A 288358-nucleotide genomic window follows, 5' to 3' on the forward strand; every position below is an offset into this window, starting at 1 on the left:
TAATAATAATAATAATAATTGGTTTTTTTGGGGGGGAAGGAAATGGCGCAGTATCTGCCTCATATCGTTGGACACCTGAACCGCGCCGTAAGAGAAGGGATAAAGGAGGGAGTGAAAGAAGAAAGGAAGAATGAGGTGCCGTAGTGGAGGGCTCCGGAATAACTTCGACCACCTGGGGATCTTTAACGTGCACTGACATCGCACAGCACATGGCGCCTTGGCGTTTTTCCTCCATAAAAATGCAGCCGCCGCGGTCGCGCGGTTCAGGCGCCCAACGATATATGAGATAGAAGCTGCGCCATTTCCTTTCCCCCAAAACAAATTATTATTATTATTATTATTATTAGCTCACCACTACGGCACCTCTTTCTCTTTTTCTTTCACGCCCACCTTCCTTCCTTCCTTTACGGCTCGGTTGCGCTGTCCTCCTACATACAGGTATCAGACAATTACTGCGCCATTTCCTTTCCTGAAAAATCAATTTGCAATTTCCGCGTGCTGTGTGGTGTCAGTGCATAATAAAGATCTCCAAGAGGCTGAACTTATTCCGGAGCCCTCTACAACGAATTACGGCACCATTAACTCTTAAAAGGTTCCGCAATACGTCAGGGACCTTCTCACTATTCACCCCCTACGTAAAAGCATGCATCCAGTCCACCACCAGGCTGGACGGGCAGCCCGTGCCCAAGCCTTTCATAAAGCACGTGAAAATGAACCAGACATAGTCTACGCAGACGCCGCAGAGTACTCCAAACCCTCAGCTTAAGTCGTTTGCGTACTCTCCAACAACCTGAAACACACGACATCGGGCTAGATCAGGGCAAACACCTCGACAGAAACCGAAGAAGCAACCATCGCGCTAGCGATATCGTCTTCCACTACCACCCTTATCCTGAGCGATTCCAAAACCGGTATTCAAAATTTTGGCCGCGGGTAGGAACATGCTGCCGCCTATAAAATTCTCCTGTACAACCCCCAACCACCCATTCGGGCAATCCTGGTAGCGAAGCGGCCCATTCCACTGCTTGAGCGTACATCAACCGAGCGGCGTATACCGACGGCCCTGGTGGCGCGAGAGACCGGCTGATCACATATCACGACATCACGCTACTAGAGTGAACTATCTTCTAGTTCACTCTAACTCTACACTACCGCGAAGAACGTCTGCTTTACCCCGCACCACGCACATCACTGACAGAACAACAGACGTGCTGGCTACAACAACAGTATCGCACCTCTCCCTCCCCAGCGCTACTCACGCTTTTCTTCCCTTCTACTCACACCCCCGAATGTTCCCTCTGCGGGGCCCCGTGAGCCACATTCGACCCCGTTATGTTCAGCGCTATTGCCCTATCCATCACGCGCACGGAGGCCCGGTATATACTATCTGACTCTAAAACTGCCATACTAAATTTCGCCCGCGGGAGAGTTCACGTTCCTGCATTTCGCATATTGAACTCCCTCGTCGCACACCCGCCCCGCCACATGGAGCTCATATGGGTGCCTGCCCACTCCGGGAATACCAGGCTGCCAACGCTTTAGCCCGAGGTTCTCTCTACCGGGCACCGGCGGCCTCCGATCTGGGGTTCTCACGGGAGCGCATGCATTCCTTCAGTGAACTGACGCAGGCCTGCAAAGCCGATCGTCGGCTGTACCCCCCCCCCCATCTCTCCCTCGACAATTATCATCAGACACTTTGGAGGTGGTTCCAAACACGCACCTTATCCTCCCCTTATATACGCTCGCGCTATCACCAAGTCCACACAAACCCCTCCTGTACCCTCTGCCACCACCCCAAAGCCACTCTCGATCATATCCTTTTCCTCTGCCCGGCGGATCCTCCACCGCGGGGCCTGGAGCACCTTACCACTTGGGAGGCTTGCGAGACCCTAGTGCGCTCCGAGGACCCGGCCAAGCAAGCCATCGCCACAGGCCGGGCTGCCAGCGTCATGAGCCTCCGGGACATGAACGTTTGAGTGCAGTGGGGCCGCGTTGGGGCCCAAGGACCTGTGCGTCCTAAACTCGCCCGTATGTAATAAAGTTTCCACCACCACCTGCCGACAACTGCAACCACCGGCCCCATGGGCCCTCTCGGACTCAGAGTGGGACGTCATGGTATTTAGCTCCGACCCGGCCTCGCAACTGAAGCTGGTGCAGTGGGCGGAGAACGTAGCCGTCAGACACGGGCTGCCGGCCACCGCCCACGATCAGGAGCCAGCCCACCTCTGAAATTGTGAACTATATGGGCTCCATCAATAATATAGTTTTTCGCCACCAGCACGGTACCTTTCTCTTTTTTTCTTCCACTAAATAGTTTGTACATAATTACTTCTCCCCCTATCCTCTCTTTCTGTCCCCTCACCTCTTTCATTTCATTTCTCCATTCTGCCTGCTGTCCTTTATATCCGCTGCCCCAGCTCAGGTGCTTCAGTATCGATGGCAGATGCCGGGGCTAGCAAAAATATTTTCCTTCCTTTTTACTATTATTTTTAATAAAACCACTACCACCACCACCAGCCTTGCTCCCTACTCCGAAGGTACGGTCTAGGTGTCCACCTCGAAGTGAGGGAGTTCCTTTCCTCAAAAACAATTTTCAATTTTTTTTCTTTTGATGAAAAAAAAAGGTTTTTGAGGAAAGGAAACGGCGTAGTAGCTGTCTCACTTATCTCGATGCGGTGACAATTTTAACAAAGTGACGCGTTCAGTTGGCAGGGCGCATACATCTACATATCGCGTGAAAATTGTAGGTTCTTTGGATCTACCATACTGCCTATTCTAGGCACTACAGTTCAGAGCTTGAGTAAAAACTATGACTATTAAAGGCACATACTGAAGACCTTGCAAGTTTCATGGCAGTGTTTGCATGTGTGTGAAGCGCATGTTGACATCTCAGTGGTGCTACCTTGGACGATTAACAACTGGACGCCACACTGTAGTTTCAGTCAACATAGTGATATGCGCGTGTGGTTTTATTTGTCCATCATGAACTAATCACGCGCTCAACGTGAACACATTTCTTATTGTGTAAATAATTTGTGTATATTACCTATTCCCCTATCCTCTCTTCCTGTTCCCTCACGTCTTTCATTTCATTTCTCCATTCTGCCTGCTATCCTTTATTTCCGCTGCCCGAGCTCAGGTGCTTAAGTATCGATGGCAGATGCCGGCGCTAGCAAACATCTATTTCCTCCTTTTTATTATTATTTTAATAGAACCATTTACTAATCTCGGTGGACATCGGAACCGCGCCGTAAGGGAAGTGATAAAAGAGGGAGGGAAAGAAGAAAGGAAGAAATAGTTGCCGTAGTGGAGGTCGGGACGTTAGACTCCGCAAACCGCCAGCCCTACTTTCTTCGGTCTGTTCACATTGGAGTGCAAAACATTTATTTTATCAGAAGGCAAAATGCAGATGATCCGTGCTAGGTGGCTATCAGACCACGACTGACAGCGATCTGAGTAGACCATTCTATTGCCCGATTTTGAAAGCCCAGGTCTGAGCTCATCGCATATCACATCACGCTGCACTACCGCGAAGAACGTCTACCTTGCCCCCCGCCACACACATCGCTGATAAAACAACAACATACGCCCTGGCGACAACTCCAGTCTCATTAGACGAGCGCCTTAACCATTGAGCCACCGCGGCGACCGGAAAGATCCTGCCGACATCAAGATCCAAATGTACATGTTGCAATCATCCAGGTAGAACGACATCACGCTGCACTACCGCGAAGAACGTCTACCTTGCCCCCCGTCACACACATCGCTGATAAAACAACAACATACGCCCTGGCGACAACTCCAGTTTCATTAGACGAGCGCCTTAACCATTGAGCCACCGCGGCGGCCGGAAAGATCCTGCCGACATCAAGATCCAAATGTACATGTTGCAATCATCCAGGTAGAACGACAGAATGAAGTAAGATAGGTCGCGCGGCATTGTCACCTCCGCTCTTATAACCCCATGAACGGCCAGTACTGCCTGCTAGTCAGACGTTTTCTGCAAAAAGCATTCCCCAGAGCCTACAGCAGGCACATGCCTGGGCTAGAGCTTCTTCCTACTGAGCTGATGCGCCGACTGGTTCGCTAGGCCCGCCTCCGGCAGCTTTCACCCCCGTGATCCCCGTGTACCAGGATATCCTCGACTACTACAGCGCGACCCAGAGCTTTTCCCCTGCCTCACCGTCGCCTTTTGCGCGTCGAATAATAATTGGTTTTTGGTGGAAAGGAAATGGCGCAGTATCTGTCTCCGGTCTCTCTTCGAATGCGCCAGACTCCCAATTTTCCTTGCCTCTCTTCGATACCGTATTTACCAGGCCGCACCGTTGTCGTCGTAATTTGTTCCGAGCGTAAAATCTTGTAGATGATGACCGATCAAATTTTTTTTCGATGAAGCCTACGCTTAAATTAGCGAACAGCGATAATGGTGTGGGTGCATTTCAGATAGTTTACTGTGCTTACGTTCACAACAAGGATTCACGTATCCAATCAAAGAACCGGCGTATCGCGTTATGAACCTAGTGAAATACGGAAATGGACGAATCCTGGTATTACCTTGGTGCGCTAGCGCTTTCAGTGGCCACTCCTCGCATTTGGGCGTTGAGTGTCTGTCTGTCTGAAGCTGGCTTTGTGGCAGGCTGTTGACCTGCCCACCACTCGGTGAGCAGCCTGCCCACCGTGTGAGGCGGCAGCTCAACTAATAGTTAGACGTTGCCCGGGAAGAGCAACCTGGGTCGCAACCCAACCCAAGCAACCCAAGTCCCACCGGTGGCAGCACTGCCATAGGAGGGCAGGGGCTTATTGCTTAACCGCTGCACCACTGCGCCAGGAATGGTAGGACGACTCCCAGTGATCTATGAATGCAGACTATGACCAATTCCGCATATATGGACATTAATAAATTATCGCTAACCGAACAACCGCCAGCCGTGAACACTGGATCTGAAAACCGGAATCTGAGTGAAAACCGTACTTCAAGCTCATCTAATTCGCATTCGGCGTACCTACGCTATTCGGCCATCATTTTTTTTAGCTTTTTTTTCGAGCTTTACTGAGGAACAGTGCGTAGTTTGAAAACGATGTACAAGAACAGCGCCATGCCAGATCGCCACCTGTTTGAGATCACTGCGTTTACGCAGTGCAGCTAAATGAAAAAAAAGCAATTACGTCAGCTTACACAGACAGGTTGGGATAAAAAAGAAGAGCTTAACGCTCGCACCTGGTGGGACTCGAACCCACAATCTTTGGTTCCGGAGACCAACGCCTTATCCATTGGGCCACAGGCGCTTCACGTCTGCGCTAATTATAAAGGTAATTTTAAAATTTCCTCATCTGAATAAGCCAGTGGGGTAGGAGAAGGAGTGCGTAATAACTCGGGCTCTAGTGTTGCTCCGACGCAGGCCGACGACGAGAAGCCGAAGTTGTATGGCAGTCGTCCAGAAGAATACAAACAAATCGCGAACTTTACGCCGTCATCTTCCGTCGAGGCGAACACCTTGTTTACGATCCCCTTTCCACCCGTCTATTTACATTGGTCCAGAAGGTCACGTGGTCACAGATGGCATCACCTTCGGGAAGGCCGCCATGGCACCCGTTGGCTAATTGAAACAGCTTTTATTCTCGACAGAAAAATTAGCTGTGGTTCAACTACTGCTGAACCTTGTTAGAGAGCGAAAGCGGTGGTGAAAGAATGAATGAACGAATGAATGAAAACTTCATTATCCATCGAGAAGGAGCCCCCAAATCCCTGGTATCGGCACGCAGGCCTGAGGCGCGTATAGGGGACGCTCCGCAGACTAAGGACTATATTGAAGTGGTGTACCGGGCAAGTAGACGCGGCTTGGTCTGTAATGTTGAGTGCGTTCCGCACACAGGATAGGCGACGCGCCCACCCTGCCAGGTGGCGGTTAAATTAATGGTCTCGGTGGAAACCCGCACCGCGCCGTAAAGGAGGGATAAAGGAGAGAGGAAAAGAAGAAAGAGAAAACTGAAAATTAATAATAATAATAATTGGTTTTGGGGGAAAGGAAATGGCGCAGTATCTGTCTCAAAATTTCGTTGGACACCTGAACCGCGCCGTAAGAGAAGGGATAAAGGAGGGAGTGAAAGAAGGAAGAAAGTGGTGCCATAGTGGAGGGTTCCGGAATAATTTCGACCGCCTGGGGATCTTTAACGTGCACTGACATCGCACAACACACGGACGCCTTAGCGTTTTGCCTCCATAAAACGCACCCGCCGCGGACTGAAAATTAGAAGTTGCATTTTGAGGAAAGGCGCGGCGCTGCGTAGCGGCGGAACACTTGTGGCTGAATGGTACTAGTAGAACATGCGCACTTTTGACTAGGGAGCGAGAGAGAGAGAGAGAAAGAAATGCGCCGTGTGGCGTCACTGCTCCTCGCGCATGCGCAGCACGGCTCTCCAGGAATCACGCGAAACTGGTAAACCTGCGGCCAGTAAGGCTTCCGCTGTAAAAAGAGCCCCCCCCCCCCCCCCCCCTCAGCACGCAGGCCTGGGAAGACGGGGAGTCGTGCGCCCGCGGGTTACAGGCTGGCAGGCAGTCCACGGTTTGTTGCGGCCTCTTCCGCTAGATGGATCGTGCGTTGCTGGATGGTAGGGTCCACGCTTCGCAACACGGTCTTCCAGGCTTCTCTACTTACTATATTTTCATGACACTCGTCATGTAACTTGTGACTCACGCGCTGCTAGACAGCAACGTGATGGCTAACGGTGAGGTTTCTGCTTACTGCTCCAAACCTGACACCCACAAGAGCTTTGTTTGCGAAACATCATTAGAATATAGAGTGATAATTGTGAAAGCATTCATTGCAAAACATGTGCAACGCTGCGCCAAGGACTCCTTTCGGGCCATGGAAATGTCGATATCGAGGGTTGTTACGGTAACTGGGCACTGCATGAGTCAGGACAACTAGCCAGGACAACTAGCGCCCCTCAGAATCTCGAAGAGAACGTCTATGCCGCTTGCTTCGCCGGCGGTTCGTGAGGAAAATGAGGAAATGCAAATGTTTTATTCGAATTATTCCCTGCCCCGGAGGGAGATTGTGAGTCCGATATTATGACGCCGCTTTCTCTCCAATTTTTTCACTCCCTCCTCGATTCCTTCCCGAGTCGAAATTATCACAGGTTTATTTATTAAAAGTTTATTTTATTATTAAGTTTATTTATTACAAGTTCCTTTACTCGAGCGGTGGGAGGCTGTGCTGGCCAGATCAGTCCTATGGATGCCAGTCCGGGTAATGGAGTGGGCCCACCAGGTCGCCAACGGCCATGGGCTGCCAGCCACATGACATGATGCTCCGGTTACCAACGCTCTTCAACGAAATGTTTTCTAATCTAATCCGATCCTATCCGGAGTCTTCCACCGCGGCACCCATTTCTCTCTGCTTTCACTCTCACTTTCTTTACTTTCCTCAAGGCACAGTCGAGGTACAATTCCAGCCACTGTAGTCGAGGTGTCCACCGAGAAGTGAGACATTTACTGCGCCATTTCCTTTCCTCGACAACTACTAAAAAAACAACTTCGAACGCGGCGTTTAAAGTGTGCACCGATAGTTAAGAAGGTTCTTCTTCCTCTTAAAAGAGAAGGTTACTGCGCCCTTTTCTTTCACTTCCATATTATATCATGTAACACGGGGCTGCTCCGGTGCCAAGCCACCAGAACTAGACAAACATCACTCCGAGGAACAGTGGGAGTCTGCCCTGCTCAGCTCTTACTTGGCGACGCAGCGAAAGCTGATATCCCAAGCAAGAGCAACTGCGGTGGACATTGGGGTCCTGAAATAAGGACTCCACCCAAAATCTGTATTTTCGCCTCTCTATCCTACCTTTTAGGAATAAATCTTTTCTACTACTACTGCTACATATTCTGCGGCCTACATGTCGTGCTGATGGCTTGTGCGCACCTGGCCAACACACCACAGCAGGCGAACGCAAGGTTTTCTGTACGACTATACTACGCCGTACACGCAGTCTACACTCCTCTCTACGAGCGAACGACACTGCCCACTCACACGGCCAAGGCAGTACTGTCCAGATGGGGCTGAGCCATATGCCCATCAAGGAGTAAGTTCAGCGAGGAACCGGTTGACCACTTATTATAGGACACCACCTTAAATTACCTCTTTGACCGACGCCTTTAAAAACTGGCCGACAGGTCCCTATTTCGCACACACGAAATCTTCTGGCGTCAGCTTCAAACTCACACCTTCCGAAATCCCTCAGTTCTGTCTCATATCTACACAACCCTCTATTCATAAAGTGAAAATTTATAAATAACTCTTGAGCAATTTTTATTGATTGAAAAACTTTTATTCCCATCAGAAAAGACGTTTGTCCTTGCCCCCCGGCACGTCGGCCTGGAAGACGGCGAGTTACACGTCCACGGTTAGAGGCTGGCTGGCAGTCCGTGACTGGTAGCGGCCTCTTCCACCAGATGGATTGTGGTACGCTGGAGCTCAGGGTCCGGGCTTCTTAGCAGGGTCTCCCAGGTTTCTCTACTGTGAATATTTTTGCCCGCCCCGGGAGAATTTGGGCACTCCCAAATTATGTGGTCGATAGTCCCCCTCGTCCCTCTGTGTATGCATCGATCATGCGACTTCAGCTCTGGGTACACGCGGTAAGCCCATACCGGGTTCATAAATGTATTGGTTTGTAGGCATCTCCACGCGACAGCTTCTCTGTTATTTATTCTGGGTCTTGTGAGGGTACCAGCCTGCCTCCCACTTTGTAATGGTCAACAATTTCCCCGTAATTTTGCGGACGCTCCTCTTTCCCCCAGTGTTCGGGGGCTCTACAGCTACCCGGAAATAGAGAAAACTAGTGGCTTTTTAATACATTTCCATCTCTGGGTCAGCCGACGAAGCGATGCACACACGGAAGAGTGGTTACAGGCCGCAACAGACATCATTGTCGAGAATGCAGCCGAAAGGGGTCTCGTGTGTTCTCCACAAAAGTCAGAACTCGATGTGTAACCCGAAACACCTCCGATGTGAAGAACGTGAGAATATTAAAGTTACGATGGCGGACATGCAGGTGCCAAAGGTGGATAAAATAAGGCTCTTGCGTTTAAGAATCCAATCGCATGGATACAACGCAGAGGCCCTTACCAAGTTGGAGCAATACATGATGCAAATTCTAGGCCTTATAAGAAGAATCGCGGTTAAAGTTAGGGGATCGAAAGAGAGGAACTTGCTGAGGCTAATACAGGCTTTCGTAATTAGTAGAATTAGTTACGCGACGCCCTATTTAGAAACTTTTAAGCAAATAAAATGACGTAGTAACTGTCTCGCGTATCACAGTGGACACCCGAACAGCGCACTAACATATAATTGGTTTTGGGGGAAAGGAAATGGCGCAGTATCTGTTTCATATATCGTTGGACACCTGAACCGCGCCGTATGGGAAGGGATAAAGGAGGGAGTGAAAGAAGAAAGGAAGGAGAGGTGCTGTAGTGGAGGGCTCCGGAGTAATTTCGACCACCTGGGGATCTTTGACGTGCACTGACATCGCACAGCACACGGGCGCCTTAGCGTTTTTCCTCCGTAAAAACGCCGCCGCCGCGGTCGGGTTCGAACCCGGGAACTCTGGATCAGTAGTCGAGCGCCCTAACCCATGAGCCATGCACCGTAATATTAATAATAATAATTGGTTTTTTGGGGAAAGGAAATGGCGCAGTATCTGTCTCATATATCGTTGGACACCTGAACCGCGCCGTAAGGGAAGGGTAAAGGAGGGAGTGAAAGAAGAAAGGAAGAGAGGTGCCGTAGTGGAGGGCTCCGGAATAATTTCGACCACCTGGGGATCTTTAACGTGCACTGACATCGGACAGCACACGGGCGGCTTAGCGTTTTTCCTCCATAAAAACGCAGCCGCCGCGGTCGGGTTAGAACCCGGGAACTCCGGATCAGTAGTCGAGCGCCCTAACCACTGAGCCACCGCGGCGGGGCCCCACGCGCCGTAAGAGAAGGGGCAAAACAGGGAGTGAAAGAAGAAAGGAGGAAAGAGATGCCGTAGTGGAGGTCTGCGAAAAAATTAAGACTATCTGGGGATTTTTCACGTACATTAACATCGCACAACACACGGGCGCCTTTGCATTTCAAATGCAGAATCTTCAGTCGGCACGCTACCTTATCCCACGTCGTGTGGGCCTGCCCAGTCTCCCCTCTTCTGCTTAGTCACTATGGAGGAGCAGTGGGAGGCCGCGCTGTGCAGCTCGGAGCCAGGCCTGCCGGCTCGGCTCATCCAAGGGGCTGACTGTGTCGCCGAGGCGCGTAAGCTCTTGGCCACCAGGCAGAGTTGACCTGCTGCATTTTGAGGAGCTCCGCCCTTCTCACTCAGCTAATAAAATTCATTGTTTATATGCACCCGAGGGCATCATCCGGAGCATGTGACCGAACTAACGCTTAAAGGTAAGCCTGAAGAGCTTTAGTGTCAAGTCTCGGCAGGAGTTCTAAATGCAATCTCAGGTTGAGGTTGCAGAGAATACGAACAACGTCGCAACTAGTGCGATACTTACTTCTCGTAGTGCAGCGTGCGCTGTGATCCAGCTGGTGACTGTTAGTAAAATGAGGAGGAGGAGGAAAATGCCATTTAAGGCGAGCATTAAGGTTCAGTGAAATCGAGCGCCAGCTCGACAAAGAGCCATTGTTCATCTACCAAGTGTAGTGAAGACAAGAACTCCAGGAAGGAAGAACGTTCTTTTCTCCGTAGACACCTTCCCTACTGCTCCACCCGAAGAGGGAATATATGGCTGGGATTGTACTCAACAATTTCGCTTCTCCTTCACTCTGTATGCTTCAGGTGTACCCCTGCTCCGCCCCCCCCCCCCTTCCCCCCCAAGTAGCTTTCGAACTAACTGAACTGATCCTTCCGACTTCTCGCCCCAAGCATGTCTGACGACAGAGACTTCAAGAACAGCTACCCTCAACGAGGGGCTCGTTTCTCTGCCCATGAAATGATTTCTGCTCACACTGTCTCTGCTCTTCAGCCAGAACAGGAGGAAAACTAGGGTAGATTTACAAGTCCAATAGAAATGCAAGCAAATGTTGTAATGTGATTCGTAAGTAATGTCCGGAATTTTGTTCTGTACTACTGATACCGATCCTAGTTAAGTCTAATCTATGCAGCCATCCATCGCCGAACCTTAGCGAAAAAGTGGAGAACTCTGAAACTTCTTGCCGGATTCGGCAGTGAAGTGACAGCCGAGTGCTCAATTTGCCACAAAGTTTCCCCAATACTACTTTCACTGGAAGACCGCTCATTACATATCAAGCCGGTTATAGCACCGTCGTTGTCCGATTATCAAACCGACGCTGTATTGCGCATGCTTCGAATCCGACGGGGTCTAGAAGCCATCAGTGTTATCATGCAGAATTTTCCTGTCCTTCATTTGTTTAGCCTTCGGGGTTTTTTCGCGCTGCTTCACTTATGTAAGAATGGCCCATAACTTCATTCACAGCACGTAAATTCTGTATTGAATTTTTGGTTTACAGTGAAGAAGCCAAGGAGATGCAGGCAGACGGCGTTACAAAACACCTGACCAAGGCCTGTCCTCATAAATAAACAAATTAGGTCACTGAAAGCTGAAGAAAATTCTCATACCGATAATCGTGGGGCAGAATGAAATGTCCCAACACACCTTGGTAACTTCTGCGGATAACATGAGAGGCGCATATTATGAATGGCAAATTGTGTGGCTTATAGGCCCATAGTGACACGTGGGCTGCGAGGGACGCCGTAGCCGAGGACTCCGGAGCAATTTAGAGTACCTTTAATGTGCGCTAACATTGCACAGCACATGGGAGCCTCTTGCGTCTCGCCTCCATCGAAATGTGGCCGCCGTGGCTGAGATTGAACCGTGGTCCTCCGGCTACAAATAGTTTCACACGCTGGGCTCTGAGGCAACCTGCGATGTTCTCGTTGAAGCGTAGTTACCTGGAGGTTTTCTGAGCAGTGCGAGCAAATTTTCATGTATTTTATATCCGCCTAAGGTGATAGGCTTCTAATGGCTTTTGGCGCCTTAATGTTTAGCGCCCCTGAGAGCTACCGCGCAACAACCACAGTGAAAGGCCCTAAACTTGTTGCAATGGCGGAATGTCTCAGGTGCATCGAATCTTACCGCTCATCACTGCCAAACGAAAAGTGTTCAACATAAGGTAACGACAACGCAGCGAGTTACGGAAAAGAAAAATGCCAGGTGAAACGTTATGAGACGGGAAAAAAAGGAGAGTTGGTGAGGGAACAAACGCGTGTTAATGACATCCTAGTCTAAATCAAGTGGAAGAAATGGGTTTGGGCAGGGCATGTAAGGCGAAGGCCAAGATAACTGCTGGTCTTTAATATTAATGGAATGAATTCCAAGTGAAGGCAAGCGCAGCAGGGGGCGGCAGAAGGTTAGGTGGGCGGAAGAGATTAAAGTTTGCGAGGATAAGGTGGCCGCAGCTGGCACAGGACAGGGATAATTGAAGAGATATAAACTATAAGAGAGGCATTTTGCCTGCAGTGGGCGTAGTCAGGCTGATAATAATCATAAGCCGCGCCATGCGCAGTGGGTTGTGTGGAAACCATACAGGTAGGGACGTGTACTTTATCGCCTGGGCGCTGTATTATTGTAACTCCAGCAAGTGACATGAGACGATGCATCTATTAGTGATTTTCAAATCACATAGTGTAAGATACAGGTGGACGAATAGTTCTGGTATCCGACCCGTACGTGCGACCAGTGGTCCGAGTCAAGCAGTGCTATGAGACACGCGCGGCAGAGCCACAGTGCACTTCGTCGTTTCGGAGCGCGTCACGGGCGAATGACGCCAGTGCTTTCGTCGGCAGACGTATGATCGTGGTTCTCTTCTTTTTTGGTCGTCAGTTGGCTGGCTGCAGGCGTCGCAGTCTTGGGTGCACCAGACCTGGTTTGCGAGATGGCGGGTGGACGGCGAGTTTGACTGCAAGTAGGAAAGAACCATACGAATGCTCAACCAGGAAGTACAAAAAGAAGAGGAGGAATAAAAAGAGAAGGCAGTAATTCTAGCCAGTATCTCTTAGGTTATTATACTTGCACACAGCCTTTCCGTCTTGCTAGCGCTCTAAAAATCGAGGGATATCCCTATACCCCTTCAATTTTTTTTTCACCACATATCACATAAGTGCGCTTTCACTGGGTCCTTGGGCACTGCGGCATTCCTTCTAATGAGAGTGCTGATTTTTTTAGCAAAGTCAGCCTTTGGTGGACCTATAGTCCCGTTCGTCCCTAATACAGTCTACTTGACTGTGGCACGCTTCCAACGATTCCAGTGTCTCCATTACTTGAGCCATGAGCCTTTTCTTGCTGCAGCGGATTTTCAACACTTAGCGTTTCCTTGGAGTGTGCGGACGTGCAGTTCAAGGCAACTTGAGGTGCCCATGACTGTTCTGTGCCGCAGAATACTGCGACTAGAACTCTACTTATGTCGGTCAGGGTTACCTCTGACCAACCTCTGTGAGTCTTGTGGCGAAATAATAATAATAATAATAATAATAATAATAATAATAATAATAATAATAATAATAATAATAATAATAATAATAATAATAATAATAATAATAATAATAATTGGCGAAATTTAGTCCATGAATCACTTTTTCCTCTTTTGCCGGAGGTTCTTTTCTCTCTGTAGAACTTATTTGGAGATCCCTCTCGCTTAACTGGGGCCTACCTCTATCGTTCTGATTCTCGTCTGCTTCGTCGCAAGCTCCAAGGGATAAGCCTTCAAACCAGTGTGCGATTTTATTCACGAATATATATATTTTCTTCAGGTAGATTCCTATGCTTGAACAATAATTCACTGCTTTTTCAGTTCCGCTTTTATGTACATTTTTAATCCAAATTCGAGTCTAGGTCACAAAATTATCCAGTTACTGCACTTCATGCCCATGAGTGCGTTTGTATCGGCAATGCATCCTGTCCAATCCCCCGTCGTGGGTATGTGCCATTAAGCCTGAGGACATCACCATCGTCTTAGGAGTTTACGAGCGACCTCAAGTCCAGGATCTTTGTACAGCAGTTTGTAGTCTTTGCTTAGCTTCAATGTGTGTTTGGCACGTCTGGCAAAAATTTGATGGTCTGCTAAAGTTGCGGCCAGGGTCATCCTCTCTTTTCTCAAGACCGGTAGTTGTGGCGGGGAAACAGGAGAGGAAAGCGCAATAATTTAGGGATACTGGGTAGTCTTAGAGTAGCGTATATGTACTAACTATAGTCGGATACAACTAGACAATGGAGCGGCAAACGCCCCTTAAAGGAGGTCCTCCAGCTAGGTGGCGGCGACCATTTTTTATGACGTCGCCGTTAATAATTGGTTGATCCACTGCACTCTAGGTTAATCTCTTGACAAGTTAGTATGAGAGGGCATTAATTGGCTGGAGGCCTTCTTTTGAGGGTCGTTTGTGGTCTAGTTTCTGAGTTGTATACGACTACAGACATGTACAGGTTTAACGAATGCCAGTTGCATGTGCGTAGTAGCACCCGAGTGGGTCACCTGGCCGCACGCTTGCCCCTGAGCGTGCGCAGCCGGCATCCGGTAAACTGTTATACATCTACATTAGTACGCCTCTGCGATGCTAAAACTGTATTGGAAGCTATCAAGGAAAAGCTCGCAAAGCTACTAAGCTACCTCCAGCTTAAACAACTGGCGATAGAAGAAAAGATGACGTCTGAACGGATCCTTTAATGCGATAAAGTGTACTGCAATGTCTTCATAGGTACACCATTTTCTCTGGCATTGTGTGGCTGTTCCCATCGCAAAGGAGTAAGTTATTTTGTGATGATAGATTTCACTGAAGAATAGTACAGAGATCAATATTCTTGGAAGAACGCTTTTTGTTAGACAAGTACAAGGTGCCGATATATTGTAACATTGTCACCAGTGGCGAAAGCGACATACAAATTCTGTAGTGTTTTTCAAACTAAAGCAGGTGCTCACAGGGAATCGTTGAGATAGAAATTTAAGGAGGCAGTGACGTCGTCATCTTCGGTGGCGCGAAGACCGAGCCAGCCCGAGGGATGCACTACGATGGTGACGACCAGGAGGAGAGTGACGGCGCCCGTCAGAAGGACGACGCCCAACATGACAAGCCCGAATCGTTTCCGCTCGTACTCCGCGTCGCTGGGAGCAGCCTGCGAAGTGAGCGCGGAACGGATGCTTGACAAGTCTTGCGAATTGCTTGCGCCGGCGTTTTAGCAGCAGCCGTCTTGGGATATTAGGGCCATAATGGAATTAGCGAACTAGAATAGGCAGTGTAACGGCCGGGGAGCTCCTCATGATTCCAACAGGCGTCGCCAGCAGCGTCCTCTTGCAAAAGCACAGCGTCGAACGGGCGGATCCCCACGGCGTCCTAGCGTATTTGAGTGGTAGCATTTTTGAAGCGAAAAGCTTCACTGCGCTAGGTAAAGCAGTCGTCGCGTAGCCTGGAGAAGGACCTTAAACGACCTTCAGCCCAATCACGTCAGCGGTGTATGACCATATGTGGCAAAGATATGGTGTCGAACACTTTACTCCTGTACTTAACCATCACCTTTAGTTGACCTTTGACATTGGGTGACCTTCGGGTTGACCTTTGACCTTAAGAACATCCGATGTGGGGATGTGAAGCCACGTGATGACATCCGATGGGGGTGTCGTAAGGCAGTGTGATACACTTCATAGCCACGTGGTCGGCTGGGTATATATAGAACGACTGCCGCGAGCGTGTAGAATAGCCGGCATGGACGAGCCTCAGACGCTTAGCAAGCGTGCTTGCTTTTTGCTGAATGCCACGGTTAGCCAAGTCAGTTATATTTGCAGACGACCTCACGAAGACCACAGCAACTCGTTCAAGATGGCGACATCAGCGCTGCCGCTTCGTTCGCCATTCATAGGAACAAGCGTCCTATGAGATTTGTAAATAACGTGTGCTTTCACTCATACTCAGAGTTGAAGTGAGACTGCATTCTAGTAAAGTGCTTTCATGCATATTGGTCCGTATTCCAAGTTTGTGTCATAATAAAAAGCATCATAATCTGCCGCAGCGGCCACACCTGATTAGTAGAAACGCCGAAAGCAGATGTGCTGGTTCGGATGCAAAGAAAAAGAGTCGAAGAAACCGGACCAGTGACGTCAAACACATAGCCGACCACGCGCTGCTACAACCGCAACGGAGTTACATCCTGCCGCCGCTCACAGTCGCAACCGAACCAACATCCGCTTCCGTGTTTCGAACAATTAGGTGTGGCTGCTGCGGCAGATTATGACACTTTTTATTATGGCACAAACTCGGAATACGGACCATTGTCTCAACCCGAACGTGTCTGCAATAACACGTCTAATTGCGGAAGGAGTTTCTACCTTTGCCGGCAACGCTAAAAATAAAGCCAAATAGTTTTTCATCGAGGTGCTGGCAGGGGAGCTATTCGCGACTCACTTGCTTTCCTTTTTGCTCTCGGTCTGACCGACGAACCAACAGGCATAATTCAATGCCCGCTTTGACTTCAGGCACTGAGGTTACCATCTGTGCACAGCAGCAGGTTATTGCTTGTTGCTTCATGAACAAGCTGTCGCTTGCATAGGAATGACCAGATGTGACATGCTAGCGCACAAGCATTCCAAGCCAATCACAGGATTTTGTAAAGTGCATTTACAAGACAAACACTACAAGGCAGAACAAGTGCACGGGAGAAGGACTTACTTTCATACGGGCTTATCCGCTAAATGAAAAGATATTAGCACTTGTCCCATGCCCTTCATCCTTCAGTGTTTGTGTTGTAAATGCGCCTTTCAACTTTCAGGAACTATAGGACATCTAGCTCTTCTGCTTTGTTTTGTGTGAGTCACTTTTTTGATGCTATTGCTTCTTTTTTAGGTTATTGTCTCAAGAGATGCCAGGAGTCCGTCAACACTTAGCGTGGAGTGATGATTAAGAGTAAGCCTAAAGCACGGCGTCGCGTTCTGCTTCGTTGGATAAGGGTTATATTAAAATGCAATCGTTCTATTAATCTCAACGTTGAATCCCTCTGCTTGGAGCCATGAGCGCGAGGCATCACAGATGCAAGCGCCAGAACCGTGATGGCTGAACAGTGGCCTTTTCGGGGCCACTTGCCGTAGGCAGGTCCTCCGTGCGAAGCGTCTCCATGACCAGGCACCCGTGCTCATCGAGGACGAACCGGGGCAGATCATATCGCATGAGCTTCGGGTCGCGCTTCTTGACAGGAAAAGGAAGCTTGCTGAAAGACATGGCCTTCACCGCTGCATCGAGAGGAGCGCAGGAGCAGATATTTCGAAGTTGAGGAAGTGACTTGATGGTTAGGTTTCTGTATTCACATATACGCCGTGCGTGACGCGATAACACTGCGAGACTTCGCTGTATCGCGCTTTACACGAACAGCTGTATGAAGGACTGTCTGCGCGGTAAATGATGCTGTGGTATGTCGTAACTAAAAAACACCCGCGTACATCTGCTGCCCGGAATCATTCGTTTAGTCGGGTGAGTTTGACAATGGGATTTTTTTTAAATATGATAACAGTAGCAGTGCCACTTGTCGGAAGCGCGGGCGTTACCTGTACGTAGAAATAAGCTTTTCTTTGTGTGTGAAACCTCCTCGAGTGAAGCCTGTGGCCTCCACAAGCGTCATCTTGTGAATGCGTCAAGGTGCGCCAAGCTTTGGCGCATCTTTAAGTAAGAGCACGGACGAAAGCCTTGGCGACGGCCGTCTATAAGTCTGTGGAATCTGCACGTCAAATTCTTTTCTCTCAACTACGCGCCGAAGTCAGCCCAACGAACGCCTGCCACACACAATCGTCATCGCTACGTGACAATCGCGACGAGCATATATGATATCGAAATTTTAGGACAGTTCAGATAATCCATATACCAACTATTCCACGCACAGCCACTAGCCTTGCAACTCGCAATTATTGCTTGCCTCTGGATTGCTAGTACCGTAGAAATTATAAGCTAACTAATGCGCATGCCTCTGAAGGAGGTTATATTGGCCAAAAAAATGAAGCAGAAAAAGAAGACTGATGAGTTGTCTGAGAAGATAACAACCGAGCGCGAAGGAGCACCGGTATCATACGAAAGTACGCCGCGTTCATTCGTACCATATCTTGCAAAACACAAAAAGACTTGCAAGACCCATAGCCATTCGCGGCCATTCAACAGCACAACTAGGCTTGGCAGCTGGTATGCTCAAGGCCAGACACTCGTGTGTATATATATATATATATATATATATATATATATATATATATATATATATATATATATATATATATATATATATATATATATATATATATATACGTATACATGGGGATGCTGGGTCTGGTGGCTGCCGCTTGCAGAGCTGCAGTCGCTGGCTATATCTGGTATGGTTTGTGATCATGTGTTCAGGCGACCGTCTCGAATATGTAGTCTCTCGTAGCACGAACCAGACCTCGACAAAATAACACCGCTAGCCTTGGCAGATGGAGTTGCAAGCTTTATGGACATTCAGTGCGAAGTGTTTGGAGTATTCCTGTGGCATACTGCGCTTCCTGCTACATCAGTACAGGGCTGTCTCAAGCTGACAAGTGTCGCTTGTAATCAAAGACCGTTTGTGGATCCCGTGCAGCTAAATTCAACAGAAGACCCGTAGTCTGTCTTGGTAATGGCATTCACTTGAAGACATAGGAGAACATCGCTCGCAGAAGACATGACCAGTAAACAAGTAGCCAGGAAAGAAATATCCAGCATGTATCCGAAAAGAAGGTATAGTTGTACTTTGGGCTTGTACATTAGCCTGCCAGCTTTCCCCTAGTGATGGTCAAGAGGAAACACCCACCATAGAATACTTTTTTTTTCGCGTATCTTCTCCCTGAGTGCTGTTGCTGAATTGAGCGGTCATTGTATTCGATTAGCGAAACCGCTTTCATTCTTGTGGCTAAAATAAGTCGCTTAGCGTTGCATATGGGCTGCTTCTGCTGATTCTTACCCATTTTAAGCTTTTCTCAGATAAGAACAGCTTCATGCTAAACTTCAGTGCCAAACAGTGCGCTACCCGCACAACGACGCTAGCTGGCTACGTGCTTTGAAGAGTAGTACTACTGGATGCAGTGTGAAAATAAACATTATGATCCTCAATATTTGTACATGATCCTGACAGATATTTTCATGCGCGTGCCTATGACATGACTTTGCCAAAGGTTTACACAGCAAAATTCAATCAACACGTCTTCGCAGCGCTCAAGTACTTACGCCCTGTAGCTCGGCGATTGCTTCCGCGCTTGTTACAGTGTCCGTAGGTTTGTGGTGACCTGCGAGTTCTTGCTCAAAAAGCTGGCGACGACGTAGAAGAGTCTTCTTTTTCTTCGTTATCCTCCCTGTGTGAAAGACCACGTGGGGGTTCCGGGCATGCAATACAGCTACAATGAATTAGATTATTTATTTATTTAAGGACAGTGCAGGGTCATTGCAGGAAAGGAACCGCCAGAAACAGAATGACATGCGCTGACAACACCCCATCAGAAAGCCCGGTAAAAAGCATGGATAAAGAGAAAGCAAGAAATAAAAAAAAACATGCTTTCAAGAAAGAACCGCGATAAGCACGATCAATTCTCAGTTCTCTTGTTACTCGTAAGAGGTCGACAGGAAACGCTGAGGTTCACTTCCACTTCCACTAACACTAGCACTACTATTTTTCTACAAACACTACCGCTGCTACACTACTTGTTCCATTACCACCGCTAATACCACTACCCGACTACTACCACTAGTACTTATACTAGTACTACAAATACTACTGCTACTAGAACTGCTCCTCCTGTCCCATGACTACTACTACAACTCCAATCACTACTACTACTACTAATAGTTCTACTGATACCGCTGCTACTACTACAATGCTGCGACACCACTACTTACACTACCACTACTAATACGACTACTATTATTATTAGATCTACCACAGCTACCACCACTACCACTACTCCTAATACTACTGATACTACTATCACTTCTTCTACTGCTACTACTACTACTACTGCCACTGCAACTGCTACTGCAGCCACAACGCCGACATCACCACCCCCGGGGAACGTGGTGGAATAGCTGTCGCTGTAAAACGATATAAAACACTGTTCTATCGGAGCGCTCAAGGGGTTCCAGCGCTATATTAATAATTTTGTTATGAGTCATTTTCTTGTAGCGAGGTTTGACTGTTTTGCATTCTCAAGTGCAGGTTGTTTGTTGTCGAAGGCGCCAAGTCAAAACGAAAGCGTTTTTAGTACCTAGGGCCATTAGCAACAGTTGCATGAGAAACAGTGCCGTTCATCACTGACAGTGCAGCACCTGTTTTGAACAAGAAGACAGACTGAGTCATCCGCATTGTTTCACAAAGCGATGAGGCAACTTTGTAGGTTAACCAGAACGGCTTTGACCGTCATCTAGCTGAAGCGAGAACAATACCCTTTGTGCAATGAGGCAAACCGTTCTTGCGTTTATAACGAACACTGCTGTACAAGCGCTTGGGTCTGTTGGGATAAGCACTTGAGGAACGTGAGATTGTGTCTTGACTCAGAGATGTCACCACAATCTAAACGCGCGCGCTATCGCCGTCTTGCAGCGAAATCGTCGTCCGCAGAGTATGATGTGACCTCCTCCGCCATGTCAGAGTCGGTTATCCACGAAATCATGTCCAAGTCGTCGGTCGTCGTGTCAGTATTCGTGGTGCGGTTGACAGCCATGGCCCACGCTTTCTCGAGGCTGCAAGTAGATAAAAATTTGTTGAAGTGTAACTCTTCAAAACCTAGTTATACGGAGCGAAAGCTCTGTTCCGTTGCTTCGCAAGTCTAGCGTCTCGTTACTTCTCAGCTTCAGCGGCTCGTTTAGCTCGTGCCCTCTGCAGTACACCCTCTCGGCGAGCTATATCAAACAGATGATCTGACGCGGCTTGACCGCAACGCCGAAGAGTTGACACAGTCTGTACGGGGCGCGCCTTATCCATGCATGGCGAAACAAAGACGAAACTGAAGGAGAAACCGCCGACGTAGCAACTTTTGCACCCTCTCCTAGTCACGTGCTTTCACAACGGTGAATCCGGCTAGCGCGCGCAACTGCGCCTCACCCGGCATGCCATCTCTTAATCATGTGTTACCACAGCGACAGAGACGGCTAGCCCGCGCAGGTGCGCCTCTAATTGACGAGTCACGTGGTTCCCCTGCGCTCCGGGGCCTCAAGGTCAAACGTGCATCAAAGTTGACCTTGGGAGACGTAGTCATAGAGCTTTCGCTCTAAAAACTCACTGGGGCTGAGGAACCCAGTGCAGTGAAGGAGTAGCGAAGGAGGAGTAGCGGACGCACGAAGGAGGGCGACAATCAGTTACGTCAAAGACAGCATTGTGAACTTAGCGTTGTGAACTTAGGTTTACTTCCAATTTCTGCCTTCCAAGATCATCCGCATCATCATCACCAGTGACTTTATTTCCACAGTGCGGGACTAGCACCTCTGTTTTAGACGGCAGCTAGGATCTCGTAGGCGCTGGCCCGCTTCGTTTTCTGCTAGCGAGGCATGTGCGCGGGTCCAGAGAACCTGAATATGTCTGCTTTCTCTCATTGTCTGCAGGCTTCGTCTCGCTTCAGGAGAGATTCTCCCTATGGCGAATCTCATAACTGCCGACATTGAGTCGCTAACTACAGTCCTGGCAGTTGCGCTTGCTATGGCTAACGATACGGCAGTTTCTTCTGCAGTCTCTCTGTTGTCCGTGCGGACAATGCCACTGGAAATTAATGTAGCTTCTGCGTTGACTGCAGCAACAGCTATCCTGCCGTTGCCTCCATCGGCTGCATCAACGAAGACCACTATTTTGAATTTCGGAGGCGCTTCTCTATAGGGCTTCGGCTCTCTTTCCCCTGCGTTCTTTATGAAGCACGGGGTGCTTGTTCTTTGGAAATGGTGGCATCATTAGTTTATTCCACACTTCTCACGGCATGTCGGCTTTTCGCCCGCGCTGTCCTCCGTACGAGATGGCCAACTTGTCTAATTTATTACTGTCGGTGGGGCTGCTTGCCAGTCTATCGTATTGCGTGATCCTAACTCCTATTATTTCCCTTAGGGTGTTGTGTGCCCCTAGATTCAAGATTCTCTCTGTGCTGGCTCGTACGAGGAGTCATAGTGCCTGTTTGGTACATATTTCACTTCTCGTGACACGCGAAGTTCATATAGGGGGAACGTAAGCTCTCCTGTTCGCTTGTATGAACAGACCCAGGACTTTAGTTTTGCCAACTTCTGGGATGGGGAGTCCACCCGTCTCGAGGCTGATGCCCGGGGGGTCTTTGCTGCGCTTGGCGCGACAGAGGAGGAGCTCTGACTTTTTGCGGCGAGCATTTCAGGTCCCGGGGCTCAACGTATTGCTAAACTATTTAGAAGGTCTCCTCGATCTGGGCATCGCTGCTTTTAGCTATTCACAGCGTGATGTCGTATGCATAGAGGCTTTGCTTAAGGTCTCGTCTAGCTGCAAGCTTCTCGACGTGCTTGATCATGGCTATGTTGAAGAGAAAGGGCGAGAGTCCTTTGACCTGTGTTGTCCTCTTGCTACCTAGCTGAATTTCGTCGGATTTGGTTTCTCTGATTTGGATTATGGCCTTTCTTCCCGAGAGGAAGTCTCTGAGATTGGTGTAGGTTCTCTCTCCTGCACCTACGTCTTGTAGGTTTTCCAAGACTGCTGTGTGTGTTACATTGTATACATCCCCAGGATTCTGGCCCATGCGCCTTGAAAAACCGGTCGCGCCATCTCGCGACAGCCGGCGGCGCGTAACTCAATGACGACGAAAAATAAAAATTAATACCTAGTCGCGCATACAAGTTAGAGATTAGCTCTCTCGCCAATATGTTGAATGCTTCTTAAAGTTTCTTTTAATACAGTTTCATCAATGTAGCTTACATATTGCGCTTACCATGCGCAATGAGCTACGATAGCATGGAGCCTATGGCGAGGTCCCGAAATATACCGCATTTGACTTCACTTTATCGCTCCCCAAAGAGCTAATTTAAAATAGACCGACAAGCTCTCGGAGCTTAAGGTAGCGTAATTTCCTACATTGAAAGAAAAATAAAGGATATTTACATTTAAGTGCAGCAAAAGATTTCCTGCGCTGTTTTTCTATTGAATATGAATCCCCCGCACCGGCAAGAAACGCGTGAAGCCCTCTCTCGGTGTGTTGGCAATGCGCACGTCCGTGCTACAGTGTCCCTGCTACAGTGTCCCTGCTATGGTGTCCTTGCCACAGTGTCCTGTTATACTTGTGGCACAGGCAGAGGCGCTTTTATTTTTATTCTTTTTATTGCCTCACTATATATTTATGTCCCTGCTACTGTCTCCCTGTTTTGGTAGGTTCCTCTGGGAGGTTGAACCGTGCCGTACGAATGCGCACTTTTATCAAAAGTTCTCCCATCGAAGTGAGGCTACGACCATGAGCTGCTACATAAAGTCCTACAAGAAAGCGCGTGCCAACTATGAGGTATGTAGAGGAAATTATAAGGAGACTCTTTTGCTTGACAGGTACATTTATTTAAGCGCATACAGTGACCCCACGACACGGGCATAGGTCATAGTGGAATTGCGTGCGCATTAGCACTGTAAAGCAATGAAGCTTCCAGGTACGTTCGTTCAAGCAGTGAAATGCGTAATTCCCGGACGCTCATACATAGAGCTAACACACCGATACTTGTATATGGTCCTTGCACTCAGCATTGAAAATTTTAAAATCGTGTATTAATAACTACATTTTAACACTCCAGTTATTAGCCTCAATAGCAGACAGCTCTTCGAAAGATTTGTCGATGTGGTGAAAGTTCAACACGGACGCGTTTAAGTGACTGAGTGCTGCACTATAAGAGGCAGCAAACCTGATGCTGCGTTATATGACAGTAGGTGATTTGTCCAATGTAAAAATTAGTGTGTGGTAGTTCACAACATTTTTTTCTAGGTTGGTACAGTCCCTCCCACGATTCGATCGTTCGCCGTTGATATGGGCTTTACGATTGCCTTAATTCATGCTAGTTTCGGCAATTATGTCAACGGTGTACGTAAACAATAACCCCCAACGAAGACCTCTTAGAATGGCATGCTGGGAACTATTCTGAAGAATGGGCCGTCAGTACGGCAAGCTAGTAACTACGCCGTTCCCCAGAGCAGCAATCAAGAATCAAACCCTCGTTAAACATTATGATTTAAATTTGCTGAGAAATGAACAGAAGTTATTGTCCGATAACACGACGTTTCAAAGCTTAGTGGTTATCTCCAGCGCGGCGGCTGGGCGCTCCATCCAGCCCGCTTGTGCAATGTGCAGCTCGCACGAGCGATTAGCGACAGGACGCTACGTGCGCGCAGCCCTGAATATGCAGTGAATTTACCGTGTCGCGAATATGTGCAACAGTCCTTATAAGCACTGTCGCAAGAGTGTCGCGAACATATTAGTTTTTTTTTGCATATGGCTTGCGAACCTACCCCCGTTTTTGATTTTTTTTTTGTCACTCTTCTATGTACTTCTCGCTATCCTCTCTATTTGCCTTTATTCCCACCGGTTGCAGTTCCGGTGCTTGAGAGATTAGAAAGCAATCGCCGGGCCGACAACATATTTAGTTTCCTTTTTGTATTTTCGTCAGTTGTTGCCTCTGAAGCGATTAGTAAACTACTACTTCTTCAAGGTGTTGATCCGGGGAGTTGCAGGGGCTTTATAAGCACACAAACCGCTGGAGTAAGAAGAGGGAGCCGTTTCCAGGGAACGATTAACACTATCCGGCGACTTTTAAATGTGTCATAACTTGTTTCCACGGCCTGCGACACCAAGCACTCGAAGAAAGGTATATATTGCATCACGACCATGCCTTAGGCATTATCTTTAGGATGATTATCTTTGAAGGGGCAGAGGAGGCGTCCGATAATGGTGGCCGACTTGTGTGTAGCTTGAATCCCTTCCTTTCAGAGAATACTGGCCAGCGTTTCGCTGCTACCTTCTACGTACGAGCTGCATACGCGATTTTGCCACCGGCGTGTCCTTAGCATATAAGCATATAAAGTTGTTTTCGTTGCATCATTTTCGGTTTTGGATGATACATCGAGTGAAGAATCTTGGGTGTCCATTTCTTAGAAATATTTTCTTTTGCTGATGATGAGTTTTAAAAGTGCAATGGCAACCTCGCACCAAGCGCAATGGGGTGAAGTGTTTTCTTCAACACAAGGTTAGGTGAAAGACCTTTTTCCGAGCACTTCAGCTCAAAGAAACCAAGCGCCAAGCTTCGAGAGAACTTGTGCCCATTGAAGACCAGTGGGTAAACGGCGGCACTGGGGAACGAATCACACACCGTCCTCGAGCCGCATGCTTAAAGCGATATTCCATTGCTGTTATCGCTTGTTTTTAAAATAAATAAGCACTAATTAGGAATCGTCTTAACTAAAACTTCTTTGAATTTCCCTCTACCCTTCGGGCAAAATTTTTGGCAGTTCTCTTCCCACAAAGGCTAAGAGAACATGACGCACGGCTCGCAGCATCAAACGGTGAAGAAGTGGAAGAGGCGGTAACGCGAAGGGTCAAGGATGTGAGCAGGCGCTTAGGTAGGGCGAAATTCTTTTACAAGAGGTACACGGGCACCCGGTTGCAGATGGTAAGGGGGAGGAAGAAAAGGACGATGGAGAGGGGTCTCCTGCTGTGCCTTTGCCTGCGTTTCTTTTTTTCCTCCTTTCATTTTTCCTCGAATTGTGGAGCGCAGTCTGTGGTTGCTTATTGAATGCGCTGTGTTTCTGCCCCCTACGGTGTGAAGCATGATGTAGTCGGCGCCTCTGTGAAAACGGCCCGGAACTGTCATTAATGCACTTTTATCTCCAGGCTGTCATAGAAGAACACAACCGCTAATGTGCCAGTCCTGGCAAAGGGTCTCTCCAGACGCTGGCAAAAATCTGCCAGAAAGGATATCAGAGTTTGTGCTGAAGATCAGTTACATTCTCAAATGCCTTACACCAACCTAAGGAATTCCACCAGCATTGTTAAAAGCACAGCGCATGGCACAGGAAAGAGTGGCACAAAAACAAAGGTCGGATGATTTAACGTGGTTTCGCCAAATGCAATTAGGAGTGCACATCAGTTTTCAGTGCTGTTTCGGTGTTCGGTTTCGTTGCGCACGGATGCAGTTGATGAAGACGATGATATAAAAACACAGCGCAAGAGACTAGTATTTTAGGACGCAGAATTTTCGGCTGTGGCGAAGCTGCAGTTTTCTAATGCAGTAACCAGCAAAACTGATGTGTTCTCGTCGCCCCGGGTTCGAAACTCACTCGCGGCCGTAAAACATTTCCGATTATTTCATTTCAGGTCAAGTAAATTTCAGACATACAAACAGACCACTTCGAAATCCAAAATTGAAGCCTCAGTGCCACAATAAAAAATGCGACACCGTTAGCCCGCTGTTGTTCTACTAGCGTGTGGTGGCAGCGGTTGGTATAAACGCGGCCGCTCGATGGAACCGCATCATCGAGTGGCCGTGGTTCTCATCTGCTCACTCACTGAAAAAGACGGCACGCTGAAAGGCTTTTCCTTAGAGCCTTTACTTCGTTCCTTAACATGCAACGTGAGTGCACTGTGTTGTTACGGTCTGTGTACAGTGCAAAATAAAGCCGACCATTGTGAATGGGCGAGGCCCTTCTGCGGCCACGTAATTGGTGACAGCTTCAAAAAGCACGTGTTTTCGCTTTGCGTGGCAAGAAATGAGTCGAATGGAGAAAACTGTCCATTTCACTAGAGATCACTTGGCGACGAAAGGGGTCGAGCACGGTGCATCGAGCCTCCAATGCCACTATATCAAAGACAAAAGAACACCGCTAAGGAGAACACAAAAATCAGGAGACTCGGTTAAAAAAACTAATCATTTTGACAGATTTGCCTGTCTGGTTGGGTTTGAAGACTTATAATAAACTGCACATCTGAGTCTCATCTGCACAAGCACAGAACTTGACAGAAAAAAAGAACAACGTACGATATTCAAAGAACTCATCATAAAAGGCTACCCACAAAACTTTATTCAAAAAACCATTCGACGTCAAAAACACGACCACATGCGCCAAGAAATCAACGCACAAAGACCAACGCCACCACCAAAATACGTCGCTCTACCTGATGTCGGAGGTGTCAGTGAAACCATCGCCCGATTCCCGAAAAAAGGGGGTCTCCAGGTTGCGCACAAGCCCGCAAACACTGTTGCGCTTTGCCTACCTGTTCATAAAGACCGGCCGCGGGGAGAAGGAGCCCAAGGAACTGTCTACAAAATTCCTTGCGCCGACTGCGACGCAAGCTACATCGGCGCAACCAAAAACCTCAAAAAAAGAATTCGGCAACATAAAAACGACGTCCGCAACTTCGCAAGAGGTTGCAATCCTGTAGCCGAACATTCCGAGGACTGAGACCACAGAATCAACTTCGAAGAAACCAGCATCCTAGTAACCGAAACAAATTACCACAAAAGGCTCCTTCTGGAATCCTGGCACATCCAAACCGCCCCGAACAACATCAACCGCACAAAAGGAAACCTGCTTCTAGTGTATGCCCAAGGAAAAAAAACGGTCATTGACAGCCTCCCCACAGTGCGACAACGTTACTAACAGCCTTAACCCCCTCTCTCTTTCCTCTCCCTCCCCCACGCCTTTCGCATTACAGCTTTGTTCCTTTGACCCCTTTCTCCCCTCCATACTTACAGGCGCTAGCTACTTCCCTCAGACACCCCTGATGAAGAAGCCGAGTCGGCTTTCCAACGTTCGGTTAAAATTAAAGATTTTTGGTTGGAGATGTGCAGTTTATTATGAGACTCGCTTACCACTGCAGAACGGCAGATATCTTATTCTTTATTGTCATTTATTTTCATATTGTTTTGAGTACGCATGGCATCACTATTCTTTTAGTCGTGATGTTACTGTGCTCGTATACCTCTCAGGTGGGAAACGTGAGCGCGTGCACTGAGAATGGGGACAACGCTTTTTCAAAGACACATGATCTCATCTGCCTCGCGTCACTGCACCCTAAGGCAACTAAACACAGAGATCTATCGACAGGGCACTCCCGACGTACAGCACTCATTTTCTCAGAAGTGAATGGACAACTTGCAGAATTGCCGACTTACAGGAAGGTTGCTTCCGACCAGCAACCCACGTTTGCAAACCGCGTTTTCACTTCCTGCTCTGCTGACTGAAAGGGTTAGCATGAGGAGAGATGGTTTTCGGTTGGCAAACTGTAGAGGACGCTCGATGTTCTGCAAGTGTGCTCCAAGGGCCGTCTTTTTTTTTTTTTTGGTGCACGCGCCCAAAGTCAACATACGACAGAACTGGTCTACGCATGCCCACTGCAGGAGACGCCGCCGAACCTCGGCGAGGCGCCGATATCTGTCCGTGCTACACATCGGCGCCAGCTAACGGGTGCTCGCGCACGTGTTGGTAGCGGGGTCCGGTTTACGACAGTAGGAGCACAGCGGCGCTCTCGGTGGCTTTTCTTCATGGCTTGAAGCTCTTCCAGGTTCCCAGAACTTTTCTTCGCGGTTTAAGTTGTCCTTTCAGCGCCTTCCAACCTATTTTATTCACGGCTCAAAATTATTTCTGTCCGCAGAAAGAAGCACCATAGTACAATGAAGTTTTTCCCTCCTCCTCCATCTGCTCGAGAGGGGAGCCAGCCAGCACCATGAACATGGACTGCCAAGCATGCCTCTGACGCCGTTCTGGTATGCTCAGTACTCGATACACGTGGTCTCGGCCGGCCTTCACAGGGTGTTTTCGGTCATTCCAGCTCCTATAGGTGGCGCGGCGGCAGTGCGACATGGCGGACAAGGCGGTGATGGCGCCGATGCCATAGCGTGCGTCTCTATAAAAGCAAAGCGCCTTCTTGACGTTGTGGCACCTTTGCCGTGATTTTTAGAGTGTAGATAAGCAGCAGTAAATGATTCTTGGTCATTAATAAGATCCTTTGGTTGAGTTTGGCTGCATTACAGGCTCTAAATAAATTTTTATCGATATGAACATGAAATCCCTAGTTCGCAAGTGCCGCGCGCGCAAAAACCCCGTTGGCGTTGAAACTTGCGAACTCAGCATGGCGAAGTGCGACGAACAATTTAAACTAATTTTTTGCGCGTTCACTTTCTTCTGTCGGCTCACCCGGAAGCGGAAATAAACTACTCTAATGACCCAGACAGTCTGACGGTATATTTCGCGCCTACACGAGTGCGGCCCTTACCCGCGTAAACACGGTGTGTGTATTTATTGCGTGCTGATCTTATAAGGACACAACTGAAAAACAAATCACCAGTTGGTAACACTGGTCATGGTTCGAAGCGTAATATTACAACGCTTACCAATTACAACAGTTATCAAAATCACTTTCTTAATGTTGGACTGCATCACACAAGCCAGAAACGTCGAAATCCTCGAGCCTACAATTTCGACGCGTGATTGACTGCTTGTTTAGGTAAACAGAAAAGTTTTGCAGTGGTCCACATTTTCTCATGGAGGAATTTTGTTCGGTGGTCCTGAATGTGGGCAGAGCTTTGCAGCAGATTTAATTGTATCCGATTGTAGTCCGTCTGCAGCGTACGTTTCAGGGGGTCAGGGGGTCATTCAAGCTTTATAATACAGTCGAAATTAGAGCTCAAAATGTGTTTTTGACTAGCGGAGGAAAACGCTGTGATCGAGTGAGCAGACAACAGTTGCTAAGAAGCGTTTGCAATTGTTCATCCACTTTACTCATTATATCCGAGGAATGAAGGTACGATTGTGAAGTTCTTGCCATTAATATCGCTCTTTTGCAATCACGTCGTGGCCAGAAAGCCGTGTTTAATCTAGACCAGAATGAACTGAAGCGTGACGAAAAATCTGTTTTCTGCAAACGTCCGCCTTAAAATATAACCAATATACCCCATATCAGCTCAGTGCTTAAGCACTGCACTGCTTTCATGCAGCTGTAATAGGCTACGTTGGTATCATGGACACAACTCCGAATAGGAATGCATTGACGACACGGTGTCTTGGCGTCAACAGAGTACGTCGCTGATTAACAGACGGGTCATTGGGCTGAGACTCGTTTCCAACCTTCAGAATGAACTTAATCACTGCTGTTTGACCTGTTTACGTATTGGCAGAAACAACATGTTTGCTATTTGGAATGTTCGTAGGTTGTAGAAAAACAGAATATGCTCATTTTTGACCCGTATCTGAGGCTCCAAACCACTGCGATTGCACACGCCGCGCAGAGCGATCACCGGCTCCCCGCTTCAGAAAGAGGCCGCGTGGCGCCGCAACCGTCGCTGGAACGACCAAATTGGCGCCTGAGAGGCTAGGAAAGGACTGAATTCGCTTTAATAAAAATGGCTGTTGGGCAAACTAAGAGAGGAGGCTTACAAAAAAAGTGAGAGACTTTTGTTCTTGAGCAAGAACCTTAGGATGCGCGAGTATCAAATTTTTGCTTGCGAACTGAATATTTTCGAACCATTTTGAATATAGGCAAACAAAAAATACATGTTGCTGGTAACGACTTAATTGCGCTAACAAACGGGACAGAAAAGAACACATACACATGCGCTGGTTTCTGTGTTCTCTTCCGTACCATTGGCGCTGTTCAGTCGTTTGCATCAACATCCACCAACCAGCCCGACTAAGCCCTCTTCATTGAACAAAATATCGACAGTTTTAAAAACGTTTTCCAACGACAGAACCACGAAAGGAAATATGTATCAGACCATAACTTTACTTCACTCGTTATTCTGGTGGGGGATACACTCAGTTGGTTTTAAGGGGTTTAACGCCCCAAAGCGACTCAGGCTATGAGGGACGTCGTAGTGGAGAGCTCCGAATATTTAGGAGTATCTGGGATTCTTTCATGTGCACTGACATTGCACAGTACACAGGCCTCTAGAATTTCGTGTCTATCGAAATGCGACCAACACATCCGGGATAGAAGCCTCGTTTTTCGGGCCAGCTGCCGAGCACCACGACTACTCAGCTACCGCGGCGGCTCCGGGATGGTTTGAGTAATGGCAGCAATAAACTTTAATTTGTATGGCAGTGCTATGAAAACAACTCGTTGGATAAAATTACTCGGCTTAGTTTAAAATTTAAACCGTCCCGTTCATATAATGCCTACATCACAAAGCTCACGGAATGCTGAGCTACTATTATGGACTGAATGTTGAGAAAGCATTGTAAGGTGCTGAATTAACTTCTCCCTGGTGGAGCGACGTTAAATGGTGCTACCTGAACAGCACGACAAAACGCAAAAACATCCCTCTGAAAACAAAAAGAACAAAATTGCGGTTGCAACGCGGACAGAACTATTCCCTCGACGCTCCCCCACGACCCCTATATATAATCGACCACCTCCGCGCCTGCGACAAAAGTGAAAAAGCAAACCGCGCAACTACTATGCCCTGTTTCTTTCTGTCTCACCTCCCAACTCCAATATCTATCACTTCCCGCATTCACTTTCTCTGGCCTGTTATCTATCCACTGACAGCGGCTCAATGTGCTGCCAGTTGTCATGGCCTCAAAGGGACGAAACTACATGTTTCCAAAGCATTAGATTTAAAGGTAAAATTTATTTGAAAAGGTACTTGTTGCATAGCTAGAGCTATTTGTGGGAATCCTAGCATTGAGTGAGTGTCGACAAATTCAGTCAGGCGTGACTGCGCGCAGGCATGACACATACCCGTGTGACGGCACGTCGCATGCGACCTTACACATCGGGTGACAGGTGAGGTCCACCGAGACAACACATTTTGTAAAGCGTCAAGTCTAAGTGGGATTTTCGAGACACACCACATTAACGGTGTTGTGCATATCGCCAGCCACTTCACCGACCCAAGCAGATTCATTTAAAGAAACAAAAGCAAACTCCATTTTTCCAGGTTAAGTAACAAGCGGTCACGTATGCCTTGCAATCACGAAGGGCTATGTATAAGCTATGGCATAGGTAAAGTTAAATTACTCTTTCTGTCTGAGGCAGGTGTGAATTATAGTAGCTGGTTAGCTGTGAGAATGTGAATGTGGAACTCAGCCATAGAAGCTGTCGTGCTCGATAGAGAAAAGGATCAAATAAATTTGGCTCAGCATTTAAAATAATGTCGGATTAACGAAATTTATCGGACAAATACAGAGGAGATGAAGAAAGCCGCCAAACTATTTCCATAACATTCACATGAAGATCCTTTCAAAAGTCAGCAAAACATAGCAAACGGTTGGAAACTATTTTATGCTAAGCAATAATTCGAAACGCCTGGCGATGTCCAGGCTACAGCTGACAAGAAAAATCTGCAGAGATTGTTTACATCCCCATCATTGCGAAAGCAAGGATTTGTGCTAAGCAGAAGACGACAATGAGCGGGCAGTGCCGCGGAATGGACGGAGCGGATAGAAGTTGGCGAAGACGACGCTCTGCAATGTACAGAACAAGAGTGCGGTGGAGTTTAATACGAGGCGTGTTCGGCTGTGGCGATAGCCTCAGTGGTTGCATCACAGGTACAACTTAGGACGTTTATGACAGAAGAAACTTTCTACCGGACTGGTTTCAGCTCTTGAGGCCGTGTCAATCTTTTCCGCCCTTTTAGTTGTGTTGCCTTTTATCAAACTAGTGCTGTGCAGCCACTAGCTGCGTGCTTAGTAAATAATCTGCGTATAGCCCCTTTCTATACATGCACAACCTCGTGCAGTATGTGCCATGATGAAAAAAAGCGGTGATCGATATCCCCGTAGTCTTGCGCAGCGACCTGTGTTCGCGTCTCCGCGGGCTCTACTCCCATTATTGGATATTTTTTATTTCGTTTTCTCCCCATTTTTTCTATGCTTGGGACAGATTGGACAAATATAGGCAAGAGACGGTATTTCTAGGCTCTGAACCTCCGGATTACTGCTTTTGCACTTATACATGCCGACGGAATAATTTTAGACAGCCCAAAGGACAGCTCAAACTAAGCATGCATTTGTAACAAGTACCTTAATTCGCTGCTCCTTATGGGCGATAGAGTTATATATGCTGCATTCGTTGTTGATAAAATCTAGTTGTAACGATGCTGAAAACGAGGCACCTGTGGTTGACTGCAAGCGAAGTTAACTAGTTTCTTTTCGTGTTGATCGATTCCCGAATAACTTGTCGTCACGTACGATGTAATCGAAACAAACTGCTGATGTAGCCATACCACTTCTTTTTATTTTAAAGTTCGATACTTTAGCTACTAATGAGCGTAGTTCATTACGACGCGGTTGCGTCTGAGCCCTGCCAACCTGAATGTGTTCGGCGGAAAAGGGAAGACAAATTATTCCAGGTTTAAGCGTATTTCAGTTTCTTGCAGGATTGCTGTGACTCGGAGAGTCAAAGAAAACTGTTACCAAGATCTGACATCCATTTGATCAAGAGCCGACCAAAATTGATAGTTGCAGATGAGATGATTTCATCTGTTAGAGTGAAGACACGGAGCGGGCGGTAGGCCCTCGGTGAAGATCTACATATTCAGTTAGCAGCAGCAAGCAAACCATTAAAAATATTGAAATAATTCATAGCAACAGTTTTGATGGCTGGTGGGTACTGGAAAGGAAACCAGTAAAAAGAAACCGGTTTTCGCTTTTCAGATATAGTAGGAATCTAAGCGCATACTAAACCGTAAGCACTGGCCTGAAATACATGCAACCAATAACGTTTTAATGTTCACACGTTTTCCGCTTCGGTTCTATTTTATATATATTTATGGGCCTGGTATTTGTGTTCTCTTTTGTCCGTGTTACTGCGCGTTTCTCCTAGTTTTCTGGCACGGCTCTGCCTTGAGGCTCCTACTTTATCACCACCCTTTTCTTTTCTTGACGCGTCTGGCATTCTCCCGGGCGTTTGCATGGAGCATGCCTCGGTTGCGTCGTTTATCATTTGTAGCAATTTATTTTTGTCTTCTTAATGTTGTATTTTCACCTCTTAAGTGGACTTGGCTGTGACGGTTAGGGGCCTTCTCATCTGTGCATAATTTTGACCGAGAGTTTGTGCTCATGTTCATTCGTATCTGCTGAGCTGCTGTTTTTTTTTGTTCATCGTTCCTGATTCCTACGTGTTTTATGCAAAAGCCTGTGGTCTATACGGCAGTCTTGGAATAAAGGAAGTTGGCGCAGCTTGTGTGTTGTCTATAGTCTTCACTGAAGCATGTCTCTCTACGGTGACGAAGCTATAGCGCGAAGATAAAAATCTAGCATGTGTTCTAGAACTCTTCGAGGATAAGTGGTAATTCAGGAAAAGTTCTGTTGGGGTTCAAGCCACAGATTTAAATCTTGAACCTAAGTCTTACTTGGTTGTCGGGGCTAGTTTAGTGAACTAACAAAAAAAATTATTCGGTGATCCTAAACATCTTCCTGGAAATCAGCGTCGAAGGCGCAGCTAGGGTGTCTGCATCGGTTGAAGGAAGGCAATTTTCTAATCTTTTTTTCCATTCTAAGAAAATAAGAATCATTGGCTGGGGCGCACGAACATGTGCATAGAACTATACTGAGAGAAGTGTTAAAAACTTATAAAACCACGCTAACATGGCCAAGAGGTGAGACCCCATCGCTTTGTTTCAATGCGCTGACTGCGTCCCCGAGGTGACTTCTCGTGGAGGCAGGAAGCGTTTGTGACATGTGAACAACGTACCCTCAAGATTGCTGGAGTTCTTGCTCTGTGAATTTCGCATAGCAAAAGAAAGGCTGCAGTGCATAACGAGGTACCTTTAAAGGGGAGAACAGAGGTGGTGGAGGAGTGTTTCCTAACCGGCTCCGCGGAGAAAGCACTTTTGCACATTCAGCTGCAATCCCATGACGTCGCGTTGTTTAGACCGGTGGAAGGTCTTCCTGAAAGCACATGTGCACTCGGCACCACGGTGAGCAATGTTCGAACAAGGATAGAGACTTGTTATCTTGTTAGGTTAGAATTTATGCAAGAAAATGCGGCGTTTAAAAAAATTAAAGGAAAGGATTGGACACGTCACGTGTGTGTACACAGGTTGACTCATTCTCACGTACAGGTGTGTAACTGTCAAGATATCGTGGGCGGCTGTGGTGTTGGTTGGCGCCGAAGTTACAATTAATCGGGCCAACCTGCCCACCACTGCACTCCCCGTAAGTTCGGAGGGGGAGGAGCGACAATCTTCTCCACCCGACGTGCGAAAGATTGTGATTCGACTGCTGACCGGCGATAGGGGCCACGCCTGATTAGTCGTTGACCGGAGGCATGAGGCGTAGGCAAGTTCCGTAGCGAATTAATTTCATTAGGCAAACAACAACCAAGTATTACAATATGCCCGACAAGGTAGCGCCGTACCCTGACGTGACGCAAATAACACAAGCACCAATTGAACACGTTAACACAACAATTAACACAAAGAAACATCAGGGCGATTGCTGTACAAAAATGTTACGAGACGGAAACACAGTACAATGAGACGGAAATACAGTACAAAGGATTACAACGAGCAACACAGAAAGCAAAAATACAAAGATAAAAGAGTTGAGGTGAGTGGTGAGAAACGATGGCTTAGCTGCGGAGAGGAAGGTCCGGTCGCAGGGAGCGTCGGACTGCGGTTGCTCGTCGCGGGGCTGATGGGGGCTTGCGGATACGGGCGAACTTGGGCCTCGCGTCTTCGGGACCACCGTCGCCGCGCTCTACGCGTCAGATCTCCGCCTAGGCTCCTCGCCGACCACTTCCCTGGCTGACCTCACTCACGACCGCACGTACCGAAATCTCCAGACCAACTGCCAGCGCGCGGCGTTCCCGGCGCCCCCTTCGCATGGCAAAGAATGGAGAAAAAACAACACAGGGAAAATAAAGACTCTTCAGGAGCCACCCACAGAGGAATGCAGCTCCCAAAAAGAATAAAAAGAACACATCAAGGAATGTAGAAAGAATTCGGCACAATGCCTTAATCCCACGAGGAGTCATTGGGGGCCGCGAACAGTGCCGGGGCACTCAATCCGCTTCCGCTTCTGCAAGCGCTTGCCACCGGTATGGTAACAATGCTAGGAGGGGGGGAGTAGTTTTGAGTGACCCCTCCAGCGCTATGGTGAGAATGCCGTTCCCCCGCGGGGGAGGGGGAAAACGTCGTCGACGCCGCTCCGCGACATTTTTCTGGAAACAAAGGTCAAAGCTCGAAGGTCAAACAAAGGTCGAAGACCTACGAGGGCAACCCCCACGAAAAGAATGATATTCTCAATAAAATTCACAAACAGAACACAAATTTCGTGCATGCACACACGCTCCTGGCGGACAAGCCACCTCAGATGAAAGACGCGCACATCACTGTCACCAGCGCGCACCACCTCGTCGTATCACCATTTTTCCACGAATGCTCGCAGGGTAGCGCACCGACACACGCCTCACGCACTGCCACACCTCACGCAGTCACGTCCCAGTTAGTCAAAACAGTTCGACACTGCGCATTCGGTCGTAACAGTCCAACACTGAAACACGACCACACGCAAATATCTTGCGCTGCATAACATTTCAAAACAGTACCAACAATGCACAAAATATCAATAAAAAGAAATTTCTAGCTAAGGGTGAAACTGGGCCGTCGCAACGCGTTTAGTTCACCCAATGGCTATTCACACCCGGCTGAGGTATACTCTGCGCCGACGTTATCTTTTTCCTTAATGCTCTCGACCCCGAAGTCGTACTCCTGTAGGAGCAGCGCCCAGCGAAGCAGCCGTGAATTCATAAACTGAGCCTCGTTCAGATATTTCAGTGGCTGATGATCTGTCTGGACGGTGAATCGTTTGCCGTAGAGGTAGAAATCGAAGCGCTTGATAGCCCATACAATGGCCAAGCACTCCTCAACTGATGCGTACGCCTTCTCTCTGGGAATTTGCTTGCGACTCGCGTACGCGACGGGCTGCAGAATTCCGTCCTTTTCCGGCAACAGTACGGCCCCAACCCCTTGATTTGAGGCGTCGCTACGGAGTACTAATGGCTTGCTGAAATCCGCAACCACCGGCACGTGAGAGTCGGTTTCAGGGACCCGGCTGAAGTATTTCTTCAGCATATTGACATGGAATGTTTCTGGGTTGCCCTCAACATCTACCACGTAGTCGACTTCTCCCTTTTCCCCTTTAACCACATAGGGGCCCTTCCATTTCACCGTGAGCTTATTGTGCTCGGTGGGGAGCAGTAAGAGCACCTGGTCTCCAACCTGTAATGCCCTTGATTTAGACCCGCGGTCGTAATACCCCTTGTATCGCTCACCTGCCTCTCCTAGAGCCTCATGTGCCAGCTGACAGGTCGTTTCGAGCCTCTCTCGCAGGTCAGTCACAAACTAGTAGGCCGTCTTGGTCTCCTCTTCCAGTTTGTCCCCCGTCCACAATTCCTTCAGTATAGTGAGGGGGCATCGCACGTTCCGCCCGTACAACAGCTCGAACGGGGAGAACCCAGTGTTTGCCTGGGGGACCTCCTTGTAGGCGAACAAAAGCGGCTCGATAAACCGATCCCACTCCTTGGGCTGTTCTGTGCACATGCGGCGGAGCATCTTCTTGAGCGTCCCGTTTAGCCTTTCCACGAGGCCGTTGGCCATTGGGTTGTAGGGGGAGGTGGTCTGCAGGCGAAGAGACAGAAGACGGCCCACTTCTGACATGAGTTCCGAGGTGAAATTCGACCCTCGGTCGCTCAACATCTGCTCCGGAACACCCACTCGGGCGAAGATTTGTAAGAGAGCCTCGGCCACCCGCTCGGTCTCGATGCTGGGCAGGGCGACGACCTCTGGGAACCGGGTCGCATAGTCGACTAGCGTCATGATGTACCGATTCCCCTTCCGAGTTGTGGGCTTGAGGGGCCCAATAATATCGATAGCCACCCGGCGAAACGGCGTGTCAACAAGAGGCATTTTCTCAAGGGGCACCTTTTTGACTGATCCCGTGGGGCTGTCTTCTGGCAGCTGTCGCACGACGCCACAAACCGACTAGCGTCACCATGCACGCCGGGCCAGAAGAAATCAGCCAGAATGCGGTCACAAGTCTTTTTGTGCCCCAAATGACCTGCCATCAGTCCGCAGTGCGCGAGGCGGAGAACCTTGTTTCGGTGCTGAAAGGGGACAATCAGTTGTAAAGTACCCGAGCCTGACTCTGGTAGGAACTGGCGATAGAGCATGTCATCTCTTAGCAGAAAGGTGTACGAACCCCCTTCCTTGCACCGGACCTTTCCCTCTTCCCTCTGCATCTGAAAACAACGCCGGAGGGTCTCGTCCGCTTGTTGGTCTCAGCTAATCTGCGTCGGGGTGACTTCTGCCATCGCGGTTGGTACTCGTAACTTGCGGAACGTCTCCGACGATTGCTGCCTGGACTGTTGACGGGTGGTCACGGGCCGCCGCCGGTGCGGGCTCGTCCGGGGTACTTGGCTATCCCTGTACGGGATCCGATGCACCCGCTTCGGCCCCTTCGATACTCAGGGCTATTCCCCTCCAAGACGCGTCGGGCTCGGACGGATGCCTGGCACCGTCGATATTCCCGAGTATTAGGTCGAACAGTGGCGATTCCATACATCCGGCCAGCACCTCTCCCCTATAGTAAGGTGTGTCAACTTGAGTTCGCGCCTCGGGTAGCGTTTTGACCGAGCGGTCCACCAGGTAAACGGCTCGGTGTCGGACAGTAAGTTGGGACTTTGTTACAAGGTCTCGGTTGACAATATCAATGTTACACCCCGTGTCTCTCAACACCTTTATCCTATGCCCAGCAATGAGGCCTTCAACGACGGGAAGGACCGCGTACTCTTGGACCCTGCCGAGGTTCACCACTGGCAGGAACTGGCCATCTTTCAGCTCTAGATAGCCGTTTTGAATGCAGGCCGACACGTCCTTTGCTCCAGGGCGTGCCCGGTTGCCCTGCTCAGGATTTCTCCGGCTCTCCTTGCAATGCGCCGCGACGTGCCCCGGTCGCGCGCAAATGTAGCAGCGTGGTGTGGATGATACTGCCGCGGGTAGCGGTTTTCCCTGGTGGCCCTTGCGGCCAGCGTCGGAGGACTTGTCTACGGGCCGTTCCTCACGTTTCAGTTCACGCCGGCCAAAGTATGTGGACCCCCTAGCAGTGACATAGTTGTCTGCCCTTTGTAGCAGCTCATTCTGATCGCCCGCCGTTTTCTCTTTCAGGAAGGTAGCCATCGACGGCGTGCAGTTCTCTAGAAACTGCTCCCTCAAAAGGAGGCTCTTGATACCCTCGTAGGTCTGCTCGCACGAAGAGAGCTGTACCAACCGCTCCCAGTAATTCTCTAATCGGGAGAACTGGGACGGGGTTTCGTGCTCGTGGGGGGCTTCTGTCCGGAACTTCTGTCGAAATCCCTCCTTCGTCAAGCGGAAACGAAGCAGAAGAGCTCGCTTGACCTTGTGATAGTCTACCGCATCCGCTCCCGGCATGCAGCCAAAAACGCTCAACGCCTCTCCCGCAAGGCACGTGCTAAGGGCAGTAGCCCACTGGTCTCGCGGCCACTTCTCCGCCTCTGCGACTCGTTCGAACCATGTCAGGTAGGCGTCCAAGTCGTCCGTTTTATCGTTAAACGGCGCCATAAGCTTATGTGGACTGACGACCGTGAAACGCGATGTAGGTTCGCTTTGAACCGAAGCGGAATCTGAACCAGCGCTCCCGCCACCCTCGCCTCTCGCGTGGAGAATTTGTAGTTCAGCGTGCATTTAGAGCATTCGACGAGTGGAGCGCGCCTTTTCCCTTTCTTCCTCCTCGAGCAGCCGCTGCTCTTCTTTCATGCGCTCGCGCTGTTTCGCGCGCTCATCTCAGGAATTACTGAAGGGCGACCACCCCTCGAAGCCCAGCTGCTCCCCGAGAGCAAATATTTTTTCTAACTCTGCCATTGCACCAACGGTTCTTTGTTCTCAGTTCTGACAGTACGTGAGATATTACTTGAACGCTATGCCTCGCGGTCACGGCCAATCGTGGTCAGCAAGTCCTGTCGCGGACGCCAGTTTGCCAAGATATCGTGGGCGGCTGTGGTGTTGGTTGGCGCCGAAGTTACAATTAATCGGGCCAACCTGCCCACCACTGCACTCTCCGTAAGTTCGGACGGGGAGGAGCGACAAAGTTCCCCACCCTGCGTGCGAAAGATTGTGATTCGACTGCTGACCGGCGATAGGGGCCACGCCTGATTAGTCGTTGACCGGAGGCATGAGGCGTAGGCAAGTTCCGTAGCGAATTAATTTAATTAGGCAAACAACAACCAAGTATTACAATATGCCCGACAAGGTAGCGCCGTACCCTGACGTGACGCAAATAACACAAGCACCAATTGAACACGTTGACACAACAATTCACACAAAGAAAGAAACATCAGGGCGATTGCTGTACAAAAATGTTACGAGACGGAAACACAGTACAATGAGACGGAAATACAGTACAAAGGATTACAACGAGCAACACAGAAAGCAAAAATACAAAGATAAAAGAGTTGAGGTGAGTGGTGAGAAACGATGGCTTAGCTGCGGAGTGGCAAGGTCCGGTCGCAGGGAGCGTCGGGCTGCGGTTGCTCGTCGCGGGGCTGATGGGGGCTTGCGGATACGGGCGAACTTGGGCCTCGCGTCTTCGGGACCACCGTCGCCGCGCTCTACGCGTCATATCTCCGCCTAGGCTCCTTGCCGACCACTTTCTTCCCTGGCTGACCTCACTCACGACCGCACGCACCGAAATCTCCAGACCAACTGCCAGCGCGCGGCGTTCCCGGCGCCCCCTTCGCATGGCAAAGAATGGAGAAAAAACAACACAGGGAAAATAAAGACTCTTCAGGAGCCACGCACAGAGGAATGCAGCTCCCAAAAAGAATAAAAAGAACACATGAATGAATGTAGAAAGAATTCGGCACAATGCCTTAATCCCAAGAGGAGTCATTGGGGGCCGCGAACAGTGCCGGGGCATTCAATCCGCTTCTGCTGTTCCCAACACGTGGAAGCGCTTGCCACCTGTACGGCCACAATGCTAGGAGGGGGGGGGGGGAGTAGTTTTGAGTGACCCCTCCAGCGCTATGGTGAGAATGCTGTTCCCCCGCGGGGGAGGGGGAAAAAGTCGTGGACACCGCTCCGCGACATGTTTCTGGGAAACAAAGGCCAAAGCTGGACAGAGCAGGCATGAACTTTGTGACAGTAACAGAGCGGCTTCCTGGCTAACAAAACTAGAAAGTGTGTCGCCGTGCACGGAAGCGTGACTTTCCTGAAGATAAACGATTCATCAAGCATTAAATGTCGTTTTTTATGTAGACATGACCTAATATTGGATCGAAATGGTCGTGTTTCCTCGAGGTGTCGGCGTCGGAGGAAAACCGCGTCCCTGGTGGTGTTTGCGGCTGAGCGGGCAACACAATTTAGGCCGGCTTCGGTCAATCAAACACGCTAATTCTTTTAGATAACTATGCCCGCATCTATACAGTTAGTGCAGCGGCGCCGAAATCAACTTTTGCCACTTTAACAGAAGGGTGAGCGTCGCTGCTTTGGCAGGCCTTCTCGCTTAGTAGTGCTTGCCCCTCGTTGATGACATTTAGCTTTAGCATTGAGCGATACCGCACATCCCTTTTTTGCTTTATGTACCTCCAGCTCCGCGTCGTCGTGTCGCGGCGCTCTCCTTCCCGCGAAATGTGTCGAAAAAAGCGTCCCAGTCTTACAGCGTCCCGATATTTCATTATTTTTTTAACAATGACCGTAATGAGCTTCTGAATACAGTTTTAGCGCAGAAAATCATCCAGCTTCCACATTCAGCTGACTGAAGCGAAACCTTCCGAAATACGTTTGACGGTACAAAAAAAGTGAACTTTGCAACCAAGAGCGCAGAGAGGGATTGGGACCGGCGCTGCCAAAAATAAGCATTCTTTGTTTCCGTACGCTTCATACCACTGAGCCACAGCCGTGGCATCCCGCGCTATGATAAGTGCTTGTTGGTAGGAGTTACCTATATCGTTGTCAACGTCATCTTTCATCGCTTCGTTCTCTGGTTCGCAGGGGTCGTGCAGTGAAAGCGTACGAGTGATTAACGATAAAGTAGGACTCGTCTTTGTCACCCACAGCAGCTTTTATGTAGCCGTAAAAAAATGGCGAGAAGCGAACTATTTCTTGTGTGATGTGCGTACTTGCAGTAAATCTAAGAGCGTTAGCTCTTATTAATCGCGTTTCTCGATTTCTTGGGAAATTTTCTAAGTCCGAGGAATTCAAGATGGCAGCCTCCTTAGTAAATCGATTTTGCAACCCATTTTGGGATTGACTGGCAACATCAAGAGTATATCGAATTGCTGATTGATTGGTTACGTCAATTATAAATGCAAGGTGTCAAATTTGTATTTCCATTGGTGTCCCCTCATTTAATCTCATTCATAACAATTCTAGTAAACCACACAGCTAAAGCGCCAACTCCAAGCGCCCTTCCTTGGGGTACGCGCTCAGCGTCGGCGCTCTTGGCGTACGCCAAAACCGGTCTGCGCATGCGCACTGCAGAAGACGCCAGTGAGCCTCGGCGAGGCGCCGATATCTGTCCGTGCTAGATATAGGCGTCAGCGTACGTGCGCTCGCGTACGCGTGGGAAGAGGGGTCGGGTTTATAACAATGGGAGGATCGCGGGGATCTCGGTGACTTCTCTTCATGGCTTGAAGCTCTTCCAGGTTCCCCGAAGTTTTCTTCGTGGTTTAAGTTGTCCTTTCATCGCCCCTCAACCCCTTCTCTTCATTGCTTGAAATTATCTCCCTCGACTCGAAAGGGGAAGCGAGCCAGCGCCAGGAGCATGGAGATGCATGCCCATTTTCGACGCCCGTTCGCGCGTACACCAAGAGCGCCGACGCTGGACGCGTACGACCAGGAAGGGCCCTTGGAGTTGGCACTTAACGCTCGTTACTTCAACGTCTTACAGACACTGACGGGCCGGCATCTTTTCTGACAAATGACCCCTTAACGTCCGACAAAGACGGCGCGGGTACGCCGCGTTAACCACGACCCGACTTTTTTCCTTTTCTTGCAACCCAGCCAAAGAAATGAGTAGGGGAGCCACACAGTCTGTCTCCCCTGAACGCGCTGGGTGAGAAAAGAAAAAAGAAACAGAAATGCAAATCCGCCCCCCCCCCCCCTCCCCGAGAAGCTGGGCGTGAGGGGAGGACACAGGAAGTGGACAGTGCGCGAAGCTTATCGGCGTCTCTCTCCCAAACCAGGGAGGGAGAATGTAAGAGATGGAGGAGGCGCTCAACTTCATGGGGCGCTTGGTGGCGGCTTTGTGAACTAGCGGAGCATGAACCAAAATCCTGGCCATGAAGGCCTTTGCTAGGTCGAGCCCGAGGATCATTCTGGTATCCTCAGTCATGCTTCAACAACCACTTTGTTGAAGTATGACGTCCTGGGTTGAGAGCTTCGGCCTGAATCCAATCATGAAGCGGGTGTAAGGGTCATTGTCTTCCACAAAGTTATTGAGCCGCTTTTGAATAACGTGGTCCATTAGTTTCCCGGCGCACGACGTTAGATGGGCCTGAGGTTTTCTATTTTGAGCGCCTTGCCTGGCTTAGGAATAAGCACAACCTGGGCGGCCTTCCACAATTGTGAGAGTTTGACCTTTATTCAAGATATCTCTATGAAGTCGATGAGGACAGTAATCGAATTGTTATCCAGGTTTGGGAGCACTTTGTTGCTTACCGCGTCTCGACCCGGGGCCGATTTGGTATTAAGTTTGGCTATTTATTCCGCGATTCGCCTATGGGCTCGTTCAGCATTGGGTTGCCTGCCCATGGACTCGTTGCATCGCTGCAAGCAGCCTGTCCCGAAGGTACCTGTCAAGCGCGTTCTGTCCCTTTTGAAAGAACGCGTCCTTTTTGTTCTACCCACTGATAAGGAGGGGACCTTGCTGTGCTATCTCACGGGTTTTTTAAGTCGAAAGCCTTAGAAGCAGTTTTGAATGCCTTTAATCCATGCAAGAACTTATCTACGTCAATGGTGAAAACTCAAGCAAAACAGCTCTGTACTAAGCTGAAGTTAGAAAAAGTTGGTAAGGGTATAGAAGCAAGTCGCCGTGATTTTCTTGAGGTCTTTTTAGCGTCAAAACACACAACTTTAACATCCCCTTCAGGGCAATTGTCTCGGGGAATGACATTTGGCAAAAGTTCATTGCCATGTTTCTTCAGAAAAAGCTCGACCTGTTACGCATTGAAAACCCTTTCCAAGTCAAGAGCTCTGATGCTGTCCTAAATGTTCTCGAGTATTCACCTTACAGGAACCTCATGGCGTCCTCTGTAGACATTAAGGATCTTTTCTATTCGTTGCTACAGTCAGACTTGCTCTTTTCTGTCCAGGACTGTATTGATATATTCGGAAACGTAGCTTTTATGAATGAAACTGGATTGTGAAGGAGTGGCTTCTTAGATAACTTCTTAGGTTATGTCTTCGGTCAGGTTTTATCCAATGGGAAGGCCAGCCATATCTGCAGAAGGAGGGAATTTGTATTGGCTCCTGTATTGCCCCGGTTCATAGTGATTTATTTTTAGCTCATCTTGACAGAGCCCTTTGTAGCTGCCTACCAAATTTTAGTTACCAGGATTTTTAGTTATGTTGATAATTTTCTAATATTCATTTACTGCAGTTTAGACTCTTTTGAAGTACTGGCTACTAACACACTGACCTTGTTACGTGCAGGCTTGTCGCCTCTAAAATTAACGCATGAGATGCCTTCTGACGACAGTATTCGATTCCTGGATATCAGGCTTTTATTTCCTAACGCACAGATCTACTGGAAGTACGAGCCGCGCACTAACAAGCCGCAGCTTCCATTCGGCTCCGCGCATTGCAAACAGGTAAAGAGGGGCTTTGTAGAGTAATGCGTGAAAAATGCCCTTCGTAAATTCATTCCAGAGCTAATCGCTGCTAGCTTTAGTGAAGAGGTTCTTCGTCTGAGAGCTGCAGGGTATCCTACTCATATATAACCCTTTCTTAAGCGACAGTGCTCAAAAGAGACTCGTACATCCCTACCGCCTACAACAAAATGGATTGCTGTAATCCCATACATTCATGGCCTGTCCCACCGCCCAAAAAAGGTCAGCGAACGGGGAAACGTAAAAGTTGTTTTCTCAACCCCCGATAAGCTCAAAAAATTGTCCACACTGTCCAGACCCAGTGATTCGAAGAATCCGAACTGCAAGAAGAAGCACCGAACAAAGTTCGTAGAATTTACGCATTCCATTGCCTACAGCATCCCTTTGAAATGTGGGAAGAGCTATACAGGACAAAGCGGTAGGTGTTCGAACGACCGCCTCCGAGAACATTGTAATAATGTGTCGGAACAGCGAGGAGGGTTTCTGGACGCACACTGCAGGAAATGTAAGAAAAAATTGGCGGTGGTTTAGCTCTGGTTAAACCTGGAGTGTCGCGATAGCTACAGCTGGCTGAGTGGAACTTAGTCACGTGACCAACCACGTGACCAACCACGTGACGAACCACGTGATCAGCAACGGCGCCGCGCCACCGGCAGCTGCTCCGCACTACTTGACAGCGTGGCGGCGCCGCCATGCTGAAGGCTCGAAATGCTACAGTAATGTAGCTATCGTTGCAAAGCTGTGGAGATGAAAACGATAGCGACTCACATGAAGACTTCGTGTGCCAGCCCGCTTACCATGATTGCTCTGTTACCGCCAAAAACCGTTGCCAACTGACAGAGAGATCATAGAGGCTGAAATGATAGACCGGTAGTGTGGGCCCTGCGTGGCCAAGCCATCTATTGCTCTTACTGGTAAGGAGCTGTTATACTTGCGTCAACATATGAATGTGTCACCTATACTGCGCATGTGTGATAATTGCTCTGTTTTTTTCAGCTATAATACTGGTCCGAGGTTCGAAATACACTGTTGCAAGTCAGCGCACGTGTGTTTCTTGTACCTCCCTTGCGTCCTTGTCTCTATTTGCGTTGTGCATTTTTCATTATCGGTTGCTCTGCGACTGCGATATACGTGCCGGAGTGATAACACGCCTTCGGGTGTGTATCATTGGTGTTTATCACACCGGTGTGTATATAGGTATAGATGTGATACAGGGCATCAAGTTTGAATCCCAGGATCTACATTAGCCATAATCCTCATAATCACGACCAGCGCATTGAAATCCCGAAGTTATGTTAGCCGCTGAGAAAGCTCTGTCAACTCGCCCACACTGTGATGGAAGCCAGATGACTCCTTGTTAGCACTTCCCGAAGTAGGAATGCTGTTCGTCGCTCTTCCTGATGTGTATCTGTAATTTATGGTTTTCTGTGTCACATGGATATACTGAGACTGCTTTCTGTAACCACCATTCGCTGAAAAAAATTGTCAGGTCACCTTGCACTTCTCTGTTGGAAAGAAATTGTAGTGATAGTGGTATCACCATTGGAAGGTTCATGCGCCATATGGATCCTAAGACCACGGCTGGCGAATTCTTGACGGTACCCCCCAACTTTTAATGAGCACCGCCTTTTCAAAATTTATGCGTTCGGTTGCCAATAGAGCAGCGTGAAATCGTAGAGGGCCTACCACACAGCATTCGACTGCTGTAAAAGGCGAATCACAGCAACGTCACCAGCGGTGAGTTGCACGTTATTCTAAGCTCTATACAGTAGCTTATGCTAAGACTAGTTTGAAAAAGCTTTTTTAAATCGGACCCTGAAATAATTTCGATCGGCATATTCTATTGCGACAGATCTGCATAGGTGGTATTTGTGGTTATTTGAGCGAAATTTGAAAGTTATTCATGGACCCTATAATTTAGAAATAATTTTTAAACGTCTCTGCTCGCAATGGCTCGTAACCGATCAGGGCGACGCACCTCCCCGAGCGTCCCCTACCCCGATGACGTCGGTGAGCAGACGGGACGAGCTTGAAGGCTAGCGCTTGTGTCCACTGACGTCATCAGGATAGGGATCACAAACGATCGCCCTGACCGGTTGCGATCCCTACCCTGAAGGTCCCTTTAAGCCCAGGAGTTGCATACTGGCGCTTCCGGGTACGTGACACTACGGCGAGGGCGTTTGTTCCGGCGAATGTCTAATGTAGAGTCCAGGCACGTAGGCAAAATTTTCTTCAGGAGGGGCCCGAGGCAGTTTCTTAGGGTGAAACCCGAGGGCAGGGGGCAGGGCCCATGACTAACAAGAAGACTGAGGGGGGGGGGGGGAGAAAGCGATTTAGGCCCCCCTCCTTTCTCCCTTGGATACGTGCCTGGTAGAGTCACTGCTGGCACGTACTGCATGTAGGACGGACTATAACCAGAATCGGGGGGCATTTCTCACTGACTCTCTGGGTTCCACTTTGTCCGAGTCGTGCACGTTGTCCATATGGCGCTGCGCCTCGTTGAAGGAGTAGGCCATGGCCGTCAGACCGACGATCAGAATGGCCAGCACGCCTGCGCTGGTGGCCAACCGAATGCCGCGGTCCCAGTCACGTGAACGCCCGTCCGCTTGGAGCTGCAGGGCCGCGGGACCACACACCTAAGTAAAAAGCGTCGAACTGAACGCTCGCACGGGTCCATGTTCGGTACACGTAGGGTCAACGAATAAAGCGGATCTGAAACACCTTCCGAGGAGAGCCCATCAACTCGCTCAATATACTTTGTGTGGTCATGGAAACGTGAGCCAAATGTTACACCTCCACGTGCAGCAGGGCAGCCACAATCACGCGTCAAAGTTGGCGAGCTTTTCATGCTCGCACCCTCCTGTGTCGCTCGCACCTGCGTATACAAGTTGAGAGACGCCTATTGGGGAGATTCAGACCTCAGGCAGCTACCATGGCCGCGGCCCAAAGCCGCGTAGCTCTGCCGGGTCAGGAATCTCCTTCCCCAAAGGTAAGTCCGGCAGAGGAGTACCGACCTTCCAGCGTGCAAAAAGTGACGAGAAGATAGGGAAAGGCGCGAAGACGCTGAAATTAAAATTTTGACTACAGATAACTCAGCTTTTACACAACGCATTGAAAAAAATGTTTGCTGGACAATAATCGTGAAGCGGCGTGCTTTAACATCTCAGGCATACCGCGAGAATATTAGAACCCCTTTCAGAGCCCCTTTAAGGTTAGCGGAAGTAAGCTGCGGTCGCGTGCGGACCGTAACGCATTCTGATAAAGGTATCGACACAAGGGGTGAATCAAGCTATCCCGCTGAGAGCAATTGAAGCTAGTCAAATTTTTCCGAACAACATCATTTTTTTTTGCAGTAAGAACGGACTTTGTCACTATTGAAGCGCCCGATCTTAAGCCTCAAGGAACGTATTAGCACAGTAATATTAAATAACCTATTCTATTACTTGCCTCGCCATTTAAGCATATTGAAGGCATAGAGAAGGAGGTTGTATCGTAAGGAACAATACAGAAGAAAAATCTGCAGAAGCTAGCGTTAAAAAGCCTTAGGAATGATAAATTATATAAGCCGGAAGAAAATTCCAGTAGCGTGCTCTCTGGATAAAACAAGAAATACCAAGAACATTAATTTTACAACGACTTTCTTTGTCTTTGATATTTGCTAGATCTTTGGGATGTAGGAGGCGGTTTTTTAGTACTTATAGCCGCCATTCCCAGTTTGGGATTAATATAAATCGCAGAAATATTTCAGTCACTAATTTTGTTTAGGAGTCAGAGTCATGCAGTTATAGATATAACTACCTCCGAATTACAAGTTTTCAGTTGCAGTTACCAAGGAGTGTCCATATAGCACTACTGTGCATTACTGCAAGTTCACTGACAATTCTATAAAGCGAGGTTAAATCAGTAAGGCAGCTCCCATGATCGCGTAAGCTTCGGTTGCGTCAGGTTAAGAATTTATGAGGACGTTTAGGTGATGTTAAGAGTGAAATGCGACGGCATTAGAACCGCTGACGTAAATACACTTCTAGTACGTTGTGGATCCACGCCAAACAACTCTGCCCGTTGCACATACAAAACGAGCAGCTGCACATAGAGGCGGGTCAGCCGCGGCCTCCGAGAACTGGTTTCAACCAGGTTCTCTATCGCCATTTCACGTTCGCAAGCTTTCCTTTAAATTTCAGTCGCATTTTCGCGCGATTGTCACGTCACCTTGTGACGTCGCGCCATATCCACCAATCAGCAACTTTTTTTACTAGCGCAGGATGCGAAATTACAAGTGCAGCCTAATGCTGTCGCGTTATGAGTGCTTGAACGATAGGTTTATTATAACAAATTTACGCTTCAATCCTTGCTGGGGCCAGTTCAGAGGAGTAATCAGTCCTTCCACGAGAGACGCGACGCGGGACGGCAGATTGCTGTTCCCACTAGAAGTATCCTGCTCCCTCTCTCTAGCATGCGCTCGAAGAATGGCGGGAGCAGCTCGGCAACAGTGTCTCCGAACATTGAATACAAAACCAGTCAGTGATCTCCGGTCCAGTGCCGACGCGCAACGTTCGGTTATTCTATTCGTGACCCCCGTTGACCGATTAGCGCAGCGTAGTTTGAATTTGGCGCGCGATGAACGCGGCGCCGATCATTACTGCGCCCCCTACGCAACAGCCGCACAGCCCTTGCTGCCTTGGACCGTATGGGGCAGCATAACGGGTTCATGCAGAGCGCAATTCACCTGATAGTCAACGCTTTGGGCAAGTCGCTGAGCCACTTGTTCAGTCGCTGCCTCGGTCCGCAAGGCCATCGTCCCTGCTTCCATTTAGGCGCGCAAGGGCTCCAAGCCAGCACTGCGCCGCGAGAGAAGGAGGTAAAGTTTTGAAGCCGTGTCTAAAACGTTCCATAGTTCTTTCTCTTGGTCCTTTGTGATTCAAGCAGCTTCCCGGCGTTGTAGGCAGCGGCGGATGGCACCAATGACAGAGGGCCGAAAAGACAGTACAATTATACGAAACTTGACAAAATAGCTCCCCAGGTCTCATTGCGCGCAGGTGACATTCTAACGTTTTCAAGCGTCAGCTGCGAAGGGCTTGTTTCTAGATCGTTTATAGTCACGTGACCATCAGTGACTTCGTCAAGGTGTAAGTGACCCTCTTGCCAATGACCAATGGGTCACCCATGCAACAAGGGAAGTATACTGTCATCATTAATGACTAATCATACTTATTGCCGTGTAATTTGTTATTTGCAATCTACATGCTACCCGTTAAACCCCACAAACCTGCTCATGATCCCATTAGAGTAAAAGATCGCCCCAAATCCTGACGCTAAAAACGTTCACATTAAATATCGCCCATTCGGCATTTCTAAATGAGAAAAGTAGGAATTTTTTATTAAATTAAAATAATTTATGTACACTCACGAAGATGAATTAGTTGCGAATGGTTTGCGACTTATAGCTTATGCTAAATGGTGGAAACTCTGATGGACCAGGCAGGACGCAGCCATTTGATTCACTTGATTGATTCAACTCGGTGCAGAAGGCAGTAAAGGCACCTGGGAAAAAAGAAACAAGGAGGCAACTTCCAGACCTCGCACACGGGAACAGCGCGAAGCACGAAGAAACGAGAGCGACAGCAGTGCACTGCGTCTTTTGTTGAAGCACAGACCTCACTGTCCACCCAAATTGCATCAACACAAGTAGGGCATTCTTGAGTGCGCCCTCCCACCGTTCATAGTGGCCCTCACATCCCGGCTCACCGCGGCCGGCAAGTTCATTCCATTTTGTGTGCATCTCATTTTTCTATTTTGTTGTTCGCTAGGACTCTCTTAACCTGAAGTGAAGACGTGGGCAAGTAGCGTATTTAGATCTTAGTAGGCAGAAATTGTTAGTGGATGCAACCATTGAATGAAAGGAGGGGAGGGTACTGACTAGGAACAGTGGCTCCACATAGGTGAGTGGGACAAGCTGCATGCAGAGGAAGATTTTCATTGGCTGAAGCAACGCTACGCCCCCACCATCATTCGTGTCCAGCCATTTGCCTGGAAAGAACTCGAGCATGGGATCTCTTTAGCCAATTAGGGAAGCAAGGAAGAAAATTGGAATGCAGTTTAGATGCAATCGATATATATCTTAACATACCGGGCGTGGGTAACATTCTCGAGAGCACAATGTAAACACAGGTTCTCGGTCACAACGTTTTACAATAAAAACCCTTTAATTCGGATTTCACGGCACCGGAAAATATTATCGGGGACATTACAAGGACTTACAACAAAGTGCCCTACACCAAAGTATTTTTAGTATTGAAAAAAAAGTGATCATTGATAGCCTAGTGCAACAAATTTGAGGAGCAAAAACTGTTCTTCCCAGTCCCACCAAATGGTTCAGTGTGCACGCGCTGTCTATGAACCCAGACTTTGTCATCAGGGGTACACAGAGAATTAAGGATACAGAGCCACATCATCAGCATCATCATCAGCCTGACTACGCCCACTGCAGGACATAGGCTTCTCCCATATCTTTCCAATTAAGCCTGTCCTGTACCACCTGTTGCCGCCGTATCCCCGAAAGTTTCTTAGTCTCATCCGCCCATCTAACTTTCTGCCGCCCCCTGCTGCGACTCCTTTCCCTTGGAATCCAGTCTTTTACCCTCAGGCACTATCGGATATCTTGCCTTCGCATTACCTTTCTCTGTTTTTACTTTGTGATGAGGTGTCTTTTTTTAATTCTTCTCATTGTTAACTAAACAAGGTGATCACATGATGAAATTATAAGCCAAGAATTGTGATCCGTTCAGAGTACCGTGACAAACTGGAAAGATAATTCCGTATGTTTGTCTGACCAGTTCGCAGAGTAATAGAGAGAGGAATATAGGCTGATGCTGCCTACCGCTGATTAGAACGCCCTTCGGTTTGATTTATGTGGGTGATATGTCCCAAGGCGACTAAGGAGATGCGAGGCGCCGTAGTGAAGGGCCTCGGGAATTTTGACCACGTGAGGTTCTTTAACGTGCACTGACATCGCACAGTACACGGGACTCTAGAATTTCGCCGCCATCGAAACTCGACCGCTGCGGTCGGGATCGAGCCCGCGTCTTTCGGGTCAGCAGCCGAGCGCCGAGCCACCGCGGCGCCCAACTCCCCGGACATGCACACACATCGCAAAGAAAAAACAAAAGCAGCATATTCCGCATGCATGCAAATGATGCAGTGCAAAACTGTTGCATGCCGGCTCTGCGATAACACGGAGAATGCCGCGCGCACACAAGGAAACCAAAGATGAAAATGGTGGAGTACTCGGCAGAGCAATAATACATCATGCGGTGCCTTTTCGACTGATGATCAAAGCGATGATTACGGCGCCTTCACATTTAGGTCGGACACAAATGCCACTCAGGCTTTAGTGACCAGACTTTCCAGTTTCTGGCATCGTCTACATCGCCAACCTGTCTCCGGCAGCCTGCGCACGTGAGAGACCCACCACGTGCCCGACTCAACAAAAGCGCGGCCAAATTTCTCTGAGCTGCGGTGGCTCAGTGGTTAGGGCGCTCGACTACTGATCCGGAGTTCCCGGGTTCGAACCCGACCGCGGTGGCTGCGTTTTTATGGAGGAGAAACGCTAAGGCGCCCATGTGCTGTGCGATGTCAGTGCACGTTAAAGATCCCCAGGTGGTCGAAATTATTCCGGAGCCTTCCACTACGGCACCACTTTCTCCCTTTCTTCTTTCACTCCCTCCTTTATTCCTTCTTTTACGGCGCGGTTCAGGTGCCCAACGATATACGACACAGATACTGCGCCATTTCCTTTCTCCAAAAACCAATTATAATTATTATCATTACCCACAGAATAGTACATAGTTTTGACAGGACCGAATGGCCTGCCCGAAATGACCAGTTTTTCGAATCAACGGAGCTGGGATTACTGACTTTTTGACTTTACGACCGTGATGTCGATACCGTTTAACGCCGCAGTAAGGTTTCATATACAGTAGAATAGAAGTAGAAACGGAAAAACAATTAGCGGCCGGCAGCATCAGACTATGGTCCTCAGGCTATTAGTCAGCTAAGCGATCAGAGGAGTATATGAAACTATGGCTCGAGTGTTCCACTCTATCCTAGCAAGTTAAGTGATCACAATTCTGCGCTTATAATTTCATCATATGATCAACTTCTTGTTTACTTAAGAATGAGGAGAAGTAAAGAAGGACAGTTTGCGCATCACAAATAATAGTGACAATAGTAGATCTAGGTGGAGCTAAATACTGCTAATTCCGCTGCACGAATAAAGAGGTGAATAACATTTGTGGTGCAGTCTGTGTTGCATGCAAGGTACTTGCCCGTTTCTCACGCCGACTTGAGCCAGTTGGCGTAGCCGGAGGACCTGAGTCTTGTCTAATCTTTCGATGCTCTTGGGGCTTCGGCGTTCTTTTCGAGGCGTCGCTGTGCTTAAACTTTCCCCAACTAACGGTTGCTGAGCGACTAGTAATCACTAAACCGTGTCAAGTAGTCCAGGCACCGAGCTTCAAGCAGAATTCTTCATTGTCTTCTTCATCGTTCCAGCAATCTACACGTGGACCTGGATTAACCTGCGTAAACCTGGGTGAGTTTTCTCCTGTTTGAATGTGTACCAACCCCTGGCAAATCCCCCGCCGTGGGTACCTGCCATCGGTTTAGACGCAAGAACAACAACAACAACATAGATGAGATGCAACAACGCACTGCAAAAAGTGCTAAACCTAATCTTCGTAGGTAGATTTGCAGTGAAAGTAAAGAGCCGCGCGGCTTTGCAAGTGCAGATCCATCCATCAAATGGTTGTGCCACATGTGTTAATATATAGGGAAAAATTATTACTTCTCCTTGCATATAGAGGTGCTGTTTGATTTAGAGAGCAGATGGAGCAAATTCGCTTCATTATAAACTTCAGTGCTTTTTTTTCGCCGCTTTAGTTATATTCTTCAGTAATGCGATATAACTCTTAAGACAGATTTATTTGCGTCGTAATGTAAGAGAAGGCAAGCGTAGCAGTGGGCGGCAGAATGTTAGGTGGCCGGATGGGATTAGGAAGTGTTCGGGGATAAGGTGGCTGCAACGGGCCACCTGATCCCGTTAATTGGACAGGGACATGGAGAGACATGGGACATGGAGAGACATTAATTGTAGAGACATGGAAGAGGGCTTTGCCCTGCAGTGATGATGCTAATTGATGTCCTCGGGCTTAATGGCACATTAAGATTATTCACGATTCACCAGTGTCACAGCATTAAAGCAATGTGCCGAGTTCGAACCCCATTTCGCTCACCTAACCTTACTTCACAAATTGTAACATGATCTCCCCCACCACGATGGCTTCTTTTTGCAACCACATTCAGTGTTTCCTCGCCGTGACCATAATACAAAATAAAAGGCAAAACGTGCCGCTCATCGCTTTACGCGACATCATTCATTCCTTGTACCATAATAGATTGGAACAACCTGCCATCCCACAAAGCTAATGAGGTAAGCTTACAATCCTTTCAGCATTTGATAAAGCAAACCATGGACTAATATATTTTGTATTTTATTTTAGTATGTGCATTATAGTACCACCGTGTATTTTATTTTGTGTTGTTTGTTGTTTTATTTGTGTACAATACTAGTTGTTTCACACTTTGTTATTACATGCATTACTTGTTTCAAGTGCCTGCGCCATATTTTTATTTATATGTTTGTATCCCCCCCCCCCCCCCCGCCTCTATGTAACACCTTCGCAAAGCAAAGAGGACCCTTACGGGTATTGTAAATAAATTAAAAAAAATTTCCCAGGGCGGGGGATTGGCCAGGATGCATAGCTGATACAAACGCACTCATGGGCAAGGAATGGAGTAATTGGATAGTTTTGTGACCTAGACGGGAATATGGATTAAAAATGGAGGTTAAAAAAAACGTAAATCAAACCAGAGTGAATACTTAATCTAGCAGAGGGATCTACCTGATGCAATTATATATTCGCGGATAAAATCGCACACTGGTTTAAGCTTGCGACGAAGCAGAAGATAATGGGAATAGGTAGGGGAAGCCCCAAGCAAGCGAGAGGGATCTCCAACTAAGTTCTACAGAGAGAGAAGGACCTCCCGCAAAAGAAAAAAAAAGTGATTTATGGACTGAATTTTGCCACAAGAGATAACCCTGAAATGAGCGCAGTCAGGCTGATGATGATTGATGTATCTGCAACTTCATCGTCATCTTAATAGGGGAATGCATCACGCCAGTTGAGAAGTCAGCAGAAATCCAACCAAGAGTGGGCGGGTCTTCGTTTGAGGAAGGTGACCCAGTCTGGATGCGAGATTTTCGAACAAGTCGCACATCGCAGTGCGTTCGTTCTTGTTGCGTCATGACAGACCGATATCAGTGTGTCCCAGGCCGAGTGCGACTTAGCAGTGATGATGATCATTGTAAAAGTTCTGTGGCGCCGCAAATTTCACAACGAGCAGATGCAAGGTGGAGAAAGAAGAATGCTGAATTGTGCCAGGTGAGTACAGTTTAGCATTAATCTTTTTGGCGAATACAATCTGTGGTATGCTTGGGGCGGTTCTTCGAAAAAATGGCATTCCGCGAAGAAAATATCAGCGCTAACGGGGCGAAGACTCGTGAGTCAGTCCAGCGCCAGCTGGAAATCTGCATGGACTGTTGTTCACTAAAACCGCAGTCGAAAGTGCCTGTATGAAGCAGATATAATTTGCATTAGGAGACCTTGTACCTGCCACTGGTCATTCAGCATGTAGAGAGTGCAGAATTGGAAAAATGTTGTTCAGCCTTGAGCAAATGACATGCTACTCGAGCACAATAGACATGTTAAGACGAGCCGCGACTATACGTCGTTTAACTGTCGCCGCGCTATGCAGACATGAACAGCTGAACTATCCGGTTTCTCGGCAGATTATCCACGCACACAACATCAAATTGGAATTGCTACTCTGAATAGCCACTTCGTCCGTAAGAAGTTCAAACGGTCTATTTGCTGCGATTGGTGTTTGCAACTGTTTAGGAGCAGTACCATATAAAACATCACAGTCATATATTGCCAAGAAAACTGCACACGGCATGCAGGGGATGAACTAAAGAATGGAGGTTCCCGATGTTAGACGCTGTAATGTTATACCTTACACAATGACTTGAGAGACGCAATAGAGAGGTTTGCTGTCCAGCTGTTGCGTTTATGCTAACCATATGTTCCCAGTGGCGCTCCACGATTGGCTCAGCATCTTGAACGAGGGCAGAGGAAGGCACATTCTTGACCTTTGGTAATGGGGTGACTCTATGTCCAAAATCACTTACGAAGGCCCTGCAGTCTACGTCAGCTAATACTCACGTTATCGGCCGGGTTGTCGGATGTCGCTAAGCGCACACAGCTGGGCTATAGTTGGTATGGCTGTGAACACAGATAGACATGGAGACATGTGACACAGATACAAGCGCGAATAAATGAGCACGAAGAAAGAGCAACCATTACCAATGCTTGCATTCAATATCCCAGTCCACCCGCCGCGGTGGCTCGCTGGTTAGAGCGCTCGGCTACTGACACGGAGTATTCGGGTTCGAACCCGACCGCGGCGGCCGCGTTTTGACGGAGGCGAAACACAAAAAGGCGCCCGTGAGCTGTGTGTTGTCAGGGCACGTTAAAGATCTCCAGGTGGTCGAAGTTGTTCCAGAGACCTCCACTACGGCACCTCTTTCTACCTTTCCTCCTTCACTCCCTGCTTTATCTCTTCCCTCACGGCGTGGTTCGGGTGTCCACTGAGATATGTGAGACAGTTACTGCGCCATTTCTTTTCCTCAAAAACCAATTTCTAATTTTAATTTACAGCCATGTCCAGCGTTCATCGCATCTGCTCCTCCTTCGTCGCAGTTTATGCTCGCTGGCAACTTGCTTCAGTGCGTCAGGCACGCTTAACTCTGGGTGAATTCCAATCGCAGGCACGGAGCTGTCTGCACGCTCTGTGACAGAGCGCCTGAATGCGGCGCAGAGCGCGCGACCTGAAATTGCGATTGGAGTACACTTGCTCTGGCCAGAGCATGTAGGGCGCCGCTATCGCCGCTGAAAAAGAACGTCACGCAAACTTCCGGTCGGATCCGCCGATTTCGGCGGAGCAGCCCTGACTGCTCCACGGAGCAATCTCGGCTCGGCAACCGCTCCCTGTCTGCGATTGGAAGACGCGATCCGTGCCTCAGATCTGCGTTTGGAATACAGTTGCTTCGAAAAGAGCAAGAAACGTTGCTCCAGAAGTGCTCCAACTCTGCGATTGGAAGTCACCATCTGACTGTTGGAGAATTATAGTTTTCGCGTCTTCTGCGGCCTGTTTTTCGGAGGTTATATGTCGAAGGTGTCGCCTGTGACACCCAGACGTCGCAGACACGGTTAGGTACGTACATTCTTGAGAAGTTCGTATTGCTTGATTCATTTAACAACATTTAGTTCCATCAGAAAAGACCTTCCTTTCCGCCTCCGGCACGCAGGCCTGGGAGACGGGGAGTGGAGCGTCCGCGGTTAAGCCCGATTCAGGCCCGTTTCACATGCATGCGATTTTCGGCTGCGACGCTGCGAATTCTGTCGGTCTGTGACTGCGGAGGGCCGTCGGTCTAGTCGCAGACGGCTTGCGATCGAGTTCCGTCTGGTCGGTACTCAGTCGCAGCGTTGGTGTGTTCGCACTGCGACTGACCAATGCTGACGTGCGGTCACGCGGGAGCTGTTATCGCGGTGGAAGCAAACCTGTTTATTGTAATGAAAGCATACGCAATAATGCCTTGCATCTAAAAATAGGCTGGTCATAAAATCATCAACACATTCTGCGTGATGTTTCTGTCACGTTTAATAATGGGTTGCCTATGCAAATATCGAGCAACCTTGCCTGTTCCTCCGACCAAATTCGTTGTGTCGGTGTTGCATGTGAAAACACTGACCGAAAATCGCACTGCGGCTTCACCGACTACACCGGATATTTTCGGTCCAGCCGCAGCATGTGAAACGGACGTCCGCGCATCACGTGTTCATGCGCCACTAAAAACTGGCCTGCGGTCCGATGACGTCAAGCGGATGCGACGGACCAAAAGAGCAGACGACGCGCTTGGTGTACCCCTGTTGCCAGATTATTTTAAAGTGTTTGGAAACGCTGGTAAAACTGGTTTTTCCTCCCGAGCCATGACTGCGATTGAATGGTGCAGGTGCGGCCCTTTGTCCGATTCCTCAATGGCCTGCTCGTCTTGCTAGCCCAGTCGATCGCTTTGTCGCAGTGCAGCTTGACAAAACAGCGCGCCAGCTCAACGCCACTCAGCGAAATGCGGCAGCCGAAATAATTGCAAGAGCGGTGGTTGCCAGAGCTAGCGCGCGCATCTTCGCGGGCCGCCGCTAATTCCCGCGAGGGGAGAGGCACATGAACTTCCTTGGTTGTCCAGTCCGCGGGCTGACAGCACGCCTCTCAATTTGGTGATGCACGAATTCGTGATGCGCGGGCCGCGGGCGAACGGTCCATCGTATGAATCGGCCATAGCGGCTGGCTGTCCTTCCTTGACTGGTAGCGGCCTCTTCCGCCTGATGGATGGTGGTGCGCTGGAGCTCAGGGTCCGGGCTTCTCAGCAGGGTCTCCCAGGCTTCTCTAATATCAATATTTTGCCCGCTCTGGGAGAATTTAGGAACTCCCAATTTATGTTGTCCTATTGTTATGACGAGTCATTCCTTTTTCAGAACGCGTTAGGAGACAGCACTTCAGCGAAGTGAGTGGCGGCCGTGTGGGGATCACAACTGGAAGAGCTATCTATTGGGACCTGCTCTAGAGACTATTAAATGATGGGCGTTCTCCACTTCCTTCGATGCATGTTGCAGGCTGGCAAAGAACGCGTAAGGAGAACCCGGCAAGGCATCCTTCGATCTGGACGTGGTCGACGGAAGCAGCGATTCCATCTCATTCGACTCGACCGCGAAACTTAGTGTGACTCGCTGCGACGCTCGCCGAGACAAACGCGGCGGCGACGCCCCTGACGTCGACACGCAGAGCCTGGACGGGGACGGCACTTGGGCAAGTTGGCATCGCAGCAGCAGGCCTCGCTTCACTCCGTGGTCCCGGGTTCACCAGCGCATGCTGGCCGCGGTCTTCCTTGTCGGCATCCTCTTCGCCGTTGCCGTGGGCGCCGCTTACCTTTCGGACGCCGACCACTCCGACGGACCCCGGCTCCGCGGCCCCCTCGAGACGGCTGCGCCTGCCACGAACGGGACTGCGAACGCTACTGTATCGGGACTATAGTACCTGTTGCGCCCGAAACTTCTCTCAGCTTGTACATGGAACTTAACGTTTGCAGTCGAGGGTGTTTAGGCTTGAGTATGGTGTTCTGTTTCCTGAGTATACGTGTTCGCATGGACAAGCATGAATCTGCCCTTACATTTTCTTAATACAATTTGGCGTTCAAGCACCAAAAGAATCCCCAGTGGCTTTAACTCTATTACGTGGATATTGGCTAGACATTGATTTATTTTACATAAACTTGCAGGTCTCGCTTAGATCATTGTCGGAAAATGTTTTATTGCTCGCGTGAAAAAAAAAATCGAATTCAGCAACGTTGTAGCGGAGAAACCCAAGTAGTAATTGGTTTTTATTAAATAATAATAAAAAAGGAAGGAAAAGATTTTTGCTAGTCCCGGCATTTGCCATCGATACTGAAGCACCTGAGCTGGGGCAGCGGATAGCAGGCAGAATGGAGAAATGAAATGAAACAGGTGAGGGGACCGAGTGACTGTCGCTTGGGCGACTGAAATGTGTCGGCGGTCGCCGTTACGAACTACGCTCTTTGAGCGTACACCTATTCTCATTTTTCGTTTTGGCGTCTTCTTTCTCATCTTCTTTTAACGCTACGACATCGGTCATTCTCTGCTTTACATAGATCCTTGGTAGACCTCATACCACTCCTGGCGTAGTGGTGCAGCAGTTAAGCGATTAGCCACCGCCCTGAGAGGGTAGGTGCTGCCATTGGTGGGGATTGTGTGACCCAGGTTGATGTTACCGAGCGACCAATAATTAATTTAACTGCCACCTGTCACAGTAGGCAGTTTGCTCGCAATCCGGTGGGCAGGGCTTCACCTAGGGCTTCACTGTCACCGATACATGTCCCCTCTTATGCTCACGCATTATTAAACTCGCGTCGAAATCATGCTTTTCTAGAATTAGCCTAAGTTGCCCAAGTACGGGAAAGCATGTGCGACGTAGGTGTACATAGGCCCAATATGTATGGACCCTTCACATTGGTTACTTATGGCTGTTTTACGGACCATGCAACCGGCGGCTGGGGCGACACGGTTCCTGCCTTTCCACTTTCGGTGCAGCTGCTGCGAAGGCGGTTTTCTTCCTTTCCACTAGGCTGCAGGAGGCGCACTACCCTCCGTCCCCTCTTGGCTGCGCGCTGGCGTCCACGGGTTTTGTCCATTCCAAGCAGCTGCAGCTGCCGCGAGACTTTTTAAAAATTCACCAGGACACACAACAGCCTTTTCGCTAGTGCACACTTAGCGCTGGTGCACACTGTGCCACGCGCAACCCGTCGCCTGCAATACTGTCTTCTTCTTCCCTCTCCCATTTATATTTACCTCTCCTATAAAAGTCAAGAGGGGTTTCCGCTTTGCCAGCTGCAAACCGTGGCCGGTGCAGATTTCACCAGGACACACAACAGCACCTGCCAACCGTGGCAGACAGCAGCTGGCAGGCGGAGGATTGACCCACATACAGCAGGCCTTTTTCACTAGCGAGGCATCTAGTGCCAGCTCACTGAAAAATGTGCCGTCTTCAATTTAATTTCGAAGCTATTTTCTAGCGGCCGTGTTTCTGCTTTTTAATACTGAGCTAAAAACGGCTGGTGGTTTAGCATTGTTAAGCACGCAGTATTGGCCGAAAGCACAGTTTTTGCAGGTATAAACCTTCGCCATGTACATGAAAGCGTAATTGAGGTGTCCACTCAACCAGGGAGCCACTTATGGGCATTTACTTTTTTCAGAATCAACGAAGCCGATTAACTGGATTGTAAAACTTCTATTTCCAACAGTTTGAGGAGCTTTGGGCCCCTCGCCTAAAGGACGGACAGAAGGTCTTGGCTCCCGGCGGCATCTTCGGCCAGTTGGACGACCTTTGTCTGAATCTCCGGATCGGAGCTGAGTAGGAGAGCGTCCCTATGGTCCATCGCCTACTTGTTCCCTTCAGGGGGACAAGAGGACATTTCCATAGAATGTGGTTGAGGTCCACTTTGTCGTTGCATTGCTTAATAAACTGTACATCTCCAACCAAAATTTTTTATTTTAACCCAACCTTTCGAAGCCGACTCGGCTCCTTCGTCAGGGGTGACTGAGGGCAGTAGCTAGCGTCTTTTAAGTCTGGAGGGGAGGAGGGGGTCAAAGGAAAGACAGCTGTGATGCGAAAGGCGTGGGGGCGGGGGAGGGGTTGAAGGCTGTTAGTCACGTTGTCGCACTGCAGAGAGGTGGCCAATGGCGACTTTTTTTTCGTTGAGTTGAAGAGCAAAGTCCCTTGGCATATACGGGGGCAGGTTTCCTTTTGTGCGGTTGATATTGTTCGGGGTGGTCTGGATGTGCCAGGATTCTAGAAGGAGCCTCTTGTGGTCATTTGTTTCGGTTCCGAGGATGCGGGTTTCATCGAAGTTGATTCTATGGTCGGAGTCCTCGGAATGTTTGGCTACTGGATTGCGCTCTCTTGAGAATTTGCGGACGTCGTTTTTATTTTGTCGAACTCTTTGAAATTTTTGGTTTCACCGATGTAACCTGCGTCGCAGTCGGCGCATGGAATTTTGTAGACAATGCCTTGGGCTCTTTTTCTCTGCGGCCGGTCCTTGAGAACAGGTAGGCATAGCGCAACAGTGTTCGTGGGCTGGAGACCCGCTTTTTTTGAGGATTCGGGTGATGGTTTCGCTGACACCTCCGACATAAGGTAAAGTGACGTATTTGATGGTGGCGTTGGTCTTTGTGCGTTGATTTCTTGGCGAATGTTGTGTTTTTGACGTCGAATGGAGTTTTGAATAAAGTCTTTTGGGTAGCCGTTCATGATGAGTTCTTTTAATATCGTGCGTTGTTTTTTTGCTGTCAAGCTCTGTGCTGCAGTGTGTCTCAACTCTTCGGGACAGCGCCTTCACCACTGATGCTTTATGAACTGACGGGTGGTAGAAGAGAAGTGGAGATGCCGGTCTGAGTGAGTTGGCTAGCGGCATACGGAGAATTGAAGGTTACTGTGGTCTTGGGACAAGAGGACGTCCAAAAAGGGCAGAGAGTTTTCTTGTTCTACCTCTAGCATGAAATGAATGTCAGGTTCTACGGAGTTTAAATGAGGAAGGAAATTTTGAATCTCAGATCTTTTGATGACGGCGAAGCAGTCGTCGGCACACTTGAGGAAAATCTTTGGTTTCATGTGGAATTAGTTGAGGGCTCGTTGTTCGATGTGTTTCATGATTAAATTGACCATGACGACAGATGGATGTTCCTATTGGTGTTCCTTTCACTTGTCGCTAAAATTCCCCCAAGTCCACCGCACGAGGATCGGAGAGCTTATCCCCTACTGCTACGCGCATGGTGCGCCCGCTCAGGAAGCTGCGAACGTATCGCAAAAGGTGCCCGCTCACACAGGCCCCCTCAAGCACCGCGAGAATTGGTGCGTGGTGAACGTTTCAAAAGCGCCCGAGACGTCCAGTAGTAGCAGCAGCGCAACCTGGCCGGCCGCACTGGCATGCTCCAGCGCTTTAACAACGTCCGATACAGAATCAGCCGTGCACCGCATCCCACAGAAACCCGTCTGCCGCTCGTCAACAAATCAGCCTCCTCAGCCCGCTCGTTCAGACGCTGCACCGCCATATGCTCCATGAGCTTACCTGCCGCCGATGTTAATGCCACTGGCCAGTATCCGCTCAGCGCCGTAGGTGGGCACCCTAGCTTTCGGATGGGACAAACGACCGCGGTTCGCCAATCCTCCGGTAGCTCCCCGCGTTCAAACACCGGGTTAATCTGCTGCAGGAGGATCTATCGTTGCTCCGCATTCAGGTTTCGCAGCATCTGGTATGTCACCCCGTCCGGTCTGTGCGCCGCAGCGCATTGTTCACTTCCGCCGCGGTGCACGGCGCATCACATGGACCTTCCGAGGTGACGGGAGAGGGACTGGCGTCGCTTCTGGGGCTCTCAGGAGCAGCTATGTTAGCTGCGTTTGCGGGGCTGGGCGGCGCGAACCGGTCGGCAAACCGCTCTGCCAACTCTTCAAAGCTGTGCCTGTTGGCGATTGCGAGGGTGGCCAGCGGTTGACAGTTTGCCTGTGGTTCGGTGATGCGCGGCAGAGTGTCAAACCAACACCCTCTCAATGCTAAGGCCTCTCCACCGGCCGCGTGACGTCACGCCAAGGGACCGTGCAGGCCCCGCGCTCCGCGATTTCAGCGCGCCGCGCCCGTCTGCACTATTCGGGTACTGCCGTACGTAGCTGCCTTATAAGTGATTCCTTCATTTTCATTTTTGTCGTTGCTGCAGAAAAGAAATTCGCTAGTTTGTGCGCGCCTTAGGCTATCATTTTATCTGCTTTATATATTTTTTTTATTGCAGAACACCTTATTGTCAAGAAAGTTCGAGCTGCTAATACAGTTTTTTATAATAAACAATTTAGCATACGGCCGCCAATTTCGCATTATTGGTCATTATAATAAAAAATTGATTAGTTAATTTCAATTAATCATCTAATTATTAGGTTCTATCACGTACATGATGTCTGCCGTGCGGTAAAATCCATCCGCACAGACCGCACATGCGTATATCTAGTTGTTAAAGTAGAAGTTCGTGAACATTGAAAAAAAAAACACCGTCTACTGCGCATTGTGTTAGTTTTATTCTGTATTGTGTTTTGCTTAAAGCTTTCACACACAGCAATAATGACACTCACAATAATGTTGCGCTGTTGAGTATTTGTACAGCTAATCTGACCCTTACAATAAAAAACGACGAGACACCAGCAATGAAGTGTGCGCAAAGCATTTTTATTGCTTGGGAATAAAACTTACTTCTTCTTAAGCGTTGCTGCTTTCCGGGCTGCGGCCTTCTGCTGCGCATTGTCTTGTATGGCATCATTTCTTAGTTTGCAAAAGTTGTTTAGAACAACGTTGGTTACAACGCGTACTACCAAGCGCAGGAGAGTTTGTGCAGTGTGGCCATTTTCACATGTCTCAATGTCGTGTTCGTCCAGGAGGGAAATCGTCTGTGAAATCACGACACCACGTTGATTTCTACAGGAGAGAAAATCTTCCGCGGTTGCTCCAAAAGACAACTTCTCTGCAACTAGTTTAGTCATCAGTACCATGTGAACTGTGCATGGCTGGGGAAACTTCAGCCCTCCTCTCGACAGGTTAGCTATCATGGCAGTATTTTCCGCTTCGATCTCTCGATTTTCAATCACCAATGTGCTGAAGCAAGCAGAACATGAAAGCTTCTTTAAAGCAGCATGAGCAGCGTATCCTGCAATGTAGACAATAGCATCCATGTCAGAGTGGGCGTGTGTAATATCGTCGTCGCTGACAGCCACAGAAAAGTTGCATGGGACAAGATCCTCACTTACGTCTTCAAACTCTGTTTCCTCGCGTGGAAATGTCAAAAGTTTTTGAAGACGAAGCTTCTTCTCACATTCGTAGAGCTGACGCACGGAAATGTGGTACTGTGATCCTGCCAGCTGGCGGTAACGGCCGAACCGGTCTTCTAGCGCATCCGTCTGAAATTTGCCCAGCAGTACGTACTTGAAGTGAAGTTCTTCTAAGCAGTAGCGCGAGAGTTCTACCAGAGAATAGCATGTCAGTCGCAAAGCACTGTGAGTCTCTTTCGTCAGCGAGCCACTGGTGATGTTTATTCTTGCCCAAGCGTCCAACCAGTCCACAACGCCGCTCAGGAAAGCTAACTGTGTGTCATCAACAGACCTTACAGGGTCTTGCATGCTGTCCCTTAGCCTCTGGCCTTTGCAAGGGGTCTTAACATTGACTATTTGCCACCATGTGAGGATAACGTCAATGAAAAGAGCAGTCGACTCAGCTTGAGGAATCTTGAACGCGGAACCATGTGTCCTGAGGGCATTTGAAACAAACTGATTAATGACGTCGAGAGCGAGCTTTACATTTTGCCGCTCCATTGAGGTTGGATTCACGGCTTTTGCGTTCAGTCTGTAAGCAGCCTTCACAAGCGACGTCTTCTCTGAAGAATAAAGCTGCCGCACAGCTGCGAAAGAAGCAGCTTTCATACGAGGAGGCCCTTCGGGCATTGCTCCACTCAAGTCCATTTCAGGGAAATAGAGGCATGTTCCAGGGTTTTTCTGGTTAATCCAATTGTTCCTAATGCACTTCAAGAGATGCACAGGATCGACCACGTAGAAAAGAGGGCGAGCGTTATCGGCTGGATGGGGATAGACAATGCTCACCTGAGGACTTGTAGCAAATAACGACATCATCTTGCGGTTCAGAGCATTGTTGTCCGTTATCACAGCGATAATTTTGAGCCCCATTTTCTCAACATTAATGATTATGTTCTTAGCATGCTCGTGCAAAATTTCTGCGCTCAGTTTGCTCACAGGTAATATGTGAATGACGTCCTTGTTTGCAGAAAGGAGTGATTGTACCATGAACACATGGGCTGTTGTTGCTGGTTCCGTTGAATGAACCGACGATCCTACTATTGTGCCCCCTTTGTAGTCGAAGTATGGTTTTATGTGGATCTCATCGATCATCAGGGTCACTGTCTTCTCGTGGTCTTTCATTGATTTGACTCGTTCTCGGATGTAGGAGAGACAGTGCGGTTGATTTTGCTCCACAAGAGGGTCAGCTTTGTAATTTGAGCAAACACGGCGCAGTGTGGAAGGATGGGGCAGAATGATTCTTGATGCAGCTCTTGTGAAGTGATATGCGTGAGGAGAAATTGAATTCAAAATACTGGCGAATACCAGCAGCTCTGCGCTATACACATGCTGTTTCGCGAGGAGAAGCTCTATCTGCTCAACCAGAAATTTCAGCAAAGAAGACTGTTCTTTCGTCGTATCACTGTCCTCAATGAGGTCTGCAAGCAGTGAACCGACAAACTGCAATACTTTAGTATGTTTCGACTCTTTCGTCACCTCAGGTATATTATGCAAGCCTATCTCGAGTTCTTCTAGCAGCAAGGACAGGCTGGAGGTGTCGCATACTTGAGCTGGCAGAATCCTGCCTGAAGGAAGCGACAGAAGCTTCACTCCATTCAAGAAAACAGAAAGTGACAGATCAGGGAGAACTACCAAGGCGCATTTCACATTAGGTGAAGGATCATTCTCGATGAGAAGGAACCTAACGCACTGCTCATCGACAGAAACGGTCCAGAATTTCGTGTTGCAGATTCCAGGCAACTTAGATTTGAACTCCTCGTAAGATGAAACTTTGTTTCTTTTCTGTTCAAGCTCATTAGACTGAAGTGACTTCCTCATAGCCTCCTGCAAAGCAGCGTTTTCCCTTCTTGCTTTTTTCATCTCTGGCGATTCACTCCGTCCAGGCGTTGAGGACAAGTATTTTGGGCAGTTTGGAAAAACAGAAGGCGCAGCATCAATCTTCAACTGTAGCCTGTCACGCTTCACCTCTATTATTTTCCCTGTCAGTTCATCTTGGTGTGACAACGTCGTAATGAAGTCGCCTGCGTGGAAGTGCAGTTCACACACCTGCACGAGAAAATGAAGCAAGGCCATTCGCCATGACTCTCCATTGCCTAAAACACTAAGTAAAAAGAGTCTGAATAGTGAACAGCTTTTACATATTTACACAGCTTTTACACAAGCCTTATGCACATCCACAGAACTAAATGCTTCCTGGACAATTCATACATAAGTGTAAGAAGTGATATCATTGCCTACAAAGACAGCATGCCTTTCCGGGAGCGACAGCTCACAACTAAGATAATTACCAGCGCCTATTAAGCAATATTTCAGTCTTACCCTCGAATGCTCTGTAGGTGTGAAATCCTTCCGTGGAATGGCTCGCAACCAGGCTTTTCTTCGTACTTCGTCTCTTGGGAAGCAATAAACACGTACTTTGGGACCATTCTGGTAGTTCCCGCGGCACCCGGGAACACAGCACCGGCCCATGTTTCACGAAGTTGCACTCGCTACACGGCAGGCAATCAGTTTCCCATTCGTGCGCTAGCACAGGTACGCACGCCACACAAGAAACGGCCACACGAAACAGACACAGCCGTGCGAGGAGCGAACGGAAATGCACCCAACGCCAGGCTGAAAGACTCAAGCAGCAGCTAGACGCTCACTGCAAGACTGCGTTCGTGTCTGTGCTTGCCCGGGCAAGCGCGAGCACATCGAGGGAGACAACCGAGCGGAGCGGAGCCGCGCTTGGTGAGCAGCCTGACCGGACACTTGGCGTGACGTAGCGCGTGTGGAAAGGAGGGCCTGGAGAGGCCTGAAGAAAGTATTTAGAGGGTGTTGGTCAAACAGCCTCCGCGAGCTGACGTCTTTCTTCATCCTTTGGCATAGTGAAGCCCTCTGCCGGCGGTATATTTTGTTGGCGTGGCAGAGCGCTGCCGCGTTCAGGCGGTTGTAAACCGTCCAGTCGGCGGCTCTGTCACTCCGTCGCACCCATCGCTCTGCGCGACCTCTCTTCTGGTGCAGATCGAGCATTTTGTTGTCAGGTGTGGGCTGCCCTGCCCTTACCTCTGCTCTCCGAGGGGCTGCGAGGGCGCTTCGGACTAGACTTGAAAAGAAATCGGCGCCAGTTGCCGCCGCCTCGTCGACCACCCGCCTGAACGCACTCCAGTTGGTAATGGAGTAGGTACGCCTGGCGCGAGCCTCCAGTGCAGCGGGTTCAATTAGGATGAACCAAAGCAATGGAAAGAAATTTAAATGAATATTGGTTTCTGGGGAAATGAAATGGCGCAGTATCTGTTTCATATATCGGCGGACACATGAACCGCGCCGTAAGGGAAGGGATACGGAGGGAGTGAAAGAGGGAAGGAAGAAAGAGGTGCTGTAGTGGAGAGCTCCGGAATAATTTCGACCACTTGCGGATCTTTAACGTGCACTGGCATCGCACAGCACACGGGCGCCTTAGCGCTCCGCCTCCATCGAAACGCAGCCGCCACGGTCGGGTTCGAACCCTGGAACTCCGGGTTAGTAGCCGAGCAAAAGAAAGGCGCATAACGGACACCTGGGACAGTGGCCACGTCAGTTGTGCTTTAAGCTACGTGGCAGTAGTGACAGATGTGCGCTGCATGCTTTGACATTGGCACCGTTGTCGCAGAAACGCGGCACTGAAGCTATAGGCCGTTGGCGTTCATTGTGTTCATTGGAGTTGGCGCTGACGTTCCATACTCCGATGATTTTGAGGAAAGGAAGGGCACATAACTGGCTTCCTGGGTCAGTGCACGCCTCAATTGCGCTTTGAGCTACGCGGCGGTGGTGAGAGCTATGTGGGCTGCATGCATTAGCGCTGACAACGTTGCATGCATTACCGCTGACAGCAATAGGCCGCAGAGTTCATTGGTGACAAACCTCTCACGATCAACTAACAATTTAACTGCCCCCTGCCAGGGTGGCAAGGCGGGTGGCGTATTTCCGTTTGCTAGCCGCTGCAGACAAGCTTAATGTTGCCCACGCCAACGCGCGCGCGGAGCAGCTGTTGCCATGACAACTATGTACATGCCATGGTTGCCTACGCCAACGCGCACGCGTAGCAGCTGTTCCCATGGCAAAGTGTGGAAAATAGACGCGACGCCGGTAATTGCAAATGGAGGCGCCCCGCCGCCTCTGGGTGTTCGTGCTTTTCGATGACAGCAACGATGACTGCCGCTTGCGGCGACTATCAGACTATGAGAGTGCCGTTTGGACAAGCTTAGTTCAAGGTGGGTATTTTTTTCGCTTTCATTCTTTGCATCGACACCGGTGAGGCGGTGAAGCAACGATGTCTGCCGAAAGGGTGGTATGGGATAAGTTTAATGAAGGTGAGTAATTTATCTGGGACAACTGTGCTGTCCCAGTTTTTTAGTGCGTAAGAGACTACATGAATACATGGCGCGAATACATGGCGTAAAAGAGTGCCGTTTGGGCAATTTATCTGGGACAACTAGGCTGTCCCAGTTTTTTTTTTAGTGCGTTCCACGACCACAGAACAGTTTACCCTGTGGACTTTCTTTTTAGAGCGGGACAGAAACAAGTTGTGAAGAACAAGTTACCGTGAATGGTACAGGTAAATATTCTAGGTAATGCTTTTTTTATTAGAAATTTTCCACAACTTCGGCTATTTTCATCTTGTTCAAGCATGCAAATGTTTTAGAACCTCCTGGTATTTTCTGGCTTTAAAAGCCGTGAATGGTACAGGTAAATATTCTAGGCAATGCTTTCTTTTGTTAGAAATTTGCCACAACTTGGGCTATTTTCATCTTGTTCAATCATGCAAATGATTTAGAACCTCCTGGTATTTTCTGGCTTTTTTTGGATATGCCCAAAATTTGGTGCCGACGCACGCACGCAGTTTACTTGCAAAATTAGCTGGTGATGACAACCCCTGTAGTTCACCTTTTGGTGTCTTCCGTCTTATTAAAGCTCAGTTTTCGGTGACAGTAGTTCCTATGACATTAGAATATCATAGTCTGCCGAGTAGCAGGTCAACTTTAATTTATCCTCAATGTTCTTTTAGGTTTTGTTTGATTTGATTTGTGCCCAGTCATAACTGAAGCTTATATTGTGTGTAGTTACGCAGCATTCATTTAAGGGCTGAAATTTTTCAGAGCACTTTAAAATTACTCTCAAAAGTGCACTTTCTCCTTAAATTATTCAGTTAACATGAGGTTCAGAATTTCTATGCACTGAACGAGCCAAAAAACCTACTCATAACTGTACGTTGTACAAAGATTGCTTTTTGATATCGAGTCTAAAGCTGTGTAAGTGTGGTTGTATAATGACTAATAATAAGCTGGTCCATCTAAAAACAGATCTTTCATATGCGCAATTACATATTCCAGAGAGCTGTGGCGTACAAAGTTTCTGAACGGCAAACACTGAAATATACACCTCATTAGTGTTGCACCCAGCTTGAGTGTATGTTGACTCGAGATAGACTGCTCGAAATGTAGGTGCATGAAACTATATCTGAAGGGAATTTAGTGAGGAAATCACTTCCAGTTCTCCACATTTGAAAGGGTCATACGCATAGTGTAACGCTGAACAAACTTGCAAAGGCTTAGTCCCGTTTTGAGCTGTGCTAATTTCCCTTGCAATTCTACATGTATGAAATTATATGCATTTAAAAAAAAGATGAGGCCAGGCATGGTGTCAGTGAGGTCATTGTTTCATTCTTGCTGAGATGGCCGCTTGTGCTGCTAGCTAAGCTTTCTACAACCGTAACGAATTGCAAACATGCTCATGACAGAAGAAAGTTGGCACATTTTGTAGGGGCCAGTCAGAGTTCTTTCATACATTGCACAAGCAGTGTACTTAATTACATAGATAAGCTTCATGCAGTTACTATAATCTGAACTGCATGAAAAGGTTGATGTATTGTGAGCATGGTTAAACAAGAATAAAGGGAGGCCACAGTGAATGTTATACTGTCACTCACTTTTGAAAATGACACCTGATTTTAGTCACATGTTGTCTTATCTGTAGTGAAGCATAAGATATTAGAATACATGTATCACCATAAGGTATTTAGCTAGGCCTGCTATGTGATTTAAAATTCAATTTATTTTCTCATGCTGTTTCGGTTTAGACAGCCAGACAATGGCTATGACATCAAAGGTCAGTATAGGTCACTGCTTCTTCATTTGTAGGCATTCTCGCTCTTGAGAGAGGCTGGTTTTAGCATTGCAGTTAATGAAAACAAAGAAGGAGCAGTTATATTGCAGTTTTTCTTTATGCCGCATGTGGCGTACACCAACCTTTGATATCACAACCATCTCCTAGCCGCTGGAATCAAAATAGCATCAAGAGGAAATTCGATTGTAAATTATTTAGCGAATCTGATGTGTATGGGGTGATCAATATATACTAATGTCTAACGCATCGCTTCAAAGAAGAAAACACGCAAGCAAAGATTTGGTGGGTATAGTCCTGTAAAAAAAACAGTGAAAAAGCAAGAAAGGAAGGAGGAGAAATGAGAACTACACACACACACTGTGGGGACCTGCCCTGCAGCCCCCTGAGTTTGCTTTCCCGCGAGGCACCGTGCAGCAGCAGTCGTACCCCGAGGATGAGCGCGTTCCCTTGCCAGTTACATTAACTGGCAAGAGAGGGCGCCAGCGTCGCTGCGGGGGAGACTGCTGAAGCCTGCCCGCGGGAGATGGGCTCTCTCGGGCCGGGATAATGACCCTGGGCGGACGCGTCGCTCGGGTCTCCGCTCTTCGCCGACGGGGCGAAGAAGCGACGGGGAGACAGGCTCCCGTACTCGTCCCGTCCGGCTTGCGGAGTTTATATCCCTTGCCCTAGCGCGGGCGAACATTCGCTCGGAACCTTGCTGGTGAGTCGGACGTCCTTGATTCATTAGCGTACCTTGTTGCTAGCTGGCGTTATTGTTTCTGTAGCAATAAATGCCTGTTTGTGTCAGCCAATGTGTCGTTCCTTTGTTCCCCCAGAGCAAGGCCCGCCGTGGTCGGCGTGCGCTCGGTAGCGAACGCGATCACGGGGTGGGGTCCGGGCGGCTTTGAACCGTGTCAGCCGCGATTGAGTGGGGAGAACGTACTTATCTCCCCATGTCAACCCCACATCTGGCAGCCCAACGTGGGGCCTGCTCTTGGAACATTGGACGACTGTCGGTTCGGTTCGAGGAACGCTCTTTGTCCGGACTTGACAAGTGCTAGGCCTAGAGTGAATTTTGATCGCTAGGACCTGCGGCATGCTTTCTTGAGTGCGAGGTGTATTGCGCTGCAGCACGTTTGAACTTTTCGACATGCTCAGCACATTTTTTTTTCCCTGGAGTTTCTTCGTGAGAATGACTTGGTCCGCATCGAGGGAGTTCGAGGCCTAGCGCCCGCGGAGTCGCCGAGCCCGAAGCGAGTGAGTACGGAAGCCGCGTGGGTGGTCCGAGTTTCTGTATATATTTTCTCTACTATCTCTTTTTCGACTCTGGGAGTCGCGGCTCCGGGAGCCGGGTGGCCTGGGGCCACGGGTGCCGCTACGAGCTCGCTGGTATTGCAGCTCGGCACCGGGCGCTCCGACACCGTCCGATACGGTGGGCGCCGACCGCTCAGAAGCTGCTTTGTGCAGTGAGCGGGGTAGGACCACCCCACAAAGCTGACGTCTCCTCGCGGCTGCGCGCACAAAACCCGTTTCGGGTCTTTGTTGTGGTCACGGTCGTTGTCGGAGTGGTCGTTAGGCCTGAGGCTTTTCGGAGCTGCCTGCACCACATTAAAAGAGACATGACCACCGGACCGTGACGTTGAGAGGGGGCGCACTTTGCTGCCCGTCCGTTTTTTTTTGTAACCTCGCACGAACTGAGCAGTCTCGTTCAACTCAAGAAAGGGCTTTGTTCACTCGAACTTTGCGTTTGCACAGCCGCCGACACGTTTTGCTAGCGAGTTAGGCATTGTGCCACGAGGCCCTTGCGGATGCCGTTTCCCCTCCCGTGACCTACGTTAAAGGCACGCCGAGAGCGTTTCGACAATTTTGCAGATCCGGTGGAGCCACCCAGGCTTGCTGACCGGTGCACATCGTCTCGCTGCCACCTGCTGCGACGGAGCGGCCTGTATCCTGTTCGCCGCATCCATCCGGGGCAGCTGTGGCGAGACCAGTCAGCAGTCACCTCCGGCTGCTGCTGCCCTGGCGACTACTGCAGGATCCTGGCCTGCAGTTTTCCCACCGGCCTTCGATTCGCGGGCCTGCGGACACGGTAGTCCGCGGGCCATACGAGTCATCCCAGCGGAGACCGTCACGCCGCCTTCGGAATACCGCGGAAGTCTGCGTGGACGCTGTCGGCGTGACCTCCGCTGCAAGACGTGCCTCAAAGACATGAAGACCAGGAGACTCCTCCATAGCATGTACTTTCAGGCGCGTGGGTCTATTTAAGGTTGGGGGGATGTGGGGACCTGCCCTGCAGCCCCCTGAGTTTGCTTTCCCGCGAGGCACCGTGCAGCAGCAGTCGTACCCCGAGGATGAGCGCGTTCCCTTGCCAGTTACATTAACTGGCAAGAGAGGGCGCCAGCGTCGCTGCGGGGGAGACTGCTGAAGCCTGCCCGCGGGAGATGGGCTCTCTCGGGCCGGGATAATGACCCTGGGCGGACGCGTCGCTCGGGTCTCCGCTCTTCGCCGACGGGGCGAAGAAGCGACGGGGAGACAGGCTCCCGTACTCGTCCCGTCCGGCTTGCGGAGTTTATATCTCTTGCCCTAGCGCGGGCGAACATTCGCTCGGAACCTTGCTGGTGAGTCGGACGTCCTTGATTCATTAGCGTACCTTGTTGCTAGCTGGCGTTATTGTTTCTGTAGCAATAAATGCCTGTTTGTGTCAGCCAATGTGTCGTTCCTTTGTTCCCCCAGAGCAAGGCCCGCCGTGGTCGGCGTGCGCTCGGTAGCGTACGCGATCACGGGGTGGGGTCCGGGCGGCTTTGAACCGTGTCAGCCGCGATTGAGTGGGGAGAACGTACTTATCTCCCCATGTCAACCCCACAACACACACACACACACAGCATTTAAAGAGCAATGAAGAGAGGAAGCGAGTGTGTTCCGTGCCTTACCTGCATTATGTTTCTCACGTCAAGAAACCTGCAGGCAGGTAACGAGTAAGCCTATGTTTTTGGTGCCATTTATACGAGGAGCTCCAAATTGTTGTGGATTTTGGCAATACATTTTGCTGCATGAATGTTCTGTCTTGTCAAGCTTAGAGTGGCGTTCCTATGTCGTTTTAGAGGCATAACTGCGTCTTGGCGCTTTTCCAAATACACGTACCGACTATAAGTATGAGAAAAATGGGGAAAGGTGCAAAGACAATGGCGACATTCTTGAACGAACAAAAATGAACAAAGATACTGTACCATTTTCACTATGATCTCAGGCCCACCTATTGATTGGTTGAATTCCAACAGCATTTTGTGAATGAAGATTCATTTAGGACCACTGTTTATTTCCAGAAATGACACCACTGCCACTCGGAACAGTGAATTGCAGAAGCTACAAAGGAATAATTTCAAAGCATATTAGGAAAAATAAATCTGCCACAACAAGAAACACACTGACATCAATGGCAAATACGTTGAGAGATGTTTGAATGAATAGACTCTTTTGGTACAACCTTTGTCTTTCGTTCCATCAACTAACGGCCACAAATTTTAAACCTCCTCTCGTAAGCTTGCCAAGGTATACCCAAGGTTGAGCAAAAGATTAAGAGCTGAAAGAGTTAACAAAAAAAAACATAAGCAAAGACAATGCGCCTCACGGTCACCAACAAGGCCCTTTATTCCAACTTGCGGCTCATTCAAAAACATCCCCTTTGGTAATACTATCTGTGGGGCTAAGTTGGTGCATGGTTTTGAAAACAGACGCGAAAAACAGACAACGCTGGGGGAAGACAGACGAAACAACTTCAACTGTTTATTCACCTATTGAAGCAAGTGAATATATAGACAAAAAGGCAAGAGCAGAGAGGGACCTACACATTCGCACAAGTAGAAAGAAAAAGGTAACAAATGGCTATAGAAAAAAATGTGTCTCAGCACATATCTAAAAACACCATTTCTTTTCTGTCAATTGTAAGCGAGGGTGTGCTTACATAATCTCTTCTGCCTTTGTTGATGTGGAACGCCTCTATAAGTTCACGGGCTGCAGTATCTTTGCCCCTGCTTAGGATTTTTCTTTCCTTCAGCTTCGCCTTGCATTTTTTCTTCTTTTTCCCTGCAGGCTTTACAGTAATGTGGTAAGAAAGAACCCGTGCCGTTCTTTAATGCGTGATTATGGTCAGCAAGGCTGTCATTAATACATCAGCCCGTTTGGTCAATGTAAGATTTCCCACACGTCAGCGGGATCTGATAAACTACGCCCGTTACACATTTCACAAACGGCGTCGCATGCTTTTTCTGGCATTCTGCTTTTTTTGGCTTGTTTGAATTCATTTTGCCACTCAAGGAGAACAGCTTCTTGGGGGTGGAAAAACTACACGAACTTTAAACTTTGCCTCAACATGTTTCAGATTGTGTGCCTTCTTATGAATATAAGGAATTATCACAGGTTTAGTTTTCTGTTTGGCAACACCGTTTTTTGCACTGTTATTACACTTTTCTTTTGTTAACCTTTTTCAGTAACACTTTGGCAACTGCGCAGAGTAATATAGGCAGCTTGAAGGGACACAAATTGGAATACAGGCCGAGATTCGCCTACCGTGTGGGAGTATGCCCATTTGGCAATGCACTGTAGTAAATGCAAGAAACATGGCTGCTGTCCTGCCCTTGAAAACACAGTGTTCTTTGCAAAGGCAAGAGGTAAAGCTGAAAGGAAGGTAACTGAGGCTTTTATATCGCCAAGAATGCCGACAAAAATATATGAGCACGCCATCTATCTTCATCATTATCATCATCAGCATGACTGCGCCCACTGCAGGGCAAAGGCCTCTCCCATACCTCTTCCATTTACCCTGTCTTTTGCCAGCTGCAGCCACCGTATTCCCGTAAACTTCCTAATCTCATCCGCCCACTTAACTTTCTGCCGTCCCCTGCCCCTGTTGTCTTCTCTTGGAATCCACTCCGTTACCCCTAAGGACCAGTGGTTGTTTTGCCTTCGCATTACATGCCCTGCCAAAGCCCATTTCTTCCTCTTAATATCGACTAGGATGCCATTAACCCGTGTTTGTTCCCTCACCCACTCTGCCCGCTTCCGGTCTCATAACGTTACACCTAACATTTTTCTTTTTCCATGGCTCGCTGTGTTGTTCTTAACTTAAGCGGAACCCTTTTCGTTAGCTTCTACGTTTCTGCCCCATAGGCGAGTAGCGGCAAGATACAGCTGTTGTACACTTTTCTGTTGAGGGATATTTTTAAACTGCTATTCATGATCTGAGAGAACCTGCCATATACGCTCCACCCCTCTTATCCTTCTAGTTATATCCCTCTCATGATCCGGATCAACAGTCTCTGCCTGCCCTAAGTAGACATATTCCCTTATCACTTCCAGCATCTCGTTTCCAATTGTGAACTGCGGTTCTCTTGCTAGGCTATTGAACATTAATTTGACCTTCTACATGTTAATTTTTTGACCCGCCGTGTTGCTCTGCCATCTAAATCATTGATCATGTTTTGCAATTCATCTCGTGAGTGACTGAGCAAGGCAATGTCATCAGCAAATCAGAGATTATTTAGGTATTCTCCATTTGCTCTTATCCCCAGCTGTTCCCAATTCTGGCCACATGATGTTATAACCCTTTTTTTTTGCTGTACTATGCAGTCTCCCCTTCATATTTTGTGCATATACAAGGTGTCCGATTTAATTCAATACAAATGGTTTATTAAACATTGCATTTGCTGTACACCACAGCTTTCGAAGTTGAATAATCGGTGAGGGTGATGCCTCAGTCGAGTACAATGTAAATAATAAATGCTTATACGTCTAATGCTTTCAGATTGGCTTTTTGAATCCTGCGTTTAGGTCATGTCTATAGGGAATAACATCGCACGCCCTGTATACCATGAGTATTCCGCCCAAACATATTGTTTAAGAATAAATGAAAACACTGCAATGGGGGCTCCATTGCGCCATCTTCTCACATTATGTCCAATGCAAATGGCAATTGCTAGAGTTTATCAAGGCCGGAAATAAAAGCAGCGTTTTACCGGACGGACCATAACAGGTGCTGGCACCACATCGCGGTAACTCCTGTATAAAACATTTATTTTTCGCCAACAAAAAAATATTTTTCTAGTTTTTTAATATGCGAAACTAAATGGGTTGACCATTTGGCAAATTTTTTTTGTCTAGCACCGTTGCCCACATAGCGTTTTCTGGTCCTCAATGTGGCCGTTTCCGCAGAAATCTATGTACTCTTTATTAAATTACAGAACAACGCAAGGTTCAAGTTTAATTCAAACAGTGCTAGATCAAGGTTTCAGGCACAACTCCAAAAAAGTTTGCTTAAATTTAGACTCCAAGCTTAGTTTAAAAAATTCGGAAATCTTCAAAATTTTCTCCTGTTATGCACTTCCATTTTAAACCAAAATAGCATCATCCACAGTTTATTTTTTGAGGCATAACAGGGCAACTCAATACCTGACTACATGCGGAGATAAACTTTTCCGACAAGGACCGGTTCCTGAACAATAATTCTTGCAAAATGCCCAGACTTTGGAGCATGATATATGGAGAATTTTTTTTTCTTTGAAAGTTTGTCTCTACACTTCTGTTGGGACTGGTCTTCCATGAATTTTCACAGCGAAATCTAAAATACCAAGAATTTGGTGCATCTCCTTTCGCGTGGAATGACTCTGCTGTCCGCAAATTTAATTCTTGAAATCAACTGGGAAGTACAGTAAAAAAATTGTTTCATGAACCTCGGTGGCTGTGAATAGTGACGAAACATTCAAAAAACGGGCAATTTTCTTCTTTAAGGTTTTCTGCCTAGATACATGCCTTACGGAGCACACTTGTCCCCAACAGTTTTATGTTTTCTGGACCACTTGTTTCGTTGCACTCCTAGGACCATAGCGCAGGTCTAGAAAACCGTTTTTTCAAATTTATGAATTTTAAACTTCTTGTATGAAATTGTCTTCTCACTTTAATATGTCAACAAACACTGAGTCTCAAAAATTCAAAACAAAAATTTGAGCTTTGCAAAACAAAAAGAATTACAAGAATGACTTAACCCTGCAAAAACAATGAATGTTGAACTAGCCTTCTGCCATATATTTTCTTGGCTTTGCAGGTTTTAAGAAAAATATATATCGGAAAATAATGTTCTGCACATAAAGCAGTGACATTTGATGAGAGCAGTCATAAAATTATTTTTAAATTTCTCAAAAAATTTCATGTAAATACAGCTAGAAATAAACTAAATTTTGTTGAAAGTTGCGTCCCTTCTTAAATGGAGATGTGGGACAGACTGCCGGACATATCATGCTTGCTTGAAATCCTATTGTTTACATCAAGTGCCGTATTGCTTGCTGCATTGCCTTTCTGACTGGTTCTCGCATTTCCTTGTCAAGTGCGAGTGAACTTTGAAAATGGGCAAGGTGCCACGTCTTTTTGACACAGAGTGGCACATGACCAGAAATGTTGTTTGAAGTAATAGCCATTTGGCAATCACTAAGTGCCAGCAGGCTGGCTGGAAATATGCAGAAATCACTCTTGTCTGACACTTCAGCAGCCGACCATGATGCAGGAATACTGTACTGTGAGACTGTTTATTGCCATGGGTGCACTCCAGAAACGCCACTTTGTAGCATTCTCTATGTAGCCACTGTCTGCAAGTTACCATATCTGTTCTTCCATGGCCGAGATAAAGGTGACCCCCTGCCATCATTTGTACCCAAAGAGTCTCCCTGTGCATCGCTCCCACTGTAGTGGCAGTGTCTATCATGCTGTTCGTCCTTTGATACAGCCACATTAGAAGATGCATGCAAAGTTAGTGGGCTTCCTCATAACAGGAACATTGAAAGGACTCTCAAAATGAACACTGAAGCTTGTTTGGCTGGCTGCTGTTTACTTCAGAAAGTTTTGCATAATACCATTTCTGTGTGCTCAACTCACTGCCCTACCATATATGTATTTTTTTGTCACAGCAGAGATGAGGGACGTTCATTAGGAAGGCCATGCATATCATGCGAAACCAGGTGGTGTTTTTCGAATACTGCATGGTTATAGAGGCATGCCTCGTTAATATGGTGCTTTCGTCCCCAGTCAAAACTGTCCATAACAAATTGGGATGAAAAATGAAAAGAAGACATTTATTCAGATATACACACTGGGATTACAGTATGCCTTTCTGCATAACAACAAGCAGTGATTTGAAAATTATAATCTTAGAAACTTGAACATTTTCCCGGTCGCAAAAGTTGTACTGCGGTGCGAAGTGCCTCACTGGCCGCGAGAGACATGATGGCAGGATTCGCACTGGGTGTCCAATTCTGTGTTTGCTGTTGTATCCACAGTGGCCCTGTAGACGACTTGTTCACCAGTTGTTTATCACTTCCTGGTCTACTGCATCGGCTGCAGGCATTCCTGAAGACTCACGAGGAGCATGTCATTGATGCGCACATTCGTTTGCCTGTGACCTCCCTATGAGGAATGCGATTTCTTGGCTGCTTTGTGACAACGATGGTGAGCCAATGTATATGTGGGCTTTGTTGGCAATGCAGGATCCTTCCAGGTTTCTGTGTGCGTTTGCAACTTTTGTACTGGAGTTATAGGTTCCCTGGTTCGCCTATCTGTTTGCATAAGATTCTGTGTTCATGTTAGCACCATTTGCATGTTCCCTAATGAAATTCATATTCTTGTGCAGGATGTCAGCACAATGACAGACACTGCACTGCTGAGTTGAGCCGTTCCCGAATCTGGCAGTATCGATGCTAGAGTCTGTGCGTCAAAGCTGAGGTCAAGTGTTGGACTGTCTAACTCCCAAAGTTTAATTTCGGTTTCATTCCTCACTGGTGGGACTAAATTAAATTGTTCTTGCTGCTTATATGTGTAAATTTAGAGCTTTGAACTGCTGTTAAGCTCAGTTCCTCTGCACTTAACCGCAGTCATATCTCAAGACCAAATACTGCTTAATTTTCACCGCAGCTGTTTTTCTTGTGTGCTTTTTTTCCCGAGTGGTCATCACACTGCAAGTGAACAGCTTTGTTTTTATGATTTTTTGAGTCGCTTTATATTCTTTGCAGGCGCAGGTTGGTGCAACAAAGGTTGACGAAGCTTCCATTCTTTTTTTTACAATGCTGAAATGCTCATGGAGGTGGTCATTTGAAAATTTATTTATTTTCACATACTGCAGCCTCAAGTGAAACTGTGGCGTGAAGAGCGGAAAAAATATGTACCCCAGTGTGCCCTTCTGAACACCTGCCCGATGACAGCAGGGTCTAATACACTGAATATTGTGCAGTGGAATTTTTTCCTTACATATTTCTTTACTCTTTTTTCCCAGAAGTGGTTGCCCTAATCCTACAAAGTAATGCAACTAGTGCTATGCAGAAAAAAAACACTGACATTAGTTTGCTGCCTGATTTTCAAGCTATGCAACAGCTGAAATGCCCTGGGGACTATACCATGAAGCATTCAGCAACACCCGCCGCGGTGGCTCAGTGGTTTTGGCGCTCGGCTGCTGACCCGGAAGTAGCGGGTTCAATACCGGCCGTGGCGGCGAAATTCTAGAAGCCCGTGTATACTGTACGATGTCAGTGCACGTTAAAAAACCCTAGGTGGTTGAAATTTCAGGAGCCCTTCACTACGGCGTCCCTCATAGCCTCATAGGGTACATCTTTGAATTTATGAATTTCATGAGCTTCAATCATTTCACGAGTTATTTTTGTTCTATTATCTGACAGCACTCGACACAGATAATAGAACAAAAATCACTCGTGAAATCATTGAAGCTCATGAAATCTATAAATTCAAAGATGAATGCGTAAGCGTTGCCTCAATAGCTCTGTCTGATAAAGAACTACGTTTCCTTGATGAGAATAGAAAAACGTGCGCCGCTGGTCTTGTGCCACTGTAGACCTGTGCTCAGGAATTGTCATTTTCGTCAATATGTTTTGTGTATCTGCCTTTTCATTTGAGATTGGTTGCCACTGTATTTAAGTAGCGGAAATCACCTCAATAAACCAGTTGTAAGTTCAGCGCCGTGTCTGTGCACTTGTCACGTCCTTTGTCCCCTGCGCTGCTGAAAAACTATGTCACACCAACTTGCCCAAGTTTCAACAGTATCATGTTTGCTACGTCCTTTGCATGCATTCCTTTCATATATTTTTGGGGACACTGTGTTATCTGTTCTTATAAGTTTTTTTTGTAATGCTCCTTTTCTTATTCTCAATTTGCTGTTAACTATTGTTACAACCCTGCTAGGGCCACGTTGTTTGACCCCTCGTTGACCTTACGAAAAAGAAAAAAGATGACTCGGGGAAACTACCCGTGGAATCTCCCACGCACGCTCCCCTTGTGTCGGACCGTGAGACGCGACCGACGATGGACAAGATGACGAAAGGAAGCGGGCAGAAGCGCATTCCCGAGGACGATGTAGCAGCGGAGCTCCGTATCCTCCTCGCCCATTCCCACAGGGCTCAGCGTGCTATGTGCGGCGACTCTTCCGATCTGTGAATCGTGTGGTGAAAGCGGCGGAGCCTCAGTGTATTTAACGAGTGTCCCGAGTACGAACGATCGCTGTGGGCCCTGACGACAAGGCTCATCCAGTTGCTCGAGCTATGAACTTTTAATTCTTGACTGTTTCCTCTTTCTGGTTCCTTTTAAATTATGTAATCAAGTTTCATGAAAAGTGCCAGTAAACCCGTTTGTTTTTCGTTTTCCCAAGCTTGAAGTTTCATATTTCGTCAACCTGAAGGCTCGTACACGTTACCAAACGCAGGCCGGGTTCGAGTGAACCCCTGCGCCACAACACTATGAAATGATTTACTTTTCACTGTTCAGACATTTTTTACAGTTGAACATAGTCTCAGCAGATACTTTCTTGTTACACAGTACTCAGTACGATAAGTAACTGTTTTCATGCACAGTATTTTAAACAAATCTGTTTTGCACTCATCTGCCCAAACTTTGACCTACAGCGGATAGATCTGAGAAAAAAGGCACCAAGACTTTACTGCAACTAAATGTTATTTCACAATATCAGCATACGGTGATGCCAAGTTCAGCAATACATAGTACCACAACGTGTTTGGCAGACTTCGCTACAAATGTATTAGGCTGTCTTGCCATGCTGTTGCCAAATACAAGACATGTTAACCAGTTGTAGCATTTGTCATTATGAGCAGGCAGTGGTGGTGAAAAACACAGTAAAAAAAAGAGAGAGAGAAGAGGCTATCAAATACAGATGCTTTGCTAAAGCATGTTGATGACCTCTGTTAACACTAGGTATGTCAAACTGAACTGGTAGCCGCGTTCACACTCTTTTGAGGTGCTGAATCGAGCTGAACTGGTCAGAAACGTGCTTATGGAGTGTTTTTATACGGTTATGAAGGCATCAACTGTACAGCAATTGTAAACGTTGTCACTGTCATTTTTGCTCAGGAGGGCTAATATTTTAGTGTGAAAGTACTACGTCACGAGGTCTAACTGGCTCACAGAGTTAGTGTGAAGCTTGACCTTGAGGATGAACTTGGCAAACATAATAAAATAAATATTGCCGCGACTGGGATTCGAACCTGCGGGGGCGCGAGCAGATCAATTTCGCTGGCCTGTGCACGAGAGCACTATGCTGCTGCCTATTCTAGTTGGCGGTGACTTCAACGGCGCACACACTGCGTGGGGTTACCCATCGGATTCCTCAAGGGGTGCACAAATCCAAGGGAGCTTTTCGGATCATTTCTTTCAACTTTTAAACAACCCGAATACTTCTACCCGCCCACGAGGTGGCCCGTATTCACCTGATTTGACTTGGTGGTTAGGCCCCGGTAACCCTCGTTGGGCTTTTGATTCTGATGCTTGGGGTAGCGATCACAGCCCTATTTTTATCTCCCTCACGCCAACGCGTCTACGGAAAATATGCCGCACTGTACGAATAACGTCATGGACTCTGTACGCGCAGACAATCATTTATCTAGGCCGCCGCGGTGCTGAGTGGTTACGGCGCTCGGCTGCTGGCCCAAAAGACGCGGGTTCGATTCCGGCCGCGGCGGTCGAATTTCGTTGGAGGCGAAATTCTAGAGGCCCGTGTACTGTACGATGTCAGTGCACGTTAAAGAACCCCAGGTGGTCGAAATTCCCGGAGCCCTTCACTACGGCGGCTCTTATAGCCTGAGTCGCTTTGGGACGTTAAACCCCCATAAACCAAACCAAACCAAACCAAACCAATCATTTATATACATTCAACCCCTCTTCAGCACTGTCTACTCACTCTGCTGTTCTCGCTACTCACAATTTTACCCCTACTGTAAATGAAGACGACCCAAACCCGGACATACATCTCTTGAATCTGTGGGCTCTTCGTCGCCGCGGATCTTTACGCCACTCGTCACCCCGATGACCCATCGGCTCTTCCTACTCTTCACTGCGCAACCGCACGGGCGCGGCGCTATGCAAAGCGGCTAGGCAGGCAACGCTGGGCTGCATGATGTGCCCGCCTGTCCTCTACGCAGGGCAATCGACATCTTTGGAGAGTGTTTCACGCCATGGAGCGCCCTTCTCAGGTTGCAGATTACACAGAGAGCATTCGCCTCGCGGTAAATGTGGATGAGGACACATTTCCACAGCAAGCGGCCCGTCAATTTTTTCCAAACCATGACTGCACCGCTACGTCTCCACCTCACTTATTGGTTACAGAGCCCTCCGATGGGATTACTTCTGACCTCACCATGGCAGAGCTGCTGGCCTCCATTGAACGTTTAAAAACTACTACTACTCCCGGGCACTACGGCATACCTAACTCTTTATTCCGTGACTTGGAAGGGAGGGCTTTGCAAACCCTAATTGATACTTTTAACGAAGTGTGGCTTTCTGGCGTCATGCCGGGAGACTGGAAGCATTCTATTGTGGTTCCAATACCCAAGTCAGGTCAGCCTGCAGTATCTCTCTCGGCCCTTCGTCCAATTTCCCTTACGCCTTCCATCTGCAAGCTTTGTGAGAGCATTCTAGCCGCACTCTTGTCTTGGTGGCTGGAATCCCATGATTGTTACCCAGATTCCCAAATTGGTTTCCGCCCACAAATTGGAACGGAGGACGGCCTTGCTACTTTGGCTGCTGACGTGCTTGACCATTCTCCGTAGAGTCACCTTGTACGAACCGTAATCGCTACAGAAATAACAAAGGCATATGATCACATCCTTCACTCTGCCCTTCTTGCCTCCCTTCAAACTCTTGGTCTCCCTCACTGGTTCCTCCTCTCTAGTCACGCCTTTTAGCAAATCGAACCTTCAGCGTCCGTGTCCATGGAAAGCCCTTTGGTAACTTCACTTCCAATAGAGGAGTGCCGCAGGGCTCCGTTCTCGCCCCCCACATTATTTAATATGGCTTTAATTCCTCTTGTTCGAGCCCTAGAGTCCATTCCTTCTATCCGCGTGCTTGCGTATGCCGATGATATAACCTTGTGGTGCTGTCATTCAGATGCGTCTATTCATCAGTCGGTCCTTCAACACGCGCTGGATGTATTGACATCTCGCCTCCCACTTCTGGGTCTAACACTCTCTCCTACTAAATCATGTTTCATTCGAATTGGAAATAAAGCCGGCTTACGGAAAGCTCCCCCTTTAAATTTTACGGTACATAATTCTCTGATTCCTCAGGTAGAAACTGTTCGTATTCTTGGTCTTCTCCTCCATACATCTGGGACTGGCACCCCGTGGCTGACAGCCACCCGTAAATCGGCTCACGCTACTCTAGGTGTGATTCGTCGCATAGCTTTGCGCTCTGGTGGCGCACGTGCTCATACGGCCCGCCAGCTTGTGCGCTCTATCCTTCAGCCACGGATAGTATATCAGGCACAATTTCAACGTCTCACCCGCAGACAGTGGGACTCCCTTGAAGCTATCAATCGTGAGGCTATGCGCGTCATAACATATCTGCCTCGTTTAACACCCATACCTGTGCTACAGGAGTTCGCACAACTTAATACACTCAGTGAAATAATCGACCAACGGGTGGCAAATAGAGCTCGAAAACAGTCTGTCAAACTTTATTGTTTAAAGACACTTCCACCGTGGTCCTATTGCCAGCTCACTGATAATCGCCCCGCTGTTTCCCCGTCGGTATCAGCAGCATATCTGCCTGAAGGGTGCATAATATACACGGATGCATCACATTCTGGAGAGAGGGGAGGTACTGCTGTGTATAGTCCATCTCATCCGCATCTCAACTCTCGCGCGACGTATACTGCGGATACGTGCACTCCCCTGGCACTGGAACTTCAAGCCATTTATAATGCCATTGCTTCCCTTCCGCTCGTTCCAACATTCAATACAGTTCATATTTACACCGACTCCCGCGCCGCCCTTAAACAGCTTAAGGCTGTTCGACGAACGTTCCAGATTTCACAATCAATTCATGTGCTCTGCGCAAAGTATCCATGTCCTGTGCGCATACACTGTATTCGCGGCCATGCCCAGGATCCACATAACATTCAAGCGGATGCTATGACTCATCTTCATACATTAGACGATCCACCACCTTCCCCTCTTCCCCCAGATCCGTTCCTGTCCCATGTTTTCGATTCCGAAGTTCTGCGCCAACGAACACGCGCTCTAATTCCTCCGTGTTCTCACCCTCTCCTCCGTAGTCTTACCAGGCAGGAGAAGGTATCCGTGCGCCGGATTCGGGCAGGGGCGGCTCTGACACCATCTGTCCGTCATCGGTGGCGTGCCAAAGATCTGCCAGCACCTGACAGGTGCCCTCACTGTAGCTCTGCACCGGACATTTGTGATGTGCGGCACTTGTTATGGACGTGCCCAGCGACGGCTGCTATCAGAAAACGGCTCCTCAGGGAGGTGGGCCTGCGGTGGAACCGCGAAAGTGACTACGTGAAGTGGACTATGGACCACCGTTTCATTAGAAACCTGTGCGACTACCTCAGCGCAACGGCTCTGCACTCCTTCTTTTAACTTTCAATCCCGTGTATTCCTTCCCCCCCCCCCCCCCCTATCCTTTTCCAACTTATGCCTCACGGCACACTTCTCAAATAATAAAAAACAGCAACACACGCTCGCGCTGTGCATTGCATGTCGTCGTCTTCCATCAACAAACTGCTCTAGAACTAATCCCGTCGTCAGAAGTGCCGACGACCTAGCAAAGCAAAAACATGAGACTACCAGGCTAAACACGTGCTTTCAGACATACACTCGGTTTAACTACGTTAAAACCCTACCAATTCCCCCCACCCCCCTTGTGTGGTATCCGTTTACTACACAGGGTCAGTGGCTGAGCTCGCGCACTGCGCTCAGTATTTCTAAGGAAATTAACTGTGTGAACTCGCCTAATTGAAGAGGTCAGGCCTTAAGTGATCAATTTCGAATCGCGTCACACGGTGGTACAATCGGCAGGCAAAATTTACGAGGTGGGATAGTACGGGGAAGAAGAAGATTGGTTTTTGGGGAAAAGAAATGGCGCAGTATCTGTCTCGCATCTTGGCGGACAACTGAACCGTGCCGTAAGGGAAGGGATAAAGGAGGGATCGAGAGAAGAAAGGAAGAATGATGTGCCGTAGTGTATGGCTCCGGAATAATTTCGACTACCTAGGGATGTTTACCGTGCACTCACATCGCACAGCACACGGACGCCTTTGCGTTTGGCCTCCATCGATAACGCGGCCGCCGCAGTCGGGTTCGAACCCGGGAACTACGGCACAGTAGCCAAGCGCCAAGTAAGCCAATCGCTCGAAGTGTCTGAACGAGGGGACTTGCATTCGCCACACGCTGATAGCATTTTTAAAGCACTAGGTCGCGAGGAAGCCCCACAATAACTTTTCTTCCCCGAGAACACGTACCCCAATAACTTTTGCTGCTGGTGGTACATACATTTTCACGGTATGAACTCGACTCTGTCCGATAGGATTACGCAGCAGTAAAAGCCTCCGAAAAGAAAAGTGACCATAAGGTACCTCAACTGCTGTTTTCCCAAAAGTTAGTACAGTACTAACGAAGGCCGTGTAGGTAGCCGCGTGCACGGAAAGCTCACCTGAACTGGCTCCAACGTGTCATACTTGAACACTGCAGCATAAATTTTTTGCTTGCGCTTAAAAATGCACTCAGTGTTACAACAAACGCAAGAACAGCACCAATCCAGCCACAGATACAAACTACCCGTGGCACACAGGGTGATGCTGATGTCGATGGGCAGGCCGTCCCAGGCAGATGGCGCTACAACGCTATCTACGAAATGAACTTTTTCTGCCACTGATACGAAATGCGCTGGAAACATGGCTCAGAATTATTAAGAAATGACACCACAATAGCACCATAAAAACAATGAAAGATGATAGCAAAAATAACGACAGTACAGATTTCAGACAAAACTGCCAACCGTAAAATCAAAACCGAAACTCTGCAAAGAATGCACTCGGCAGGCAACTTCACCAATTTTTTTGTCATCGAAGCGCGTTGACCTACAGCTGCACCAACTTGAGTCTAATTTCGAAGCGTGAAATGTTATTCCTAAAACCGGCACCATTTTATTTCGTGTCCGAGTAGCGACAGCGCCTGCGTCACGGCAGCGGCAGATCTACAAGGCATGAGAAGTATTTCAAGCAGAAATTTACATGCTACACATGTACATCGTAGATCTAGATACTCTTTCTCGAATCAAATGCTCTCTCGTAACCGAAACAAGATTGGTTTCGGCTCCATAGCGTGCACTGCCATCAGACAGCACACGGGCCTCTAGCATTAACGCCTCCATCGGAATGCGACAGCCGCCGCGGGATCGAACCCGCGTCTTTCGGGTCAGGAGCCGAGCACAATAACCACAGCAGCGGCTGAACGGTGGTTATGGCATTCGTGGAGGTACATGGAAGATATGGCGAAGCTATTATGATTGTGCAGTCTCAACCCCTTTTCTAGAGGCGTCATATCTCGTTTCACAATTGGACGGGTAAAGATTGCAGGCTGAGATAAGCCGCGTTTACAAGAATACAGCAGTGCCGCTTCGCATATTTCGCGGACGCGACACGCCACTATTCACATATGTACTATCGGGCGCAAAAGTTTGCGGGACGAGAGTTCTTGGAAAAACGTTTATTGCAGCTCCACCTCGCTAGTTAGTCGCCAGATAGTGTATGAAGTATACTAAAGAGCGCTTGGCTGAGGTGGCCTAGCTTGGCAATTGTCTGGGCTCTTGGCAAGTTTCGAGTTTATCTTAATGGCCGTCCTTTTGAAGTGGTCACCAACCACGCTAAAAGATCCCTCCGGTCGCCTGCCATGGCTCGATGGGCTCTCCATCTACAACAATATAACATACGTGTCGTATATCGGTCGGGCCGCAAGCGCCATGATGTTGGTGCCTTGTCCCAATCCCCGCTACTGGCCGAGCTTGCCAGCCTCTCTGCCTTCGAATCCGCTGCGCCTTCGCTCTTCACCTGCCACATGACTTCTGAGCAGCGTAAAGATCCCTGGATTGCCTCTCTTCTTGACTTTCTCTCTGCCCCATCTACAGCACCAGCGTACCGCACGTGGAAAACTTGTAAATTGTAGGGTTTAACATCCAAAAACAACCCGCCAGCTAGAAGGGCCGCCTTAGTGGAGGGCTCCGGATTAATTTCAAGCACGTAAAGAAGACTGAAGAGATATACACTTTACGCAATGTGACCATGCTGCCTCGAGAACTTTTGCATAGGCTGTCAGAAGCAAAAGGTCAAGGGCTATCCCGAGCTGTTTCCTGCGTAGTGTCTCATGGTGTTGGAAGCTTCAAACCATTTAGCTAAAGAGAGCTAATTGATCAACAGCTCAGAGCGAGACTAACACCGTTCTTGCTTCAGGTTGTTGATCAATTCGACCTCACCATGACATCTGATAGGCATCCTGGTTAGCTTAAATGTATAGTGACTGCCCAGGCAAGCAGTGATCTCTGGTTTTATCCCCAGACTAAGACGAATTTTCCTTCAGCTGCAAAGCTTCTGAGAAAGCTGTCTAGCTTTGCTCTGCAACCGTATAACTGCGATCAAGTAGAAACTCATGAGTAATTCCAGCCTAATTGAAATTCACTTCGCCTCTAGTGTTTCCCTTAAACACTTTGGACTACATTGTGAATGTGCATTCCAAGAGCATTTTCCATTCCCCAATATTATCCTTGCCCTAAAACAGTTAGCGATCAGAAACTCAAAACAAAACAAGAGGCTCCATGCTGACACTGTCAACAGGAATTTTCTATTCAGTCTTTAAGAATATATGCATCCTATTGTAACGATATTTTTGGTACAGCATTGTGTACACAGACTGAGGACACAATTAAATCGCACTCTAACTTTACAGTTCCATTCAGTGCCTCTCACAATGAACATTCATGTCTACTCTTTGGTTATAAGAGTGTTTTTGCTGCAGTGCTGCCTGCATTACCTATTCCATTCCAATTTCCTATTCTTCTCTTGCCAAGGCTGTGGAGTCTGATTGCATCTGTTTCAGTTAATAGGTATATTTGGCGGGTTAGTAGCTGCAGTCCACAGAGTGTTTGAAGTTACTTTCCTTGCAATGGAATAAAATGTAGGAGGAAGCTTTTAGATAACTGGATTCTTATGCTGCAAACCTGTTGGACCTAACATGTGCTTTCTGGCAGTTTCTCAGGGTCATCTTTCTGCATTTTTGGAGTACACTGAAACTTAGGATTAGAGGCAATGTTAGATAATGCTTTGTGCAACACGCATGGAAGCAACTTCACATTTTTTTTTGCCGTGGCTGCAATCCTAGCAGGATGACCTAGAGCATGAACTAACACATGCTGACGTTTTGAGTTTAGGTTCCTTGTTGGGCTTTCTAGAAACTATATGCTTGCTGCATGAAGTCGAGGGTTGGATGGAAACGTATCTGGTCGGGGCTGTACGTGAAGAAGGCAGAACACCGAGCAAAATAAAATGAACTCCTAAATGGCGTTTCAGTTCCCACATGGGAGCCTTGTTCACAAATAGGTGCAGACGTGTAAGGCTGGCTATTTAAGCTTGAAAATGTGCCCTAGGCAGCGGGCGTATTCACTAGGAAGTGCCTCGTCAGTGCGATTAAGAGTGTGTTTGGTTGTCTGAATCATTAAGGATTGTAGATATAGACAGCTCTGGAGATTCTCTTCTGTTTTCAAAATGCACGCGTTGCTCAATCTATAAGATGCTGCTTGCTTTCAGAATTTTCGGCGAGTGCATTTGACGAAGCTTTCTTGTATGCAACATCATACTGGTGTTGTTTCAACCTTTCAATGAAGTTTCCACTTTCACCCACATGCACATGGTTTTACAGTCTCTGCACGGTATACTGTACACTACGCTCGGATTTTTTTTTTTGCGGACTACAGGGTTATACCTGGCTTGAAAAGTGATGATATTCTAGAGTTTCGTTTTTATTCATTATTTTCAGCGATCAATGTCTGCAACTCTCTACTAACAATCATCACATCATCTAGTACAGAAGCATCATTCCATAAAAGGTTGAAAAAGTGTGTACTTTTTAATTACCTTCATTTGCCATGCCAATTAACCCTGTATTTATTGTGTATGGCTTTTATTGCTTGAGTGCTTTTGCATAGTATTGTGCTATCTTTTTGCCATGTTCCTTAATGAGTGAAAAATTGAGCATGCTTAACCTAATTTTTGTTGTGATTGTTTATTCCTGCTGCACCTGTTTTCCGATATGTAGTTGCTATCTGCCATACGTTTGATATGCGTCATATATACAATTAATAACAGGAGGTCCCCCTGACAGTTTCTACTCGGGGCCTCCTCCTCTACTAATTTATTTACCTCATGCCTGCACTAGTTTGATTATGATCCATTGCGCAGCAACAAAACAGGGGACAAACACAAGCGCTAATACCCATACGCATACCCACTAGCCCGAACCACACCTTGCTAGTTTTTGAATGAACAATAATGTATGTCAAACAAAACTTTGCAGTGGTTATTCGTCATCTGCATGCCGTCTTGCTTACATACTGTTAGATTCACACCGCCCGCTAAGCTAGACCGCATGCTGGAGGTCAGATTTTGAGTTAACGGGATTGGTATATTATTCCAAGATGTTAATTAGGCCAAGGTATTTGGTCCTGATGATATTACTCCAGTGTAATTCACAAATTGTGTATGATTCACCTACTCTGCTAAAAGCTTTGCAAACTCTTCACATCACTTTTACAAGAAAGTGCTGTAATCACTTCGATAAATACAGAGTTAATCATATTACTTTAAGAACAAGCAAGAAATTTACGTTTAGGAGTGCTTTTTATCTCAGGCCTTGGATTAAGCATGTGAATTACATTTGGTACGGAGCAGCCATCAGCTCCGGTTTATTACAGTAGAGATTCGGTCATTTGCAAAGTGATTTCAGAATACAGCTGATAGTCAAGTCTGATGTAAACTTGAGTATGGATGTGTTTGTTGGGGCTTGCATACATGGCCACTTATAAGTAAATTGAAAAAAATTCACAACAGTGCTGCTAGATTTCCACCGGAAATCGAAAACAGTAACTCAGAATGACAGAGCAAATATTGCAAACTAAAATAGAAACAGCAGCAGAACGACCACGGGAAAAATCTTTGATTAAAATCCTTCTACAATATTTAATTGCTAAAACTGCTGTAAACTGTGAGAAATATACTCAACCAACAACTTAACTACATATTGAAGCATTTCAAGGTAAAAGAGCTTTCATTAAAGGGTGATGTTTTCCATTCTTCTGCTTTTTACCTATCCGAGAGTAGAACAGCTTAGTGTCAAGTACTGTTCATATATTATCCAATGGTCCTTTCTTCCATGATTTCAATGAGTAGACTGTTTTCTTTTTCAACATTTTTAACTCCTTGGATGCTGTGGTGTGGTGCAAGTAACTCTTAAAAATATATTGATGTTCAGAGAAGTAGCCACCTATTTTTTATTCTGAGGACACTAGATAAGCTCCAAGCCATCGAAGGGGGCTCACTACACAACATCAAAAGAGTCATTATGCATTGGAGAAAAGGAGCAAGCACATAATCCAAGCATGGAAAGCAGGTGCCTAAGTGAGAGAAGCTTGCACTTTCAGAAGCAATATCACTTATGTTTAGGACCTACCAGATCACAGATTGCAGAAGATATGTGGATGCCACATCCGGCTCAGATTAGACACAGAGCAGTGAATGCAATATTAATAATGACTACTGTTTGCATTCTGAACAGTTTATTTTGGGGAGGTTGTGCTTAGTGGGATTTTTCCCTTCCTGTGCCAAATGTTAAGATAAGACAGCAGGTATATGCCATCGTGAAACCGTTTGCAACAGTGTCTAAATTAAGGAAATGATCTTACAGGCCAATGCACTGCTTTAGGTTACCTGACACAATTGTCACTTCTGCTCCTTTATTTCAGTTTCGCCTAATAAATCATGCGACAACGTCACCCGTAACCGCGCGCAGCTTTCATGAGAGGCGTGAGATAGATGTGAACGCTTGACGATTCAGCAATTTGAAAAAAAATGTGCCACAACCCAAGACGAAGAATGGGCAAAATGAGTGTGGACTGTCGTGACAATATTTGCAGTAAACCACAAATATATACGCTGAAAACCTACATCATACAAAAAACACTCCGGCAGGGACATTACAGCAGCCCCGCTAAGAGAAAAGACTCAACAAAGCGACGGTTACGCAGAAAAATCACCGACAATGAAACAAAAGCGCCAGCAGGAATGTTGCCTTGCTTATTGTGAAAGGCGAGGTATTGTACACACTGCCTGTGACACTCACGCGTAATGTAGGCCAGGCTAGCGTTACTACAATACAACTTGGGCCTGGCAGACGCTTGCATTTGTCGGGAACGGGCGTGGGCAACACTGAACTTGGCTGAGCGTCTGTTTTGGCAACATTGCACTTGTCGGGAACGGGCGTTGACAACACAGAACTTGGCTGCAGCGTCTGTTTTGGCTACATTGCACTTGTCGGGAACGGGCGTTGGCAACACTGAACTTGGCGGCAGCGTCTGTTTTGGCAAGATTGTACTTGTCGGGAACGGGCGTGGGCAGCACTGCACTTGGCTGCAGCGTCTGTTTTGGCAACATTGCACTCGTTGCCACAACGTTCCGTTTTAGGACCTTTCCTTTTTAATATTTATGTCAATGATTTAGCACATCTAGGTCTGAATTCATTACTCTACCAATACGCCGATGACACGGCGTTGCTTGTTTCGCACGAGTCATACAATAGGGCCGCAGAGCTGCTACAGTCGGATGTTAAACAAGTGTGCGACTGGTTTTCAGGTAATCAGATTTACATAAATAAGAAAAAAACAACAACTTTGGTTTGTTTCAGAAATCCACATAAAAAAGTTATATTAAAGGAATCTGTTATTTTGCATGGTAATGTTTGCTTTAGTTGCCAGTGTGTTCCTTTACCCTTCTCTGAAACAGTCAAATATCAGGGCATTCATTTTAACGCCACCATGACCTGGATAGCCATGTTGAGCATCTCATCAAACGTCTCCGTGTAATTTCTATGCATTTGTACAGGATAAAATTCAATACTTCTGTCAGGCTGCGTCAACTGGTGTTTAAGGCCCTAGGGGAGTCCGTTTTAAGGTATGGCGTCACTATTTATGGTTCGTGTGCATCGTCAAGAATCAGTCAAATCGATAGAATACTGAGCAGAATTTCCGTTAACGTTTTGTATGGCACGTCAATGGAGGCCCTTGAAAGCACCAAACGGATGCTCGTTGCTGATATGTTCTGCATTGAAGATCTATTCACGCATGTAGTAACTACTAGAAACTATTTCTCAAATAAATTTAAACACCTTGAAAACAAGCTCAAGGTATTAAGAAAAATAAATCCGTTCAAATTTTCCAAGGTATATACTAACTACGGGAAAAGGTGCCGAATGTTCTACATCCCATTTCATTTTAACCAGCTTCCAACTGAAATGCTATCATTACAATCCCTTAAAGAGGTAAACTGTAGAATAAAGTCCTGGCTTAATATGTCAAAAGCCCTGTAAGCTTGCATTAAAAGAATGCTCTAAATACTTGAGTTTGCCAACCCATGTGAATCTAGGTTGTTTGAGTTGTTTTTGAACCTGTGTAAATAAGTGTCTTAATTTGGCAGTGTGCATTAGTGATATTGTTCTTTTTTGTATTTAGGAACATTATGTGTCTTATTGCAATAAGCTTTGTTGTGTAGTATTTGTTTTGTTTCTACATACAGGAAACGATGTTTTTTCGTCAATACTGAGCCTATACTTCGTTTGATTGCCGTGACCCGCCCACAAGCGCACTTGCGCTTCCGCGGGCACACTTATTTCAACTTGTAATTGTGACAAATATGTATGTATGTATGTATGTATGTATGTATGTATGTATGTATGTATGTATGTATGTATGTATGTATGTATGTATGTATGTATGTATGTATGTATGTATGTATGTATGTATGTATGTATGTATGTATGTATGTATGTATGTATGTATGTATGTATGTATGTATGTATGTATGTATGTATGTATGTATGTATGTATGTATGTACGTATGTATGTATGTATGTATGTATGTATGTATGTATGTATGTATGTATGTATGTATGTATGTATGTATGTATGTATGTATGTATGTATGTATGTATGTATGTATGTATGTATGTATGTATGTATGTATGTATGTATGTATGTATGTATTTATGTATGTATGTATGTATGTATGTATGTCGGGAACGGGCGTTGGCAACACTGAACTTGGCTGAGCATCTGTTTTGGCAACATTGCACTTGTCGGGAACGGGCGTTGGCAAAACTGAACTTGGCTGCAGCGTCTGTTTTGGCAACATTGCACTTGGCGGGAACGGGCGTGGGCAACACTGCACTTGGCTGCAGCGTCTGTTTTGGCAACATTCCACTTGTCGGGAACGGGCGTTGACAACACTGAACTTGGCTGCAGCGTCTGTTTTGGCAACATTGCACTTGTCGGGAACGGGCGTTGGCAACACTGAACTTGGCTGCAGCGTGTTTTGGCAACATTGCACTTGTCGGGAACGGGCGTGGGCAACACTGCACTTGGCTGCAGCGTCTGTTTTGGCAACATTGCACTCGTCGGGAACGGGCGTTGGCAACACTGAACTTGGCTGAGCGTCTGTTTTGGCAACATTGCACTTGTCGGGAACGGGCGTTGGCAACACTGAACTTGGCTGCAGCGTCTGTTTTGGCAACATTACACTTGTCGGGAACGGGCGTGGGCAACACTGAACTTGGCTGCAGCGTCTATTTTGGTAACTTTGCACTTGTCGGGAATGGGCATGGGCAACATTGGGCTTGTCTGCAGCGGCTAGCAAACGGAAATACGCAGGCGGGTGCGCTGCCTATCTAGTGTGCGGCGGAACGCACTCACCGTTACAGACGCCAGGCCGCGTCTAGTTTCCCGTTACACCACAGCTTTCGCTCTCTAACATGATTTAGCCGTAGTTAAATCGCAGGTAATTTTTTTCATCCTAACTTGCTGACAAGCGAACGAGGAGGTCTGAAATAATACTTCTGGCTTCCTTTATGGGGATGCATCGACAGGTGTAGTTTTACAGACAGGATTTGTGCATGCACTTCAATGGAGCACACTTTTCTGGTGGACTTCGGCAAATGTGGAGCTCATAATAACAACTACAACAAAAATAACCCCAACCATAGCCCGTTCACAGTGGAACAATATGGCACGCGTGATACAGGATCAGTGAGATCGCTGCTCGGCGCGCGATGGTCTTTGTCTAGACCGCACACCGAATATGTGTCGCGGAAACAGTGCGAACAAAACAGCGCGAAGAAGCCGTCGAGAAGCGCGCTAATACAAAGGGAGCCCACGCTCAAAACGGCTGCAACATCTTCTCGCGTGAGGTAGTCAACGCAGCGATTATTCTACAGGAGGATGTGGTTTGAAACTTCACTTCTGCTTAGACTGGCTGTTCCGACAGTGGCTTCGTCTTGGGGAACGATGTCTATCAGGAAAGATTGCACTGTGAGGCTAACGAGGACCTCCGACCATTGCAAGAATGGTTCACCGGTGATGTCGAAGCACCCGCCGCTGTGGCTCAGTGGTTAGGGCGCTCGACTACTGATCCGGAGTTCCCGGGTTCGAACCCGACCGCGGCGGCTGCGTTTTTATGGAGGAAAAACGCTAAGGCGCCCGTGTGCTGTGCGATGTCAGTGCACGTTAAAGATCCCCAGGTGGTCGAAATTATTCAGGAGCCCTCGACTACGGCACCTCTTTCTTCCTTTCTTCTTTCACTCCCTCCCTTATCCCTTGCCATACGGCGCGGTTCAGGTGTCCAACGATATATGAGATAGATACTGCGCCATTTCCTTTCCCCGAAAAAATAATTATGTCGAAGCAGAAGATCGTTTGTCGTCTTTTAGAGATCCTCAGCGAGGTTCCCTGCGCCGGTAGACACACGTGCGCAGATATGTTCTCAGACAGCTCTTCAGCTCGGCAAGTTCTTAACGAATTCGTTGCATAAGTGTATTGACGTATTGAATTAATAAGTGTGGACCTTTGGTGCGTTAGAAGAAAACGCACAGCTTCGCAGCTGTGAGCCCGTGAACGCAGATATCCTCAATATCCGATCTGATCAATCGAAAACTGCATGCAACCCAATTTCCCCGAGATTAGAGGAGCTTCTGGTGCTTAAGAAATCCTTCGGCACTGAACTTGTAAGGTAACTTCCATTCTGTGCGGTGCCTTTACTCCGTGTTGAATACCTAAGATTCGTGAAGCGTAGTGTAATGCTTTAAATAATTACTCGATGGCAGTTTTTAGGTTATTGTTTCGCTAGTTCACATGACTGATCAGCATTTATGGGCCAAGTTTTGCCACGCGTTAGGTTTCAATATAGGAAAACTATAGCACTTATGGCCTGCCGTTCACAAATATATATTTTATGGACACATTACACTCGATGACAGACGTGTGCTCGCCTGAATGTGCGCTGCCATGTGCATCTCCGAGATTTGGTTGTTTATGACAGCACATTCCCTCAGCAATCTTAAGATGGACCTCTCTTTAATCCTCCCTCTAAATCAGTCCAGTTGCAGGCTAGGGACATGTTCTATTCTATTTACTTCAAATACGGCGGGCCATGCATGGTTCTAGCAGGTGGGGCACATTCGAACATTTTTACAAAACAAGAAATGACAAGCATGTGCAGATAATATTGGTAGAGATAAATAAAAACAAAAATCAAATGTGAACAATTAATGAGAGGCACTGTAAAATCAACTAAAAAAATTGGCGGTGGTTTAGTTTTGGTTAAACCTGGAGTTACGCGATAGCTACAGCTGGCTGAGTGGAACTTGGTCACGTGACCAACCACGTGACGAACCACGTGATCAGCCACGGCGCCACGCCGCCGGCAGCCGCTCCGCACCACGTGACCAACCACGTGACAGCGTGGCGGCGGAGCCACGCTGAAAGCTCGAAATGCTACCGTAATGTAGCTATCGGTATAAAAAACAATGAATAGGAAACTGATGATAAAAGGGGGTGACGCTACAATTCAGATGCAAAATTATCAGCAGAAAGATGTGAGAGGGTAAGGCGTTCTATTCGGACGCAGTTCTGGGAAAGAAGTTATTTTTAAATGTGTTTGTGCTGGCGAAAAGTGGGGCCAAAGAGTGTTCCAGCGTCTGTCTGGCCCTCCTCGTACACTGCGTTTTGACGCATGTAGGCAACTTCATTTTTATTTTTCCTTGTAGGCATTGATTAAGCAAGCTGAGACGAGTAAACATCGTTCGGGATTTTAAGGTGTGTATGTTGTGTTCCTTCACTAGCATAGATGGCGAATCATGCCTTCTATATTTGCGAAAATAAATCACACAGCTTTTCTTTGCACATTCTCAAGTTGCACAATATCTATTTTTATAATGTGGGCTCCATCAAACCGCCGCATACTCGAGTTTAGCCCTTACGCAGCAGTTACATGCAAGATGTTTAGTACTGGCAGGAGCAGTCCTGAGCTTTCTCTGAAGGAACCACAGCTTGTGAAGCGCAGCAGCAGAAATTTCCGATATGTGTTTCGACCAGTTTAATTTGTTTGCGAGCGTAATCTCCAGACATTTATATGACTCAACCTTTGAAAAATTGTTGTTATGAAGCTTATATGTAGAGGTAAACGGGTGTATCTTCCTTGTCACTCTTAAATGCACCATTTTATCAATGTTTCATTGCATACTCCACTTTGCATACCAGTAGGAAATAGCTCCTAAAGTGTCCTGTAATCTTTCTTGATCTTTTGTGCGCGTAATTTTTTTGAACACAACACAGTCGTCGGCAAATAACTGGGCAGACACTTGCGCAGAAAAGAAAACGTCCCAAATCAACGAGGAAAATAAAAATAATAACGGGCCCTAACACTCCCCTTGGGCGCAACAGAAGTAACATTCAACATCCGAGAAGAACAGCTCCTAAGTGTGACATGCTGTGTCCTGTCAGTAAGATTAGCTTTGATCCAGTGAACAGTACTCGTGGGAAGACCAATAGATTCGAGTTTAAACAACCGCGTACATGTGAAACCCGTTGAAAGGCTCTGGAAACGGCTAGGAGCAAAACACCTAATTGACCGTTTCCGTGCAATCCACATCCGAGTTCATACACACTCGATAACAGTTGTGTGACAGTGAACAAGCCTTTGCGAAAACCGTGGTGAAATTCTGATAATACCGGATTGTTTTATAAGTATTGTCGAATATATGTTGCTATAGACGAGTTGCAAAATGGAATCCGTAGCAGCGCCATCTATGCACAGCTACACAAAGCTCGCTGCAGACGCTATTGTGCAGGAAGGGGCCGAGCGGGCGTTGGTCTGCCTTGATCGCTTGCCTGCCGCTAATCCGGACTTTGGTGCTTGTTTTGAATGAGCGGGCCGCATTTAATGACGTGACACCATGCCAGTGAACTGCTGGGTGCCGCTGTTTGCGCTTTACGGACGCTTCGACAAATCTGGATGAAAAGTAAGTGCCCGCCTTTCCTGTCTCCGCGTTCACGGTGCACCGGCGTCAAAGACGGGAGCTCAGATTATCTAACGCATTCATATCATGTTTATGTGCACGCGTCGTCGAACTTGTCACTGACGCCTATCAAACATGCTCGAGGATAAAAACAAGTGCTGATTGTAACTGGATGCGGGAGGCCAGCGAAAGCAAACAGAACTGATGAGATTTTCCGCTTGCGAGGTACAGCCTACGTGTACTTTGTTTAGTTGCATCGACCGTCGTAGTTGAAACACCGTGGTTTTCACGTAAGAAGGCTGCCTAATCAATGGTTCGACGAAAGTTCGTCTGGTCAGGCATTGTATTAAAGAAAAAAGAATGCGGTCACTGACCATGTCATGAAATTCAAAGACGTTTCGGAACCTCGTACGGGTTCCTTGATCACTGAGCGGGACAAGAAATTGTCGCGACTTATATACGCAACACGTGGCGCAAGGAGCGTGCGTAGATGGGTGGCATGGTTCCTTACACCCGGTTCATGGTAGTTGGTGTCGATTGTATGATTAGAGATTCCATCAGCCGCCTAGATGACGCGTTCCTTTCCTTCACGATGACAGTGGCGTGGTCCAAGTCAATTGTATGAGTATGTTCTTGCACGTGCTCGGCAATGGCGTTCGTCGTGTGATTATTATTTCTGACGTCACGTTTGTGGTCGTTAAGCCTTCTGGGGAACTTTCCTGTTTCGCCAACGTAAACTTGGGAGCAATCAGCACTTGGGATCTGGTAGATGACACCTGGAAATGCTTCAATCGGCAGTTTATCTTTCACGTTCACGAGCTGGTTACGGAGCTTGCTGGTCGGGATGTGGGCAATGCGCATGTCATATTTTGAAAACACGCGGGATAGTGCTTCGCTGATTCGCTGCACGTAAGGAATGGCAGCACGCGCCTGGAATGTCTTGTTGCTTTGTGTTTCCGGCTGTAAGATCCGCTTGTGAATATTGTGGACAAAGCGACTAGGGTAACCGTTATTAGTCAGTTCTCGGTGAATCATCCTCAGCTCGTTTTGCAATGAATTTTCATCTGAGCATATGCGTATGGCACGTGTTATTAAAGACGATACCATCGACGTCTTGTGGCCAGCCGGATGACAAGACATAAAATTGAGGTAGCGACCTGTACGCGTAGGCTTCCTATAGACCGAGAAGGTGAGGGCGCCCTCATCCCTGCGAACAAGTACATCCAGGAATGGCAAAGAACCGTCTTTCTCAAGTTCAAGGGTGAACTGTATATGCGCATTATGGGCATTTAGGCTGTCCAGGAAGCGTGAGACGTCTTGTTTCTTCAAAATGCAGAAGCAGTCGTCTACGTCGCAGTAAAATACTTAGGGTGCAGGAATGAAGGTGGCTAGCACTTTTTCTTCCAGGGCTTCCATTACTAAATTGGCCGTTGTAACTGATATTGACGCCCCCATTGCCGTGCCTTGTGTCTGCTGATAGAAACTGCCGCCGTAGGAAAAATAAGCGTTTCCAAGGCAAAATCTCAGCAGCTTGCAGTGTTCCGGAACGTCGAAGGGTGTGCGGCCAGGGAGACCAGTGTCAGCTTCCAGGGCTTTTTCACATGTAGCTACTGCTAAATCCACTGGTACGCTAGTAAAAGGCGATGTCATGTCAAACGAAACCATAATGTCGTCTTCACTCAGCGAGATGCCATGTAACTTAGATGCAAACGTGAACGAATTTCCGACATGCGTTGATGCCTTACCGGCTAGAGGTCTCAACACCTGGTGAAGATAGCCTGATAGTCTATAAAGTGGCGATCTGGTGAAGTCGACAATAGGTCGAAGCGGTACTCCTGGCTTGCGGACTTTAGGCAGGCCGTAAATTGCAGGAGCTGAACCGTTTGTGCACAGCAGCCGGTAGTAAAGCCTCTTCTGGTGCGGAGGAACCAAACTGAGCAGTCTGGCCAGCAGTAGTTGCAGCTTGGTCTGTAGTCTGCTTCTTGGGTCGCGAGCTAGAGGAGTGTAAGTCCGATGGTCTCCGATTTCTTGTTGTAGTCGCTCTTGTCAAGCAAGACTGTGGTGCTGCCTTTGTCGGAAGGAAGGATGGCGATGTTACTGTTATCCGCAGGCTTCGAATGGCTTACTTTTCTGCTACCCACGACCGCGTTCTTGCACTGTATTTCCGTAAACCGGAGAGCACACCAATGGCACGGGTGCGTGCCTCTTCTCGAACGGCTGAGGGAAGTTGACTAACCGCTAGCTGAGGACGATTCACCGAGAACTGACTAATAACGGTTACCCTAGTCGCTTTGTCCACAATATTCAGAAGCGGATCTTACAGCCGGAAACACAAAGCAACAAGACATTCCAGGCGCGTGCTGCCATTCCTTACGTGCAAGGAATCAGCGAAGCACTATCCCGCGTGTTTTCAAAATATGACATGCGCATTGCCCACATCCCGACCAGCAAGCTCCGTAACCAGCTCGTGAACGTGAAAGATAAACTGCCGATTGAAGCATTTCCAGGTGTCATCTACCAGATCCCAAGTGCTGATTGCCCCCAGGTTTACGTTGGCGAAACAGGAAAGTTCCCCAGAAGGCTTAACGACCACAAATGTGACGTAAGAAATAATGATCACACGACGAACGCCATTGCCGAGCATGCGCAAGAGCATACTCATACGATTGACTGGGACCACGCCACTGTCATCGCGAAGGAAAGGAACGTGTCATCTCGGCGGCTGATGGAATTTCTAATCATACAATCGACACCAGCTACCATGAACCGGGTGCAAGGAACCATGCCACCCATCTACGCACGCTCCTTGCGCCACGTGTTACGTATATAAGTCGCGACAATATCTTGTCCCGCCCAGTCATCAAGGAACCCGTACGAGGTTCCGAAACGTCTTTGAATTTCATGAAATGGTCAGTGACCACATTCCTTTTCTTTAAAAAGGGTGCGGTGTAATACTTTAGGTGCTTTTGAAGAAGAGGTGGGGATGGAAAGTATTTTTTAGTGTGCAAATAGCTTGTGCCTACGTATTTTAACGCTGGGATAAGCAATGGGTTTAAAGGTTGCAGTGCGTTGTAACTGGAGATTCGAGGATGTCGGGGGCGGGGAGCAAAAATGATGTGATGTCGGTTTGCTGTACAAACAACGAAACCATTCCCATATCTGGGGGCCCCCACAGCTCGACATAATGAAGTGGCATCCGCATGTCCGCGATGCCGAGATCAAGCTTCTGGGCAGGACTCATTTGCACGGATCTGTTGGATTGCTGGTATTCCTAAACCATTTTGGGCGCAATAGCTTTCCGTGTGTTACATGACATAATATGCAGCTTGGGCAAAATGGCAGTCCCGCATTTTCAAACCATGACAAGGCACCCTGTAATATTCACTTCATTTTCAGGTGTCCACCCATATAATCCCAAAGAATCTGGACATTTACAAGAAGATGATAGTGGCCATCAGAAGGAATGAAGGAGGACTTTTTAATGCGTCAAAACCGACCAGAATGTGCTCGCTCCACTTGGTCGAGAGCGACTTTGTCGCTACCGTTGAAAACGGTTACCGGCATTAGCACCAAGGTGCGATGCCTTCAGCCCTTGCATTTAAACAAGCTAAGGCTGCAAGCAAACTATCAGCTAAAAGGACACCACTGCAGCCATCGGGTGATAAGAGGCCAGCTTTCCGGCTTGGCAGTCGGATGTCTCGTCGACGATGTGCGCAGTGTCGTCCACCGCAATCATTACGGCAGTTTCCCTCTTGGAGCGAAAGCATGACGCTTTCGGAAAGACAAGTGCACCGATGTAATCGAAGATTACCTATTTATGGATGCTTTCAATGAGTTGTCGATAAGTTTTTTTTACAGGCTTTGAATTTTGAACTTCTTTAGTTGCCGCAAATACAGTTTCACCATTTTGCTGGTGGGCGTTCCTTAAGAAAATAACACATGCTAATTACAGTTAACCAGAAATTTGAACACGTTTCTACATTTTTAAGAACAGAAAACGGCGTAAAAACAAGGGACATAAAAGCGGACGACGCAACGCGCCAGCTTCTGCGGTGTGTTTCAGCATGCGCGCTGCGTTTTCAAGCAGTCAATCTACACGACAAATTACGTCCTCTTACTGGCTGCTTTAATGATACACAGTATTTACCCATTGAGTTATAGTCAAGCCTCAAGACATTTACAGAGGCGGCGACTTGTTAGTGGCACGCAGTAATTGCCTATTAATGTATACAGCGTAAACCGCGGCAGCCTGACCTGCTCTGCAGATGTTTGTGTTCAGAGCAGCCACACTGGCGTATTCTCCTACGTGGAAGCTGTAGTTACGATCGTAAGATACGCTCGGTGCACGACTTGCTCTCGCAAAACTTTCGAACGCTCTGGTGCGAGAGCGGCGGAATCGCCGTCAGATGATTTTGCCATCCCGTAATGGGAGAAATGACTCACTGTGACATCGCTGCAAGCACTACGTTGAAGAGTACAGTCTTTCCCTGCTAGACTGTAGCGGAGTATAAGCGACACAGCAGCTGCTGTTGGCAAGGAAAGAGACGACCTGATGCGGGCTATGTACACTGCGGCAACACAAGCTTGTGCTCGCTTGTCTCGCTCTCCTGCACAATGGCCGCGCTGCGCAGTGTTGCCAGAACTTGCTGAGGCTTTTTACAGCGCTGCTGGAATTTATGCAAACTCGTCTATAACATGTTCCAGAAGCAGTCGGAGTCCTCCGCGCCTCCTCTTTCTTTCTATTTCTCGCTCAAAGAATTGGAGGCTGCTGATTGCAAATGAGTTGGCTTTTAACGGTAGCGACAGCGAAAATAACCCAGTCACAGTACCTTCTGAGGAAGGTGCTGAGTAACCAGACTACGAATTGCAAACCAAGTTTTGTAAACCTATCCCCGCTTTACAGTTCCGGTTTTGCTTGCCTTCTAGCGGCAGCGATCCCAAGCTGTCGTTCTTGTTGGCCAGGGTGCCTTGCATATTCTAATAGTGACACTGACACACTTAAGGTAGATAGACGTGAGGGCAGTGTTGTGTGGAGGGATAAAATTTTCAAAATTATAGCTAGCAAAGCGGTCTCCGTGAAGCAATGATGTAATTATAAAAATAATCGCTGACTGGTGTTAGGACATATCCCCTGGCGTTTGCCCCAAAGGAGAGAAGAACCTAAATCGAGAGACGAAGCGTTAATCCAGCGAAGGCAATTTCCAGATAAGCTCTCCGCAGGTAAGCAAATCGCTTGCAGGAAGAGGGAGTGGGTGTTATTGTTGTCCTCAAGAGGATAATGGCTCGTACCCACTGCGGGTGATTGGCCAAGACACAGACGGCGACTGAGAGGTGCTCAAATCGTTAAAAATAATATTAAAAAATAAGAATGCAGATTTGATGTCTAGTTTGTTTTATGAAGGTATAACGTCCCAAAGCGACTCAGGCTATGAGTGACGCCGAAGTGATGGGCTCCTGAAATCTGGACTTTCTGGGGATGTTAAACGTGCACTGACAACGCACAGTACACGGGCCTCTAGAAGTTCGCCTCCATCGAAACTGGACCGCCGCGGCCTGATTTGCTGATTGAAACTGAGGAATCAAGCACTGTGAGATTGGTCACGGAAAATGACAACAAGGCTAACCGTGCCATGTTTAGGAAGCTTTGATGACTTTTGAGATGAATTTTGAACATGAGCAGCCAGAAGATGGAACTCAGAAATATTTTAGCATGTCAGCCATTTAATGTATAAAAGGAAGCCTTGTATGGCGGAGAGCACATTCCTTTTGCTGTGCCCAAGGGTGGAAACACCAAGAGGCAGAATAACCCCTGCAGACAGATGTAGACGTAGCTGATGTAACGGGTACTCTTGGACGCACCTCCGTAAGGAGGAGAAACGGCGGTAGGTTCACAAGAAGTGATCTATCGTCTCGGGTTCTGCGGGTACAGTGGAGAGACCGCCAGAATAGACCTATGTTGGTAGAAGTTTAAATGAGGCACGCGACAAGATCACTAGACATCGCAGCTTAACGCTTCAACCACTTAAAACTAGCTCATTCTAAGGCTCACGTTTCTGCCCCTGAAAACTCAAGTTCATTCTGAACGCTTATATGCAAAGGTGGGTTCTTAGATTTGCGCTTCCCGAAAATCATCTTTGATGGCACGAGATATTCATAAAGTTGAAGAAGAACCAGGTACTCAAAAGCTAGAACTTGGAGGAAAAAGAAACAATTGAATCACTTTATCACTTTCAATGAGGAAGTGATCAAATGATTCATTCCTAAATTTTGTGACGGGCAGGATTACAAAATTCTTCTGTTTACATGAATAGCATCTGCGAGGCTAGCCGTGGTGCTACCACATTTGGTACATGGGATAGAGAGAGAAAAGTTTAATTAATTTATTGGTCGGGTGGGCCCTCATTCCAGCGGCCCATTGACTTTTGCCGCAGCTCTTGCCCAGTTAGCCGAAGAAAGTAGGTCTTCCGCATGAGCTGGGCAGCGCCGCCTCCCAGTCCGCAGTTGTTTGGTTGTTTATTCTTTGTCTCGGCGCACTTTCTTAGCATCCCCATACGATATGGTATACGCCAGCCACTTCACCGCAGACGGCGCAATGCGGGTCGTAAGAATTTGGAAACATATAGCTGAATTTGACGGGACTTACGTAAGTATTGATATAAGTATGCCTCCTTGCTCCCTGTCTGCACGACGACGAAGAAGAGGGGTAGCAGCGTCTCGAGCTTGCCTCGCTCCTCGTTAGGCTCGTGCCCCGCTGGTCCCCGGCCTCGCAAGGAGCGTCAGGCCCGCCACCGACCACTGCCGCCACAGCCACCGCCTCCGCAGCCGCCTCCTCCGCCATGGGTGAGCAATTTACAGCGAGAAGCTGTTCAGCTTAGGCTTAGCGACTCACAGCCGAGAAATTGAGGGGTCGTCGACGCTCTTGGCTGCCGCTGACGCCGGTGGACCGAACAGCCAGCTCCGGCGGCCGGGCCGTGCTGCTGGTCGGGCCTAGCCAAGCGCCGCGGCGTAGCTGGCCGATAAGAGCGCCTTGCGGTTGTCCGCGTCCCTTGTTCTTCTCCCTCTGTTGGCGTAGCTCAAATTTCGACGTTGAGCCGTGGTCACGCCGACGTGTCGCGGAGCTCGCGCTACCTGTTCTGATTATCTCGCGACGGGCGCCGAGCGACTTTAAGTGTGCAATGGCGAGTGAAAATTGCGACTCGCTCCCCGGGCTTTCTCTACAGAACTGCACGAATTGGCTGAGGAGTTCTGCGACAGGATGGCTTATCTCAAGAAATTGGTCAGCGAACGACTGCCCCAGACAGGGCGTTGGCGACTTGTTCGGTGGCCCCCGCCGCTACGAATCGGCTTAATTATGTAGCGGGAGTCACCCGCACTCTGAGACTCGCTGGTGCAAATGCACCTTCAGCAGCGTGTCGGTTCGAGGCTCCTGCTCACATGGTTTTTTGCGTTCGGCGGCGTGATGCTCGGTAAAGAGTGTAAGGTGTACGAAGCGAGGGGGGGGGGGGCATGAAGAGGTTGTTACGCCTGGTTAGGTACCTCGGGCCGCAGTGTTTCCGCGTGATGCTCTGGTCGCGGAATTCAGTTATCGCCGCAGCAGCCTTGCGTTCCCTCCAGCAAACATCCTGACTATACCACAGGAAAACAACCTAGCTGGAGGCCACTTACACTACCACAGACTGCTCTCACTCGCAGTTTTGCGCCCCCGCAACGTCTTTCTGTTGGCACATAGGTGTGCCTGAGCACCGCAGCGTAAAAATGACCTCCAACATAGCAGGAGGCATCCCACCTGAAGCAAACACGCCGTAGTAAGGAATGTGATGCGCACGGACGTTTCGCTTCTGTGACTTCCTCTTCTCAGTGACTAGTTCTGTAGTTGAGGCTCTGCATTTCCTCTCCTTTTTTAGATGGAAAGCTCAACTCTTCCCGTGCAAAGCTGAAGGTCACGTGGCTATGAAATTTGACCTTCAAACCAGCAGGAGCGGAGGCTGGCCTCTGACTTAATGCCACGTGACTCTCCAGAGCTGCGCGCGTTGATCCGACGGCCCTCGTTCAATATGCAACTATCGAATCACGTGACTCGCTGCGCCTCGTCACAGCTCCGTATGCGGAGCCGACGGTCTTTCACAACTGCCACGTGACGCGTTGTTCGCTACATAATACATTGTGGCATGTGCTTACCTTTCTGTGCTCTTCTTTAACAGAGTTTTCGCTCTTCTTACTGGGTTCAGCCTAGTTGAGCCACAGCTAATTTTTTGTAAAGAGCAGATCGAAGGAAGACTTATCCGAGCGAAACGACATCGCTTCTGACGTTGCCGTAGTATTCCGAAAGGACCGTGAGGTTTATTGTCTCCTGGGCTAGCACACTTACGGTAGAATCCGTCAGGCCTCTCCGATATAAAAGGCTAAGCCTGAAATCTAATCCCGTCAAATTGCAACCGGAAAGGCTGTTTTTCTGCTCTCCAGAAAAATCTTGGCCGCGTGGCTACAGGAATTAGGGCCATGTCTGGTGATGAGGGTGTGCTTTCGATAATGTAGAATTAAACTTGCGTGCTGGCTCACGGGAGCGAGGAAAAAAGTCTCTCTTCTCTTTACCCGCATTAAAGAAATGATAGCGAAAACTATGTTTTACTCTTTCCCTGGCCTTGTGAAAAATTGTTACTAATATGTAAGCACTACTTCGTTGTGTACAGAAAGTGTCCACAGAATGTGTAGACACTTACCCGAGGTTAGCCGCCGCGGTGGCTCAGTGGTTATGGCGCTCAACTGCTGACCCGAAATACGTGGGTTCGATCTCGGCCGCATCGGTCGAATTTCGATGGGAGCGAAATTCTAGAGGCCCGTGTACTGTGCGACGTCAGTGCACGTTAAACAACCACAGGTGGTCGAAATTTCCGGAGCCCTTCACTACGACGTCCCTCAGAGCCTCAGTTGCTTTGGGACACTGAAGTCCCGTAATCTTATCCCCGCTTACACTAGTTACTCGGTATTAACTACAGTAAGCCCGGGTAAGTATCCACACTTTCTGTTGACGCTTTTTTATACAACTGAGTAGTGCTTACGTATTAGTAATTTTTTCGCTAGGATTGCTTAGCTAATGAACATTGAGGAATATAATAAGCATGCAAGACAGCAACCCAATAGTCCGTGCACGTTGGAAGGAAGTACGGAGGAAGAGGAACAGCGTCACAGAATGAACAGTATTGTCTGTGCTTGTTTTAAGCAAATTCACCCTCATATAGCCGGCACATCTTAAATACCTGTGTTGGCAATTAACACTGCTCTTGGAGCTCGCTGGTCGGTGCAGTGCTTGCGGAAAAGAAATTCACCGCAATGATTGCCATCCTGTGGCTTACAAGCTTACTTGGTAGCGTACCCTGTAGCGCGTTCGCGTTTTACAGCTGATCCTAAAACTGTGCCCAGCTGATGCCGTAACGCCGATCGAGCCGTCTTTCAAAAAAAAATCTAATACGTCGCCCACTTCATGACTGCCCGACAGACAAATTGTTATCAGGCTAGCCTACTCGATGGATTAAGCAGGCAGAGGAGTTAGTAGGTAGATGAGAACGTACTTGCGTGAGAGGAGTTTAATGGACAGCCGCCTTTAATTGATATTTTTAACTCAAATTTTCTCCCCTAATATCTTAGTGCGTATAGTGCGTCTTTCTCAGTGTTATTCACACTACTACAGGCGGTGAAGGAACAAAAGGTATTTACCTTATCCTTTCTTTTCTCTTGCAGCTTACGCGTCTCAAGCGTCGGAAGGAACAGCGGAACGTGAGTGATCGCCCAGCAATAGCTTAACCAGGGACCTGTTAACTAGTACCTGGTCAAAGAAAGTTCAGTGATGTCATAGTTACATGTGGCATGTCAGCATGCCGCCAATAGAATGAATCTACCCTGACGGCAGAAAAACAGGCGCCGTCTGTCTTAAGATGGCGCCAGATTGTTAGTAGAACTTGTTTATTAGTTGTAGTAGCACTACCAGCACCTCTAGTAGTAGCTGCTCTCGGTAGCAATAGAAATAGCGGCAGTATCAGCTGCATCAGTTGTCGTGATTACCAGGAATTGGGGGCAGTGCTCTAGTCGGCTTGTTCAGCGTTCATCATTGACGCATGAAAAACTAAGCGCTGTATTTCTGTCTGAAAAAAAAAAAACCCTCGGTAGCGTAGGTGGGGTCGGGGAACATCGTTCTCTACTGTGTATGCGTTGCAGCGTCAAGCCACTAATTTACGGGGCGACATAAACAAGCGTATGGACGCATAGGCTTGGAGCACTGGCGCGAGAGATGCGGTAACTGTGTTGAGGGAATGTGAATTCTAAAATTATTCCTATTTGTTTCGACAAACATGGGATTAAATAATGGAGAGTGCGATCCATGTTCTGCTTGCAGCCACTGTCAAAAAGTTATTGAAGACTTACATTATTGAAAAATCGTGCTTTTGTCAAACAAAAGGTCACTTATTTTTTGTCGTTTCATAGACCCATCATTCAAACATTGCATGCTTATGAAGTAAACGTTAGCCGAGGCGATAAGACGCTTGTATCTTTAAGGGTGTGATGGGGGCGACCCAAATCCTATGAACGCCCGTTCCCCAATGAACGCCCGTTCCCCAATGAAGCGACGTAGCGCAAGGCCTGAGCGCTCTAACTAGCAGCTGTCCCCAATTCATAGCTGTTTGCTGGTAGTAGAAGTGCCCACAAAGCGATGGGCGTCCGGCCAATGCCAGGACAGAGCATGCTAAGAGGGTAGCATGCAAATGGTTATGTAAGGGATGCCAGTGTCAATAATCGATGAAAACATAATGAGCAGCAACGTAGTGTTTTCATGATGGAAAGGCAGCCCTTACCGACATGTGAAAGGTGACCTTTCGCCTCGCGGCTGGTGGAGTGTCATCCCACGTATCCACGCAGGTGGCGGCAGTGAGCACAGTCCCTCCTTTCAGACGGCCACGTCGGAGCCGTCCCCGCTTAGCTGCGATGCCCGGAGCTCACTTAGACTGGGCTGCTTGTTTGGCGTACTGCTTACAGCGGCGACGAGCTATGGTGGTGGCTTGGGAGGCTTCTGCTTGAGTCTAGGGCCCGCTCGCACATAACGCGGCCTGTGTGGAAAGCAAAGGTTCAATAACTGTCTCTTGCTCGATGGGCACCTCAACCGCGCAGTGATGAAAAGGATAATACGGGAAGCGAAAACAAAGAGAAGAAACGGTCAAGTTAGCTTGTCTGTGGGCAGCAGATCGCCCTCGAGAAGCTGCAGCGTTAGCCTCAGCTGTCCGACACCTTCGTCTCGCTGGTCGCCTCCCAGAACATCTGGAAGGGTCTAAACGGGAGGTCCCACTGCTTGGAAGACAGATAGTTTACCGCAATGTCAAAGTAGCTCCGTTGTTCTGCTCGCAGTCTCTCGTAGATGAACTGGATTGCTGCCACCTTGGCGAGGTTGGATCTGCAATTTGCTCGCAGAGTGGAGCGCGCCTCGTCACGAACATAGTATCGAGCTGACTGGCACGGGCACTGCAGGATGCGGCTTGTTTGCCCTGGCGCCCCCTCGCTGGAGCGCGCAGTGACCCGCGGGTTTCGTGTCATGTGAGGGTAGTTCCGAATTACCATATTCGAAGAGGCATTCACTCTACCGAGGTCATGACACGACCTAAGGTTTCTGGCAGTTGATGCAGCTAGGATTTGTGTCGGGCACTGTGCTGGCTAACTCAGTGTGGTCCTGCAAATTTTCGAGGCGGCTGCAGTAATGAAAACAGCAGGCCTGTCCGGACACGCAGACGCACAGCGAGGCGCATCTAGAATCTCGCTACTGCTCTTGGAATACTGCTAGCTGCGACCCTTAGGATCATGGCAAGAAACTTTGGACAAAAGGAACTGCAAACCATTCACGAACGCAATTTTTTCATATAATGGAAGATTTCACTATAACAATCAACATATTTGCAGATCATCTGACGGCAGTCTTTAATTTTTCTTGCTACTAACGTCCTTGCTATCGTCCTAAGCATTCCGCATTGGTTTCCTGTGGCAGTCTTAACTGTTCGATGCGACCGATTGGAACGCTTTAAAAGAAAGATTTCGCTACATTTTCCAATTATTAAAATTTTGGTCCGAAATTGCTGGACATGAATGACAACGCCGTCACGCTGGAAAAGGCGCATAAGTAAAGTGTTTCACCTCAAATGTCCTGCAATTTATAAAAATAGGCTTTTTGAGCTAGAAGAGCTTTTTTTCGCCGTGGCATTGTCTTCAGTGAAGCGCATCAGAATTCAGCTAGGACGTGCTAACTAGTAGGGTGGCTATCTAAGTTTGATTGGCTATTTTCAAACTGTTACTCTTGGTCTCCGCATTTACTGAGAGGCGTGTGGCCTACCGTAAGCAATATCCACATCACTTTTAGAATTTTGAAAAAGCAGTTACCCTCGGCGCTGTGACCCAACGTATTTTACCTGCATCCTGCTAAAATGCATGCGAGTTCGAAAAGCTTGCAGGTAAAGCAACCCCTCAAGTGCACGGAACTCGTCGAAATAGCCAAAATTCTGAAACTGCTAAGAATATTATTTCATCACCTGCAATGTCTCTCTCCAACCGGGACACTCCACTAGGGGTCGTTCTCTCTCCCCTAGCCCCGCAGGCCAAACAACTTGCCAACATACCTGACCTCCACGCGGAAAAATGCGCCGACGACATCACCTTATTGACGACTGACAGCGCCATAGGGGAAGCACAAGTCACGTTGTACTTGGCAGTTGATGTAATCACGCCGAACTTCACCAGTATGGACCTTAAATGCTCCCCGCTAAAATCGGAACTGCTCATGACTCGACCTCTTCCCCATGATAAATGCATGCATCTCCGAATGTAAGACAATCACATACCACTCGTCAATATACTCAAGGTCTTTGGACTCTTTGGACACTTTGGATGCAACCTTCACACGCAACCACGGCTTGTCGGAGAGGGAAACCCTTTATATGGCAGACGCGCTCTTCACCAGCCATTTGAATTCGATTAACCCGCACAGAGACCGGCCAACACCTCCTGTAGCATCTTCACCTGGTCCCCACATTCGGCTCACCTGCCCCCAACTATCAAATGATCCCACCTGACATTCAGGGCCAATTTCGCATCAATCCTCTACCCATAAATACGAACCCCGAGCTACACAGGTCAGACGCCAGGCCCGAGCTGAATATTACGCCAAACACTACAGATGAAGACCCGACATCCTCTATGTAAATGTGGCATGACACACCCTACCAGGATATCATAGCTTTGTCGCCGCCTACGAATATGGCACGATCGGGGCCGCAGCCACCCTCCACGTCAACAACCCTACGGAGGCTGAGTGCGTGGCCGTCCCCATGGCGCTCATACACGCTACTCAAGAACTCAACGTCACTGGAATCTACACAGACTCCGAACCTGCGTACCGTCACTATCAGCAAAGCATTATCACGGCAGCCGCCCAAAGAATTCTCGCGTCAGGATACACGCTTACCCCAGTGGTAGCCCCCGCGTGCGTTTCTGGGCATGCGTCGACCCTTGGTAATCAACGTGTTCATATGCAATGGCTCAATAAATATCCCTCCGGGCCCTGGAAGATCGGACACGCAAACCCACGCAGGTAGCCTCGCGGGTTATAATCACATACCACCAAATGTTCACACAATGCAGAAACAATACTTCAGCCTCCCACCTTCTCACCATAGATTATATTCGAAATACGGTGTGGTCTGGCTGCAACTGCAGAGAAACTGATACTCCTCACCTTACCTCCTTCATCGGTGTACCACCCTGCGTTGGTCATCCCACTCTGTTGAACAGGTTGGGCGGCCAAGGTCACCCTCATGCACTACATGCGGGAGCGCCCCCAACCCATGCCAGTTGCCCCATACCCAACCCGACCCCTCCCCCTCCTCATGGTAGGCCGCTCTGCGAGCTGCTCAACCAGCTGTCCAAACATGGCTAGTGGACAGAGCTCTCCGTGAAGCCCAGGCCCAAGCACTCTTGGACAGTTTGAAGCCCACCGCTCATGACCGCTTGTTCCTAACTGAAATAGCCGATGGAAATGGGTCGAAAGTTAGCTATTCATTATTAGTTAACTACCTCAGTAGATAGCATGTTTGAGCTGTTTTCTGAGGCGCTGCACCGCTAGTTTCAAGATTGCAGGATATCTTGGGTGAGACACTCATCGCCTCCAATCACGTGCAGCACTTTGGCTTCTAAGCCGTATAGCGGGACACATGAAGCATCCGTGGAGGCCTAACTTTTGTATAGATGAGGGCTAGAGCTATTCTTACTTTCAAAACAAGCACATTTAAATTTCAATCCTGGCGCAGTGAAATGACCCCGAACAACATCAACCGCACAAAGGGAAACCGCCTACCTGCATACGCGTAGGGACTTTGCTCTGCACCCCAGAAGTCGCCATTGACCGTCATCGCACAGTTCGGCAACGTGACTCGCAGCCTAAGCCCCTTCATCCCCCCTCCCCGCACCTTTCGCAACACCTCTTTCCTTCTTTGGGCCTGCTGCTGCCTGCCATGATTACCTAAAGACGCTAGCTACCATCCCCAGTCACCTCTAACGAAAATAGCCGAGCTGGCCTCGAAACGTTTGGTTTTAAGTTTAAAATGTTTGTGGTTGGAGCCAGGTCAGAGTTTAAGTTATCCACCGCAACCAGACAAGAAATTGTGTCAAAATTTTCACTTTTAAATATATTTGAAACGCCGATGACGCATAAAGAGCCACACAGCATGGCTGAGCAGCAGGTTTCTTGGTCTCTATACTTTCTGCAATAAATGTACCATCAGAGTCCTGCAGCGAAATTGGAGCAAGTTTGTTCATTTCTCTTTCAGAGCCGTCAGCGGCGCCAAGCAGTAAGCCCACGTTTTCTCATTTCCAGATTTCCATTCATCGGACCAATGTCAATAGTTTTGGAGCCAGCTATTCTCACGCAACGATGAAGAACCGATAAATTTAGGCGTTTCTGCGTAACTGCAGCTACGACTATTGTACAAGCTCGAGAACAGCGGACTCATGAAGGCAGGCTTTAGGCAAAGACGCACTCTCAACATACGCTGAAGACACATATTCATTCGTTAAGCTGCAATATGCACACTTACGGCCAGGACCGTAGCAACACATAGAAATACTACTTGAGCGAGTATCAGTTGCAATACCAATAGTCATTCGTATGCTCATTCCAACGAATATCAATAGTCATTTTTCGTGCGCGCCGCTCACGACTGAAATGGCCAACTTAACTGTCTGGCGCTTATCGGTGATCCTGCATGCTTCGAGACTGCCATCGAAGAAGCTGTCTCATCATAACCATGTATACCGCAGGCCTGTCCCAATTTATCGCCGTACACCCGCCCACCCTTCATTTAAAGTCCCACGTCTGAACCTTTCAGGTATTATTAAATTAGATTAAATTAAACCAAATTATCAGGTGAGAACCTTTGCAAGATGTCCTGGCGAAGCACCATTATAGCCTGTGCAAAGAGTTTGAGCTGAAAAAATTAAATGCATGGCAATCTTAAATTGATTACAGGAAGCATTTTGGAACCAACTAAAGTACTCCTTCCTGTTAGAAAATTATTTTGACTGAATAGGGCAATTTTCGTTCGTGAAACAGCGGATCCTGTAATACCGAAAGTGGGTGCGGATGCCAAACATCGCAGCGACATGCTTTTGCTTGAAACAATGCGGGCCGGCTTATCACATTTAGGCTAGTGTGGATACTCGGCTGCCTTGTAGCCTGAATGCTTTTAATTAAAAAGAGACAATAAAACTAAAGCAAGAAATGTGCGGCGTCTCGGAAGTCGAAAGGATTTGCCGCTTTGCAGACACCTGTGGTAGGAAATTTGCATAAAAGCGCATACGTACTCTGTCCACGACGGTGTCACATTGAGTGCCAAAGCTTGTTACGCATGAGAGTACTGCATTTCATGAAAGCGCTATGTGCTCAGTGGACGCGTGGAGTTCTTCAGCAACCATTTAAATACTTCCTGTCCCCTTGTGTCCAGTATAGAACTCTCCATGCTCATTTCTTCTTAGCGATCTTTCATTTAAGCGCACGTTCTGTTATGGTCCGCGGATGTTCGTTCAAATGGCATTTATTGCACAGGCTTTCCCTGGGTGCAGGGGAAAGAGATCGAAAACAAGAAAAAATAAGAACAGCCATATAAATGTGTGGTGGAAGGATGAGAGAAAGCGTGAGGATTAAATAGGGTTGTTCAAGTACCCTTCTAATCTCACACTCGCTATGTTCTATATTCTTTTTGTTCCACTCTGTTCTACCCTTCGTCGCCTGTTTCGCTGCTCGCAATTAATTTTCAAGCTTATGCGTCAGCGCCACATGAGTGTGGTGTTAAGATGCAAGTATTCATAACCAGCAATCCTGCACAACAGCATCTTTCGATGGGAAAGAGTTTAAGCACGCAATTTCTTTCGTATATTGTTAGATTTCACTATACCAATCAATATATCAGATGTCCCATGGGCAGCCTTCCACTTTTTGCTGCTAACGTCTTTGCTATCGTAAAAACCATTCCCGATTGGTTTTCTAACACACTGAACAGCTCGATGTGAGCGATGCAAGAACAAAAACGATTTTTATACGGATCTGAAGGATGGACAATTTCCTATAATGTTTACATTACAGTACATCACATGTGTTCCGAAATTCAAACTGTTGCCCAGTAACGCTGGACATGTGCACTTTTCTTGTCAGGGATGTCGACGTGATGCCGCTCACAACCTTATTGGGCCAGCCATAGTAATTACTACGCGTTTATAGCGCAAGCTTCATGCTTCGTGGTACGGGCTTGCAACCACTGCTTGCTGTATGTGCACCCGGCTTAAGAAGTCTTCAGGGCGATGCGCATAGAGGTTACCTACGTGTAGCCTGGACGTTTAGCCTGAAAACAAGAGGGGCGGTGCAGAGTTTCAGCCGTAAAGAAGCGGGCTATGGGGTACCATTTCATGGTAGGCGCAGTGGCTTCCAAAACATTTACGTTTTTCGCAATTCACGTGCCCCGCAAACCTTTGACGACGGCTGTACACGCGCCCTCTGTCAACTTTCAATAGTTAACTATCATCGTGTGCTGTTACTGTTACAATCCTCGATAGCTGAATATTACTGTAATGTTATTCACAATAAGGATTAGACATTAATCATTCGCCACTATTCGTCCTTTCAGTTTCTTTGCAGATCAGTTATATCACCAAGTCGTACGCTTCGAAGGCGTTCTCTAGGAAGCCTCATACCTCTCTTTTCTCAAAGAAATCCACTGATTACCTCTTTTAAACACGACAGAAAAAACTGATTTAATCATTCGGTCTGAGAGTATTGTAGTTCAAATTCAGGCTTACAATAATAGGTAAAGTTCTGGGTTCCCTCCTACGCTGCTTATGTAAAACAGGCTGAAAGAAATCGTAATGTTTAAGGGGGGACCCTGCTCTTAAAAAAAAAGATATTATTAAAGTTAGCCATGCAATTTGCAGAGAACATATGTTTTTGTGTGCTGATTCTAAACGTCATTTCTTTTTAATTTTATGTAAGACAACTCCGTAAGCACTTGTGCAATATATTATACAATCTTTTGGAGAAACATTTTGCTGCAGGGAACTTGCTGAAGGGCATGCAATTGATTTGTCTTGACATCAAAGAGTGCAATAAGGCACAATCATCATCGAGCCTATCATACAACTTGAGTTACAGGGTTTTCAAGTCGCGATTCTAGAAACACGGATACCTACTTTTTTAGCCATTTCAAACCCCATAACTCAACTATGATAGGCAGGATGGCAATTTTACAGTTATTGCGTTCCTTGATGTCAAGACAAACCAGTGACATGCATTTCCGCAAATTCCCTGCAGCGAAATTTCTTAAAAGCCCTCTCCGAAAAATGGCTCTGGCTTAACTGGGGTTAAGCCTGGATACACAAGCGAAAGCTTCGCTCGCTTGGCATGCTGGATCCTCTAGTGAAGCAGCTCGCCCGGCGATATCCGCGGGGTGGTCAGCCGTCGCTTTTCGTTGACAACTCAAAGCCCCCCCCCCCCCTTCTCTGAGAAGACGGCGCGGCCTCGCTCTCATGCATGGCCAAGCCCGCACTGACTAGGCAAGGGCGCCGCCAGGTGCACGGCGAGTCAAGTGGTCAGGCGGCACCCAGCTGCGGAGAGCGTACGCGCCGACGGCGTTGCCAAGGGTACGGTGCAGCTCCGCTGAAATGAAGGTCAAACTGCAGCCCACGGTGAAATCGGCGCGGCTAGGCCAGTGAAGCTTTCGCTTAAAAAATTTAACGGCACATTGCACAAGTGCCCAATCTGTTGTTTTACATAAAATTAAATGACATATTTAGAATGAGCACACAAAAATACTTGTTCTCCGCAAATTACATGATCGTGACTTCAGTAATAATTTTTTTAAAGACCAGGGTTCCCCTTAACCAAAGTGCCACAAAGGGGAAGTTGTTATTCACGCCGGTGAAAGCAAATTCACTCGACTCTCAATTACAGCATGTGCTGACACATAAGTGGTAGTGACGTCACTTCGCTTCAGCTAGTGGGCGAACTTTATTACAGGCGACACATTTTTCGGGTGAGGCTTCTAATGCACTCGCTTTAATAATAGATGAAAATGCCAGGCGCATTTAATGGCTGGTCTTTTGTCGTTCTTTCGTTCACTGCGGCCGCTTTGTAGTTACTGTGGACATCGTAAAAACCAAAAAACCAGCAGCTGGTTCTAAATTCCGCCTTCTTAGATGCGTGGACCATTCTCGAGGGTTAACGGTAGTTTGCTCACACGCACACAAGCGAGAAGCAGCGGAAAGGAATGAACTTCCCTAAATGACTAATTCCTGGCCCTTTGTTACGCGCCACATTACGGCCATACCACTTCACGATTCCGAGCACATCTCAACAAGCAGGCGGGCGAGTTCACCGGCAGAGGGAATCTTTAAAGCATATTATTTCAAGGCATTCGAGACAATGTTCTTGCGAAGTTACCGCGGTTCGATCACAACTCTAGTTTGTTTACTTGGCGCCGTTTGTTTGTTTTTATCATTTTGTATATTTGACCACATTTGTTTCATGGCCGCTGTTTCGTCTCACTGCACTTAACTGCACACAGTAGTGGAATTGTCGAAGCGACTTATCGAAGAATCACATATTGCTTTTGTTTTCAGCCGGCCCCGAGTAAGTAAAACATTTCCTGAGCAAAGCTTTCGTCTTGACTAATCGATTCCTTCTGACAATAGCTTGGAAGTGCAGAAATACACGAGGAGAGGACACAGTTGAGACAGACTAAAGTTTTTAGGAAAGCATACTAATAAAAGAGAAGTAGTAACCGTGCCAGAATATTGGGCAGAGAATAAAAGGGAATCAAGGTGTTTCAATAAATGTTCGGCGTAACCAAGACAATACTAATACTATTTTCTCCTCAGTACACCATTCATGTGCCGATACGAACAATCAATACAAAATGAAACGAGCCGGCTGGCGTGGAAGCTCCAGAGATTTTTTGAATTTAGCCTAAAAGGACATTGAACGTATCATATGTCCGGAAGAGAGGGCTCAGAAATAACTGACCTTTACTTTTAGTCATTTCGGCGGGCGTTTCCTTTGACTCCATCTTAATAAAGCACTTCCTTTGATTCGCGGCGGTACTTTCTTGCACATAATAACAGTTATGGAATAAAATTTCACCCGCAATTTCTTCCAAAAAACTTCATCTTGAGGATATATGCTTTTTAGTTGTTTTTAGGTCAGCATTAGATGCAACCTGTTTTTAGCGTCATCACGAGAAAACCCTAACTACGCATAACCAAACCTCAAGAGTACAACGTGATAGCATTAGAGATTCCTCCCGCTCAAGCGCTCCTTGTATTTCAAAGATTTATGGATCGCCGGGTGTCCTCACGCTGTGGCGCGGTGGTGCAGCGGTTAAGATATGCGCCACTGCCCAGTGCCTCCTAGACAGAAAATACCTCTGCTCTCCTCCTGTGACGCCATGCACCTTGACGCAGTTGACCACACCGCGGCATGAACTTAGAACACAAAGCTGAATAAACGGCAGCCGCCTCCATCAAAGCGGCGATCCCTTCTTATCCCGGGTACTGTCGCCTCTTGAGCCTTGTGCTCCGATCTCATGCCGTGGTATGCTCAACCGGGCAAGGTATGCGCCATCACAGTAGTAGTGCAGGGGCGTTTTTCTAAAGGGTACAGCAGCGCACCAGCAATGCACTGTATCATACACAGCCTCTTGTGAGAGGCTTGTGAGAGCCAGGTGTCTCTTCCCGAGCTGCCGTAAGGCTCATTTTTGCGCAAAAGCTTGCTCGGGAAACTATCCCACGGCCAATGAGCTGATGCGCGGTTGCAACGTAGGCAGGTAGTGTTGCAAAAGGGTTGCAAGCCCCAAGGGCAGCGTTGGCCTGGCGGCCTGGGGCAAAGCTGGAAACATCCGAAGGTCCCGGCAAAGGATGAGTCGACTGGCAACAGAACTACTTGTTTATTCTGGCATCGCAAAAGAGCAGCCGGTCAGGGCGACCACGTTACTCGAAGGAAGAAATCGAAGTCTCTCCTGGCGTCCGGCGCAGCTGTCTTTTTATACCCTCGGAGCCGAGGGCAAGAAGGAACGGCTTGGGATGAGTCGCACAAGACGGCGACGCACGGACATGTACAGGCGTGACGGGCGCGTCCGCCGGGCCGGCGCCGGTCAGACCTCCTCGCCTCCCAGTTGGGGAGCTCCTCTCCCCGGCTGCCGCGCTTTGACAAGCGTGGGCACCAACATGCACACACACACACACGCACACACGACGACACGTGGCATTGAAACCTGCCTGGACGCGTTTGGCGGGATGCGTTGCGGCAGCGATGAACGGGCCCAAAATGACCGCCACTTTGAACGAAGCCGCGGCGTCCGTTGCATCCGCGCCGGCTATACCGCGCGTCGTAGGCGAGACGTAACAGACCGCCCCGCCGGGAGAAGGAGATCCCGATGGTCAGGGGACTGCATCCGCTGTCCAGAGGGATGTCTCTCGATGATGCTCGTAATCGAAACCGGTCGTCCCTCGACGTTGCTTGAGCGCAGCGCACAGAGAAGGCCTCGTTCTCGGGTTCAGGATCACATAGGACACTGCAAAGTCACTTCGGGAGAGTTGCCGTTTTTGTGCTCGTTCCCAGCAAGCGTTAGAACTACGCCGAAACGCAACCGCTCAGTCAGCAAGCACGAGACAACCCTCACTAAGCTCTGCCAGGCTCTTTCCCCTTTTATACTACTGCCTAGTTCCTTACAGTAGTCAAGCAGCACTCAGAACACGTCCACAAATTGGAAAATTGCACTAGAAAGCACATAATCACTTAGAAACACTAAACAAGAGCAATATGTTAAAAATCCTGCCTCAGGAAGAAAACATCAGTAACAAACAACTTTGAGGCGGATTCCTACGTTAGGGGCTTCGACTTAAGCCATCGGCGTTACCGTTGAGACTCCCCTTTTTGTAACGCACCTCAAAGGAATATTGTTGCAAAGCGAGGCTCCAGCGCAGGAGGCGGCCATTTTTGGGAGAGATGGTCTGCAGCCATTGGAGAGGGCAGTGACCCGTCTCAATGATAAACCTCGAGCCGGCTAGGTAGCATGACAATTTCTGAACGGCCCACACGAGACACGCACACTCTTTCTCGGTGGCGCTGTACGCCTGCTCACGACAGGTCAGCTTACGACTAGCATACAGGACGGGGTGTTCCACTTCTCCATTTTCCCGTTGGCACAGTACAACGCCCATGCCTCGCTCACTAGCATCGCACTCAACAACGAACCCTTTTGTGTAGTCTGGCGATCGTAGCACAGGCTGGCTTGTTAGGGCGCTCTTTAGGGCGCTAAAAGCTCTTTCCTTTGTCTCGCCCCAGACGACTGTTTGGGGCTCTGTTTTTCTTAGAGCATCAGTCAGGGGAGCCGCGATATCGGAGTACCTGGGGATGTACCTCTGATAGTAGCCGGCGACACCTAAGAACGACCGAATATCGGTCTTCGTACGCGGTTGCGGGAAGTCTCGCACAGCGGCCACCTTTATTTCAGAGGGCCGGCGACGACCCTGTCCAATCACGTGACCGAGGTAGACAACCTCGGCCTGTGCTAATTGGCACTTGGGAGCCTTGACTGTCAAGCCCGCTTCGCGCAGCCGGGTTAGCACTGCCCGCAAGTGTGCCATATGCTCAGACCAGGATGCGGAGAATATCGCTACGTCGTCTAAATACGGTAAAGCGAATTCTTCCTGTCCCCGCAACACTTTGTCCATGAGGCTTGAAAAGCAGTATGGCGCGTTCTTCAAACCAGAACTCAAAACTTTAGGACGGAATGTTCCCATTGGTGAAATGAACGCCGCATACCTACTAGCCTCTACTGTAAGTGGAACCTGCCAATAACCCCTGACAAGATCTAGGGTGGAAATAAACTGAGCGCTACTAACTTTCTCAAGGCGCTCCTCGATGTTAGGGATCGGATAAATTTGATCCTTAGTGATGGAATTAAGCCTGCGGTAGTCGACGCAAGGACGAGGTTCCTTGCCCGGTACCTCAACTAAAATCAAAGGGGAGGTATAATCACTCTCACCCGCCTCAATAACACCGAGCTGTAGCATTTTCTTTACCTCAGCCTCCATAATATCGCGCTGGCAGGGTGACACCCGGTACGCCTTGGATCGTACTGGCTCTGGGGAGGTAAGTTCTATATCATGAGTAAGGACAGAAGTCCTACCAGGCCTCTCAGAGAACTGACCTTGAAACTCTTGTAAGAGTTGGTGAAGTTCGGTTTTCTGCTCAGGCGACAGCGGTGCTTTACTGAGTAAGTCACTAATGACCTGATCGGTGTCTTCCCTGTTCGTCACTGAGCCTAGTCCCGGAAGCTCGACCGGAAGCTCTTCTAACTTTCCCGTGTCGGGCATTTCCTCTCCAGTACCTGGTGCCTTCAACGCTACAGGCTCAATTTTATCCAGTTCGGACGTGCTCTGAATATCAGCTTGCTGCGCCTCCGACCCTTTCTCATTGTTCGACAACGTCGGCCCCGCAACTACCGCCTTTGCAGCGAGCTCCCGAACTCTCGATCTGGTTAAGGCCTGAACGCTAGCCTCACCAAACAAAAGCCCCTTCTCGCGCAGGAGGTGATCGGACCTGTTCGAAAATAGGTACGGGTACTGGGGGGGGGGGGCAGCATAGATGACACTACGGCCTCCGTCTCAAGTGCTCCGAAAGGTCCTTCAATAAGCATTTTTGCTACGGGCAGACACACGCTATGAGCTTCCAAGGCTTGCTTGATCCATGCGCACTCGCCCGTGAACATATCGGGTTCTACGTAAGAGGGGTGAACTACATCCATTGTAGCTGCGGAATCACGAAGCACTCGGCACTCTTTCCCGTTCACGAGGAAGTCTCGCATGTAAGGCTCGAGAAGCTTCATGTTCTCGTCAGTGCTACATAATGACAAACACAGGACTTCTCTTTTTGTTTCTGGACACTGCGCCGAAAAGTGACCCGGCTTCTGGCACGTATAACACACTCGCGCTTGCCTCCTCTCGAACCGCTTTCTGCGTTCGGCTTCGGCTGCCGCCGTCTCCTTACGTTCGGTCGGACTGCTTTCACTCGCATCCGCACTACGTGTGTCCCCCCTTGCTCTCATGGGTGTGAACTTCGGCCTCTCAGACTTGGAGCCAAATTCACCCTTTTGACCGTCCTTAGCTCCGCGAGCCCGACGCGTCACAAACTCCTCGGCTAGCTCGGCGGCTTTAGCCACCGTACTAACGTCTGGCCTATCCAAGACCCAGTACCGCACGTTCTCAGGTAACCGACTATAAAACTGTTCCAGCCAGAAACACTGCAGAATTTTCTCGTGGTCACCAAACGCTTTCTCTTCTTTGAGCCACTCCTGCATGTTTGACATAAGCCTGTAGGCAAACTCTGTATATGACTCACTTCTGCCTTTTTCATTTTCCCGAAACTTCCGACGGAACGCCTCCGCTGACAGCCTGTACTTTTTTAGCAGACTCGATTTCACTTGGTCGAAATCCTCTGCCTCCTCTCTCTTCAAGCGAGCGACTACGTCGGCCGCCTCGCCGGGTAACAAAGTGAGCAAGCGCTGTGGCCACGTTTCCCGAGAGAACCCCTGCTTCTCGCACGTTCGCTCAAAGTTAACCAGGAACAAACCAATGTCCTCTCCAAGCTTAAACGGCCGCATCAGGTCAGTCATTTTGAACGATACTCGTTCTCCTGCACCGTGTGCCTGACTTCCATTACGAGCGCGTGCCATCTCAACCTCGAGACGCTTCATTTCCAAAGCGCGCTCTTCTTTCTCTTTTTGCTCTTTACGTTCGCGCTCGTCTTTCTCTTTTTGCTCTTTACGTTCGCGCTCCTCTTTTTGCTCTTTACGTTCGCGCTCGTCTTTCTCTTTTTGCTCTTTACGTTCGCGCTCCTCTTTTTGCTCCCTCTCCTCAATGGTCTCAAGGCATTCCGACAGCTCGTCATCCTCAGCCTCCAACTCAAGAATAGCCCTTAGCAGTTCTGGTTTTCTGAGTTTGTCTGAGACATCCAGACCCAACTCTCTTGCAAGCTCCAGCAATTTCGGTTTGCGCAACGACTTCAAATCCATGGCTGCTCCGAATGCTGCTTTCTCTACTGCCTACTATTGTCTTGCCGCAAACTAACTCGGCAGCAACGACAACCACAATTACCAGCTCTGTTTCTGACACTAACAAAAGCCTGGCAAAACTCAGAAGAAGAAAGTCCCGCACTCACCAAACCTCGCAGCCAAGAATTCAGCGCAGTCGTTCCGCTGCAGGCAACCAGTCATCACACAGGGCTCGTTGCACTGCTCCCGGATGGTCGTTGAGCTGCTCAGCATACAGTTGACCGCATATCTTCGCTGCTGGCCTCCGTTGTCGCGATCTCACCGCTGGCAACCAGTTGTTGCAAAAGGGTTGCAAGCCCCAAGGGTAGCGTTGGCCTGGCGGCCTGGGGCAAAGCTGGAAACATCCGAAGGTCCCGGCAAAGGATGAGTCGACTGGCAACAGAACAACTTGTTTATTCTGGCATCGCAAAAGAGCAGCCGGTCAGGGCGACCACGTTACTCGAAGGAAGAAATCGAAGTCTCTCCTGGCGTCCGGCGCACCTGTCTTTTTATACCCTCGGAGTCGAGGGCAAGAAGGAACGGCTTGGGATGAGTCGCACAAGACGGCGACGCACGGACATGTACAGGCGTGACGGGCGCGTCCGCCGGGCCGGCACCGGTCAGACCTCCTCGCCTCCCAGTTGGGGAGCTCCTCTCCCCGGCTGCGGCGCTTTGACAAGCGTGGGCACCAACATGCACACACACACACACGCACACACGACGACACGTGGCATTGAAACCTGCCTGGACGCGTTTGGCGGGAGGCGTTGCGGCAGCGATGAACGGGCCCAAAATGACCGCCACTTTGAACGAAGCCGCGGCGTCCGTTGCATCCGCGCCGGCTATACCGCGCGTCGTAGGCGAGACGTAACAGTAGCTAATTCATCATCATCATCATCATCATCATCATCAAGCTGCATCCACCCTTTGCCTGCAAACTTCTTAATCTAATCCGCCCACCTAACCTTCTGCCGCCCCCTGCTACGCTTACTTTCTCTTGGAAACCACTCCGATACCCTTAAGGAGCAGCGGTTATCTTGCCTTTGCATTACATGCCCTGCCCAAGCCCATTTCTTTCTCTTGATTTCAATTAGGATGTCATTAACCCGTGTTTGTTCCCTCACCCACTCTGCCCGATTCCGGTCTCTTAACGTTACACCTATCATTTTTCTTTCCATGGCTCGCTGCGTTGTCCTTAACTTAAGCTGAATTCTTTTCGTTAGCCTCCATGTTTCTGCCCCGTAGGTGAGTGCCGGTAAGATTAAGCTGTTGTATACTTTCCTCTTGAGATAAATTGGTAAACTGCCAGTCATGATCTGCGAGAATTTGCCACATGCGCTCCACCCCATTCTTATCCTTCTAGTTATCTCCCTCTCATGATCCGGATCAGCTGTCCCTACCTGCCCTAAGTAGACGTATTCCGTCACTTCTAGGCTCTCGCTGCCAATTGTTAACTGTTGTTCCCTTGCTAGGCTGTTGAACATTACCTTGGTTTTCTGCATGTTAATTTTTAGACCCATCGATCTGCTCTGCCTGTCTAACTCATTGATCATGATTTGCAGTTCACCTCCTGAGTGACTCAGCAAGGCAATGTCATCAGCGAATCGCAGATCTTGTTCCCAACTGTTCCCAATTCAGGGCTCGAAATACCTCCTGTAAACATGCGGTGAACAGCATTGGCGAGGTCGTGTCTCCTTGCCTGACGCCCTTCCTTATTGGAATTTTATTGCTGACTTTATGGAGGACTATAGTAGCTGTGCAGTTGCTATATATATCTTCCAGTATTTTGACATAAGGCTCTTCTACCCCCTGATTACGCAATGCCTGTATGACTGCTGAGGTTTCCACTGAGTCGAATGCTTTCTCGTAATCAATGAAAGCTATATAGAGAGGTTGGTTATATTCTGCGCATTTCTCTATCACCTGATATATAGTGTGAATATGATCTATTGTGGAATATCCTTTACGAAAGCCTGCCTGATCATTTGGTTGATTAAAGTCTAACGTTGCCCTGACTCTATTAGCGATTACCTTAGTAAATACTTTGTAGGCAGTCCTTGTCGTCTCCCTTCTTATGAATTAAGCTAATGTTTGCATTCTTCCAAGCTTCTGGTACAGTCGAGGTGATAAGGCATTGCGTATACAGGGTGACTAGTTTTTCTAGCACGATGTCCCCTCCATCCTTCAACAGATCTGCTGTTACCTGATCCTCCCCAGCTGCTTTTCCCCTTTTCATTGCTTCTAAGGCTTTCTTTACTTCATCTTTCGTTACTGGCGGGATGACGGATTGCTGTGAGCGGCTGTCTTTCTCATTAACGCTCTGATTACATTGGCTACTGTATAGGTCTGTGTAGAACTCTTCGGCTACGTTAACTATCTTATTCATATTGCTAATGACATTAGCCTGCTTGTATCTTAATGCATACATCTGGTTTTTACCTATGCCTAGTTTCCTCTTCACTGCTTTTAGGCTACCTCCGTTCTTTAGAGCTTGCTCGATTCTCTCCATATTAAACTTCCTTATGTCGGCTACCTTGCGCTTATTTATTAACTTTGATAGCTCTGTTAGTTCTATTCTATCGGTAGGGTTAGACGCCCTCATGCTTTGGCGCTTCTTAATCAGATCTTTCGTCACCTGAGATAGCTTCCCGGTATCCTTTCGAACTGTCCTACCGCCTACTTCTACTGCGCATTCCGTAATTATTGATGTCAGATTATCGTGCAATGAATGAACATCAAGATTGTCTTCCTCAGTTAAAACCGAATATCTGTTTTGCAGCGCTATCCTAAACTCCTGTGCTTTCCCTCTTACGGCTATCTCGTTAATGGTCTCCTTCTTCACTAGCTTCTTCCGTTCCCTCTTCAAGTCTAGGCTAATTCTAGACCTTACCATTCTGTGGTCGCTACAACGCACCTTTCCGAGGACGGCCACATCCTTAATGATGCCAGGTTTAGCGCATAGTATGAAGTCGATTTCATTCTTAGTTTCACCATTGGGGCTCTTCCAGGTCCACTTCCTGTTTTCTCGTTTGCGGAAGAAGGTATTCATGATCCGTAAATTATTTCTATCCGCGAATTCGTCTAATAACTCTCCCCTGATATTTCTAGAGCCTATCCGTAAATCGTTTGCGGAAGAAGGTATTCATGATCCGTAAATTATTTCTATCCGCGAATTCGACTAATAACTCTCCCCTGCTATTTCTAGAGCCTATCCCATAGTCACCTACCGCGTGGTCGTCAGCCTGCTTCTTGCTCACCTTCGCATTGAAGTCGCCCATCAGTACAGTGTACTGCGATTTTACTTTATTCATTGCCGACTCTACGTCCTCATAGAAACTTTTCAACGGTCTGGTCATCATGGCTGGATGTGGGTGCGCTGGCTTGCGCCACTTTCAGCTTGTACCCCCTATTCAGCCTAATTGCTATAGCTGCTACCCTTTCGTTAATACTGTAGTGCTCCTTTACGTTGCCAGCTATATCCTTATTAATGAGGAATCCCACACCTAGTTCTCGTCTATCCTCTAATCCGCGATAGCACAGTATGTGTCCGTCCTTTAGTACTGTATACGCCTCACCTGTCCTAACTTCTCTAAGCCCTATCACATCCCTTTTAATTCCCGCTAGTTCCTCGAACAGCACTGCTAGGCTAGCCTCACTAGATTAAGTTCTACAGTTAAGCCAATTGCGTCGAATTTATTTGCATCAATTTCATTACCACCTGCTTTATCGTGACACGGACCATTTATGTCTGCCGGACAGCGCAGCGAGCTATGGAAAGAAAAATGAGAGGCGTAACGCTAAGAGACCGGAAGCCGGGTAGAGTGCGTGAGGGAACAAACGCGGGTTAATGACATCCTAATTGCCGGACAATACCATGTGGGGCGTTATTGCTTTGCGCATGTGAACCGGCAACCAGATATTCCCGCAATCGGTAGGGCTTCCTATTCTAAAGCTCATTAATAGTTCCTTAAGGCATTAGAAGTCATGAGTTATCCGTTTGCTCAGCTAAAGCACAAGTCGTAAACTGACCGAGAAAAAGAAGCACTTCAATCTATTGAGGGATATGATGGCAGACATACCAACGTCACCACTCTAGAATAAGCATAACCTACTCAAATAACACAATGCCTCCATAATTCGCTTGTTGCAATACATCTATTGCAATCGTTTGTATCTCCTCGGTCCTAATCGCCGTCCTCCTAAATACCCCCTCTGGCAACATAGAAACTTAGTCCACAAAGCAAGGAATAATTACGGAAGACTAAGTTAACAGATTCCAATTGTTCTCAGAACCCATGTCATGTTTGATCTCTCTAAGAACCAATAAAAAACTTTAAAAAGCATCTAACCAATGGTGACCTAAAATTATCAAATTTTTTTTTGCAGCGAAGTATTCTTTGTTTTCGTGTCATGTTTATTGTGCGAGTTTTTGCTTTACTGATTTAGCGCCATGCTTATAAATGTTATAGATTGCTTTGACATTATAGTGCACTGTCTGTGTATAATGTAACATTTGTGCTGTACTACTGGCGTTTGGTGCAACTAATGTTGGCTAATATTAGAATATTTGGAATTTCTGTGCTGCGACCTGCTGTGTACAATTTTTTCTGGATACTGTGGCGTCGTTAGGCTAAATTTATTGCCTTTTGACACAGTTCGCTCTTTCATCTCTGAGAGAAATAAACCGCAAGCTCGAACCGACTGGAACAAATAAGAAAATCTTCAAGGTCGAAGAATCAACCTTAAAACGTTGAAATGAGAACAAGTATGTACTATAATTCTTACCCTTTAAAGTGTTACGAAATGTCTCAAAAAACGCACATGGTGCGACCCTCTCAGCAACAGAGAAAACGGCTCTTTGAAACTGAGTTATTTAATCTTTGACCTAGATTTAAATGACTTGTACCTAGCCACCGTACTCAAAGTGACTGCACTAAAATGCGGCGTGTCAACACTTCTCCGCTCTCAGGGCAGCGAAGGGTGAGGGCGGAGGCAAGATGCCGCCAATGGTCATCGGCGGCGTGTTGCTGGCGGTTTTGGCCTGCGTCGGCCTCTTAGTGGCAACGTCCGGGCCCAACGACGAGGGTGAGTCCTATCCGCCTCAACAGGCCAAGTGAGCAAGCAAGCTTGAAGTTATTTCAACAGAGCTATCGGAAGATATTGAATATTTATGTCAGACAGCGTGATGTTCTGCCATTTGCTACATTTAGGTGTGCTCTTCCTTTTTGTCTACGCTCATGATGTATATAACTAAAGAACGGGCAATAAAATGGGGTTGTTAGTCAGCGCCGTGTCGCAACTCTCCTCTGTCTAGTGCAAGAGCTTTTTTTTTCGCCTCAAGCGCCAAGTGGTGCTTCCGAGTAGCCAGAAAGTAATCCCTGCTAAGCAGCTTCACAGCTCGACGCGGCTGGTATCCGAGCGACTGTGCCGGAGGAATGAAGCTTCGAAAGACATTCTGCCAGTGACTGAAACGGGCTCGCATGCGAGGGCAAGCATGCGAGGGCAAGCGATGGTCCTCCCTCAGTTAATTGAGTGCCTAGGCAAGGGAGTCGGCATTAAATGAAAGCGGAAGGGAGGGTTACGTGCATTTAATGTGAAACCAGTCGCGCTGTGCTCATATCTAATACACCGTGAAGGATGGCGTTATTGCATGAGAAAGACCCTTGATAGGGATAACACGAACCGTTGAAAACAAGTCGCTTGAAAATAAGGGACCCGGACCCGGAAATAAGGGACCCGGGACCCGTTAATGCGGCTGCGACCGACCTTTTCGCCTGCGGGAGTAGTATGTTAGCCTACAATGTGGCGCCACTTGTGCACTTATGCGCAAATGGGTAGGGGCGCTAAACCTATCTTAATCACATAAAAAGCTTGGAGGCTGCTACAGACGAACACATACCCACATTCTCAACGTCTTGCACCACATACAGCCCACATTATACCCCACAAAATGCCGGCTACGCGGGAGCACCCAAATCTGTATTAGATTACGTGGATAAGTGTAGTGAATTGGTCCTGTTGGTCAGCGTCCATAGTTAAAAACAGCGCTAGTCGTGACTCCGTTGTGTCCCATCCTTCGCACTATTCTAAGTATTAATACTACATGGGCTTGAGAAAGCGTGCAGGCCGTCCCCAAACCCTCAACCTGAGCAGGTCGTGCCGTCCAGCTCGAGCCTAGAGGACCAAAGGCAGCTGGTTTACCGGACGCATCAAGCAGCTAAGGCCGTGCACTAAAAGTCACGCCAGTTCGGGAGACACGGAGTTCTTTATTGAGCAACATGTTCTTCGCCACGAGCACTAGTATACTCATCTGTAGTGTGCAAAGTCTGTGTAGCTTTTTAATAACACTGTCTTTATTATCTGCCTTGAAGCCTTGAGCTCCTACCGCTAGGGTACGGCCCAGTACAATCAGTACTCAGACGGCCAATAGTAATGGCTTTTAATGAAATTATGGGATAGCGGAGTCTCAAACTGGAATTGTTCCAACACCCTTTGCACACAGTTTCCGCATGCCTTTTTTATGATGTGCATGACGTTGTGCGCAGTCCGCATGAAGTTCGTCTTCTCTGCATGTGTTTCTGTACAGTGCAGACAGACTTGACGTGTTGCATGTCTTTTCCATGTGAGTCATATGGGAAGATTTTAGAATTATCAATCGATATATTATTTCCTGGGAATCTTCTTATAGTCAGATTTTGCCGCAACATGCTTAATTTTCACAGAACAAAATGCCGCCGTCCAGGCTGATCGGTTGTGCAATTTCCATCGCGTCGTGTTATGTATCGTGAACGCGGACTGCTGTTCGTGTTCGGCTCTCTTTGTGTCAATTGGTTCACAAGAAGCCTCCATGTAAATAGACAAGCAGATTTTAAATTGCTGGTTAAAAATCCTGAATAGAAGCATTAGCCATTCGTGACGCATTATGTCCCAGCAGCAACGCAAGTTGGGCGCACATGTGGGTACGCTGGAACTGAGAGGGTAAAATGACGTACCGCTTCTGACTGGACGGGTGCCAACGACCGGTTTTATTATTAGTGCATTGGCACTGAGCTGCTTTGTCATTCTCATGGCCAGAAGTGTCGAAAGCATGCCCTAATTTGGGCTTCGCTTCTCAAATTTCGTAGTGGCCCGTCTTACAGTGTGGGAGCCGTCAAGTTCACGTGCATGCATTCTTTTCTTTTTTCAGGTTCAGGATCCACAACGGGAGATAGTGGCGGCCCAGGTGGCCCAGTAGTGCCCGATGGCCCCCCCGGAACCGGTGGTACAAACTGAGCTGCCGCTATTTTGAGTCTCTTCGATGAATTCTAAACACACGGACATGCGTTGAGGCTGAACGAAAGCAGAGTACATTGAAGTGGGCAGGTGTTGCCCGTTCGTTTCCTTTCTGCCGTGAAAAATAGTTCGAGGAAAAACGAAACGCTACTTGGGGGATATTCAGTCTTGCCATGGGAAAATAATCATGCTCTCTCTGATATCGACCACTCCTGAGCTGACCGGGCTGTATACGTATAATGCAACTTGTAACAACTCTGCATCATTTGCGCAAGCGTTTGCCGTTCTCTTATCTCATATCTAAGAATTCCAAATGTGCAGTGTTGTACGAAGCTGCCTGTATTTACTAATCCCTAAATGTACAGAACAAATTTAAGTGGCCAAGGGAAGTGCATAAGAAATAAGAGCATTTCATACATGAAGACCAAAGAAAAAAGAAGCAATGGTGCATTGTACTTCCCAAAATATCTTGTAAATAAAGAACAGAAAAAAGCATTCATTGAAAGCGAACAATGCATACATTGTAACTCTTCTGAACAAAAGAGTTTACAGCCGCTGGGGAAAGGACGGCAAAGGGAAAAGGGGACGGGAAAGGACGTGCAAGGAAAGGACGGCGGTATGTGGTGTTGCTAGGCATAGTGTCACGTGGTTGTAGGCGCTATTACTCGGAGCACAGAGAAACAGTACTGAAAAAAAAGCACAGGTAATGAAGAGAACCACGTAAGCGAAAACGCCGAAAACCTAGCGCAGGGAAAAAAAACCGCTCCACGACCAAACACTACGGTGAGAGGTGATGAAATAGCAAGGCACTGCTTAAAAAAAAAAAAAAAATCTAGGGGTTGACTTAAGTCTGCTTAGGAGCAGTAATGCGAAATAATTGGTCTTACTGCTGCCGATTATGTTGCTTACAGCTGCTGATTGTTACGCCCGCGCTAATTGGTCCCGACGTGGTAAGCGGTCGCGGTGTGGACGGGAACATGGCGCCATCTGGCACCCTCAGGACAAACAGTGCATGCGCAGTCGTGGCCTCTGCGATCGGCTCCGGCCGCGCCGCTCTCTATCGCAGGGGCCACGGCGCAGTGGCGGGGCGCGGTACACTCTATGCTAAACGTAATTTTCCCTTTTCTCTGCACCAGCTTACTACAGGCTTGGCAATTCTCCGTGACACTCAGCTGTACGCTCGGAGCGCCGTTTTGTCGTTCCGTTGTGGTTTCAGGGTGCTACTGTTTCACTGTGCAGTGATTTACATGCGCCCTTTCTTGGTGCTTTGTTTTTTTTGTAGCCTGGGCATTTTCTGTTTGGCGTTTTAACGGGTGCTGTTATTCCCGTGCCATTACATACCAGTGTAAAGTACTGCGTTGCACGGCCTCGTGGGCATGCACATTTTGCTGTGGTACATCGCATACGGAACTCTCACGTCAATGCGGCGACAATCATCGGGGGTCAACAACCAAGATAGTTAACCTTCAGCATTCACTTGAGAATAGCATGGCAGCTTGAACGAAACATATGCGCCTTTCCTCAGACAAGGATGCTTGAATTAATTTTTTTGCCGCTGCATGGATGCGCCCAGGTGGAAACTCCGCTGATTGGAACCTGCTCCACTTTAGGGAATTAGCCTAAACACGTCGCACTAATGGTGATAGTCGGCGTTGTGGCGAGGACTGGCTTGCGCGGCTCGGGTGCGCTGTAAGGGTCGATAAAACCCAAGTTGAGAAGAAAGCAGGGGATAGCGTCCTTGTTTTACAGTTAGCTTAATGGTTTCGTGGCACTCTCGCACTTCGTCCGCCTCGGCAGGATTGACGCGGTAACAATGCAGGCCACACCACTTACACGTGATCACCAGTAGAGATTTTTTTTTGTCAGTGGCATGTTTTAATGTAATAAGGGCCGTTTAATTGCCCCTCTACCTCTGAGCAGAACCACTGGTGACTCCGCCTGCAAGTACTGGCATAATCAAATGAGAGGAATCAAAGCCTCAAGTTAGCGTTCATTACATATCTGAAGAGATATTGTAGATAATTCGGAGACACGTGATCCCATTATAATGAGATATGTAGTCATATATGACTTGCCAATGCGACCGCATTAGAAGCTGTTATGGCTTTACTGGACGGGACGTCAGTTCAGCGCTAGTGAGGTCACTTACAGTGGCAATGCTGTTTTACGTCACGCCCCTCCAGTTTATTGTAATGCTCCGATCTAGTGATGTCGTCTCCGGTGGGAATGCTCCGATCTGGTGATTTCAAAATTTTTTTTTTCAGCCAATGGGAACGCTCAGACATCGTCGTGTCATTTTTCTCCAGCCAACAGGAATGACCCGGTCTGACGACTTCACTTACCTGCAGCCAATGGGAATATTTTATCACTGACGACGCTTTTTGACCCCATGGGGCTTGTAATGCGCCAAAAAAAAAAAATGACTCGTGCGAGAGTGTTGCGCCATGCGACCAGCCTTAATTAACAGACAAAGCTCTCTTGAAGCCGTCCCCTTTTTTATCTTCCCTGGGCCGTAAAATGCTTGCCCTTCACTAAGTGAACGCCTCACGAGTCGTCGCATCGGCCTACTTTCAACCATCTTGTTTTCATGACTGGTGTTCTAAGCGGTCATGTCATGCTTTCTTTTAGTATATAGATAACATTTTTTTCCTCAGTGCCTGCCGTTCATTCACCCTTGAATATCAGCAGGCCACAGATTGGCGGATCTAAAAGACCGCATAGCGGCCCGCTCTGGGCACAGGCCACCTGGTCTACAAGTTTGCGCTTCAGGTCACATATCTCGGCACAAGCGTCATGCTGGACTGCTCACTTGACATGTATATGGCCTTGTAGCTCGCTATCATCACTATTGGGCTCTCGAGGATGATGTCTATGAAAGTTTTTTGCCTGTTGATGAGCAATATTGAAACTTTTTTTTTTCCGCACAGGAGGAGATAGCTCCATAGACCCGTCAAGTAAGTACTCCATTGCTCTTACGAAGTCACAAAGGGCTTAAAAAGAGGCTGGTGGAAGGTGTCAGTGCGCATTGTATTTTTGCTCCCTGAGGCGCTGACATTCAGCCAGCATGATATTAAGGCGAAAGCCTTTAATGGTTCATACTGTCGTCCGTCCGTTAACCGAGGGTGTCACACGTGTTAACTCAGGAACTAAAAAAAGATGGGAGAAAATGGTTGCTTTCAGACAGATAAGGAAAAAATGAACCTAGAAGCCAAGCTTGATGACTGTAAGGTAATTGTAGTCAAAATGTCAGAACTGCGTCGAAATAGCGCGGACGTCAATATAGCTACGGGGACGATGTGACTTCACATCCACCGGAAGTCGTCACAACAGTGTAAACTTCTACAGAATGGTTGGAAAAACGTCGGATTTGTCAAATTAGATGGGAAAATGTGGAATTAAGAGTAATTAATACTTAAGATCCCCAAAAGATGTATAATTTCCTCGGGAAGGGTGTGACGTCACATCCACCGGAAGTCGTCACGGCATAGTGAATATTATCATAGAATGGTCGGATTTCGCGTGTCAACAGTTTAGTTGCCAAAGTGCCTCGTATTTTTTTTATTTCCGGAGAAACACTATTAGGCAGCAATTATGTCAACAGTAGTGATAGATGCAGAAGTAAGGTTTCAGTAAAAAATAACGGCAGCTTCAGTGCCAAGATAGAAGAGCAGTTTTTTGCTTTTTTTTTCAGAACGGACGAATTTTGTCTAGTATTGCGGAGTCTCCCTTCCTGGTGACGACATGGCTCTCGTGCAATTGCACCGCGTTTCGGTTACAAGAATTTTTGTCACGACGAAAGCAGATTCCAAAATGCTACGATGATATGTGCTGTGCTCATATAAGCATAGGTATTTTACGTGTTCTAAGCATTCGAGTATTGTCGGTGCCGCAGTGGTACTGGCAGCACGAAAAGAGGTTTTGTTTAATGCGAGAATATGGAGCGCTGAACAAACTGTGGCGGAGCAACAAGCTATTGCAAAAGCGATGGCCTTCAGCTTCTAGCTGGGAGCACGCTAAGCCCGACTGAAGCCATGGCACACAGTGGGCTCTGCTGCTGTCCGAGCTTGAATGTTTGCCTAATCCATCTATATTCTGAAATCTGGAGAGGCGCGTTTTTTCTACTGGAAGTGTATTGTTAGGAAAGTAATTTACCGCTACTTACCTAAGACGAGCACACAGAATGGTGACAGGAAGGGCGCTCACTGGATCTAAGACTCGTTACATTGATTTAGAAAGAATAGAGTCAGCGCATGCGCATTGATGACCATAGCATTCTACATAAATTTATGAAGCGTGCAATTCAGTAAACTTAGTTTAATTTGCCCCGTCCTGTTATGTCTGCCTGTGTGCTCAACTTAAATATGTATAGCTGAATTGCTCTTCTAGAGTCCAACAATGTGTGCTACTTTTGTTTAGAATTGCTGGGTAGCGTCGGGCAGCCATCAGCACCCTCCATATCTGAAAATCGGAGCACTCCCATAATTTGGAAGACCGGCCACGGAGAAAAAAATTCGAAAGGAGACTCAAAATATTGGAAGTATGCTAGCCCGGAAAATGCATTAAGATGAGTTAGTGGGTAGGTTGAGGTGGATTAGTGGGTGGGATTAATATAATAATGTATGATGATCCCATGAAAGGTACTAGAACATTCCGAAGGCGCTGACTTATTCATACCATATAAGGGCGATGGAACCGGTTCTAACCGGAGTTTTGGCAAGAACAACATTAGGCTAAAATTTGGTTAAGATGAACTCAAGCTTTTGGTCGCGTATTTCTGAGGTTTGACTGCACCGCCATCTACTGCTCGTCCAGTGATCGCGAAGTCCATATTAGCCGCAGCGCCACGAGTTGAGACGAGTGGTGGCGAAGAAATACTCATTTCGAACTTAAAAGTTCGCAGCAATTGACATGTCTTTCGCCGCTGAGCTACAGCCAACAGAGCCTTCCAAAGAGCCAAACAATCCAGTTCCGCAGTGAGCGAAAGTCGGCTGGAATTGTTCTCAGTGCGTGACATGTAAAATAGCGCAACAGCACACGAGAACAAGCAAGAACATGCGCGAGTGCTCGTGTGTGTTCTTGAAGCTGTCGTGTTAAGTCTTTAGGCCTCCAGGCCATCTTGTTAATTCGCACGTTGCACGCCTGCAGACTGGACCTACTTCGGAGCAGAACTAGGAGAACTGAGCAGAATTGAACACGGCGTGAGCGGAAAAGTGTACGCTGCGACGGAGTCTCTCATCTGCATCACCGAATTCAATTACGACGGCACAGGACCCGGTAGGTATTAAGTAGCCAGCATCTGATTTGACAGGAAATGTCAACCACGGTTGCTCAAAACACCCCAGGCCACAGGGTGTGTTTGTGAGCATTTTGGTGATGGTGTCAGCGACAAGCCCCGAAACTGTATATCTGGAGGCCGGGAAGGGCACTCAATTTCACCTATAAGAGCAAATGGCCGACTGTACCATTCAAAAGCAGATTTTTTGAGCCGTGCACTGTGCAATGTGAGTTCACGTTAAAGAACTACATGTCGAAATTTCCGGAGCCCTTCACTACGGCGTCCTCATTAACGTAAGTCGCTTTTGGACGTTAAACCCCCATAAACCATAAACCTTTGGCCTGGGAACCATGCCTGCATTAGCATGTGGTGATCTGCGGGCCTTACTTTCATGCTCAGTGGCAATCACTGGTTGGCTGCCTGCTCCTCTTCGTGATGAAAGTGTTTTCATGAATGTACAGGCTCTGCCAAAGGTAGCCAGGCGCATGGCTTGCTTGTCAGCCGCATAGGGAAGTAAATATATGCGAACCCTTGTCTTCACCTTCCAAGACCTTTCTCCTCTTCGGGGTAGCCGTAAGGGCTTTGAGGAACAAACCATGCATCCTGGTGACGCTTATTGTTGCCTAGTGGTTTGAACATCGGCTATGCATGCGGGAGGTGAGGATTCGACCCTCTCGGGTACCCATAGGTAAGACAATGGGCACACGCTTCTCCCTGGCCTCGTGCTCCGTTTATCTGGGGGGAAATGATTGGAAAAGGGGCTTCATCTCTTGTGGTCGCAAATACTTTGTGACATGAAGCTCTTTGGTCAAAGCTGCCCTTGCGGCTCAAGAATTCAGCCCCGCCATCAAGTGGAGACGAGGTTGTGCTAAACCACCCGCGGCGATAGCATGATACTGCCAGGAAACAACGAAAAAAAATTCAGTGTTCAAAAGCAATGAAATCTCTTTAAAAAATTAATTTCGCCCATTAGAGTGTCATAAAGTTACAAAGGTTACAGAAATAGTGCTTGGCGCAGCCATCATCGCACCGGGTTTTTGCAAAATCATCTGAAATGTCATTGTGTTAATACGCTATGCATTTTTCGTGAAACGGCTGTTTAGCAATAGGCGTTCCCATAATGAATTTTCACCACGGCGAGAAAAATTGTGAAGATTGCTTGGATGCATATGCGGCCATGGTTTTGTTCTTAACTTATTAGCTCATGGTATGGGTAAGGGGGCTTTGGACCAAAGTTTTACACGAGCCATTAATATGACCAATGACAGTCGGTCAGGTGACCTGGCAATCTGATGGCACCATTTCGTGCGGGTGACAACCACAAAGTTTCTGAAGGAGGAGGGGCTTCTGGCTTTGACAGGGGCTGACGCTGTCTTGGCAATGGTCAGTTATGTGGTGAGCTCTGCAGCACCGCGACCGGTGTGGGCTTCGCCATTTTATTGGTTTTTCGGGACCACTGTTGGGGAGTGTAGCTGGCTTGCCTTTGGGAAAATGCGTGCTTCGCTGCAGAAAGCGATGACAGAGAGCTCGGGATATTGTCGCCAACTCTAACGAAGAATCTCTGGTGAAAAAGGTAGCTTGTTAAGCGAGTTTTGCATTACGAGAAACACGTTGGATGAAACGGGCGAAGAGACGTGCACGCGGCACTGAGCAGACAACTCAGCTGCATTGGAGAAACGCTCCGGACTGTGTATTAAAAACCATAATAAGAAAATGTTTCAGTTACGAGTCTCACATATTCGTTTTATTTTCGCATGGCTATTTTTGTGCCTAGAAAGCCATCATCTTCATCATCGACATCAGCCTACCTACGTCGACCGCAGATGAAAGGCCTCTCCCATATCTCTGCAGTTAAACCAGTCAAGTGCCAGCTGCAGTCAGCTGATAATTCCTGCAAACTTCCTATGGTAGGATGCAATTGAAAAATGCATCCGTGAGGAAAGGCCGCCCAGCCAGTGGAGCTGATCGCTTGTCATGCGACGCGGTTAATCCTCTACGTTCAGTCGCCGGCAGTTGCCAAGTACCTGCACGAAATGGGATTAACTGCGATATTATAAAGACCGGTCGACGCCATTTCTGGAGCGCATTCTTTAAGACAGATTTGCCCCCAAATGTTTGAGTTGGCCGAGTATAATCTCATCCGCCCACGTAATATTCTGCCCCCCCCCCCCCCTCCCCCGCTACAACGCCCGTCTTCGTTTGGAATCGACTCCATTACGCTTAACCAAGATAACCACCGATTATCTTGCCCTGCAAATATGCCCAAAATGCCATTAACTCACGTTTTGTTCCCTGACCCACTCTACTCTCTTCCTGTGTATTCCATTGCTCGCTCCGTTGTTCTTAACTTGAGCTGAACCCTTTTCTTTAGCCTCCACGTTCCTGACCCATAGGTGAGTACCAGTAAGATAGAGCAGTCTTTCACTTTCTTCGTGAAGAATACTTGTAAACTTCTATGCATCACCTAAAGGTGCCTGTCGAATGCAGTCCACCCTATACCAGATTTACTTTCGTACCACTTGCAACGCTTCGAATGTAAACTGCAGTTCCACTCCAAGACTTGAAGATCACTTGTTTTTTGCATATCAATCCTTAGGCCTGCCGTTCAGGTCCTAGGTCGTGCTTGGCAATTCATTCTCTGAGGTACTTAAGAAGGCGGTGTCATCAGCGCACAGTAGATTAAGGTATTCTCCCTCACCACCCAAGTATTCCCCATCACAATCTCTGAATACCTCCGGGAGACAAACGATTAATATAACCAGAGAGGTAGTGTAACCTTGCATGGCACCCTTCCCGATCGGTATTTTCTCACTTCTCCGGGGAAGAAACACTGTAGTCGCTGTGAAACCTTTATGGGTATTTTCTAGAACTCCAAGCAGCACCGGTAGTCGGCCCTATATTGGAAATAAATGGTTTCACTCTGGACCTATGTAGGACCGGCCTTTGCCAATATATTACCAATATTTTGCTAATAAATTGTGCTGCTTGGCACCCCTGCATGTGCCTCGTCTACGCCTTAGTTACGCAATTCCTGCGTACTGCTGTGATTTCGAGTGCGTCAAATGGTTTCTCGCAGTGACATGATTCATACCCTGAATGATGTATTTTACCACATCCTTTATGAAAGCCTACTTGGCCCTTTGGTTTGTTGAAAAATAACTTTGTTATAATTCGTTTAGTGACTACCTTAGTAAATACTTGGGAATAAGCTGATCGCTCTGCGTCTTTTGTGTCTTCGACATGACCTTTTTAATCCATTAGGATAACGTTAGCGTTCTTCCAAGATTCCTATACGCTTGAGGTTATGAAGCACTGCGTATACAGGGCGTTCCTTTTCCTAGCATAAGTGACTCTACCATGTTTATCAAATCGGCGGTTACATGGTCCTTACCAGTTACTATTTGCATTCCATGTAATGCTCTCCGTACTTCCTGTCATTTCAAGAATTTCTAGAGGCCAGTGTACTGCGCGATGTCAGTGCACGTTAAAGAACTCCAGATGGTCGAGATCTCCGGAGCCCTTCTCTCCGGCAGCTCTCATAACCTGAGTCGCTCTGGGACGGTAAACCCTCAAAAACCATAAGCCATTTCAAGAAAGTAGGTCGTGTGAGTGCAATGACTGTTTGCCTTTAATCTTTTCCGGAGCGGTTCTGGAATGAGGTTTTGTTTGCTGGTCAGTACTGCGTGTTTGCCATCCTTCTTTCCATTGTTTTATCTAGATCTGCGTTCAGTGACTTTTATGAGGTGATGAAAAAACTAAGAGCAAATTGCTCTTCAAATCGACAGGTTCTGGTTTTTTTTTGAAAAAAAAAATTATACCAGCCTAAAAAGTCACTAGTTTTTTAGCGTATTCGAGGTCATACCGTGTTTTTACGAGGGCCTTTTGCTGCATTATGAGCCCCTCTAGGTGATTTTCAGGTGCGCTCCGTGCTCTTTATAGTACTGTGTATTTGTTATGTGGTGAAGTTTCAAAAGCCTATGTTCTTACAAAAAGGAATAATTAATTCCAAGCTGCTAGTGGTAAGTAAAAGAACAGAAGAGATGTAAGGATGCAGATCTTTAACGCCTCCCGTGAAACAGGACCGGGATCTGACGTTTAATTCCCACGCTCGTCGACAAAAAGATAAAGTGGCAAACGAACCAGAGCCAGTGACACCAGGGAAGGCTAAAAAAAGTTACCTGCTTAAGTAACGCGCTTAACTCCGCCAAGCAAGTCTCCATGCCTCTGCCTTTCAGTTTCTAATGCTTAAGATCGACAGTAAAGTCTTACACGGACAAACTGTTTTGCAACGGGGTACGATAATGATCTCAAGACCATCACTGGCCACCTGATCACAAGTCATCGTCATGTGACCGGATGGTGACGGCTTAGGCCCTTACGAGGGGGGGGGGGGGGGCTGCTTGTAGCAGCTTTCCTTTTAAAAAGCCAGGCCTAAAATCTATGTGAAGCCTGGGCACCAAGAGGAGAGCAAAATATGTGCAGAAAATTAAGTCACCGAGGAAACGTTAACAAGAAAACAAACAGATTAAACAGTTATCAGGCCAAGGAATGACGCAAAGCAAGTGTAGGTCGACCGAAAAATAGCATCGTCCAGACGAGTAGCACACATTTGTCGGCATAGAGGTCACATTTACTTGAATGCCTAAAATCTCAGTTAAAAATTGCGCCAATTCGAGCTAAGCGAAAGAAGAGCAGATCGAAACTGCGGCTAATTCCAAAAACACAGGCGTTTTTCACTGAGCAATGCCAACACGGTGTTTACGCTCAGGATTCGGGCTTACGATCGAATGCCTGAATAATTTCCAGTACATTTTCTGAACGCCCGTGAGCCTTGTTTTACGTTTTGTCGAACCTGGGCTCCCACTTGAACCACCACCCGCCCTAAGCGGTGTGAGTGACTCAGTAGTTTAGCGAACGTTTAAACGAGGTCTCGCCGACCTTGCCGAGACGAAGTGCTCAGTTCGAAACTTTGATGAGCGGGCAGAGGCTGCCCTCCTCACCCTCGCCCATTTTTGGTCACATGCCGCATAAACGTACTTAGTGTAGTGGCCTTTTCGAAAAATACGACAGAGCTTTCGAAAAATACGATAGAGCCAAAATACAACAGAAATTTTGTCGTCCTGTCGTTACGACAATTTTTGTTTTACTGCGAAGCTGTCTGTTGCGGTGACAGAACAGGATCAATCGTTACGACAGGAGACTGCTCAATACTGCACAAAATCGTGTTGCTACTACAAGAATTGGTTGTGCGTTCCCAAAAGACTACAGGAAAGCCTCCTGTTGAAACAGAAAATTTTCTATTTTTCGATATGGAATAGTAGAAAGCTGCGTCGCATATCTTACAAATCGCTGACACGGTCGCTCCCTCTCTTCTCTCCGCAGACGCTGAAGTCATGGCTGGAGCGACGGAGACACCCGACCAAAGTGGCGAGGTGCTGACGGACGTAACAAAAAAGTGAGCCGCCTGGCAGACGAAAGGGATGGTTTTGAATTACTCGCTCAATGCGTTGATTTGTCATTACTCATGCCGGACTAGTCAGCACGAGTCTGATGAGTGGTCCTGGCGGGAGAGGCGTGCAGCACAAATTACAATAGAATGTGAAGGACGCTTAATGAAAATTAATAAAAAGGATTCCTACGTTCTTTCCGTATATAAAAAAATGTGACATGACGCCTTGTCGTAGGATTGGAAAAACTGAAATCCCAGCCCAGACGAGACAAAAATTGTGAAGAGAAGCAGGTGTGCCGTACAACTTGATACAAGAACTCCTCGGAAATAGAGACTTTGTTCCATAATTCATTTGAAGAGAAACCAATGTGCACAGACAAAGCGAAAATACAGGACGCACAGCACAGTACCATGGTGGCAGTCCAATCTACGATTGCAACCCGAGTCGCCAGAGGTGCCGATATTATGAACACACGTCGCCCGACACAGGGGCGAAATCGGCAAGTGTGGGTCTGACTCCTAGCGGACTACACTCGGATACAACTCTAGAACGGAGTAGTCCCGTCAATGGTCCCCCTTCCAGCCAGTGGCGTCGACCGGTCCTCATGAGCCTGCTAGCGTGACAATGCAGGGTGTGGCGCCAGAATACAGAGAGGGGTCTATCCCAGAACATGGAGGGAATAGATTATCCCCTTTCTTCTGTCACTCCCTGCTTTGTCACACTGAAAGATTCATGAGAATCGGCCGACGCCATTGGATGAAAGGGGGTGGCTTTGATAGGGAAAAGCTGCGGCGATCTTAAGTTGTATTCGGCTATAAAAAGCGTCTCATGAGTGATTAATTCGCATGTTTCCATGTTCTTTCCATTTAACAAAAAAATAACATGACGCCTTGTCGTAGGAATAGAAAAACTGAAATCCCAGCCCAGGCGAGAAAAAAAAATGAAGAGAAGCGGGTGTTTTCTAAAACTTGGAACTCCTCGGTTGCTGTTCCTGTTAAAATGGTGCCTCTGCCTTTGCAGTCGTGTTGGGGCCTTGTAGCGCATATGTTACACTCATGTTCTACATTACGGACTTTCTGGTTATCCGGCACACCTTAGTCGTTGCAATGTTTTTTAGACTCTCAAAAAGGAAACGATGCACCTTGAGCGCCTTGCGGGCACAGAATTTAGTAAGGCAGAAACTTGGGCTAGTTGGATATTGTTTGAACTCATATTTTCTAGCGCTTAGTGAACACAAGGGACAAGAACACAAATACACAGGACGTACGCTAGTCTTCAACTGTCGTTTAATCGAAAAAACATTCAATATAAGACATCTCAAATGCTGATATTCACACACGCGCAGTAGCAACGCCACGTTTCAAGAACAACAATTCTTTTTTTGATAGATAAACAGATGGGGTGCTGACACATTTTGAACCTTCTTTCGAACCTTCTTTCGAAGCTATGTGCATTGATAAAGAAGGTTCAAAATGTGTCAGCACCCCATCTGTTTATCTATCAAAAAAAGAGTTGTTGTTCTTGAAACGCGGCGTTGCTACTGCGCGCGTGTGTGAATATCAGCATTTGAGATGCCTTATATCGAATGTTTTTTCGATTAAACGACAGTTGAAGACTTGCGTACGTCCTGTGTATTTGTGTTCTTGTCCCTTGTGTTCACTAAGCGCTAGAATATATGAGTGCAAAGGGCACAGAATGGCCACGCAGCAAATTTATAACCGGGCCATGAGGGAGACTCGTTTACATATAGGTATAGTTTAATCTAGAATTAAACCTAATGCACACAGAGACACAACGTTGCTATTTTGGCTAGTGAGAAAATTTACAGGCTATCACGATAGCCGGTAATGCGAAATTTGAGCTCAGCTCTTCACGGCTGGCACGTGGCATGTAACGCTAATAGCCACCCGCCAGGCTCCTCCCCTGGCAGCCACCTCCTGCTCCGTTCCATACATAGCAGACAACGCTGCCAAAGCTAGAGTGCCTGTTCGCGTAATCATTAATCGTGCCAGACTAGTCAGCACGGGCCTGGTGAGTGGTCCTGGCAGGAGAGGCGTTGCCTGCAATGTCTGCGCCCCGAAAATACTTCTCCCTTAAACCGAAGTTGGTAAGGGAGTCATTACCCATTGGCACCCACCCAAGCGCAGCCATACGGCTACAAAACTTTTGACCAATCCTATTCCCAATTCGAGGTATTGATCAATTCGCTCTCGCCCTACCATAAGATTGCCGTCCCGATTTGCATAGTTGGTAGAGCGACTGCTCCGGTGCAGCGGTGGTTCTGGGTTTGACCCCCGGACCAGGAAGATTTCTTCTTTAACTATGAAGCTTCTGAGAAAGCTAAACACCTTTCCTTTGTAGCCGTATGGCTGCGCTTGGGTTGATGCCAATCAGTAATTATCGCCTTAATACAAACCTACTTCATCTTGGACGATTACCCTAAAACATTTGTCCTAAAACCAGAGAGAACACAAGCCTATTTCGTGGCGACAGATCTTAAGTGCCGTGAATGGCAATCTCTTGTGGTTAATTTTACTTGCCACATTTTCGTCTCCCAATTCATCGTGACTTCCAGAAATAATAATTACTTTGGCAGTCCGATACTTGGCTGAAAGGGCGATTCGCCCTTACTCCATCCGCACTTAAAAAGTAGTTCGCAATCGGTTAATGTTATCGCCAGAGGCTGCGAGCACCGAACGCCTCACAGCTTCCATCGTAGTTTTCGGTGCTACCTCTTCGCTTTGTACCGCTCATTGTTTTAGTCCTAACGCTCACCGAAGCTTCGAGATGGACGAATATGTGGCCGAGTAATATTGTTCCGCGGAAGCACTACTTCCGCAGCCTTGGCACCGTTGCCTGCAAGGCATGAAACAGAGCTATAGGTGGCGCTTCGCTCTTCTACTAGCGCCGTTATTGTTTCCGCCATAGTACGAAGCAATAAGTCCTTGGTCTGATATGCGGAAAACTGAAGAAGAGATACCCGCAACACGTTGGCGATGCTTAACTTATCAGTTTGCGCGGTATTCCGCGTATGCATTCAGCTGCCCGTCAAGCTTGACGATGTGAAGCTGTGCGCGAGAGCGAAGAACCAAGAAACACTTTTTATTAAAAATATAAACACATTAATGACACTTAGGCGCGGGAGCGCACACACACACCACGCACCTCACAAAGCATGGGCGGAAGACTTCGCACAACGCAGTGTGAGGCTGGATGGATGGAAGGAATGCAGGGTTTGTGTTTATGGGGGTTTAACGTCTCAAAGCGACTCAGGCTATGAGAGACGAAGTAGTGAAGGGCTCCGGGAATTTCGACCACCTGGGGTTCTTTAACGTGCACTGACATCGCACAGTACACGGGCCTCTAGAATTTCGCCTCCGTCGAAATTCGACCGCCGTGGCCGGGATCGAACCCGTGCCTCTCGGGCCAGCAGCCGAGCGCCATAACCACTCAGCCACCGCGGCGGCTGGATGGAATGTAGGAACGTGCCATTTGAAACGGGGTGATGGGGGTGGCAGGGGTTGAGACCTGTCGTGCGGCAAGCAAAGCACGAGGACGCGAGCCAAGCATGTGCTGCTGTTGGGAGCTGTCACAGGTTCTCGTATCTCAGAACGGCAGCAGAAAGATTACAACTTGCGTTGAACAGGGTAGAAGTGGGCTGTTTTTTTCCTTTTCAATGCCTCAATAATACGCTTCAAGTTTTGCGAGTCTAATGTTTATACTCCGTCACGCATGATGTTTGCAGCCATGGTCGAGTGAAAACTCAGGAGAGGCCCTCGCTTTCCGAGCTGCACGCGAAAAAGTGTGCCGGAAGTCGCGCCCTTTCGCAAGGACTACGGGGGGTCTTTGGCCGACGGCGCCGCCAATAGTAATGCTAGGCGCAGCGGCGGCGTCTGCTGCAATGCCTGCTGCGCATGCGCAAGAGCCCTGCGACGGCGGCCAAGTAGAGAGGGCGTAGGGGGAAGTCGGCTTCGAACACTGTGGCGTAGCCGCCTCTCCTGAGTGCTTTCCTTCCTCCATGTTTGCAGCACCACGGAAGGCAGAGCTCTCTCGTCCAATCAGGGCTAGTCCCTAAAATATTTCAGCAGCGTAGGACTATTAATAAAACAATAATCACAGCAATTCAAAACGTACTGGTAGGTGTGGATGGTAGAGTGTTTATTCACTGGCGAAATTAACAAAGCCCGTACGGACACTGCATTGAGGAGGCCGACTGCAAGGAGTAATGTGCCGCATCTTTTTCCAACATTGCGTCAACCGAGTCGGCTCTGTCGCCTGTGTACCCTACACCTAGAGTGCGCTGTTTTTTCAGACAGGCGAAGCTGTTGGCTTTCATAGTTCGTGAAGCACTTCGCGTCGGATGCGGGGGCAGTTTAATCACGAATTCTCTCATCAAGAGACGAAAAAACTCGCCCAGATGATAGAGCGAACGCTTCTCCAGTGGTCAGCGCAGACGTTGAAGGCGGGCCGAGTGCACCGAAGAAGCGTGCTGGCGGAAGAAGTCGTGAGCGGACGACGAAGCTAGACGATTTTGACCTGAGCGTGTTGCAAAGGGTGGTAGACCGCTTTTTTTCAGAGAGGGGACATTCCTGACATTGCCAAGGTGGTGGCGCATTTCGAAAAAGACACGCTACCGACCGTGTCGACAGCGACAATGCAGTGGAGGCTGAAGAAATTTGGCTTCCGGTACGAGAAGCGCTCTTGAAATGCAATGCTAACCAAGCGACGCATAGTGTGCAGTGTCGCCGCCGGTACCTGCGCCAGAAAGGAGAGACGTCAGGACAGACCTATATTTTTCACCGACGCAACGTGGGTGAGCGCCGGCCACACCCAAATTCGAGTGTGGACTGACTGCACTACTAACCACGAAGCACATCGATTCGAACTATCGACTGGTCTACGAAACCTCAGTGGCAGATGTGGTAGGCTTATTGTGACGCATTGTGGCAGTGTACGAGGTTTAGCCGAAGGCGCGGCGGAAGTTTTCCGAGTTAAAAAAATAAAAAAAAACTGACCGAGGAACACTACGAAAAGTGGTTCTCCCGGAAACTTCTCCCTCTGTTACCACCAGGCAGCGTTATAGTGATGGACAACGCGTTATATCATTCTGCGAATCAGGATGCCGCCGATGAGTAGCCTCAAAAAGGACAGACAGGCTTGGCTGTCCGAAAAAGGTGTCGCGTGGAGCAGCGACAAGATGAAGGCCGAACTCATGAAGTCTGTCAACGTGCACACAGGTGGCGAGCGATACCATATAGTCTTCACCGCTGCTGGCCATCTCGTTGTGTGCCTGCCATCCCACCACTGCCAACTGAACCTGGTAGAGGTTTTCGAGCGACGTCATGGGTTTCGTGGACAGTTAAAAACAGAACGTTGAAGCTCCGAGACGTGAACCCTGTGGCTGGACAAGGCATAATGCAAGTGACTACTGAGAAATGGAAGAATTATGTGCAGCATGTTAGGGAGGAAGATGTGATGAGAAAACTGGACCACATCATCGACGATGTTGTTGATCAAGGAACAGCGATTGTTGTCAACCTGGAGGACGAGATAACCAGCAATGCTGAATCGAGTTGCAGTGAAGACGATGAGATGAACCCCTTTAATGTGCTAACATGATACCTTAAATGTGCGCGCACAAGTCGGGACCATTCAGTACTGTCGCAGTGAGAGTAACGAAAATGAGAATATCATCGTCTCTGATAAGATATGGCAGACGCTGTAATGGAGGACTCCGGATTAATTCGACTGTTTGTGCGTTGCCTTTCGTACAGCACATGAACTTGTGCTTTTCACCGCTCTGGATATTCGGCGGCCCCGGCCTCCATTAGACCCAGCTTACTAGTGCAGAGAGCACGCTGGAGCAAAAAAAAATTATATGCACATGACAGCAGCATTGAAAATATCTGTGATGTGAGAACAGAGAAACTGATGCGAACAGGTGGTGACAAGAAAAAAAGAAGTAGGCCAGTTCCTTTGGAACGGTCGTCTGCCTGTCCAAAAACAAGCGAACAAAAGAATTAAAAGACAAAGCGGCGCCTGCTAGTACGCTACTAGCACGCCTTCTTTCACATGGGTGGAGCCAAATATCTGGTGGGGATAAAGTCCCTTAATGAAGCCGAAGCAACGAAAAGCTTTGATCTTTCCGGCTGCTATCCTCTCCCAGCGTGCCTTTGTGAGCTGACATATCTGAAGGTTTCCCAATGCATGTGCTTCACTTCCGGGCGACACAATCTGCAATGCACGGATCGGAAATGGTACACTGCACACAGTGATCGCTTCCTTTGTTAATGTTGAGATTGTCCCATCTCACACCGGGGATATTTCTTGCAGACGTAAGGTGGGGGCGCGTACACCTAGCAACACTGTTACCAATGCGCGTAGGTTTATCAGGGTCGATGCGTGAGGTGTGCCTTAGCGCCTGAGCCAGAGTTTAGTTCCCTTTCTACTGTTAATTGAGTAGCGCCCTTCTGCGTGGGGCGCGTTAAAATCTCCGCAGCTAAATGCGCCTTGCGGATGAGGGTAGTCATTTTTGTGCTATTGTCTACAGGTGGACCGAATACATATGTAGAGGGGAGGGCGCGTTTTCAGTAAGATTTGTATGAATGTATGAGATCTCCGACATTTCCAGATTAAGTTGGTTTGTTGTGAGATTGTGGTGTACAAGTGCAGCTGTGATCGGACGGGGCTCAGCCGTCACTTTCTCGTTGCATGTTTAGTATCCAGTGAGCTTTACTTAACCGTCCATCTCTTGAAGGGCTATGAGTACCTGTCTTTTTGTTTGGGCCAAAACTGTATATTCCATAGCCTTACGCTTGGCTCTGAATCCCCTGTAGTTCCATTGCCATACTATAACAGGAGCGCGGGTGGCAGTACGTTAGGTTTGGGAATACCGCGTCATCGGTGGGCGGGAGAGCCCAGTGTCGGTGCGAGGAAAAGATCCTACACTTAGCGTTGCCGATGTCATAGTCAGGTTTCTAGGGGCCGCTAGAGCGTCGACGTTACTCGATAGCGTGCAGACCTTAGATAACACCGTTTGGAAAGCGCTTGCAACGCTGGCCACCGCCTCGGTTACTTTGTTCAGCAGTGATACCAGTTTCTGGATAATCTCGTCGAGTCGTTCGTCTATTTTTGCAAGCCTCTGTTCGTAATTATTGTCTAGCTCATCTGGATCTGGCCGAGGTACAAGCGACGCTTTTCGTTTGTTACGGCGGGTGCGATCCACTTCTATGTATTCCTTGCGGGTGACCTCGACGCGACTGCATGTCTCACTCAACGTGTTATTATTTTTGGATTACGCATTCGCAGTTTCTTGCCGCTTGGTTTTAGCGTTGGACTGTGCTGACTGTTGTTGGACTAACTCTGCCCGCTCCCTTACCTGTGGGCCTTGTGCTGGTTGGCGTTGCTTGTCGTCGATAATTGGCCAAATGTTTGGAAGGTTTGTCTTCTGCTCCAGAATTGGAGTTGGTCCGAGAGCTACTTTGTCGAGATGGCGATTTGCTCCTACCGGTGCTCCCACTGCGCCCACTTACAGGCGGAAAAGTGTCCTCCCTTGGTTCCCGATTCGGCTGACCTCTGACCCATCATCGAGATGGACGTTGTATTGCTGAGGGTCCTATAGCTCCGTGTCACCCGTGTCCAGGCTTGAGCTGGAGCTTGAGCTCGAATGATAAAACGAGATGCCTCGGCGATTTTGTACGAAGCGGTGCTTCCAGCTCCTGCTGTTGGTCGGATGTGGGCCCTCGCACACGATACATACCACTTATCTCGTGGGTTCCTGTCCTTCATGTGGCGGCGCATGTTGATGCCGCTTTTGTGGCAGGTTGGGTCGTTGAGGTGGCGAGAGATGACTGGTGGAGAATCATTCGCTGAGGTGGAGAGAGATGATTGGTAGAGAAGAGAAGACGACGACGACAAGGCTTACGTGGACTAACACCGAGGCTATAAAAGGGCGAGTGAGAGCGAGGCACAGGGGGGAACAGCAGAGAATCGGAGGCTCCGGCAGGTCAGGGACACATCGGCTGGAAGAGAGCGACGCCGGCTACTGCTCCGGTGAGGTCGCGTTCTACGACATCGTATCGTGGACTTCCTGCCGTGCCTGAGCCCGTTCCGGAGAGTCAACGGAGGACGCTACCATCTTCTACGGCCAGGGGTGTCTCCAGCGCTGTTGCCACCCATCCGGGTGGTGCCCCAATGCCAACAACACCGGCATCACCTCCACGGGCGCTTGGACCGGGAGCTTGTACGACACAGCCAGCGACGCCGCCAGCGACGCCAGCCCAAGCACGTCGAACGCCGCCAGCGACGCCAGCCCACGCACGCCGAACGCCGCCTCGATGCCGGCTACGGGATCCATACAACGCCGCAGCCGCACCGAACCAACCGTGAGCACGCCCGAAGACTGCTAATAGTAGAACGCTAGTAGTAGACGCTGGTAGCAGTGTGCCCAGGGCGTGTGTATTTATAGTCCGTGTTTTGTTTTTGTTGGTTTTGTTAGTTTTGTGTTCGCGTGTGTGTCACGTAGGGTGTATTAAATGTGCGTTTGTGTGGGTACACCCGTCGCCTAGTCCATTCTTTCAGTCCGAGTGTTTTCCGGAGAGATCCGTGACACACCGCCAATTTCTCGTCATTCCGTCCGGAAAAAGCAACGCGGCTCTCTGAAATGTTTGGCCGCATAGGATAGGCCCGTTAAAATTTGATAATGTGCTGGATCGGCGTCTTTGCGATTTTAGTGGCTGTACTTCTCATGTCAGTCGTGCTTTTGGAGGATTCGGTGTGAGGCGCGAGCGACTGCATACTTCGCAGTAAATGCTGTCTGGAATGGTTGTAGATGGATTCATTCCCTCGCGGGCTACAAAAGCCGCGCTTATCGTTGTCTTAGCCCCGCCGCACTGCTAGGCTCTGCAGGTGTAGCTTTGATGTCGCGCGCATTACATGGCGTGTTGGTTTGGCTGCAGTCGGACTCGTTCGCAGGCTCGACTCGAAAGTTGCGCTTCATGTTGTTTGAGCCCCGCCGTGTACGCTGCTCGCGGTGCAAATTTAGCTTTGATGCTGCGTGCACTGCTGACCGTGTTCTGCAAGGGTTCAGTGTTGATACCATGCCGCTGCTGTGCCTAGACATAGTAACGGCATCTATGGATTGGATGCTTCATATCTGCATGGATAATACTTGAAAATGCATGCGTGGGCCTCCTTTAACATAGTTACAGATATTTCCTTCTTGAGTTTTCAATTTTCGCTTCGAGCAACTTCATAAACGAACGTGTTTGTTCAAGCTGAACTGAGTAAATTCGAGTTTGGATTTTTCAGCGCTTGATTGTTTTTGAATGCGGTTTCGACTGAAAGCGAAAATTAACTGCGGCGGTCCAGGCTGCTCCGATTTGTGCCTGGCGATTACACGAGGGAAGTTAAATATGCCATTATTGCGTATGCTGACCAAAGATGACAATCACCGAAACAAACAATATGCTAGTAAACCATGCAGCGCAGTAGCTGCGCGGAAAGCAGCCCTTAAAAGCCTTCTTTCATGGCTGTTAATCAACCCAAAAAGTTAACCCCACAACAATTTTTTCTGGTCAAAACCGTGTTAGTGCGGAGCTTGGTTTTGCTACATGTCAGATTTTTTGTACAATCATGGTCCTATGTGAGCCATTGTCCACCTGTGCCGCACTCAAGCATAATTTGCTTAACCGGCACAGAATTCTGCCTTTTACACGAAGGTGAAAATAAAGTGATTTAATGTTATTATTACTATCATTTTTGCTAAAAAGGACATTGTATTCACCTATTCGAAGAAAACTATCAAGGGACTGCCGACAGTCTGATCATTTGAACGATAGCCTGCGAGGTGTTATAGTAGCTCCGAAATATTCACTAAGCTTTCCTGCACTAAAAAAAATCGAGAAGAGTAGGCACCTGCGCACTGAATAGCACAGCTGATTGCGCTATTCAGTGCGCAGCATTACGTCGTCATCCTTTCATATAAGCACAAAGGCCGCAAGTCTAGTCGTATGTCGTTTCACTTCGTCTTGCGGAGTTAAATTAAGAACAAGAATGAGCAAAACACGCCGGTCGAAAAACAACACTGCGATTGTGGAGGTGGTAAAAACTTTTGATGTGTGAGGTGTTTGGGGCACAGAGGCCCTTGGGCATCCGCACGACCCCACTGCACTGGGTGCGAAGGCACCCAGAGCAGCTCCACGCGGCGGGGCCTGTTGGCACCGGGGGAGGTCAGTGTGGAAATCGCAGGGACATGAAGTCGCCCACGCACGAAATTTAGTAGTGCACTTTTTGAGTCTATGAGAATATAACGGGCCTCCGTGTGGGCAATCGCAAGGGTGATGGCTGCCTCCTCAACCACTAATGAAGAGGAAACCGGCAAAGAGAGAGAGTAGCAAGGGATTGAGGAGTATAGCCTACCATGGCTGCCGCCGCTTCCTCGCCCGAGCATGCGGCGTCCACCTTCACGGCATACTCTTCAGAGCCGCAATATTTGTGGAGAGCCTTTGTCCTAGCTCGGCGGCGTGGCTCGTGGTGTTGCGGATGGGTGTTTTTGAGAAGGGGTTTGACGAGGAGGTTGGAGTGGATAGGGCGTGGGATGGAGAGGAGTGTGGCGTCGTTAGCCGGGATGTCAATGCCGAGAGTGTTGGGGATGTGGCGTCCATGTGAATCGGATATACAGGGTCTGTGTACGTGCCTCCGCAAGCTCCCAATAGTATTGTGAAGACTCAGCTGGAGCAGTTTTTCTGTTGAAGGGTTCAGGGGTAGGTGGAGGGCCTTCTTGAACGCGGCGTAAAGCACAGCGTTCAAGGTGGAGACTTCCACACCCCCAAGTCCTAGGTATGGGAGCGTATATAGGAATCAGCTAAGGATAAAGAAGTCAATGAGACGCATAAGTTGGGCTCCCTCATGCCCTTATGGTGGCCCAAAACTCTGGGGATGAGGTGCGTGATCGCACCTTTCACCTCCTGAAGTTTCTTCATGGTAATAATAATAATAATAATAATAATAACTTTATTTGCATCACACGTACATGATGCCGGAGGCCAGCAGAAAAAGCTGTCATTAAGGCAGCTTGACAAGGCCGCAGGCCCCCACATTGGCAACTACAGGTAGCGGTCAGCAACCACAAAACAAATGCATGAAAGTGTGAAACCGCAAACAAAAGCTGTACATTGAAAAAAAGGAAGTTTCCACGAAAACCTGACTGCAACAAGAGGGCACACACTTTCAACAAATCTCATCGCCGGAGATATATAGACAGCATAGCAAAATGAAAGTGACGCTTTGAGATAGAATATTGTGAGACTATTTTGTTGTTCTTATTTTTAGTTCGTAAAGTAGTGGCGAAGTTTCTTGAAAGTAATATTTTCGGGTTGTATGTTTTTCTTATGCAACGTATTTAAAAGCCTTGGTAACCGGTTTTTTAACATTTGTAATCCATATGTTGTCCTACATGTTTCAACTTTCCACCTCTCAAAATTTCGCGTGTTGTATGCTTTAGGATGACTACTTATGTTGGCTATCTGACGCAAGAAACAAGTACCATTTTTTATCTCTTGTTTGTATTGTTTGCACAGACGATAACCATAAATCTTCGTAACAGGCATCACGTTATACATGTGAAATAATGGTTCCGAGGGATAGCACATGGGGACACTTGCAACGGCACGTAGAAACTTTTTTTGCAGAATATGAATTTTGTGTATATTGTTTTGCGTCGTAGAGGCCCAAACTAAATGGCAATAATTAAGTCTTGAACAAAACAAGGTATTATACAGCATTATCATTACATTACGCGGTAGTACACTTGCATTTCGATATATGAGGCCGACTACTTGAGAAAGTTTTTTGGTTAAGCAGTTAATATGTGCATCCCAAGATAAGTTCTCATGAAACGTAACACCTAATGTTTTAATCCAAGGCACTATTTCAACTGGGGTTGATTTGAGCAAAACACTGTGGCTAGTTGTTATAGTTTTATTTCTGGCGTGAAATAGAACTGCCTTTGTTTTTTGTATGTTTATTTTTAAAAGGTTTTCTTCAGTCCATTTCTCTAGCTTGGCTAGGCTTTCATTCGCATGGCGAATTAATTGATCAGGATCATTTGCTGAAAAGAATAGACTCGTATCATCTGCGTAAATGACAAATTTTGTGGATGGGGTTACGCTGACTATGTCATTCACGTAGAGATTAAAAAGGAATGGCCCCAAAATACTGCCTTGCGGCACGCCACAGTTAACTGCTAGTGAATCCGAACAAAATCCCTCTATATCTACAATTTGCTTCCTATTGGTTAAATATGATCGGATTAACGCCGCAGCCACACCCCGAAAGCCATATCTTTCTAGCTTCGTGATCAGTATCTGATGATTTATGAGGTCAAAGGCTCTTGAAAAATCTATAAATATGCCTAATATTACGTTTTCTTGTTCAATGTGGTCTAAAATATACTCTTTTTGGGCAAGAAGTGCCGACTCGGTGCTAACTCCCTTTCGGAATCCATACTGGCAATCAACTATGAGGTTATGTTTCTCTTCAAATTTCGAAAATCGCTTGAGAATGATTTTTTCGAATGCCTTTGATAGGACAGGTAGTATGGAAACAGGCCTGTAATTCCCCATATCATTCTTATCACCTTTCTTGTACAATACCTTCACACGTGCAACTTGCATTTGGTGTGGAAATACCGCTTGTTCAAGGCATAAATTGAAAACGTAATTTATGCAGGGAGCAAGGACACAGATGACGTGTTTCAAAGGTTTCACTTGCATGCCATCAACATCAATAGCGCTGCTGTTATTAAGACTTTTTATTACTTCCGTCACTTCGGCTTCGCTGACAGGATCAAGAAAAACTGAGCCATTATTGTAGTGAACATTGTCTAGATTAATATTCACTGTTATTTGAGCGGCAGTATTTACAATGTGGCTATTGAAGGCATTGGCTAAGGCTTTGCCTGACAGCACGGTACCATTGTATTTTATTTCACGAACTGAGTCATTCTTAACATTATAGTTTAATACTGAGCGCAGGTTTTTCCACAGAGCATGTGTGCGTCCAGAAAGAGAGGTGAATAAGTTGTTAAAATGCTGTTTTCGTGCCCTTTTCAGCTCTTTATCTAAACGATTACGGCAAGTTCTAAACTGCTTCAACGCGTCTGGATCCTTGCTCTTGATAAACCTGCTGAACATTTTATTTTTCTCACGTATTTTCGCTGCCAGGTCGGGTGTTATCCACGGTTTGCGGATTTTTGTGTTTACTTTCAATCGCACAAAAGGGAAACAATCTGCGTATATAGGTTTAAGAATATTAAGCAGTTCTTCGTAAGCTGCGCTAGCATCAGTTTTTTTGTACACACTATCCCATGATGCCAGTGAAACTTTTTCCAGAAATGTGGAAAGATTTTTTTGTGACACACGTTGTATTAAGCTTGCAGGCACGTTTTCCTTTATGTTGACCTTTTTGGTACAGCACAAAAAAATAGGCAAATGATCACTCAGCTCAGCCACAATAACGCCTGCTCTGATTCTCTCCGGAGTTATATTTGTAACAAAAATATCTATTAATGTTGATGTATTTAGTGTCACTCTTGTTGGGAGATTTATGACATTTGTGAGACCATTCGCCCTCATTAGAACATCCAGTTTCAGTTTGGAGGAATCATTGCCTAACATGTTTATATTCACGTCGCCACCAAAAATAATGTCAAAGTGAGAATTGTTTACAAATTCAAAAACATTTTCTAAGTAATCTAAGAACGATGCCACCACCCCATTCGGAGGTCGATAACCAACGGCAAGTACAGTGTTTTGCAATTTCAGTGCCATAAATTCACAGTCACCTGTACTTGTACAGAAAGTTTCGAGTAGTTCACATTGGAGATCATTTTTTACCAAGAGGCACACTCCACCACCGCGACCAGTTGCCCTATTTAAGTAAAACGTCTGGTAGGAAGGTAAACGAAAAACATTCGTATCATCTGTGCTCCATGTTTCTGTGAGCATTATCACATTAAACATGTTATCGTGTTGTTGAAAAAAGAGGCCAAGTTCAGATTCTTTATGCTTTACTGATCGTATGTTAAGGTGAAAGCACTTCAAAGACTTCATATATGCTTGACCTAGGTGACTTTCAAGTTCGTGTGGCAGTACGTAACGTTCACCATCGGTTTCCGCCATAACTATAAGGTTAGTCACCCGTTGAAAATGCTGTGGTTCTTATCTTAGCTTATCCAAGTCGCAAAGACTTGAAATAGCCACCGCCGACCCTCCCTCAGCTTTGCGCACGAGGACCCGCCCATTGTGGTGCCACACGAACTTGAATTCATTGACCTTAGCCCAATTTTTCACTGCGAAAAGAAGAGCACGTGTTCGCTTTGTTATGTTTTCTTGCAAATACACATTACCATCCACACTGCTCAGTTTTTTCCTGTTTTGCCACCATTCACCTCGCTTTGCCTCTTTCGCAAAGCGGCAAATTATGCCTGGCGTTTTGTTTTTCCTCGCTGGCAGTCGGTGGATCGCCACAACGTCATCTTGTAGGAGTTCTGGTATTTGGGCCTTAGCTGCTAGCACGTTTATCTTCTGCAGTAAATTTTCGTTCTCTGTGTCCTGAATTCCGTGGAATTCCAGGTTTAGCTTACGGCTTTGCCATTCCAGATTGTCAACCTCGGCTTTCAGTTGCGTGACCTCATCACGTGCCTCAAGCATTTCCAGTCTGCTCTTCATATCGGCGACAACGCGCTCATTCTTTTCAGTACGTACCAGGAGATGATCATACTGTTCGCTCATGAAGTTAACTGCATCCTCTAGGCCCTCAACTGTTTCTTTCAGGGGTAGCAACAGGTCCAGCTTATCATTAATGACTTTCAACCACACGCGTACGTCGTCCTGCGCCTCAGGCACTCCTGCTATATTTACCGACTGTGAGCGAGGCTTAGAACGCCGGCATGTCGTGCATCGCCATGCTTGTTTATACGCTTCACCCTTCGATTTTACTGTGGCATCAGAAATACCAGCACACCTTCCGGTATGGTATCTGTAACCACATTCACTGCATGTTATTGATTTCACGGGATCGGTACATACATTTTCACACACTTTGCACTGCTCTACTGGAGACATGTCACACCGTGCCAGCAGCAACAGCAGCAAATAGCAAAGGAAAAAAAAAATTACACAATCCTGCAGTTACTGACCTGCAACAGTACAACAGAAGCGCGATGCTTGAGCGTTGAAGAAGCGTCCCGCTGCCGCTGCTGCCGGTGTGATGGCTGCGTCCTCGATGATCCCTTTTTATAGCCCGCAGGACAACAGGGCCCGTGGCGGCCTCATCCGGCAAAAGACGGACAGTTAGCAGGCGCTCTGATATCTTGCTTGTCAGTGGCTTGCAAAATCTGGCGTAGAACTGTCACGAGCGTGCCGCCACACCACGTCACTCCACGTCACACCAACGGGCCGCCTGCAACAGTACAACAGAAGCGCGATGCTTGAGCGTTGAAGAAGCGTCCCGCTGCCGCTGCTGCCGGTGTGATGGCTGCGTCCTCGATGATCCCTTTTTATAGCCCGCAGGACAACAGGGCCCGTGGCGGCCTCATCCGGCAAAAGACGGACAGTTAGCAGGCGCTCTGATATCTTGCTTGTCAGTGGCTTGCAAAATCTGGCGTAGAACTGTCACGAGCGTGCCGCCACACCACGTCACTCCACGTCACACCAACGGGCCGCCTGTAAATATACAGAGCAGATTTCACTCGTCGTGCGTGCCGGTGGCTGTCGCTGCTGCCTTGTTGTTCCTACCGTTTTTTTTCGGATATGAACGCCGAGAACCCGGACAGTGTCCACCTTTGTGATGGGGTGATCGTCCAGAGCAACAAGTATAGGCCTGGTGGGACAGTTATGGGTGGTGGGACGGAGGGTGAGCTCGGACGTGTCTGGAGAGCACAAGAGTCCGATAATTGAGGATTGTTCTTGTGTGAATGTGGCGATGGTTTGTAGTGTGTTGTCTCTGCATCATCTCTCTCGTGGGTGGTTCACAGCGTGATGTCATCGACATAGAGTGTGCCAGAGGTGTGGTATTGTAGTGAGTGTATGAGCGAGGGAGAATCATAGTCGCGTTGAAAAAGAAAGGGGAGAGGACGGACCCCTGAGGGGTTTCGACTCCTCTACGGGAGTAAGAAGGTGATTTATGTAGGCCAAAGTGGAACTTAGCCCTGCGGTTCTGAAGAAAAGCTCTCGCAGAGGTTGCACGAGCGGTTGGTGAGCGTCATGGTTGCCTGATGGTCAACGCGATGAAAGGATTCATATAAGTCCAAAGCCAGGATGCCCTTTTTGTGACCTGGAATGGCGGGGTCAAAAATGTCGGTTGAGAGCTGCAGCATGGTATCCTACGCCCATAAATGGGGATGGAAGCCTACTATGCTAAGGGAGGGGGGTAGAGGTCGTTGTTCGTCATGTGTTGAGCGAGTTCGCCAGCAGGACGTGTTCTAAACGTTTCCAGAGACACGACGTGAGAGCGATTTAGTGGATGTTGGCTAGTGTGAGTGGATTGTTCGGTTTGGTGATAAATATAATCTTTCGTGACGCCAAGATTGGGGAAGATGACTGGCAACCAGCATTAGTTAAAGTAGCCCGTAATCGGGTTGATCGTTTGATCATCCAGGCTGCGGAGAATAGAGTTTGAGAGTTTGTCAACACCAGGAGCGGCGGAGGTATGGATAGTCAGGGGGGCCGCTCTGACTTCCGCTGCCGTAATGTAGGCATCGAGGATTGGGTTATGTTGGCCTATGTAGAGAGGAACGGGGTCGAATATGCCAAGCGATGTTTGAGTTGATTCGAGGTTGCAAAGGAGGGGGTCAAAGGATAAGTGAGTATTGTGCATGAGCCGTATCACATGATAGGGTGTGGCTGTTTTGGACTGCGTGGGGTCGTTGAGATGGTGGAGCAGTTGCGAGGCTCACTTGGTCGACAGATTACCTGCCATGCTGTCACAAATTTGTGCCTACTTGGAGCGGCATAGCTCCTCTGCATGTTGTTTTATCTGTGTCTGCAGCGCAGCCAGCCGCTTTTCCGTACTGCGGTTGAGCTTGTTCCAGCGCTCTTGGAGACTGTGATAAGCCTCCCAGAGGTGGGCGAGTCTACAGTATAATGTGGGGTCATCCTGTATAGTTTCAATGCGCTGGGTGTGTGGCAACATCGGTCGTAAGTCAACTGACCCATTGGTCGATGTCTGTGATGGCGGCAGCTGGGTTGTCCATTCGCAGTTTGCAGATCACTTCGCAATTTGTTAGCTTGTGTGCAAGGTATTTCTTGCGTTGTTGTATAAACGGGTCCGAGACAGAGTATGGTATGCCCAGTTTATGGTTTTTCCGGTTCCCGGTGATGCCCACGAGAGGGCGGCTTAGCTTCAGGTCTGAACTGGTGTCCATGGAAATGCGATGCCGATTCTCGTGGGAGTGTGGAAGTTTTTGTGCACAGTGAGCGGGAGGCCACACACCAAGGACCAAAGGCGTTGCCCTCTGCCCAGTGGGGCATGGTACCCGCAAACAGTGTGTGCACAATTGAACTCCCCCAAATGATGAGAGGATGCTACCCTGTAGTGTAGTGTCAGTGGGGACCGAGACATGACGGGGAGTGTGGCGGATGTGTTGGGGTCCTGCAGTCGGAGGATTTAGGGCTTAGGGGTGAGGCTTAGAAGTTGAAGGCGCGCGCCCTTCTCACGGAAGCCGTGACAACTCCATTGGAGGAGAGGTAATTGGCTATAATGAAGTGACTGCCCCGCCATACTAAGGTGTTGGGGTGTGACGATTGAGGGGTATGAGGCTGTTAAGCGCATTTCGAGCGTCTCCATCATTTTGGTGAACAGTTGTTGCATCTGGTGTAGAAGTCCGTGAGTGATTTGATCCATGGTGTTGGTAAATTTTGTCACAAGGCGCGCCTCCATTTCTTGCAATATTGTGTTCATTTTTTCTTCCAGTTTCCTGTGACTGTCTTGGGTGATATGAAGGAATTCCAAGGTGCGTTTTTTTTGGCGGGCAAGGGATCAATTGGCTACGGAGGAGTGGGTGTGATGCGTGATGACGGGCTTTGTGATGGTAGTCAGGCAGTTTGTGTGGGATGGAGAGAGGGAGGAGTGGTATGAGGGGGGCAGAAATACGGATGTTTGTGTGGGATGGATTGAGGGAGAAGTGTTATGAGAGCTGGTGGGCATTAGCGAGGAAAGGCAGCTTACCTACACCCTTAGGGCCTATAGCTCCTTGTCCCTGGGATACGCACGAAGTGGGGAGGTCTTCCCGGCAACTCCGTCGGCCCATGAGATGCGGTGCAGTGTGCTGGGTGACTTTGAGGAGTCCACATTTCGGGGGCGTGATTCTGACTTGAAGGCACTGGAGCTGTTTTTGATGCGGGAGTTCTCGCGATGGGTTGTAGCGTCTTTGCGTCATATGTGAGTAGAGTGGCCAGATGTGAGGGCTCGGTGACCACGGGCATTGCATCCGGCTATTCCCGTCATGTGACACCCACCACACAGGATGCATTTTGGTGTGCATGTAGGCATTTCTTCTAGAGGGTGTGGGGTACCGCAACTGGGGCAGTTGTATGTGCGGGGTAATATGCGCACACCAGCTCGATGCCCTGGCTTCCTACTGTTAATGCACCCGTCCATATGGCTTCAGTACAGGGTGCAGAGGTGCAGACCTCCTCCATAAAGATTCTTCTCGGGGATGGACCTTCCCGGCATGCATATGATATTGCCTATCCTTCTGGCAGCCACTACAGGGGCATGCCGGTTTCCTTTAAGTCATCCAGGAGTTCTGCTGGGATCTCGTTTCCGTACGCATTACTAATTCCCCACGTACTGACCCGTCAGGGGAAGCTATGTACGCTGCCAGGGCGCAGGTGCATCATACTGATGGCGTCTTGTTGGTTGGGTGTGCTTGCAGCGCTCGTGTTGTTAGCTGGATGGATGCGCAGTTGTACTTTCTCTGGTTCTCGGACCTCTTGGGCTGCTATGAGAACGACGGACCGTAGATGGCGGTAGGCAGAGTGGTGAGTTGTAGGCCTCTTCTCGAGCGGAGAACTACCGTGAAGTATGCAGGCTGGAGCCGAGGCTGTTATCTTGATTTTTGGGCGATTAGGCCTGCAGCGCGCAGCGCTTACTCCATTGGAGACAGGTACGCAGGGACAGCGGGTTGCAAGCCGGATGTTGCGCTGGCGTTTAAGGCGTTATGCGGCGCCGTTCTCAGGCTATCGGGTGAATTCTAGCCGGTTCCTGGCGTTGGGCTGGAACACTCAAAATAAATGTCCAGTCACAGAGGTCGTAATCCCATGGATCGAGGGTATCCGTGTACATGCATCGCTATAGTTGGGCTTCTAGGGGAGGCCGTGATGCAGTAGACCTAGCTTCAGGCTGAGCAAGGCCTGATTTAAGCCGCGTGCTGGCTGTGGTGAAAAAGGGGCCGTGGGGGCCCGAAAAAGGTCCGGCTTGTGTAAAAATCTGTGAGTGGTGCTCACCTTCACGAGGCTCTGGACGAAGGTATCAATGCTGGTAGTGCAGGCGATTGCAAAAAACACCGTCTTTGGACGGAGCCAACGTAAAGAACGTACACGCTCCACGACCCCCCCTCCTAGGATATTCACTGCTGTGCCGCAAGCTCTTTCGGCAGGCCTCGGCGAAAAGCCCGTTTCCTAGAGCAACAACAGAGGGAAAAAGTAAAGAGGAAACATGAGGAAAAAGGCAGCTCCATGTCTAGCCTCGGCAGAGTCCGTTTCATAAAGCAACAGCAGAGGGCAGAACAAGAGAGGGAACATGAGGAGGCAGTTGCACGGCTGGCCTCTGTAAAAAGTCCGTTTCCTAGAGCAACAGCAGAGGGCAGAAGAACTAGAGGGGGAGCATGTGGGAAGAAGCAGCTCCACGGCTCGCCTCGGCGAAATGTCCGTTTCCTAGAGGAAAAACAGAGGACACAAGACAGGGAACATGAGGTAAAAGGTAGCTGCACGACTGACTTCGGCAAAAAGTCCGTTTCCTGGAGCAACAGCAAAGGGCAGAACTATGAAGGAAGCATATGGGAATAGGCAGCTCCACAGCTCGCCTTTGCGAAAAGTTCGTTTTTTTTTAGCAACAGCAGAGGGCAGAACACGAGAGGCAGCATGTAGAAAAATCATCTCCACGGCTGGCCTCGGCAAACATCCGTATTCTAGAGCAACATGAGATGGCAGAACTAAGTAGGAAACACGTAGCAAGAGCTGGATACACGGTGGCGTCGGCGAAAAGTCCATTTCCTTGAGCAACAGCAGAGGGCAGAACTAGAGAGGGAACACGTTGGAAAAGGCAGATCTACGGTGGCTTCGGCGAAAAGTCCGTTTCCTGGAGCAACAGCAGAGGGCAAAACAAGAGAGGGAACATGTGAGAAGAGGCAGCTACATGGCTGGCCTCTGCGAAAATTTCGTTTCTTGGAGGAAGACGAGAGGGAAGAACTTGAGAGGGAACATAAAGAGGTAGCTCACGGCAGGTCTTTGAGCCTCCCCCACTCTCTCCACGCTTCGCGTAGCGGCGTTGAGGGAGCCGTGGCGAAGCTCAATCCTGACGGCTGCTGCCGCAGTCGCGCTATCAGCTATCAGCGTGCGGGGAGTGAGGACGTAGGTTCAAGTTCCGTGCGTTGACTGAAGAGCTGTGGAAGTCTTCCACCGCTAACCCCTCAAATGTTAGGGGTTCACTTAGCCTCGTGTTTTTAACGCCATAGCGTTAAGTTCCCGTTGTGCAGAAAATCCGGCGTCGTCGTTGTCGCCGTTGTGAGAGATATAGGGTGGCATAGGTTGGCTCAGGCGGTCACCTCCGAAGAAACTTCCTAGGAGGGCTACCTAGGTCACTTGAACTTGTGGGGATCATGACATCCTGCCGACCGTGTTGTGAGGAAATGAACCACCACGCTACAGTGCAGTTAAATAATGATAGATCGCGTGAGGTTGCTTGAAAAGGGCAACTTTGGTCGCACAATACCCACCGACGAGGGGAGCACCTGGCATTGCAGGGCATCGCAGGGCCATTGCTGCACCAATCCGCAAGGAGCGCTATGATGACCCCCAAGGACATATGCATGTAATTGAAAACTGAAATTGGCTGCTGAGGAAAGGAAATGACGCTTCAACTTTCTCACATATCTAGGTGGACAGCCGAATCGCGCTGTATGGGAAGGGATGAAGGAGGGAGTGAAAGGAAGATTAGCCGTAGTGGAGGTCTTCGGAATAATTTGGACCACCTAGGGATCTTTAACGTACATTGCCATCGCGCAGCACACGGACGCCTTTTGCGTTTCGTCTCCATCGAAACTCGGCCGCCGCGGTTGCGCTAGAACCCCCGTACTCTTCCTCAGTACACGAACGCCTTAACCACTTAGCCACCGGGGCGGGTAATTTAAAAGTTAATGATCAGTTCCGCATATCCTATCGCGTTATATCCTTAAGACGGAGCTTAAAATGTCACCTTCAATTTTTCTGCCTTGGTATTGTCGGATACAATTTTAGAACGCCGCCGCGGTGGCTTTGTGGTTATGGCGCTCAGATGCTGGCCTGAATGACGCGGGTTCGATCCCGGCCGCGGTGGTAGAATTTCGATGGAGGCGAAATTCTAGAGGCCCGTGTGCTGTGCGTTGTCAGTGCAGGTTAAAGAACCCCAAGTGGTCGAAATTTCCGGAGCCCTTTTCTACGGCGTCTCTCATAGCCTGAGTCGCTTTGGGACGTTAGACCTCCATAAACCAAACCAAACCAATTTTAGAACGCAGCGGCTTTTCCCTGCCAAATGACTCCCTTCAGGTAGTGGCGTCGGCCGATTCTCTTGGCCTTGTCAGTATGACGAAGCAGGGAATGGTAGGTGAAAGGGGATAATCTCAACGCTCTATGTTCGGCGATAAACCGCTGTCCTCATTGTCGCGCTGTTTCCCGCATTGTTACGCTGGCAGGGTCTTGCGACTCGGCTGATGCCATTGGTTGGAAAGGGGGTCCTTTAACGGGGAAACGCCGCTGTATTCTTGAGTTGTATCCGATTACAGTGAAGCAGCGCTTTTGCGCTAAAACAAACAGGAATCGTTCGGCAGCAATGACACCATCAAAATGAAGTTTCTATCCGCAACTTTCGAGCAGGTGCGCACTTCAGGTTTTCATATCAGATAGAGATTCATAACCTTTATCCTCATTCTTATCACGGTCTGCTACAGCAGTCATCACATATCAGATAGAGGTTCATAACTTCATCGCCATACGTGGTGACTCGGAAGGTTCTAAGTGTCTCACCATAAGCTGTCGACTTTCAGAATGTCAAAACTCGGTAAGCTCAGCGGCGCCAAACTGGTTTTCAAACTCTCCAAAAAGATCAACGAGTACAAATACATCAGCATTTTCTCCAAAACAGAGCAGGTAAGCACGCGGTTTGTGTATCTTTGTGATACGATGTTGAGTGCGAGCGCGCGTACGTAGCCTCCATCGTACATTTTCATCTGCGCGCTTACACGTTATTTTAGCGTCTGTGTTCGTTCTCTTAGCGTGGGAACATTTTTAACGCAATAGCATGTAGTTTGTAGTCTTAAAAAACTACCGAGTTTCCCGTAACGAAATATCATATTTCGAGAGGGACTTGAGACGTCATCAGAACCACATAATTTGACAATCTTAAGCCTAGAAAAGATAGTGTGTTCCATCAGATCACCGTATGGGATTACAATGGTGTAAATCACAGGGGGGGGGGGGGGGGGACAGGGGAGTCTTCACCTCTCCTTCGCTTATAATGGGGTGACACCCTCTTTCAGGCAGTGCATAATTCAGCTACATTTAATGCTGTAATGCAGTTAAAGGCGTTACTCTTGTCACTGTGGTATTTTCTAATATCTGCTTAAGGAGGGAGGGCACCTCATGAGCTTTCGGTATGAAATTTTCAATATATCTCAGCGTCTATTCTATTGCCTCAAATTCTGAAAAACTTGCGTGAAACGCGCCAAGTTACATTTAAAAATATGCTGCCCATCTGAAGTTAATGGAGAAAAAAATTTCGTGCTGTGGCGCTTTGAGAAAGGTGCACTTACAAAATCCCTGTTGCCTCCAGAGCCACAGAAATTCACATCCACGGTATTTATTATGTACAGTGTTGACTGACGTACCAAGCGATACTGGAAACAAGAACATTTTAACAGTAATGAGTTTTTGAACGCAACTTTTTCAGACATCGTAAGATTTTACTACAACAATCAGTATATCCCCCACTCTGCTGTCGGCAAGCTTGCATTTTCTTGCTTTAATGTTTTTGCTATCATCAAATACATTCCCAGTTCGTTTTCTACGGCAGTCCTAACTGCTCGATGCAAGCGATGGAAAACGTAAGTCGAAAAAAATCGACCATTACCTTCAGCATTTCTATGACGGGGCATTAACATTGCATACTGAAGAAGTTGGCGCGGAAAAACGAGGACAAGCGAGACAAACAAAGACGAGCGCTACTCACAACTGAAGGTTTATTCCAGACAATGCTCGAATAAATAGTGAAACCAACAAGAACAAAAACAAACAAACGTCAAGAACACCACAAATTACCCCGTGAATCCCAATGATTTGGTTAGGAACAGATACTCCCTATCAGAGAAGCGGACGAAAGTCTGACTAATGCACTTATCGCCACTGATGCGCATATGAAAGGCTTCCATGAGCTCCCGCGTGAGTTGCTCCCTGTGCCTGAATAGGGTGGTCGTTTTTTCAAAAAAGCGGTTTACACTGGATTTTCTTTTCCTTGTCGTTTGTAATGCACGTGCGGCAGTGTTTAGGGAGGTTATCAAGAGAATCTCCCCCGAGCAATCTTCGGTGCTCTCCTAATCTCTCGTTGACGCATCGTCCAGTTTGGCCGATGTATAGAGCGCCACACGACAACGGCAATCTGTACACAACCCCCCTGGCACAGGTAACGAACGGGGCTTTGTGTTTGATGTTGCATTCATTTCTTGTTTTTTTTTTGTTTTTCGTACCGTTCTTTCGCCTCCTTCTTCCATCCGTTTGTGCACCTGTGAACAGATTGCTCCCAACTTCCGAGGGGCGGAAAACACAATCGGAATTTGATAACGCCCGGCAACATTTTTCAGTCCATGCGCCAATCTGTGCACATATGGTATGACTGCAAAATTTATTTGACGCTCTTTTTCCCGGAGTTTAGGTCGCGACCCATCCTTGACCCACCTTACCAATCTTCCACAAGCTTGCACAATTATATGCTGAGGGTACCCACTTTCTTTCAGCCTCTTCACCTGGGACTCGACGCTTTCCTTGATAGCATGTGAGCAAGACTTGGTGATGGCCGCTTTTAGACAGGAAGTGACTATCCCGTTCTTTATGACTTTGGAGTGACCGGATGAATAATCAAGCAACGCTTTTTTGGCCCTAGGGTGGTATGCCCAACAAACATGTTTGGGGCGAAAATGCAAAGACAGATCTAGGAACTGGAGCCTTCCATCTCTTGGTACTTCTACTGTGAAATTGAGACCAGGGCCGCTCTCCTTAAAAAGCTTTAGCACATTGACGATGGTGCGTTGCAGGTTGGGTTCAGAAGACAACACTAAGTAGTCATCAACATACCTACATGCCTTCCAAATTATCCCTCCTGATTTCTTTTCTATGGCTCTGTCACCTTAGCCAGAAAAATGTTGCTAAGGATGGGGGCTATGCGAGACCCGATACAAACACCAGTTCGCTGTACGAAAAATTTCCCGTTCCACCCTATGACCGTTGATTTGAGATAAAACGTGAGTATCTCCAAAAAAGACCCAACAGATACACCACATCGGGACACGAATGCGGCCTCGTCGTTGTGCTCCATAATGCATTCTTGGACACATTTTATCATCTCGTTACTTGGCATTGAATAGTACAAGTCCTCAATGTCCACGCTGAAAGAGGTACACTGTCCTGGGTTGCTGTTGCTGAGTAGACTCACCACTGCCTCAGAATTTGCCACCATGAAAGGGTCCTCCACGCTTAGGCTTCCCAGATGTTTCTGAAGGTACATTACCATCAGTAATTGCCACGTGTTCCGCTCGGACACGATTGCCCGGAACGGAATTCCTTCCTTGTGGGTTTTTGCCGTAAAAAATGCGGCTAGATGAGGGTCTTGAGCTTTCTTGATGCCATTTGCTAGTTTGTCCAGATTGTGGCGGAGCGCCAAAGCCAAAGCTTCTTCCTTTATCTTCTTCTCCTCGAAGTCGATCTCTCTGAAGTTCTTCGCGATGGCTGCCTCGGCTTTCTCCGCGAACATTCCTTCAGGAATCAACACGAACCCCCCTAGCTTATCCGCACATAGTACTCGCAGCCCGGCAGATGTCAAGAAGTCGACAACCCCAGCAGTGCTCCAACGGTTTTCTTTTTCTTTCTTATTCTCATGGGTCCTTGCCACCACGTCGACGCGCGTGATAGCCGCGAAATTGTCCGGGCAACTGCTATCTTTTCAACAGGTTTTAGCACCAAAGGCAAGCCGAACTTCGGACCAAGCTTGAGGACTTCCATGTGCTGGGCAGGAACTTCAGCGTTTTCCAGTGTCACAACGTCCTGAATCGGTCTTCGAGTCTTTTGCGGTCTTGGCAATGTTGGGAGAATACAATTCCAAAGCAGCTCAGTCAGGTACGACGAAGTGGCACACCAGTGACGAAATGTCGAGTCATTTGTCGTTCTGCCACAGACGTTACGCAGCCGGTCCTTAAAAAATCTAGCTTGCCTGCACCACTCCGACCTCAACATTCGGCACAGTCGCTTTCGGTGTCCCGCCGAGGGTTCCAAGAACCCTGTGAACACAAGCACATTCGTAGGGCACAGACCATAACGAAGATGCCAGGAAAAGACCCTCGCCTTGCACGCGCACAAACCCACAAGGAAGGAATTCCGTTCCGGGCAATCGTGTCCGTGCGGAACACGTGGCAATTACTGATGGCCATGTACCTTCAGAAACATCTGGGAAGCCTAAGCGTGGAGGACCCTTTCATGGTGGCAAATTCTGAGGCAGTGGTGATTCTACTCAGCAACAGCAACCCAGGACAGTGTACCTCTTTCAGCGTGGACATTGAGGACTTGTACTATTCAATGCCAAGTAACGAGATGATAAAAAGTGTCCAAGAATGCATTATGGAGCACAACGACGAGGCCGCATTCGTGTCCCGATGTGGTGTATCTGTTGGGTCTTTTTTGGAGATACTCACGTTTTATCTCAAATCAACGGTCATAGGGTGGAACGGGAAATTTTTCGTACAGCGAACTGGTGTTTGTATCGGGTCTCGCATAGCCCCCATCCTTGGCAACATTTTTCTGGCTAAGGTGGACAGAGCCATAGAAAAGAAATCAGGAGGGATAATTTGGAAGGCATGTAGGTATGTTGATGACTACTTAGTGTTGTCTTCTGAACCCAAACTGCAACGCACCGACGTCAATGTGCTAAAGCTTTTTAAGGAGAGCGGCCCTGGTCTCAATTTCACAGTAGAAGTACCAAGAGATGGAAGGCTCCAGTTCCTAGATCTGTCTTTGCATTTTCGCCCCAAACATGTTTGTTGGGCATACCACCCTAGGGCCAAAAAAGCGTTGCTTGATTATTCATCCGGTCACTCCAAAGTCATAAAGAACGGGATAGTCACTTCCTGTCTAAAAGCGGCCATCACCAAGTCTTGCTCACATGCTATCAAGGAAAGCGTCGAGTCCCAGGTGAAGAGGCTGAAAGAAAGTGGGTACCCTCAGCATATAATTGTGCAAGCTTGTGGAAGATTGGTAAGGTGGGTCAAGGATGGGTCGCGACCTAAACTCCGGGAAAAAGAGCGTCAAATAAATTTTGCAGTCATACCATATGTGCACAGATTGGCGCATGGACTGAAAAATGTTGCCGGGCGTTATCAAATTCCGATTGTGTTTTCCGCCCCTCGGAAGTTGGGAGCAATCTGTTCACAGGTGCACAAACGGATGGAAGAAGGAGGCGAAAGAACGGTACGAAAAACAAAAAAAAAAACAAGAAATGAATGCAACATCAAACACAAAGCCCCGTTCGTTACCTGTGCCAGGGGGGTTGTGTACAGATTGCCGTTGTCGTGTGGCGCTCTATACATCGGCCAAACTGGACGATGCGTCAACGAGAGATTAGGAGAGCACCGAAGATTGCTCGGGGGAGATTCTCTTGATAACCTCCCTAAACACTGCCGCACGTGCATTACAAACGACAAGGAAAAGAAAATCCAGTGTAAACCGCTTTTTTGAAAAAACGACCACCCTATTCAGGCACAGGGAGCAACTCACGCGGGAGCTCATGGAAGCCTTTCATATGCGCATCAGTGGCGATAAGTGCATTAGTCAGACTTTCGTCCGCTTCTCTGATAGGGAGTATCTGTTCCTAACCAAATCATTGGGATTCACGGGGTAATTTGTGGTGTTCTTGACGTTTGTTTGTTTTTGTTCTTGTTGGTTTCACTATTTATTCGAGCATTGTCTGGAATAAACCTTCAGTTGTGAGTAGCGCTCGTCTTTGTTTGTCTCGCTTGTCCTCGTTTTTCCGCGCCAACTTCTTCAGTATGCATTTCAACCAACTAGCCCAAGTTTCTGCTCTCCTAAGCGTTAACATTAATCCGATATTCAAAATTTCCGTAGAAAGACAGGTGTACATGGCTCTAAAAGAAGGATTTTGAGATTTCATTTATGGCACTGGCTTCAGGAATTTATCTAAAGAAAATATTTATTTCTATTCGGATTTTTCTAGTTCAGTAGACGCATTAGGCATACATTTAAAAGACCTTAGATTTTAATCAGATTATTTCAGAGTTGGCTAAAAAATGTTCCCTAAATTCATGAAAACTCCGTGTCTAGAAATCGCCGTTTAAACTTTGGCAGGGCAATCACAATCCGAAAATGACACTGCAGTGGTGGCGTACTTGTTTGATCGTCCACCTAGCATGCGGGAAATGTGGGGTTCGATCCCCAGCGCCACCCGGTATCCACCAGTGATACAATGGGTACAGACTTTGCCCTTGTTTGGTGCTCGGTTTCTTTAGGAAGAATTGCTTGGGAATGGGGTCTCTGGCTAATTTTGAGTAGACAAACGAAGAAAGCCTTTGGCAACAGATCCCTCTGCGCTATAAAAATACATCATGGCCGATATTCTTAAAATGTTCCTGGTGGCTAATGTTAGCATCGTTTACTTGAATTGGTTTATAAAACCTTTCCTTGCGCACTTTCATCTTCTAGGTCTCGCATTTTGCGATGCTACGAATACTCTTGGTGTCAGGTTGTTGCCCATGCGGCCGAGCACCGCACTGCAAAATATATCTGTGGTAGCGTGCAGGCTGGCTCAAAACACGCGCTTTTTTCGCGGATTGGAATAAAAACAAGGCACCGCTGTCTTCAGGAATATTCGGAATATAGCAAACAACCGCATGGGTTAGGAAACTCCAAAAACTACCCTACACGACTATCATCTGCCTAATGGTTTAGGGTACCTCGTGAGCAGTCGGTAAGAAATTTTCAATATATCTCAGCGTCTATTCTATTGGCCATTCTTTCGAGTGTTTCCATGGCTCGAATCGAGCAGTTAAGACTAATGAAATCCATTTGTGAATGCTTTTTACGATAGTAAAAATGCTAATAGAAAAAAATACGAGCCTGCCGACGGGAGATGTGCCTATATATTGTTTCTTACAGGGAAATCTACGATATGCGGAAAACTGACTCATAAATCTTAGTTAACATTAATAAATCTTTCCCCTTCAAAAATTCTTTTGTCCAGAATTGTTGACTATGACAGACTAATCTACATTACTACATTTTCTGGCATGAACCAACCTCCAAGGTTTCCTTTAGAATATTTGTGGAGTGGCCAACTTCCGAATGCTACCGAATTTTCTTCTTTAAAAATGTGGTTCAGAGCAACGTTTTTGTCAGCGCGAAAACTTTAACTATCCTGTTATAGAGAGCCCTGGGTCTTGGGATGCGATTCAGACACTCTAACCCTAGGCCACGCAGGTACGCGGTACGGCTTTGTTAAAGCGAGGCTTTATATGTATGCTGTGTGGTCGAGCAGGCCGCTGTTTCTAACACAGCCACTGGCGGAGCTTGCGAAACCCATGTTGGTCTTCCCTAGCTTCCGTAAGGCTGATGAGCGGCATCATGGTGGGCAGGTCGCAAGTGCATCATGTCTAGCAACAGGGGTTAGTTTGTCCGCAATCTGCTTGGCAGGTTTTGAGGACGTCACCTGACCTCTATCGACCAATCGGGGATTTTGGTGACAGAGAAGTATGATATTATCTTGAAGGCATTCTATATGCAATCGCATTAAAAATACTTGAAAATTGCCGCATTCCTTCTGCTGCAGTGCATTCTGCCCATCTTCACGTCTATCGCTATTTTCATGGGGTAACAGAAAACCTTCACCAGAGAAGAAAAAATTACGGACCATCCATTGGACGGAAGCGGATGAAATGTGATCGCATTCTTTCAGTCGCCAATCTACTCCAGCATTGATTCTATTGCAATTTTGATTCTGTCACAGTTCTGAGTTCCACTTGCCTGTTCCACTTACAACTGTGCAACCACGCGAAAGGTGTCACTTCATAGACCTTGGCGAGCCCTCATACCACTACCGGCGCAGTGGCGCAGCATTTAAGCTATGCGCCAGAGAACTGGCTGGGGGCTATTTCACCCGGTGGGGTTTGTGAGACCCAGGTTGCTCTTCCCGAGCAATGCGAGAAGGAAAAGCTACCGCGAGCCTCATTTTTGCACAAACAGTTAGTCAGAAGGGAGGCTACATTATACGTTGCATGTAGGCCTGCGGTTGTTTCAGTCATTCTCTAAGCCATTTTCATTTTTGCGGAGCAATTTGCAGTTCGGTGTCTCCCTCGTCTCTCCTACAAGTGGGGAGGGATGGGAGAGGGTAATCGATAACAAATGGCAAATCCCCTCAAGGGCGCCTGGCAGCTGAATGATTTCACGCGGACGCCACCGATGGTGCCAGACACTTCATGACGTTCCTAATGCATTCCCATCGAAACCCAGTGGCGTCCGCGGTTGTGCAGAAAAATCCTCACTGGCTGCTGAGCAGTGACGTCATCTCTGATATTACCTGAGCTGAGAAACAAAATTGGTTGGAGGGCCGTTACGTCACTAGTCCGGAGAATGTTCACTTTTGGAAGGGAACTGACGTCATCAAACCGGGTGCGACATCATCAGGTCAAGTTCTTCGGGCCGTAGCCTCTGCCTACTAGCCGTGGCAGATGCTTTACGGGAAGAGCAATCTGGGCCTCAGAAGCGCCACTTCTGGTGTAGGAACTAAAAGCTTTGAATGCTATCGCATTGCAAACGCATAATAAAGTTTTGTACAGATGTTTCAATGCAATGCAATTTCCGGTGTCTATGTAAGAAAAATTGCTTATTAATCAAGGGGTAACGTGGCCTTGTGACGCCTACACAACCCTTTTACTATCGCTACTGAAAGTTTTGATATGGTGTGGTCCATAACTCCATAAGTTTCCGTAAAATTTAAAGGAGTCAATACCGTGCATATGGAGTTGGTGTGGACTATATGGAAGCACATACGGAAATTGGCGCACTCCATAAGACATGTTAAATGTATGGAAACCGCATGGAGATTATGTGGAATTCTTAGATTCCGTACAGAGGGGGTATGGATATCTAAATATTGTACCATATCTTATGCACTCCATATCCCCATAATTTCATACTACGAGCGGCTAATATAAAACGTTTCACTAGGAGTGGAAGATGGAAACCTGGGCCACCGGATTGTGTGCAATTTCCCTACCGTGCCAGAAGGCAGGTGGTCTCCCAACCAAAATTTTCATTTTGTGCAAGCCCCAAAATGTGCAAAGTAGCTCTAAAATGTCGCAATAGGAAAACCTACAAAATGAATTATGTTGGATTAGTGGGCGGGTGAAGGTGGTTCAGTTGGTCGCATTACCATAATCACGTATGCAAACCCAATGGAAGGTACTAGAAGATTCTAGGTGGTAAGTGATTCATGCCGCATAAGGGCACCGAATTTTCGCTATAAAACCGCAGGAACACTGTAAACTCACTGCAGTGCAGGTATCCTAATGTTATCACATTTTGTTCTTATAAAATGTAGTTAAGAAGACACCATGCTTTTTTTTCCTCTCGTATCTGCGGGCTATTCAAAAGAACGATAAGTGTTCTGAAGCAAGCAATGCAGTCATTATTGCTAGTTTATAGATCCTGGAGGGCACTATGATGTCGCGTTTTGTACCGGATGCGGCCTCCTGCTAAAAGAATTTTCTGTACAAACATGACGAGGAAACTCCTTTAAACTTTCCTTAATGAGTATGAGTAGCTAATTGAAGGACGCTTCGAATGTTTTGCGACACAGCAGGGAGAGATCCTGTCGGTTCTTTTCAGATGCTTCCAAGTGTATGAAGGCTATTTTTGCTACCTTTTTTTGTTTTGTTAAGGCAGTCTCTGTGGCAAGGGCTGATGTTTGGTGCCCATGTTCCAATTCATTTCGGCTAAGTACCTGATAATGGATATTATTACTTAGGGTGGGCTACACGTGTCTCCATAATTAAGGAGCGTAACGATAATAGTTATAAAGTTAAGTATTCAATACCAGTTAACACGGTTGGTAGTTAGAATTTCTTAGCTGTATTCTGATATATTACACCACTGACAATGATGTGCCGAAAAAGTGCTCTTCTGACTGAAAAAACCTAGTTAAAAAAATAGTGTAAAGACTTATGTGAAACACCGTGTATACGTTCAATATCTTTGGTCCCTATTTCGATTTAGAGATCCTGAAAATTTCGTCCGCCTCCGAGCTTTACTGCTTCCATTTACGCAATATAATCAGAAAGGTAACTAATAATGCCAGTTAAATAGCCCCGATTGAACTGTACTTGAATTGCGGATTTAATGTTCAACTTGCCTTACCATCTGCCTGCTTAGACTGGTTCTACGTGTTTGTCATGAATTTCAAAAGAAAACTCAGTACAGAGGAAAAAAAGCAAAGATACTGACAAGTTAGTAACAAAAGTCATAGACACTACGTGACTAACGAAGCGTGTTGATTAATTGCAGAAAAGCTACGGAGAGATCAAGGACAATGGCGGCTTCAATGCGCCGGATGAACAAAACTGTAGCCTGTTTGAGACAAATGACAAGGTGTTCTCAACTGCGAACACAATTCTTGACTCGAAACGGATGAAAATTGCGGGCTTCCATTTCGACGGCTATCCACCAAGTAAGGCTTCAGCAAACTTCCAGCAATCTTCTTTGTGGTCATACTCAGTAGGTCCCTCCCTCTTTGCAGGGAAGGATACGGCGGTAGTAGGACACTTGAATGTGCGTGCTTATTTCATTTTTCCTAGTGCACGCTTCTTGTATTCTGTTTACTTGTAAAAGGCACTGCATTTCAAACGGAAGTCGTCCGTTTGAGCAGCGAAACGAATTTCGCTTCTCTTGCTGCGCTAAAGTGCCGCATACCGTGCGGGAATTTTTCGCCCGTAAGAAAACTGCGAGGACAGAAGGAGAATGTGTGGTTTCCACTCGTAGTCATGCAGGTAATCCTCGGCTGGACTCTCTTGTGTAATCTTTCGTACTGCTCCTATCGTCACATCGTATGCATAATGTAGACGGGTGAGTACGCGGGGCAAAAACTAAAGAGCACTGCAGTCTGGTGCATCGGAGAAATGCGTCGGCTTTTGCGTTTGAACGCCAGGAAGGTTTTTGCAAGTCACTCTTGTCTAACATGAGTGCACATCCCCAACAGACTTTACCGTTGTACACACCACAACGCGTTCACTAAGTTCCCCTCTATCACGCTTGAACCGACGACATTTCGTGGCATATGCGTTGCCATCTCGAGTGGCACACATAGGTCCTGTGTTCGAACCGCACTGCCGGCTAATTCCTTTTTTCGAATGGTCATGTTCGTGCGGACACGCCTTGCCAAAACACTCTGCTGAAACTCTTTGCTGACAAGCTCTGCTGACAGGTCCTGTACACGCTCCTCATGAGACAATAAATGCTTTCGCATTAATAAAGTCAAATCTTATCGCAGGGGCTTGGTCAGGAGCCAGGCGCTTGAGCCTGTGTGGATCGCATGCGTATTCGGCTTAGCTCGAGCGCAACTATATTTAGTGAAAAGCGGCACCTGCTTTAAAAATCTGATTTATTTCCTCCGCACGGAGCTGCTCCCGCGCTCTAGACAAGTCTGGTCACCTCATAGCTCTCGCTTCTACGCGCATTGAGCCTAGGGCCGGCAGCACCTCCTGTCGTCGATTTCGCGAAGCAGCGACGGGGCTGCTCCCGCTGGCTTGTTGCTGCTGTCCCCTGGCGTTTTGCTAACGCGTGTCCCGCTGAAACTTTATATAATCGGAAAAGCATTTAATAAATCTCACTGTTGGGTTTAGCCTTCCTTTGAGAGAAAAAGGGGATGCTCTGAGGATTTCTGCTGTGTGCCTTCTACTGTCTGCGGCCACAATTGAGGGACAGCTAATCACTGCAGCTATAGTTACCGATTGCTGCTGAACCACTTTTTTTCGCAGTTCTGCGAGGCTATTATTGTCCTTTATTACCTTAAGTGGCCACTCAGTCCGTAATAGACACGATGCCATCGTCTAGTCCCAAGTTTTCATCAGCACGGCAGAAATAATCTTAACTATAACACGAAATTTGTCTGTAGGGCAATACCATTAGCAATATGTATAAAACAGTTAACGTAGCCGAAGAGCTATAGTAGCCAATGTAACCAGAACGTTAGAGAGTTGAGCACAGCAATCTGGACATCCGGCAAGCAACGAAAGAGGAAGTAAATAAAGGCTCAGGAGCAATGCAAAAGGGGAAATCAGGTGTTAAGGATCAGGTTATAGCAGATCTGTTAAAAGACTGAGGGGAGATTGTTCTAGGAAAACTATCCACCCTGTGTACGCAATGCGTTATCTCGAGCGTACTGGAAGCTTGGAAGAACGCTAATATTATCTTAATTTATAAAAAAATTCGACGTCAAGGGCTTAAAAAATTACAAACAGATCAGAATAATTGCCGTTGCCTACAACGTATTTACTAAGGTAATCGCTGATAGTCAATACTTCAATTAAGCATATGATCAGGCAGGCTTTCGTATAGGATACTCCACAATAGATCATATTCACACTATCAAACAGGCGACAGAGAAATACGCAGAATATAACCAACAGCTCTCTATAGCTATCATTGATTACGAGAAAAGCATTTGACTCAGTGGAAACATAAGAATTCATCATTCATTGCGGAGTCAGCGTGTAAAAGAGCCATGTCAAAATTCTGGAAGATATCTACAATGAATGCACAGCTACCATAATCTTCCATAAAGTACGCAAAAATTCTAAAAAGGAAGAGCGTCAGGCAGGGGGACAGATTCTGGCCGCTGCTGTTAACCACCTGTTTACAGGAGTTTTTCCGAGGCCTTAATTGGGAACAGTTGGGGATAAAGTTAACGAAGAATGCCTAAGTAATCTGCGACTCGCTGATGACATTGCCTCACTAGGTCACTCAGAAGATGAGCTGAAAAGCATGAACAATGAGTTAGACAGGTAGAGCAGAACGGTGGATCAAAAAATTCAAGCAGAAAACCAGTCTAGCACGGGAACAGCAGTTCACAATGGGTAGCGAGGTTCTGGAAGTGGTAAGGGAATAAACCTCTTTAAGGCAGGTAGTTACCACTGATCAGGATCATGAGACGGGAATAACTAGAACAAGAATGGGTTCGAGCGCATGTGATCATGAATGGCATGGAATGGATCTCAGATCATGAATGGCAGTTAACCAATATCTCAGAAATGAAAAGTATAAAACAGCTGTATCTTATCAGTACTCACCCACGGGGCACAAACACGGAGGCTGAAGAAAACGGTTCAGCTTAAGTTAAGGACAACGCAGCGCAATATGGAAAGAAAAACCATAGATGCAACGTTGAGACCGCAAGTGGGCGGAGTGGGTGAGGGAACAAACGTGGATTAATGACATCGAAGTCGAAATCAGGAGGAAGAAATGGGCTTGGCCAGGTCATGTAATGCGAAGGCAAGATAATCCCTTGTCCTTACGGGTAACGTGGTAGATTTGAAGAGCGGGCAAGAGCAGCAGGGGGCGGCAGAAACTCAATTGTGTGGATGAGATCGCAGAAAAAGGACAGGGTTAATTGAAGAGACATGGGAGAGGCCTTTGCCCCGTGGTGGGCGTCGCCAAGCTGCTGCAGATGACGAATGTGTTAGGCTGGCAATGAATGCCGAAAAGCCGCGATTATTAAAGCGAAATCATTATATGCCTCATGTGACAGAAAACCTGTCAGCGGAAGTTTTTTTCAAAATATGTCCAGAGGAAGTGGCACGTCTCACCTGTTCAGAAAAGAAATTAGCCGGCATTGAGTTTCGAACATAGGCTCTCTACGTACCTCGTGGGCACGCAACGCAAATGCCGCAAAGGGTCTTATTTCTCTTGGTTGCGTGGGAATCAAATCCGCTAAGCTAACAAATGCTTTACGAACACGCATACTATTACGCGATGCAGACAAAACATTCTCATGTCATCGTACCATGAACTCTACCGGCACATAAAAATGGCGGGAGATATACACATGCGTCAAGAATCGGCAACCATTCAGACAGGCAGTCCTGCGCAGCATAAACCCGCCGCACCAAGGCGCACTGTTCCCTGAATAGAGACTTAGATGAACGAGGTGGCTCTTCATGTTGATCTGTCATGCGGCTCTTCCATAGGATAAAAAGTCCAATAAGCTTTAACTGATCGCACGGAATACCGGTGTATTTTAGGACAGGAGAGAACCTTATAATGTAGGGTGAGAGCTGAATGTCATTTTTGATTGTTCACTGTAGTATGTTCCAAAAAAACGCTGTATCACGGCACTACACAAAGAAATGGTCGATCTTCTCTGGTTTTTCGCATGGGCAAGAGTTCACGGACCATGGCACAATAGTTTCCTATTGTCCTCGAACATGACACAATAGTCCCCGACCATGGCACAACACTCCCATGGCGCAGTAGCCTCAGACCTTGATGGATAGAGTAGAAGTTTGCCACGAAGGGTCGTTGGTTTAAGCGTGTTAGTGGGACACGAAGTGAACGCGTTGTGCTGTGTATCCAAGGGACACATGATAATGACTCAAAAAAGTTACTGACACCATCCAACGGTCACCTGACGAGTGTCACGTGACAACAATGACTTGCAAGAAAAAGAAAAAAATTGATGACGTTCAAGCGCAAACCTCTTTCGCCCTGTAAAGTTGGGAAATAAAGTTAAATTGATTTGATTGACGGAATGCTTTTGCATTTCTCCGATGCAGCAGACTGCGGTGCTAAGTTATTCGATGAAACCCAGTGTTACGAATTCAAATACGAAAGCAACGCCGCGTACTTGTTTGCACATAATTACTAGGAATTCGGGGGAAGTACTTCTGGTCCGTGTGGCTGCCACCATGCAGCGCATGGCTTTGAACATAGAAAAATGGCACGTTGACACTATTTGTGACATAAAAAATTGACAAATATCGACGTAGTGCGCGCTAGTGAGGCGCTATAGGCCGCTAGGCTTAGCGGACTGGCTAGGCGCTGTTAAGAATTTCTGGTAATGGGAACCTGAGTGCAAATACTAAAGTGTGCAAGAGCCAGCACTACTCGAAAATTCGTGGCGCCACTGAAAAACTAGATGAGGGTGAAGGAGGTGCTAATGTAAAGTCGTGTAAAAAGGTCAGCACAAGTGATCCATTATTGGTACAAACTAATCTCCTCTGGTGGTTCTGCTGTTCATGAAAACTCCAGTAACAAGCATTGCTGCCATTACTCAATCTTCAGTATTCCGGCACGTCTATCAGAAAGCCGCAAGGAATTCTTCAGGCTGGCTCACGTGCAAACAACTCAGCGAATTGATCGATTGATCGGCGCGTCACTGCGAAAAAGTTTCAATCTTCTTGGAGTCGGGTCGCTCGAGCCGCTTGAGCCACCGCCCCGACTCTAAATATGTTTTTGCTTCGCGGTGGCAGGATTCGCTAGCGTTTTCGCTTGCAGGTGAAACAGGCGTCCGCTCCTGCGTTGAGCGTCGCCGTTGGCCTCAGCGTAACCGTGCGAACGAGAATATCGGAGGATAGGAGAGAGAACGCAAAGCGCAGCGGAGGAGGGAGGACGGTGGTTGCAGAGTGAGCGAAAGGCGGAAAGCGGAGGAGGGAAGTGCGATAGCGCCATTATGATGCGGCTGGCAAGCGCGAATATTGCGCAGTTGCCCCGAGTGCCATGGGTCTCTACGACTACGAGAGGAGGAAAGTGGAGGAGTAGGTAATGGTGGCAGCGGAGAGAGCAGAGTAGCGCTATGGTCGTTTGCCGGAGGCGTGGCTCATGGGCAGCGGAACACTGTCACGCTGCCCAAGTCGAAACCCAGAGCAGCTTCCGTTCTGCACTGCGTGTTCTATATGTGGTCTCCTACGGTCTCAGTGCCGCAGTAGCGGCGCTCAAAAATCGCGTGAATTGAATCCACGTCCGGGGACGAAGAGGAAGATGGAACGCCCAGCGAAACGCAGCTGCGAAAGGCTGACTTTGCAACTCGACCGGGCGAATTCCACGCTGCCAGCTGTAGCTATCGTGTCACTCCAGGTTTAACCAGAGCTAAACCACAGCCTTTTTTTTCCGCCCAGCCATTGGTCGGTCACTTCTGCTGACCTTTTTACCCTCGACTTCTGCAATACAACATTGCATGGCTCGTCGCACCTATTTTGTGATAACTGTTGTCAGAGGAAGAAAAAGAACTCGTTGCTTTAAGACTAAGGTATATAAAAATACTGATGCCATAGGTAGCGTAAGGGGGCTCTCGCACAATTTCCGCCTTCGCTGTTATAGGACGTTCCATGTCACTCTCGCGGTATTACAGGACGGGCTACGTCCGCCGCTATGGACAGGGGTAGCGCTGGTGAACACTCTCAAGGTTCGCTTACACCCATTAAACATTAATACCCACGAGAGCAGCAGATTGGACAGCCGTCGCCGTAGCGCAGTTGGTAGAGCACCGGACGCGATATTCGGAGGTCGTGGGTTGGGATCCCACCGTCGGCATGGATGTTTTTTCTGCTGCTTTATAAGTAACATTAGTAGGCGGTATTATAAGTAAGCGGTAGATTAATCTGTTTTATTGTCCCACTGATACGCACAACACACTAACAAAAAAAATTAACATTCCCCTATGCACCTTGGTTTTGGAGACTGTTGGCTTAGTATATATATATATATATATATATATATATATATATATATATATATATATATATATATATATATATATATATATATATATATATATATATATATATATATATATATATATATATATATAAAGATGGATGGATGGATGGATAGATAGATAGATAGACGGCAGCTTTATTTTTTTTTCAATTGACATACAAAAAGAATCAGGCCTACATAAGCCTCGGACGGCTTATGTAGGCCTGGCAGACAACGAACAATATAACAAGAAAATATCAAAAGGGACAAAGTGCAGAGTTTGCACCGTAATGCGATAAACTCTTTGTGCGCCGTAATGCGACAGACTCAGCGATAGCACTTAGTCACGCGCAGCGCATGTGCAGTAATACAGCACATGATGGTACATTCTTAGTCTGGTTCCACCAAAGGACACACTTAGTGCGCAACTCTTAAGCGCCTGCTGTTCGTTGGCTGAGCCGCTTTGCCGCCGCCGGTGCAACCCAGCGAAAGAGTACCGGTACCGCCGCTTGCTCATAGATGGCGCTAGAGTGGTGCGCGCCGTCACGATATATTCCTGCAGGCAATATATCAAGAAAATAAATTTGAAATAACATGGCAGGGGATTACGAGGATGACAACTGGTCGAGGTACACGAACGATTAAGGCAAGCTTGTCCTCTATCACCGCTGCTGTTCATGATTTATATGGTAAATATGGAAAGAAGGCTACAAGGAAGCATACTAGTTTATAATCCGTCGTATAAATTAGGCGGAAAGGTTTTCGAGCAGCGACTGCAGGATTTAATGTACGCGGACGATATTGTACTGTCACCAGATAGCCAGAAAGATTACCCGACTCGGGTTATAATTACTGTGGAGACGAAGGGGACACTCTACGTTTCAGATTTAGAGCAACTAAGCCGGGTGCGATGATTTTGAATGATACAACCGATAGCTACTTGCAATACCAGACCATGAAATGCCACGAGTGGCCGAAAAGAAACATCTCGGGGTATGGGTAAGCAATCGGCATATGTACACTGAAAATCACGAACAGTCACTCATAGCGAAATTTCGAAGAGATGTCGCGATAATGAAACATAGGGCATTATGGGGGTACAACAAATATGAAGTACTGAGTTATTTCGAAAGGAATAATGATGCCGGGGCTTACTTTCGGGAATGCGGTACTTTGCTTAAAGGCAGGAGTTCAGGTCGAGGTTAGAAGTAAATCAGAGAGCTGTTCGAAGATTAACACTACGTGCCTACGGGAAAAATCAGAAAGGAGGCAGTACAGGGGAATATGGGCTGGGCATCGTTCGAAGCCGGGCACGCACAGAGTAAAATTCTATATAAAGAACCTATGGGGAAATCGGACGATAACAGGTGGGCAGCTTAGGTATGTAACTAGCTATACAGTAAGAACATTGACTCACATTGGCGGAAAATAACTAGGGAGCTAACCAGTAAGTATGCCAGACACGAGGACGGAGAAAGAGCATTAATCGACAGGTTAAAAACGCGGAAGGTAAAAATTGGATAAATTCAATGGAAAAGAAGCATAGTGTAGAACAATATCGATACTGGAAAAGGCAGACCGGAAAGGAAGCGTTTTTTATAGCTGAAGAGGCTTTACCCTACTCTTTGAAGGTAGATTAGGATATCCTCCCGACGCTCTAGGGTTGAGAGATAAGAATAGTCATGTAAATAAATCTGTGGTGGTAATGAGCAAAAAGCCTTTGGAAGATTGTTGGCTCAAAAGTAGAGAGGTGACAGAGGGTTACAAGCGCAGGAACACATATTTCAGGAAAATGGCGAGTTCTAATGAAGGGAAAAAATGAGCATGGTGGCAAGTGCCATCACCCCGTTTCAAAGGGGACGCTCCTACTTTCCATCCATCCCCCAGGCGCGCCGCGCACATCACCACTGCAGGAGCGGAGGTACGGAGGTTAGGGGAGGAGTGGTCTGCATGCGGAGGCCTCCTCGCAGTCGCGCGCTGCTTTGGAAAGTGCTGCATGCGACAAATTGCGCACGTCGGTCGCGCCATTCACGGCATTGTCTGCTAGTATGAACCGTCTGCTTAAATGCGCGAGAATGTCCCGTTCCTCTCCGCTACTCTGACGACCTCGCGAAACACTTGTGTCGACTTCGTTACCGGGTGCACAGGCGGAACGTATCTCCATCCATTTCTCAAGCCACAAAGCCACCTTCATGACAGACTGCTGAAGGGGTGTTACTTAATGAGTACACACATACGCGTATCTATCAGTTCTTTGCCTGAGTATATGGCAAAACAAAACACCTACAGAGCTGCGCACAAATTTTACATTAGTGAGCGCCGTAAGCATCCGTAGAATTCTTTTTGCAAAATGTTCCGGTAAGTGCAACGGTGAATCACGCATTCCTAAATGATGTGGAGCAGTAGTTTCGAAATTTTAGCTAGAACTGTGCCTCGCATATTTTTAAATGAAGTGGTACTCCAGTCAATTTCAGTGGAATGCTTTTTCTTTCTGTCAACGTTGTCGCAGTTGCTGTCGCAGTCCCTGATAGCCTTTTCCAGGTGCCTTGTAAGCAGTAGCTGGAGTTGATAACTCTTTAATGAAATTGAGCTATCAACTGAGCATGCGAAAAGTGATACAGGGCAGGAAAATTTCTATAATATAACTAAAGAGCTGAAGTTCTGTCAAATTCAGAATTTCTCACACCTTGTGGGCTCTTGGCCCTCAGTCGAGTGATCAATGCTTTTCAGGATAAACTATTTCTGGATAAAATATATATCTTTAATCAGGTGCAATGAATTATTCTCAACAGGATTCACGTTTCAATTGAGTGCCAAGGGCCTAAAAGATGTGAAATACAGTATATCTTGAGACCGCAGCATTGGCCTAGTCATTAAAGCATCCGCCTCGCATGCGGGAGGTACGGGGTTCGATTCCCAGTGCCGCCGGGCACCCGCCGGTGATGTAATGGGTACAAGCTTTCCTCTTCCGGGTCTTCGGTTTGTTTAGTGTGCAATGCTTTGGGAATGGGTCATTGGCCTACCCTTGACTAGAAGGAAAAATTCTTGTGACATGGCGCTCCTTGGCCACAGATGCTGTTGCGCCATAAAAAAAATTCAGCATCAGAATATACACCTCCTAGTATGTATAATATTCTGGCGACAATCAAACTTTTAAATTAAATTAAATTTTACACTTAAGTCATGGTGCTGCAGATTGCTTTGTTACAGAGCTTGAGTGTCCGAAGTATCTTTCATACCAGACTGACAGTTAACATGCTACTTCTCGCTCGAGTGCGGTGTGCGGTCCTCCACCTCCGACGACGAGTGTTTTAATTGAAAGCACAACCTAATATGCGGTGCCTGCATACATGTTGTTTTAGTTTTCTTATTTATAATTGCTCAACTGACAGTAGGCAACTTTAACTTTGTCTATTGCATGTGACAGACACTACAATCTTAGTCGGAAGCGGAAAGATCAAGAGTTCAAATGGCAAATCGATCACGTAAGTATAGACCAAAACCATCTTTGAAAAAATAGGGGTCGTCTGCGCTCTCTAGGTATATTAGTGCAGCAGTCACTTCTCTAATTCAGTGTTGCCGCGTATAGATTTAAGTGTTTGGCACTGCTCTTCACGTTTCTTATATACTGCAGGAAAGCAGCCTAATAATAATAATAATAATAATAATTGGTTTTGGGGGGAAAGGAAATGGCGCAGTATCTGTCTCATATATCGTTGGACACCTGAACCGTGCCGTAAGGGAAGGGTAAAGGAGTGAGTGAAAGAAGAAAGGAAGAGAGAGGTGCCGTAGTGGAGGGCTCCGGAATAATTTCGACCACCTGGGGATCTTTAACATGCACTGACATCGCACAGCATACGGGCGCCTTAGCGTTTTTCCTCCATGAAAACGCAGCCGCCTCGGTCGGGTTCAAACCCGGGAACTCCGGATCAGTAGTCGAGCGCCCTAACCACTGAGCCACCGCGGCGGGGCAAGTTCGGTTTTACAAATTTGCATCATTCCAACTTCCCTGAAACCATGCTCTTATCGCAGTTTAAGACAATGCGAAAGAGGCAGCTATGCGGTCGCAGCCGCAATAGACAGATAAGCACCAGTGTTGTAAGCGTTACAAAAAAAGTAACTAAATACGTTACTCGTTACGCTAAGAAGAAAGGAACGCGTTACCGCCCTAAGTTAGCTACAAAAAAGGTAACGCGTTACCGTCACCGAAAAAAAGGTACCGCACGTTCTTCTGCCGTTACTCCATGGCCATCAATTTTAATCAGTGCGTCTTCGTTGCAAGAACTCATAACAGTTTTATAAATCTCATATTTTACATAAAACTTATAGCGCAAACAATGCTTTCTCCCGAAATCTTGATTTAACGATAATACTTTGCACATATGTGCAGATGATTAGCAATTTTATAGTGGCCTAAAGTTGCCTATTGAGTTACATGTGATGGGTTCTAACTCTGGCACATCGTGAATATGATTTATGTCACATTAATCACATAATAACACTTCATCATCAGTTCTAACTTTACAAACGAAACATAGCTGAACTCTCGACAAATTTACAGTAATTCTGAAAATTGTGATGGTCTCAAAATGCTTGGCATGCTTCCACTGTTTAGAGAGTTGTGCGAGTGAGTGGTTTCGGAAAGGAAGCTGGGGGAAGGGAAGTGCATGAATGCGTGTTCGTACACCTCTTTCGTGCTTTATGGCTGTTCTGTCCAATTCTTTTTGTTGGGTGCGCCATCAAGGGCAAGTGTTTTCTGGCATGCAAGCGAGCCGCAACAAGGGTCCTCGAGAGCACCGGTACATTTTGTTTACATGCAGCGTCACTTTAGGTGATCTACGATTTTTTTAAAGCAGGCCAGAGGGGGGGGGGGCGCAGTTGGAATAAAAAGTATGTAGTAACGTGACACCTCACGTTACCGAAAAATGTTAACGCAAGTACGTTACCCGTTACAGTTCCGAAATGGTAACGAGTGCGTTGCTAAGTCGCTGAAAGTATCGCGTTACCAATAACGCCGTTACTTGTAACGCGGTACCGCCAATACTGCCTCCATGTTAGTACGACTAAGCTATAGGCCTCTCGCGGGCTTGCGGCGCTGGCGGTGCAACACGAAGCGTTCCGCGAACTCGCTGGCTGCTTCACGGTCTGCGCTGCACCATTGGTGTGCAAGGCGGCGATTTTCCGGTGTCTTGTTAAAAAGGGAACGTCAGCCAATTACAGTCCTCTTTGGGCTATTTTATGTATACAGTTTAAGATGTCCTCGAATACGGAATCGACATTAACGGTCACTAAACCTCTATTAACATGGGCCGGGCGAAATGGCTGAGTGGGTACATTGCTGGTATCGACAGTATGTGATGTGTCAACATGAGGATGCGTAACCGCGCTATAGACACGGGCAACAGACAAGGAGACGACGCACATGGCTACTAACACCTCGAGTTAGCCGCACTGTGTACATTCATTTTATGTAATCTGCCTTTCTGTTCTAACGGTCCCGTGCATTCTGGATTTGCGCTGTTACGGGGCTTCGGGGACGAGGGCAGTGTAGCCACCACCCCAAGGCACTGCAGCAGAGAGCGGAAACAGGCGCGGCTGGAAAGCTGTTATATCTGCTTTCTTTTTATGAGCTGCCTTATCTACGCCTGCTTGTTCTTCGCCTGTGCTTTAAACTCGCCTTACAGTGGCTGGCGCACTGTTTCTGCAGCGGACCTCTTGGAACATATGAAGGAAATGACCTCGAAGCATCCCTGAGTGACGGCACCACCTGGGACCAGTACGAGTGGATATCAGTGTACAGCTTTACAGACAACCTGAGTTTTGGATACTTCAATATCCCATCCCCACTGAAGGTGCCGGTCAACATGGGCGGCAGCGGTAGCAGTCGGCCCCAACGGGCGGTGCAGCGACGCGTTCGTTTGGGAAACCAGAACCTCAAGCCTGGATCTGGTACGAAAACAACCGAGCTTGTGCTGTGCGCCCTCCCCGAAAGACTCAATCTCTTTCTGAACCCATGATCGAAAATACCAATGAAAAAGGAAAAACAAAATATGAGCACGCACACCTCAACTCACGAGCCCTCATCCGTATCAGGTTCGCGAGCTGATTTACTCAATTTTGGCAACATGCGCAACGGTACAGTAATTTTGTTTCATGTCAATATTTTGACAAAACTGTCCTGTTGGGAGGAGGCCTGGGCAGAAAAAGCCTGAACACTCGTACTTAAAGCAAGTCTGCTCAGATGCAGTAATGCGAAAAGATTTCTCTTACTGCGCGTCCTTCCTCCTCATGCGTGTCCGCCATCTGCTAGACAAGCGCGGTACATTGCGAGGTTGGTTTTTAGTGAGTGCCCCATCAAAGCGCTACGACATCTGTAATTTAGATGTACACCACGCATGGGTTTGTAGTAAAGCTGAACCCAAAGGAAATAAGCTGCGGGGAACAATACAGAATCTATGGCTATTCATTCTGAATTACACCCTGGAATGCACACGCATAGGCAATAGTGTCAGCGTGGCAACCTCCCCGGATCTGACGTTAACCGGAAACATTAAAGACGATAAGTGGTCTAACACAGGCCACGAATTAGGTTGTGATGACTACATAATATCTACATCATTTCACACCACGCCCACCTCACCTCAGCCTGCAGAAGCTGTGGAATGCGTCGTTTCCTTTAATAAAGACACAAAACCTTCCACCGTCGAGAAACCGGTTGAGGAACAGTCAGATTTCTGACTCTAAACTACTGCGCATGTGAGAGACCACCTAAGCCTGCAGAATCGGTGGAAAAAGCAAATCGCAACAAATCTATGCGCAAACGAGTTGCAGAACAGGAGCGAAGGATAGAAGAGTACACACTAGAATTCCAAATCAAGCAGTGGGGCCAAAGTTTCGATAAAATGAACGTGCAGATGGGCCGTAAATTGAAATGGCAGCTACTACGCCACCTATTAGACCCCATCCAGATCAAATCTGCGCAAAGTGGTCAGCTGACAAGTGGTACACCAGTACACGGGCACTAACAAAGACCTCTTCGAGGACCTACAGAGGCGGTACCCAAATACTACCACGGGTAACCCACTGCCGTATTACCAGGGGATCCCCAACAATGACTTAGACTCAAACATCGTGAATGCCGAGGTGTGGTACGCCCTCAATCAACTCCGCACCACCGCCGCGGCTTGTCTGGACGGAGTTACAAACAAAATGCTTAGGAACCTCAACCCCGGCTCTGTCGTGGCTCTCACAGACCTCATGAACACCAAGTGACGCGAAGGAAAACTCCCAGAGTATTGAAGGCATGATAAAGTCATCTTCATTCCCAAAATTGCAAGAAACTTTCTATAGAGAATCTGAGATCCATATCACTCACTTCCTGCTTAGGCAAGTTGATGAAAAACGTAATCCTTAACCACCTACAAGGCTTTGGGGAAGACAGCGACCTAATTCCTCCTAGCATCATTGGCTTAAGAGCACATCTATCTACACAAGATCTCATGCTTCAATTGAAGTCCGACATCTACCCCGTGCAAGGGACGGGCACGAAGGCAGTGCTCGGGCTAGACCTGAACAAGGCATTCGACAACGTCTCGCACGAGGCTATCCTCACGATCCTATCTGACATTAATCCCATGTTGCGGGTATTCACATACATCCGTTCCTTCCTCTCAGAGGACCGCGGAGCTCGCAGTGGCTGCGATCGAGTCCGACCCCATCAACCTAGGGGGCAGAGGAACACCTCAAGGTTCAGTCCTCTCACCTTTTCTATTCAATCTTTCCCTCATCAAACTTCCCTCAAACCTCGCCGCCATACCCGGGTTACATCATACTTTCCACGCGCACGACATACTTCTGTGGGTAAATACAGGGAGTGACGCCAAGTGGAGAGTACACTGCAGCAAGCGGCAGACCTGGTCGACACATACGCCTTAGCGGCGGGCCTCTCCCGCTAGCAACAAAAATCGGAACTCTTTGTACTCAGAAACAAGCCCAGAGGCGTACACCTAAAAAAACTACGTTCCCCGGCATCCCTTAAATGTATGCGTAGGAGGTTTGCCCCTGAATGAGGCAAACCTCCTACTCGTCTGCGACTGTGGCGAGAAAGAGAAAGAACTTAATTGCCACAGACTCATCAGACGATTATCCAACAGCAGACAGGGCATCAAGGAAAAGAATCTTTGTCGTCTGGTTCAAGCCGTCGTTCTAAACAGTCGTATACTCGGTCCCCTACCTCCGCCTCATCAGACAAGACTCATCAGACGAATATCCAACCGCAGACAGGCCGTCAAGGAAACTCTTTGTCGTCTGGTTCAGGCCTTCGTTCTAAACAGTCGTATACTCGGTCCCCTACATCCGCCTGTATGCAGCGCAGAAGAAAAACATCGAAGGTGTCATCATACAAGCGCACAAGACCGCCCTCGTTCTACCGCGTCACACGTCAATAGAGAGGCTCTTAGGGCTCGGCATGCACAATACGCTAAATGAACTCTGCGAAGCACACCTCACGACACAAGCGGAAAGACTCACTCGTGCCAATGCGGACAAAGCCATTCTCTGTCGTCTTGGACTTGGCAACGCACCTCCGAGAGGAGAAGCGAAAACTCGGCTACCGAAACATATTCGGAAGAACCTACTCATAAAACCACTCCCCAAGAACATGCATCCCGTGCATCACGAGGGCTCTCGTCGAGCCAGAGCACGCGATCTGCAAGAAAAGTACAGACAGCACTCGGGAGTGGTGCACGTGCGTGCTGCGGAGTACTCACACAACAAAGCCTACGCGTTGGTGGCGGTGGATGGGCCCGACGGACTGCTTGCAGCCGCGACTAACAAGCTCCTCCGAGATAGCGTAGGAGGTGACAGTAGATTTAGCTATAGCTAGTACCACCGCTGATATTTTCACCGACTGAAAATTCGCCGTTCTCAATTTTGCGGCGGGGCCGAATAGCACCCATCATCCTTAGCATTCTTAAAAAAGCAGCCCTACCTGCCAGGGTGATCGAACTGATTTGGGTGCCGTCCCGCTCAGACAGTCCGGGGAACTTGGCAGCTCACAATAAAACCCGAGGTTTCGTCTCCTGGGCAGGGTGCTGGCCTATTCGTCCGGAGTTTACGAGAGACGGCATGACCTCTTTTAGTGACATTAGCCACCATCACACCTTGGACAGGCGAGTTTATCGCCCGCCGACTAAAACGTCCAAAGCACAAGAAACCACGTGGAGACGACTTCAAACGCGCTCCTTCACGAACCCCGCGCAACTGTCACTCGTGTACCACTCGCATTACGAACCCCATTTTTTTTCGCTGTGGAGAACGTGCCAATTACGACCTTATCTTATGGGATTGTAAAGAACCGCCTCCGGCGGAGCAAGTACAAATCCCTTCTCTCGAGCGGTGGGAGGTTGTGCTGTCGAGCTCAGACCCGAAAACGCGAGTCCGGGCCGTCGAGTGGGCCGACCAGGTCGCCAACGGTCATGGTCTAACGGCCACCTAACACAGTCCTCCAATCACCGAGCTCTTCTTGACGAGATACAATATTTTTTCGAATCCAATCCAGTGACTCAGTGCGCAGTACGTCCGACACGCCGTATGTTGCGGATTCTCGAAGGTGCGATATCTGATGAAAGTGCTGCCTTGCGAGATCAGAGAAAAATATAAAATGAGCTAAAAACTCTTTGGCGACACTGGCGAGAGATAGAAACAACTTAATTGCCGCAGAATGTCTGGATTTAGGGCAGGTGGGCTTGGTGTGGCCCCGTGGTGGTGGCGAGTTCCTGAGCCCACGAAGTGAGTGCCATGAACCTTCTCTCGTCATCACTACCTCCAGTTCTCCTCAGTCAAGTCCTACCAGCCAAGCTCCCAAGACGCCCGCCTAGTGTGCGCCGTGCTGCCATTCTCCGACCCCCCCCCCCCCCCCTTCGCTTCCCACCCCCTACCCCCAGCTCTGAACAGTGATCCCCGCAGAGGGAAGCAGGAAATAGAGCCACTCCCCACCTACATTGAAGCGACCGTGGATCGTCTTGTCTGGCCTTCTGAGGAGTTGGTTCCTTCTTTATTCCGACAGGGCTGGCAGTAAGTTTCGTCGGGTTGGGTGTCCCGCGCAACCACGCAGGATATGCGACTGGTGGCGCTTTGTTGTAGTTGTTAGTGGCTATTTATTAATAAAATAAGAATGGAAGGAAAAGATGATGCAAGCCGTGGCATTATCCAACGAAACCTGAAGCACCTGAGCAGCGGCTAGCGGGAATAATAAAATAACATGGAGAGGGAAAGAAAGAGGGCAGGGGCGATATTTATCTGGTTACAGTTTTGGCATGCGCGGTCGTATTCGTCGTCTATAGTGAGTGATAGTCTAGAAGGGAATGGATCGAGTGTCTGCAACCTGCGGAGCATGGTGGCTTGCGCTCAATTAAAGCCGTGGTGGGGAGGCGAGGAGTGGTCTCTCGTCTCTGTTTGGAGGTTGGTGATTTAGGCAAAGGTCAGGGGAGCCTGGGCAAGAGCGTCTGGGTGTGTCGGGCCGGTCGCCCAGTTGGTTAGGCCTCGGGCTAGTCGGCCGACCCGTTTGCTTTCAGAGTTTCCCGCGTGGGCGGGTACCCAGAGTAGATTGATCTTATGGTCGGGAGTGCAGCCGCGAAGGATGCGTGCAGCGGGGTGGCAAATAAAACCTGCCAAGTAATTTCTTGTCACTCCTTTGGAGTCTCTTTGGACTGCGTTTACATGAGTCGGCGATGGCGGATTCTTCCGCTGTGGTGGGAGAGTGGACTCATAATGTTAAAGTGGGGACGAGAGTGGATTGTGGCATGGTTGCACAAGCCACGTATGTGGTTGCACTTTGTTGTGCAGCGTCAACGTGTATATCGTGCTCGTCAGCAAGGTATGTGGCATCCAGTTCTCTGGCTTTGAACTGGCGCCGCATATCATGGCGGTCAGGTAGCATGTTTTTGGGTGTTGGCTTGATGGGCGGCCATCGACTATCAGAATGGGGGGGCCGTGGTGTGAACGTCGCCTATGGGTTTGATGTTGAGACGGTCAGGTGTGAGCCGGGCGTGTTTGGTGCGGGATATTTGGTTGATTTAGGCGGTCTTGTTTTGCTCTGAGTCCTATGGGCGTGCTGTAGATGCGGAGTCGGAGGGGATGCTGTGTGCTGCCGTACTGGGGCAGCCCTAGTGCCACTTTTCATGCTGAACATTTAGTGCTGTTCACAGCTTCCTCGTTTCTCCTGCGGACGTTATAGGAGGGGTAGGAGTAGATTATCCTGCTAATGAGGAATGCTTTACGTTCCCGAGTGCCGGATCACGCTGGTTCGGCTGGTCATGTGCGGGTCTGTTGTTCGCCCGACTCGCAGGCGCGTGCATTATGTCCGATTTCATCCCAGACTTAACCATGCTCTTCATCACGCCGCTTCGCGTCCTCTCCACGCTTTTGCGCTCTGATTCTCCTCTCTTTCATACCACTTTACGTGCGTTGCCGCCGGGACGGCAAGAACGCGAAACATGGAGAACGAGGTTTAGAGCTAGCGTGGCAAAAAAAAAAGGAAGCCACTTTATATCGGTGCTACAAGAGGTCCGCGTAAGCTTCTGTTGTGGGCGGGAAGTTTTTATAACGGAGTTGTATACACTTAAAAAAAACAGAAGTTGCTGCGTACATCATGCAGTTTGCTGCCGCAGAGTTTAAACACTGTGGGTAATTTAAACTAGTAGTAAGATCACAGACAAGGTGCTTGTATTTTTTTCAAATGCATCGCGATTCAGAAAGCTATGTGCTGCTTTCGTTTACAGCGATATAGAAACAGTTAGCTTATTTTCTTTAACATTATATTTACAATAGTTCTTATGATTATAGAGGAGTCAGAGCAGATTAATAAAGTAGTGTAAGTCTCCTTATGTGCGGAAATGCGAAAGCTGTGTGCGGTCCGCCACCTGCACCATCTGCTCGGCCAGCCCCGTACATTACGAGTGGGGTGTTTCAGTGGGTGCCGCCTGATGTGGCTACGGCTGCACGCCAAGCACGAAGAAAATTTACCGGAAACGGAGAGAATTTGGTGCTCGCTCGATTACAGCATATGTAATTAACATGCTAATATTAATATAGGCCTCACTACATATTTTGAAGATACGCTTTTAAGAACTTCGCATTTAGCAGACGCGCCTTTATTCAGCGTCAGAGGTAGAAAGTGACGCGGCCGAGTGGGCCAATCGGCGGCCCGTATTCGGTTTGCACTTAGACACCAATTTTATTTTCTCATTTTTATGCTATATTCAGAACCATTTGCGGTGTATATATATTGCGGACAACTTTTGCGGACAGATAACCTACAACTGAGCCATCTAATGCTTTCGCATTAATAATAGTGTTTAAAGTAACTCCTCGGAATAACGTCCCGAAGTGACAGATGGACAATGAAGGATGCTGTAGTGGAATGATGAGGATTTAGACCACATTGTGTTCTTTAGCATTGGGAAACCTCATGCAGCACCCGCAATTTTTTTATATTTCGCCTCCATCGCCACACAATCGCAGCGGCCGTGATTGAACCCGTGACCTTGGAGAAGTAGCTGAACGCCAAAGTTACTAAGACACCGCTGCGGGCACAAATACGGTTGCGATTGTTACTTTACAAGAACGGTAAAGATATGAAGTCAAAAAAACTAATATGCCCCTAAAGGTTGTTGGGTTGTAAAAAGTTTTGTATATTCATTTCCAGGTACCATGCATTGGTATAAATAATTTAATTCTCGCAATATTGATTAAAAATACAGGTGCATTGTTACTAAAATATTACCAGCAATGAAAAACTGAGTCTATAGCAATGAGCTTCTAGCGATAGACATGCATTTATGCTTTAAAATATGAAATCTAACTTTCAATGACTTTTTGCGCAGATTTCGCCCAGTCAGCCAGCCTGGCTAGCAGTGAGACGAATGACCTGCTGTAGCTTATAAAGATTGAGCCGAACGCTTTGTTTGGAGTTTTATCATCATTTACATGATGTAGAAATCACTGACAAGGTTTACACAGTCAAGGATGGGAAAATTAGAAATCCCAATTGCTAAATGTTGATATTTGTTTCATGTAGTATAGTGGGTAATTCTGAAAGATAAATGAAGCCATGAAAAGTTTTGTTTTACACTTACCTCCTGTCCGCATGCGTATGCTGCTATTCAACGTAATAGTGAAGTACTGAAGTAATACTGAAGTACGTTCTCTAACTTTTACCACGACGTTTATTTTCTGGCTTGTCGTTTATGAATCTTCTGTGGAAACTGCATCTCGTGCAAAGATCGAGTCATTTTTGTTGTGTTGGACGAAAGGAATTGTTCGCTACCTAGTTTGGGAATCTCTAACAATGTGAACGACCAGTGTAGTAGGTAGGACATTTAAGCACAATATGCTTTGTTCTAGAATACATTGTTTAATGCGTTGTAGCAAATCCATGCCTGATAAACTGAAGGTCCTCCCTGAAAGTACGCTGTTGTCCGTGAGGAGCTAGAGAAGATTTGTGGTAAGTCGCAGCCAGCGGCAAGCTCCCTTATGAGCGTTATCCGTGGAGAGGTGCAGCAAGCTATCAGGCCTCCGTTACTACACGCCGAACCACAGCCTACCCAGACAGACTACAGCCGCCCGACATACGCTGAAGCTCTGCGACGCCCCGCCCCAAATCCACCGGCATTTCCACCGCCCAAGCAGACAGACTACTGCCGCCCGACCTACACTGCCGCGCTGCGACGCCCTGCACCGAATCCAGCGGCAGTTTTTCCCAATCATCACGACGTCCTGCTACCCTCCGTGCAGCCAGGGCAGCACCGCATCCCGTGTGATCGAGAATCCCTGCGCAGAGCGGACGTCTGGCGTGGCCCTGACCGCCGGCGTTTGTGCTTCCACTGTGGTAGGCGTGGTCAGCTGTTCCGCCGGTGCCCATATCGAGAGCGTGGCCTACAGGGTTTCCCTCCGATGCGCCAAGGCCCCGGTTTGGCTAACGGCCCCGTGATATTGAAGAGTACATGACCCAGCAACCTCAGTGGTCCATGGCGCGCAGTCAGTCCCGATCACCGTCACCTCGCCGTCCATCGTTTTCACCGAATGTGCAGAACTCTTCGCAAGCGACGGCGGACCGCTCGCCCAGCCTTCGCCGGGAAAACTGAGGGCAGCGACCTCCGCGGGCGTGGTGGCTGGATATCGACGCTGCAAAGACCCCTTGACGATGCAGACGACGCAGACATCCGATGATAGAGCTTTGACGACGTCGACGACAACAGCTGAACTAAAGGACCGCTTCTTCCTCGACGAACCCGTGCCTCTCGATGGTCACAGCATTAGCGTGTTGGTGGACACAGGAGCGGAGTTTTCAATTATCAGTGGCAAATTGGCAGCGCTTCTAAAGAAAGTTACAACCCCTTGCTCTGGCGTGCAGATCCGGACGGCGGGGGGCCATATCATTACTCCACATGGACAGTGCACGGCTAGGGTCCAGATCAGCGACTCGACGTTCATAGTTAGCTACCTGGTTCTCCGCGACTGTTCTCGTGACCTGATTTTGGGCGTAGATTTTCTCCGTGAGAATGGTGCTGTTTTTGACCTGCGGCACTGAGCCGTTACGATTTGGACATCAGAATATGACGGCAACTGCGACGTTCGGCAACGCAGCCCCTCCCTTCGTATTTCCATTTAAAGTGTCTTGATCGCGCCGCGCTCCAGTGTTTTTGCAAGCGTCGACTGCGATGATGGGCTACGTGATGGACCTGCAGTCTCCGAAGGCAACTTTTCCTTGCTGCTGACACGTGGCATTTGCGCGTTCCGAAGTGTCGTCCACCTCCGTAACGGTCGGTCGGAACTCCTGATTACTAATTTTACGAGCGAGCCTCGTCACCTTTTTCGAGCTACTGCCGTCGCGTGGGCCGACCAATTGGCCGATGCTACTGAGTGCTTTACGTCCGAGGCCATGGACCGTCCGGACACGTCCCTGGTTCGCATCGATATTAGCTCTGGGCTCTCAGCGACTCAACAGCGCGACCTCCGCGCCCTACTTCCCCGGTACAAAACCTGCTTCGCATCCTCCATGAACTTGCGGCAAACGACGGTCACGAAGCATCGGATCATCATTTCCGATGACACTCGCCCCATACGACAGCAGCCGTAGCGCATTTCCCCGAAGGAACGCGACGCTATCCAAACGCAGGTGAAGGAGATGCTTCGAGACGGCATTATTAGGCCCTCTAAGAGCCCGTGGTCGTCGCCCCTCGTGCTTGTTAAGAAGGATGGGACACTGCGCTTTTGCGTGGATTACCGTAAGCTCAACGCCATAACGAAGAAGGACGTCTACCAGCTGCCCCGCATCGACGACTCGCTCGACTGACTTTGCCGCGCTAAGTATTTTTAGTCGATCGACCTAAAGACCGGATATTGGCAGATTGAGGTTGATGAACGTGACCTAGAATAAACAGCCTTCATCACACCCGACGGCCTATATGAATTTAAGGTATTGCCCTTCGGCCTTTGCTCTGCGTCAGCGACGTTTCAGCGCATGATGGTTACTGTTCCTGCTGGCCTCAAATGGCAAACCATCTTAGTTTACCTAAAAGACGGGGTGGTGTTCTCAGAAACCTTCGACCAACACCCTGAATTCCTGCGGACCGTGTTGGATGCCCTGCGGTTGGCCGACTTTACACTTAGACCCGAGAAATGCTACTTTGGCAAAAAAGAGCTCAAGTATCTCGACCATATTGTGAGCGCCGATGGCATACGACCCGATCCCGAGAAAACTGCCGCCGTAGACAAGTTTCCCCGTCCTACAACAAAGAAAACGCTCAAGTGCTTCTTGGGTCTGTGCGCCTACTACCGTCGTTTTATCGCCGACTTCTCCAAGATCGCTGTACTCCTCACCCATTTAACACGTGATGATACACCGTTCGTCTGGATTGCCGAGCAACAGGCTGCTTTCACAGAGCTGCGTCAACGGCTGCACACTACCCCTTTGCTGGCTCACTTCGATGAGGAGGCTGCTACCGAGATACACACCGACGCTAGCAACATCGGGCTTGGTGCCGTCTCGTTCAACATCAAGAAGGCGTGAAACGTGTGATCGCGGTATGCGAGTCGCACACTCGCGCACCGAAATCAACTACTCCACCTCGGTAAAGGAGTGCCTCGCTGTCGTCTGGGCCACGATGAAATTTCGGCCTTATATCTATGGCCGTCATTTTAAAGTGGTCACCGACCACCATTCCTTGAGCTGGCGTACCAATCTCCGGGACCCATCAGGCCGCCTAGCACGCTGAAGCCTTCGCCTTCAAGAATTTGATTACACAATTGCCTTTAAGTCCGGACGTAAACTCGAAGACGCCGACAGGCTCTCAGGCGCACCTATAGAGCAAGCTGATGACAGCGCAGAGGATGACAATCGTTTCCTAGGTGTGATCAGCAGTTCGGACTTAGTGGCAAAGCAGCGTGCTGACACTGACCTGCGGTCTATCATGGATCACCTGAAGGGCCATGCTTCCAAAGTACCATGACACTTTTTTCGCCACTTGTCCTCTTTTTGCATTCGCAATGGCGTACTGTTCAAGAAAATCTCCAGCAACGGTGACCGTCCCTACCTCCTAGTCGTGCCATCAGATCTCCGCGACGACATCGTTCCGGCATGTCATAATGAGCCCTCCTCTGGCCATTTGGGATTTGCACGCACGCTCGTTCGAGTGCGTCAGGGCTATTATTGGCCTAAACTTGCAAAGACCATCCACCGCTAAGTCGGAGGTTGCTGTGAGTGCCAGCGTCGTAAGTCACCACCGCTCATGCCCGAAGGTTTGCTCCAACCAATTGCGCCACCTCGCACACCTTTTGACCAAGTCGGCATTGATCTTCTGGGCCCATTCCCTTTGTCGTCTTCTGGCAATAAGTGGATTATAGTTGCGACTGATTATTTGACGCGCTACGCGGAAACCGAGGCGGTGCCGCGCAGTACATCCTCTGAAATCTCGCGCTTCTTCATCCACCATATTGTTTTACGACATGGCGCCCCGTCCTCCGTCATCACCGATAGGGGCACCGCGTTTACAGCGCAGCTCATGCACGAGTTGTTCCAGCTGAGTCACACGAACCACCGCAAGACTACTGCATACCACCCGCAGTCAAACGGGCTCACGGAGTGCCTCAACAAATCCTTAGCAGACATGCTCGCAATGTACGACGAAGTACAGCAATAGACTTGGGACGAGATCCTCCCATATGTGACGTTTGCCTACAACACGGCGATTCAGGAAACGACTCATTTACGCCGTTTCGCATCGTCTACGGTCGTGATGTCCAAACGATGCTCGACGCCATGCTTCCGTGGCCCCCTGACGACCAGGCGCTCAGGCCAGACGCTGAGGAATTTACCGGGCACGCAGAGGAAGCCCGCCAACTGGCCCGTATGCACATCCACCGGCAGCAGGCAACGGATGCAGAACGCTACAACCACCGACATCGCCACGTCGAGTACCACCCCGACGACAAAGTTTGGGTATGGACCCCGATACGTCACCCTGGCCTGTCGTAGAAGCTCCTGCGCCGCTACTTTGGACCCAACACGGTGCTGCGCCGCATCACGGATGTGACGTATGAAGTCCTCCCCGATGGCTCTCTGCCCAGTTCGCGCCGTCGACCGCAGCCTGAGGTCATGCACGTAGTCCGTATGAAGCCGTACTTTACGCAGTAACGGGCACCTCGTTCGCTCGAAGTGCGCCCACGTATTTGCTTCCTTTTTTTGGATGGGGAGCGGGAATAATGCCGCCAGGTGTCCACGGGCGGTGCCTTGAGGACAAAGAAGTGAGTCGCGCGTGCTCTTTGCAGCTGGACACTGCTTGATTCCTTGCGGCCTGTGCCTAGCCTCGATTCTGCAACCCATTTTTGACAGTATACAATGTACTGTTACCGTTACCGGAGCACCGGGAGCCGGAGACACGACAGTGCGCATGCGCATGGCTTGAAGGCGCTAGATGGTGTCAGGCCCCCGGCAGCTGCCGGCAAGTCTGCCGCATAGTGACCAATCAGCGTGTGCTCAGTGGTGGTGGTGGGGAAGCTCCTGGGGAAGTGAGCGTACGTCAGCGAATCACGCTGACGATTACACCTCACCAGCTGATGCAAAACGACGAGCCAAGTGAAGTGATGATGATGATGGATTTTTATGGCGCAAGGGCATCTATGGCCAAAGAGCGCCATGGCACAAGGTATTTTTTCAAATTCTCAAGGTGGGGTCGAAGACCCATTTCCCAAGCATTTCACCCTAAATAAGCCGAGCACCAGACCAGGGGAAAGCCTGTACCCATTGTATCACCGGTGGGTACCCGGCGGCACTGGGGATCGAACCCCGCACCTCCCGCATGCGAGACGGATGCTCAACCACTTGGCCACCGCTGCGGTATCCCAAGTGAAGTGAAATTTGTATATTGCGCCAAATGTCAATGGCATCTGAGGGTCTGTCAGTTATTTTTTACTTTCGTCTTTACTGATATCCCTCAAGTTGTGCGCTCTAAAAATAACAAAGTATTGTTCTGGCTATGCCTTCTTTCCCTTGATTACACATTTATACAAAATGTGATTCTCGCGAATGAATACAAAAAACACTATGCCAAGTATGCGGAGACAAGGGCACAGTGAAGGACGTTTTATGTACTATCGGGGCAAAAGTAACAGACCCGTCCTTTCAAGCTGCAGTCCGTGCCGCTTCCTGTGGGTGTGCCACCTGCAAAAACACTTCTGGTGTCGAAACGGGCCCACTGCACCGGACTCTACTGCAGGAGTGTTTTGCCAGGTGGCGCCCTGAAACAGTGACACGGACCGGAACTTGAAAGGAGGGGCCTGTTACATTTGACCAAAATGGCACCTGTTTTAAAAGCCTGAAGGACTGGAAAAAAGCACTTTATTCTTCTGGAAACACAACTACATTCCCTTACACTTTGGGTTACTCTTGGGGAAGGCACAATTTGTTTTTTTGCCACCTGTCCTGTCTATAAACAACAAAATATTTACTAGTTTCTGCGCTTTTTTAACCACCGTATTGCCGCGAATCTTTGTAGTGTTTGTCATTATTCAAAGCGGCCGGCACGCCGCTTTATCGCTTTGTTCGCTATGCAAGACGACACCAGATATATCTCGATTGTTCGCACAGAGGCGGAGCCGAATCTAGGTTGGTCCAGAATGTTGTACTAGCTTTGCACGCCATATCTAGAAAGTTCACTATCAGCTTTAAATTGAGCACGGCCGACAGCGGCGGGCATTCTGTTCGACGACCGCCGAGCTCGCTTGTTGCTACGCCACCGCCGAGTGATTGTCTTTTGTGGGCGCAAGTCAGCCGAAATAAAGTTTCGCTTAGACGTCATTTTCGCTGCCGTTCTGCTCCCCGGATTGCAGTCGCCACATCATGGCATCTGGATGAGGTGCGGTGTTGCCTTCCATGTTCCGGACTCCCTCTTCAAGTCGAGACGCATGCTCTCTGCGCTTCGCATCGGAGGACGATCCCCTAGTTCACCGAGCCAGCCGACGTCTCCATGGAGAGCAGCCTGAGTTCGAGACCCTGCCGGACCACGAGCGACAAAGACGCTGCTACGAGCACCACAAAGTCGCCAAAGATGTCGACACCAATCATTCTGCAACAGCCGCGGGTGGCTCCTACTTTCGATGGATCCCATGGCGCAGACCCCGCATAATGGTTGGGCCAAATTGAGCGCGTGGCATCACTCAACAAGTGGAATGATGCAGCCCAAAATGAGACAGGCAATCTTCTGACTGGTGGGTTCAGCACGTACGTGGTACGAAAACCACGAGACCTCCCTAACGACATGCGAGCTATTCAAGAAGGAACGTTTGAAGGTGCTCACCAGTGCCGTGAGGAAAAAAAAAGAGCCAAACGACTCCTCGAGTCCAGGATCCACCTTTCAAATGTTCCCGTCCACGGTTGCGTCGAAGAGATGAAGCGCCTCTTTTGGCGCGCTGACTTTGAGATGGCCGAGGAGAAGAAATTTCAGTTTTTAATGCGCGGCGTAAAAGAACAACTCTTTGCCAGACAAGTCCGTCCTGGCTCTGCAGTACAACCGCTTTTCTAATGCCTGTGCAATTCGTCCGGAGACGACGAACACCACCAGGGACAACTTGCGCTAAGTTATCCGCGAAATCATCCGCGAGGAGCTTCGACGATTGCTGCAATCCTCCCCACAGCGGCAAGCAGGGATTCTCTTGAATGTGTTACGAGAAGTAGTGCAACAGGCACTTGGAACCCCGACGACCACAGAACCCCACACCATGACTTACGCCGCTGCATTACGCAGTTCCCAGCCCCAAAGGCACCCCCTACGTCCTCTCCGACACGAACAACTTGTTCCCTAACGGCGCCTTCAAGCCTGCGTCCGTCCAGCCTTTGAGCGACGCTCAATTAAGCCCCAGGTAATGCGACGCGTGGAGGACTTCCGAGAACCGGCCGTTGTGCTTCCAGTGCACTGAGGCCGGCCATATTCTTCGTCACTGGCCGTACCGACATGTCGGTCTTCGAGGATTTGCCGTTAACGCCCCAGGACCACGCTTCGAACAACGTCTGCAGGAAATCGACGAGTACCCGCGTCGAGAGGAGTACACGCCGAACTGCTTTCCGCGCTCAACATCGTCGTCAACCTCGCGCTTTGCGTCGCCACGTCGCAGCTACGCAGCCGCGGTACGAGGAAGCTCTCCCAGGCCCCGTAGGGCAAACTAACGACAGCAACCTCTAGAGGTGAGGTTGCTCATGATCGAAACGCCTAAGATCCTCCACCGACCACGCCCCATGAGGACGCTGCACCCACTACGCCGCATGAAGACGCTGCACTCGCTGCTCCGACTGACAACCCCGACCACGACGCGAACTGCCTTCAAAACGACGCTGCCACTCAAAGAAACTTCGACGACACGCCCCCCCCCCCCCCCCCCCAGTCATCCCCCTCCCCCGCGATTCACATAGGCGAGGAAGCCGTCACCCGACGCCGAGGCCGAGGTGCAATGCAAGAGCCAGGACATCCGACTTAGAAGATACTATCAACGGCCGGAAAGTTACGGCACTAGCCAACCCGGGCGCCGATTATTCGGTGATAAATGGAACATTTGCCGTGCAACCGAGCAAAGCTACGACCGCTTGGACGGCCCTCAAATTCGCACCGGCGGAGGCCACCTCGGGGCGATGCACAGCGCGAGTGACAGTCAAGGAACACACCTATCCTGCGAACTTCGTAGCACTACAGCAATGTTCCTGCGACGTGCTACTCGCCATCGATTTCCTTAATGAGCATCAGGCGATTATGGATCTGCGTTCCGAGCTCATCGCGGTTTCGACGGACGAAGCCATCCCTTCAATGACAACCATAGGGCAGCATGTTGCTCTAATTGTCCTAGATGAGCAAGTGGACGTCCCACCTCGATCAATCGTCATGGTCATCGTAGGTGCCACGCATGCCAAGAACACAGAAGCTCCCATTGAGAGGATCACGGCGTTGCTTCTAGAGCGAGGAATCGGCATCGCAGGTTTCCGCAATAGTCAAGTCGAAGTTCAGCGGATAATACCGGCACAGGAACGACGATGGCTACCTGCGGCGAAATATCCGACGTACGAGAATCCTTTGCCTTCTCCGATCCATCTGCAGAAGATTCGCCTGAACAAGACAACTCACCGCTTTCGGTATCAACCCAGCCCTCCCCCTGAACAGACAAGCTCAGATCTGCACTCTGCTTCGAAGCTACAGCGAGTGTTTTTCGTCATGGCCGAAGGTCCGACGAACGCCGATTGCCAAGCATGGCATTATAACCGACCAGCACGACCGACCTCCCAGGCAAAGCCCCTACTGTGTGTCGCCGCTAGAACGACAAGGCATGCGGGACCAAGTAGAAGAAATGCTTCGCAACGACGTCATCCATCCTTTAAAGAGCCCCTGGGCGGCAACGGTCGTTCTATAGTCAGGAAGAGAGACGGCGAGCATCGATTCTGCGTTGATTATCGCCGCTTGAACATAAAAACGGATGTGTATCCCCTCCCCCGCAGCGACGACACACTTCACCGGCCCTGCAACGCCAAGTATTTCTCATCGATGGATTTCAAGAGCTGCTACTGGCAAATTGAGTTTGATGAAAGAGATCGCGAGAAGACTGCATTCCTCACTCCGAATGGGTGAAAGCCGGGTTACGCCGCAGATAGCCATTGTCGTTAATGTGCCCGTATTCTTCGCTGAAGTGAGTCAGCAGTACTTCGGCCTGACCCTTGTGGAAATGTGCTATGACTCTTCTGATGCCGATTACTCGCTCTAGAAGCAACGCCGTGTTCCCTTAAATGAGAGCTTCTATGTTCTTGGCATCCGTGGCACCTACGGTGACCATGAGTTCATGATGCCATTTAGTCTCTGTTCCGCACCAGCGACGTTTCAGCGAGTAATGGATACAGTACTGGCAGGCCTGAAGTGGCAGATTTGTCTGGTATATTTAGATGGCGTCGCTGTTTTCGCCTTGAACTTGGGAGAGCACCTGGAAAGGCTTCGAACAGCACTAGACGCAAGTCCAGCCTAACCTTGAAAGCAGAAAAGTGCCACTTTGCCTCTGAAGAGCTGCTGTTCTAGGCCACATCGTTAGCAAGGAGGGAGCACGCCCAGACCCGCAGAACACAGCTGCTATCGCACTGTTTCCAACGCCGGCCGTTAAGAAAGCGGTTTGCAGACTCCTCAAACTGCGAGCGTAGTACCGACGATTTGTCAAAAATATTCGCGCATCGCGGAGCCTCTGACCGAACTAACAAAGCCAGACTTGCCATTTTGGTTTCCTTTATGTGGGTTTAACGTCCCAAGGCGACAGAGGCTATGAAGGAAGCCGTAGTGAAGGGCTGCGGAAATTTCAACCACCAGGGGTTCTTTACCGTGCATTGATATCGCACGGCACACGAGCCTCTAGAAGTTCGACCACCGCGGCCGGGATCGAACCCGCGTCTTTTGGGTCAGCAGCCAAGCACCAAAACCACTGAGCCACCGCAGCGGCTTTGGCTTGCCATTTAAATGGGAGGCGGCGCAAGCATAAGCCTTCAAGGAATTCTGTGTCGTTTACAGTCCCCACCGATCCTCGCACATTTTGATGAAAACGCCGAGACTGAAATCCGTACCGGCGCAAGCAGCGTGGGTCTATGCGCCATCCTCGTTCAGAAAACTGACGTACTAGAGAAAGTAATCGCATACGCTAGCAGTTCCCTGTCCAACACCGAGTCTAACTATTCGACAACTAAGGAGTGCCTTGCTATCATCTGCGCTACGTAGAAATTTCGCCCCTAGCTGTACGGACGACTGTAGAATGTGGTCAGCGATCACCATGCCCTTTGCTGGCTCGCCAATATGAAGGACCCCTCTGGCTGCCTCGTTAGATGGAGTCTGCGCCTCCAGGAGTACGACGTCACCGTCGTTTACAAGTACGGACGCAAGCCCTCCGACGACGATTGCCTGTCTCAAGCCCCAGTAGCTGCAGCACCGCCGGACGACGATGAGGACGCCTTCCTGTGAGCTATCAGCTCCAGCTCTTTTGCACAGTATAAACGCTCGGACGGTGACCTAAAACGCCTCATTGAGTACTTAGAAGGCAAGGTTTCTTCACCCCCTGCCTCGTTCAAGCGAGGATTGTCTCCGTTCTGTGTACAGAATGATGTCCTCGTGAAGAAGTTCCCAGCGAACAAAAAAGCCTACCTTCTTGTACCTGCGAGTCTGCGCGAAGGTCCTCAGGCTTCACACGACGGGCCAACAGCGGGCTATTTCGGGTTTTCTCGTGCGCTCCACCCATTCAAGGCAAGTTTTACTGTCCCCGACTCTGCCGGTGTTGCTCATTATGTGAAAACCTGCCGAGATTGTCAGCGACGAAACGCCCATTCCACCCGACCAGCAGGATTTCTGAACCCCAATGAACCCCCCTCAGCGACCTTAAAAACCCGCTACGCCGAGGCAAAAGCCCTACCAAATGGAGCAGCAGCAGAAGTCGCCAAATTTTTCGTGGAATGCATTCTTCTGCGACACGACGCTCCCGATGTGGTCATGACGTAGAGAGGAACAGCATTCACGGCGGAAATGATACATGCCATCCTGCTTTTCAGGCAAACCAGCCACCGGACGCCATCTGCATACCATCCTCAGACCAACTTACTTACCGAGCGCCTGGACAAAACTATCGCCGATATGCTTGGCATGTATGTCGATACCGAGCGGAATTCCTGGGACGTCATCCTGCCTTAAATAGTCTTCGCTTAGAACACCGCATTGCAGGAGACCACCGAGATGACGCCTTTTAGGCTCGTTCATGGCAGGGAGGCCACCACCACGCTAGAAGCCATGCGACCCATGTTATCGAAGAAGATAACGCCTACGTCGCCGCCTACCTTCAACGATGAATTGCAAAAAAGTTGCGTACGTTCAAACGCAAATGCTTTTTGCATTTCTCCTCTGCAGCATACTGCAGTGCCGTCCAAGTTTACCCAACCTTAGACTCCTCGCCACGCTGCCACATTTGCAGGCACACGCAAGCCAAAATGCTTGCGTGCACTTCCGGAGAGTTCGGCGTTCCAATAAGTACGGCCGTGAGCGGCGAGAATTTTGTTGGACGAACGCCGAGCGCGCTTGTTGCTACGCAGCTGCAGAGTGATTCAGTCCGTTGTGGGCGCGAGTTTTGTTTAGACGCCATTTTCGCTGTCGTTCTGCTCCGCGGATTGCAGTCACCACTTGGTGACATTATACACATTGTAGCCTAGTGCATGGCGCATGGCAGCTTCAGGCGCTAATGCGCCGTAAAACATAACACCAAAGAATGGCGGTTAAGTTTCCTTCCTAACGAGAACGAGCTTTATTTGCTTTCACATGTTCGCTTCACTACGTTTTTATGCGAACGCATTTTATGTCTCATAATAAAAATCCTCGAAATAAAATCCGACACCGGTGGTTTTCCGCAGATTGTGTCCACAGTAATTGGTGCCTCTCACGTGACCTCATTCAAAGAACAAATCAGCCGTAATAGGGTTTTCAACCTACAGCCTCTGCGTACCAGGCGGGCACATACGCCACGAAGGGTCTCTTTATCTTTATTGCCAGTTTAGTCGGTTCAAGTGTGTTAGAGAGGCACGAAGTGAAGATGTTGTGTTGTGCACGATGCTAAAGTGTACTGGGGATGTATACTGATGTTAGGCAACGATGACTTGCAAAAAAAGTTGCTTACATCATCCAAGGGCCACGTGATAAGTGTCGCGTGACAACGATGACTTGCAAGAAAAAGTTGCTGACGTCCATTCGCAAATGCTTTCGCATTTCTCCAATGAAGCAGACTGCAGTGCTCTCGCTACGCTGCCGCCTTTGCAGGAACAGGCAAGCCCAAGGTGCTCCTGTGCACTTTCGGTGAGTTCGGCGTTAGGAGCTCCATGGTGCCTCCCGATGGTATATGCGATATCGTCTTCTTCACGGACGTCAAATACGACAACGACAAAGGCGCCATCGTTCCGTCCAATGAAGGCCCAGCTTTCGGAGTGCTCCAGTCTGCAGCGAAGAAGTACACTAAGACCACCTTCGGGACCTCAATGTCGACAGGGTGAGCATCGCCTAACGCAGAGTGGGAGGGAGCCTGATCGGTTGGTCCACTGAAATATGAAGATCCCTACAAGGGAATCAGGATAGGTGAAGCGCGAGTGCCTTTCAGGTTGCGTTGTGTTAAATGGAATGTGAAACGGCTTTTCGAGAATTCGACGTTATTCAAGAATTCGAATCTATGATGCGTCTAGGTAAAGCCTGCGATCTAGTTTTCCGCTAGCATTTAATACAGTGAAGTAATCACTGAGTAAATCCGCGACTATTTTAAGACTTCTCCTCACTCTGTAAGAGGATTGCGGCGAAACCCGGGGTGACGTCATTGCTGCCGAAATTTAAGATATCTACTGCCTTTGTCTAAATGACGCTGTGCGTGCGGCGGCATTCGTTTTCTTCCTTGAAACGGCCGCTTCTTCGCTGGAAACTGAGCGCCGCCGTACGTGACGTCGTCATTGAAGCCTCTGCGTGTCGATGTGCACCGCAGAGAAGCCTGAGCGCCGATGCTGGTTTAGTCAGCGATTACGTCGTCATTTCAAATGCTAGCGCTAAAAGATTTCGCATGCTCTACGTGCCTGTTTCGCACATTCGGCTCGCTTAAACTCATCGAATTCTACAACCTCTTCAGTTGCCCTTTCAGTTCCTTCTGTGCTTGTCTCTTCGGCATCTTGTTTTTCTGTGTACCCCTTGTGGTAAATTCCTACGTTAACAAGGCCTACTGCTAGGTAGGGATGAAACAAAGTATAACCGGACGGCCAAATGTTTAGCTAATGTGCGCGAATGCTGCCTTCGTTTCGTGGCTCCTGCACTTGACAAGGAAGCAGACTTGCGGAGAGCTCAGTATTAGGCATGGGCTTGGTGAGCTCGAGCTCACATTTAATGTTATCGCAAGCCTGCTCTGCCATAAGGCGCCGCAGCAACGAAAAGGCAGCCTACGAGCACGATACCTTAAGACTGGGCCGGTTGTATACATCTACAGCCCAAAGTTTCGTGCGGCTCTAAAGCAGGATCCCAAGGACATCGTGTGGCCACGAAGGCATCGTATCGTGTCCTAGACCTCCTACTAGAAAGTCGCAGTATTTTTCATTTATGCTATCCTCAAATGAGATTTTTTCCCTCACTGCTGGAATGCACGTTGTTTCGGAGAGTAGAGGTCCTAGGGGCTTGTTAGGAAAGCAATTCTTCCTGACAGAACAAGAAATTACAAAGTCAAACTTTGTATGCAATAGCAAGCTCAACCTGCATGGCGTGCTATGGAAGGGAATCGCGCGATGAAAACATGTTTTAGCGTAGCTAAACCGAGTAGACGTTCCCTAGCATACTTTTAGCCTGGTTGGCGCATGGTCTTGGCTTGCTGGGTCTTCGGTGCGTCCAGCGACGTTATTAGACTGAGGGTAAGCTGTGATCGAGGTCAGCCGATCTGACCTGGTCACGCCGCCGATGAAAGTAGATGAAGCCGACGACGTGCAATGCACTGCGCGAGAGTCTGCTGCAGCTTAACAAGAAGCGTGACCGGAAACGCAGTTGCGGCAATACTTCATTCCGGCACGGGCTATTGCTATGCTAGGTTTCGCCAAGGTCGCCCTCAAATTCAAACTTCACACAAACTTTGTTAGACATCGTGAAGAAGTGCTTTCGCACTGAAATATGGACAAGGAAGCACGGCAGCAGAATAGCAAGAAAGAACAAAGAACGAAAGGCAAAGCGAAAGAAAGGAAGAAACCACAAAAAGAAAAAGAACAACGAATGAAATGAAAAAAGCTGCGGTTTAACTAGTACTGGACCTGGTTAAAGAGCAAAATCTTTGGTGTATCGGTGAATAGTCGCGGCTTGGCGTCTGTAACGTTGAGTGCGTTCCGCACGTTAGATATGCAGCGCGGCCGCCCTGCCACCCTGGCAGGTGACAGGTAAATTAATTATTGATCGCGACAGGTTGGTCAGCCAATGAACGCTCGGGCTATTACTGCAGTGCCGCTTGTTGGCCACAACGTGGTCAGCGCTAACGCACGCAGTCCAGATCTCTCGCTCACCGCCGCGCCACGTGCCTGGAAACGCGACTGAGGCATCCACTGACCCCGGGAGCCAGTTATGCTCCCTTCCTTTCCTCAAAATCATCGGGGCGGCTTCTGAGTGACGTGATAGCTGTGACGGGGTTGCTCCTCGGTTCAAGGTCAAACTCGCGCACAGAGCCAAGAAGCTACGGATACGAGTAGTAACGATTTGGTTTAAAGTGAAAGGCAGAAAGAAATAAGGGAAGTGTCAGCGCGGCTCTGTCTGCTTCGGTGGTGCGAAGGGCAGTGTCCTCTCGGCGGCGCCGCTTAGGTCGTGCTTGGGCGGTGTGCACCTCTGGGTTCCGGTGCAGGCGGCGCCTCTCTGCCGGGGCAGCTCGTTCAGCAACAGTGGCAGGCAAAGGGTTTCCACCGAGTGCGGCGCCCATTCTTAAACGAAACTGTGAGTGGCGCGACTGCGACGAGGCAGCATGTGGGTGCACGTGGGCGTGTACGGTCGCAGGCCTCCCGTTCCCTAGCCAGCCTACTTTCGCTTGTGCAGTGGTGCTGGGCGACGGCACGCACCACTGTGGCGCCATCAATGAGCGAGGGCGCGGTTACACCGGAGACAGTAGCGGCGACGGCGACGGGACGGACGCGCTCTAAAATGGAAGGAAGAAAGATACACCGAAAGAAGGGCACAAAAGGGGAACGAAGGGTAGAAAGAAGCAAAGGAAGAAACACGGAAAGAAATAAAAAGGAAGAAAGACTGCGAGAAAAAGGAATGCCGAAATGGCGCAGCAAAGGATAGAAGAAAGGAGTAGGGAAAGGAAGCAATCAAGAAAGAGACAAGGAAAAGAAGAAAGGAGCAAAATAAGAGGGCTTGGAAGAAACAAGGTAAGAAAGGTGGAAAAAGAAAACAAAGAAATCAAAAAGGAACAAAAAATTGACTGAGTTGGCCTTTGCAAAACCTAGCATAGCAACCACCCATGCCTAAATAAAATAAACACTGCCACGACTGGGTTTCGAGCCGGCGGCGGCGCGAGCAGATCAGCTTCGATGGCCACTGCACGAGAGCGCTGTGACCGCGCAGCAGCCGATCACGTCTCGTATTAAACTACTGCAAACACTCGCGCTCTGCATTGCGCCGCGACCAGATAAGACAAGATTAACCCCGATCAGAGCTTAACCTAAGTCTAATATCGTCTCCTGGCGTGCCGACAACAAAGAAAAGGAAAACTATGAGCCAATAAGGCTGAACGCATGCTTTCGCACGTCTAAATTTTTTGTACCTACAAGCAGACGGCCTCTTTTGTGTTATGAAAGTCTGCGTAATTTTGGAACACTTGAGCGTGTTTCTTTTATCGGAAATATTGAATTAACTGGAGTCCGAGTGCAAGCCGAGAAGGTGGAGGAGGAGAGGAAGTAACAAGGGGGTTTCAGTGAGCGTAGACTACTATGTGAAATTCACGAGAAACGAGCAAATAATTTGTGCGGAAATTTTTCTCGCAATTCGGTTGTTACAAGAGCTGATCAGTGGCTATGGTGTTAGCGGAGAGTTGAGGTAAGCCGGATGTAGCGTGAGAGGTGCAAGAATTGCGATGCTTTAGCGGCTTGTGCGCTTTTCGTCCTGCCGGCATTTGGGTATTGCTGGCGTTACTTGCAGTGAATTCAAATAGCGAAGCAGAAATGATATAGCAGTTTCTGTACGAATGACTTCAACTTGGTTCCGCTTGACGATCTGAATTGCAAACAAAACTCTCAACCAAAATTGCATGTTCTAGCTCTTATTTAAAGGCTCTGAAGGGCCTGCAATTGACCGGGTTCTGCAGGTGGATGGATGAACTGGAGGTGGGAACAAAGAGGGGACGAAATGGCATCGCTTGGCGAAGAGGTCTCCTGTAATTTCAGCTATATTTTTGGCCACTCATATCTAATGGTACAAATATGAGGCACTTTTCAGAAGCCGGATGCATTGTACACTCGACAGATTGGTACAGCTTTTCTTTGCTGGCATTGGTTTAATGTAGCTCTAACGGGAGCCTTAGCGAAGGCACCGAAGTTCCAGCCGCGGCGGCAGTATTTCGGTAGAGAATAAATGCAAAATGGGCCCTTCTGTTCAGGGTCATTGCAAGTTAAGGAACACCAGGTGGTCGAAGTAATCCGGAAACTATCCAAACGGCGTGTCGCCAAGAGCATGTGCTGCTTTGGGACGACTCCATACCACTGAAAAGATGCAATGATAATCGGAAGCATTGGCGGAAAATATGGCGTGAACTCAATATATTAGTCGTACCACCGTGCGCGTCTAAAGCCGGCCTGTCGACCCATTTTCCTTGTAATGGTTAGGATTTAGGTCATTTTCGAGATGTAGAAGAAGGCTTGAGAGAGCCACTGGATTTTTGTAGCCATAGCTACATTACGAGAGCATTTCGAGCCTTCAGCATGGCGGCGCTGTGGCGGTGGCGGAAACGCCACCCTGCTGTTGCGCCGCCTCGCTGTCACGTGGTGCGGAGCAGCTGCCACAGCTGTGCGCATGCGCCGTGTCAAGTGGGACGAAGATGAAGAAGGACCGCCCAGAGAAAACGGAGCAGCGGAAGGCTGACTTTGCAATTCAACTGAACAAGTTCCACTGGGCCAGCTGTAGTTATCGCGTCACTCCAGGCTAACCAGAGCTAAACCACCGCCAAATTTTTCCTGTACGGTTCAGGACAGCCGCGTTTCTTTATGCTCCCTCGTTACTACTTCCTTCTGCTTCTGCATGCACGTGCCATCATCGCCAAAAGTAACCCAGCGGCCATGCCGGAGGCCGATGCGGGCTTGCAGCCGAGCTGACGGCGCTGCTATATTAGGCGCTGGCCGCTGCTCCGCGGCATTGCGAGTGTAAAGCAGGTGACGTTCCTCGACGTTCTGTGGTTTTCTGTTGACGGTGACAGGCCTCAGCCCGCACCTAATGCACTCAATTTTTCTCAGAGCCATCGCCGACGCCGTCATTGACAAGGCGGACGCGCTGAAGGCGTCCATGGATGAAATCTTCAAAGCCCGACTGTTGCACTTTGGAATGCTCAACGTCGAAAACATCGAGAACTATGACACCTTGAAGGGCACAGACCTGAAGTACCTGAAGGTGAGTGGACAACTCTCGTCGCCTCAGCTGGTATGTGAAAAGTGCGGTGAAATTGTGGGTAGTGTTGGTTAAGGCTACGACTTTGCTTAAAAAAAAGATATGGCTTAAGGTTTACTCGAGTACCAAGGTTGTCTCTAGGCACAGTGTAAGCGTTTCTCGGATTTTAGCGCAAACAACGGACTTCCGACGAAATGGAGTAGTGACTAAACTGCTTTGTTTCCTTTGAATCTTGGCGCGAAAGTGTTAAGGCTCCCTTTTTGCGGGAAATCAGGCGTCGTCGGTGTCGTGGCTGTCGTGGTGAGCGAAAAATGGCGTGTGTGCTGCCAGCTGCCACCGTGGCAGGTAGAACTAAAGAAATGATGATTGGTCGCGATGTTACTGAGGAAGATCAAGCTTGGCCTAACAACCCCTACCGGAGGTTGGTTCTGAAGTAGCCACCTCTCTGGTGCGTGGGGCATCGCTTTACCACTGCTCCATTACGCCAGGAGTGGTATGAGCAAAGCGTCGTGCGATGAGATGCCGATCGTTTTGCGAGTATGCTTTAAGGATACGAATCAGATGAGGGACGCATCGATTCTATTGTGTCCCACTCTGAAAAACGAAGCTTAAGTTTCCCTTAAACTTTTTGCTAGTGCAAATCAGTCCGATGCCTCTGCGCGAAAAAAAAGTGGGAGATGGCTTGGGCTGATGATTAGTGTACGAACTATTGTCTCGTGCGGGTGGCAATTCCGAAGAAAGTGCGGCGACTTGCTCCAAATCCGGAAACACCTTTTTAGCCGATCTGGTACCCGCATGGAACCTCAAGTTCAGCGCCGATGATAGGTGCGCGCAAGGCAGTCGACGATGAACAGCCGGGAATCAAGACTGCGCTATGTTCAAATGTGAGGATAAACCTTCTAGGTTAGGCTGCTATGCCACCTAGAAATGGGAGTTTAAAACTTCAATTACACCTACAGTTCAAATAGGAGCCAAAACTTTATACATTAGGCGATTTTAACACCAACGTTTCAAATCGGCGGATAAACATCTAATACTAGGCGGCTAAAGCCCCTAGAGTTAAAAGGGGAGGAATGGGAACAGGTTGTCAAGATTCGGCGGCTATAAAACATTTTTTTTAAATCGGGGGATAAAGTTTTAATACTAGGTGGCTATAACACCTACAGTTGAAATGGGAGGCTAAACGTTTTCCTAATGTTCTAATGCACGTCCGCCGTCCAGGTTGTCGCTGATTTCTTGAAGACAAAGGTGCCGCACCGGCGCTACCACAACGCTTTGGGTATATCGCTCCGTGACGCTTCAAAGGGAGACAAGATTCTTGAAGTAGCCAAGCTAGCCCCTCGGTAAGCGAATACTCTCCTCAAAGAAAGTCGCAAAAGGAGGTGGCCTGGCCAAATCAATTTGCATAGCGCAACACTAGTTAATGGTATTTTTATAAATTGTCAAGCCAATTAAAAAGTCACCAGAGAATTTTTTCTTACATGTCTTGACCCCAGGTTAAGGAGGATGGGGTGGCTTTTTATGAGTCGTATCATGTCTAAACAGTGAAGAGAATTCAGGCGTGATGCGTTTATAGGGCCGTGCTTAGACGCTTTTTAAATGCTTAATGTACTTACTTTGTTGTTAGAGTGACCGAACACTGCATGCACTTGCCATGTAGAAGAGCGTATATTCTTTCACTATTTGGTTGTTTTTTCATCGTAGACAACGAGTCAATGTTTATGGCATGCTCGACTTTTTTCAAAAGTTATATTTATGAATGCTGCCTGACATGCTATCTACGCAAAGTTGTTACTAATTCAAGATATCCCAGTGCAGTCCGAGGACTAGATGAGAATTTGGCAGTAATGTGACAGCGACAATGTGACAGTAATTCTGATTATGATTGCCAAGACCTACCGCTGTAGCATACTACCGGCCTTTATGTTGCTTGCTCATGGGCGGCTTGACAGCCTTGTCGCTGTGGCTCTCTGCAAACATGCATCTTCGATAGGCAGCGCTAATTCTCTAACCTGCCTTTTGCTTACGGCCACTTCAGGCTACGTCTGTGCCGCCATCCATGCCGGAAACATTCACGAACTTAACTGATAAGAGGTATGGGCCAAACTCAGGCATGAGTGAGCCAAGATAGAGTCACCTTATTGCAAGGCGCGCCAAAGGCTCCCAGGAGTTGTGGAGAACCTTTCCTCAGCGAGACCGCGAGTTAGCACAATTGTACGACGTGCCCCGAAGATTTAGGGAAGAATACGTAAATAGACACGAAATGGCAGTCTGGTGAGAGACACAATTCGACTCATGCCTGCAGAAAGTACGCAGAGCCCTAGATGGGCTGCATGGGTGCAGGAAAAAATGTCCCTAGAAGATACATCTCCGGAAAAATTCCATCAGAAAGCGAAAAGTAGGAGGGACGGTCTAAAATACTAAATTACCTCAAGATCAAACTCTTCGGGTACCCACTTGAAAAAACTTGCTTTCTTTATTAGACTCTTCTCTAACTATTGAGAAGGAGTGTAAGCATGATGTATTTTGAATGCCCGAATGCCGGCAGTCTATTCGTTGGGCAGTCAATTCCATGCCGATATGTGAATTCGCTGTGGGTACAATGTTGCATCGTTTGTCCTGTTTTCTCCATTAAGAGTGGCCTAGTGGATGCTTCACATCGCAAAGGGATTAGTGGGAGGCGTTCGACGGAAAGTTAGCACGTTTTCGCTCTGTTAACCCGCGTTTACGTACCGCAAACATACCATGTATCAAAGCATTCTAGTATTTATTGGGAAGCTTCTGGCAGTAGTGTCCTGGGGAACGGTGCACAATTAAAACACCTTTGCAGCCATAACGTTTATTACATGACCAGGGGGAACATTTTGTCCAGTTCAGAGCGCATTGCATACCAGTACTGCACGTAAAGTAAGATAAGCTGAACATCAGGCCAGGGGGAAGGTTGTACGCTTTAGAAAACCGGCGGATACCCGGCTGCGCTGGGGATAAAACCTCCCCTCTTGAAAGCGATGCGGATGCTCAAATAACAGGCTGTTAGGGGACATTTAATGGCACCAGTTAGGTACCAGTGTTTCCTAATTCTAAAATGAGGACGTTATTTCTGGGGACGTTTTTCCCGGAACCCGGTTCACATATGGGTGCGAGCATAAGCGGGAAAGACGCCCGAGGCTGTTTCCCCCATTAGGTCTTTGTCTTAGCTCAGGAGATAGATGGCTGCGGATGATTCCATAGCCAAACAGGGAAAGCAGGGCAGTCACCCAAGGCATGGATGTTAGAATGTAATTTTATGGTGTCTGATGAATTGCAAACAATTTATGATAGGTAGGGAGGCTGTGTTTTCCCCTGGAATCCTGATGAAACTGCCACAGCTCAGTCAATTCTAAAGGATTACTGGAAGCAGGGATGGCGCACTTTGATTCAGTACGAAGCGCCTCGGGAGACCATGATCACGAGAAATATTTGAATGCAATAAGAATCTAGTTCGTTGCTTCTTGCAGCTACTGTGAAGTTAATAACGCGAATTTTGTCATTATATTTTAAAAATGACGCATATACAACGGGTGCATTCTAGCTATTCACAATCGTATCAACACAGACTGTCTGGCTAACAGAGGTGCTGGAAATAAAGCTATGAAGAGAGCGTCCACATATGGCAAAGAAACTGTCGAGTAAAACGTCGTGATACTGAGCAAGAGGACTTTGAATGCACGAGAAACAGAGATCAAGAAAAGTATTTCTGCGCGTAACTATAGTGCAATAAAGCAGGAGGGCGCACACCCAAGGAACGAATTACGGACACCAAACCACGACGAAATGAAATGTCGAGGGAGGGAAATGTTCATAATTAAGTTTTTTGCCCAGCAACATTTTGACCACTTCGTAAATGACGCCGGCGTTTGCGTTGGACCGAGATCTCTTGTCGTGGAGTCAGGGATGAAACTGTGCGGGGTGAGGGTTTGCGAAAAAGGATTTTCGGCCTAGGCAGGAATAATTAACTGAACAGCGGGGGAAGCATAAGAGGACAAGCGTGCTTCATCCATTGGAATGAGTGTCAGTTTAATAGCTAGGGAAGTAAAGGTACACAAAAGGCGCCCGTGTATTGTGCGACATCAGTGCAAGCTAAAAATCCCAATGTGGTCGAAATTATTCCGGAGCCCTTCACTACGGCACCTCTTTATTTCTTGTCTTACTCCCTCCTTTATCCCTTCCATTACGGCGTGATTCGGGCGGCCACAGAGATCCCAGACAGTTCCTATCACGACCCATATCATGGTCACTTCATGATATTGAACACTGCACATTCCACTCCACTGCGCCGTTCTCGTCCTTGAAAAACTATTTTCAACCAATGTTCAATTTTCGAACAACAAGGAGATATTTTTTCTTTTCCCCAAATTGCATCTCGTATGCTTTTGGTGCTTATTTCTGCCTTGAGTGAAGCTGGAAAGTCACTGTGGCCACCTGAGGTTCAATGCAGTATTCCGTTCGCCATGCAGATATGCATAATTTAAATATAGCCCCGCATCAGGTGGCTTTCTGCGTTGAGGAGCGTAACTGTCTTCCTTTTACGGCCAGTGACTTCCCGGGCCTCACGATGATCGTCGTCAAGCTGCATACCGAGAACGTCGACAACGGCGGAGACCACTGGCCCGTGGCGCCCAATCCGGACGGCGTGGACCTGACGGATCACAACGCGCTCTCCCTCGTGAGTGATCACGATTGCGTGGGCACGTTTTCACATAGCTGTGTTCGCCGCCAACATGTGCGCCCGTCTAGTGTCACGGTGTTCCGCAGTTCTTGGCATCTCCCGCTTACAACAGGCTGCTCATCACTTCACCGAACATTGCAGTACTTCGCTTCTCTAAAGCGTAGGCGCTGAACAGAACCCGCTGTCATGCGCCAGCGGGTCTGCAGATGAAGCGGTTTTTAAGATCGAAAAGGTGCGGTAACTTTCTTGCTCCAGAAGCTCGTGAGGAAAAAAATTTCCGCACTGTTTATCACCTACCTGTCACGTGACTTTGTGACTTGATCGCTACCTTTCTGATATACCAGGTGTTTCAGAGAAGCTGATCGGGGGTTTTGGAGGGAGAGAGAACCTTTTTTCGGCGCGATATTGCCAGCGTTGGCGGACGCCAGAAAACAGACGAATGATGTCAACTGCTTAAGTGCTCAACTAAGTCCTAATTGTTACCTTCTAACTTTTATCGAGAGGCACCTGATTGCAAATAGGGGTATGCAGCGGACCGTTAGGAAAAGCCATACCAGTTTTTAGTATTTCGAAAACGAGATTACCCTCGCCACTGTGGCTCAAGCAAATTTGGCTATATCGTGCCAAAATGTGCTCTCAGAAAGCATGCGGGCAACGCAGCTCCTCCAGTGCATGTAACTAGACAAAACAGAAATTTTGTCGCGAAATAGAGCCGACAGTAATGGCGTTTTCGAAACGCTAAAAACTGATATCGCTAGTACTAACGGTGGGCTCCAAGTTCCTACTTGCAATCAGGTGCCTCTCGGTAGGAGTGAAAAAGTTACAAAGTCTATTATCCGTCGACGGGTGCGTTTTGGCGTCCGAGTGATCTCCCCCGTCCTTTTCTCTTTCTCTCCTTTTCTATTTTGCTTTGAGTCTTTCTCTTCTCTCTTATTTATTTTATTACTGCCGACCGCAGGTTAGGTGCTTATATGGTAGACAAGTCTTCATGGCCGGTGCCAATCTTTTCCTCCCGTCTCAATCTATTTTTGAAGACCAATATCACGTTGCTTCTTTAAAGCCGGGATGCACTAATGGACAATATACTGCTACAATACAAACTTCGCTAGTGGCGCACACACGCGCCATACCTATATTACCCAGCACCTGGCAAGCCTTGGGCATGCGAGTAGCTAGTAGGGTCTTCTCTCGAACTCCTTGCTGTCTGGAACGGCTTGTCGGTGACAATTTTTATGATAGAATTCTGACAGCTGAACTAGGTGTTATGCGACAGGCAGTAAGGTAATGAACTCATTGAGCATGGAAGCTGTAATTCCAAATAAAGGTCTTTGCCGCACTTGACGCCTGTGGGGCGTTGCTAGTCCATACAAAACAATCGTGGACAAAAACATGTTTAAGGAAGAAACCGCAGATGAACGCAATTTTACTGTATAATGTAAGATGTCACTATAACAATGAATATATCCGCAGATCAACCGACGGCAGAGCTGGATTTTTTCTAATAGCGTTCTTGCTGAGGTCAAAAGCTTTCCCCATTGTTTTTTTTTATGGCGGACTTAACCACTGCCTCAATATGTGCCAGACAGTTTCTTACAATTTTCCAATTTTCAAAATTTTGGTCCGACAACGTTGGACATGCTGATAACTTATAGTCTTACAATGAATGTCGTCACTTTCACTTAGCTCTGCGCGCCCCAATTTTCTCGCCCAAATTCTCACTATCCAGGCCAGTATCAAGGAAGAGGTGAAGAAACTGCTCCTGGACGTTGCGAGACACGGACGATACGCGATGCTGTCTTTCGCCATGTACGCAAGGACGTACCGCATGAAGGCGTCATGGAGCAAAGTGTCGGTCCGCGAGACTTCCGAGGCCAGCCTTAACATGGACTACGCGGCGGTGAGTCAGCCTTTGTAGGATATTGAATTCGTAGGTATCATCATCATCATCATCCTTATTAAGCCCACTACAGGGAAAAGGCCTCTCCCATGTCTCTCCAATTAACCCTGTCCTTTTTCAGCTGCATCCACCTTTTGCCTGCTAAACTTACTTTCACTTGGAATCAATGTGGTCCCCTTAAGGACCAGCGGTTATCTTGCCTTCGCATTATATGCCTTTCCCAAGCCCATTTATTCCTCTTGATTTCGACTAGGATGTCAATAACCCTAGTTTGTTGCCTCACCCACTCTGCCCGCTTCCGGTCTCTTAACGTTAAACCTATAATTTTTCTTTCCATGCCTCGCTGCGTTGTCCTTAACGTAAGCAGAACTCTTTTCGTTAGCCTCCACGTTTCTGCCCCGTAGGTGAGTACCGGTAAGATACAGCTGTTGTTCACTTTTCTCTTGAGGGAAATCAGTAAACTGCCATTCATGATGTCAGAGAACCTGCCATATGCGCTCCACCCCATTCTTATCCTTCGAGTTATTTCCCTCTCATGATCCGGATCAGCGGTCAATACCTGCCCTAAGTAGACATATTCCTTTACCACTTCCACGCCCTGGCGCCAATTGTGAACTGCTGTTCTCTTGCTAGACTGTTGAACATTACTTTGGTTTTCTGCATGTTAATTTTTAGACCTACGGTTCTGCTCTGCCTGTCTAACTCATTGATCGTGATTTACAGTTCATCTCCTGAGTGACTCAGGAAGGCAATGTCATCAGCAAATCGCAGATTATTTAGGTATTCTCCATTAACTATTATTCCCAACTGTTCCCAATTTAGGCCTCGGAATACCACCTGTCAACAGGCGGTGAATAGCATTGGCGAGATCGTGTCTCCTTGCCTCACGCCCTTCCTTATTGCTGACTTTATGGAGGACTATAGTAGCTGTGCAGTTGCTATATATATATATATATATATATATATATATATATATATATATATATATATATATATATATATATATATATCTTCTAGTATTTTGACATTAGGCTCTTCAACACCCTGACTACGTAATGCCTGTATGACTGCTGAGGTTTTCACTGAGTCGAATGCTTTCTCGTAATCTATGAAGGCTATAAATAGACGTTCGTTATATTCTGCGATTTCTTTATCACATGGTTGATAGTGTGAACATGATCTATTGTTGAATATACTTTACGAAAGCCAGCCTGATCTTTTGGTTGATTAAAGTCTAAGGTTGCCCTGTCTATATTAACGGTTACCTAAGTAAATACCTTGTAGGGAACAATAGTAAGCTGATCCGCCTGTAATTTGTCAAGTCTTCGGCGTCTCCTTTCTTATGAATTAAGATAATGTTTGCATTCTTCCAAGCTTCTGGTAAAGACGAGGTCATTGGGTATTGCGTAAACAGGGTGGCTAGTTTTTCTAGCACGATCTCCTTCCCACCCTTCAATAGATCTGCTGTTATCTGATCCTCTCCAGCTTATTTTCCCCTTTTCATTGCTCCTAAGGCTGTCTTTACTTTTGTTAGTGGCGGAATGACGCATTACTGTGCGCTACGGTCTCTCTCTTTAAAGATCTGATTACATCGGCTACTGTAGGGATTTGTGTAGAACTCTTCGATTTCTATGTAGGCCGACGCGGACCACCGGAACTGGGACGCCGTACTCTTTTACGTCACCTTTGTCTATAATACTGCGGTCCTGGAAACGACACGCTTCACTCCATTTCGTTTAGTACATGGTCGCGATGCCACAACCATGCTGGATGCAGTGCTGCTGCCAGCTAGCGCTACCTCCTCTGTTATGGGTGCTGCCCAATTTGTTCATTACGCTGAGGCCGCCCGCCAACTCACTCGACAGCGCATCCGGCACCAGGAAGTTCACGACACTCGGCGCTACAACCTCTGCCACCGAAATGTGCGTTACCTTCCCGGCGAACAAATCTAGGTGTGGAGCCCAATCCTCATGCGGGGACGCTCTGAGAAGCTTCTACGCAGATACTTTGGCCCCTACGAGGTGCTCCGCCAGCTCAGTCAAGTATCGTACGAAGTTCTCCTTCTAGGCGGCCGACCTCAGAAGTTGTCCACGTCGCCCGGATGAAGCCGTATCACGCCCGCAAGCCCCTCGCGCGTGCCTACACCACACACTAGAGACGTGCGACTACCGTTGTGTTCCTGCCTCACATTGCTACCACACCGAGTCGGTGTCCTTCAGAGAGGGGGAGCAATGCCACACTACTAACTCCTCTAGTGGAGCCGCACCGCGGCTAAACTGCATTTCCTGGCAGTTGGCAAGCCTTGAGCCATGTCGGGGCTAGATGCTTTTTCGCCTTCACCTCTCGTGCTGCCTGCTGCTTTTCGCATCCCAACAACGTCTTGTGCGTATAAGTGACGCAAGTGAATCAGCCCTGGGTACGCTAACCGTTTCTCGGTAACAATATATATATATATATATATATATATATATATATATATATATATATATATATATATATATATATATATATATATATATATATATATATATATATATATATATACATATATATATACATATATATATATATATATATATATATATATATATATATATATATACATATATAATACATAAGCAGACAAGGTAAAGGAAATGAGGTGCTCGTTTTGACAAACCTCTGAAGGGAGCCAACCGTCACCGAAACCAAGGTGCTTAGCGGAACGTGTAATTTTTTTAATGTGTTGTGCTTATCAGTGCGATAATAATACTTCGATTAGTCTATCGCTTAACGAAAATGACATATAAACAGCGGAAAAACAAGCATGTCGCTGGTGGGATCCGAAACCGCGACCTCTGAATATCACGTCCGGTGTTCTACCAACTGGGCTACGGCTGTCCAATCTGCTGCTTTCGTGGGTATTCATGCTTTGCGTGTTAGCGAACCTTGAGAGTGTTCACCAGCGCCACCCTCGTCCATAGCGGCGGTCGTAGCACGTCCTGTAATACCGTGAGTGTTACGTGGAACGTAATCCAACGGCGAGGTGAAAACAGTGCGAGAGCCCTCTTTTGCCACCTATAACATGAAGACTGCCAGGGCCGAGACCATTGTTAAGCTATTAGCAGACAAGGTATATATATATATATATATATATATATATATATATGAACGAAGCCAGCAGTCACCGAAACCAGGTGCACAGAGGAATGCTTTTATTTTTTTTAGTTTCTAGCGCTGATCAATGGGAGAAAAATAGTGCGACTAATCTGTCGCTTAAAAATGTTCGTATAAAGCAGCAGAAAAAACAACCATGCCTCTGGTGGGATCCGAACCCATGACCTCCGTTTTACGGCCAGAGAGTTATTCTAGGTGGATAAGAAAAACGTTATTCCTTCGTATATGGACCTCTGGGCCCGCCTAAAGTAGGAGCGACTAAGGTCGATGGGCAGGGCTTTGGCGCCACAATGTACGTAACGTTGCTGAATCATGGCTGTTGCCAAAACTGTGTTTGAGAAAGAGGTGAATGAAGATTCCAGAGAGCTCCCATCCACAGATTGATTGATTAGTGGTGGACATTACTGTGTAAGCAGTACAAACATTACCAAAGCAAAAATAGAGTTTGTTTAACATAGGCGAATGAAGTCTCCACCCTCCATAAACGTCATCCACCACCAAGTCCTCACCCATTCACCATTCACAAGACCTCCACCCACTAAAGGCCACGCAGCTGCGAAAGAAAAATCAACTGCGAAACCGAATTAAGGACGCACTGAGAAAGCCACCTGCTGGCCTGAAGCAATTAATACCCACCTCTAACTTTTTTCCCCACGTTCTTAGCGAGGGGGCTGCCACCCAGCTCTCTCCTCCACACTCGAATATCTCTACCCATCATAAGCACCACCCACCCACCTGACCATATTCGTCCACTTTAACCTTCCATACAAATTCTCCCCAAGCATAATTGGTAATCGGCCGTGTATTGCAAATGGTTGTTTCCCTCAATTCATTTGTAGTACCGGCCTTTGCCAGTACATTTCCAATATTGGGCCAGTTACCTGTGCTGCTTGGGAGGTCTCGTGTGTGAAATTCTGACTCAGTGTAAAGGTAAAAAGCATCAAAGTCAACATCGAAGAAAACTCTAATTACTTTCGGGGAATTGTCACCCGAGATGTCTGTATTGTTCTTGTTACTTCATTTTAAGGTATGCAAGATGAAGGCAGAAAAGGACAGCTCTGACCACGGGACAATGTACGTCGCCGATCAGCAGAAGAAGTTCCTCGCCCTTTTTGACTCGCCCAGCACGTTTAAAGCCAAGGTATGCCACGTGTGACCTGCTTCGGGATTTCAGAAGAGCCGCGAGCATCTCGGTTTAATCGTATGGACAACAGGGTAGCTATCTTTGATAGATGCGTTTCACAAGCCCTGTGCACGTGAGCACGTTTTATGTGGCGGTAATGTACCGTGGTCCTCACTGGAACCCCGCGCCTTTTTAGGATTGAGGCAACGTTAAGACGTGACACTAATGACCGTGTCAGACAAATCGACAGATTATAGGCCATCGCAGAGTCGAGGACAATATTCGCTAGGACACATGATCCTCGAACGAAGTCGATAGCTCTATCCTTAGCCGCAATATTGAGAGTGGTCCACACTTGGTTTGCAGCGTAATGCTCAAATCGCTGACAGACATGGCGCCTATGTGCATAAATGATTTTATAATGCCCTAGAGACTGCTTCTCCTGATAGCACGCTGCCTCAATTTCTTCAGTGCACAAGCCATCAGACGAGGCATCCTTAACCTCTCAAGCAAATAATATAAGGCGTCAGCCACCGTGGTGGCTCAGTGGTTGCGGCTCTAGAAAGACGTGGGTTCGATCCCGGCCGCGGCGGTCGAATTATGAATGTCAGCATATGTTAAAGAACCCCAGATGGCCGAAATTTCCGGAGCCCTTCATTACGGCGTCCCGCATAGCCGGAGTCGCTTTGGGGACCTTATGCCCCCAAAAACCTAAACCATACAAGGCGTCGTCTTGAACATTATAAGCTGGGAAAAGAGCTTGCCTCTAGATTTGCAAGACGCATTCAGTATGATCCAGATGATTCTGGTCAAAACCTGCATAGTGGGCTATTGTCGGCATCTGAGGCTCTTAAGGGCTACGATATATCTATGTCAGTAATAATCGTTCTCATCCCCAGCAGTCCGGCTGAACGTGGACATCTTTTATCGGCCCTTAGAGAGACGATTTTCAATATATACACTATGGAGTCCACCATCCTGAGACGGGGCAGCGAAATATTTGCACGATGTATTTAATAGCACAGTTGGAGGGGTGGGAGCTAATGAATCAGCTTTAGGTTCATAGAAGGCTCTTTCTTCGTTACCTATAGACCCAGTGCTCTTATATAGTCAGTATGGTCGAAGTCGCACCACTCTGCTACTCCAGGCGAGCTTTCAGAAAGGCATGAATGAACGCAAATTTTAGACCTGCAGCGGGAAGACTTAAAGCGAATCTTCTACATTCAACTCCCGCTAAAACACTTCTAAGCACAGCATAGGACTCGTAGTACTGCAACTAACACACTGCCCAAAACAGAGCCAAAGGGGCGACAGGACGAAAAAAAATTTCAATCATGCTTCTCGGCTCGAATTACATGAAACTAAGAGGTCTTCTAGGATACAGCAGATATTTTCGTCTGTCGGTGTTCTACTGGCGCGCTTTGTTTTTGAGAAGTTTGCTTCGTAGGAAATAAACGAAGTAAATTTATATAATTTGCAGCAGTGAAATCGTTAAGGCGCCCTTACCAACGGTTTTGTTAGTTTGAATTGGAAGATTTACCAAGAAAGGTTCCTGCAAATAGAAATGTGCTGTCCTTGGTCATAGATTTGATTGTCGCCCTGAGGCCTGCTTTACCGCCATCTTTATTTTATTCATTTATTTTCGACACACTGCCAACCCCAGAGGATTTTTTACAGGAGTGTGTGAATTAGCACTGAAAGATATTTAGAATTCTAATCCAGGCTGCTGTTTAGAGCCAGAACATAAATACAGAGTAGCTTAACATATGAATACGGAAACGCGGAAAATAGAATAGAAAGGTGAAATCGATGTGGGAGAATTTTAAATTATTTGTGTGCATCTTCAGTGTCTGGCGAGTGCATTTAGGGTGCATTTTATTTGTACTTACGGAGTTCGAAAACTACAACCGGATTTAGTAAGGAGGTGGTGGCGCTGTGCGATTCGATGTCGAGTGCGTTGTGTAACGGTGCAAGAAAACGACACACACGAGAAGAAACAGACAGGACAACGCGTGGTTTCTTCTCGCCAGAGTCTTCGTTTTTAGAGCGAGAGCGCCACTTCACTAGCAAAGCCCGAGGTATGTGTGAAGCCTCAACCTTCGACCTTTCACGCGGACCTTTCGCAGCTGCTCCGTCAACGCGTGGAATCGGCACCCCCATTTCCTCACCGCTATAAATAACGATATCGGCTGATTATAAAATCTTGACTGCGGTTGCCTCAAGTGCTTTGTCCTACCAGGATTAACTGCATTAAACCCAACCATTGCTGTTTTGTAGTGCGCTTGCACACTGCGTTCTACATCGAGTCGTCAGCTTATCGGCTCCCTGTGGGGAGAAATGGGGGGGCGAGATCGGCCTATCCGAATAATAAAGAAAGATGGCCGGGTGCTACGTGCTGGCTAAACTGTCAACGTACTGCAATAACCCGTAGAGAAATATGAAAACCACCAATTCGATCCTGATGCGTGTCCAAACGGTTAGCATGCGGGATTTTCGTTTGGAGTAAAGTATACGGGAAAACAATCAGTGTTCTCAGTACCTATCTGACGCAGTGCGAAAAGTGCAAAGTGTGCCGCTGCGCTGTACAATGCGTGGCAAATGCACCTCCGTACTTCGCATTTGAGTCCTGTAACTGCTTACTAGTACCATAATTTTCCCCGCATTGCGGACTAAACACATACTTGTACATACATACTGAAAGCATACTGAACATACTGGGCACATGCTTGAACAACCAAATGGTATTTTCACGTAGTGATGACGGCAGCCGAAGCAGCGATGAAGACGGACAAAAGGTCTTCTAAAAAGAAAACTGTTTATTGGGCTGACTTGCACCCAAAATGGACTGAATCACTCGGCGGCAGCGAAGCGACAAGCGTGCTCGGCGGCCGTCGAATAGAATGCCCGCCACTGTCGGCCGTGCTCAATTTAAAGCTGATAGCGAAATTTCGAGATACAGCGTGGAAAATTACTAGAACATTCCGGAACAACGTAGAATCAGCTCTGCCTGGCTGCCATCAATCGAGATAAATCTAGTCGCGCCTTGCGTCGTAAAGAAAGCGAAAAAGTGGTGTGGCGTAATATTTGAAAAACGAACAAAACACTGCAAATATTCGCGGCATTACTCCCCGATCAAAGAAGCATCGACCCGATGCATTAAAACAAATAATGCGACTAATAAGAGAAAAAAAACGGATCTTGCGAAAATAGAGCATGGAAATGCAGCGGCCTTTAGCGCACATAATACGGCTTCAGACGGACTACATGGACAACTTCTGGTCCTACGCGGCGTCGCTGGGATGCAGTCATTGTGTCAGGGATGACTAATCCAGTTCACCTAGCCGACGAAGAACCTTGTACGGGCCGAAATAGCACGGCGGCGAATGGGCTTCCACACCCAGACTTGGTCTTCTGGCTTGTATTCCGCGTTGCGTCTTCGTAGGTTGTAGCGTCTGGCGTCGGACCGCTGCTGATCTTTGAACCGTAATCGGGCAAGCCTTCGAGCTTCTTCTGCACGTTGAAGTTAGGCGGCAACGTCGACACGTTCCCTTCTTCTGTAACGTTGGGCAGCATGGCGTCTAGCGTGGTCGTGGCCTCCCTGCCTTGGACGAGTCTAAAGGCGTCATATGGGTGGTCTCCTGCACTGCGGTGTTGTAGGCGAAGACGACGGAAGGCAGGATGTCATCCCAGGTTTTGTGATCGGCATCGACATATATGGCGAGTATATCGGCGATGGTTTTGTTCAGGCGCTCCGTCAGTCCGTTCGTCTGCGGATGGTATGCAGTTGTCCTCCGGTGGCTGGTTTGGCTGTAGCGCAGGATGGCTTGCGTTAGTTCCGCCGTGAATGCTGTTCCTCTGTCCGTGATGAGCACATCGGGGGCGCCGTGTCGAAGAAGAATGCTCTCCACGAAAAATTTGCCGACTTCTGCAGCTGTTCCGTTCGGTAGGGCTTTCGCCTCGGCGTAGCGGGTCAGGTAGTCGGTCGCTATGATGATCCACTTATTTCCAGATGTTGACGTTGGAAAAGGGCGAAGCAAGTCCCTGCAGATCTGTTGAAAGGGCCTTGAGGGAGGTTCAATGGGGTTCAGAAATCCTGCTGGTCGTGTGGGAGGAGTTTTTCGTCGCTGACAATCTCGGCAGGTTTTCACATAGTGTGCGACATCGGCAGACAGTCGGGACCAGTAATACTTGTCTTGAATGCGGCGGAGGGTGCGAGTAAACCCGAGATGTCCAGCTGTCGGCTCGTCGGGTGAAGCCTGTAGAACTTCTTCGCGGAAACAAGTACGTACAACAAGGAGGTAGGCTGTTTTGCTCGCTGTAAAGTTCTTCACAAGGACCTAATCTGCACACAGAAGGAGACAGTCCTCGCTTGAATGAAGCGGGCGGTGAAGAAACCTTACCTTCCAGGTACTCGATGAGGCCTTTTAGGTCGGGGTCCGAGCGTTGCTGCTGAGCAAAAGAACTGGGGCTGATGGGTCCCAGGAAGGCGTCCTCATCGTCGTCCGGCGGCGGTGCATCTATAGGGGCTCGTGAGAGGCAATCGGCGTCAGAGTGCTTGCGTCCGGACTTGTAAACGACGGTGACGTAAAACTCCTGGAGACGCAGAATCCACCGAGCGAGTCGGCCAGAGGGGTCCTTCAAATTGGCAAGCCAGCAGAGCGCGTGGTGGTCGCTGACCACCTTGAACGGTCGTCCGTAAAGGTAAGGGCGGAATTTCGACGTAGCCCAGATGATGGCAAGGCATTCCTTCTCAGTTGTCGAATAGTTAGCCTCGGCCTTGGAAAGGGAACGGCTAGCGTATGCGATGACTTTCTCCAGCCTGTCACTTTTTTTAACGAGGACGGCGCCTAGTCCCACGCTGCTTGCGTCGGTATGAACTTCAGTATCGACGTTTTCATCAAAATGCGCAACGATCGGTGGGGACTGTAAACGACGCTGAAGTTCCTTGAAGGCTTCTGCTTGCGGCGCTTCCCATTTAAACGGCACGTCTGCCTTCGTTAGTTGGGTCAGGGGCTCGGCGATGCGCGAAAAGTTTTTCACAAATCGTCGGTAGTATACGCACAGTCCGAGAAATTTGCGCATTGCTTTCTTATTGGCCGGCGGTAGAAACTGTTCATTAGCAGTTGTTTTCTGCGGGTCTGGGCGTACTCCTTCCTTGCTAACAATGTGGCCTAGAAACAGCAGCTCTTCGCAGGCAAAGTTGCATTTATCTACTTTCAAGGTTAGGCCTGACGACTTGATTGCGTCTAGTACTGTTCGAAGTCTTTTAGGGTGCTCTTCAAAGTTCGAGGCGAAGACAACGACGTCATGTAAATATACCAGACAAATTTGCCACTTCAGGCCTGCCAGCACTGTATCCATTACTCGCTGAAACGTCGCTGGTGCGGAACAGAGACCAAATGGCATCACCTTGAACTCAAACAGCCCATCCGGAGTGATAAATGTTGTCTTCTTGCGATCTCTTTCGTCGACCTCAATTTGCGAGTAGCCGCTCTTTAGATCCATCGATGAGAAATATTTGGCGTTGCAGAGGCGGTCCAGTGTGTCATCGATGCGGGGGAGGGGGTAGACGTCCTTCTTTGTTATGTTGTTCAAGCGGCGGTAATCCACGCAGAATCAAAGTGCACCGTCTTTCGCACTAGAACAACCGGTGCCGCCCATGGGCTGTTTGAAGGCTGGATGACGTCGTCGCGAAGCATCTCTTCGACTTGGTCCCGGATGGCTTGTCGTTCTCGCGGTGACACACGGTTGGGGCTTTGACGGAGATGTTGGACGTGTTGATCCGTAATAATGATAGGAGAGTAATGGCAGTAATTGGCGTAGCTCCTCTCGGACGATTTCGCGGATACCTTCCCGCAAGCTGTCGCTGGTGGTGGCCATTGTGTCCAAACGGATTGCACAGGCAGACGAAGGACGATTGTACTGCCGAGCTCGGACGTCGAGGGTCTTCTCAATCGTGCAGGCTTCTTGCATGATTTCCTCGACTGTTTTTGGCGGACTGGTGGACGAGGCTGCCAAGGAGTTGTTCTTTTAGGCCGCGCCGGTCATCTCGGGGTCGGCGCGGCAAAATGGGCTCTTCATCTGGACGTAACCGCGAACTGGCTCCTTCGGAAGCTGGATCCTGGAGTCGAGGAGTCGTTCGGCTCTTTCTTTCCTCACGACACTGGTGAATACTTTCAATAGTTTTCTCTTGACTAGCTCCCATCTCGTAAGGGACGATTCGTAGTTCTTGTACCACGTGCGTGCGGAGCCATCCAATGAGAAAACACGTCCAATTTTTGCCGCATCATCCAACTTGTTGAATGACGGCACGCGCTCAAATTGGTCCAACATTTCTTCAGGGTCTTCGCCTAGGGATCCGTTGAAAGTTGGCGGCACCCGCGGCTGCTGCAGTATGATCGGTGTCGACATCTTCGGCGAGGTTGCGGTGCTCGTAGCAACGTCTTTGCGCTGTCTGGTGCGGTCCGGCAGGGTCCCGAAATCAGGCTCCTCTTTCTGGAGACGTCGGCTGGCTCGCTGAGCTGCTGGCTCGTCCTCGGGGGCGAAGCGCTGAGGGCTGGCTTCACGACTTGAAGGGGGCGTCCGGAACATGAAAGGCTACCCAGCACCTCCACCAGATGTCACGTAGTGATGACGGCAGTCGAAGGAGCGATGAAGACGGACAAAAGGTCTTCTAAAAAAACTGTTTATTGGGCTGACTTGCACCCAAAATGCACTGAATTACTCGACGGCGGCGAAGCGACAAGCGTGCTCGGTGGTCGTCGAATAGAATGCCCGCCTCTGTCGGCCGTGCTCAATCTAAAGCTGATAGCGAACTTTCGGGATAAAGCGTGCAAAGTTACTAGCGCATTCCGGAACAACGTAGAATCAGATCTGAATGGCTGCGATCAATCGAGATATATGTAGTCGCGTCTTGCGTCGCAAAGAAAGCGATAAGGTGGTGTGGCGGCAGATTTGAAAAACGAACAAACACTACAAATATTCGCGGCAATACCCCGTAGTGAAATATGAAAACCACCAATTCGATCCTGATGCGTGTCCAACAGGTTAGCATGCGAGATTTTCGTTAGGAGTAAAGTATACGGGAAAACAATGAGTGTTCTCAGTGCCTATCTGACGCAGTGCGAAAAGTGCAAAGTGTCCGCTGCGCTGTACAATGCGTGGCAAATGCACCTCCGTACTTCGCATTTGAGTCTTGTAACTGCTTACTAGTTCCATAATTTTCTCCACATTGCAGACTAAACACATACTTGTACACATATACTGAATACATACTGAACATACTGGGCACATGCTTGAACAAACAAATGGTATTGTAGAAGCATGAAATTGGAAATTGTTTTTCTTGGGGGGAGGGGAAGGAAATGGCGCAGTATCTGTCTCGTATGTCGGCAGACACCTGAACCGCACCGTAAAGGAAGGAATAAAAGAGGGAGTGAAAGAAGAAAGAGGGGCTGTAGTGGAGGGCTCTGGAATAATTTCGACCATCTGGGGATCTTTGACGTGCACTGACATCGGACAGCACACGGACGCCTTAGCATTTTGCCTGCATAAAAACGCAGTAACCGCGGTCGGGTTCGAACACGGGTACTCCGGATCGGTAGCCGAGCGCAGTAACCACTGAGCCACCGCGGCGGGTAGAGAGAGTGAACACCGAACAGAAAAGCAGAAAAGGCAACAAATGATACCCTTTGGTTTGCAGAAGCGTGAAGACCGAACAGCAAAATCTGCGCACTTAATGGTTTAACACGGCGGCGGAAACCAACAGGGATCATTTCTAGCCTTCTTTTCTGCTGTCGCGTTTAAAATTTGATTTTGTGCATTGCGGTTCATTGTGTTTCTTTAGATTTCACATTAACCTTTGTACTACGCCCTGTTTCCGTCAAAAACTAATAATTATATAAACGTTTAAAGTTAACTGCGCACGGCACACAATGCGTAGAACATATAACAGGAGTCTCTTCCGAGTGACACCCAGAATACCAAGAGAAGGCCACCGTAGTCGACAGCAGTAGTCTCAGTTTGCATGGAAAGGGGTCGAAAATTTTGGAATAAGGCGGCCGTTCTTACTCTGTGGGGGTCAAATACACTAGGTGTGACTCTGTGTGGTCAAGCCAATTTTCTGCCATAAAAAATCTAATCATTCAATCTAATCATTCATTTAAAGGGACCCCTGTATTATTCATTATGTCAAAGTCATCTCAGTTCTTGCAGCAGATCACGGGGTATCATAAACAAAACGTATCTATCACCATTGCTGGCGCTACAAAAACGTGCCTTGAAAACCATAGGATTACCTACTTCATAAAGTTCTAACAATTTTTACGGAATGCAAATTATGTCGTCCTCTACTCTACGCGACTACAAAATAGCTCTTATAGTTTATAATATTTTCAATACCAAATAGCCCTTAGTAGATTCAGTATTCCCGTCCGCAACACTAGACAAGCCAGTAATGGCAATTTTAATCCTCCAATCTGTTATAATGTATAAGGATAAAGACGAATAGAATTTACAGGAGCTAGCATTTGACACTCGTTGCCAATTGAAATAAAGCAAGCTAGGAATTTTTAAACTGACATGCAAGAGACATCTTCTGCGTATCCAAGCAAGGCAACAAAATCAGTTTCTCTTCAATGTGTTTGTGACTGCTAACCTACATATAATTTTGTATTGGACCGCTGACTAGCCTCATTGACTATCGGTCCAAATATCTGTGTATAAATTTAGTTCATGCCATTCAATGAAACTTCTTGATTGATTGATTGATTGATTTATTGATTGACTAGTTAACATGGTTTGCATGTTTTTGAGGTCCGCCAACAATAGAATTACTATGCTGCAAAAAGCTTCCCTTTACATCAAAAACCGTATTTGAAAAATAGTCACTTTTACAGAAGTACCTCATATTTGAATGAAATGACGCTGCCGTAGTTGTACTGGCTTTTAATCTGGACCTCTGTCGGCACCTGTCCGCAGACTAAGGGCAGGCTCAACGTTATGCCGAAGAACTTCACCGGACTGGCTGTGTATAACGTGGAGATGGACGACTCCAAGGCCGCCTGCGGAAAAGGAAGATTCCCTCGGCTTCGAGCCATTAAGGCAGCGCTCGCGGCTTGACCGCAGCTAAAGGAGGACCTGGAAAAGGAGTCCTGGAAAAGAAGTCCTGGAAAAGGCTGAATAAAATTCAGAGCTCCATCAGCAAGAGAGAGCCTAGTTTTTATGACAATTTCCATGTGTCAGTTTTGCCTGCATTTCTTCTCGGCATTGCAAGAGAAATACGTAGGATAAATGGCGGATGCCAGTTAAGTCTTACGAGCTTGAGCAGAACATTACTATCCAGGAGATTGAAATGAAGGACCTGAAATGCGTGGTGACTATTTTATTGAATGGGGATAACGTGAATGTGACTCGACTAGCTGACCTCCAAAAAATAAACGGTAAGTGATCGTCTAGGAATACAACGAATACTTGTGGGTACGGAGAAGTATCTCCTATTCACTAAACCCGGTTGCTGACACCTGCGACCTCGGTCTATTGCAGCTGCTCTTGCGCTAGCTTACCGGCTGCCTGCGAAACAGAAGCAATCTGGAATTAACATGTTACAAAGAAACCGAAAAGGACCGATTGAATTCAGGCGGAAAGAATTCATTCACAAAAAATTATCCACTGGAGAAATCTCCGGCAACGAACAATATGATAAAAAGACAAGGGGAGAGGCGTAATATTTCTTTGGGAAGGCAACGATAAATCTGATACCTTTCAGGTTAAGGAAAAACATCTGGGCATTGTGCAGGCGACGCTTAGTTGTTTTTGCGTGCTTGAGAAAGTGTGAAGAGCAAATAGCGTTCTCTTCATCGTCAAATTTTCAATGAACAGCAGTTTGTTTACAGCCCTTGTGTTTAATGAAATACTGTCACGCAGTAGTGGCGGCAGTCCGGCGTGTAGGAAGGGAGCGAAGAGGCCGGGCTCAACGTTATGCCAAAGAACTCAAATGGACTGGCTGTGTACAACGTGGACATGGATTACTAGAAGGACACCTGCGGAAAAGAACGATTCCCTCGCCTTCGAGCCATCAAGGCGGCGCAATAGGAGGACATTTGAAGTCCTCTAAAGGCCGCTCTCGGCCGTGGTCAATTTAAAGGCTGCAGACAACTTTCGAGATACAGCGTGCTAAGTTTCTAGAACATTTTGGAATAACGTAGAATCTGCTCCGCATGAAAGCTATGAGTCGAGATAAATCTGGTCATGTATTGCTTCACAAAGCCAAAAGCAGTGTGCCGGCAGCTTTGAAGAATGAAATAGCACTACAAAGACTGCCGACATTTATCCCCCCTCAAATAAGCATCGATCCGATGCATTAAAACTAGCAGGGCGGCTAGAAACAGGTAAGCCGGTAGAGTGTGGGAACACTGCGTCCTTTAGCGCGCATAATATGGCTTTAGACGGACGACATGGAGAACTTTAGGTCGCACGCGGCGTCGCTGGGATGCAGTCATTTCGCCAGGAACAATTTAATAGACGAGTTCACTTGGCGGAAGAAACATGTACGGGCCGAAATAGAGGCGCAAAAGCTTTTCACCGAATCCAAGGCGGCGAATGGGCATCCAAACTCAGACTCTCTCCCCTGGCTTGTATTCTGCGTTGTGTCTTGTTAAGTTGTAGCGTGTGGCGTCGGTCCGCTGCTGGTCTTTGATCAGTAGTCGGGCACGTCTTCGGGCTACTTATGCGGGGTGAAGGTAGGCGCGGCGACATCTACGTTATCTTCTTCGGTAACGATGGGCAGTATGGCGTATAGCCTGGTAGTAACCTCCCTGCCTAAAATGCGTCATCTGGGTGGCCTTCTGTGCTGCGGCGTGGTAGGGGAAGAAGTCCTAATGCAGGATGGCGTCGCAGGTCTTGTGTTTGGTAGCGACGTACATGGCGAGCATATCGGTGATGGTTCTGTTAGGCATTTCGTCAGTCCGCTGGTCTGCAGATGATATGCAGTTGTCGTCTGGTGACTTGCTTTTCTGTAACGCAGGACGTGTTGCGTCAGTTATGCCGTGAATACTGTTCCTCTGTCCGTGATGAGCATGTCCGAGCACCGCGTCGCAGCTCAATGCACTCAACGAAAACTTGGGGACATCATACGCTGTTTCGTTGGGTAGCGTTTTTGCCTCGGCGTAGCGGGTCAGGTAGTTGGTCGCTATGACGGTCCACTTATTTCCAGATGTTGACTTTGGAAAAGGGCCACGCAAGTCCATGCCGATCTGCTGAAAGGGCCTTGAGAGAGGTTAAATGGGGTCTAGAAATACTGCTGTTCGGTTGGCAGGTGTGTTTCGTCGCTATAAACCTCGGAAGGTTTTCAGACAAGGGTCGACATCAGCAGAGAGCCCGGGCCAGTAATACTTGTCTTGAATGCGGCGCAGGGTGCGAGAAAACCTGAGATGTCCAGCTGCCGGCACATCATGTGAAGCCTGTAAAACGTCTTCGCGGAGTATTGAAAGTACAACACGGATGTAGGCTGTTTTGTTGGCTACGAAATTCTTCACGAGGAGATACTTTTGTACACAGAACGAAGACAGTCCTCGATTGAACGAGGCGGGGGATGAAGGAAACTTGCCTTTGAAGTACGTTGCGCCAGCTCACCGGCCGGCGGCGAAACAGGAGCGATCTGGAATTAATATGTTACAAAGCAACCGAAAACGAACGAGTGAGTTGAGGCGGGGCTTTACGTTGGGGTCTGAGCGTTGCTGCGGTCCCAGGAAGGCATCCTCATCGTCGTCCGGCGGCGGTGCATCTAGAGGGGCTCGTGACAGGCAGTCATCGTCAGAGTTCTTGCGTCTAGAAGCGACGGTGACGCAAACTCCTGGAGGCGCATGCTGCATCCAGCGAGGCGGCCGCAGGGGTCCTTCGAATTGGCAAGCCAGCACAGTGCGCGGTGGCCGCTGACCACCTTAAACGGTTGTCTGTAGAGGTAGGGGCGGACTTTAGACGTAGCCCAGATGGTGGCAAGGAACTCATACTCGGTTGACAAATAGTTAGCCCAGGCCTTCTACGGGGAACGGCTAGCGTATGCGATTACTTCCTCCAATCTGTCAGTTTTCTGAACGAGGACGGCGCCTAGGCCCACGCAGCCTGCGTCGGTAGGAATTTCAGTCTAGACGTTTTCATCAAAGCGCACAATGATTGGTGGGGACCGTAAACTACCTTGAGGGCTTCTGCTAGCGGCGCTTCTGACTTAAGTGACATGCATGCCTTGGTTAGTTGAGCCAGAGGCTCGATGATGGGCATAAAGATCTTGACAAACCGTCGGTATTAAACGCACAGTCCGCGTAATCAGCGCGCAGCTTTCTTATCAGCCGGCGTTGGATACAGAACAATAGCAGCTGTTTTCTGTGGGTCGGGGCATACTTTCTATTTGCTAATGCTGTGGCCTAGAAATAGCAGCTGTTTATAGGAAAAGTGGCAGCTCTCTGCTTTCATTGCAAGCTTAGGCTGGACGACCTGATTGTCAATAGTACTGTTCTAAGCTTTTTTAAATGGTCTTCAAGGTGCTGGTTCTAAGCGAAGACAAAGATGTCATCTAACTATACTAGGCAAAGTTGCCACTTGCGGCCTGCAAGCACCGTATCGATTACTCGCTGATACGTTACTGGTGCGGAACGGAGACCAAATGGCATCACATTAACTCGAAGAGGTCATCCTGAGTGAGGAATGTAGACTTCTCACGATCTCTTTCATTTGCCTCAAATTGCCAGCAGCCGCTCTTGAGGACCTTCGATGAGAAATGGTTGGCGTTAAAGAGCCGGAAAATTGTGTCTTAGATGCGGGGTAGGGGGTAGACGTCCTTCATCATGTTGTTTAAGCGACGGTAATAGATTCATAATCGAAGGGCATCGCCTTTCTTCACTAGAAATACCGATGTCGCCCAGTGACTCTTCGATGGCTGAATGACGTCATCGCGACGTACTTCGTCCACTTGGTCCCGGATGGCTTGTTTTTCTGGCGGTGAAGCAGGGTGTGGTCTCTTGTGGAGAGTTCAGGCGAGCTGGTCAGTTACAATGCGATGCTTTGAAATCAGTGGTTGTCGGGCGTTCGGCGATGACTAAATACACTCGCTGTATCATCGAAGCTGATTGCGGATCTGGTCTTGTTTGTTCAAGAGCATGGCTGTGTTTATGTCAAAGATGTGCTTGTGATCTTCCTTAAGTGTATATTCATTATCTCCATACATGAGGCAAAGACGTCGCGAACTCCGGATATTTCGTTGATGTAACCTATCGTCTTTCTTTTGTTAACGTGCCGGTATTCTTCACTGAAGTTCTTATGCAGCACTTGAGCTTGACCATTGCGGAAAGGTGCAATGCCCCGTGCGATGTCGATTCCTCGGTCTAGAAGCAACTCCGTGTTCCCTTCGATGAGAGCCTCCGTGTTCTTGGCATCCGTGGCACCTACGATGACCATGACGCTTGATCAGGGCGGGACGCTCACATGTTCATCAGCAACACTTGGGGTAAAATGCTGCTTCATGGTTGTCATCGAATGGATGGCTTCGTCCATCGAAAGTGATGAACTTGAATCCTGATGCATATTTAGAAAATAATGCCAATATTACGCTAAGGGAACAGGGCCGTAAAACTATGAAGATCGCAAGACAGGTATGTCCCGTGGCAGTCATTCGCGCTGTGCATTATTGCTGGCGACGTATTGATGGGTCCTCCTGCGGTGTGAATTTGTGGGTCGTCCCAAATAATCGTGACTTTCCTCAACTGCGCAACGAATATTTCATTCATCACTGATCAATCGGCCCCTGTGTCGAATACAGCGGTAACTTTCAGGTCGTCAATAGCCGCCTTTAAGTAAGATGTCCTGACATTTGCGCTGCAGGTCTTCCACAGCGTCCAGTCATGTTTTCGGCGGGTGTGTGGATTTTGGGTAGGACGTGTCGTCGGGGCTTTTCTGGGTGGCGGTGTTCATTTGAAGTTCGGTCGCCTCATGGTCGAGCTCGTGTTTGTGTGCGGTGTCGGCGTATATGATGCGCTGTCTTGATGCGTGCTGGTCGGTGTAGGATCTCGTCGTTTTGCTGGTGAGCAAGTTTGTCTGCAAAGGTCACCTTCTTTTATTTCACCTGCTGTGGCTGAGGGGATCTTCCGCGCAGAGCCGCTGCGTAGCTGCGGCCCGGCGACGCAAAACGTGGCACGGACGGTGATGGTGAGCGGGAGAGACGACTAGATGACACGTACTCCTCTTGACGCAGGTACTTGTCGATATCCCACGGTCTTTGGCCAGGACGGGGTCATGGTGCATTTACAGGGATACCACGCAAGGCCATTTTTTTGTGTGAGAGCACTGCGGAAGAATGATGCCGTTTTCGCCACAATAGAAGCAGAGTGCGCGGCGCTGGTGGGGGTCCTTCTGTCGTCGGCTTCTGTTGGGTGATCTTGCAACTTTATTTATTTATTTATTTATTTATTTCAAAATACTGCAGGCAGCAGTGCTGCCCAGGCAGGAGAGGGTTACAAAAGGTAAGCTTGCAAAGAACGCTCAAAAGTAATTATGTTAGCACAGTCAACAACCGAAGCAGGCAGGCGATTCTATTGATCGATTGTGCATGGGAAAAAAGATTTTTGGAACCGCTTAGTCCTGGCATTGTATGGCCTTACCACTTTTGTGTGGTTCAGCCTTGATGATCCTTGCGGTGCACAAAGTAAATACGAATCATGTGGCAATCCTGTTTTGTTATGATATAATAAGTGCAAAAATTTGAACCTGGCAATCTGTCTGCGCATCTGGAGCGGCTCCAACTTATGCTGCCTCAGCATATTAGTAACGGAAGAACGTTTCCGGTAATCATATGAGAAGAACCTGGCTCCATGACGCTGGATGCGCTCCACCTGCTCGATGTTTTTTACATGATACTGATCCTACACAATTGAGGCGTACTCTAGGAGTGGTAGAATCATAGTGCGATATGCTACAAGCTTTACGTTCGATGGGGATCCTTTTAATTTCTTGCGTAGGTAGCATTATTTCCTGAATGATTTCGTGCATATGTCATTGAGATGCATATCGCATTTAAGATTGGTAGTAATTGTCAGGCTTAGCTATTTAATGACTGTGACTGCATCTATGCATTGATCTACATTTTTGTAAGCGTATTGTAGGGGTTGTTTCTTAGTTTTAATTGTCATTGACGCAGTTTTAGAAAAATTGATTTTCATCGCTCTTTGTTCACACCTGCCGGCGAGTTTACATAAATTGAAATTTAGTAGTTGCTGACAGGAAGAATTCTGGATGACAGAATAAATGACACAATCATCGGCAAACAATTTTACAGTGACACCTTCATCCCCATTTTGAGCAATATCATTAATATATATGAGGAACAAAAGCGGTCCCAGCACAGATCCCTGCGGTACACCGGACAGAACATGCAGACACTTAGACCTAACTCCATCACATTCAACAAACTGTCTGTAGGTACGCTTGCAAATATCTGTTAAGAATGTCTAGCATCCCTATTTCTTTTAGCCTCTCAATAAGCAAGTTCTGCGGCACAAAATCAAATGCCTTAGATAAATCCAGGAAAATTGCATGTATTTGGTCGCGATTATCAATGACCAGAGAAAAGTGATGAATTACGGATAATAGCTGCGTTGAAGTGGACACGTTTTTACGAAACCCATGCTGAAATTCGACAAAGAAGTTGACCGATTCAATATAGTTAGATATATGATGAGCTATTATGTGCTCAAGCAATTTGCAACACGTGCATATAAGTGAAATAGGCCGGTAGTTTTCAGCATTTATCTTTTCACCGGACTTAAAGACTGGCACTACTATTGCGACTAACCAGTCACTAGGCAGGCAATTTTAATCAAGTGAGGCATTAAAAATCACGTAAATGTTGTAGGAAATGATCTTAGAGTACCAATGAAGAAAAGCATTAGGAATGCTTTCGGCGCCATTTGACTTTTTTGTTTTTATATTTAATAAACGTGCATGTATGCTCTCGCGCCTTAGAACTAATTTCGGCATCTTAAGACAGGGAGGAAATGCATTAACACTGGGGCGATATATGATGAGGTAGAAATCTGAGTGAATGGTCTTTGAAACGTAATATTGAATTCATTAGCAATGTCTTTAAAATATGAATTAATATTACCATTAATACGTAGCTGATCGACACTCTGCTTACTACCAAAAAGAAAGCACAAAATTTGCCAGAAAAATATTTCATAAAACAAGCAAGGTATTCTCATAGAAGTTTTTGCACGCATTTCGCAGTTTGGAAACCAGATCTTCTTTGAGAGCATGCAGGTTAGCCTCACAACCCTTTGATTTCCGTTTCCGTTTGAGTGCCGTTTCAGGTGGATGATATCACGGCTGATCTAAGGGTTGTAATGCCTCGTTTTCTTACGCCGGAAAGGAATATATCTGTTAATGCATTCCATGACCACAGTCTTGAACCTTTTCCAAAGGAGCGAGACGTCACCTCCGTGTTCGAACTTGGGAAATTTAAAGTGCAAGGTATCAAGAAGCGATTCGTCATCTCCAACTGAAATATCACGAAACGTTTTCAGAGAAGGCAGTACTTTGCTCCCATGTGCGTTTAAATTTATATGGACTGACATATGATCAGCGATGCCTTCTGTGATGGGCCCATTACAATCTTCTGCAAAATTTTTAAGAAATATGAGATCACGGGTCGTTGCAGTTGTTTCTGGCACACGTGTGGGAGCAGTAACCAGCTGTGTTAGGTCATGAGCAAAAGCTGCATCAAGGAGAAGACGTGCACTCTCGGCATCATGCGATTCTGTTATTTTTAAAGAGTTCCAGTTTATACCGGGCAAGTTTAAATCACCCGCTAGCACAAATTTTTAATTAGGTCTTATTAAGCCTTCAAGATGATCAGTCAGTTTTGCGATGAAGGATACTGGGCTTCGGGGGGATCTATAAACGACGCCGAGTAGAGTGAAAAAGTCGCGATAGCTGATTTTACACCACATGCTTTCGTGATCTGTAATCTGATCGACTAAGACGCATTCAATTTCTTTTTTCACTATCACAGCCACTCCACCCCCTCGCCCATCGCGATCTCTCCTCACTATCTTATGGGAAGGGGGCACAATTTCAGAGTCAGTGATTTGGGATGACAGCCATGTTTCAGTAACTGCCAGTATATGGGGATCATGAAGAAAAATAAAGTCTTCAAGTTGACTTGTTTGTTCGCAAGACTTCTTGCATTTAATAAAGAAAAGCGGAGTGATTTGAGGGAGCGGGTGATTGAGATTTTTGGGGTAGTGCATACTGCTCATAGCGCTGTGTGGGAGGACGCCTTTGGCTGCGAACCGCGGCAGCGTAGGTCATGGCCTGGGGCTGTGTAACTTTCGAAGTGCCAGTGTCGAAGTGCAAAGTGTCGAGTGCCGAAGTGCCGAAGTGTCGAAGTGCAAAGTGACAGTTGCAATTCTCGCACCACATTCATAAGGCTCGCTGCTTGAGCATGTGGGGATGTTGGCAGCAGTCGTCGTAGCTCTTCGCGGATGATTTCGCGGGTTGTGTCTAGGTGGGGGTCGTCGTGTTTGGACCAATTGACGAGGCGTAAGCTGGGCGGTTGTACTGCCGAGTCCGAATGTCGAGGGTCTTCTCGATCGTGCAGGCTCCTTGCATAAATTCCTCGACAGTTTTTGGCGGCTGGCGGACGAGGCTGGAAAAGCGTTGTTCTTTTACGCCGCGCGTAAATAATTGAGCTTACTTATCTGGGATCTCGTGGTCGACGCGTCAAAAAAGGCACTTCATCTCTTCGACGTATCCGCGGACGGGATTGTTCGGAAGCTGGATCCCGGACTCGAGTTGTTCGGTTCATTCTTTCCTCACGATACTGGTGAATACATTCAAAAGTTGCTTCTTGAATAACTCTCATGTCGTTAGGAACGACTAGTGGTTTTCATACCGTGTACGAGCTGAGCCGCTAGGAAGAAAAAATATGCCTCCAATTTTCGCTGCATCATCCCAATTGTTGAATGATGTCATGTGCACAAATTGGTCTAGCCATTCTTCGGGGTCTTCGCCTAGGGATGTACTGAAAGTTGGCGGCACCCACGACTGCTGCAGTATGATTGGAGCCGGCATCTTAGGCGAAGTTGTAATGCTCGTAGCATCGACTTTTTTTGTCGGATGCGGTCCGGAAGGATTCCGAACACAGGCTGCTCTCTCTGGAGACGTCGGCTGGCTCGGTCAACTGGCGGCTCATGCTCCGGTGCGAAGCGCAGAGGGCTGGTGCCACGACTTGAAGGGTGTGTCCGATACATGGACGGCAACCCCGTACCTCCACTAGATGTGCATAATGGTGACGGCAGTCCGGCATGCAGGAAGATATCGAAAATGGTTTACGAACGAAATTATTTATTAGGCTGACTTGCGCCTAAATGAGTTGGCGGTCACGTAACAACAAGCCTGCTTGGTGGTCGTCGAACGGAATTCCCGCCGCTCTCGGCCATGCTGTGTTTAAAGCTATTAGCTAACATTCGAGATGCGGCGTGCAAAGTTAACACAACACTTTGGAACAACGTAGAATCAGCTCCGCCTGGAAGAGATCAGTGTAGATAAATCTTGTTGCATCTTGCAAGCAAAGCGATAAAGCAGCGTGCGGCAGCATTGAAGAATAAAGAAGCAGTACACAGACTCGAGGAAATATTCTGTGCATTACCTGCACTTCCTCGTACAGTGGAGAACGGGCAGCGCATAATAAAGTTTTGCCAAAAAAAATGTTTCATGGTACACTGCATGCCAGCATGCCAGCATATACCCTGCATGCCAGCACTGCCATGACGGGACACATGGCACCGAAGACGATATATTATGGGAATGCACTAGCAAACCCCCTCCGACTACACACTTGCCAGCTCCTTTGGCGGAGGAATGGGAGAAGCTGTTAGCCAGTTCTAGAAAAAATAACGCAGCTGGCCCTCATCAGGTGAGCTCAAAAGGTCGCCCCCGACTGAAGGCCATCCTGCACTCACCCCGGCCCCACCTTTACATTCCATTGTGTAGCAATAAAGTTGGAACCACCACCAACCCTAATTTAGCGGGAGGAATTTGGAGTTCTTGTTGCCTCCGTATCGATGGCACATACCCACGTTGGTGGATAGCCCAGGGTTTGGTGCGGATCCGGCCAAGAGTAAACTCATCCACTTTTGGATTCAGCGGCTCATGAATTGAGATACAGGAGTATGTGAGAAAAATTAATCATGAATTTTGAGAGATCTTGAGAAATTTGCTTAAACTGCAAGGGACTATCGTGCTGTGCATTGCACGTCGTCATCTTCATCAACTTCCATTGAGCCACGCATGAGCCTATCAGGATAATCACATGATTTTGCACGTCTACTAGGTTTACCCACGTTAAAACTATACCATTTATTATGTGAAAATTTGTTTTTGACGATAGCAGATGGCGCAGAAACTTCCTCAAATCTCGGTGGGCATCTGAACCCCAATTTAAGGGAAGGGGTAAAAAGTATGGAAAGGCATACAAGTAATGGTGTTCGACGTAATGTGTCTGGAAGGGCGTCATAAAATCTACCACCGTTTCTAGATAGTACTCTAACACAATCCTCTTAAGATATTCTCAACGTGCAGACAGATAATCCCCTCGGAAGTTGGTGCAAACGAAAGAGGTTAACTGAACGCCTTGATCCAACCAATGGCCTATTGAAATGCTAAAGTAGAGCTCGAAAAGACGGGACAAAAGGCAACTGCAGCGTCAGCACCTTCTTTCAAACATAAACATTAACTGGCCAAAAAGAAAAGAATTACGAGACGGGTACACTTATATCTAAGTAATCTGCAATTCGCTGATGAGATTGCCTTGCTGAGTCACTAAGGAAATGAACTGCAAAGCATGATCAATGAGTTAGATAGGCAGAGCAGCACGGTGAAGCTTAAAACGAACATACGAAAAACAAATTTAATGTTCAGCAGTCTCGCAAGAGAACAGCAGTTCACAATTGGAAATGAGCTGTTGGATGTGGTGGGCTCCAAGTTCCTACTTGCAATCAGGTGCCTCTCGGTAGGAGTGAAAAAGTTAAAAAGTCTATTATCCAGCGAAGGGTGCGTTTTGGCGTTCGAGTGATCTCATATTGACCCAGTTGGTGCCGCCATGGCCCCAGCTAAACCGCCCTCGTTATCCGAAGAAAAAGGTCAAGGAAAGCCAGCGCCCGCTCAACGCCCCACCTCCAGTGCACGTAACTAGGTTGAGCCGAGAGTAATGGCGTTTTCGAAACGTTAAAAACTGATATCGCTAATACTAACGGTGGGCTCCAAGTTCTTAGTTGCAATCCGATGCCTCTCGGTAGGAGTGAAAACGTTAAAAAGTCTATTATAGAGCGACGGGTGCGTTTTGGCGTCCGAGTGATCTCTCTCGTTGTTTTCTCTCTCTCTCCTTTTCTATTTTTGTTTTGCGTCTTTCTCTTCTCTCCTATTTATTTTGTTACCGCCGACCGCAGGTTAGGTGCTTATATGGTAGACAAGTCTTCATGGCCGGTGTCAATCTTTTCCTCCCGTTTCAATTTATTTTTGAAGAGCAATATCACGCTGCTTCTTTTAAGCCGGGATGCACTAATAGGCAATGTACTGCTACAATACAAACCTCGCTAGTGGCGCACACACGCGCCCTAACTATATTACCCACCACCTGGCAATCCTTGGGCATGCGAGCAGCTAGTAGGGTCTTCTCTCGAACTCCTTGCTGCCTGGAGCGTCCCAGCGCGTGGAAGTAGTTCAACGGCTTGTCGGTGACAATTTTTATGATAGACTTCTGACAGCTGAAATAATTATTGAGCAACGAATTAGTTTCCTGAAATTGGCAATGTACTGTGAGCATCAGATGGCTTTCTTAATGTTCCCGATACCAAGGCAAAAATGACATGTTTAAGCAAGAAACCGCAGATGAACGCAATTTTTCGGTATAATGTAAGATGTCACTATAACAATGAATATATCCGCAGATCACGCGACGGCAGTGCTGGATTTTTCTAATAACGTTTTTGCTGTGGTCAAAAGCGTTCCCCATTAGTTTTTTTTATGGCGGACTTAACCACTGCCTTAATATGTGCCAGACAGTTTCTTACAATTTTCCAATTTTGAAAATTTTGGTCCGACAACGCTGGACATGCTGATAATTTATAGTCTTACAATGAATGTCGTCAGCATCACTTAGTTCTGCACGTCCCGATTTTGTCGCCCAAATTCTCACTCTGTAGGCCAGTATCAAGGACGAGGTGAAGAAACAGCTCCTGGACATTGCGAGACATGGAAGATACGCGATGCTGTCTTTCGCCATGTGCGGAAGGACGTACCGCATGAAGGCGTCATGGAGCGAAGTGTCAGTCCGCGAGACTTCCGAGAGCAGCCTCAACATGGACTACGCGGCGGTGAGTCGGCCTCTGTTGTATATTGAATTCGTAGTTATCATCATCATCATTCCCATTAAGCCCAATTCAGGGCAAAGGCCTCTCCCATGTCTCTCCAATTAACCCTATCCCTTGCCAGCTGCATCCACCTTTTGCCTGCAAACTTCTTAATCGCATCCGCCCACATAACCTTCTTCCGCCCCCTTTTACGCTTAATTTCTCTTGGAATCCACTCCGTTACCCTTAAGGACCAGCGGTTATCTTGTCTTCGCAATACATGCCTTGCCCAAGCCTATTTATTCCTCTTGATTTAGACTAGGATGCCAGTAATCGTACTTTGTTGCCTCACCCACTCGGCCCGCTTCCGGTATCTTAACATTACACCTATCATATTTCTTTCCATGGCTCGCTGCGTTGTTCTTAACTTAAGCTGAACTCTTTTTCATTAGCCTCAACATTTCTGCACCGTAGGTGATTACCTGTAAGATACAGCTGTTGTGCACATTTCCCTCGAGGGAAATTGGTAAACTGCCATTCATGATCTGAGAGAACCTGCCATATGCGCTCCACCCCATTTTTATTTTCTAGTTATTTCCCTCTCATGATCCGGATCAGCTGTCACTACCTGCCCTAAGTAGACATATTCCTTTACCACTTCCAGGCCCTCGCTGCCAATTGTTAACTGCTTTTCCCTTGCTAGACTGTTGAACATTACCTTGGTTTTTTGCACGTTAATTTTTACACCCACCGTTCTGCTATGCCTGTCTAACTCATTGATCGTGATTTGCGGTTCATCTAATGAGTGACTCAGGAAGGCAATGTCATCAGCAAATCGCAGATTATTTAGTTGTCCTCCATTTGCTCTTATTCCCAACTGTTCCCAATTTAGGCCTCGGAATAACACATGTAAACAGGTGGTGAATAGCATTAGCGAGATCGTGTCTCCTTGCCTCACGCCCTTCCTTATTGCTGACTTTATGGAGGATTATAATAGCCGCTCAGTTGCTATGTATATCTTCCGGTATTTTGACATTAGGCTCTGCTACACACCGATTACGCAATGCCTGTATGACTCCTGAGGTTTTCACTGAGTCGAATGCTTTTTCGTAATCTACGAAGACTATAAATAGACGCTGTTTACATTCTGCGCATTTCTCTATCACCTGATTGATAGTGCGAACATGGACTATTGTGGAATATCCTTTACGAAAGCCAGCCTGATCATTTGGTTGATTAAAGTCTAAGGTTGCCCTCACTCTATAAGCGATTACCTTAGTAAATACCTTGTAGGGAACAATAGTAAGCTGGTCCGTCTGTAATTTGTCTTCGGCGTCTCTCTGCTTATGAATTAAGGTAATGTATGCATTCTTCCAAGCTTCTGGTAAAGACGAGGTCATTAGACATTGCGTAAACAGGGTGGCTAGTTTTTCTATCACGATCTCGTTCCCACCCTTCAACAGATCTGCTGTTATCTGATCCTCTCCAGGTGCTTTTCCCCTTTCCATTGCTCCTAAGGTTCTCTTTACTTTTGTTAGTGGCGGGATGACGCATTACTGTGCGCTACTGTCTCTCTCATTAACGCTCTCATTACATCAGCTACTGTAGAGACTTGTGAAGAACTCTTCGGCTGCGTTAACTGTCTTATCCATATTGCGTATGACATTGTCCTCCTTGTCTCTTAGCACATAATCTGGTTTTTACCTATTCCTAATATCCTCTTCAGCGCTTTTAGGCTGCCTCGGTTCTTTAGAGCATGCTCGATTCTCTACATATTGCCACAAATGGGCTGCAGAATCAAGAGGCTAGGCACAGGCCGCAAGGAATCAAGCAGTGTCCCAGCTGCAAAAGATCACGCGCGGCTCACTTCTTTGTCCTCAAGGCGCCGCCCGGGGACAGCTGGCGGCATTATTTCCCCTCTCCATCCAAAAAAAAAGGAAGCAAAAACGTGGGTGCACTTGGAGCGAACGAGGTGCCCGTTACTGCGTAAAGTACGGCTTCATATGCAGTGCGTGCATGACTTCGGGCTGCGGCCGACGGCGCGAACTGCGCAGAGTGCCATCGGGGAGGACTTCATACGTCATATCCATGATGCGGCGCAGCACTCTGTAGGGTCCAAAGTAGCGGCTCAGGAGCTTCTGTGGCATTCCGGGGCGACGTAACCGGGTCCATACCCACGCTTTGTGGTCGGGGTGGTACTCGACGTGGCAATGTCGTTGGCTGTAGCGTTCTGCATCCGTTGCCTGCTGTCGGCGGATGTGCATACGGGCCAGTTAACGGGCTTCCTCTACGTGCCGGGTAAATTCCTCGGCGCCTAGCGTGAGCGCCCGGTCGTCAAGGGGGCACGGAAGCATGGCGTCGAGCTTTGTTTGGACATCACTCCCGTAGACGAGGCGAAACGGCGTAAATCGAGTCCTTTCCTAAATCGCCATGTTGTAGGCAAACGTCACATATAGGAGGATCTCGTCTCAAGTCATGTGCTGTACTTCGACGTACATTGCGAGCATGTCTGCTAAGGTTTTGTTGAGCCGCTCCGTGAGCCCGTTTGACTGCGGGTGGTATGCAGTAGTCCTGCGGTGGTTCGTGTGAGTCAGCCGGAACACCTCGTGCATGAGCTGCTCTGTAAACGCGGTGCCCTATCGGTGATGATGGAGGACGAAGCGCCATGTCGTAAAACTATGTGGTGTATGTTCATTGTATGAACATCAAGATAGTCTTCCTCAGTTAAAGCTCAATATCTGTTTTGCAGCGGTATACTGAATTCCTCTACTTTCCCTCCCCTCTTACCGCTAATTCTTTAATGGACTTGCTGTTCAACAGCTTCTTCCGTTCCCTCTTCAAGTCTGCGCTAATTCAAAACTTGCCATTCTGTGGTAGCTACAGCTCACCTTTCAGAGTACGGCCACATCCTGAACGATGGCAGGTTGAGCGCGTAGTATGAAGTCGATTTCATTTTTAGTCTCATCATTGGGTCTTTTCCAGGTCCACTTCCTGTTCTCTCGTTTGCGGAAGAAGGTATTCATGATCCGTAAATTATTTCTATCTGCGGATTCGACTAATAACTCTCCCTTGGTATTTCTAGAACATATCCCATAGTCACCTACCACGTGGTCACCAGCCTGCTTCTTGCCCACCTTCGCATTGAAGTCGCCCTTTATTACAGCGTACTGTGATTTTACTGTAAGCATTGCCGATTCCACGCCTTCATAGAAACTTTCAACGGTCTGAACATCATGGCTGGATGTAGGCGCGTAGGCCTGCACCCCTTTCAGCCAGTACCTCCTATTCAGCCTAATTACAATAGCTGCTACCCTCTCACTAATACTATAGAACTCCTCTACGTTGCGAGCTATATCCTGATTAATGAGGAATGCCAAAACCTAGTTCTCCGCTGTCCACTAATCCGCTATAGCACAGCATGTGTCTGTTCTGTAGTACTGTATACGCCCCACCTGTCCTCCTCACTTCACTAAGCCCAACGATATCCTACTTAATTCCCGCTAGATCATCGAAAAGCACTGCTAGTCTACCCTCAATAGATAAAGTTCTAGCGTTAAACGTTGCCAGGTTCAGATTCGAATGGCGGCCTGTACGGAGTCAGATATTCTTAGCACCCTCCTCTGCGTCACCGGCCTGACCGCCGCCGTGGTCAGTTGCTCCGCAGACGCTGGGGAATGAGCGCCGAAGGTTAATTGGTTTGTTCATAGGTTTTGGCCAAGTACTACAACAGGGTGACCAAATCCTGTTCTGGTGAGAGAGTGCGTTGTCGGTTCTGGCCACCGAGATCAGGCCGCACTTCAGGCCTAGTTATGCAATTCCATCGACACGCGGATATTTTTTTCAAACACAGTGGAGAATTGCGCGACACCAGGATTTGAGCCCCGGTCCTCTTGCACGCGAGACGGACGCTCTACCTCTACGCCATGGCGGTGCCATCTTATAATATATTGCCCAATTTTCTCTCCCCCCCTCCCCTCTCTCTCTCTCCACACACACACACATACGCGCGCGCGCGCTCGCCCACACGTACACGCACACGCACGCACGCACATGCACATATATATTGCCACACTACTAACTCCTCTTGTGGCGCCGTACCGCGGCTGAACTGTATTTCCTGGCATTTGGCAAGCCTTGAGCCATCTCGGGGCTAGATGCTTTGTCGTCTTCATCTCTCGTGCTGCCTGCTGCCTGCTGCCTTGGGCTTCTCAACAACGTCTTGCGTGTATAAGTAACGCAAGAAAACCGGCTGCTGCGTACGTCAACCGTTTCTCGGTGACATATTTGGTGGAGCAGCTGGGTAACGGCCTATGTACGCTGACCTTGAGGACACTCTTGACATCAGTTCCCAACGCGTGGCTACAACACCAATCCACAAGGAGAGCCGCCGCCTGCGAGGCCTACAACCAGAGTTAGGTCAACTCGCTAGATCAGCAAGGGCCATAACGTCCGATTCGGCTAGCCAGTCAAGTCAACATTCCGGGAATGCCCCATCGTTCGTACTTCACACACCTCGGTCGTCACCATAGTTCCACGGTGAGAGGTTTGAGGACGTCGAAAACTGGTTTGCCAGCTTGGACCGTGTTGCGGGTTAAAACGAGTGAGACGGCGAGCGCGTATTACAGAATGTCTACTGTGCACTACAGGACTCGGTCAAGATGTTGTATGAGAACCATGAAGCTTTCTTCACTAACTGAGAGGTTTTTCTCCGAAGGCTCTTAGCCACGTTCAGCACAAGCGAACGAAAGGAGAAGGCTGAAATTGGCTTGCAATCGAGGTCGCAGCACCCGAAAGAGAGCGTCGCCATATTCATTGAGGAGGACATGACGCGACTTTTCAATCGCGACGACCCTGGTATGCCCGAGGCCAAGAAGGTACGCCACTTATTGCGCGGCGTAAAAGAGCAGTTGTTTGCCGGAGTGGTATGTGACCCGCCAAGACCAGTGGCCTACTTTGACAAGGAGGCAACAAGCATGGAGCGTTCTCTGCAGGAACGTGGTGCGCACTACGGTCATCATGCTAGTGTAGCAACCGCTCACTACTGTACGCCTACGTCGCTACCCACTGAGGAGCTTCAAGAGCTTGTGAGGAGCCTGGTGCGTGAAAAACTCGAGAAACTTCACTTCGAAGCTCCACAGGCCAGCGTCGCAGCCTTACCGGACGTGGTAAGAGATGAAGTACGGCGAGTTGTTCAGAGGCCACCAGCTCCGCAGCCGGCGCCCTACGTGATGATATACAGTGAAGCACTACAAAGCCGGCCGGGGCCAGTGATGAAAGCTTCTTCCCCCGTCACTCCTGTGCCTAAACGGCGGTATCCACTAGCAGCTATACCCGCCGAACCGCAGGAGTACCGGTCTACCGTGAGAAAAGCGCGCGTTTGCCGTACTTCAAACATTAGGCCACTCTGCTACCACTGCGGGGCACCCAGCCACATCCTCCGTCACTGCCTCTACCGCAGAAGGGGCTTGCAGGAGTTTTCCCCTGATGCACCTCGACCCCGCTACACAGAACGGCCGCGGGATATCGAGCGATATCTGTCCAATAACGTGCAGCCATCGACCTCGCAGCGACGCCATTCCCTGTCGCCATCCCCACGGCGATTTTTTTCGCCAAGCCGCCCGTCGTCTTCTGGCCAGTTCAGAGGCACGTCCGCACATCGGGAAAACTGAAGAAGGCGTCCTCCCGGGGTAGGGCCGCCGCTTTTGGACCAAGTCAGGAGCCTCCATCCGACGTTCCGCGGCTACGATCCGACCGACCTCAATGACAACGACGTGCTGTGACCGACTGATGTCTGCCGAAATGCCAGTAACCGCTGATAATCGCGATGTGACCGCACTTGTGGATACAGGCGCTGATTTTTCTGTAGTGAGCAGTCGGTTAGCCACAGCACTCAAAGGTTGTGACCCCTTGGTCTGGACCGCAGATCCGCATCGCCGGCGGCCATGTGGTTTCGCAGAATGGCGTCCGCATGTCACGAATACGTATCCGCAGCGCTACTTTCCCTGGTTGCTTTGCTGTGCTGCCCGAATGTTACAAAGACCTGATACTCGGCTTGGATTTCCTTCGGGAGCCCGGTGCTGTCATGAACCTTCAGGAGCTGGTCGTGTCATTTTCCACTCAATCTCTTGTTGACGGCGATCCCGAGCAACGGGGGACTAAGTTACGCGTCTTTGACGACCACGTATTAATCCCGTCAAGAGTTACCATGTTTCTTATCGTAGATTGCGACAACATCACTGGAACTCGTGGCATCGCTGAAACCAACATGCTGCTGCTCCATCGTCGGCAACTCTGTGTTGCTCTAGGAATTGTTGAACTCAACAATGGCCGAACCAAACTCTTGGTGACCAATTTTGGCTGTGAACCTCAGGGGTTGCCTGGCGGAGCAGCTATTGAATGTTTCGAGGAACTCAGCGAATTCGCGTTACAGCACGCTTTGTCCGGAACTTCGGCATCAGTGGAGGAACCGACTACTCCCATAAAAAGTGACGTGAACCAGAGCCTCCCATCTAAACAGAAACGCTGCCTGGAAAGCGTTATCCGGTCTTTCAGCGACTGCTTTGCCTCGACCTACAAGGTCAGGCAGACGCCGCTCACAAAGCACCGAGTTATAGTTGACGGCAACCAGCGGCCATTATGTCAGCCGACTTACCGGATCTCTTCGAAGGAGCGTTATGCCATTCGCCTCCAAGATAAAGAAATGCTCCAGGACGACGTGATATAGCCGTCGAGGAGCCTGTGGGCGTCTCCTGATGTTCTAGTAGCAAAGACAGATGGAACCCTACGGTTCTGTGTTGATTACAGACGTTTAAACAAAGGTACAAAAAGATGTTTATCCTCTGCCACGTATTGGTGACTCCCAGGACCACCTGCGCCGCGCCTAGTACTTCTCATCGCCAGATTTACGGTGCGGCTATAGGCAAATCGAGATGGACGAACGCGACCGGGAAACCACCGCCTTTATTACACCGGACGGTCTGTACGAATTCCGGTTGCTCCCTTTCGGCCTTTCGGCTCCTTCCACTTTCCGGAGGATGATGGGCACCTCTCTTGCCGATATCAAACGGCAGTCCTGTCTTGTGTACATGGATGACGTTGTCATCTTCTCTGACATGTTTGAAGAGCACCTGAGACGCCTGCGCGCTGCGTTGGAAGGAATTCGGTCGGCCGGTCTTTCCCTGAAGCCCAAAAAGTGTCACTTCACTTCCGAAGAGTTGAAGTCTCTGGGTCACATCGTGAGCGCAACAGGGGTTTGGCCAGGCCAAGACGTAGTTCTTCTGGGGCCCGGAGTAACAGCAAGCCTTTGAAGACCTCCGCCCTCGTCTCCAAAGTACCCCCATCTTTGGACACTTTGACGAGTCGGCCGACACTGAACTGCCCACAGACGCCAGAAACATGAGCCTTGTTGCGGTCCTTGAGCAGAAGCAGGATGGTCTCGAAAGCGTAACCGCGTACGCGAGCCGCACCTCGTCACGATCTGAGGCGAACTATTTCACCACCGAAAAAGAACGCCTGGTCATTGTGTGGGCCGTCACCAAATTTCGCCCATATTTTATGGCCGCCCTTTCATGATCATCAGTGACCCCCACTCGCTATGTTAGCTGGTGAACGTCACAGATCCCTCCGGACGGCTAGCACGGTAGAGCCTTCGGCTTAGGAATTCTATGTCACCATCGTCTATAAGTCTGGTAGGAAGCACAGTGACGCCGACAGTTTGTCTCGTGCTCCTATAGAGAACCCCCGAGCTGACCCCGACGGCGATTCTGTTTTTCTTGGCGCCATCTCCACGTCTATTCTCATGCAACACCAAAGATATGAAAGTGAACTACGGCCCTTCCTTGAGTATCTGGAAGGCAGCGGTACTCTCCCCCGCGAATCTTTTCGCGCGGGCTGTCGTTGTTCTGTATACGTGACGGCGTCCTGCATAAGAAAAACTACAGTCCAAGAAAAGCTGTCTATATACTCGGCGTGCCTAGGCCCTTCGCGACGAAATCCTGCAGGCGAACCATGATGACCGATCTTCTGGCCACCTGGGTTTTCGTCGAATTTTGTCACGAATACGGCAAAAACACTGCTGACACAGGGTTGCTGCAGTTGTGAAGCGTTACGTAAAAACTTGCCGCGAGTGCCAGCGTCGCAAGACGCCGCCGACTAAGCTAGTCGGCCTACTTAAGCCTATTGATCCGCCTCAGGTCCTTTTATGTCAAGTTTGTATGAACTTACTCGGCCCATTTCCGGAGTGCTCGCTAGGTAACCGCTAAATTGCGGTCACCACCGAGTACCTCACCCGATACTGTGAAACTAAACCTCTTCCACGCGGTATTGCGGACGAAATAGCGAACTTTTCCATTAAAAACATTGTACTTAGTCATGGTGCACCCACCATCGTATTAACTGACAGGAGAACAGCGTTCACCTCGGCCCTTACGAAGGAGGTTATGCGCCTGAGCTGCAGCAGCCACTGCAAAACAACCGCTTACCACCCTCACACGAACGGCCTCACCGAGCGGCTGAATAAAACGATCGCGGACATGATTTCTATGTAGGCCGACGCGGACCACCGGAACTGGGACGCCATACTTCGTTACGTCACCTTTGCCTATAATACTGCGGTCCAGGAAACGACGCGCTTCACTCCTTTTCGTTTAGAGCATGGTCGCGAAACCAGAACCATCCTGAATGCAGTGCTGCTTCCAGCTAGCACTACCTGCTCTGTTATGGGTGTTGCCCAATTTGTTCGTTACGCTGAGACCGCCCGCTAACTCTCTCAACAGCGCATCCGGAAGTTCGCGACACTCGGCGCTATAACCTCCGCCACCGAAATGTGCGTTACCAGCCCGGCGAGCAAGTCTGGGTGAGGAGCCCAATCAGCACGCGAGGACGCTCTGAGAAGCTTGTACGCAGATACTTTGGCCGCTTCGAGGTGCTCAGCCAGCTCAGTCAAGTAACCTACGAAGTTCTCCTTCTAGGCGGCCGTTGTCCACGTCGCCGGGATGAAGTCGTACCCCGCCCGCTAGCCCCTCGCGCGTTTCTACACCACACGCTAGTGACGTGCGACTACCCTTGTGTTCCTGCCTCCCATTGCTACCACACCGAGTCGTTGTCTTTCTGGGAGGGGGAGCAATGCCACACTACTAACTCCTCTAGTGGCGCCGTACCGTGGCTAAACTGTATTTCCTGGCAGTTGGCAAGCCTTGCGCCATGTCCGGGCTAGAGGCTTTGTCGTCTTCATCTCTCGTGCTTTCTGCTGCCTTGCGCATCCCAACAGCGTCTTGCGCGTATAGGTGACGCAAGCAAAGTAGCCCTGGGTACGCCAACCGTTTCTCGGTGACAATATATATATATATATATATATATATATATATATATATATATATATATATATATATAGGGCGGAAACTGTGCGAGAGCCCTCCTATTCTACCTATCACATCAAGACTGCCGAAACCGAGACCCTCGTTAAGCAAATAACAGACAAGGTAAAGGAAATGACGGACTCGTTTTGACAAACTTATGAAGGGTGCCAACAGTCACCGAAACCAAGGTGCATAGGGGAATCTTTAACTTTGTTTAATGTGTAGTGCTAATCAGTGGGACAATAATACTTAGATTAATCTGTCGCTTAAAGAAAATTACTAATTACTAATTACTAGCCTCATTGGGTATCGGTCCAAACATCTGTGTATAAATTTAGTTCGTGTCATTCAATAAAACTTCTTGATGATTGATTGACTAGTTAACATGGTTGGCCTGTTTTCGAGGTCCGCCAACAATAAACTTAATATGCTGCAAAAAGCTTCCCTTTAGATGAAAAACCGTATTTGAAAATTGTCACGTTTACAGAAGCACCTCATATTTCAAAGGAACGAGGCTGCCGTAGTTGTATTGGCTTTTAGTCTGGTCCTCTGTCGGCACCTGTCCGCAGACTAAGGCCAGGCTCAACGTTATGCCGAAGAACTTCACCGGACTGGCTGTGTATAACGTGGAGATGGACGACTCCAAGGACGCCTGCGGAAAAGAACGATTACCTCGGCTTGGAGCCATCAAGGCGGCGCTCGCGGCTCGACCGCCACTGAAGGAGGACCTGGAAAAGGAGTCCTGGAAAAGAAGTCCTGGAAAAGGCTGAATAAAATTCAGAGCTCCATCACCAAGAGAGCGCCTAGTTTTCATGACACTTTCCATGTGTCAGTTTTGCCTGCATTTCTTCTCGGCATTGCAAAAAAATACGTAGCATAAATGACGGATGCCAGTTAAGTTTCACGAGCTTGAGCAGAACATTACTAGTCAGGAGATTGAAATAAAGGGCCTGAAATGCGTGGTGACCAATTTAAAGAACGGGGATAACATGGATATTACTCGACTATCGCCGACCTCCAAAAAATAAACGGCAAGTGATCGTCTAAGAATACAAGGAAGACATGTGGGTGCGGAGAAGGATCTCCTGTTCACTAATCCCGGTTGATGACTTACGTCTGCGACCTCTGTCTATTGCAGCTGCTCTTGCGCTAGCTTACCGGCTGCCTGCGAAACAGAAGCAATCTGGAATTAACATGTTGCAAAGAAGCAAAAAGGAACGAATGAAATGAGGCGGAAAGAGTTCATTCACAACAATTTATCCACGACAGAAACCTCGGGCAACGAACAATATGATAAAAAGGCAATGGGAGAGGTGTAACATTTTTATTGGTAAGGCAACGATAAATCTGATACCCTTCAGGTTAAGGAAAAACATCGGGGCAGTGTGCAGGCGACGCTTAGTTTGTTTTTGTGTGCTTGAGAAAGTGTGAAGAGCAAAAAGCGTTCTCTTCATCGTCAAATTTTCAATGAACAGCAATCTGTTTACAGCCCTTGTGTTTAATGAAATACTGTCACGCAGTAGTGGCGGCAGTCCGGCGTGTAGGAAGGGAGCGAAGAGGCCTGGCTCAACGTTATGCCAAAGAATTTCACCGGACTGGCTGTGTACAACGCGGAGATGGATAGACTACAAGGACACCTGCAAAAAAGAACGATTCCCTCGGATTCGAGCCATCAAGGCGGCGCAATAGGAGGACCTTTGAAGTCCTGTAAATGCCGCTCTCGGTCGGGCTCAATTTAAAGGCGACAGGCAACTTTCGAGATACGGCGTGCTAAGTTGCTAGAACATTTTGGAATAACGTAGAATCTGCTCCGCATGAAATCTATGAGTCGAGATAAATCTGGTCATGTATTGCTTCACAAAGCGAAAAGCGGTGTGCCGGCAGCTTTGAAGAATGAAAAAGCACTACAAAGACTGGCGACATTTATCCCCCCTCAAATAAGCATCGATTCGATGCTTTAAAACAAGCAAGGCGGCTAGAAACAGGTAAACCGGATTGTGCAAAATAGAGTGTAGGAATACTGCGTCCTTTAGTGCGCATAATATGGCTTTAGACGGACGACATGGACAATTTTAGGTCGCACGCGGCGTCTATGGGATGCAGTTATTTCGTCAGGAACGACTTCATAGACGAGTTCACTTAGCGGAAGAAACATATGCGGGACGAAATAGAGGCGCAAAAGGCTTTCACGGAATCCACGGCGGCGAATGGGCGTCCAAACCTAGACTCTCTCTCCAGGCTTGCATTCTGCGTTGTGTCTTCTTAAGTTGTAGCGTGTGGCGTCGGTCCGCTGCTGATCTTTGATCTGTAGTCGGGCACGTCTTTGGGCTACTTCTGCGGGGTGAAGGTAGGCGCGGCGACATCGACGTTATCTTCTTCGGTAACGATGGGCAGCATGACGTACAGCCTGTTCGTAACCTCCCTGCCTAAAATGCGTCATCTGGGTGGCCTTCTGTGCTGCGGCGTGGAAGGGTAAGACGTCGTAATGCAGGATGATGTCCCAGGTCTTGTGTTTGGTATCGACGTACATGGCGAGCATATCGGCGATGGTTCTGTTCAGGCGTTTCGTCATTCCGCTGGTCTGCAGATGATATGCAGTTGTCGTCTGGTGACTTGCTTTTCTGTAACGCAGGACGTGTTGCGTCAGTTATGCCGTGAATACTGTTCCTCTGTCCGTGATGAGCCCATCCGGAGCGCCGTGTCGCAGCAGAATGCACTCAACGAAAACTTGGCGACATCATACGCTGTTACGTTGGGTAGGGTGTTTGCCTCGGCGTAGCGGTACAGGCAGTTCGTCGCTATGAAGGTCCACTTATTTCCAGATGTTGACTTTGGGAAAGCGCCAAACAAGACCATGCCGATCTGCTGAAAGGGCATTGAGAGAGGTTCAATGGGGTTCAGAAATACTGCTGGTCGGTTGGCAGGTGTGTTCCGTCAATATATCTTGGCAGGTTTTCAGATAAGGGGCGACATCGGCAGACAGCCCGGGCCAGTAATACTTGTTTTGAATGCGGCCCAGGGTGCGAGATAACCTGAGATGTCCAGCTGCCGGCACATCATGTGAAGCCTGTAAAACTTCTTCGCGGAGTCTTGAAAGTACAACATGAATGTAGGCTGTTTTGTTGGCTACGAAGTTCTTCACGAGGAGATACTTTTGTACACAGAACAAAGACAGTCCTCGATTGAACGAGGCGGGGAATGAAGGAAACTTGCCTTTGAAGTACGTTGCGCCAGCTCACCGGCCGGCGGCGAAACAGAGCGATCTGGAATAATATGTTACAAATAACCGAAAAAGAACGAGTGAGTTGAGGTGGGGCTTTACGTTGGGGTCTGAGCGTTGCTGCAGTCCCAGGAAGGCATCCTCATCGTCGTCCGGCGGCGGTGCATCTAGAGGGGCTTGTGACAGGCAGTCATTGTCAGAGTTTTTGCGTTTAGAAGCGACGGTGACGCCAAACTCCTGGAAGCGCATGCTCCATCCAGCGAGGCGGCCGCAGGGGTCCTTCGAATTGACAAGCCAGCACAGTGCGTGGTGACCGCTGACCACCTTAAACGGTCGTCCGTAGAGGTAGGGGCGGACTTTAGACGTAGCCCAGATGGTGGCAAGGAACTCATACTCGGTTGACAAATAGTTAGCCCAGGCCTTCTACGGGGAACGGCTAGCGTATGCGATTACTTCCTCCAATCTGTCAGTTTTCTGAACGAGGACGGCGCCTAGGCCCACGCAGCCTGCGTCGGTAGGAATTTCAGTCTCGACGTTTTCATCAAAGCGCACAATGATTGGTGGGGACTGTAAACTACCTTGAGGGCTTCTGCTAGCGGCGCTTCTCACTTTAGTGACATGCCTGCCTTGGTTAGTTGAGCCAGAAGGTTGATGATGCACGTAAAGATCTTGACAATCCGCCGGTGTTAAGCGCACAGTCCGCGGAATCTACGCGCAGCTTTCTTAAAAGCCGGCGTTGGATACAAAACGATAGCAGCTGTTTTCTGTGGGTCGGGGCATACTCCCTATCTGCTAATGCTATAGCCTAGAAATAGCAGCTCTTTATAGGCAAAATGGGAGTTCTCTGCTTTCTTTGCAAGCTTAGGCCGGACAACTTGATTGCCTCTAGTACTGTTCTAAGCCTTTTTAAATGGTCTTCAAGGTGCTGGTTCTAGGCGAAAACAAAGATGTCATCAGAGTATACAAGGCAAATTTGCAACTTGCGGCCTGCAAGCACCGTATCGATTACTCGCTGATACGTCACTGGTGCGGAACGGAGACCCAATGGCATCACCTTAATTCGAAGAGGCCATCCTGAGTGAGGAATGTCGTCTTCTCGCGATCTCTTTCAGTTGCTTCAAATTGCCAGCCGCCGCTCTTGAGGACCTTCGATCAGAAATGATTGGCGTTAAAGAGCCGGTTATTTTTGTCTTCGATGCGGGGTAGGGGTAGACGTCCTTCTTCATGTTGTTTAAGCGGCGGTAATAGATTCATAATCGAAGGGCATCGCCTTTCTTCACTAGAAATACGATGTCGCCCAGGAACCCTTCGATGGCTGAATTACGTCATCGCGACGCATTTCGTCCACTTGGTTCCGGATGACTTATCTTTCTGGCGGCGAAGCAGGGTATGATCTCTGGTGGAGAGTTCAAGCGAGCTGGTCACTTACAATGCGATGCTTGGAAATCAGTGGTTTTCGGGCGTTCGGCGATGACTAGAAGCACTTGCTGTATCTTCGAACCAGATTGCGGATCTGGTCTTGTTTGTTCAAGAGCATGGCTGTGTTTATGTCAAAGACGAGCTTGTGATCTTCATTAGGTGTATCTTCTGGATCTCCATCCAAGACGGCAAAGACGTCGCGAACTCTGGATATTTCGTTCATGTAACCAATCATCTTTCTTTTGTTAACGTGCCTGTATTCTTCACTGAAGTTCTTATGCAGCACTTGAGCTTGACCATTGCGGAAAGGTGCAATGCCCCGTGCGATGTCGATTCTTCGGTCTAGAAGCAACTCCGTGTTTCCTTCGATCAAAGCCTCCGTGTTCTTGGCATGCGTGCCACCTACGATGACCATGACGCTTGATCGGGTGGGACGCTCACATGGTCATCGACAACACTCATGGTTATCATCGAATAAATGGCTTCGTCCATCGAAAGTGATGAGCTTGAATCCTGACGCTTATTTAGAAAATTTATGTCAACATTACGCCAAGGAAACAGGGCTGTAAAACTATGAAGATCGCAAGACAGGTATGTCCCGTGGCAGTCATTCGCGCTGTGCATATTTCTGGTGACGTATTGAAGGGTCCTCCTGCGGTGTGAATTTGTGGGTCGTCCAAAATGGTCGTTACTTTCCTCAACTGAGCAACAAATATTTCATTCATCACTGATCAATCGGCCCCTCTGTCGAATACAGCGGTAACTTTCAGGTCGTCAATAGCCGCCTTTAATTCAGACGTCTTGACATTTGCGCTGCAGATCGTCCACAGCATCGGGTCATGTCTTCGGCAGGTATGTGGATTTTGGGTAGGTCGTGTGATCGGAGATTTTCTTTGTGGCGGTGTCCAATTGAAGTTCGGCCGCCTCATGGTCGAGCTCGTATTTGTGTGCGGCGTCGGCGTATCAGATGCGCTGTCTTGATGCGTGCTGGTCGGTGTACGATCTTCGTCGTTTTGCTGGTGAGCAAGATTGTCTGCAAAGGTCACCTTCTTTTATTTCACCTGCTGTGGCTGAGGGGATCTTCCGCGCAGAGCCGCTGCGTAGCTGCGGCCCGGCGACGCAAAACGTGGCACGGACGGTGATGGTGAGCGGGAGAGACGACTAGATGACACGTACTCCTCTTGACGCAGGTACTTGTCGATATCCCACGGTCTTTGGCCAGGACGGGGTCATGGTGCATTTACAGGGATACCACGCAAGGCCATTTGTTTTTGTTTGGGAGCATTGCGGAAGAATGATGCCGTTTTCGCCACAATACAGGCAGAGTGCGCGGCGCTTGTGGGGGTCCTCCTGAGGTCGGCTTTTGTTGGGTGATCTTGCAGCTTTATTTATTTATTTATTTCAAAATACTGCAGGCAGCAGTGCTGCCCAGGCAGGAGAGGGTTACAAAAGGTAAGCTTGCAAAGAACGCTCGAAGGTATTAATGTTAGTACATTCACCGACCGAAGCAGGCAGGCGATTCTATTGTTCGATTGTGCATGGGAAAAAAGATTTTTGGAAGTGCTCAGTCCTGGCATTGTATGGCATTATCACTTTTGTGTGGTTCAGCCTTGATGATGTTTGTGGTGCACAAAGTAAATACGAATAACGAGGCAATCCTGTTTTATTATGATATAGAAAGTGCAAAAATTTGAACCTGGCAATCTCTCTGCGCATCTGGAGCGGCTCCAACTTATGCTGCCTCAACATATTAGTAACCGAAGAACGTTTCCGGTAATCGGATGAGAAGAACCTGGCTCCATGACGTTGGATGCGCTCCACCTGCTCGATGTTTTTTACATGATACTGATCCCACACAATAGAGGCGTACTCTAGGATTGGTCGAATCATAATGCGATATGCTACAAGTTTTGCGATCGATGGGGACCCTTTAATTAGTTGCGTAGGTATAATAATTTCCTTAATGATTTCGAGCATATATCATTGAGATGCATATCGCATTTAAGATTGGTAGTAATTGTCAGGCCTAGATATTTAATTGATGTGACTGCATTTATGCATTGATCTCCAATTTTGTAAGCGTATTGTAGGGGATGTTTCTTAGTTGTAAATTTCATTGACGCAGTTTTAGAAAAATTGATCTTCATCGCTCCTTGTTCACACCAGTCCACGAGTTTACATGAATCGGTATTTAGTAGTTGCTGACAGGAAGAATTCTCGATAACAGAATAAATGACACAATAATCGGCAAAAAATTTTACAGTGATAGCTTCATCAACATTTTGTGCAATATCATTAATATATATGAGGAACCAAAGCGGTCCCAGCACATATAGATCCCTGCGGTACACCGGACAGGACATGCAGACACTCAGACCCCACTCCACCACATTCAACAAACTGTCTTCGATTCTGTAGGTACGCTTGAAACCAATTGATAAAAAGGTCTAGCATCCCGATTTCTTTTAGCCTCTCAATAATCAAGTTGTGCGGCACACTATCAAATGCCTTAGATAAATCCAGAAAAATTGCATCAATTTGTTCGCGATTATCAATGGCCAGAGAAAAGTCATGAATTACGGATAATAGCTGCGTTGAAGTGGACACGTTTTTACGGAACCCATACTGAAATTCGACAAAGAAGTTGACAGATTCAAGAAAGTTGGATATATGATGAGCTATTATGTGCTCAAGCAACTTGCAACACGTACATATAAGTAAAATAGGCCGGTACTTTCCAGCATTTACCTTTTCACCGGACTTAAAGACTGGCATTATTCTTGCGACTAACCAGTCACTAGGCAGGCAACATTGATCAAGTGAGGCATTAAAAATCACGTAAAGGTAGTAGGAAATGATCTCAGAGTACCGCTTGAAAAAAGCATTAAGAATGCCATCGGCGGCATTTGACATTTTTGTTTTTACATTTAATAAAAGTGCATGTATGCCCTCGCGGCTTAGAACTAAATTCGGCATCTTAAGACAGGGAGGAAATGCATTAACACTGGGGGCGATATGATGAGTTAGAAATCTGAGTGAATGCTCTTTGAAACGTATTATTGAATTCATTAGCAATGCCTTTAAAATCTGAATTAACATTACCACTAATACGCAGCTGATCGACACTCTGCTTACGACCGGACAGAAAGCGCCAAAATTTTCCAGGACAATCTTCCATAAAAGAAGCAAGGGCATTCTCATAGAAGTTTTTGCGTGCATTTCGCAGTTTGGAAACCACATCTTCTTTGAGAGCATGCAGGTTAGCCTCACAATCCTTTGATTTCCGTTTCCGTGCTAAGCGCCGTTTCAGGTGCATGATATCACGACTGATCCAAGGGTTGTGAAGCCTCGTTTTCTTACGCCGGACAGGTATATATCTGTTAATGCATTCCATGACCACAGTCTTGAACCAGTTCAAAAGGAGCGAGACGTTACCTCCATGTTCGAACTTGGGAAATTTCAAGTGCAAGGTGTCAAGAACCGATTCGTCATATCCAGCTGAAATATCACGAAACGTTTTCAGATAAGACACTACTTTGCTCTCATGTACGTTTAAATTTATATGGACTGACTTACGATGAGCGATGTCTTCCGTGATGGACACATTACAATCTTCTGCGAAATTTTTAAGAAATATGAGATCAAGGGTCGTTGCAATTGTTTCCGTCACACGTGTGGGAGCAATAACCAGCTTTTTGTTAGGTCATGAGAAAAAACTGCATCAAGGAGACGACGTGCGCTCTCAGCATCATGCGATTCTGTTATTTTTAAACAGTTCCAGATTATACCAGACAGTTTAAATCACCGGTTAGCACAAATTTTTGATTAGGTCTTATTAAGCCTTCAAGATGATCAGTCAGTCTTGCGATGAAGGATACTGGGCTTCGGGGAATCTATAAACGACGCCGAGTAGAGTTAAAAAGTCGCGATAGCTGATTTTCCACCGCATGCTGTCGTGATCTGTAATCCGTTCGACTAAGACGCATTCAATTTCTTTTTTCACTATCACAGCCACTCCACCCCCTCGCCCATCGCGATCTCGCCTCACTATCTTATGGGAAGGGGGCACAATTTCAGAGTCAGTGATTTGGGATGACAGCCAAGTTCAGTACCTGCCAGTATATGGGGATCATGAAGAAAAATAAAGTCTTCAAGTTGACTTGTTTGTTAGCAAGACTTGTTGCATTTAATAAAGAAAAGCGGAGCGATTTGGGGAGCGGGTGATTGAGATTTTTGAGGCAGTGTATACTGCTCATGGCGCTGAGTTGGAGGACGCCTTTGGCTGCGCACCGCGGTAGCGTAGGTCATAGCCTGGGGCTGTGTAACCTTTGAAGTGCCAGTGTCGAAGTGCAAAGTGTCGAGTGCCAAAGTGCAGAAGTGCCGAAGTGCCGATGTCGAAGTGCAAAGTGCCAGTTGCACTTCTCGCACCGTATCATGAGGCTTGCTGCTTGAGCATGTGGGGGATGTTGGCAGCAGTCGTCGTAGCTCTTCGTGGACGATTTCGCGGGTAACTACCAACAAGTTGTGGCTAGGTGGGGGTCGTCGTGTCTGGGCCAATTGAAGTGGCATAAGCTGGGAGGTTGTACTGCTCAGTACGGATGTCGAGGGTCTTCTCGATCGTGCAGGCTCCTTGCATGAATTCCTCGACAGTTTTTGGCGGCTGGCGGACGAGGCTGTGAAAGAGCTGTTCTTTTACGCCGCGCGTAAATAATTGAACTTTCTTCTCTGTGATCTCGTGGTCGACGCGTCGAAAAGGGCGCTTCATCTCTTCGGCTTATCCGCGGACGGGTTCGTTCGGAAGCTGGTTCTCTGACTCGAGTTGTTCGGTTCTTTCTTTCCTCACGATACTGGTGAATACATTCAAGAGTTCCTTCTTGAATAACTCTCATGTCGTTAGGAACGACTAGTGGTTTTCGTATCGTTTACGAGCTGAGCCGCTAGGAAGAAAAAATACGCCTCCAATTTTCGCTGCATCATCCCAATTGTTGAATGATGTCATGTGCTCAAATTGGTCCAGCCATTCTTCGGTGTCTTCGCCTGGGGATGTACTGAAAGTTGGCGGCACCCGCGGCTGCTGCAGTATAATTGGAGCCGGCATCTTAGGCGAAGTTGTGATGCTCGTAGCACCGTCTTCTATGTCGGGTGCGGTCCGGAAGGATTCCGAACACAGGCTGCTCTCTCTGGAGACGTCGGCTCGCTCGGTCAACTGGCGGCTCGTGCTCCGGTGCGAAGCGCAGAAGGCTGGCGCCACGACTTGATTAGTGTCCGATACATGGACGGCAACCCGTGCCTCCACTAGATGTGCATAATGGTGACGGCAGTCCGGCATGCAGGAAGATGTCCAAAATGGTTTACGAACGAAATTCTTTATTAGGCTGACTTTCGCCTAAATGAGTTGTCGGTGACGTAGCAACAAGCTTGCTTGGCGGTCGTCGAACGGAATTTCCGCCGCTTTCGGCCATGGTGTGTTTAAAGCTGTTAGCGAACTTTCGAGATGCGGCGAGCAAAGTTAACACAACACTTTGGAACAACGTAGAATCAGCTCCGCCTGGAAGAGATCAGTGTAGATAAATCTTGTTGCATCTTGCAAGCAAAGCAATAAAGCAGCGTTCGGCAGCATTGGAGAATGAAGAAGCAGTACACAGACTCGGGGAAATATTCTGTGCATTACCTGCACCTCCTCGTACAGTGGAGAACGTGCAGCGCATAATAAAGTTTTGCCAAAAAAATGTTTCACGGTACACTGCATGCCACCATGCCAGCATATACCCTGCATGCCAGCACTACCATGACGGGACACATGGCACCGAAGACGATATATTATGGGAATTCACTAGCAAACACCCTCCGATTACACACTTGCCAGCTCCTTCGGCGGAGGAATGGGAGAAGCTGTTGGCCAGTTCTAGAAAACCAACGCAGCTGGCCCTCATCAGGCGAGCTCAGAAGGCCGACCCCGACTGGAGGAAATCCTGCACTCTCCCCGGCCCTATCTTTACATTCCATTGTGTGTAAATAAAGTTGCAACCACCACCACCCCTAATAGAGTGAGAGGAATTTGGAGTTGTTGCCTCAGTATCGATGGCTCATACCCACGTTGGTGGATAGGCCAGGGTTTGGTGCGGATCCGGCCAAGAGTAAACTCATCCACGTTTGGATTAAGCGGCTCATGAATTGAGATACAGGAGTATATGAGAAAAATTAATCATGAATTTTGAGAGATCTTCAGAAATTTGCTTAAACTGTTAGGGACTATCGTGCTGTGCATTTCACGTCGTCATCTTCATCAACTTCCACTAAACCACGCATGAACCTATCAGGATAATCGCATGATTTCGCACCTCTTCTCGGTTTACCCAGGTTAAAACCATACCATTTATTATATGAAAATTCGTTTTTGAGGATAGCAGATGACGCAGTAACTTCCTCACATCTCGGTGGGCATCTGAACCGAAATTTAAATGAAGGGGTAAAAAGTATGGAAAGGCATACAAGTGAGGGTGTTCGACGTAATGTGTATGGAAGGGCGTCATAAAATCTATCACCGTTTCTAGATAGTACTCTAACACAATCCCCTTAAGATATTCTCAACGTGCACAAAGATCATCCGTTCGGTAATTGGAGCAAACGAAAGTGGTTAACTGAACGGCTTGAGCTAACCAATGGCTGATTGAAATGCTAAAGTAGAGCTCAAAAAGACGGGACAAAACGCAACCGCAACGTCAGCACCTTCTTTCAAACATAAACATTAACTGGCCAAAGAGAAAGGAATTACGAGACGGCTACTCTTATATCTAAGTAATCTGCAATTCGCTGATGAGACTGCCTTGCTGAGTCACTCAGGAAATGAACTGCAAAGCATGATCAATGAATTAGATAGGCAGAGCAGCACGGTGGGGCTAAAATCGAACGTACAGAAAACAGATTTATTGTTCAACAGTCTCGCAAGGGAACAGTAGTTCACAATTGGTAGCGAGGTGCTGGAAGTGGTAGTGAAAAACGTCTACTTAGGCAGGTTGAGACCACTGATCAGGACCAGGGGAGATAAATAATTAGAAGAATAACAGAATGAAACATATGGCAGGTTCTCTCCGATTATGAATCCTTCAAGAAAGGTGTGCAATAGCTGTATGTTACCCGTCTTGAGCTATGTGTCAGGAATGTTTAGGCTAAGAAAAGGATTCAGCAGAGGTTGAAGGCAGTGCAACTATCTATAGAAAGTTTTTAAGTGCAATTTTAAAAGACCGGAAGTGATCAGAGTGGGTGAGGGAACTTCGTAACAACATCCTAGTGGGATCAAAAGGAATACATGGGCTTGAGGAAGGCATGTAACGCGAAGGCAAGATAACCGCTGGTCCTTAAGGAGTGAATTCCAAGAGAATTCAAGCGTAGCAGGGGTCGGCAGAAGGTTAGGTGGGCGAATGGGATTAAGATATTTGCGGGCATAAGCTGGCCGCAGCTGGCAGAAGACCGGGATAATAGGAGAGACGTGGGAGATGCTTTTGTCCTGCAGTGGGTGTAGTCAGGCTGATGATGATGATTACTCTTATCATGTTCGCGTTCTCCTTGCCAGCGCCCTTCAAGCACGGAGAACTTGAACTAATCAGAGAGGAAGTCCTGCGAAGCGCCAAACTGTCGTTGAACAAAATATGATAATCTGGAGGAAGAAAATTTTCAGAATCCCACCAATGGATAACTGCTCTGCCCAAAGGCTTCATCGTCATTATCAACTTCAACATCACGGCGTTATAGAAATCAATCAAAATGACCTTTTATTTTTATTTGGTGTATCAAGACTGACAAGACTGAGGATTCAGCTCGTTTTTCTCTGTGTGGTCTGTGTGCAGGTGGCGCTGAAGGCATGTGCTCAGCCTGGAACGTTTTGTAAATGAGATGCAGGATATGACAAAGAAGGGTGACACCGCACCTCTTTGCCACTACACCTCGGCCACCGGTGTTGCGCTCTCACGTGCTTTTCCTTTTTATAAACTGCGTTCAGGTGAACAGCCACCCGATTCTTGGCCGATCCCCCAGTGTGGGTTTGTGCCATCTTTTGATAGGCTAACAGCAACAACCTCGGCCAATTCCCCCATGTGCGTATGCGCCATGTTTTAAGAGGCAGAAGTTCTATTCCGCCAAAAAACACCCGCCACCGCCTTCCGGGGCTCGCGGCTGCACAAACAACTTACAGAAGGTAATTTCGAACGTAAGAAGACGCCATCAGGCGGTTTGACAATAACCCACAGTCTGTGTGATAGATTGATCGATTGTTCGACTGGAGCCTGTCTTTACAGTGGGTACGCGCATCTTCTGCATTTAAGGACAACATCTGCCACCCCCACCACACCCTTTCTCGGTCTGGCCAGGGGCACCAAGCCCAGTTCCTCAGACTGCAGCCCATGGGTAAGCCTGGTTATATTTTATCTCGCTACTCCCTCTCCTCCCTCCTCATCAACATGTATACACGTGAGGATCGACGAGGATACGTTTTGAACCTGGTGAACTTTATATCTACAAATAAATCCTCCTCTTCTCTCTATTCTGACGTAGCTCAGCTTTTGTGTGTATGCAGAGGACGACCGTTCTCCGGGTGTCCTGGCACATAACCGCAAACAAACGTGATATACTTGTCAAGCTTCCGTGTGTAATTGTATACGAATGCTGGACGAATTATAGAACGCGGTGAGTGGTCAGAACATGTTTATGCTCGTCGGCAGCCGCCAGTGAGCAAATGGCCTGGTCGCTTTCCACGGACGCTTGAAACAAGCAGCTATGTGAGCAAACAAGAGCTACCAGTTCCAGCAAACCAATTGGGTACGAAATGGAAAGTGGAGAATTGGAGCCTCTGGAGGAACTCCCTACACAGCTATGACAGTAATGAGACATGGTTTGCAACGGGGTCCTGATATTATACAAGGGCTTCAGTTTAGTGAGCGGTGAAACAATAAATAGATCACGTCCATTATTCGTCACATGGACTATCTGTTTCATGAGCGTTGATGTCGATTACTAGCATTATCTTTTATATGACACAATAACTTGGTGTTTTGATGCGTGCGCGCTGATATCTACAGGCTCCCTTACCACCACCATAGCGCAACTGTTTTGTGATTTTCATGTCATTTCTGGCCAATGACGCGATCTTCACAAAATAAGCCCATCTCTGCTGACGCTGTTGATATACCTTGTGACAGCGCGCTCTATATGCCAGATCTTACTAAGTGTGTTTAGATACTTGCTTACGTGTATCCATAGTTTTTCGGCTGTCTATAGACAAGAGTCTACTAACATTGTACGGCCATAAATTTACAGATTGTCTATCGACTGTCTATAGGATTTGTACTGTCTATAGACTGGTCTATAGGATTTGTCTATGGAAAGTGTATAGCTTTCACTGAAAACGGTACATGGACAGTACAGAGACTCTTAACGAAATTTTTGTAAGAGCGTTGTCTCTTGCAGGGCTGACATGAGGCTATAATTTGCTTACCAGAAAAACTGCTATTCCAAAAGAGAGATACATACATGAGCCAAGTTACGTTTCCGCCCGCACCGCCCACCCACTAAAAATGCGCGAGTACAATTCCCGAACTAACATGTTCAAATATAGTTTTTTCCCACGAACAATACATGATCGGAACAGTCTGCCCGCACAAATTGCTGCTTCCCCTGCCACATCTTTTTACAACGCGTTGCAAAATCACCTGTCAATATAATTATATTAAATTAAAATGACTGTTAGTGTCACTGTTAATATCAGTGTAGCAATATTTCTTATCCTAGTGCGTTGTGTTCTAGTTTTGCCTTTCCCCACATAGGTCAAAGGTTTTCTCGCAATAATGCATCATTTGCCTGAATTACTGTATTTCTTCTCTTGATTTTAAAATGGTACCTCCTACAAGAATGCCCTAATGGGAGCGCGATAGGTATTTTGTATAAATAAAAACTACTGTGCGCATTTAGGTACACGTTACGCCACAACATGTGGTTGGGCGTTGTTCGTTAAGATCATCTTGTTTATGAGAACAGGTCTAAAGGTATTACTGGTAGCAAAAACTACAGTGAATGTTTGCGAAACCCCTGATTTGTGCTACGTAGAAGCGACGAAGAGCGGGCATTGTCGGCAGACGGAGCGCTCGCGCTAGGCCAACTGCGGACGCGCAAGAGACAATTTAGCTCTGGTCAGAACCACGGGATAAGTGCTACGCAGAAGCGACGATCAGCGGGCATTGTCGGGGGACGGAGTGTAAACGCTAGGCCAACTACGGACGCGCAAGAGACGGTTTAGCTCGGGTCAGAACCACGGGATAAGTGCTACGCAGAAGCGACGATGAGCGGGCTTTGTCGGGAGACTGAGCGTTCGCGCTAGGCCAACTGCGGACCCGCAAGAGACGATTTAGTTCTGGTCAGATTCACGGGATAAGTGCTACGCAGAAGCGATGATCAGCTGGCATTGTCGGGGGACGGAGTGTTCGCGCTAGGCCAACAGCGGACGCGCAAGAGACGATTTAGCTCGGGTCAGAACCACGGGATAAGTCCTACGCAGAAGCGACGATGAGCGGGCTTTGTCGGAAGACTGAGCGCTCACGCTAGGCCAACTGCGGACGCGCAAGAGACGATTTAGCTCGGGTCAGAACCACGGGATAAGTGCTACGCAGAAGCGACGATGAGCGGGCTTTGTCGGAAGACTGAGCGCTCACGCTAGGCCAACAGCGGACGCGCAAGAGACGATTTAGCTCGGGTCAGAACCACGGGATAAGTCCTACGCAGAAGCGACGATGAGCGGGCTTTGTCGGAAGACTGAGCGCTCACGCTAGGCCAACTGCGGACGCGCAAGAGACGATGTAGCTCGGGTCAGAACCACGGCATAAGTGCTACGCAGAAGCGATTATCAGCGGGCATTATCGGGGGACGGAGCACTCGCGCTTGGCCAACTGCGGACGCGCAAGAGACGATTTAGCTCCGGTCAGAACCACGGGATAAGTGCTACGCAGAAGCGACGTTGTCGGAGTCGGAGCGCTCGCGCTATGCCAAAATCGGACGCGCAAGAGACGATTTAGCTCGGGTCAGAACTATGCGATAAGTGCTACGCAGAAGCGAAGTTGAGCGGGCATTGTCGGGGGACGGAGCGCTCGCGCTAGACCAACTGCGGACGCCCAAGAGACGATTTACCTCGGGTCAGAACCATGCGATAAATGATACGCAGTAGCGACGTTGAGCGGGCATTGTCGGGAGTTGGAGCGCTCGCGCTAGGCCAACTGCGGACGCGCAAGAGACGATTTAGCTCGCGTCAGAACCACGGGGTAAGTGCTACGCAGAAGCGACGTTGAGCGGGCATTGTCGGGAGTAGGAGCGCTCGCGCTAGGCCAACTGCGGACGCGGAAGAGACGATTTAGCTCGTGTCAGAACCACGGGATAAGTGCTACACAGAAGCGACGTTGAGCGGGCATTGTCGGGAGTTGGAGCGCTCGCGCTAGGCCAACTGCGGACGCGGAAGAGACGATTTAGCTCGTGTCAGAACCACGGGATAAGTGCTACACAGAAGCGACGTTGAGCGGGCATTGTCGGGAGTTGGAGCGCTCGCGCTAGGCCAACTGCGGACGCGGAAGAGACGATTTAGCTCGTGTCAGAACCACGGGGTAAGTGCTACACAGAAGCGACATTGAGCGGGCATTGTCGGGAGTAGGAGCGCTCGCGCTAGGCCAACTGCGGACGCGGAAGAGACGATTTAGCTCGTGTCAGAACCACGGGATAAGTGCTACGCAGAAGCGACGTTGAGCGGGCATTGTCGGGAGTAGGAGCGCTCGCGCTAGGCCAACTGCGGACGCGGAAGAGACGATTTAGCTCGTGTCAGAACCACGGGATAAGTGCTACACAGAAGCGACGTTAAGCGGGCATTGTCGGGAGTCGTAGCGCTCGCGCTAGGCCAACTGCGGGCGGGCAAGAGACGATTTAGCTAGGGTCAGAACTATGCGATAAGTGCTACGCAGAAGCGACGTTGAGCGGGCATTGTCGGGAGTCGGAGCGCTCGCGCTAGGCCAACTGCGGACGCGCAAGAGACGATTTAGCTCGCGTCAGAACCACGGGATAAGTGTTACGCAGAAGCGACGTTAAGCGGGCATTGTTGGGGGACGGAGCGCTCGCGCTAGGCCAACTGCGGGCGGGCAAGAGACGATTTAGCTAGGGTCAGAACTATGCGATAAGTGCTACGCAGAAGCGACGTTGAGCGGGCATTGTCGGGAGTCGGAGCGCTCGCGCTAGGCCAACTGCGGACGCGCAAGAGACGATTTAGCTCGTGTCAGAACCACGGGATAAGTGCTACACAGAAGCGACGTTGAGCGGGCATTGTCGGGAGTAGGAGCGCTCGCGCTAGGCCAACTGCGGACGCGGAAGAGACGATTTAGCTCGTGTCAGAACCACGGGATAAGTGCTACACAGAAGCGACGTTAAGCGGGCATTGTCGGGAGTCGTAGCGCTCGCGCTAGGCCAACTGCGGGCGGGCAAGAGACGATTTAGCTAGGGTCAGAACTATGCGATAAGTGCTACGCAGAAGCGACGTTGAGCGGGCATTGTCGGGAGTAGGAGCGCTCGCGCTAGGCCAACTGCGGACGCGGAAGAGACGATTTAGCTCGTGTCAGAACCACGGGATAAGTGCTACACAGAAGCGACGTTAAGCGGGCATTGTCGGGAGTCGTAGCGCTCGCGCTAGGCCAACTGCGGACGCGGAAGAGACGATTTAGCTCGTGTCAGAACCACGGGATAAGTGCTACACAGAAGCGACGTTAAGCGGGCATTGTCGGGAGTCGTAGCGCACGCGCTAGGCCAACTGCGGGCGGGCAAGAGACGATTTAGCTAGGGTCAGAACTATGCGATAAGTGCTACGCAGAAGCGACGTTGAGCGGGCATTGTCGGGAGTCGGAGCGCTCGCGCTAGGCCAACTGCGGACGCGCAAGAGACGATTTAGCTCGCGTCAGAACCACGGGGTAAGTGCTACACAGAAGCGACGTTGAGCGGGCATTGTCGGGAGTAGGAGCGCTCGCGCTAGGCCAACTGCGGACGGGCAAGAGACGATTTAGCTAGGGTCAGAACTATGCGATAAGTGCTACGCAGAAGCGACGTTGAGCGGGCATTGTCGGGAGTCGGAGCGCTCGCGCTAGGCCAACTGCGGACGCGCAAGAGACGATTTAGCTCGCGTCAGAACCACGGGGTAAGTGCTACACAGAAGCGACGTTGAGCGGGCATTGTCGGGAGTAGGAGCGCTCGCGCTAGGCCAACTGCGGACGCGGAAGAGACGATTTAGCTCGTGTCAGAACCACGGGATAAGTGCTACGCAGAAGCGACGTTGAGCGGGCATTGTCGGGAGTAGGAGCGCTCGCGCTAGGCCAACTGCGGACGCGGAAGAGACGATTTAGCTCGTGTCAGAACCACGGGATAAGTGCTACACAGAAGCGACGTTGAGCGGGCATTGTCGGGAGTCGTAGCGCTCGCGCTAGGCCAACTGCGGGCGGGCAAGAGACGATTTAGCTAGGGTCAGAACTATGCGATAAGTGCTACGCAGAAGCGACGTTGAGCGGGCATTGTCGGGAGTCGGAGCGCTCGCGCTAGGCCAACTGCGGACGCGCAAGAGACGATTTAGCTCGCGTCAGAACCACGGGATAAGTGCTACGCAGAAGCGACGTTAAGCGGGCATTGTCGGGAGTCGTAGCGCTCGCGCTAGGCCAACTGCGGGCGGGCAAGAGACGATTTAGCTAGGGTCAGAACTATGCGATAAGTGCTACGCAGAAGCGACGTTGAGCGGGCATTGTCGGGAGTCGGAGCGCTCGCGCTAGGCCAACTGCGGACGCGCAAGAGACGATTTAGCTCGCGTCAGAACCACGGGATAAGTGTTACGCAGAAGCGACGTTAAGCGGGCATTGTTGGGGGACGGAGCGCACGCGCTAGGCCAACTGCGGACGCGCAAGAGACGATTTAGCTCAGGTCAGAACCACGGGATAAGTGCTTCGCAGAAGCGCCGATGAGCGGGCATTGTCGGGGGACGGAGTGCTGGCGATAGGCCAACTGCGGATGCGCAAGAGGCGATTGAGCTCGGGTCAGAACCATGGGATAAGTGCTACGCAGAAATGATGTTGAGCGGGCATTGTCGGGGGACGGAGCGTTCGCGCTAGGCCTGCGAACGCGCAAGAGACGATTTAGCTCGGGTCAGAACCACGAGATAAGTGCTACGCAGAAGCGACGTTGAGCGGGCATTGTCGAGGGACGGAGCGCTCGCGCTAGGCCAACTGCGGACGCGCAAGAGACGATTTAGCTCAGGTCAGAACCACGAGATAAGTGCTACGCAGAAGCGACGTTGAGCGGGCATTGTCGGGGGTCGGAGCGCTAGCGCTAGGCCAACTGCGGACGCGCAAGAGACAATCTATCTCGGGTCAGAACTATGCGATAAGTGCTACGCAGAAGCGAAGTTGAGCGGGCATTGTCGAGGGACGGAGCGCTCGCGCTAGGCCAACTGCGGACGCGCAAGACCCGATTTAGCTCCGGTCATAACCATGCGATAAGTGCTACGCAGAAGCGACGTTGAGCGGGTATTGTCGGGGGACGGAGCGCTCGCGCTAGGCCAACTGCGGACGCGCAAGAGACGATTTAGCTCGGGTCAGAACTATGCGACAAGTGCTACGCAGAAGCGAAGTTTAGCGGGCATTGTCGAGGGACGGAGCGCTCGCGCTATGCCAACTGCGGACGCGCAAGAGACGATTTAGCTCGGGTCAGAACTATGCGATAAGTGCTACGCAGAAGCGACGATGAACGGGCATTGTCGAGGGACGGAGCGCTCGCGCTAGGCCAACTGCGGACGCGCAAGAGACGATTTAGCTCGGGTCAGAACTATGCGACAAGTGCTACGCAGAAGCGAAGTTTAGCGGGCATTGTCGAGGGACGGAGTGCTCGCGCTAGGCCAACTGCGGACGCGCAAGGGACGATTTAGCTCAGGTCAGAACCACGGGATAAGTTCTCCGTGCTTGAAGGGCGCTGGCAAGGAGAACGCGAACATGATAAGAGTAATCATCATCATCAGCCTGACTACACCCACTGCAGGACAAAAGCATCTCCCACGTCTCTCCTATAATCCCTGTCTTCCGCCAGCTGCGGCCAGCTTATCCTCGCCAATATCTTAATCGCATTCGCCCACCAAACCTTCTGCCGACCCCTGCTACGCTTGAATTCTCTTAAAATTCACTCCTTAACGACCAGCGTTTATCTTGCCTTCGCGTTACATGCCTTCCTCAAGCCCATGTATTCCTCTTGATCCCACTAGGATGTTGTTACGATGTTCCCTCACCCACTCTGATCACTTGCGGTCATTTAAAATTACACTTAACATCCTTCCATAGATAGTTGCATTGCCTTCAACCTCTGCTGAATCCTTTTCTTAGCCTACACGTTCCTGACACATAGCTCAAGACGGGTAAGATACAGCTATTGCACACCTCTTTCTTGAAGGATTCATAATCGGAGAGAACCTGCCATATGTTTCATCCTATTGTTATTCTTCTAATTATTTAGCTCCCCTGGTCCTGATCAGTGGTCTCTACCTGCCTAAGTAGACGTTTTCCACTACCACTTCCAGCACCTCGCTACCAATTGTGAACTACTGTTCCCTTGCGAGACTGTTGAACAATAAATCTGTTTTCTGTACGTTCGTTTTTAGCCCCACCGTGCTGCTCTGCCTATCTAACTCATTGATCATGCTTTGCAGTTCATTTCCTGAGTGACTCAGCAAGGCAGTCACATCAGCGAATTGCAGATTACTTAGATATAAGAGTAGCCGCCTCGTAATTCCTTTCTCCTTGGCCAGTTAATGTTTATGTTTGAAAGAAGGTGCTGACGTTGCGGTTGCCTTTTGTCCCGTCTTTTCGAGCTCTACTTTAGCATTTCAATAGGCCATTGGTTGGATCAAGGCGTTCAGTTAACCTCTTTCGTTTGCACTAACTACCGAGCGGATGATGTGTGTGCACGTTGAGAATATCTTAAGGGGATTGTGCTAGAGTACTATCTAGAAACGGTGATAGATTTTATGGCGCCCTTCCATACACATTACGTCGAACACCCTCACTTGTATGCCTTTCCATACTTTTTACCCCTTCATTTAAATTTCGGTTCAGATGCCCACCGAGATGTGAGGAAGTTACTGCGTCATCTGCTATCCTCAAAAACGAATTTTCATATAATAAATGGTATGGTTTTAACGTGGGTAAACCGAGAAGAGGTGCGAAATCATGCGATTATCCTGAGAGGTTTATGCGTGGTTAAGTGGAAGTTGATGAAGATGACGACGTGAAATGCACAGCAAGATAGCCCCTTGCAATTTAAACAAATTCCTGAAGATCTCTCAATATTCATGATTAATTTTTCTCACATACTCCTGTATTTCAATTCATGAGCCGCTTAATCCAAAAGTGGATGAGTTTACTCTTGGCCGGATCCGCACCAAACCCTGGCCTATCCATCAACGTGGGTATGAGCCATCGATACTGAGGCAACAACTCCAAATTCCTCTCACTCTTTTAGGGGTGGTGGTGGTTGCAACTTTATTTACACACAATGGAATGTAAAGATGGGGCCGGGGAGAGTGCAGGATGACCTCCAGTTGGGGGCGGCCTTTTGAGCTCGCCTGATGAGGGCCAGCTGCATTGGTTTTCTAGAACTGGCCAACAGCTTCTCCCATTCCTCCGCCGATGGAGCTGGCAAGTGTGTAATCGGAGGGCGTTTGCTAGTGAATTCCCATAATATATCGTCTTCGGTGCCATGTGTCCCGTCATGGCAGTGCTGGCATGCAGGGTATATGCTGGCATGGTGGCATGCAGTGTACCATGAAACATTTTTTTTGGCAAAACTTTATTATGCGCTGCACGTTCTCTACTGTACGAGGAAGCGCAGGTAATGCACAGAATATTTCCTCGAGTCTGTGTACTGCTTCTTCATTCTTCAATGCTGCCGCACGCTGCTTTATCGCTTTTCGTGCAAGATGCAACAAGATTTATCTACACTGATCTCTTCCAGGCGGAGCTGATTCTACGTTGTTCCAAAGTGTTGTGGTAACATTGCTCGCCGCCTCTCGAATGTTCGCTAACAGCTTTAAACACAGCATGGCCGACAGCGGCGGGAATTCCGTTCGACAACCGCCAAGCAAGCTTGTTGCTACGTCACCGACAACTCATTTAGGCGAAAGTCAGCCTAATAAAGAATTTCGTTCGTAAACCATTTTCGATATCTTCCTGCATGCCGGACTGCCGTCACCATTATGCACATCTAGTGGAGGCACGGGGTTGCCGTCCATGTATCGGACACACCCTTCAAGTGGTGGCGCCAGCCCTCTGCGCTTCGCACCGGAGCACGAGCCGACAGTTGACCGAGCCAGCCGACGTCTCCAGAGAGAGCAGCCTGTGTTCGGAATCCTTCCGGCCCGCACCCGACATAGAAGACAGTGCTACGAGCATCACAACTTCGCCTAAGATGCCGGCTCCAATCATACTGCAGCAGACGCGGGTGCCGCCAACTTTCAGTACATCCCCAGGCGAAGACCCCGAAGAATGGCTGGACCAATTTGAGCACATGACATCATTCAACAATTGGGATGATGCAGCGAAAATTGGAGGCGTATTATTTCTTCCTAGCGGCTCAGCTCGTACACGATACGAAAACCACTAGTCGTTCCTAACGACATGAGAGTTATTCAAGAAGGAACTCTTGAATGTATTCACTAGTATCGTGAGGAAAGAAAGAACCGAACTCGAGTCAGGGAACCAGCTTCCGAACGAACCCGTCCGCGGATACGCCGAAGAGATGAAGCGCCTTTTTCGACGCCTCGACCACGAGATCACAGAGAAGAAAGTTCAATTATTTACGCGCGGCGTAAAAGAACAGCTCTTTCCCAGCCTCGTCCGCCAGCCGCCAAAAACTGTCGACGAATTCATGCAAGGAGCCTGCACGATCGATAAGACCCTCGACATCCGGACTCAGCAGTACAACCGCCCAGCTTATGCCTCTTCAATTGGTCCAGACACGACGACCCCCACCTAGCAACAACTTGTTGGGAGTTACCTGCGAAATCGTCCACGAAGAGCTACTACGACTGCTGCCAACATCCCCACATGCTCAAGTAGCAAGCCTCATGATATGGTGCGAGAAGTGCAACTGGCACTTTGCACTTCGACACCGGCTCTTCGGCACTTTGGCACTCGACACTTTGCACTTCGACACTGGCACTTCGAAGGTTACACAGCACCAGGCCATGACCTACGCTGCCGCGGTGCGCAGCCAAAAGCGTCCTCCAACTCAGCGTCATGAGCAGTATACACTGCCTCAAAAATCTCAATCACCCGCTCCCCAAATCACTCCGCTTTTCTTTATTAAATGCAACAAGTCTTGCTAACAAAGCAAGTCGACTTAAAGACTTTATTTTTCTTCATGATCGCCATATACTGGCAGGTACTAAACATGGCTGTCATCCCAAATCACTGACTCTGAAATTGTGCCCCCTTCCTATAAGATAGTGAGGCGAGATCGCGATGGGCGAGGGGGTGGAGTGGCTGTGATAGTGAAAAAAGAAATTGAATGCGTCTTAGTGGAACGGATTACAGATCACGACAGCATGCCTTGGAAAATCAGCTATCGCGACTTTTTCACTATACTCGGCGTCGTTTATAGATTCCCCGAAGCCCAGTATCCTTCATCGCAAGACTGACTGATCATCTTGAAGGCTTAATAAGACCTAATCAATAATTTGTGCTAACCGGGGATTTAAACGTTCTGGTATAAACTGTAACTGTTTAAAAATAACAAAATCGCATGATGCTGAGAGCGCACGTTGTCTCCTTGTTGCAGTTTTTTCACATGACCTAACAAAGCTGGTTACTGCTCCCACACGTGTGACGGAAATAACTGCAACGATCCTTGATCTCATATTTCTTTAAAATTTTGCAGAACATTGTAATGTGTCCATCACAGAAGGCATCGCTCATCGTATGTCAGTCCTTATAAATTTAAACGTACATGAGAGCAAAGTAGTGTCTTATCTGAAAACGTTTCGTGATATTTCAGCTGGAGATGACGAATCGGTTCTGGACACCTTGCACTTTAAATTTCCCATGTTCGAACACGGAGGTAACGCCTCGCTCCTTTGGAACTGGTTCAAGACTGTGGTCATGGAATGCATTAACAGATATATACCTGTCCGGCGTAAGAAAACGAGGCATCACAACCCTTGGATCAGTCGTGATATCATCCACCTGAAACGGCGCTTAGCACGGAAACGAAATTCAAAGCATTGTGAGGTTAACCTGCATGCTCTCAAAGAAGATCTGGTTTCCAAACTGCGAAATGCACGCAAAAACTTCTATGAGAATGCCCTTGCTTCTTTTATAGAAGATTGTCCTGGCAAATTTTGGCGCTTTCTGTCCGGTCGTAAGCAGAGTGTCGATCAGCTGCGTATTAATGGTAATGTTAAATTAGATTTTAAAGACATTGCTAGTGAATTCAATATTGCGTTTCAAAGAGCATTCACTCAGATTTCTACCTCATCATATCGCCGCAGTGTTAAGGCACTTCCTCCCTGTCGTAAGATGCCGAATTTAGTTCTAAGCCGCGAGGGCATACATGCACATTTATTAAATGTAAAAACAAAAATGTCAAATGCCGCCGATGGCATTCCGAATGGTATTTTCCATCGGTACTCTGAGATCATTTCCTACTACCTTTACGTGATTTTTAATGCCTCACTTGATCAATGTTGCCTGCCTAGTGACTGGTTAGTCGCAAGAATAGTGGCAGTCTTTAAGCCCGGTGAAAAGTTAAATCCTGGAGACTACCGGCATATTTCACTTGTATGTACGTGTTGCAAGTTGCTTGAGTACATAATAGCTCATCATATATCCTACTATCTTGAATCTGTCAACTTCTTTGTCGAATTTCAGTATGGGTTCCGTAAAAACATGTCCACTTCAACGCAGCTGTTATCCGTAATTCATGACTTTTCTCTGGCCATTGATAATCGCGAACAAATTGATGCAATTTTTCTGGATTTATCTAAGGCATTTGATAGTGTGCCGCACAACTTGATTATTGAGAGGCTAAAAGAAATCGGGATGCTAGACCTTTTTATCAATTGGTTTCAAGCGTACCTACAGAATCGAAGACAGTTTGTTGAATGTGGTGGAGTGGGGTCTGAGTGTCTGCATGTCCTGTCCGGTGTACCGCAGGGATCTATATGTGCTGGGACTGCTTTGGTTCCTCGTATATAATAATGATATTGCACAAAATGTTGATGAACGTATCACTGTAAAATTTTTTGCCGATTATTGTGTCATTTATTCTGTTATCGAGAATTCTTCCTGTCAGCAACTACTAAATACCGATTCATGTAAACTCGTGGACTGGTGTGAACAAGGAGCGATGAAGATCAATTTTTCTAAAACTGCGTCAATGAAATTTACAACTAAGAAACATCCCCTACAATACGCTTACAAAATTGGAGATCAATGCATAAATGCAGTCACTTCCATTAAATATCTAGGCCTGGCAATTACTACCAATCTTAAATGCGATATGCATCTCAATGATATATGCTCGAAATCATTAAGGAAATTATTATACCTACGCAAATAATTAAATGGTCCCCATCGATCGCAAAACTTGTAGCAGATCGCATTATTATTCGACCAATCCTAGAGTACGCCTCTATTGTGTGGGATCAGTATCATGTAAAAAACATCGAGCAGGTGGAGCGCATCCAACGTCATGGAGCCAGGTTCTTCTCATCCGATTACCGGAAACGTTCTTCCGTTACTAATATGTTGAGGCAGCATAAGTTGGAGCCGCTCCAGATGCGCAGAGAGATTGCCAGGTTCAAATTTTTGCACTTTCTATATCATAATAAAACAGGATTGCCACGTTATTCGTATTTACTTTGTGCACCACAAACATCATCAATGCTGAACCACACAAAAGTGATAATGCCATACAATGCCAGGACTGAGCACTTCCAAAAATCTTTTTTCCCATGCACAATCGAACAACAGAATCGCCTCCCTGCTTCGGTTGGTGAATGTACTAACATTAATACCTTCGAGCCTTCTTTGCAAGCTTACCTTTTGTAACCCTCTCCTGCCTGGGCAGCACTGCTGCCTGCAGTATTTAGAAATAAATAAATAAATAAATAAATAAATAAAGTTGCAAGATCACCCAACAAAAGCCGACCTCAGGAGGACACCCACAAGCGCCGCGCACTCTGCCTGTATTGTGGCGAAAACGGCATCATTCTTCCGCAATGCTCCCAAACAAAAAATTGCCTTGCGTGGCATCCCTGTAAATGCACCATGACCCCGTCCTGGCCAAAAACTGTGGGATATCTACAAGTACCTGCGTCAAGAGGAGTACGTGTCATCTAGTCGTCTCTCCCGCTCACCATCACCGTCTGTTCCACGTTTTGCGTCGCCGGGCCGCAGCTACGCAGCGGCTCTGCGCGGAAGATCCCCTCAGGCACCGCAGGGGAAATAAAAGAAAGTGACCTTTGCAGACAAACTTGCTCACCAGCGAAACGACGAAGATCGTACACCGACCAACAGGCATCAGGACAGCGCATCTGCTACGCCGACGCCGCACACAAACACGAGCTCGACTATGAAACGACCGAACTTCAAACGGACACCGCCACCCATAAAATCCCCGACCACACGTCCTACCCAAAATCCACATACCTGCCGAAGACATGACCCGACGCTATGGACGATCTGCAGCGCAAATGTCAAGACGTCTGACTTAAAGGCGGCTATTGACTACCTGAAAGTTACCGCTGTATTCGACAGAGGGGCCAATTGATCAGTGATGAATGGAATATTCGTTACTCAGTTGAGGAAAGTCACGACCATTTGGACGACCCACAAATTCACACCGCAGGAGGACCCTTCAATACGTCGCCAGGAATATGCGCAGCGCGAATGACTGCCACGGGACATACCTGTCTTGCCCTGTTCCCTTGGCGTAATATTCACATAAATTTTCTAAATAAGCGTCAGCATTCAAGCTCATCACTTTTGATGAACGAAGCCATTTATTCGATGACAACCATGAGGCAGCAACTTACCCTAAGTGTTGTAGATGAACATGTGAGCGTCCCACCCCGATCAAGCGTCATGGTCATCGTAGGTGCCACGGATGACAAGAACACGGAGGCTCTGATCGAAGGGAACACGGAGTTGCTTCTAGACCGAAGAATCGACATCGCACTGGGCATTGCACCTTTCCGCAATGGTCAAGCTCAAGTGCTGCATAAGAACTTCAGTGAAGAATACCGGCACGTTAACAAAAAAAAAGACGATTGGTTACCTCAACGAAATATCCGGAGTTCGCGACGTCTTTGCCCTCTTGGATGGAGATCCAGAAGATACACCTAAGGAAGATCACAAGCACGTCTTTGACATAAACACAGCCATGCTCTAGAAAAAACAAGACCAGATCCGCAATCTGGTTCGAAGATACAGCGAGTGCTTCTAGTCATCGCTGAACGCCCGAAAACCACTGATTTCCAAGCATCGCATTGTAACTGACCAGCTCGCCTGAATTCTCCACCTGAGATCATACCCTGGTTTGCAGGCAGAAAAATGAGTCATCCGGAACCAAGTGGACGAAATGCGTCGCGATGACTTCATTCAGCCATCGAAGGGTCCCTGGGCGACATCGTATTTCTAGTAAAGAAAGGCGATGCCCTTCGATTATGAATCTATTACCGCCGCTTAAACAACATGAAGAAGGATGTCTAACCCTTACACCACATCGAAGAGAAAAATAGCCGGCTCTTTAACGCCAGCCATTTCTCATCGAAGGTCCTCAAGAGCGGCGGCTGGCAATTTGAGGCAACTGAAAGAGATCGCGAGAAGACCACATTCCTCACTCAGGATGGCCTCTTCGAATTCAGGTGATGCCATTTGGTCTCCGTTCCGCACCAGTGACGTATCAGCGAGTAATTGATACGGTGCTTGCATGCCGCAAGTGGCAAGTTTGATACGGTGCTTGCATGCCGCAAGTGGCAAGTTTGCCTTGTATACTCTGATGACATCTTTGTTTTCGCCTAGAATCCGCACCTTGAAGACCTTTTAAAAAGGCTTAGAACAGTACTAGAGGCAATCAGGTTGTCCAGCCTATGCTTGCAATGAAAGCAGAGAACTCCCATTTTGCCTATAAAGAGCTGCTATTTCTAGGCCATAGCATTAGCAAATAGGGAGTATGCCCTGACCCACAGAAAACAGCTGCTATCGTTTTGTATCCAACGCCGGCTGATAAGAAAGCTGCGCGTAAATTCCGCGGACGGTGCACTTAACACCGACGGTTTGTCAAGATCTTTACGTGCATCATCGTTCTTCTGGCTCAACTAACCAAGGCAGGCTTGTCATTTAAGTGAGAAGCGCCGCTAGCAGAAGCTCTCAAGGTAGTTTACAGTACCCACCAACCATTGTGCACTTTGATGAAAACGTCGAGACTGAAATTCCCACCGACGCAGGCTGCGTGGGCCTAGGCGCCGTCCTCGTTCAGAAACCTGACAGATTGGAGGAAGTAATCGCATACGCTAGCCGTTCCCCGTAGAAGGCCTGGGCTAACTATTTGTCAACCGAGTATGAGTTCCTTGCCACCATCTAGGCTACGTCTAAAGTCCGCCCCTTCCTCTACGGACGACCGTTTAAGGTGGTCAGCGGTTACCACGCACTGTGCTGGATTGCCAATTCGAAGGACCCCTGCGGCCGCCTCGCTGGATGAAGCATGCGCCTCCAGGAGTTTGGCGTCACCGTCGCTTCTAGACGCAAGAACTCTGACGATGGCTGCCTGTCACGAGCCCCTCGAGATGCACCGCCGCCGGACGACGAGGAGGATGCCTTCCTGGGAACGCAGCAACGCTCAGACCCCAACGTAAAGCACCGCCTCAACTCACTCGCTCGTTGTCGTTTGCTTTGTAACATATTAATTCCAGAATGCTCCTGTTTCGCCGCCGGCCGGTGAGCTGGCGCTACGTACTTCAAAGGCAAGTTTCCTTCATTCCCCGCCTCGTTCAATCGAGGACTGTCTTGTTCTGAGTACAAAAGTATATCCTCGTGAAGAACTTCGTAGCCAACAAAACAGCCTACATCCGTGTTGTACTTTCAAGACTCCGTGAATATGTTTTACAGGCTTCACATGGTGTGCCGGCAGCTGGACATCTCAGGCTTTCTCGCACCCTGCGCCGCATTCAAGACAAGTATTACTGGTCCGGGCTTTCTGCCGATGGTGCCCCTTGTCTGAAAACCTTCCGAGATTTATACCGACGAAACACACCTGCCAACTGACCAGCAGTATTTCTAGACCCCATTGAACCTCTCTCAAGGCCTTTTCAGCAGATCGGCATGGACTTGCGTGGCCCTTTTCCAAAGTCAACATCTGGAAATACGTGGACCGTCATAGCGACCAACTACGTGACCCGCTACGCCGAGGCAAAAACGCTACCCAACGAAGCAGCGTATGATGTCCCCAAGTTTTCGTTGAGTGCATTAAGCTGCGACGCGGTGCTGCGGATATGCTCATCACGGACAGAGGAACTGTATTCACGGCATAACTGACGCAACACGTCCTGCGTTACAGAAAAGCAAGTCGCCATACGACAACTGCATATCATCTGCAGACCAGCGGACTGACGAAACGCCTGAACAGAACCATCACCGATATGCTCGCCATGTACGTCGATAGCAAACACAAGACCTGCGACGCTATCCTGCATTACGGCGTCTTCCCCTACCACGCCGCACCACAGAAGGCCACCCAGATGACGCATTATAGGCAGGGAGGTTACGAACAGGCTGTACGTCATGCTGCCCATCGTTACCGAAGAAGATAACGTCGATGTCGCCGCGCCTACCTTCACCCCGCAGAAGTAGCCCAAAGACGTGCCCGACTACAGATCAAAGATCAGCAGCGGACCGACGCCACACGCTACAACTTAAGAAGACACAACGCAGAATGCAAGCCTGGAGAGAGAGTCTAGGTTTGGACGCCCATTCGCCGCCGTGGATTCCGTGAAAGCCTTTTGCGCCTCTATTTCGTCCCGCATATGTTTCTTCCGCTAAGTGAACTCGTCTATGAAGTCGTTCCTGACGAAAAGACTGCATCCCATAGACGCCGCGTGCGACCTAAAACTGTCCATGTCGTCCGTCTAAAGCCATATTATGCGCACTAAAGGACGCAGTGTTCCTACACTCTATTTTGCACAATCCGGTTTACCTGTTTCTAGCCGCCTTGCTTGTTTTAAAGCATCGAATCGATGCTTATTTGAGGGGGGATAAATGTCGCCAGTCTTTGTAGTGCCTTTTCATTCTTCAAAGCTGCCGGCACACCGCTTTTCGCTTTGTAAAGCAATACATGACCCGATTTATCTCGACTCATAGATTTCATGCGGAGCAGATTCTACGTTATTCCAAAATGTTCTAGCAACTTAGCACGCCGTATCTCGAAAGTTGCCTGTCGCCTTTAAATTGAGCCCGACCGAGAGCGGCATTTACAGGACTTCAAAGGTCCTCCTATTGCGCCGCCTTGATGGCTCGAATCCGAGGGAATCGTTCTTTTTTGCAGGTGTGCTTGTAGTCATCCATCTCCGCGTTGTACACAGCCAGTTCGTTGAAATTCTTTGGCATAACGTTGAGCCTGGCCTCTTCGCTCCCTTCCTACACGCCGGACTGCCGCCACTACTGCGTGACAGTATTTCATTAAACACAAGGGCTGTAAACAGATTGCTGTTCATTGAAAATTTGACGTTGAAGAGAACGCTATTTGCTCTTCACACTTTCTCAAGCACACAAAAACAAACTAAGCATCGCCTGCACACTGCCGCGATGTTTTCCCTTAACCTGAAAGGTATCTGATTTATCGTTGCCTTACCAATAAAAATGTTACACCTCTCCCATTGCCTTTTTATCATATTGTTCTTTGCCCGAGGTTTCTGTCGTGGATAAATTGTTGGAATGAATTCTTTCCGCCTCATTTCATTCGTTCCTTTTTGCTTCTTTGCAACATGTTATTTCGAGATTGCTTCTGTTTCGCAGGCAGCCGGTAAGCTAGCGCAAGAACAGCTGCAATAGACAGAGGTAGCAGACGTAAGTCATCAACCGGGATTAGTGAACAGGAGATCCTTCTCCGCCCCCACATGTCTTCCTTGTATTCTTAGACGATCTTTTGCCGTTTATTTTTTGCCGTTTATTTTTTATTATTCACGTTATCCCCGTCCTTAAATTGGTCACCATGCATTTCAGGCCCTTTATTTCAATCTCCTGACTAGTAATGTTCTGCTCAAGCTCTTGAAACTTAACTGGCATCCGCCATTGATCCTACGTATTTTTCTTGCAATGCCGAGAAGAAATGCAGGCAAAACTGACACATGGAAAGTGTCATGAAAACTAGGCGCTCTCTTTGTGATGGAGCTCTGAATTTTATTCAGCCTTTTCCAGGACTTCTTTTCCAGGACTCCTTTTCCAGGTCCTCTTTCAGTTGCAGTCAAGCCGAGAGCCCCGCCTTGATGGCTCGAAGCCGAGGTAATCGTTCTTTTCCGCAGGCGTTCTTGGAGTCGTCCATCTCCACGATATACACAGCCAGTCCGGTGAAGTTCTTCGGCATAACGTTGAGCCTGGCCTTAGTCTGCAGACAGGTGCCGACAGAGGACCAGATTAAAAGCCAATACAACTACGGCAGCCTCGTCTCTTTGAAATATGAGGTGCTTCTGTAAACGTGAGAACTTTCATATACGGTTTTTCATCTAAAGGGAAGACTTTTTGCAGCATATTAATTTTATTGTTGGCGGACCTCGAGAACAGGCCAACCATGTTAACTAGTCAATCAATCATCAAGAAGTTTTCTTGAATAACACGAACTAAAATTATACACAGATGTTTGGACCGATACCCAATGAGGCTAGTAATTAGTAATTAGTAATTTTCTTTAAGAGATAGATTAATCTAAGTATTATTGTCCCACTGATTAGCACTACACATTAGAAAAGATAAAGATTTCCCAATGCACCTTGGTTTCGGTGACTGTTGGCACCCTTCATAAGTTTGTCAAAACGAGTCCGTCATTTCCTTTACCTTGTCTGTTATTTGCTTAACGAGGGTCTCGGTTCTGGCAGTCTTGATGTCATAGGTAGCATAGGAGGGCTCTCGCACAGTTTCCGCCCTATATATATATATATATATATATATATATATATATATATATATATATATATATATATATATATATATATATATATATATATATATATATATATATATATATATATATATATATATATATATTATGAAGGGAGCCAACAGTCACCGAAACCAAGGTGCATAGGGGAACGTTAATTTTTTTTTTTAAATGTGTTATGCTTATCAGTGGGATAATAATACTTAGATAATTAAATCGCTTAAAGCGATAAGCATAACACATTAAAAAAAATTAACGCTCCCCTATGCACCTTGGTTTCGGTGACTGTTGGCTCCCTTCATAATATTTGTCAAACGGGCCCCTCATTTCCTTTAACTTGTCTGCTAATAGCTTAACGAGGGTCTCGGTTCTGGCAGCCTTGATGCCATAGGTAGCATAAGAGGGCTCTCGCACAGTTTCGGCCCTCGCCGTTAGATGACGGTCTACGTCATGCTCGCGGTATTACAGGACGTGCTACGTCCGCCGCTATGGTCGAGGGTGGCGCTGGTGAACACTCTCAAGGCTCGCTTACACCCAGTAAACATAAATACCCACGAGAGCAGCAGATTGGACAGCCGTCGCCGTAGCTCAGTTGGTAAGAGCACCGGACGCGATATTCGGAGGTCGTGGGTTCAGATCCCACCGGCGGCATGGTTGTTTTTTCTGCTGCTTTATAAGTAATTTTCTTTAAGCGATTTATTAATCTAAGTATTATTATCCCACTGATAAGCATAACACATTAAAAAAAAAATTAACGTTCCCCTATGCACCTTGGTTTCGGTGACTGTTGGCTCCCTTCATAATATTTGTCAAACGGGCCCCTCATTTCCTTTAACTTATATATATATATATATATATATATATATATATATATATATATATATATATATATATATATATATATATATATATATATATATTAATATATATATATGTTACTATCTATAGTGTCACCGAGAAACGGTTGGCGTACCCAGGGCTACTTTGCTTGCGTCACTTATACGCGCAAGACGTTGTTGGGATGCGCAAGGCAGCAGAAAGCACGAGAGATGAAGACGACAAAGCATCTAGCCCCGACATGAGTCAAGGCTTGCCGACTGCCATGAAATACAGTTTAGCCACGGTACTGCGCCACTAGGGGAGTTAGTAGTGTGGCATTGCTCCCCCTCTCAGAAAGACAACGACTCGGTGTGGTAGCAATTGGAGGCAGGAACACAAGGGTAGTCGCACGTCACTAGCGTGTGGTGTAGCAACGCGCGAGGGGCTAGCGGGCGGGATACGGCTTCATCCCGGCGACGTGGAAAACGGCCGCTTAGAAGGAGAACTTCGTAGGACACTTGACTGAGCTAGCTGAGCACCTCGTAGGGGCCAAAGTATCTGCGTAGAAGCTTCTCAGAGCGTCCTCGCGTGCTGATTGGGCTCCACACCAAGACTTGCTCGCCGGGCTGGTAACGCAAATCTCGGTGGCGGAGGTTATAGCGCCGAGCGTCGCGAACTTCCGGATGCGCTTTTCAGCGAGTTAGCGGGCGGTCGAAGCGTAACGAACAATTTGGGCAACACCCATAACAGGGCAGGTAGTGCTAGCTGTAAGCAGCACTGCATTCAGCATGGTTCTGGTTTCGCGACCATGCACTAAACGAAAATTAGTGAAGCGCATCGTTTCCTGGACCGCAGTATTATAGGCAAAGGTGACGTAAGGAAGTATGGCGTCCCAGTTCCGGTGGTCCGCGTCGGCGTACATAGAAATCATTTCCGCGATCGTTTTGTTCAGCCGCTCGGTGAGGCCGTTCGTTTGAGGGTGGTAAGCGGTTGTTTTGCAGTGGCTGCTGCAGTTCAGGCGCATAACCTCCTTCGTAAGGGCCGAGGTGAACGCTGTTCTCCTGTCAGTTAAAACGATGGTGGGTGCACCATGACTAAGCACAATGTTTTTAATGGAAAAGTTCACTATTTCGTCCGCGGTACCGCGTGGAAGAGGTTTAGTTTCACAGTATCGGGTGAGGTACTCGGTGGTGACCGCAATTTAGCGGTTACCCAGCGAGCACACCGGATATGGGCCGAGTAAGTTCATACAAACTTGAAATAAAGAGACCTGAGGCGGATAAATAGGCTTAAGTAGGCCGGCTAGCTTAGTCGGCGGCGTCTTGCGACGCTGGCACTCGCGGCAAGTTTTTACGCAACGCTTCACAACTGCAGCAACCCTGCGTCAGCAGTGTTTTTGCCGTATTCGTGACAAAATTCGACGAAAACCCAGGTGACCAGAAGATCGGTCATCATGGCTCGCCTGCAGGACTTCGTCGCGAAGGGCCGTAGGCACGACGAGTATATAGACAGCATTTTTGGACTGTAGTTTTTATTATACAGGACGCCGTCACGTATACAGAACAACGACAGCCCGCGCGAAAAGATTCGCGGGGGAGAGTAGCGCTGCCTTCCAGATACTCAATGAGGGGCCGTAGTTCACTTTCATATCTTTGGTGTTGCATAAGAATAGACGTGGAGATGTTGCCAAGAAAAACAGAATCGTCGTCGGGGTCAGCTCGGGGGTTCTCTATAGGAGCACGAGACAAACAGTCGGCGTCACTGTGCTTCCTACCAGACTTATAGACGATGGTGACATCGAATTCCTAAGCCGAAGGCTCTAGCGTGCAAGCCGTCCGGAGGGATCTGTGACGTTCACCAGCTAACATAGCGAGTGGGGTTTACTGACGACCATGAAAGGGCGGCCATAAAATATGGGCGAAATTTGGTGACTGCCCACACAATGGCCAGGCGTTCTCTTTCGGTGGTAAAAAAGTTCACCTCAGATCGTGACGAGGTGCGGCTCGCGTACGCGGTTACGCTTTCGAGACCATCCTGCTGCTGCACAAGGACCGCACCAAGGCTCATGTTTCTGGCGTCTGTGTGCAGTTCAGTGTCGGCCGACTCGTCAAAGTGTCCAAAGATGGGCGTACTTTGGAGACGAGGGCGGAGGTCTTCAAAGGCTTGCTGTTGCTCCGGGCCCCAGAAGAACTACGTCTTGGCCTGGCCAAACTCCTGTAGCACTCACGATGTGACCCAGAGACTTCAACTCTTCGGAAGCGAAGTGACACTTTGCGGGCTTCAGGGAAAGACCGGCCGACCGAATTGCTTCGAAAGCAGCGCGCAGGCGTCTCAGGTGCTCTTCAAACATGTCAGAAAAGATGACAACGTCATCCATGTACACGAGACAGGACTGCCGTTTGATATCGGCAAGAGTGGTGCCCATCATCCTCCGGAAAGTGGAAGGAGCCGAAAGGCCGAAAGGGAGCAACCGGAATTCGTACAGACCGTCCGGTGTAATAAAGGCGGTGGTTTCCCGGTCGCGTTCGTCCATCTCGATTTGCCTATAGCCGCATCGTAAATCTGGCGATGAGAAGTACTAGGCGCGGCGCAGGTGGTCCTGGGAGTCACCAATACGTGGCAGAGGATAAACATCTTTTTGTACCTTTGTTTAAACGTCTGTAATCAACACAGAACCGTAGGGTTCCATCTGTCTTTGCTACTAGAACATCAGGAGACGCCCACGGGCTCCTCGACGGCTGTGTCACGTCGTCCTGGAGCATTTCTTTAAATTGGAGGCGAATGGCATAATGCTCCTTCGAAGAGATTCGTAAGTCGGCTGACATAGTGGCCGCTGGTTGCCGTCAACTATAACTCGGTGCTTTGTGAGCGGCGTCTGCCTGACCTTGCAGGTCGAGGCAAAGCAGTCGCTCAAAGACCGGATAACGCTTCCCACGCAGCGTTTCTGTTTAGATGGGAGGCTCGGGTTCACGTCAGGTTTTATGGGAGCAGTCGGTTCCTCCACTGATGCCGAAGTTCCGGACAAAGCGTGCTTTCCCGCGAATTCGCTGAGTTCTTCGAAACACGCAATAGCTGTTCTGCCAGGCAACCCCTAAGGTTCACAGCCAAAATTGGTCACCAAGAGTTTGGTTCGGCCATTGTTGAGTTCAACAATTCCTAGAGCAACACAGAGTTGCCGACGATGGAGCAGCAGCATGTTGGTTTCAGCGATGCCACGAGTTCCAGTGATGTTGTCGCAATCTACGGTAAGAAACATGCTAACTCTTGACGGGATTAATACGTGGTCGTCAAAGACGCATAACTTAGTCCCGCGATGCTCGGGATCACCGTCAACAAGAGATTGAGTGGAAAATGACACGACCAGCTCCTGAAGGTTGATGACGGCACCGTACTCCCGAAGGAAATCCAAGCCGAGTATCAGGTCTTTGTAACATTCGGGCAGCCCAGCAAAGCAACCAGGGAAAGTAGCACCGCGGATACGTATTCGTGACATGCGGACGCCATTCTTCGAAACCACATGGCCGCCGGCGATGCGGATCTGCGGTCCAGACCAAGGGGTCACAACCTTTGAGTGCCGTGGCTAACCGACTGCTCATTACAGAAAAATCAGCGCCTGTATCCACAAGTGCGGTCACATCGCGATTATCAGCGGTTACTGGCATTTGGGCAGACATCAGTCGGTCACAGCACGTCGTTGTCATTGAGGTCGGTCGGATCGTAGCCGCGGAACGTCGGATGGAGGCTCCTGACTTGGTCCAAAAGCGGCGGCCCTACCACGGGAGGACGCCGTCTTCAGTTTTCCCGATGTGCGCACGTGCCTCTGAACTGGCCAGAAGACGAC

General features: G+C 48.2%; 3 protein-coding genes, 1 long non-coding RNA gene and 1 other non-coding gene across 8 annotated transcripts; 1 reads left to right on the forward strand and 4 right to left on the reverse strand.

The window, feature by feature from the left end:
- Positions 1 to 5213: 5213 nt before the first annotated feature.
- On the reverse strand, positions 5214 to 5286 carry TRNAR-CCG (transfer RNA arginine (anticodon CCG)). The gene has a single exon. It is a non-coding gene; the product is annotated as a tRNA-Arg (tRNA).
- A 7418-nt stretch (positions 5287 to 12704) lies between these two features.
- Positions 12705 to 19365, reverse strand: LOC144135081 (uncharacterized). Its single transcript, XR_013315368.1, has 3 exons — positions 19258 to 19365; positions 14970 to 15163; positions 12705 to 12956 (listed from the first exon to the last, which is right to left on the reverse strand). It is a non-coding gene; the product is annotated as an uncharacterized LOC144135081 (long non-coding RNA).
- Positions 19366 to 20535: 1170 nt separating this feature from the next.
- LOC144135083 (uncharacterized) lies at positions 20536 to 49666 on the reverse strand. 3 transcript variants are annotated; one of them, XM_077667839.1, is made up of 3 exons: positions 49561 to 49666; positions 47277 to 47446; positions 20536 to 20763 (listed from the first exon to the last, which is right to left on the reverse strand). In XM_077667839.1, exons 1-3 carry the CDS (start codon positions 49642 to 49644, stop codon positions 20607 to 20609), a joined length of 411 nt encoding a protein of 136 aa, XP_077523965.1. In that variant the 5' UTR covers positions 49645 to 49666; the 3' UTR covers positions 20536 to 20606. The 3 variants fall into 3 exon arrangements, with proteins under 3 accessions (XP_077523965.1, XP_077523964.1, XP_077523966.1); XM_077667838.1 differs by having other exon boundaries at positions 47277 to 47470; XM_077667840.1 differs by having other exon boundaries at positions 20673 to 20763; positions 47273 to 47470.
- Positions 49667 to 105287: 55621 nt separating this feature from the next.
- Positions 105288 to 230269, forward strand: LOC144135084 (uncharacterized). 2 transcript variants are annotated; one of them, XM_077667841.1, is made up of 18 exons: positions 105288 to 105397; positions 108296 to 108331; positions 128189 to 128304; positions 130406 to 130480; positions 133419 to 133445; positions 135637 to 135765; positions 141149 to 141221; positions 163520 to 163622; positions 173304 to 173466; positions 182914 to 182971; positions 185194 to 185435; positions 204848 to 205073; positions 210028 to 210181; positions 211400 to 211521; positions 214754 to 214883; positions 216613 to 216783; positions 220967 to 221080; positions 230042 to 230269. In XM_077667841.1, the coding sequence occupies exons 3-18, from the start codon at positions 128217 to 128219 to the stop codon at positions 230180 to 230182; spliced, it is 2016 nt and encodes a 671-aa protein (XP_077523967.1). In that variant the 5' UTR covers positions 105288 to 105397; positions 108296 to 108331; positions 128189 to 128216; the 3' UTR covers positions 230183 to 230269. The 2 variants fall into 2 exon arrangements, with proteins under 2 accessions (XP_077523967.1, XP_077523969.1); XM_077667843.1 differs by having other exon boundaries at positions 130406 to 130477.
- On the reverse strand, positions 154674 to 156975 carry LOC144132782 (uncharacterized). The gene has a single exon (XM_077665433.1). The coding sequence runs from the start codon at positions 156339 to 156341 to the stop codon at positions 155436 to 155438; it is 906 nt and encodes a 301-aa protein (XP_077521559.1). The 5' UTR covers positions 156342 to 156975; the 3' UTR covers positions 154674 to 155435.
- Positions 230270 to 288358: the final 58089 nt, after the last annotated feature.

Source organism: Amblyomma americanum, chromosome 5, assembly GCF_052857255.1.
Source record: "Amblyomma americanum isolate KBUSLIRL-KWMA chromosome 5, ASM5285725v1, whole genome shotgun sequence".
Classification (NCBI taxonomy): Eukaryota; Metazoa; Arthropoda; class Arachnida; order Ixodida; family Ixodidae; genus Amblyomma; species Amblyomma americanum.

Coding starts and splice junctions, on each gene's coding strand:
- LOC144132782 (XM_077665433.1), bottom strand. CDS start 156,341: ATGTCTCCAGTAGAGCAGTGCAAAGTGTGTGAAAATGTATGTACCGAT.
- LOC144135084 (XM_077667841.1), top strand. CDS start 128,217: ATGCCGCCAATGGTCATCGGCGGCGTGTTGCTGGCGGTTTTGGCCTGC. Junction 128,305..130,405: donor GTCCGGGCCCAACGACGAGG/GTGAGTCCTATC, acceptor TTCTTTTTTCAG/GTTCAGGATCCACAACGGGA. Junction 135,766..141,148: donor TTACGACGGCACAGGACCCG/GTAGGTATTAAG, acceptor TTCTCTCCGCAG/ACGCTGAAGTCATGGCTGGA.
- LOC144135083 (XM_077667838.1), bottom strand. CDS start 49,644: ATGGAAGCAGGGACGATGGCCTTGCGGACCGAGGCAGCGACTGAACAA. Junction 47,471..49,560: donor CCCAAAGCGTTGACTATCAG/GTGAATTGCGCT, acceptor CTTTTTACTTAG/GTGTGTGGTCCCGCGGCCCT. Junction 20,764..47,276: donor GACAAAGTGGAACCCAGAGA/GTCAGTGAGAAA, acceptor ATCTACTTGCAG/CCTCGAGAAAGCGTGGGCCA.